Source organism: Falco biarmicus, chromosome 6 (assembly GCF_023638135.1).
Source record: "Falco biarmicus isolate bFalBia1 chromosome 6, bFalBia1.pri, whole genome shotgun sequence".
Taxonomy (NCBI): domain Eukaryota; kingdom Metazoa; phylum Chordata; class Aves; order Falconiformes; family Falconidae; genus Falco; species Falco biarmicus.
The window spans coordinates 64,950,808-65,208,050 of NC_079293.1; the positions used below are offsets into that span (position 1 = coordinate 64,950,808).

Consider the following 257,243-nt stretch of genomic DNA (forward strand, 5'->3'; position numbering starts at 1 on the left):
GTTTAAGAGAGAGAACAGGGCTTGGCTTCATGAAGTTTACACATAGCTGTCTGCAAGTTCCGATCGTGGAATTAACTAGCATTTAATTATCTATTATAAAAGTGGTTTGGAAGGAGTATTACGTTGTTTTCTACCTCCACGTGCTTGTTCTCAAGAGCACAAGAAACTGAACAGCAAATTGACAGCAGCAGTATTTTCCTAATGTTTGGGTACAGCTGGAATTTGAATTTTTTTCAGTCTGCTGTGTCTTGTTTTTCTAAGTAGGCACGTTGTATAAGCAGGCTCCCAGCAGCTCACGTACCTTGCCATTTTTCACTGGCAACATCCAAATCAAATATTGTAAACCAGATCACTGAGAACAAACACCATATGCATAGATAAAGCTTTACTCTGGAGCAAACCATTTAAGAAGCCATAAATGGGAAGTAGCTGCTTTTGTAAATTCACCTTCAAGAACGGACTCATTTTTGGCCAGTGAGGCCCTCAGAAGGTCCAGCACTATGGGGCTCCTGGTGAGCAGCCTGTTCAATGAGCTGTTGCTTCTGCTCAAATGGATGCAGAAAATCAGAAAGCATAGTATGTCTGTGGATGTGGTTTGTCTGTTGTGCGTATGCCTTACGGTTTTGCGTCAAAGCAATCTTCTCACTACCCTAGTAAAAACACTGCCTTAACTAACCCATACCATTGCTTACAAGTTCACAGTAATTGATGCGCCAGCAACCACATATTTACACAAAATATATTTAACAGGTGATACTTGAGTCTGTTACATTGCATGTGACAGTTAATCAAGCAACATGGGTAGTACAGAATATTTTGAAGATCAGATGGATTTCTAATTTAGGCTTTCTGAACTCAAATACTTGGCATATCATAGATCAGTGGTTGGGATGGTGGTTTTTTTGTTTGTTTTCCAAGTATATAAATCTTCAAATGTTGCTAAAGAAATGTAAAACTAAACATCACAAGTCAGCCAATATTAGGTTACATATTGCAGATAATCTGACAGTTGCACTTTAACTCCCATTTTCTGTGATTAAGTTTCTTTCAAAAGCAAGCAAAACACAATTTAGCTGATAGCATGGTAGGAGGGGAGGAAGAAAGTCGCACTTTTTGCATCTTGGGTTGCATTTAAGATGGCTATCAAGCCTTAGTACATGTTGCTCCCCACTTAGCAAGTCTGGAAAGTCACCAAGGATCCAGTTTGACTTCTCTCAGGGTTAACTGGATTTTTTCTGGGTTTGCATCAAGCACCAGAAACCTTGCACTGGCAGTTACTTAAAAAGCTGTTAACTCAGGTACATGTCTTCAAATGAGCAGATGCAGTGTATGCTAAAGTCTTAGCATTTTAAGACAAATTTAGAGCAAGGGAGAAAAAGGATCAATATAATCTAGACAAAGCTATGTGGGGAAAATACAAGAATGCTATAAATTACCTAATTTAAAGTTAGGGATTAGGTAAAGCATGCACATTAGGAACTATGCAACTGCAAAAATGTTGTTTCATGTTCTGGATAATCCAGTAATGAAAAATGCTGAGATTATGGTATTTGTATGTCTGAATTTACTCCTAAATGTGACTTCACATGTTGCACTTGTGTATATGTATAATTTAAAATCAACAGCAGTTGCCAAAGGCTGAACTAAGCACGTTACAAATTCTGCATTCTCTGTATCAAGATATGACTCTCAGGCAGCTGCAAATGCAAGACTCTCTAGGGCCTGCTTCATTTTATTATTGAATACTACAGCAGCTCTGGTATTGTTAGTACAGTATATAACAAGAAATGGAAGAGAAATTCAACAGTTAACTTGAAATTTGGCTAGGTTTCCAACAGTGCTTCCTTGTGGGCATGAAGTCTAAAGCAGCATTTTCTACCCCAATCCAATCTCCCCCAAACAGTAGAGGCCTGCCTGAACCATAAGCCATGTGCAGAACACCCCATGGAGTACGCCACCAGCAATTTCACAGTATGAAATGAAGCAGGACAAAAAAGCACAAGTGTAACTTAACCTGAAGTTAAACACTTAATTGAAAGTAAAATTGAACACACTGTCAGGAAATGCCTGTCTCTGTAGCATTCCCTTCCAAGTGCTTGTCTGTAGGTACATTCACAGCGTGGCTGTGCAAGCATTTGAAATTGGGAGAGTTTTTTGAGTGTATTTAAGAACACTGAGGTGATTCTTTGCATTCCTTTACATGTGCATCCTGTCTGCTTAGCTCCATATAGCTGAGTCCGAGCAGTATTTCAGTTCATTAACTTTTCTACTTAATTGTCACCACTGTGGTCACATGGGGGCTTTTAAGGTCAGCACTGAACTACCCTGTTCTTTCTAGGCTCTGGCCACAGGCTCTGCTTTAACACTTCAACAGGCTTGAAACTACACATTATGTGTTTGGAAGCCATTTCCCTCCACCTCTAACGTAGTTTTGGCTGTACAGCCTGGGAGAACTCCCCACTTCTGGAGCACATCCTCAGCATTGTTTCCAAGCCTTGCGCCTTCAGGTACTGGAGCCATTGCTTGTAGGATTATCACTAGGGAAATCAGAGTTTATACCAGCCCAGCTGTGAACCTTCAACATTTTCCTGCCAACACATAAACCTGCACTACCAAAGCAGCCAGACTGACAGCCAGTACTGCTCCTAGAGCCATCCTGCACTCTGACCAGGGTACCAGGGCAGATTCATCTCTCTGGCATAAACATACTACAGCGAAGGCCTAGGACTGACACCCAGTGGCTTTTAAGGCCCACTGAAATGGCTCAAAACCAGCACTGGTGGCAGCAACACTATCCCAACCCTGTGTTGAGATTACAGCAGGCAGACACAAAGAACTGCCTTGCCCTCTTTGCCCAGACTGATAAATGCTATCTGCAGTATGCCCATACTCCTCCATCCCCACATAGTCTAAGACCCTTCAGCTTTGCAACAACCAGTATTATCTTCATTCCTCAGACTTTCAATTGCTTTTCTTAGTTTTGAAGCTCATCCTTTTCATGGGACACTGTGACCCCCAGCACTCATCACTCCAGACTGATCTCAAATGCAGCAAGTCCACAAAACAGACCAGGCTACCAAGGGGAAACAGAAAACCTTTCCTAGGCATACAGGGATAAACCAGAATTCAGTTTTAGAACTGCTAAACCGAACAGGTGACCCAGCACCACAGGAAAAAAAAACCAAAAAAACCCAAACAACACAACCCTGATACATTCAGTGCATTCTCCTGAAACTCAGTCTTTTCACCAAGACAGTCTCCTCTCAGTCAGCACAGGTCTTTGTTGATAGCAGTAAAGCTTGTGGAGTGAGATGTGCTCCCTGTACTACAGATGGCATCAAAATACAGACTATTAAAGCTGGACCTCAAACACCTACAAGACTGGATCTACTGTCAGATTAATCCCATCCGGAAAAAGCCCTTCCTACCCCTTTACAGCAGTTACTTCCACTGATTTATTCACAGAAATTAAGTGGACATGTGAACCTGCAGACAGTTACATTTCCTTCACAAGTTTATGAAAAAAATATTTAACACAGCAAGCTTTGCATTTCTCTTGCTATAATTGATAGAATTATGTAGATACTGACATGAGAAATTAGATGGTATCAGCACCATTTGCAAGAGAAGGGCTAGTGTAAAGGAGTGTTACTGACGAATACTCCTGAGGTGAAAAGCGTGAAGATGACAAGTAATCTTACAAGAAACCTGCTAACTTCAGGCAAACTGGGTTAAAATAGAAGATTAAGATGAATCTTCAGTTTTGTGGAGGTCAGTCTAGAAAGCAGTTCTTCAGAGGTAGGTTACTGCTAACTTGTCATATCCAAGATTGTCAGACAGGATCTCTTGATGCTGTAAGCTGAAATTTCTTCTTTTCATGGAAGACTCTGGTGTTTTCAGTGTTGAAGTACTTCACGTAACTGAAAGATCCTATTTAATATCCAAAACACAATCGGAAGGGTCTAGCATCACATAATAGGTTCTGGGTGACTAACAACACCTTTATGTAGACATGTATGATTTAAAGGTATTAGGCCTTCAACACTAAACACAAGTTTTTCCTACTTTGGTGACATCACCATTATTACTAGGGCTTTGGAGGTATGGTGAAACTGCAGCCATTATTCCTGTAGGACTGATCACATGGAATTGTGGAAGTTCCAATTATGTTGGTTACAATTATGTTGGCATCCACTTAGCACTGACATTCCTAGCCACTAATTTTTGGTCTAGTTCACTATCCAGATTAGGTACATGCCTACTTTATCTTAAGAGACAAACTTCACCCTGAAGCCTCAGTCTAAGCTTAAGTAGCATAAATGTATGCTAGGAGCAGAAGAAGTAGGAATTGTTTTAATTCAGGGAAATATTTGAAATTATTGAAATAAAAATACAAGTTAAGATGACAGCAAATCTCTGATTGTTAGCTGTTAAGAACAGCTATTATTTTCATTTTTCTTCCTTTAACATGCCGTCTCATTTTAAACTAGCAACACATTAACAGTTGAGATGGACCCCCTACAAGGACAAAGTAGATTTCAGAAGTAAACCAGCTGGTACCAAAAGCATGAAGGGTAGAATTGCTGCATCATCACTACAAACAATTTAAGCGAACTTTTATTGAAGCATTAAGTTGTGGTACAGATATTTTTAAATGATCAAAGTCTAACACCACAGAAGTTATTATAAACACCATACTCCCCCCCATCCTGATCACCCTAGATAGTTCAGTAATCCATTCAACACCTTTCATTTTTATAGCCAAGGCTTATGCTTCTGTTTGTAAGATGTGTATTTCAGTATTACTTGAAAAGGGATCTTCAGTCTACTTTAAGGACCTCAAGCCAACAAACATCACGTCAGCTGGGACAATGTTTAAGCACAAAAAAACCCCACTGGAATATTGGTCCTCAATATTAACACCAAAAAGCATTAGTGCCATTTACAGCATGTAATTGGTAACACTGGTAAAGAACATCAACAATATGCTTAAAAGAAAAAAACAAAAAAAATCAAAGTGTTGCAACCACTTGATTTCTAACCAAGCAGACTTTAGTTTAGAAGCACTGAAAAAGTGCTTCATTTATAAATACGGAAGGAACAAAAAAACACTGCGTCAAACCAGTAAGTCAAAACATTGCAAGGACAAAGGAGGGGGGAAGATAATCTCAATTTTCTAGTTAACATGCTGGTCTCACAGCTGTTAGAACCCCAGTATTTGCAAACATAGCGGAAAGTGTGCCAGCTCTGTAAAGCCTGCATTTTAGTCAATACCCATTAAAGCGACTTTGATTAACACACTTATTCATGCTCTGTGAATAGCATTCTACTTCACTTCTGCCCAGGTGTCCCAGACAGTTCTTGTTCTATGCCTTCACTTAATGCCCTCAAGTCACAGTAAGAGGAACCACCTTAGTAATTAGGAGGAAAAAACAGATGAAGTCACAACACTCAAATACAACATAAGTCACATGCACAACAATGTCACAGGACTGTCACAAGATAGAGGCATTAACTTTGCTTGGAACAACAAAATGAAGCGACACTGGATCAATTTAGAAGCATTCTTTACAGTTAAGAAGTGGTAGGTCATCGGTTTTACTGAGAGTAATCCAAACCAATCACACCCAGACTGGCAAATTCCACTCCTTCACTAGATCTACCTGCCAGTGCTCCAGAGCACCAGCTTCTTCGTCTGACATAATTGGTGATTAGGAAGATGTTTGGTGCTAATATGGACTTGCACTTTGCAAGGCTGTCACATACCTATGCCAAAGCACTTGCATCCTGACTCAGCTCTTCCCTGTCAAGTCTTCGACCTTCTTCAAGTTCTGCCATTGTGTAGCACTGTGACAGCTTAGGGATGCCAACAGATAAATGAGCACTAAGGCAAGATGAAACTTAACCTGTTAGTACCAATACCAAAGTTTCTAGAGGTGAAAGACCAATGCATTAGCCCAGTCCTACAGTATAACTGAGCAAATTCCTATAAGATTTATTAGAGCATGAAACGTCAGTCTGATTTAAAAATAAATCAACCACCACCTGTAGTAGCAAAATAATTTGTAACTGTTGTAAGAACTTTCTCCAAACATGAAAGTGTTAATTAGAAATGTTTTCATTAGAAATCATAAAAGTCTGTCAGAAACTGTTTTAGACTGAAATCACAACATAGATGAAAAAACGAGCAACAATTTAAAAAGAGAACTGTCCCCAGCAAGTAGGTTGAGGGCTCAAGTCTAATGAGGACGAAAGCCCTGTCTGTGGGGAATTTTTGGTGATACCTGGAGAAAAACTATACTGTGTGTAATTCTACCGGAATCATTTTTACAAGTGTTGTAAAGTTTCATACAGTAAGATTTTTCTACATGCACTTCAATTTCACAGCAAGAGTGGCATAGAGTACCTAAACACAGAAGAGAGCATTCATGCAAGATATCTAACTCCTTGATATAATAATGCATACAATTCAAAATGGTTATACTATGATTACACCTAGGGCTTTCCACAACTATAAGGTGGTGGGAGTGGAAAGCATGGCCCCCTGAATCATTAACTAAAAAGCAACCACCACCTTCTATATGGCATTTCTTTTTGCGTTTTTTCTTCATGCTTAATCAACTGTGCTGTTGCTGGCGATTTTTTGTAAAACTGGTAAATACAAAATTATAATCACTGAATTGGGCAATCTGGTGGTCAAGACGTTTAAACCCTTCTATCTTCTGGGCAGAAGAAAACACTGTACGACATTTAGAGCTCTAGAAAACAAAAAAGTGAAAGTTATTTTTAAAATCAGCATTTAGAGATGGAGTAGCACAATACTTATGTGTGGTTCTTGTGATACTGTTACCAACGTGCTTCAAACCCATGCCTGACAGTGCTGCAGGAAGTTTCAATCCCAAGCAACAATTCTGCTCCCTATGTACAGTACTGCTTTTCTATGCAACATTATGGGTGACTGAGCACCTTTCCTATGAGGACAGGCTGGCAAGTCTGAGGGCTGTTCAGCCTGGAGAAGGCTCCCAGGGAGACCTTACTGCAGCCTTTCAATACTTAAAGGGGGCCTATAAGAAAGATGAGGACAAACTTTTTAGCAGGGTCTGTTGCAATAGGAAGAGAGGTAATTGTTTTAAACTAAAAGAGGGTACATTCAGGCTGGATAGAAGGAAGTTTTGGTGGTTTTTTTTTCTTACAACAAGGGTGATCAAACACTGGAACAGGTTCCCCAGAGGTGGTACATGCCCCATCCATGGTCAGGTTGGACAGGGCTCTAAGCAAACTGACCTAAGTGAGGATGTGCCCGCTCATTGCAGGGGGGCTGGACCAGATGACCTTTTAAAAGGTCCCTTCCAACTTAAACCATTCTATGATTTGCTGGCAGCACCACCATTAACCACAGCACTTCAACTAACAGCTGCAGCCAAATCCAGAAAAATGCAAAAGCAATTTATGCCTACACTGCAGTGCAGAGGAAGCCGTTAGAATACTGAGACTGGGCTGCCTTACCACAGTATTTCCTAAGTTTTCTGGAGATCAAGATTTAGTACAAGCCAAGGTAATACTGAGGAATATTTTACTTCCAAAGCAGCTACCATCCAAACAAGAGGCAGTCAGGAAACTAATGCTCCAGTAAACAAATTCTAGCCTTGCTTTTGTTTGCATCTATATGCATTTCAGAGGCTAACAAGCTAATGAAGGAAAACTCACCTGATTAACAAAGAGGGTTGTCACAAATTTTCCTGGCTTGAAAACCTCTACAACTTTTCTAATCAGGTCATCATAAGAGGTCTGACTTATGTTTGTTTCAAAACTAACATAAGAAAACTCTGGTTCTGGAGTGATGTGAATAGTCCAGTAAGTTCCCTGAAAAAAATTAAGCTTATTACTACCACCAAATAATTACTATTTTATTTTAACATTAATTATCAGTAAGTGTAAAACTTACATCCGATTTCATCCCATTCATTGAATACCCACAAGGATTGAACATTGTAGCATCAATAACAGAACCTGGTATCAGGTCACGAATTCCACTCATCTGAAATTAAAATAGAAAAAGTTAAAATTACACCACTCAGTTTATCATTCATCCTTACACTTGTTTACATTTAACTCTGGCAGAATGAACACCAATTTAGGTGACAGAACACCAAAATTATCCCTATAATAAGTCAGTTTGATAATCTGTACCACTGTAGATGAGCTCGCTTTTGCAACCTCTCACTTATGCAGTCACTAAGCACTAAGTTGCCATGTAGATACACCACCTCTTACAGAACCCAGTTGCATACCTCCAAGACAAAGGAACAGCTAAAAATCTAAAACAATTTTTTTCTGCAAGCAAAATGTACAACAGAGCTCCTGTTCAACCAGTATCTACAAAGTGAAGGCTGTTTACATTTACTCAAGTGAGAATACACTTCTTTGTACTCAAGAGTGAAGTGCAATCCCAAGCACTCTCATTTCCCACATGGTACTTGAGCTACAGTCAAATCTCAATAGCAAATACAGTATGCTAATCAAGCCAGATGAAGTCACTGTACTTGCCAGAGAAACATGGTCATGTCACAGGACTTCCCCATTTGTAAAAAGGAGGCAAAACCATCAAGTTATACTTACACATTAAATCTCACCCCCACCCCTCCCAACTATCCAAATGGCTCCGTGATTTAACCTTAATTTTGGTACCTAGATTCCCTTGGCATTCATTATCTTCACTGTAAGTCTTACTCCTCACAATCTCCATCCTTTATTGGAAGTTTCTGAATTGTGGGTTTATTCCTATTCCTCAAATTTTCAGAAGATAAGCTTCCAATCACTCAAAACAATGCAAACTGCTCCTTTCAACAGATTAAAGCAGGAGCACTGAAAATGTGAAGTTACATTCCTGAAAACATTCTGGAGTGAAATCCATTTTACCCCCCAAACATTAACTTGACATTTTCTATGAGATCTTTCCTACCACAAAATAAACCTTGTTGTATTAAGAGGTAGAGTGAAGAATTTTGTTGCCCAATTTCCACCATTCCCCAGAATGCTTAGTTCTCAAGCAAACATACACGAGTGACATCATTTGCAGTAACACCATCTTTCATGTAGAACTGGTCCATAACTACTGGGTCAAGCTCACTCATCAGAATTTCCAGTGTCTGATCAGGCTGATTGGATATCCGACTCTCTGGGAAATCCAGGGTGTACAGGTACCTATATAAGATATAAATAATATAAGTAATAAATATTAGTAGCACCAAGTTCAGTTCTACTGCAAGCCCCAAAGACTTCTAAGTCTTCACATACATACCAGCAATCAGAATTCATACGCCCCATGCAATAAGCTGCTCCATCTAGACAACACAGAAAGTCTCCAGTTAATGTAAAAAATTAGCTTCATCCTATAATTTTACAATAGCAGAAGTCTTTCAAAGAATACTAAAAGGTTCACTGATACAAATCAGCATCTGTATCAAATAACCACACATTTAACTTCAGGAATGTAAAACAAATAATCAGAAAAACCAGCTCCTTCAGTCTGTGGACTAGACACTCCAGTTCAGAGCCTACTAACAAGCAATTCAGATTACAGCTTTACCTATGCACGGACAGAAGCCCTGGTACGCTTAAGCATCTACTTAATAAATTAATGATTAGCCTTTATTTTCAAATAACTTGGGTAAGTACTACAGCTTCATGCTCCTTCAAAAAACTTTTCTGCCAGCCGTTAAAAGTTCAATGTTATTCTTGTAAGTTTTAGACTTTGAAATGCTTAAAATAGATCTTTAGTGGAGGGACTTTCCCAAGAACGCTTATGTTCAGTGTGTTAGTTACCTTAAATTACTATTCTACCTTTCTAATGAGGCTTTTGGGGTTAAGAGCTGGATTCTGCAGACTGACTTACTACACTCCATTTGTAAGTCTGAAGATGACCACAGTTAAGACAAGGTGCTAAAGTATGACTTACCAAAATTAAATTTTAAATCAGTGTCAGAAATCAAGGTAAGTATCTGTAGCTTTTGGTTTTTACACAGTCAAGAGCTTGTGCTGGCTGCAGAACTGCAAAGACTGCTGAATGAACGGCCTGGCAGCCTGTGCCTGTCTGTACTGTACTGCTTGTCCCTTCTCACTTCACATCAATGCTTCACAGAAGCTATGCAACTTTGTTTAAGTTCATGAACTTACTTGGGAAAATTTCATTAAGAAACTCTACTTCTTCCTGGAAATTCCTATGTGGGTACTCCTGGTGGGAAGGCTTCATGAAATTCTTACGTGAATAAAAGAAGCTCTGAAAAAAAAGGTGCATCTTAGATATTGGATATATCCATCCACCTTGAATCAAAAAAAAAAATCTAGATAAATGGAAGTATTATTATAGGCTTTCACAGGACCCAAGTTGCCATTGTCAAGTCACTGCTACCTGTACTTCCATTTCAGAGGCATATGGTTATTCTTATCTTAATTTGTAAGCTACAGGATACAGCTCACTTCAAATTTGTTTTCCACAAGAAAATATCAGTGACTTCAGCACTGACAACACAGGCATGAAGGTCTTTCACCCTTCAAGAACCTTAACTCAAGACAAAAGCACTTTCAAGTTGGCATCCTTTAAGAGGCAAATAGAAGGCTAACTCCTACAGCAGAGCAAGGTATCTTGTATTACAGTTTTCCCATTACGGGAAGTTTATGTAAATAGAAAAGATGTTTCAGAATATTTAATAAAATCAGTGAGTTTGAAGTATCAGTAAAAAGCTTTTTGTACGTTCTAAGGAAGATAGAGAATTTTTGACATCTTACCTGAATTGAGTCAAACCCACTGTACTCCCTAGCAAGCTCCAACAGGGGAACCAGTGCTTGCAGTAAGAGGGTGGTACCACACGTCTTCAAAATGAAACGTCTCTTGGAGACAAACATGCTACTCTCACTGAAAAAAAAAAAAGTGTTAAAAATATAGTAAGTGCTTTATATGAAACAAGCCAGAACATAACTGTTAGATCTTGGTTCTTATCCCAACCAAACGGCATTACTGTGAGTTAACATCCAGCATATGATACATAAACATGCTTGGCAAATGGGTCAAAACCAGTAAGTTTCAGTTAACATTTGAGAGCTGTTATGACCTCCCAAACCAAATATCTGCTGGAAGCATGATATTACACAGCTACGACGCTACAGAGAAAGAGGTACTACATGCATTACATATCCTCAGTCTTAGAGAAATACAAACATGCTGTGAAGTGGGTACACAACATAGACATACAATTTCTTAACCCAGACACAGGACAGGGTCAAACTTGAAATCTGACTCTCAGCTGAAATGAACTCTATGAGAAAGTGAACTCAAAAAAGGCAAAAGCTTTAGCTAAATTGGCTGGGTGTATATTCTAGGAAAACTGGCTACTAGGAAGTGGTAAATCAGCACCTGTCCACAGGAACAGGAAGCCTCATGAGGAGAGTACACACACAGCTATACACTATGCCTTACACAAGATGCAGAAATTAACTATACATAAACTGTGAAGTCAGATACTTAACTACAATCCCACTGAACTGGAGAAAAGCATGGATACTACATCCAGAACACTTCAAACATGCATCACAAGTATCTTCTCACCAAGTAACTGAATAATGAGAATAAAAGTCTAACTTAATTCACTCACTCTGTCTGGAATGCTGTTTAAGAATTCAAAGTCAAGGTTAGACTTCATCCAGTATAGTTGTAACTAGTTAAATTCTCTTCAGGATTTTGTTTTACATATACTAAGCTCATGGAAACAAGACTTCAGCACCTTTTGACTAGCTTGCTCTTAGCCCAACCTTGCCCTCAAGGCAGCCTTTAAGAGCACAAATGCTTCAGGTTTTGTAATCTGAAGTAAGGCAGAGAATGTCAATGTGTCTATAAAGTTCACGTAGAAAAAGCAGGAAACTATTTTGCAAGATGAAAACCATGGCAAAAGTAGCATCCTTCTAGCTGCTGTGCAACAAAAATTCCAAGATGTCAGGGAAGCTGCACTTTTGCAGCCAAGCTAAGGACATCTGAAAGTTGTTCCACTTGATTGCATTAACTGGAGTTAAAGCCGATCTACTGATAAAGTTTTTACTGATCTAGAAGTGACACCTACATGGACTATTTTGCTGAAGTAATCCTAAACCTCTTAACTGGTGAGACATTTACTGCCAAAAAAAAATCTGTGATCAGGTGCAGAAACACCACAGCTCCTTTATCATTTTAGTTGAAGAAAAAAGGCAAACACTGATAACTACAAAGACAGACATTCCCACTACTGAAGAGAAACATGGCATTACTGTAATTAGCAAACCTCTGCAAGTTTTAGTCAGATCCACAGCAGGATCCTAAACCAAGATCTCAGCCAAGTGGATCCCTGATAACAGCTTGAACTTTTGACCTCCTGGAGACTGAAACAATAAGCTAGTGGCTTACCTGAGTACATAAGCTTCCTGCTTGTCAGTTTTTGTCACACTTATGATCAAACAATGCACATTCTCCAGAAGTTTGTCCCACTCAATCCTGTGAAGAAATTATAGAAGAGCACAAACAACATGTTAAACTGAAGCTTTCTGGAACCCTGGGTAAAAAGTACAGCCCAAACAAGACCATAGCTCTTGCCTTCAGTTGCTGGATCTGAGCGCACAAAAGGAGAAGACTTTAATATAGGAACCGTCTCCCACAATACTGTAATATCCAATTCTTAGCTCTTAATAGCTAAGCATTCCTCAAGATCTGTTCGTGTAATCTTCTGCATGAGGACAATTGTCAAGCAGCAACCCCAAGCTTCTAAAGCTTCTAACTAGGCAGATGAAGATAACCTTAAGTCCTGCATCCCACATGCACCAATATAAATTTTATTATGACTGAAGGTATGATGTAGGTTGATTCTCTATTTGCTTCAGTCACAGTAGTTATTGGCAACTACAAGAGTAATAAGCCAGCAAGTTAACATGTTTTATTTGTCCAGATTAGAGTCAAGTTCATAATTTAATTGAAAACCAGTCCTAAAAACTAATACATCTCAATGACCTGAATTCCTCATTTTTCAATCAGGATCGCAGGATTCCTTCTACCTCTAGAAGATACGGAAGACTTGTAACAAGTACTTTGGAATATTACACTTACAAAAAATTAACTAAACTATTTGCATATACACTGCTAGATTTCAGTATAGTGGTAAAGTCTAGCATTTCAATTCTTTACTGTCATTACTCATCCTACAAGGAATTTTATTAAGAAACTAGAAAAAAAGAGCTTATATTAATCCTCAAAACTTCCAAGCACTCATAAGAAATGGCAGACTTTACTTTCATTGTCACTTCAGTCTTTTGTCTACACCAGATTAGTAGAACACAGTCAAATTTGTTAGAGCAGGCAGAAAGAGCTTCCTCAAGCTGCAAAGTCACAAGACTGCCAGCTGCTCTACTTCTCCCATCCCTGCCTTCCCACGACATACCCCACCTGCAGGTTTGTGCTGGCTCTTGCGCTCAGATCTGTCCAACTAAGAAATTTACTAACCCAGCATAAAACTAACCTGCCCATCAGTAGAGCTGGAACAACCAGTTGCAGCCAGAGGCATGAAAAAAGCAATTTTTTCATCCCCAAGCAAGGTATTAGATTGGCTCAGCTGCCTATGTAACTGTCAGCCTAATCCATCCTCAGGAGTCTGACCTCTCTCCCTTTATTGACACTGCAAAAGCTCTACAGCTCTAGGTCAGGGCAGAGCACTCACTGTAACTCTACCGGCAGGGCTACTCCAGCAGCCACCAACCCCTCCGCTTAGAAAACTGGCTGGTTTGCAAAGTTGGAAGTTTTTAGATTCTGTTGTACATGCCACTAGAACACTGAGACGTCCTTTGCCTCCAAACACCCAGCAAATAAATGCCTTCATTTCTCTCACCTGAGAATGCCTCCTTGAAACTCCACTCTATCTTTCCTATTAAACACTGAGTATTTTCCCTTTTAAAGCATGTATTACACTAAAGCAGTGTATTTATACAGGAGTCAACCAGAATATACTTAGACACATGCCATAGCCTCCTTTTAGATGAGACTAAAGCTATTAAAAACAAGATTAATAGAATCCTATGTATCTTGAAGTCCCTCATAATTAAGTACCCGTCTGAACAAGTTTATGAACTCTTTGATATAACTGGAAACTTAAAAATCAAAGCAAGGTTTTCCCTACTGACCATTAGTGAATCTTGATGAAATACATTTCTGCAGCTACAGACATGACAGCACAGACCACTCAAATCTGCATGTCAAATTAAAGAAGTTTGTTTTACTGCTCAGATAAGAGTCCCACACATCTATTCAGCTCTAAACTTACATCATTGACTAGGTTTAGCTCTGTTCCCAATACTCAGGTTTACATGAAAATGCAAGTGTCTGCTCATCTTTGAAAAACCTGGTAAATGCAGAGAGCATAACTGTGTATCCTGTATTTTAGATAATGTTTTAAACACTCCTAGACAATCACAGTTTTGCTGAGAAGGGGACTGAACGATTTAGTTTTCTCTGGAAGCTACAGCACACCTGCACAAATTTGCCAGCCTTACTATCTTCCCTCTAATATCCTATTACACTCTTCCTGTAAATTGAACCAGGTAATGTGTTAACTTGTTCAAATCACTCTGGTACCACTACTGATTTTGTCTGCCATTAAAGAAACAACCAGCATCTGACACAGCACTTACGAAAGCAGAGGTAAAATTCCCTTACGCTGCCTGATGCTGAGCTGCAGTAACCCCATTTGCACATTACTACAAATCTGATTTTGCACTTGTCTAAGTATTAAAGGGTATGTAACTATCTTAGGATTCACGGGAGCATAGGTCTCAGCCTTCACAAGCTTCTTACCTGGTCAGACAGTCAAAACCTCAACTTTACGTAGACAAGTGAGAATTTTCTTTGGTAGTACAGTTCTGTGCAGGCATTTCAGGAAAACTGCTCATTTTCTTTTCAATCACATAGAGGAAGATGTAACAATTTTGGTGTTCAAGCAGTCTAACAATGAAGGTTAAAACTTTGCTCAATTCTTCACTATTCCACTGCAGAAATGTAGCTAAGCATATGCTAAGTGTTCACGCATTCAACCTTTACAGGAACACAGGGTAAGTTCACCATTTCATCTGAATACAGTAGCACTAAGGAAAAAAACCTACATGTTGAGAAATATACAAGATGTCAGACTTGATCCAGAAGCATACATAAACCAGACTGACATAAGGTTGCAACATCCAGGATCAGACTTTGCCACATTGGGGAGAAGGTTTGGACAGATACTGGCCTGTATCTATATGCATTTTTAAGTAGCACAGAAAACTACAGAAAGGCTGCTAACATGCTGGATTTAGTCTCTATATAATCTATTTAAGCAAGATGACCTTAGTATTTGACATTTTCCATTGTTTAAAGCACAGCTAAGGAGGAACATCTGGGACTACTTTGTACCAAGCAGACCGAGTTCACTAGAAGTCTAGTTCTTGCATTTCTTCCTTTAATCTGTATAATTATTTAAGTGTTACTAGTTAGAGTCAAGCAATGTCCACCCACATTTACTGTGGAAACAAAAATTCACCTTAAAAAAGTATTTCAGTGGTTATCAGTACATGTTTTGCAGCTAATCCCATTTTGGTTTTGGCAAGTAAAAATCCTCCAAGTCAGTAACCATGAAATACTGGAAAACATTATTTCATAACTGAGTGAAGTTTTACCTGGGAAGTAAAGCCTCCAACTGAAAAGGCAAAAACCAAGACACCAGTTCTCAATAAAACAACTACTTCCTAAATTATTTCCTGTAGCCAGGTATCAGGACAATCCCAAACTCTTTGCAAACAGCTTTCCTATACTCAAGCCAAGCATACTAGAATATGATGCATGAGAATCATTGGTAGCCAAGTAAGTTCTGTAGCAGACATGCATCCATTGGAACTCCAGACTGAAAAAGCATGAGACCAACTCCTTGCTGTTACGTAGGCTTATTGCCCACTTCACTCCAAAGCTGTAAGTTCCTGTTTCTGAAATTTCAAGTAACTGCCACCTAATGAAAAATTACATTTCTCCAATGGGCAAGCACCATGCCCATCTTAAATGGTTACACATGCTCAGAGAACACCAAATAAAAACAGAATAAATCTATGCAAGTGTGAAAAACTGTCCATGTTTGAATGGTAGAAAGCTACTTGTTCTATACTTGACTAGGAGAATGTGCAAAAAGAAAATACCAAGTTTAGCAATCTACTCCTATACTGCAATGTTTAGTGCCTTATGAACTCTGACTTGTTACCAGAGTGCAAGTGACTTCCATTCAAACTGCCACCCAGCTATGTCAGTATGGTAAACCTATCAGAACTGAGAGGCATTTTAATTTATTTTCAGGAAGTACACTTACACTGAGTAATGAAATGAACAGTCAACAGTTCTCAACCAAGTTCCAGACCATCACATTTGCTCCTCTATTTCCTACTTCTGAAAGAGTAAGCAATGAATCAAGTTTTCCTTGCCAATTAAAACTACATTTCTGAATGCAAGTTACTGCTCTGTTCTGAGCCTTTACCTTCAGGGGTAAACCAAGTTCTTAACACAGGAGTCAAGCACCCCAAGCAGTAGCACAACACTGCTGCTTCAGGCCCACTGGGAAGGGGTAATAAGAATTTAGAGACTGGGAACTACATCAACAACTCAGTTCCTACTGGCAATTAACAGCCTCCAGAAGCATCCCATCTCACCATCCCAGTAACTGTACCTTGCTAATACCACCACCACTGGGAGGAAGAGATGTTTTGCAATGGGGCTGCAACTCTTAAGAAATACACCCTATGGAACTTCTAAAGACAGCTTAAACTGTATACATACTCTTGCACAGCTCTTCATTAAAACAGAAGAGCCGACAAGTCTGCAGTGAAGTAGTAACAATCCTTATCTTGTACTTTCTGTAAGACCTTGTTTTAAAAATCAAGCATTCAACTGCAGAACACTTTTATTCCTTCACCTGTTACCTACCAGGTGCTTTTTTTAGGAGCCAATAGATACAACAGTTACCTCATCAGCAAGCTACAGTTAAGTAGGTACATTCCTGCCAATACCATGATCCAGTATGGTCAAACTTATGTCTTGTCTAAACTGCCTACACCAAGATGTAGCCGAGGGGCACCAAAGCTGGTGAAATACGAGTATCTGCAGCACTGCAACAGTAGTTTCAAGCATCCTGAAACAGGCAGATACAGTACAGACCAAATACACAGAAATCACAAGCTTTTTAAAGCATCTACTAGCAGGCTATTTCTCTACAGACAGCTGCATGTGAATTATTTATTAGAGTTCTAACTTGGTTTATAAATTGCTGTTTAAGATTGATTATCTTGAACTATGTTCACACCCTGAGTTCAGGTACTGGCAACTCGGTATTTTTACTTCAGCAGTATCTGTGGAGTGCACAAACCCCACACACCCTCTATATGCTCTCAACATAGATATACAGAAAGACTGCCTGCCATCTCCCTTATCTTAAACTTAAGAAACTCTCCAGGGACATGAACTTAATCTTGAATTAAAGACAGGCACCGGAATAGAAAATTGCAGCCACATAAAGTGATCCTGAACAGTACTCCTCACAAAATACTTCTTACCTAGAAAGTGTTTAGCCAGCTACTAAAGAAAATCACACCAAAATATTTCAGCAACAGCACAAAGATAGCCACTGACAGTGCTTTAAAGGTTGCATATTTCTCCCGGGGCAGGCCTTTATCATTATTGCAGTTACAACAGTATACATGGACTGGCAACTCCATCCTTTACATCCAAAGCTATTCAGCGTCTCAAAGGAGAACACATACCTGCCACCCAAGGTGTTTAAGAAAACATGAGCCCCAAAGAGGTACATCATGGCTTCACCAAGACTTACAGGCAACATTCAGGGCAAGTCTGAGTGTAACCTTCTCCAAAAGGAACATGCTGTAAGGCAGCAATTATCTACCATAAGCCTCAAATCTTCCTCTTCTCCTGGGCGAGTCAACAGTCACTAATAAAGCCCTTCTCGGAATATACCAGTAGCTACGTATTTTTTTTTTTTTTTTTAATCGGATGCTCTATCGAGTCTCACGCTAAGTGACCAGATCTTTGACAGGACGTGACTAATCAAACTCTTTAGCAGTTTCAGTGGTAAGGCAGGAAGATATCAAGAAGCTTTCAACACATACTAACTTCCTGCAAGCAGTATCACAACCAGGAACAGTGTGTAGAAGGGCTTGCTTCCTTTGTGTGAAGCCATTCTTTACAGTTCAGAGGTACAAGCAAACATTTTACCTGTCATTTTGAACTTACTTGCTAAAATCCAGTTTATGAATACCACTTCTGAAGAGGCAAGACTGCATTCTTGCATAAAGTTCTCCAGATTACACTTCTTCTCCATGTAACACTCAGCAAGTACCAAGTGACAGAAGCCCCTATCCTGGCACAGTCCTGCCTACCCTGCCTTCTCCCCAGTCTCCACACAGAGTAATGTTTGTGAACTCTACACGGTTGTTCCAGAGCACTGCAGGAGCAAGAGTAGAATGGGGCTCACTGACCAGCCTCCCTGTACCTTCACTGTTTTGATAAAACAGTCAGGTAACACTGCCACAATCCTAAGGACTGGGGGAAGGGGTAGAGGTGCAACAGCACTGCAGCAGTGAGTTGAGTCAGGCTATAGGGTGCAGCACAACACAAGTATTTACAGGACTCCCATCAGATGCATGACTGTATTTGGTGCTTAGAGATTTTCATGTAGCACAGGATGAGAACCTCAGCTCAACCTGTACTGCTTACTACAGCACTGGTTTTTCTCTAGTTTCTTGCTTGCCCACATGGTTTAGACGAGTAGGAAGCACATTAAAGGTCCATAAACAAGCTTATTTCAGACCCTTCTTCAGGGTTCAATGCTTGAGATAGACTTGTTTAATATTTGCATCATTAGCCCGCATTTCAAACTCCTGTACATTCAACATCATAAGCCTTGAGATGTGAAATGCATAGTTGCACATCATCTGAAGGAATAACCAGCTTATTTTACTGTGGGGACACCAAATATGCTACTCATCACAACTCTAGGGCTGGCAGCATCATGTTTGCAGCAAACCTGCCTTATTTTACACATCCTTTAAGGCTATTTTTTATAAAGTTCGCTTTACAAAGCATAGTGAGAACAAGTACTACAGTTAAAGCAAATTATTTCAAGACCACAAAAATGTTCATTCCACTTTAGAATACGAGTAAGGTAGGCACCTTCAGATGCTTGCCATTATGTCAACCACAAGACCTGTTCCCCCCCAAATCTTAAAAGCAAAGTAAAGCCCATGTTCAATACTTGAATCTTTTAGTTGGGACCTTTACTGAATGTATTAGAACAGTAAGTATAGGTATCTTCTGTACTATTTCAGACCTATCTGAATTCTTCTCTAGAAAGCAGGCTTGCCCATAGGAGGAAAAAAATGGAAAAAGTTTAATTGCATTAGTTGACTAACTTTTTTCCTATTTTTTTTTGTTGGTGATCTCCAGCAAAGACTATAAAACATCTAATCCCTAGCAAGCACATGCAACATGCAAATTTTTAGCTCTGAACACCGGCTTAGTCATTCAGTAGATGAATGGCTCACATTTCACTACTAAGCAGGTGTTACAATACAAAAGGCAAGCTCAACTGGTTTGCAACTTGATTCTAATTTAGCTGTTGTTCTACAGTTTCAGCTTTGATTTCAAATTCTGTTCAACACAAACTAGTTTATTACATTACCTTTATAAAATTAGCATAATAGGATATATTCTGTTTCATTTGCATCCATCAACTGTAATAATTTAATTCCAACAATTTTCTAAAATGAATGTTCATAATACTTAATTTCATGCTAGCAACACACCAACACTGATAATTACTCCCGGACACAGGTTAACTGCAATTTTCAGTCACATCACAGCTTCCTACTGGAGAAGTACAAAGCTTCAACTAGCATCTTGTCTTAAGAGCCAATTAACACAAAGGCCTTCAAAGCTTGCTCAGCTTCAAAAGTGTTAAAGACCACATGTTCAACAGTTAACAGTTTTTATCTACTCTATTAAAACTTTACAGCCATATCTAAACCTTACAAAGGAACTGTCACAGTACCTGCCTTAACTGCATTAAATGCTTTTGAGCAGTTTTAAGAATTAAGTTTGCACTTTTGTAAACACAAATCTGAGCTCAAACAGAACACCAGAGACCATGAATGTGTCAGTGAGGAAAACATCTGCAGAATGCTTTTTTTAATTAGATCTGTATATTCCAACACCAGCATATTAGCAGTCAAGTGTTTTTGGAATCTTTCCATTTGAAGTCAAACACAACAGGAATCCTGAAGTGGCCTCATAACTCAGATCACATGCACATATCTCAACTAGGATTTGCAATAAGTCTTCCAGGATTGCCTGGATATTACCACAAGGTATCAATTTGTATAGGTATCTGCTACACCATTAAACCTCAAAGAAATGTATAACCGCATCTGATGATTTCCATGTTAAGCACATTATTCAAAGAGGGCCAAATAGCTTCAAGTCAAACACTTTCATGAGCAAACCACCTCATTACACCAACAGGTCAAAGGTAAACATGCATTCTGTAATACTTCTGGCATGGTAGAAACAAAGCTTCCACTACCCATGAGCTAGTGGTGTATACATATACACACATGCACACGCAGCACGGGCTACTTGTTACTTCAGGAAAGGCATTTACCGGCCCATTGGCAATTCAGATCGTTGCATAGCTAACTCTTCCAATATATACACACAGGAAACACCAAAAGAAAAGACTAATAGCATATGCTAAGTATGCCTTTGAACAGAAACACCACCGTTATTAACATATTCCAAACATTGAATACATCATGACAACCTCCCTGACCTAAGACCACTGGGTAACAGCGATACAAAAAGATCTGGATACTCTGAAAACACCGGATCCTCCAGCTACCATTCTGAAAAGTTAAAGTTCACCATATTGGTATTTAACTACCAACATAAGTATAACCTTCAGATCTGCACTGTATAGTTGAGGCAAGCCTTTTTTTCAACTATGTCGGCTGATTACACCTACATATCAATCTTGTCATCTTTACCAACCCATATACAGTCCTGGGTCCATAAGCTGATCCTGCTTTGTGCTTCAAGCTCACAGCTACCGTTTCCCGACACTTCCAGGGCACTTGTGCCAGGACACAATTTTCTGGAGATGTACAGTTGGACCCACTATTGCAAATCACAAGTTCGGGCATTCCAGTCTTCCCAGACCACCTCCCTATAAAATACTGCACTGGTAATCTCCAGGAAAGACATTTCACACCCGCCTTGCCCTGCACGGTTTCAGAGACGACCGGCGTGCCGGCAGGTGGCCATCAGCTACCGTGCCGCCTAACAAAGGGCGAGCAGGCACACCTCCGCGGCAGGAGGGGAGCTGCCCTCTCCCAGCGAGGCCCGGGCGCGGAACACGTGTGCGCAGGCGGCCGCGCAGGCCCCGGGCCCGCCCGCCTCCCGCCCCGGGTGGCAGCGAAAGAAGCGCCAGCACATTCCTCACATGCCCATTGGGTGACAGGCGCGGGCCCACCCCTCCGCGGCGCCCGGCGCTCATTGGCCTGAACTTGTCAATGGGGTGGGGGGTGGGGGGGAGGAAAAAAAAAAAGAAAAAGAAAAAGAAAAGAGGCAGCGCGAGCTGGGAGCGGAGCCAAGAGACTCACGTGTAAATCGTGGCTCCAGCCACACTTGTGGGGGAGGGACACCCCCCCTCCCCGCCTCGCCACCGGGTGGGTTCCCGCGCACCGCTCGCTGCCGTCCCCGAGCGCCGCTGTGTGAGCCTGCCCAGCCACACGGTACCGGAGGTGGCGGCGAAACCGGCCATGTGAGGGAACCATCAATCCTCGTCGCGACAGCGAGAGGGATCTCCCCTGTCCTTCACGAACCGGGGATGCGATTCCTATTGCCCCACTCCCCGCAGCGCAGCACAGCCGGTCCCAACGGGCAGGTTCTCCGAGCCTTCCCATCCCGAGGCTGCCGGGGTCAGGAAGCCCCGCCGTGAAGGGACTTACCGCGGCTCCCCCCGCGAGCGTGGCCAGCCGCCACCGGCAGCCGCAGCGTGCGCGGAGCCTTGGTGCAGAGGGGTGGGCGCCGCTGCCATGCCCCCGGCCGCCAGCGGCACTGCGACACTCCACCAGCCGCCTCCAGCCGCAGGCACTCCCGGCCGGCGCGGCACACGCCCGGCTCCCCCCGCCACCACATGTTGCCAGCACGGACCGCACGGGGCTGCACGCGGTGGCGGCACGGAATGGCTTCCGCCCCCCCGGCACCGCCACCCGCCACCCCGCCCGCCCGGGACCAGGGGAAGCTCCCTGCCTCCGCGGGCCGGCGCCGCAGCCTTGCAGGGCGGGGGGTCTCTGGAGGGCAACGGAAGGTCACCCCCTGCCCTCCCGCGGGTGCGGGGACGCTGCGCCGGCTGACGGGAGAGGCCAGTGCTGTCACCGAGGGAGGGGGGAAGGAGGCCGCCTGCCCGCCGCGCGCGGCCGTTGCCACCAACCGCTCTCCCGAGCCACCCCGGAACCAGCCCCCATCAGCGCTGCCGCCAGCCCGCGCACGGCCATTCCCCGGCCCCCGCCCCGCCCGCACTCTCGCCCGCCGCCTCCCACCCAGCGCCGCCACCGCCGCCACCACGCCCGGGCCCCGCGCGCGCCGGCCATCCACCGGCCCCTCCCGCCCGCTCAGGGCAGCGCTCCCGCCCGCCGCCTCCCCGGCCGTTAACGGACCTGGGTATGGTGCGAAGATCGCCGGACCCCTTGCTCTGGTGCGGCTCCTGCTGCGCGGGCTGCTGCCGGGCGAACCACACCTCCAGCAGCTTCTCGGTCCCTTCGAAGAAGTGTGCACCGTTCTCCTTCATGGTGAGACAACTCGGCAACCAACAACCACAGAAATTAACGACAACCAAACTACCGCCCCCGGCCGCTACCGTTCGCTGCTGCACGGGCCGCGCTGCCGCCGCCGGGTCCTAGTCCGTCCGGGCGCGTTTCACCTTCTAGGGAATTTGTTTAATATTAATTTACAGAAGAAAAAAAAAAAAAGGTTTTTTTTTTTAAACCAGCGAAAACCACCCGGAGTGCGCGGCGGCAAATACGGCGTGAGCGTGTGTGAGAAGATTACAGTCCGAGCGGGGGTGCGGGCGGGCAGGCGATGCGGTTCAGTTCCTTGTAGTCCGTGTGTTCCCCTGTTACAGAGAAGAGCGTTGAGCGAGCGCTAGCTAATGTCGCCGGCCATACTGTGTAAGCGAGCGGTTAGTGCGCACGCAGCCCCTTTTATACCTCGCAGGTAACCGCATCACGTAGGATTGCGCTCGCCATTGGGTGGCCGCCGCTCGGGCCCGCCCTTCCCTGCTTCCTATAGGACGGCACTGACGCCTGTCAAGGCATATGCCGGTTCCTCTGGCCTACGCCCGCTGCAGCCCGTCCGCCCGCCCGCCGGGAGCGGGGATCGGGGAGCGCGGGCGGTGGCAGGGCTGGGGCAGCGCCCGGGGTCGGGCCGTACCGTGCCGTGCCGCGCCGCCCCGCCCCCGGGGGTCGCGGGGAAGCGCGGCCTGTGGTCGGTAGTGAGCGATCCGGCGGGGGGGGGGCGGGGTGGGGGTGCGAGAGGGAGCTGGGCTGAACATGGCCGAGCGACCACGGGGGAGCAAACTCCGACACAAGTACGCGCGCAGTAAAGAGCAAGCTCGGAGTAAAGCCCCTTCCCGGGCCCGCGCTGCAGCGCTCCCTCTGCCCCTAACGCTGCTTTCCCTCTGCGCCTCCTCAAGCGTGCATCGCTGCCTGGCAAAGAGGAGGCTTAGCGAGGCGTTCCAACGCAATTCTCGCTCCCCCCTTCCCTTCGAGGAGCTCTGTGTGTGTGACCGAGGAGTAAGAAGTTAGTTACACGTGTGTGGCAGGAGAAGCGAGTGCCTGGGGAGGGCATGTGTCTGCGGGCACCATACAGAAGGGGAGGCGACTGCCTGCTGGGAGGAGGGGGTGTATGTATGTGTGTAAATATGCGACTACCAGCGGTCTTTTTTATTATATCTAGAACAAATTGTTGCAGACTAACCAGCTTTCTGGTCGTTGAAAACATCTTTCATCGATACTATTCTATCTTATGGCCCAGAATTGCTGTATTCTTCCTAGTAAGGAAACCCTCACTGCAGACCAAATGACCAGAGAATCCTGTCTGCCCCAACGAGCTTACAGTACAAACCAGAGGACAAGCAGCAGCAGATGGCTGAGGACAGATGAATGAGTCCCTACCAGGAGACAGTGAGAGATAGTATCGGCCGACATAAGAGGCAGTGGGCCTGAGTGACTCATTGAGCCAGTGAGTCATTCCTGAGGCAGCTGGATGTGAATCATTCCTAGGTGGCTAGTTGCCACTGTATGCAGCCTTACTGCAGCCTTAATGCAACCATATAGAGGGAAAAGCGATATAACACAGCCTTATTGAGGGAACAGAAAACATGTTCTCCAGTGCTGTGGTTTCAATGGGTCTTAACTAAACTTTGTGTAAGTTCTTACTACCATGAAAAGCCAGTCTTCCTTTCTCAACTGCTTATTTCTGCCTACATGCTGCCTCTTTGTGCCGGTACAAGCACTTGCATGGCTATAAGTGGGCTGCATCAGGTTTAATGCTAAGTACTTAGTTTTAATCATGGTTAATAGTTTTTAATTTGTGATCATCAGTTTCCCAAGCTAGTTCACATCTAGCTACATAAATGCTTGTGTTGGTGTAAGTAAGTGGTTGTGCTTGGGCATGCACAAGAAATTACACATAGGGAGTGCAGGACCACATGTTTCAGTAGCCACGATGGATTTTATCAGCTTGAAGTGCTTGTGACTACAGCTGAGTGTTTTTGGACTCTGCCCAGCATTTACTTTTAAGACCAGTCCCCCATCCTTGTTTCTGGGTCCATAATACTAGTTCCTAGTCCTGTCTTCTGATGATTTAATTGAGTCTCAGTTAGGTACTAGATCCTACTTTCTGTTTGCAAGTGATCTGTGTGACATGGCCTCAGCCAGATGTGTCTTTTACTTGTCTTGAATCCTGCCTCTTATGGACTCTGACTTCCTGAACTTTGACTGTAGTGTGGTCTCACCACATGTCTCGGACCATGTGCACACAAACTCCAGCATTTCCTGGTCTGCCTGTGCTCGTCTGCCCCCTTCAGCTAGTGCTTTCTCTGCCTTTCCCAATTCAGGACTTCAGTGTCTTCTCACCTGCTACCAGGCACTAGTACAAGTGGGCCTAATCCACTAGCTGTGACTGTTGTCTCTGGGGTTTAAGGCACACCAATCACCCATAAGAGTGTTTCTAAGACACTTCAGAGGAGGACAAGATTCCAAAAGATGAAGTCAATTATTTTTTACTTTTAGGAAACTTCTCAGTGTGAAGGATAACCTACAAAGCGATGTGAGGTACTTGCTTCAGAGTTTAACAAGGGACAGTACAGCCCAGCATCCCCAGCTGGCACGAGGAGGGAAGTGATCTCAGCACTAATACGAAACAGTGGAAGAATTTGAGTACAAAGACAAGTACTTTCCCTGATGTGATAGAAAATTAGCAGGGTGATGTAGTATATTTGAAGCCAGAGAGTATGGGTATGGACACATAAAAAGAAATGTATATATTCATGAGAGACTGGATCGCTGACAGATACGCACAAAACAGGTGGAGGAGGGAAAGGAAAGAAACACTGAAAGCTCTTTTTTGAACTTGACTGACAGCCAGACATGAACAAAGTATTGTCTGAAAGACAGGCTGAGATTTCAGGAAGGACAGAAGGAGATTGTTGTGGATTAGAGGGAGGTTCTGTGAGTCATCGTTGGAAAGATGGTTGCTGAATTCATGTTTACAACTGTGATTACCCAGAGATAAAGGGCAGAACAGGAGCTGAAGGACTAGCAGGTTTGAAAGTGTCCATTCAAAGAGGTTACGCTAATTTATCTAGAGCAGTTTAAATGATTTCATAACGTTAATCAGACATTTGAATCTGGAGGAAGGAAGGCTTGGGAAGACAGGAAGGCTCAGATATCATCATATGATTGTGAGATGCAGGACCAAAAATTGTTTATGATCTGGTTCCTTTGTAGTAATTTTCTGGCACAACAGGCTGTAACTGGCCAGGTACATTACCCTGTGCACAGGAGGAAATTCTATTTCGTAAAAAATTCCTGTAACTATATCAACTCTGTTTGCATTTCTTTATGTTAGGTGTGTAACCAAGCCCAAGTCAGAGTGGTTCAGGGTTCCTGCATGCCAAAACAATGTTTTGGGGCAGTCAGAAATGGGATGCAAGCCTGTATGGTGCCAAAGCTGCTCCCTATTTTCATTGCTAAACCAGCTGCAGCTCACAGAGCTTACAGAGTTAGCATGAAGCAATCTTTGCTCTTACCCACGTTCTTGAATAGGACAAGCTTGGTGTCAACAAATAATCAAGTCCAGAAAGAAAGATGAGGAAGTATGAATGTTTTATTGTATGGAAAGGACAATGATGAATTCTGTATTCTTACACAGTCTCTTTACACTTTCCCAGTAGCACAAAGGGGCTGTAGAGTTCTTGAAATGTCTCCCTAGGGAAAATTCCTTGTGTAGAGGTTTCCTCACTTTGAACAGCTATTTCGAGCTGCTGCAATGATCCATAGGGGGCTGTGGCAGCAAAGTAATTTAGGGCTGCCAACTTACATGAGAGGCATTGCCAACACAAATGAAGACTCAAATATGGGATAAAGCTGCCCTTACCAGCCCTCCACCCAATGGGCAGCAAAGAATTGTGCTTGCTTTTTGTGGAGGAGAACATTCATTGCTAATATTTATGTAAAGGTTATGTTAGGCTAATTCTATGCAAACCTGGTATGTGACTGTGAGAAGCAAAAACTAGTGTGCTGTGAGGAAGAGCACTTTTGCTGTCTTGTTTTGATGGTTATTACAAGAACAGAAAAGCAAGTTGCTACAGAGCCAGTGTAGGCACAGAGAATGCACAACTTTCAAGGCATTTTTTCCCTTCCTTTAAAAACAAAAGCACTCATCTCTAATATTGCCAAGCTGGCTCTGCTCCTCCATTCCCATTCTGATTTGCTTGCCCCACTTCTCAGATTTCTGCTTACAGAGAGGACAGCAACCACAGCCAACTTCACAGTTCAGTGAGTCAAAACTCATGGAACAGAATTTCTCAGCAAATCTGGGCTATTATACATGATAGAAATTCTAAATTGTGTCATTGTAGTAACAAGCAGCAATGATCTTTTAGTAACTTGAGCTATTTTTAGCTGAGAAAACTGATTGCAAACACCTCATGATTAGTTCCTACTGAATAAATGAATTTCCTGTCTACAATGAGCAAATGCCCTTCTAAATTGCATGAGGAAAGTAAAAACAAAGAACTGTCCTCATGTGAAATCATTTTCAGGAGGCCATTATGGTTTCCTCTGCAGTCAGTTCAGATTTGACTGATAGTTGTAAGTATAGTACTGCCATGCAGTTAATCTCTTGAAAAATGACAACTGCTTACAAAAAAAAAAGAAAAAAAAAAGGACATTTTGACAATTAAGTAAGTCTTGTAGAATTCTGTGTATGTTAAATCATAATAGTAGAAGTAGCATACATTTAATACTTGGACAGTGCTTATTATGTCTTATTAAAAACATGAAATCACTGAAGCTTCTTAAAGTTTAGCTTACATACCCAGCAGGAAACACTTGGCAAATAGAAATGTCACTCAGTTACATTTGGAAAAGGTGAATGACATAAAAAGGCTGTGAATTTCAGTTTTGGCCTAAATTGTAATTACTACTTGTTTATGTGTGTTCTACATACCTGGATGTCATGGTGATGGGCTATAAAACCACCACTGCTGGAATTAACCACCTTTTTTTTCAGTGATAGGTGTGAAATTTGCTCCTCTTCATCCACCTGGCAGTGGACCCATGAGCTCACAGTTCTTTTCAGGAACAGGGTAGAGAAGAGTTCTGCTCTAACTTTGTTCTGAACGATGCTTTTCCATACACTCCTGCCATTATCTAAATTGCCTTTGCTCCCATGATCAATCATTGTAGTCGTTAAAAACTGAGGAAAAGTATTCATTTCAAATCAATAGCAAAGTGCAATTTATCTTTTGCCAAGATTATCTTCCATCTCTCTCTATTTCATATTCCATAACACTACAGTCCTTTCTTTATTGTCTTTTGTTTATGGGGATGAAGAATCTTTTTTATTGTTTGCTTTTCATATCTTTCTGGAAGTCTAACTCAGCTTGATTTTTGGCAATTCTCACTTTGTCCTTCCTTTTCTTGATCCCTCAGATAAAATTTCCTTTGTGCTTAATCCTCTTTGCCATTTTGTAAATGTTTTGCTTTTTGCTTGTGGTTATTTATTCAACTAGCTCTCTTCAGTAGAACTTTTTCTGCTTTCTTGAGACACAAAGTTCACCTAGTTTTATCCTCTTCACTTAAAATAATTGTATTATCCTCAGTTCCTTTGTTTATCAAAGCTTGTCTTTTTGAAATTGAGAATACTGCTTACTTTTGGAGTAGAAGCTCTTACCATCTTTCCCCAAATCAATTTTGACCCAGTGAAATTGTGTTATAACTGTTGTAGCCCTCTGAATACAGTAGCTCACTGAATACAGTAATGAATGTAATTCACAATGTAAGGATTACAACATAAATGTTTTCGTTTTATCTGTGAAGATTACTTTTAAATGCTTTTAGCTCAGTTGTAGTTACCTTTACTGTTTGTACCTAATTTACTAAACATATGGTATTATTCAATCATATTCTAAACTAGTTACAGGTGACCTTCAAAGGGGGGCTGAAGAAAGACAATTGGGTAATCTTGCTTGTTTCTTATTGTTTTTTTTTCCAGTGTTCTAAAAACTTCTGTCAATCCCTGCATTTGGATAATTAAAAAGTACACGGAAACTGCTGCTTGAGATCTTTTGCAGTTGTGTTCCTGAAAATGAAAAGACTCACTTAAACTTCCCTTATTCTGCCCTATGGCATCGGCTGTATCTGTAGTTAAATATTGAGTGAACACAGAAGAGGTCTTTATTAAAGTTTCTGTGTCTCATTTCCTTCATGTAGATCGTTGAGAGTTCACATCTCCCCATTATCTTCTGATAAGCGACTAAACCAAGAAAGGTGCAGTAGGCAAAACACATTATTTGCTTCAGAAAAAAATGCAAAGTTTTCTTATACTTTAAGGAAAAGCAAAAGCTCCATCTTTTCAAATACCCAAACTAGACAGTATAAAAAAAAAAATTTGAAGGAACCTACCTGGGAAGGGTAGGATGTCAACCTCACAGAGGAGTTTTATTTACATGGTTAACAAAGATGCACCCCTTTTTTTATGACCCTATATACAAAGCTTATGATCAAAGCTAAAAGGATTCTCATGGACACAACACTGAAACACTGAAAGCCATGTTTCTCCCAAGAGTGCATAGGTATAGCCAATGTTCAGTTTGGAGTGATACTCATTTTATTTTCATTTAGTCTGTCTTGGAGGTAGGGCATGTTCATTCCTTATTGACATGACTGAAGAAAGCCAGGCTGTTTCCTCTGTATAATGGTCACTTCTGCAGAGACACCTGATTGTGACTGATTTATAATCAAGCTTCTGCAGGGAAAAATTAATCATATTTATCACAAAAATAATTAAAATATTTATATAGCTTGTAATTGCTTACATTGTTTCTAATTGCTCATTTATATAAAGAAGGGATTTACATTGGTTATATTATTATCGACTTTAATAAGCCTAAGCATAAAAAATCATCAGTTAGGTCTTAAACTAATGAGATCTGTTTAAAAATAATGAGATTTCAGACATTAATAAATTGGGATTTGACCTCTGGGCTATTTGTCAATGTGTACATAAGAAATTTAAAAAGCACAAAACTGAAGCCAAAAGAAAACATGAGGCTATCACATGAATAGAAATACAAATCTTAAAATGAGACACTAAGCAATACTGATAAAAACAAAATGGCTCTTTATAGCGCTTTATGCACAGTGCTGTATTTCATCCATAGCAGGAAAAAGCTTTCTTGTAACAAAGAGGAGGAGATACCAGATTTAATGTGTAATTAGCTGGTTTACAATTGAAATAATTTATTCTACTCTACGTGACAGCATCATTTAAGTCTCTGTAGTAGCATTCCCTGTTGACAGTGCTACAGCTAAGCTGGTGTCAGCATTTCAAAAATAAAACCTTTAAACAAAGGTTGTGACTCATTTCTGAAAGTTGCTCTAGGATAAACTGTGACAGAGGGCATATTTTTGGATGATACAAAAAGTAATGTAGCTATTTTGGAGATTGGAAGGCAAAGATTTTACACAGGGTTGTACATAAGTGGAGCTGATCATAACATCCAACAAGGTCTGGCAAAAAATATTAGTTCTTCGTGACTGCACTCCTTTTTTTTTTTGCTATGGATCGGTAGTCCTCAATTAAACCAGAGTGTACTTTGTGCCCTTACTTTTCATAAATATTTCTTCAGTAGTTTAATTCTACCACTCTCTCCATGTTTTCAAAATACTAAAGTCTAAATTGCACAACTGTCTTTGACTGCAGCTTTGAAGTCATGGACCAGCTAGGCCAACTGTTGTCGAAGACACACATTGAACTTTTATTACTAACTGCAAGTGCAGAAGCGTTTTTGTCATTTGATCAACAGAGTATCTCATACTAGTGGTTTCATTCGGTGTGCAATTACAGAATACATGCTGCCTGGTTATGAAAAAAGGCACACATCTTAAGCAATACCATCAGGTTAACCATAATATTGTTTTGGGGTTTTTTAACTTAGTACTTGCAACATATAACTTCTCCCACCTACCTCTTTCTGGCCTATTTAATTCATATTTCAGCAAGGTGTTCAAGGCTTTTCTTGAAGAACTCTTTTGGTCTGGATACTCTATATCCAAACTTGCCTCCAACAAGGAAACGTGTTCCTTGTAGTAAGGGTGACATACATTGGCAATGGTAGGAGATAGTAGCAATTTTCTTGACTCATAGTCACCCAACATAGTTGGGGATACAAGAGGTTAGTAACTTCAAATTAGTTCTTCAAATTGTAGAGCATCACATACAAACATTACTTTGGATTTCTTTTCTGTGCTTTAGAGCAAGAAGTTAACTCAGACTATCTCTTCAGTCTCTAGTTTTTAAGGGAAATGGCAAGATTTAGACATGTAATTTAAGAATTTATTTATCTGTATCCAGGTCTTTTTATGTCAGGAAAATAATGTAATGCAGCATGCTAACACAATGCCATTTGACATGACTATTAGAGTGATAAAGTTTTACTGTTTTCTCAGTTTAATTTTTTAGTCTAGAATAGGATATATTTCAGTTTGAGAAGCTTTCCATATTTAATTTTACAGAGAAAACTAGAAAATATTCTTTATATAGAACCTCAGTAAGTTCTGTCCAGGTTTTGCCTACTTCCTCTGCTTAAGATTATCTGCTCCAGATCCTGCACCTTTCCCTCTTGGTGTATTCTTCTCAACTGTGTCTGTGTGCATTTACTTTGTGGACAGTTTTAAGATGTTAATCGCTCTGTGGCAAAAAGATTCATGAAAAGGCTGATCAATATTTTCCTTTGGTCAAAGAACTTTCAGGTTCTTTCTTGGCTTTCAGAAAATATGTATTTGAGCTCTTTGGAAGGTGTCATATGTTTAATTTTTGCTACGAAATGTCTGAAGCCATTACAGACACCACCAGAGAAATGAAACCCATTTAACTTTTACATATACAGTGCAGGTGTTGATAACTAAGATGTGTCACCCAGGGCTTCCCTTGGTGGTCAATGTAGAAGAACAGGTAGGTTTAGGGCATGAATCACCCGACTTACTTTAGACAAGGATTCATTAAATTTTCTAGGTGCACCAAAGGATCTACTTGTTCTATTGGAAGAGTAAGCATAAGGGTGACAGTGAAACTATATGGTCAGTCTGGGAAGAGCGAGCAGAGAAACTACTTGCCCGTGCAGCAACACCAACAATTTCATTATGTAGTTTCAGGAACACTACGAACTATGTTATAATAAATCATAATATATGGAATAATTTATTCTATAAATATAATTTATTTATTTAAACTGCTAAGATTTTTGCATGAATGCTGCATGAAACAGCTGCATAAAAGCATGCCTTTGTTTCAGGGACTGAAAGATTGATGCATCCTTACTGGAGAGAAAATATTTGTAAGTTTCTTAAAGTATTTTTAAAAAGTGGCAACAAAGACCCCTGCTGAACTTTGATCTGAAAGCACTTTCTTCCATCTTTACAGCATTAGCACTGGAATTCATATTATCTAACTTTAGATGCCTGCAATACTGACGTCTGCATCTAGGCTGGTTCTCTAGACCTCGAGTCAAAGCACAGTTAACTGACAAACCCAAGGTTTAAAAATATGACTACACGAGAAAGTATGCTGTCAGCCTACAGCAGCTGACACTGCAACACCAGAGTACATTCACAGCAAGCTGCTCAGCCCGACACAACCCATCTTCACCAAGTGTGGTTGTACTGGTTGGAGCCAAGCCACACCAAAATGTGAGGAGGTCTCCCAGTGCTAACTTGCACTGCACTCTTCTGTGCAGAATTTATCCAGTGTCAAGATATTAGAATCAGTTTCCCACAGTTCTCCTTGCACTGTGTTTTCTAAAATACAGTTTGGGTTTTTTTTTTTAAAATAAAAGTCCATACTTCACGATTTCCTCTCTGCCATCAGCATGAGATCTGTAAAAGGTAATGTACTCTACATTTATGGTTTGCATATCTTTCACATACATGAAACTTAAGCAAGTGCTTCGAAAATGATGATTAGTGATGGGACAAGAATGATGACATTTTGGAGAGGAGGAAAAACTAATGCTATGGAATAATGATTCTGGGCCTAAAAAAGCATATCAGAAGGTAAAATTGTGTCTTGCAGGTTCTGGGTAACTAGCAGTGGATGAAGAAATTCAGAGTGAAGAAAGCCACATAAATGAAATTGTATGCTGAAGAGGAAATGGCCCTGGCCTTCATTAAGAGACACCAGAGTGAGAGCCTCTCTGATGGCAGATAAGCAAATAGCATTCACGCTGCAGAAGTTAGCAACACCAGCCTGCTTAGCAGATAGTGGGCAGTCAATTGGGCTGGAAAATCCACACTGAAAACAGTTGTTGTGCAGGTCTGCAAGATCATCAAGCATCTCTTACTTTCTTGAGATTATGAATCAGGGTGGTGCCTGGGGAACAGAGGAACCTGAAGCGGGGGATGATGAGGTTGTGGTAGGGAAATAGGTTGGACGCATCCTGAGTCTGCATCCTCTGAATACAAATGTGCATATTTGTCCATGATGTAAACCTTGGCTGATCAAGGAAGATAGGCAGCACTTACAGGAAACACTGTTTTTTATTGAAGCATGGATAGTGAAACTTAGCCTGTGCTTTCCAAGTACAGAAACCAAACAGAAGAGATTGAACATTTTTTTTTTCAGCAAATGCAAGGAGAATTTGGATGATTTACTTAAAAATTCACAAGTAACACATCCTATTAAGCCTATTCTGAGTGAAATAAGCATGCTGTAGTAACTGTTGCATACTTTTAGTGCAGGTTTTGTGAGGCCTGCTTTAAGCAACAGGGAAAGCATGGCAGTAGATTGGCAGGTTGTGTAGGCAAACATCCCGTGAGTTACTATGGCATTGTTTGGTTAAGGGAAACATATCCCTGCAGAGTTGTGTTCTCAGGAGGGCTGTGTGCTCATGGTTTTCCCATTATTGACCTTAAAAACAATAATCAGTTTCAAATTAACTACATTCATTACTGAATTCTCCTCAGTTTGAAGTCAGAGTCCAGATGCTGAGGGAGGGTTTGGAAATATCCAAGAGTACAAGAACACACTTTGGAAGTGAAGAGAACATACAGTACCGATGCAGGGTTCTTCTGGGGGGTCTGCCTCTTGCTGCCACACACATGATGACAACCCACTCCTCTAGGAAAGGACCTGCAGAACAAAAGATCATCCAAACCAACATACTAATGTGGATGCACTCTCGATACAGCCAGAACATGCTCCTTGAGGTTGCCTCCCCCTCTCTCCCTGCCCCCAGGAGTTCATTGCTTCAGGCCCCACTCTCCTTGCAAGAACTGCCAGGGAGCCCAGTGCTGGAGCGGCAAGTGGCAGGAACCGCGTTGCCTGCAATAAGTCAGGAAGGGCAAATAAAGGGCAACGCAGATCCGGCTGCCTGGAGTTAAAGACGAGGTGCATGGATACCTGGGACAGCTAGGAATGAGGAGGGAGCTGGGAGCCAGAACTGAGGGCCCTAAGGACAAGGGAGTTATACAAGGACATGAGTTCAAGCTTTAAATACCAGTGTTTTTACAGAAACTTTTGCTATTCAGTCAGCATTGTCATTATAAAACAAACTGCTTTTAACATTAGTATATGAGCACTCAGTGTAATGTACTCTGCAGTTTCCACTCAGGGAGAAAAGCTGAATTGGTACTATAGACAACTTCACAGGAAGTTAATTTTGTAATTTAAATATCCTTACTGAAAGCAAACAAATAAAAAATCCGTGATTTAGTACGTATGTGATCAGGAATTGATCAGCACTTTGTTGGATTGTTAATTAATGGCCTAAAGCTCTTAATGTACTGGTAAGGCAACCGTGTCTTTTCCCAGCTAGCCGGTATGGTCTCTGGACAGGTAGTCAACATTTTGCTTGTTTCCCCGGCTGGGTGGTCAGGCTGGTAAGGAGGCACGGGGCAGACTGGGAACTACAGCTCTGCAGCCATGGACATTTGAGAAATTCCAAGGAGGAATTTCAGCCCTAGGGAAGGCTTGTTTCTTTTGCTCCACGACTCCTAAACTTGTTGTCTGAAGAGCTGATTGATAACAGATGCACCTATCTGCCTTTCTGTTTTTCTTGAAGCATATTGTTTTTATGCAACAGGATTTTTTCTGTGATCTCCCCAGGATATTTCACCCTCCACTGTGTATGCTCCTGGTCAGCATTGTCTATGGAATAAAGAGGTTCTGGAAATGTATTAACCCATGTTTTTTCCCCTTAATCTGCATCAGTCCTTCAGCAGTTACGGAGACTGTGTTTTTCTAGGAGCCTCTGTCAAAGGAGAGACTGTTAGATTTGCTGGGTAACAGGAAGGAGAAGGAATTTGGAAATTCCTGAGACAAACTTCTCTGCAGGAAGGTCTGTCTCCTTCCAGACAGCTTGCTCTGGGAAAAGGCATGACTGTAGGGGTGCAAAATTGCTGGGGGTTGCCTATGAGTCCTATGAAGGGGGGAACTGATATCAGGGATCTTAAAAGTATGAGCACTGGAACAGTGTAGTCAGTACAGGAAGCAGTGGTTATGACCACTACAATGTCCCCAGCAGTGACAACGGCCCTGGTACACAAAGTTGCAGGTTCCCAACCATATGTACTGGGAAGATCCAAGGGCATATCTTCATGGAGTGAAGATAAAAGCATGGAAACCTAAGAAAATTATGCAGAGGGATCAAAAAGGATACAGGAGGATAAAAAAGCCCATTTTTCTATGGGTAAAATATATATTCTGAGATATTGGAACGTTCCCCTTGTCTGAAAGCCAAAGAAAAGCAAGCTACCATTCAAAAGCTCGTTCTTTTGTTACGCTAAGCCACAAAAAAAAAGAAAAGGCTGTTCCTTTTAAGAGAAAAAAGTCAAGTTCAAGCACTGCCACAAAGGAAAAAGCATACCTTTTAAAGTAAAATGCGGTAGGACATCCTTGAGCTCCTGTCCCCTCTTCTTGCTGTACTCACCTTGACTCCCTGGGAGTCTGTCTCTAATCCCACCCCATCTCAAGGAACCCCCGGCCCTCCACACCAATGCCTGCTCTCTGCTTGCGCTTTGGAGGTGGGGGTTTTGTTCCATTTCAAGTGTGAGTTGTTTGGGGGAATTCTGTTATTCAGGCAACACAAAAGCTAAGTTTTTGCATCGGTTTGGTCGTGGAAATCTGGCTAACTATGACAAAGGTTAACCCTTTAATTGTGGTAGAGTATGCACCTTTTCATTACAGGTTCAAGAGAATGAATAAAGAGTGACTCAGTGCTATGGCATCACTGTGGAGGTCAACCAGCAGAGCGTACTCTCTGCAGTCTCCTCTCATATGCTTTTCCTGATGCTATATTAATTAAAAGCAAATACATTTATGATCAATAGTCTGTCTGCAGGTCATAGAAAAATAAGTGGTAGGCCCTTCCAAGACCTGCTGTACCAGAGAAATGCGAGGTACAAAACATGCTTAAACAAGAACAGGGCCTTTGGCTTCTAGAATTACATCCAGCTTTAATAGAAACTGCAGCTATTAATGGGCTCTCACATAATACAACAGAGTTACTTAAGCAGGATTGTTTATTCCCACTCCTACCAAAAGCTCTGGTTGAGCCTAGTTCAGTTAGGTGTTAAATCTGATTAACTGCGGTGGCTTTGGGTGGCTTAACATTGTATTTCCAACACCTGGTTTCTTACAGTGCTGCAATACATGAGGCAATCTGAAGATAATACAGCTATTGATTTTTTTAAATGACACGAGTGCATTTACTGGAAAACACCAGTATAAAAAAAGCAAGACCATGTATGATTATTATCAGCATGTAAGATAATGTAATCAACATAATACAAAAGTAGCATTCTTAGCCTGAGACTAAAGCGGTTAATTTTGCCATGCAATTGCAACCAATAAGGGGACTATACAAAGGCTGAAACCATTCTGAAAACATGCCAACACACAGCTTAGGTGCTACATTGTTTCAAAAATCAATAGAGACAACAAATTCATTGTTCTCTGGATTTTATGCTAAATTTCTGGAAGGCACAACTGGCTCTCACACACCTTCAGCCTGTCAATTGAACCACAGACTGTCTTCCTGTCAAACCCTACCTCCAATGGGACTGTTTGCAAGGAATGGCAAAGCTCGCGCACAAATTTGGTGTGCTGAGCATTGGGTTTCTGTAGCTCTTCTGGGGCACGTTGCTCCCTGGACTGATTTAACACGGTATGTGAGACTTCATACAGATGGTTACCAGGTATTTCTGTCTGTCAGGGACACACCTTGGACCAGCTGCTGAACAATCCTGAATTTTCTACATAATTGCAGTAGCGGTAGCAGATGGGCATCTCGCTGAGGTAACGTGGAGGTGCAGGGTCTGCAGTCCCTGCAGCACAGCCACAGGGGTGAGCTGCTTGAATGCAGGGCAGTGAGAAACACGTCAAATGCTCGGTGCCAGGAGTTGAGATCATCTGTTTTGAAAAACAGGGATATGCCACTCCCTTTTATTCTGTCAACAAGGGCGGTGGTGCAAGGTGGCCTCTACTATGCAAGAGAGTGCGGTGACAATGGGACCCACCGTAGCCTGCCCATCCACAGCACCAAATGGCCCAGTTGTTTTGAGCTGCTGAACACTACGGAGCCATGTTCTGTCAAACCTTTCCTGAGACAAGGTGTACGTCAAGTTTTTTTGTGTCTTGACTTTTAACAGGAAGCACTGTTTTTTTTGCTTAAGGTGTAGTTCGTCTTCAGGGTCCTTCTCATGGGTTTCTGGTGCCTGAGCTGGGAAGATATGTACATTTTCCACCAAACTCTCTCTGTTATGCAAGGTTATTCTAATGGAAAAACAGGAAAGGGTAGCAGTAATCCCGTTAACTCCAGCAGGATTAAATAATTATTATGGCTGTCAGTGTGCAGTCCCAGAATTTACCTCTGCTCTGGGATACCCTTACACAGTATACCATCATTATCAGGATATCAGCTCCTGCCACCTCTTTTTGGTACCTGTCAAAATGTTTTTATTCCAGTAAACTAAGCCTTGGCTAGAAAAAGTAGATAGATTCATGTCTTAATGTATGATCTTTCTTATGTCTCATCTAAATTTTTTTTAATGCTGCCTCTAAATTATTTAAATCAAAAAACTATGCTTCTTGCATGCATATGCTGGGCTTGCTAATTTTTATATTAGCAGGCTCTTTCTTTTTTCATATTAATTACAGTATAGCTTTCAGAATGACTTAAGCTTCAAATCCTCTGACTAAGAAAGATATCTGAATTTGCTATTTTCATGCAGAAATTGCCCCACAGGATAAAATGATTGGATTTGTTATAAGATTACAAAGAAGGAACCTCCTACCAGGATCAGAGTGCTGTAAAATATTTGCATTCCTAAGGCATGTAGAGTGCCTAGGTGGAGCTTTTACCAAGTATTAAGCCAATACTGAAGTCTCTGATGCTGCTTTTGGCAAGACTGTCATTCAGTTCTTATTATGTTAGGGACTTCAGTGGCTGACAGACACAGTATGGGATTATTTGCCTACCATGTGTCTGCAGGCACTGGCAAGGGCTCAAATCTGCATTACTTGCCTGCAAGTATTGGTTCTCCAGGTCAGTTGTGCATGTATGTATAGCTTTACAACTCAGTTCAGTCAGCAGGATGGTAAGTTCTGAGGACTTCACGATTCAGTTGAACTGAAAAGAAAGAGCAGACACATACAACAATATGTAAACATGCAGAAAGCATGGTACTAAACTGCACCTGAAGGTTACAATTCAGGAAAAAATTCATCGGTTATAAAACTGGTAACATGCAATGCTGCTATAAAGCACACCCACAAAATGAATATGCACACGGAAGAATCAAGGCAGGTAAGCACCTTTACCCATGTTACTGCAATCTTAATGATTAGAAAAATATAATAATTTTATATGTTATAAATTTATGCATTCAATATATATTTGCATATAGTAATGACTTCTGGGTAGGTTTTTCAAGGAAGAAATTTTTTAGGTTAGGAGCATAATTTAGAAATATATTGTGTAACACATACAATGTTGGGACTGAAGGATTTTAATATCAGAAGTTATCTGTTTATTCTGCTGTTCCATTTGGTTTCAAGTTGTACCCTTTCGAATGCCACAGAAGGGCATTCAGGAGACCTGGCTACAGTTGGAGACTATTAGCACCCCTCTCATAGCACCGGAACAACATAAAGCACTTTACAGCCTGTCCCTCCCAGCTATGTTGCAGCTTCATTTGGCCCTGCTCAGCAGTTATCTTGGTGTTCCTTTTGCTGCATTAGGCTAATAAAGGCCTCCCAGAACTACTTAAAAATTGCATTATTTTACATTGCAGTATCGTTAGTTAAGATTAAATTAAAATTGTCTTGTGAGATGCCAGATAAAGAAAATATGTAGATAAAGATAAGAGAAGAGAACTCATCTTGTTTAATGCTTATATATTGGCTCAGGATGCTACACAACTTCCTGCTGTGGATTACGATAAAGTAACTTCCTGTATTAGAGTTAAGTTTATAGGAATATCACATCAGTGAAAAAAAAACCCCACCTTTAGAATGCTATAAATATGTTTGTACAACAGGGTTACCAGGTTAGCAGTGTTGATTTACAAATCAAAATAGCAAGTCTAGTACACAAGGCTGTGTGCAGTCAAGGTTTTAGCATGGTTTAGATCTGTTTTACCGGTTTAGCCATCAGCCAGGCAGTGGACTGCCGTCTCCTTCCCTACATAGGTGGAACAGTTGAAGATACAACATCTCGTTGCTTGTCACCATCCAGCAGCAGGTTACTGTTCCCACATGTGTTGTGCAGGTGCTCCTTTAGCTCATTCCCTTGGACACTTCACTGGAGGTTGTTCGTCAGCCTTGCTGGCACTGAGGGACCCATTTGGGGGCAGGTGGCAGAACTGTGAGTAGAAAAACAAAAGGGTCTTTGCAAAAGGTCAGTGAGCATTTGCAGACTTAATCTGTGATTATGGTCTAAATGCATAGTAATTTAGATATAACAAACAGATAATAGTTTTAAGTCAATATAAGAGAAACTGCACAGAAAATTTGAACTTCTTTAGTTAATATCACATGAATTAAGACCATATAGCTTCTATATGTAGGAAAGAGCTCCTGAAGAGGATTTTATGGGATCTGGCCTGCTGAAAGCTCTGCGGTGGTCATGGCACAGCACTTTGATGTGCTTTTTATACATGAGCTAGGAAATCAAATTCCTTATAATCTGGGGCTTTCCTCCATCTTTTATCTTTAATTTCAATATTGTTTCTCATAAAGATGTGCAGAACTTCTCTATTGTCTCCTTTCTCTGTGAAAATGTATCACCTGCTGTGCTGCCTGACCAATACAAGCTATAGTCACTGCATATTGTTTGCTCATCAATATTTACGAAATTTACTCCTTTATTTTCAGTTAATCCAGAATTGGCATAACCACTGGATTGCTTTCAGGCGTTAAGTTCTTCTTAAACATCTTTTTGACACTAGATGGCTTTTCGTACCATTTCAGTGACCTGACATACTTTCATTGTGAAATCTGAATTATTGACAGACAGAAATAAATTCATTTGTAATGCCACTGAGTTCAGCTCATGCCTTTGTCTTCCTTCCATTGAAGTCATATCAAGGTGAATTTGATGTCTGACTTCTCCACACCCCCCCACTCCCCACCCCCAACTTTTAATGTGCTCTAGGAGGGATAAAGATGACATGCAATATGAATATTTAAGTGATATCAAGGAAAAGAGATTACACACAAAAGAAAGCATGCAATTTTAGAACGGGTATCATATTACCTGCACTATGTCAAAACCAGTTCTTTTTGTATCTGAATTTAAGTCAGATACAGTCTAGAATGTTGTAAATGTGAAAAAAAGAATGCACTTAATAAAGGCAGAAAATACACTCATACATACACAGCATATGATTCTCATCTGTGGATGTTCAAGTAGAAGATCTTTAATATGCAGGAAGTCCTAAAGGTAGTGAAAATCTTTCATTCAGTAGGGTTGTATAGTATGGACCTATGAATACTTTTTTCTTTTTTTTTTTTTAAATATACAAATCACCACCACCACCACCACCACCCAGGTTCTGATAATGAATTACAATTTTGTATGTTTGGGAAATGAGGCCTAACCACGGGAGCAAAGACATTTAATATAGAGTCATGTTCCAGCTCCTGACATGTGATCCCAGTGTCTACTAATTTCTGTATTAATCCCAACAGATCAAAACAACTGTAGTTTTTCTGCTGTGATGCCACTAAATGGCTTTGGAGATTTCCCTTGAATGTTGTAAATGGTAAGGAAAATCCTGAGATCGGTATTTTGCATATTGTCCAGATGTTCCTTTCTCAAAACTTATTTATAAACTCCTGGGAATTATATCTATTATATTGTCAAAGGGAATTTCTCTGTGATTGTAAGCCTCAGGAAATAGGGCTTAGGTGATGTGCTCTTTGCCTACCCATCTTGCCAGACTCTCTCCAATAACTGTTGAACCCATAAGTTCATTTCAGTTACATGTGATGCAGAAATAGAAAACTTCAGACTATGAGATTCCTCCAAGTTTCATAAAACATAACATCTTAGTAAAGAAAAGACTACTTCCTTCAAATTGTTACCATGACCGAAAGGCTGCTGCCTGAACTCAAAGTTTATTCATCGTGTTTAGTTTGCTGGCAGCCAGCACACGCCTAACTCAAAAGCAGCCACATCCCCTTGGTTCTCACCCAGCTGGTAGCTGGGAGGCAGGAGGAGGGAGCTGTGGACACTGGGGGAAGGGAAGATTGATGATGGGCAGGGAGCCTGAGCTGTGGACACTGGGAAGGAGGAAGAATGGGATGCGGATCCAAAAAAGCCAGGGCTTCACTTCTGCCACTCCTTAACTGCACAGCTTGATCTCTACCTGGGAATGACTTCAATCAAAAGCAACACATCATAATTAGGCAGACCGAAGTGAGCTCAGCATCTAAAATGGATTCTTAGTCTTATCAGCACAAAGTCACCATTTAAACAAATTTTCTTTATTTTGGTTTATCTTCTTTTCTGGAAGCATCCACTTCACTACATACAGTGTTCAGGGTTTCACTACTGATAACAGTTTGGTAATCTGCTGCTAGTCTACTGCTATTTTTTTGTTACCATTGATATCACAATTATTTCTATTTCAAGCATGCTTACTTCTACAAGCATGCTAAAGTTACAGCTCCTTGTGTTTCATCTTATACCAAATAATCCATTGCAAGTGATGGACCCAATAGGTTATATGAAGCAAGTTTTGTTTACACTAGCAACTATCACTTTGCAATAGTAAAATAATAACAATAAATAATGGTTAATACTCAGTGTCCAAAGTTACCAATTAGATTTGAGATGGTCCTATTAAGAATGTCTAAATATTACTGTTCCTACTTCACGGACACAAGAACTGAAACACCTATGATGTAGTTTTTCTAATGGTAACAATGAAGTTTAGAACAGACTCTGAGGTAAACATGGTTCCATTAAATTCCTATTGGAGCTCCATTTGATTTAGAGTGAATTTCACTCCCTAAAATTTAAGTCTCCTTACTCTGAGATAAAAAACAAAAAAAACACCTCTTCATGTTTTTTGCCTTCAGACAGTCCTGAAAAGCTCAGGCACCCATAGAATCCAAATTCCTGCAGTTCCTCAGAAGTCACAGGGTTAATGGAGGAGCCTGCTTTGCCATAGGTTTACCCAATGGTAAGAAAACTTCATTCAGAGGAAGATTGTGGTTTGGTAGTCATGATATCAGACTGTGGCTATGCAGAATCATACACAACAGTTTCAGTCTGAGGAAGATGAGAGATGCAAGCTCAAATTAATGCGACATCGTACCAAGGAGAGGGCAAACTATAAAATGGCATTATAGGCTGTTGGTAAGCATTCTGCTGGAGGGTACAGCTGGGTTCAAGGTGACAGGGTAATTCTGGCTTCGGGAGCTTCAGTTTGTTTGTTTTTACTGACAGCTGGACATACAGAATGTGCAGGAACTGTATTTGCACTCCCTGCTATTTGTCATATGCTGTAGCCCTTGCAGAAGCCACACACAAGCTTAAAGGAGTTTAAGAGCTATAGGTTGCCTATGCCTGCATTAGAGAAGCAGCAGCACATTTTATTTGGTTGGTTCACGCTGCAGGAACTGCTATTAGTTTGTTAAACTTTCTGAGATCCATACTGCCTTCTTGCTGACAACAGTAGATGGGAAAGAGAAAACGAACTGTGACTTCTTCCACCCAGTCCTAACAATAGGCATCTGGTAGTTCCCACACAGGGAGTAAAAGACGAGAGCCATGGCAAAACAAGTAGCCCAGTAAGATGCATCCCAACTCCTTCTCATTCTTTCCTCAGAGTTTTCCTATGGGTTGGTGGGCTGACCCTTGCCAGCAGCTGAACACTCACCCAGCTGCTCACTTACTCCACCCAGAAATGGGATGGGGGAGAGAACTGAAAGGGCAAAAGGGAGAAAAATGCATGGGTCAAGATAAAGAGTTTCATAAGTCAAGGAAAGAAAAAAAAAAAGGGGGAAGAAAAAGAAACAAGTGATGGAAAGGCACTCACTCACCACCTCCCGCAAGAAGACTGATGCCCAGCCAGTCTGCAAGCCACAGCAACTTTGCAAAAACTCCCCCCTGCCCCAAATTTTATCACTGAGCATGATGTTATACAGCATGCAGTAGCTCTTTGGTCAGCTTGTGTCAGCCTACTTGCTGCAGAGGCAGAGTGAGAAACAGAGGCAGCCTTGGTACTATGCAAGCGCTGCTCAGCAACAGCTAAACCACTGGTGTGTTATCAACACTGTTTTGGTCACAAATTTAAAACACAACATAATATGGCCTGCTCTGAAGAAAATGAACCCCAACTAGACACAATATACTATCAGAGGCTACAGAACACTTTATCCTTCAAAGAAACATTAACATGGCAGTTGAAAGTACTTCAGCTTAGGTGCACTGATTTAATACTTTTGATTGCCTTAATTTTGCTGAATGTCTGTGTGTAAAATTGGAGTGAGGGTAAGACAGAAGCTAGTGATAAGAAGTCTTACTCATCAGCAAGGACATTGACGTTCTGTAGTAAGAGCAGTAATTGTCTATGGATGCACCACCCCCATAGTTCCCTTGCATCAACTCTTGTTTCTGCATCTTCTGTGAGGCCAAAGTCACAGTCACCTTCTTGATACTTCATCCAGCCAGAAGCACTGTAGAGGTTTGACAGTAAAATTTTTGAGGTCTGGTGGCAAGGGTTTGAAAAGTGTTTTTTTACAACAGTCAGTGTTCTGTGTCTTCTACATATGGTATTAACAGTAGGTGTTAGTCTCAGATTATTCTCTTTTCTGAATTGCACTGTCAAGATCATAGACTGAAGTATAAAAAAATTTTGGTCAGTCCTTTTTTTCAGGCTGACTGAAATTTGACTGACTGCAAACTGTTTACTGGTTGATGGACATAGCTAGTAAAGCTAACTGATAGTTTCAGTACTGTTTTAATCTGAAAGATTTCCTAAAGATGGGGAAGTATTCTGCCTTGCATTACAGATAGGAAATCTGGTCCCCAAAGAAATAAAACCTTGCAGGACAATGGAACTCGTGGTTCCTGCTTGCATTCGACCATCTGGCTTTCCTTTAAAATTCAGAGTTGCTCAACTTCTTCAGTGTTGTGAGCCAGCAGCTGATGCTGTCATTTCCTATTTGGCTGTAAATACAGTTCGGGAATCTAGATAATTTAGGATTTTGCCACTGAGGCATGGATGGAGTTAGGAAATAATAAAATTAGGGTGGAAATAAGAAAAGCAGAAATTCAGTAACATATCGAGGCTCTCAGTGTAGGAGTTCTTAGGTTTTCCTGAATCTAATTCCACTGTAGTTTCACAAAGCTCAAAAACATTCACAGGTAGGAGGGATCCAGCTCTTGGTTCACTCATTTATTTTGTTAGCACATCTCCTCAGATTCTAACAAATTGTGTTCTAGATAATTCCCGAGCTGGAATTTTCCTCTGGACCATAGTACGCAATGGCCACAAATGACACAGTATTAATTAAATATGCCTTTTGGCTCAATCTATTTTATTAACATCACTCTCCCAATCATTTGTTTTCCCAGCTAACAAACCCAAATGTATTTAGTCTCTCCTTATAGCATCACAAGAACGGCTGTAGTAGATGAGACCAGAGGCCCATCTAGCACACAATGAAAGAGTATATGAAAAGGGCAAGCAGACAGCAATAACCCCTTCTGTATGCCAGCTTCCAGTAACCTGAGTCCTGCAGACTTGCTAAAACAGAGGCAGCATTTTGTATTTAAAAGCTGCTAATGTATTCGTATCCCATGATTTTGCCATTTCATATTTCTGAGTTTTAGTTATCCAGGGTTGAATGTTACTGTAATCCTACTATATGGATTTTGAGATGGGGTTACTAGAACTGAAAGCAATACGCAAGTAGTGCATCACAGTTATATGCAGTACTAAAAATGTTTTTATACTATGTTCTGTTTTCTTACCCTTTCCCTAAAAAAGTTTACCTTTCTTGTACTACTAGCTACTTCTGAGCGCTGAATCTTTGTTCAGAAAACTGCTCCACACTGACTTCAAGACTTGCCCTGACTGGTACTAGCTTTTAGAGTTCACTGTGATGTCTGTATATTTCTACCACTATTGGCATTACAGTGCACTTTGGAATACTGCTTTTCAATTACCACTACTCACACAGTGTCATGGAAGCCTCTTGCAGTACTTTTCAATCAGCTTTAGATCTTAATTAATAGATACGTTCCTCAAATGTTGTCATATCACCATTCATTCCTTTTCCCAGTTCACTTATGAATTGTGAACAGCTCAGCTTTAAGCACAAACTCTCCTTAAGTAAGAACCCTTCTGTCATGAAAATTCATGGTTTACTTCTGTCTTTTGGGTTCTGTCTTTCAGTGGGTTAGTCCATGAAATGAGGCTCATTCTTATGTCATGTAGAATAACAGAGTCATAGAAAAATAGGGCTGGAAAGAAAACCAAGAAATCTAATTTCTAGCCACTCTCCTCATCCTGTTAACGTTACCTTAACTACAAAATTTCTGACCGAGGTTTACCTAACCTTTTCTTAGAAATATCCAATGACTTTAATTTTAGCCTAACAATCACACATTACCTCCAAACAATTTCATTATATAACTGTCTTTATTACTCAGAGGTTTTCTTCTATATAAATTTTGCTTGGTACAGCTGAAGTTTGTTATGTCTCCTATCCAAAGATGACTTCTTAAAGCCCTTTTGAACATTTGCTGTTGAAAACACTTGTAATAGGGCATCACAATCTATTTGGCTAGGAGGAACACCGAAGTACGTAGTTATATATATGTAATAAATTACATATGTTCTATAGACTTGTCATGAAATACTGTTCTATAGCCATAGGTTTTCTTTAGGATGGATTCCGCCAGTACAGTGGTATAAAACCTATTATATCCAATGGAAAAAGTTGAAAACATAACAGTAGAACTTGATACGGTTCAGGTTATCTGTTTAGTCTGTTTCTTATGTGGGAATGGATTTAACTTCAGAAAGCTATCAGACAGTGCAGGTTTGCTGTATTCTCTTTTATATGCTTCAAAGATAATTAAAGCAACGTCTTTTCTTTTTCATTACATGCCACTGTCTTTCCCATTTCATGGATAAAGATCAGTGGATTCTACAGGGAAGTTTACAATATATTTAGATTCCGAAAACTTTAATGACTGGCAAGGAAATAGAGTAGGTGGAATATGGTGGTGCTGGACTGAGGATGCCAACAATGCAGGTAGACTGAAACCATGTATACTGACAAACCCAAGGAAACTCAGTTACACTGATTGTGCAGCTCCAAAATATGAAATTTTGGGCTGCTATATTCAGAATTAGAGTTTATGCTTTCTCCATAATGGGCAACTTCTACGTTTTTAGGATTCATGGCTTTCCCTAAATCTCTGCCTTGGGGTTATTGGCTGGCCCTCTAAACCAGCTGTCATGCTGATACTCAAATGTGATACACAATGACATTAGTTAATTGTATCCTCTGGCTTTTTGGGGTTTTTTTATGACAAACTGAAGCAAGCCTGCTATACTGCGTGCTGTACCCCAAATGAAATAAGCACACACATCTTGCTTCACAATTCACAGGGAACAAGTGGATATGCTAAGAAAGACATAAATGTGGTTACACTAGTTGGCCAGAGATAAGGTTGAGTCATAGTTGTGCAACGATGAACTGTGGCACACTGTGCACTGCAGAATTATTTCACTCTTCCTTTGCTGTCTCCCACTGTTTTTTAGTTGCTGAACATTGAATTCCCTTGCTTCTGTCAGGTAACCGTTCAATCTTGCCCATCTGTAAGGAGAAGGTAAGGAACAGCTTTCATGATTTTGTGAGGGTTTTCTATTTCTCAGGAAAAAAACATGGTGAAAAGCAGTACAGCCTATTTTGAGACCAGGTTTTTGGATTACACTCAAGAAAAGAAGCACAAGGTTTCTATTTTAGTACTATGGGGATTATAGTACTATAAAAATGAATTAAAAAACACCCAGAGCTAGCCAAACAATTATACCATGAGACCAGAAGTCAGGACTCCATCTTCCATTCCAAGCATGCTCTCTAGATTTACTGTAAAATTTTGATAGAGCCTCTTAGTTATGTACTTTATTTTCTAAACCTATAAAATAACGTTAATAGTTCTATTATAGGTGTTTAGAAGTTAATTGACATAAAAGATTCCCAAAGTCAGAGTTTTACTGGGAATGATAATGTATGAACTTACAGCTAGTTGAAGACTTTCTAATCTATATTTATTAGAAATCCTCTGACATGCTGTCCTACTTTCATTAGGCTCTTCACACTCTCACGCTAACATGTCCCAAATTTGCAAGTGTATTTCTACATTTTTTGGAATAGAACTGTTAGTTTATCTCTGCTTCTGTAGAGATGATAATACAGTTCATGTGAGACCTCTGTTCATTCTGAACTTTCTCTGCTCTTACTCTTCAGACTTCTGAGATGCATCCTTCCACTCTTTAAGTGAAACAACATCAGCTTAAATGTGACTGACAAGTAAACATTGTTTGTCTATGTTTGTTAATGCCCCGCTCAAGATCTACAGGAAAAATGCTGTCTTGATCCCTGAGAATCCAAAATTTCCCTCTGGATTAACAAGTAAAAGCTTGCAAAGACAGTAAGTTAAGAAAAGGTGCAACTACTTCCAGATGTGGCCTAGAAAAATTAAAAATAAACACCACATATTTTTTGGTCTCACTAATACACAAAGAGAGAGCTGTAAGAGATTGCCTATGACAGAAAATGCAACTTTCCAAGCCAGGGAATGAAGTTAAGAAAATAAACCAGTGTATTTTATGCGCAAGGCAATCTGCAAAGGAGAAGAATAGTCTGTATGTGTCACTTCCTTGACGTTGAAGTGTTAAAAGACCAAATTCTTCCTTTTTATGTTAGAAATTAACGTCTTACTTGTCTTGGATAATTGCTTAGGGAACTGGTAAGAATACTCAGTTCCTCAACTTTCAGTCTTTCTTGACACACCTTTCCAACAGTCTGGGCACTTATTTAACCACGTGACTTGAGATTTGGAGGAAATGGTGATTTTAACAAGCAACAACCTGGCATCTTCAGTTAGGCTGGCAGGCTGAAAAAAATAATGCTTGCAATCTGCAAGCCTGCCATTTTCTATTTTCTTTGGTGGGGCTACTCAGACCTCCTGCATCAGCAAAATTAGAGAATGATAAGGCATTACATATTAAAAAAGTTAGTCATCTCTCTTCTGACTAGAAAGGAATAATGTCATGAATAAAAACCTTTCAAAAATGTTAATGTTATTAAATCCATACTACTAGTACCACAACCATTCTACTAACATGCAAGAGCAATGGAAATGTCACAGTACCGTTCTGCCTCTTGGCCTGTTTGCCAGCTCAAAGACTCATCTCTGCTCTGCAATGGCCTCCTGCCGCTGTTCCTCCTCAGGGAACCACCTGCAGAGATGTTCTCCAGCAGGCCTGACACCATGCTCACATAAACCATTGTCTCCACCTTTATGAACTTGAAGTGGAATTCTGCCATGTGCTCCAATCTCAAGAAGAAACAAACATGCCCATTTCCATCTTTTAACCATGAATCAGTAAAACTTTTGCATCAAATGAGAAGGTAGCTTCATTCTTAACCAGCCTCTGAGCTGGCCTACACTTGGAGCTGCCTAGTTGAATCTGTGCTTTTAATGGCTTTTAAATGGCCAACATAACGATTCAGAAACTAGCAGCAAGGCTGTGTCACCAGAGAAGGAACAAGGGTGTAGATCACGTTCTGCATTTTCCATAACCAGCTTTGTACTAGTCCAGCTTCTACTGGAGGGGCTCGTGAGGGGAATGAGAAGAGCACAGTTTGTTTAGTCCAGCAAAATAAAAGCTGTGTAGGGGTGAGATTGCTGTCTATAAATACTTTTGGCAGTGGATACACACAGGGGAGCAGGAAGGGCTACTTCAGGACAGTATTTGCATGGGAAGAAAAGATGGATATGGACTGGTCACAGGGAAATGTAGGTTTGAAATTTTAAAAAGTCTGCCAGCTGCTTAGAGAGGTTTCTCTCAGACAGCCTCCCAGTAAGCTGCAGCAAGGGCCAAAACATTTACTAGCAAAGCATGAACAGTTTATGGCAGAAAGGATAAAATGGCTGCTTGCAATACTAGGGAGCTGGGTACAGTAGAAGGGAATTAAGCTGCCTTGGCTTACAAATGCCAACCTAGCCAGGCTTCTGTAATAGGGAATGCCATTAACCCTCTCACCAGCGCTGTGGACATACAATGAATTATAGTAAAAGACAGTCTTGTCATTACATGGTAGAATAAAAACTGTAGAAAACAAAAGCTTTGGTAATGAAAATGAGCAGTAACAGGTTTTTTTTTTTTTGGTTTTTTTTTTTTTTTGTCGAAGAAAGCAACGGGAACTACTTGCAGCATTTATTGTTACCAACAGCAAGATAATCCTTATTCCTAGTGTCTTTAAGACTGAATGAATGTATCTGGGTGGCATTATCTCCAACAGCTACATGCTTCCCTTCTAAGTCTGTGTCCCTTTCTTTCAGTGTTGGCTTTGATTACTAGGTGACCAAAGATGTGAACGCTTTGCAACATTTAAACAGCTCTAATTTTAGCAAATGTCTTTAATGTTGACACTGAAAGATCAATGGTCCCCTCTCTCCTGTGTTTAGGAAATTTGCCAGCTCATGATTGGTTCAGAAAGATCTGTATCTGCAACTGTAGAGAAAAGCACTTACAGTTCTCTGGAAAATATTACTTTGGTAAAGGAGTGATGAAGTTTTCTGAGAATTTCGCTTGCTAGCTACCTGGCACAAGGGAAATTCTGAATCATCTATTGCCTTCGGGAAGAAATAATCACTTCAGAATGGTTATGCTCCTTCTGCCGTTGCTTCAGAAACAAACTTCTGGTTAGGACCTCATAACTTAGCTATGTGCTAATCATATATAGCCCCATACCTTATAGTGCAGTTGACCCTTCACTTTGTCAGCAGTGACAGCTTCACATCAGCTGATCTGCCCCTCCCATCCAGTGTGTTAGGTGGTGCAAAAACCTTCCATTTCGGTAACTAATGCTGGCTGGGCAGGTGATGAACCGAGATGGTTTCTGTACATGGACATCCTCCATTTTTACTCTTCCCTTCTCTAATTTCACTCTGTTTCATTCACTTGCTACTGACTGTTATAAACTAAGCTTCAATATGCAAGGTGGAGTTTATTACCTGCTTGTATGACAGGAGATATATATAAATATATATATATATATATATATGGTTAGCTCTGCTTGGTGCTTCCATAATGCAAGTATGCTTATGGAGAATGATGTTTCTCACAAAATCGCCGAATGAGAGATAGACATCATCTTAAAAGGCCTAAATACTTCTGTGATCTCAAAATACGTAGCATGAAACCTGAACGTGCAAGTAGCACCACTTTTGTCTAAAATTCTCTGTGCTTGGGGCTGAAGGGGATTTGCTTTGCTACGATACCGGATCAGAAAGCCTCATGGGTTCGTATCTGAATGCAAAGGCTGTAACCTCCCCTGCGGTTCCCACTCCGAACAAGCGATTTATTCTGCAGCGCGCGGCCACGTCGAGCCACCTGCTGCGGATCCGCGCTCCCCACGCGGGTCGCCCCCCCCCCCCCAGCTTCCCACGCCTCCGCCCCTTCCCCGCCCGGCCCAGCGGCCGCGGCCCCGCCGGCCCGGCACACCCGCGGCCCAGAGGCGGCCGAGGCCTCCGCGCTGCTGCCGAGCCCTTCGCGCTGGGCGGGCCCGGGCCCGGGCCCCAGCGCCGCCGGCACGGGACGCGACCCAACGGCCGCTCCTGCGCGCCGCTTGTCACCGGGCCGAGCGAACCGCCGCTCCCGGAGCCGCGCTCCCGCCCTTCAGGAGAGCAGCGGCTCCTCCGCAACGCCGTAACCCCAGCGCGCTCCGGCCGCTGCCTCGAAACAGTCCCCGGGCCCTGCCCCCGCCCCTGTCGGCGTCGGGCGGGGCTGCTGCGACGTCCCCCCACGCGGCCGCCCGGAGACCGCCGGCGGCGACTCGCGGCCGAGCCACCGCGGGGGCGGGGCGAGGCCGGCCAATCAGAGGGCAGAATCCAGCAGGGAGGCGGGGTCGGGCCTTGAGTGGCAGCTCGCGAGATAAACAAGTTGCCGCACTATTCGGCACCCTGCCGTCCGGTGCGCGCTGTGAGGCGCGGCGGGCGCCCGCTCTCCCTTCCCACCACGAGCGGCGCCGAGCCCGGCCGCGCTGGCCGCTCCCGTCTCCGCCCGCAATGTGAAGAGTCAGCAAGTTCCCAGCGGCAGCTGAAACGCTCGGTGTCTCCGGGGAGCGGAGTGCGCCGACGCCGCCTGGCTGGGGCGGCCCGGGGCACGCCGGGAGTTGTAGTTCTGCCGCCAGGGCGTCCCGCCCGCCGCACCGGGGCCGGCGCCCGCAGCCGCACTACGACTCCCGGCATCCCCCGCGCCGCGCCGCGAGGAGCCCAGTTGAAGCGGGTGGCGGCGGAGCGCACCCCCTCCCCCGCCAAAAAGCCCCAAACCAAAACAAAAACAAACCGCCGCCCCGGCCCCCCGCCCGCCCGCCGAGCCCCGGAAATGGCGGCGCCGGGAGGGGGCTCCGCCAGCCGCGGGTGCTGATCCGGCCGCCGCGTCCCCTGCCCGTCCCTCCCCGCCCATGGGCAAGACATGGACTACGAGTTCAAGTCGAAGCTGGCGGCCGAGCGCGAGCGGGTGGAGGACCTGTTCGAGTACGAGGGCTGCAAAGTGGGCAGAGGCACCTACGGGCACGTCTACAAGGCCCGCCGCAAGGACGGGTAAGGGCCGCGCCGCCGGCGGGGCCGCCTCCCCTCCCCCCGCGCCCCCCCGCGCCGCCGCCTCCGCTCCGCTCCCCGGAAAGTTTCTGGCAGCGCCCGGGGCCCGGAGCTGGGAGGCCGCACGGGCAGCCCCGGCCCTACGCCCGGAGCGGGCCCCGGCGCCCCGGCCCCGCGGCGGGGGCGGCCCACGGCCCTGCGGCGCCGTGCCCGTGCGGCCGCGCGTCGGTGCCCGGCCGTCCGCCGAGCCCTGGCGTCGCCTGAGGGGCGGGCGGGCCCGCCTCTGCCCGGCGGCTGCGCCCGCCGCAGCCCTCCGCCCGTGTCCCCCGCCCCGGCGGCCGCGGGACGCGGCAGCACTCCCGCCGGCGGTGGCCGAGGCTGCGGTACCGCGTCCCGCTCTGTCCCCCCGCCGGCAGCCCGGCGGGCCGGGGTGCTGTGTCAGCAGGCAGTGCCGCTGGGATCGCCAGCTTGCATACCGGGTTTCGGGTCATCGCTTTCGTCTGCTCTGCCACCGCGTTCGTGCTGTGACATCCCGCTCTGAGAACTTGCAGGGGGCTGGAAAAGGAGCAAGTTTGATGCGAGGAGCACCTGGCCACCGGCTGCCCCGCCCCGGGCTGCCCGGGGAGCCCCCGGGGAGCGTGTGGGCCCTGGCCCGGCCCCGGGTACCCTGCAGCGCCCAGCGCCGCGCAGGCTCGGCCCGGCGGCCCCTTGCAGGCAGAGCTGGTGGCTTCGGCTGGTACCCGCACACAGGTGTGCCTCCACCGGTGCCTGTTTCCCGTGCGAGAGCACGATACCTGTCCTCGTCTCCAAATACCTGGCTGCTGGCTAGACCCAGAGAGGGCATTTAGTTGTTACGTCCGTGTATGTTGGCTAAGCAGGGACTCCTTCTTTTCCCTTGGCGGAAGACAGCAGGCACCACGGGACAGGTGTCCTGTGGATGACATTTTCACTGTACTGTGGTTAAGAGAGTGATAGGGAGCTCTGACTGCAGTTTGGGATTGCTTGGCTGGTGTGTGGTTGGGGAAGAGGAGCAGTCGTGAGGCCTTCAGTAAGGCTTTCATGCAGGTGCAGTTTCTGAATGCAGAATCACAGAACAGTCAGGGCTGGAAGGGACCTCTGAAGATCATCTCGTCCAACCCCCTGCTAAAGCAGGTTCTCCCAGAGCAGGTTGCACAGGATCATGGCCAGGCCGGTTTTGCATGTCTCTAGAGAGGGAGACTCCACAGCCTCCCTGGGCAGCCTGTCCCATAGTCTGTCACCCTCAAAGTAAAGAAGTTCTTCCTCATATTCAGATGGAACTGATACAATCTTTTTCTTTCAGAAGAGCCGTTAAGCACTTTTTCACTGTGGTGTGTGAATAGCGTACAAGTACGGACTGTGTTTACAGAAGTATTCTAAGCATACTGTGAAGTTCGATAAAATACACTTGCAAATTAGAGGTCGTGCCTTTCTACAGAAAGCCAAAATGTAATAGCTTTCCATTATGGGCAACTGAAACTTAGAAAAGACTGAATATGGAAAAAAGCAATTTTAAAAATAAAGTTCTGGAAGTGGTTAATGGAATGCTTTAGATTAATAAAGAAGGTCCACGTTTTCTTCTGTAGGAATAAATTGCATTCATGTGTGTCTTGATGATTTAAGCTCCAAGTTAAGAGGATGTAGTATCAAAGTGAATAATAACTGAAAGGTAGCACGCTAATTCAGGTGGATGATTAAATGATGGGAAATGAGCTCTGATTCTGACTAGCTTGCTCTGCAATCTTAATACTAGAGCATAGCTAACTTGAAAAGGAAATGTTAAAGCTTTTCTGGGTATTACAGCTGCCACCTAGCTCTTCTAGTATTTGTGGGTTTAGTAGTCATGTAATTTTTTTTAAAGTTTTATTTGTATTATATATATGAGAGGATGTGGTAAGAAAAACACCCAAAATACTCCTTAAGTATTTTTTGCTGTTCTTTGCTATAGTAATCCTCAAATTACTGCTTGTAAGAACAGCATAAAAAAGGCAGTGTTTTGGGTTTACTGTTTTATGAAAAAAAAAAAAAAATCGTGTCTGTTTCTAACTTTCCATTGCCAATGACAGAAATGAAACAGGTAAGTTGCTGCAATAATTGCCCTGATGCTACAAAGCACCATAAAGGACATGTCTTCAAAATCCCTACGATAAAACAGTATTATAAATGCAAATGGGCAGTAAAGCAAAAGTAAACATGATAAAAAGATAGCTAATGTGTCAGAGCTGGGAATAATCAAAGGGAGACCTTGAGCTGTAAGAAGACTAACTGGTAAAAGGAAGTACTAAGTTTCAGTAGGCAGTCAGATTGGTATGTAATATAATATGTCACAAATTCAACTGTGCCATAATATACTCAGAGGTTTTACTTAATGAAGCTTGGAAACTGGGTTATTCTCCCTGGTTTTGGTTTTCCCTTTTTATGGCATTGGTGAGTTCACTCTTGGTTGCTTTTGTGTAACTTCAGGACCTTGGGTGAAAGTAAGGTGCAAACAAGTTAGAAAAAAATATTAGAAAACAACCTAAATCATTAAGTTAAGGTGATTTCTTTATGAACATATCTAGCTACAATATCTCTATGGGGTGGAGGATATTTAGCATTGGTTCTTAACTTAAAGGGGTCTTGAATGACAGAAACTTTTTCTAGTGCTGGCAACAGAAACCTTGCAGTGATGCATATTTATAGTGAGCTGATCACTGGAGGATTTTGAGTCTTGTGTAAAGGGATTCTCTTTGGCTGATCATAGAGTCTGTTTCAGTATTTCAAATTTGCAAGACATTCCTGTATAAAAAAGAAAGGTTCTGGCTACTTGCTGCTTGTAGTGAATTTACATCCTCAGGAGGCTGAGGGCACTAGGAACTTCGTAGCTCTGCAGAAATTCCACTGAGAGCCTGTCACTTCATGTTTCAAAAACTTGATGTATAAACTTTATGAAATAGTAAAATATGTTTATATGGAGCTTGGGAAGCTGTTCAATAAAATACTTGTAAAAAAAGTGGTTGCATTGCTTAGGTCATAAAAGCAGTTTTTTGACAAAGTAACAGCTTAGTTCGGCTTTTTCAGCCTAGAGTAGAGTATTGTTTGGGCATGTTTCTACTGAGCCGATTAATTATTGGAAGTTATTATTTTATTATTTTTTTAAAATAGGCAGTCAGAGTTGAACAATGTTGGTGTGACATTTGCGTGCACTGCACGAACATACTTTTAAAAGTGCCGGGCACTTGCAGCTTCCGTTTATTCCAGTAGTATTTGTGTAGTCTAATGAGGTCTAGAGGTATTACTTGCATTATGCATTTAGCTAAATTAGGCATCTGGGTTTAACTTTCATTAATATTTTTGTAGTCCAGGAGGGCTAGAAAATAGGTCTTTTATATAAGCTATCCAATGGTTTCAGTGTACACAAAAACTGGACCAGTGACTTTGAGGGGGAGAAATGGAGATTCGAGCCTCATGATTGAAATTCAGTTGTCAGTGTTGAGTTTTTAGCTTTTTATGTAGCTGGAAAATCTATTACAGTTTTTGTGTGTGTGTACTACCTCCAAATGTTGTGTTGACTATTGCTAACATTTTTTGGACACTTGTTCACATTTGTGTGGTAAAACAAAGGACACAATTTTTCTGGTCATGATTAGAAAAGTGATATCATTTCATGCTTTACTTCTCCTTGTTATATTCCGTGCTGCTTTGATCACAGTTTAAGCCACTACGTTGTGCTTAGTTGTTTCACTTCCTATATCTCCTTATCATACGGGAAGCAATTTTTAGGATAAAGCAAGGGTTGGGAATTCTGTTTATTTGTTGCATATGCCTCAACTATTTCCCTTTACTCTTTGGGAAAGATCAGTCTGTCAGCCCAGGCCACTACAAAGTATTTCTGTTCCTTCACCAGGATGTCAGGAGGGTGTTTGGAACGAGTCAGCAAGCTTAAAAATATACTGCTGTTGGTTGGTCAGGAGTATGCAAGGAATAATGGGATGCACGAGTCAAGCAGAAAATAGGCCACTCTGTTCTCTGTTCTGTAGCAGCGACAGCAGATGTAACACTTCCAAAAGCTGCAATTTTCGTGTGAATAAAACCTTTCTAGTTATTGCTGCTTCTGCTTACATTTAAACAAAAAACTGACCTGCCCGCTTTCTCTCACTCTACAGCTATGGTATTTTTCTTTGACTCACTACCTGGGTTTGGGCAACAGAAGTTATTCTAACAAAATAGCTAACATTTTTTTTTCTTTCCAAGTAACTGTGTAGGTAATATTTTTAATCTGTATGTTTCAAAGCACCTTTTAAAAAGCAGGTGTGTATCTTGTTATAGAGAGAACAACAGAAATACAGGGTGATCAGCTTCCAAGACAACGGCAACAGAAGGGCCAGGAGTTGTACCCTGGGCAGCTCCTAGGCTTGCTGCCAGCTCAGGAGCTGGCGCTGCCCTGGCAGACCCTCCTGCTGTTTTGTCCTTTGGCAAGTATAAAAGGTTTGGTGCTGCCCTGTGCTGTACAATGTATCAGCTGAATGAAGCTTGTCGATTTATATGCTAATATAGTAATGTCCTTTTTTTTTTTTTTTTTTAATAAAAGGAAGTCACCATATGTAATTTATCAGATTGTTGTTAATGTATCTGTAACTTTCTAACGAGAATAGCTATGAAGTGGGCTTCCCCTTGGCTGCCAAATATGGAATTCCATTTTGGAAGCTGGGCAACAGTGATGCAAGTCCGAAAACATCACTGTAAAGTACAGGCATAGGAAAATGAAATCTTCTCTCCCCCTCGTCTCCACGCCATTTTTGAGTACTGTAAGCTTGTAACTAAAGAGGAGACTCCTTTGGACTGATGCTAGTGTGCAGAAGTATTAATGTAAAGCTTTGGGTGTGAATCTGAAGTACTTACAGCATCCAAGTCGACACATGAGTTGCATGAAAGTTAGGGCATGGGAAGAGAAAGGAAGATCAAATACGTATCCAAGGCAAATGTATGATCTAACTTAGGAATACTGGATGTGGTCTTAGCCATGTAACCTTTTGTTTGTTTTAGTTTCTTTATTTGATGAATCTTATTTGTTTGAAGCAGAAGTGGAAAAATAGTAAGAGAGAAAAAATAGCGTGCTGTGAGCCATGACTCCATTGGGAAAACAAGTTTTCTTCCTGGGGGGCGACTTGCTGTGGTTGGAGTTTCTGCTAATACCATTATGTTGTTCAGAGGTTGTATCTAGTCATACTTATGACTAAGACCATTGTGGTGGTAGAAGGCTTAGGTGTAGAAGAGGCAAAGGTAATCTGCTTATTCTTTTAAATCAGTATTTGTATAGCAATAAGTCGTGTACTGTTCTCCCCTTATTGTTGTTCAGCAGAACTTAAATTACTGATGTTGTGTAGTATGAGTATGTTGGGAAATGAAACTTGCACTTCAAGTTGACTAAATGCTACAGATGAACAACGTTGGTGGTAAAATTACAGGGGAATGGGTACATGTGTACTGCAGTTACATTTACTGTTAAAAGAGAGACAACTCATTGATGTGGCAAGGATTATAGTCTCTTCAATGTGAAACTGGAGTGTTATATACCAATGCAAGTTCATACTTGTAAGATATTTGAGAGTCTATAATAATTTATGTATTTACATCTTATTTCCTCTACTTGACATTGTCTTGAATATAAGTAATTTGAATTTTCAGCTGTAGTTGCTCTTTACTAATGTAATCCTGTGACAGGCTAAATCACAGAAATACTGACCCAAGTCAGAAAGCAATGTATTTGATCCTGAGCAATTACCTTTCTCTGCAGCAAAATATCTACAAATGATGGTATCTGAAAAGCTGTGTTTTGCTCCTCACTTCCATAACTTTTTTTCTTGATGAAATTTATTTTCTTGAGGAAGATAGAATGGCTGAAGGTTTTCATGCCTTGCTATAATCGCTCAATAGCTAAGTAAGTCTAAATACTTTATTTACCTGTGAATCCTGAAAATCCTCATTACCACTGAGTGCTCTTAATATGTGTGAGAAGGAGCAGCAGAACTAAACCAAACCTGTCTAACTAGTTGCCTGCAATGCATTCTAATTAAAAAAACCCAGTCCAGGAAGGGATCGTTGGTATTTCCTAACTGTGCCTGGCTGAGAGCTGCTAGTGCAACTATACTGTGGCTTTGCTTCCTGCCCAAGAGGATAGTGCAAGTGGTGATGAGTAACGTTTAGTACTTACCTCAGGCTCTTGCATACGGTCTCTCCCATGGCTGTTTTATCCTTTCTTCTGTTATTCTCCCTGAAAACAAAGTGCAGAAATGAGCTGTGCAGCCCATAGCCTTTCAGAAAGCAAACAGCATGCAGCTGGTGTTTCATTTGCTGCTACGGCAAGCACAAAGGTATTGTGATGGTGGGAGCTTGAGGGAGAAAGGACAGTGCAGGTGTTGAAATGTGGAAGAGGTTGTGTTTACTAGAGGAACAGATGAAGATTTTTGCCAGGCTTGAAGAGGAAGACCTGTGCATAAATTAGTCCATAATGAGCTGTAAAGGAAAACCTATCAAGATTTAGTGGGGTTTTTTTAGAGATGAAGAGGATAAGAAAGTTCCTGTTAGAGTGAGGGGTTTAAGAGTTTTCCAGTAGTGCTGCAGGAAAAGAAGGTGAGAGCTTGAGCAGGAAGAAGAGATGGCTTTCTGCCCCCCACTCGGTAAAAGGGTGTAAAGCACGGTAGAACAGGGGGCTAGGTCAGAAGTTAAATCCTTCTCATGTGAACTACTTGACATAGAAATTTAATACGTTGATGTATTTCTGGGTCATGCAATGTAATTTGTTGTATTGTGGATAGAACAGTTGTACAGTTTCTTTCATGAATTTGCTTTCAAGATGAGTGTTTTCACATCATGCATGATTTAAAAACAGAAAAAAAAAAAATCAACAAAAACCCCCAAGCCCCATAAATGGCCATGATTCAGAACACTACAGACGTGTTTGCACAAGTAACCAGAGTTTCTGTGGAATGTTCTAAGTAAATTTCCCTAGAGATTTGTTAGCAACATTAAATTTTCCTGTATCTTTTGAAAATATCTCCTGAAAGGGTGTGTTTGCCTCTTCTGTGGTCCTTATCAAGCTCATTATTTGCATAGATGCCTTCTGACCCAAGTCTTCCTCCTCTATTTTTAACTGCTGAGTTCTGCATTGTGAAATGAGGTTCTGTTTGCCTGTGCTCACTGCTGCTTAGCGTACAGTCCAGGAGATGATATAGTGACCTGCTGCTAACAGTCCCTTCCTTGATCATGGAAGGGATTGACAGCTCTTACATTCTGCTTCCAGAGATACATTGATTCTTGAGCTACTTTGCTGGCATTTGAGAACTGGCACAGGCTGTGATTTTTTTATTCTCTTTTACTGAAACGAAGTATTAAAACTTAAAAAAGATTTGTTTCAATAACAGTGTGTTTGCCTGAAGGAATGCTGAAACTGCTCCAGGACAACTGCTTTTAGAATAAATTGGCTAACTCGGCACGTGACTTTAGAAATGAACAGTTTCTACTTGTATATCAAATACAAAAACTTTACTGTTTTGACTTGACTTAAGAGTGTCATATATATAATTAACTTAGATTTATAGAAGGCGTCCCAGCTCTAGGGACTTGGTTTACATGGATCACTTAACTATAGGTTAGATGACTAACAGGTAAAAATGGTAGTTGTGATGAAATTAGAAATTGTTAGACCTCCTGTGAGCTTCATCTATCTTAACAGATTGAACAAGAAAAAAACCAAACAAACCAGAAACCTTTTAAATCAAAATTAGTTGTTACCCAAATCCTGTGAAAGTCTTTAAATCGACTGATACTTCTGTATCTGAATTTCTTGTTAATATTTTCTTAGACTTTTTGGTGGGAGTGCAATTCTTTCATTCAGCAGTGTTTTGGGTATTTTTTTTTTTTGAGAATTTATGAAATATTAGTGTATATAATCAGACTGTCTGAAAGGGAAGGAATGTTGTAGAGATTGTGTTAACTGACCCTCGCAAAATTGGTGTCCCTAAGTGTGGGTTGGGTTTTTTGGTTGGTGCTTTTTATTTTTATTAAGGGTTTTTTTTTTTTTTTTTTAAGCAGAACTGACTTTTCTGGTTGTGAGGAAGATTGAAGGAGCCGAGTTTACTGGAATAGTGGATCTCATGTTTGCTTCTGTCTTTCCTGGCATTAGCAGTTTTAAAATAAATATTTTCAGATGAGGCTACTGCATAACTGCTTGTTTCTCCCTCAGTTGTCATCTATTTTCTACAGAGTTCGTGATCTTGAAATATTCTAGGCTTGTTCATGTTGTAGATGAAACCACACTGAGGTCAGGCTATCCAACAGGCAAAACAACAGCTCAACAGCTACAGCTTCCTGTGTGTGTTGGGAGTGTCACATCGCTCACTTTAAGGATAACGGTTCTGGGCTAAATAAGAGCACAGGTATGAACTGGGGACGGTCTCAGATGGTGTGGCTGTAAACATGTTCCCATAAACTGGGCCTCAGATGTGGCATGATTTTTTTTTTGTTTCTTTTGCTCATTCCCTGCTGACTTAAGTAGACCATGCTATTGATTTCTTTTTACAGTCAAGTGAAAATAAATGTTATAGGCAATTGACTTGGAGGCAGAAGCTAGATCTGCTGGAAAGGAAACTACATCTGGAGGTACACTTCGCTGTTTTGAAGCAATGTATCTGGTTTCCTCTTAAGTTAATTGCAGGGAGAGTGAGTCCTTTTTACACGGCCAGAAGGTTTTCTGCCTCTTCTGTCCCTCCTTTCTTTACCTGTTTTACTAGAGCACTTGGAAGCATTCACGCAGGGTAACGATGGGGACTGCTGCAGCTGCGACTGTCCTTGACTGTCCAACCTCTTTGGTGTGTCAGTGGGATCCTGAAGAGATCTGGTGGTACAAAGGCCACTCATGCATGAAATTCTAGCAGCATGAGATTAACTGTTTGACTCCGAAGTAGATTGTTTAGAGAGAGACAATTCTTATCTTAGACTCATGAATTCTGCAGATTCAAAGGTGCTTAGAGAAAATTCTCACCTGTATTAGTACTTCTGTGGATTATCGCAGATTCATGCTAAGATTTAACATCTTCCGCATCCAAAAATGCCATGTTCCTTGCTTTGGTTCATTATCATTAGTGAAGCTGACAGTGGGTTACAGCCTGTGTCTTTGAACATGTCTATCACTGTAACAGAGTTCCTGTATGAGTTGTTGCCATGTTCTCAAGGGTGCTATAGATGTCTAAGTTGGCTTTATGTTCATACCTTTTGATTAAAACCAGTCATTGTACAGGATAACCAGTTGTTCCTTTGCCCAGTTCTGTCATGCTCCAAATGACAAATAGGTAGACAAATTACCAAATTTAATTTGACCTTCAGTTCAGGACAACCAAAAGACCATTACAAGATAAATGACATTTATTCTGCCTTTAACGTGACTTCAGTGGTGGGGAAAAAATGTCAGTGTAAAACTGTGTCAAAGTGGTGCTCTTAAGCTGTAGAAAAAACATGGGAGAAACCTGTTCTGACTACGGGACATGCAATTTTGAAGCTCAAAGGAGGCAGAACATGGCTTATGTTCCTCAGGAACAGGTATGACAATTGCTGACTAAAGACCTTGTTTGTTGTTGGGAAGTGGTAAGACTGTCTCAGTGGCTGGAATAAAATCACCTGTAACTTTGAAATCCAAATCACCTGACATCAAAGTGAGGGAAAAAATGGAGATGCTCCATAACCAATTAAGATATTTTTCCATTTTATACTGAATTAAATTAAACCTCGTGGTGACTTCATAGAATTTCATTCTGGTCCTTATACTTTCTTGTGAGGGTGTTTTTTCAACTCCACAACTCTCCAGCTGTAGCAAACGTGCTCTGTCTCACTCTGCCCATGCAGAATGTTGGATCTTGCTTCTTAACTTGCAGTTTGGGTGGCAGCTTTTGTACCTAAAGGCTGGTTTACTAGGAATTACATCCATGTTGTGTTAATAAGCTTTCATGGAGGTCTGCTTGTGACAATCAAAGATTTCATACTAGATAATTTGAGTTGGGAAGTCTGAAGGAACAGAAGAACAGAAATTGTGTGACAGGTTTCTGATAAATCTGGGCTTTCTGTATGCTTTAAAGAAAGCATTTGGTTGTGTCATGAGCTGGAAAAGGCAACCCGAGTAACTGTGGGTTTTAGGCCATTGTCCTTCTGATAGGTCTTTACATTGAGTCAGTATTTTTTTTTTTTTTTCTGTAGGTGGACCTAATGCATTCTAGTGATGTAGAAAAAAAATCTGCATTCAGTGTTTCAAATAGGTTTTCGCCAAAAAGACCCAAAATAAATACAGGCTTCCTCATATTTAGTGGTTTAACAGTAATTTCCCACCTATCAAAGTTGCAGTATTTAGCCACATTTATAACACTACAGAGAAAGAAGTGATGCACGTTAAGCTGGATTGTGTATTTACAATATGTTTTTATACTAAGGCTTTAGGACCTACGTTTAAAAAGTTACTGAAGCCTGACAGCTAATGTTAGTGACATTTATCGTTAGGCACAAACATTCTTCTTATAAATGATTTTATGAAATAAGCGGCAGATTCTCTTTTGGCATAGTCTAAAGGACCCTGTGTCTGTGGCCTTGGTACATAATTGAGTGATAAATAAAAGCATGTTTCCTCTTTGTTTCAGAGGTGTTTTTCTCTTTGGTGCTGCTGCTTTTCCTTATGTTAAGGTAACAAATCCCCACATGCAGTATCCTTTCTGGAAGGGAGGTATTTCCTAAATCTATTAATTATCTGTAATCAAGCCTGTCTATAAAGTAATAAGATCAGGTACAGCTCTGTCCCCTGCTTTACTATAGCAAATGCTGGAAGAAATTACTTGGAACAGTAGAATAATTTTACAGCTTTTAAGATTTAATGTGAACACTTCAGGTTTTACCTTTGTAAACAGGCTGTTAAGTTTGCTTATGCCAATCTGTTATAAAATAAACCTACTTGTATGAAATTCAGAGTTCTCAGTCAGTCAAGCTATTTTGGAGCCAGTGTAATTTTAGCAATGGCAACAACCCTGTAGCTGGTTGAGGTCTGTGTGAACCTTTATCAATAGGTTTGGAGTGAGCATGGCAGTGACTGAAGTTGTGCTCTCTTTCCTTACAAAACCAAAGATTTATTATTATAGCATAAAGGCTAAACTTTAACAAGATTAAGGTTAGTAAGATTCCCAGTGGTCTGTTATTAAAGAGGTCTTAAAAATCTGTCTGTGGTTGTGATTGTGAAATAGTCTGAAACTGTTATTAACAGTTAGAAGGTACCTGTGCTACAAAGATTTGCTTTTAATTTGCTGAATTAGAAACTACTGGAAAAAAAGGGAGAGGATGTAGTTATGTGTAGCGGTGCTGAAATAGTTCCAGTCTCCTTATGTTGATATTCAGATACCTCTACTCCACACTCTTAGTTAGTCTAGTGAGATTGTAGCTGGGTAAAGGAATTTTATTTTTTATAACAGAAAATCTTATCAGTGCTCAGGTTCACTGTTTAGTCTTTTTAATCAGCTGTCATCTCCTACATAAAGAACACATGACCTATGGTAGGTGAAGATTGGGGGATGGTTAATAAGTATTTAGCATCTTTTGTGAGACTATATGGAAGCACACAATGTAAGGGTGTTGTATTTAATGGCAAGTAGCTTAACATCCCTTTTCTTAACTTGCCTTGTTCTTTAACATGCACATTTCCTTCTGAGTTCATAGACTGGTTTACAGAGGAATAAACAAACAGAAGGGTAGCCATATCAACAGTGGTTTTTAGAGGTACAGCTAGAGATATTCTGTAGATAATACAACAAAATCTGCATATAGTTCAATTTCTAATAGGGTATGGTGATAACACTATTCATAATCTGATGCCAGTGGTGCTTTTAATATGGTCTTTTTTGTATGGTTGGAACATGCCAGATTTTCCAGCAGGCCAAGTTCTGTGTAACTGTTCTGCTGCATGTCTCTCATAATATATGTAATGAAGTCAGGTATTTTTAAAAAAAGGCTAACTGTTGTAATCAGTTGCCTTTGAATGTCTCTGCTAATTTATAAACATTTATAGTAGACTTAATTTTAGAATGCTAATTTCAACAAACAAAATAAAAAGTTCTTTTTTTGTGTTGGAAGGTGGTTTATTTGTTCTTTTTTTAAAAAAAACAACCAACCAAAAAAACCCAATAATCACTGGTTTAAAAAAACAGCAGATTATATTATGAGTCCTGAGTTAGCCTTCTTTTAGGCATGCGTTTATGCAATACCTGACATTGGCAAGTCTACAAAATCATCGGAAAATGGAGTAGGAAACTGTTTAGTGTACAGAAATTTGGTATTTAATTTTGAGAAGAGTAACATTTAAAATGACATGAATTTCTGCCTTTTATTTCTGTTGTGTTTATAGATTACAGAAAGGCTTCATGTATAGACTTCAAGTCTTGGAGGTAGCAGAAGAGAAAGCAAAGTTCTGCCTTCTGGTGTTACTGTATGTGCATGCGTATATGCTGAGGTACCTGCCATTGTCTGGGGCGTTTGGAGGGAGATCTACCAGAGTTTAGTGGGTACATCATCAGTCAGTGACACCAATGAGCTGTGTAGCATTCAGGACCCTTTTTGAAAATTGAGATTATAAGGACCTTGTGAAACAAAAGATTCAGAAATGCAGTGTAAAATGTAGCATATTGTTTCCATTGTGGAAAGCATTTTCCTTGTGTGTCCCTGGATCAGCCTTGGGAGATGCTCTTTTCTTTCTACCTCTTTTTATATTGCATAATAAAGACTGTCCTGTTTGGTGTACGTTTGTTGCCTTGCTGCCACTCCCCAAGTTTACTTTCAGATACTGTTCCAGATAAGATGCAAGCTCGGCTTTTTAAGATTTTTATAGTAGTTGCCTGCTGGGGGTGGGTGACTTCCCACCTTGCCACTGAGAGGAAGCCCGGGCCCTCAGGTTTGAGCAGATGAGGTGACGTACATGTCTCCTCTTTCTGTATGAGAAGTCCTTTCCTGTACCGTACACACATATGCTCTGCTTGCAACAGCACGAAGGTTCCCACCAAACCTCTGCATCAGCAGGCCAGTTAAGCAGACGTTATTGAAATGGTAAACTTTTCACCGTAGTGGAATGAGGTAAAAGTCTGCTGGTTTCATCCGTTCTCGCAGCCAGAGCCAGCCAAATGTAACTCATGTTGTAGTGAACTTGTCTGGGGCTGGGCTGTAAGAACAACCTGTGGCTGCTGTGAAGTTTTTTAGCAGAGCAGCAGACAGCTGCCCTTGGAGGTGAAGACAGATAAACCTTTTAAAGGACTTATGTGGTCATAGATTTCTTTTGAATTTCTGCTTACTGTCCTGTTTCACATTTTGAGTTTCTTATGTAGCTCTCAAAATGAACTAATATATATGCATTGAAATTCAGCATGTATACTGTTCTCTAGAAGTAAAATTAAGATCAACCTGTAGATTCCCAGCTTCTGAAATTTGTAGCTGGTTGCCATGTGAATGAAGAGGAGCTGGCTGAGCTGCTGACTGGATAAGGCTTGATATGGTTTGAGAATAATGATAAAAGAAAATTACTTTCCTAGTCTGTTGAAGAGCATGTACCCTAGTGACACCATGTGTGGATTTTTTTGATCATGTATTTCTCTTGGCTTAGTGGCTATTTTTCTGTGCATAAAAAAACACTAAAGTGTAAGAACTTACCATATTTTGGGAAGAATGAATTTTCCTGTCAATCATAGACACTTCTACTGGTACTATTACCTTTGTAAAGGGCTGTGGGAGTACTATGCCTGAAGGACATTGAGGTCTGTAGTGTTCCCAGGCTTTGTCCTACAAATACTTAAATGCGTTAGTGTCGCTTACAAGGGTGAGTTGTTGGGTTTTGTTAGGTTTTTCTGGCTAGATCTTTGAATGGTTTTTATGGTGCACTTCATTTGTTTAAGAAAATGTGCACTTATTTATTTTTACTTATGATATTGTGCACTTAAATTAAGAAAGTTGTTATTATTAGTATATACTGTAATGTTAATTTCTGTATTAACTGATGTGATAGTCACAGTTGTAGCTTCAGCATGACTGCAGTCTTTCAAGCCAGTTCCTTGATGTGGAAAATTAATTAATTCTGAAGTTGAGGTGTTTGTTAAATTATCTGTGAATTCAAGAGGGACCATCATTAAAAGTTTTAAAATTTGAATGATAGGGATGAAACAATAGTTTGAACCATGCACTACTTTCAAATCCTCTTATTTTTCTTACCATGTTGGGCAAGTTGTTTCTAGTTTTCCATTGTCTTGTTTGTAAAGTAGTTTCTTATATGATGGGAGCACTCTGAAGTACAATTGCAACAGTTAAGACAGTTTAACTCCTTTGAAATTTTTTAATTATTCTAAGTCTTCTGAACTTCATCCTTCCAAAGTGAATTTGATACTTTGTTCTTTTTCAAAGCATTTGGAAATGGAAACTGAAAGTGTTACCCAGAAGCAGTGGTAATCATATTTTCATTTTCTTCGTTGAATACTGCAGGTTGAACATAAGCCAGCTGAGTAAAAGTTTTTGGAGCCAGAGGACAGAATTTTCCTTTGCTCTGTACAAATTAAAATGTTAACATTAACTTTAAGGATTGCAGAATGAGATATTTATTGGTGAGGGAGAAAAGCTTGGTCTCGAAGACCAAGTTACAGCCTTATACTGCTATGGATTTTTGTAAGAGGGATGTTCTCAATTATTGCTGGTAGGTGTGAGGACCCTTGCATTTGGATTGCTGTCTATGGCAGGCAATCTGAAATACAGTCAGGATGTTTTCAGGATGGGGGTACCTCATATCAGCAGTGTCTTTTTTTGTAAAAAATCAATAACTCTTAAAATAGCATGAATAGTAACACTTCTGGAACTAGAAACAATGTTGATTTTAATCTTTACCCCTAGTTTTGGATATGGGAACTTGAAGCATGGAAGAGCCTGGTGGTGGTGTGATGTGGTACTTGTTTTGTCAGGCAAATTATTCTGCATCAATTTTGAAAGAGCCTCTTAAGGAATAGAGTTTCCTTTTAGTTCTGTTTCACTGTTTTTCACTTGGATTCAGTGACCACATTAGCACTGTTAGCTTGGGGCGGCTGTTGAATAGAACCTGCTTGATTAAACCTTGATCTGTGCCACTTGCTCCCTGCCCTCTGACAGATTCACACACAGCAGGACCTTCAAGTTAGTTGGCCTGCTCCCAAGCTAATATTTCTGTGGATCAGATGAAAATGACGATGGATAAAGACCTTGCTTCTGCTTGGCTGTTGCTAGCATGGGTGCCTTTTGCCTCATACCAGAGCTGTGTAGTTTGTTGTTATTTACGTTTGGTTTTTAGACTTAATCATGCTTGCTCCACTCTCCAGTGAAAAATGTACTGATATAGGATCTGTCAGAAAAGGTTTTATGAAAGCTTCTCTACTGTATAATTTTGTACAAGTTCTCAAAATGTGTTCAGAGTTCACTAGAGTTTTTCTGTATCTTAAACACGAAATAGAAATACTTCCCCCTGCCTCAAGTGTTTCGTAAGAGCATAGGTCTTCAGGGAGTTGAACATTATAGTTACCTATCACACACACCATTTGACGTTATTTATTGAATTCTTACAAGTGGGGAAATAGCTAATAAAGTACCTTCTTTTTTTTTTTCTTTGGCCATTGAATACCATTTTATTAAGTAGGTAGAATTGTGTCTTTCATCAGATTGCATTGGCTGGCTTGGTATTGAAGTTTTTAAATACATGTCTGTCTTTCTCAAATTATCTTGAGATTACTATTAAATGGAAAATATTATTAGTTAAAATAATACTTGATGCAGATCTTTTGGAAAGTGCTTTAAACAGCTATTATGTTTGCATAATTAGAACAGTTAACTTTGGAAAAGTATTCATACAGACTTGCATATCTGCCAAAGCAAGTAAATGGTGTTTATGTATTTAAAGGAGGCTAGGTTTATGATTCCAAAGCTGTTGGTAAAAAAAAATTTATGTGAGATCTAGAATATGGTATATTTGGACGACTTAATCCTTGATGCCCATTTATTTTAGGTAGGCATTTTGTTATCCCCATTTTTGCTCATTGTTCATAAACCCAGTGTCCTAGAAGTATCTTGTTTGCAGCTCAGTAAGTCTGCCACCTTTTCCTGCAGGACAGATTATCTTAAGTTGTTGGATTGTTTAATTTGTTTTAAATCTTTCATAAGATTTTTCATTTGTATCTTAAAATCCTATGTAGAGTGGCTGGCTGTTAAGTGATGACAGACTCACAGTGGTAAGCAATGCTGTTGAAGGCAGTGTGTGCCAAATGGCTTGCCCGGTCTCTGCAGTGACCGTCAATCTGTGAAGGTCTGAGTGAATGCAATGCTAGTGGAACTAGTTCAGGGGTGGCTGTATCGGTGGGGTGGGGTGGCTGGTTAAGCAGACGTGCCAAAAGAAGGGCATACTGCAGTGCTATAGTGACTGCATTGTTTTGGGATTCAAGCTGATATGTGTGCGTGGGATTGTTCTGTACCACATAGTTTAACCATGACCACAGTTTAAAGGCCATGACCAATTTTAAATGTCCAGAGTTGGCTTTGGTTCTGAAGACCATATCATTATGTCTTTACAGTCTCAGTAAGTGATCTGAGTTACGGAGTTAATACTCTGCAGTTCAAGTAAATCTTCTACATTGATAGCAGAACCGTATATGAAAGGGGATGGGATTTATTATTTACTTTTTAAAATTCAGACTAGTTAATGAAATAAAAAACAATTCCTGTGAGACAAGGTGCAGATTTATTACCTGTAAAGTTACATGTTACATGGTTCTGCGTCTGCACCTTGAACCAAGTTGTTGTAAAGTACTAACTCATGAAAATAAAGGGCTTCTCAGTGAGTAGCAAAGAAGGAATCTGAGTTGCCATGTCAGTAGATCCTGGTGAATCCTTCTGCTTAGGAAGCAGTCACGTCCACTTCTGAAGTTACTTCTGAAAGCATACTTGGTGAACAGCTCTTACAAGCTGTTAATGTAGTATTTGGCCTAATTTTAGTAATGGTAACTTCTTTTGTCCTTGAAAAGTTTTAGGTGGTTCCCCTCAAGTACAGATTCAGAAGTTATACGTTAAAATACTGTGATATGAAGCTATTTATATGAGGTCCATCTGTCAGATCCATATTTCTGCAGTTCAGAGACAAGGATGTTGTACGGCACAATGCAAATGCTTTGCACAAGTCCAGGTAGATGACATCCTTGTCTCTAAAGTGGAGAGACATGGGTTTGATGGATGGACTGCTTGCTGGATAAGGAGTTGACTGGATAGTCATACTCAAAGAGTTGCAGTCAATAGCTCAATGTCCCAAGCAGAGACCAGTGATGAGTGATGTTCCTGAGGAGTCAATACTGGGACTGGTGCTGTTTAATATCTTTGTATGTAACATGGACAGTGGGATCGAGTGCGCCATCAGCAAGTTTGCTGTCAACACCAGGCTGTGTGGTGTGGTCAACACACTGGAGGGAAGGGATGCCATCCAGAGGGATCTTGACAAGCTTAGGGGGTGTGCCTGAGTGAACTTCATGAAGCTCAACAAGGCCAAGTGCAAGGTCCTGCATGTGGGTCAGAGCAATCCCAAGCACAGATACAGGCGGGGTGGAGAATGGATTGAGAGCAGCCCTGGGGAGAAGGACTTCGGGGTGTTGGTTAAAGAGAAGCTCAACGTGACCCAGCAATGTGTACTCGCAGCCCAGAAAGCCAACCGTATCCTGGGCTGTGCCAAAAGAAGTGTGGCCACCAGGTTGAGGGAGGTGATTCTTCCCCTCTACTCAGGTCTCCTGAGACCCCACCTGGAGCCCTGCATTCAGCTCTGGGGCCCCCAATGGAAGAAGGACAGGGATCTGTTGGGGCAACTCCAGAAGAGGGCCGTGAAGATGATCAGAGGGCTGGGGCACCTCTCCTGTGAAGACAGGCTGAGAGAGCTGGGGTTGTTCAGCCTGGAGAAGGGAAGGCTCCAGGGAGACCTTACTGCAGCCTCCCAGTATGTAAAGGGGGCCTGTAAGAAAGCTGGAGAATGACTTTTTACAAGGGCAGGTAGCGTTACGACAAGGGGCAATGGCTTTAAACTGAAAGAGGGCAGATTTAGATTAGATATTAGGAAGAAATTCTTTACTGTGATGGTGGTGAGGCACTGGAACAGGTTGCCCAGAGAAGGTGTGGATGCCCCATCCCTGGAAGTGTTCAAGGCCAGGCTGGATGGGGCTGTGAGCAACCTGGTCTAGTGGAAGGTGTCCCTGCCCACGGCAGATGATCTTTAAGGTCTCTTGGAACCCAAACCATTCTATGCTTTTATTTAATTTTAATTAGCATAGAGGAATAAAAGTTTGGTTTAGAAGAGGAGGATCCAATCCTGTTAGGTTTGTTTGTCATTTGTGTTGGTTGTTAGGATTTGCATTTAAGTATCTGAATGAGTGAATATTTTGGAGGTAGTTGCAGGCATTTTGTAAGGTGCTGTCCTTCCCATTTCTTCACCGAAAATCTGTGCAGAGTGAGAATGTATTTCTTTTTGGAAGTTCCAAAATCATTTAGGTCACCTCAAAATAACCCATTCCTTTAGTTTAAGCTGCAGAAGGATCTTCTGTTGCTCCAAACCTATCTGGAGCAAGAGGCCCTTCAAGCCTGTAGCCTTACACGCCTGGTCTTGCTTCCTTAGAAATCAGTGTTGCACAGTTTCCCAAACCCACTGAAACACCCTGATTGAAATAAAGTAGATTGTACTTCCATTACAACTGAATTTCTCTGATTTTTAATTTGGAAGGAATATCTATTCAAAGATTTCCAAAGATTTCATGTTAAGTGCTTGTTTGAGAGAGGAATAACAACTATTTCTGAGTAAGGTGCGGCACCAGAACTGAAGTTTCCCAGTTGGGACAGCTGCTGAGTGACTCGTACTTCAAAGGTGACAAGTCCTACTTTTTGCAGAACTTGCAGCAGACTGTGTTTTCATGTGTAGTCTGAATACGTCTGGAATTGTTCTTGTCATATTTTTACTTCAAAAAAATCTAGTACAAAATGGAATCCAAGCACTATGTTAACTAATATGCATTGTGGATTTAGCTGCTAATGAAAATTACTGAGAATAATGATCACCTAGTTACTTATACGTGTAGGCAGTTACAGTTTCTGGTTGATCTCATCTTCTCCCCACGTTCCTTCACTTAGGCACTTCTCCCATGAAATTCAAACATGGGGGTCTGGAGGAGCATGGGGAGGAGGCTGGGGTTGGGCAGGACACAGGCTTGGAGTTAAAAGCCAGAGAAGCTGAAATGAATTTAAGTTGTTTTTTCAAGGTAGCAAAATGCAGTGGTTTGGGACTGGAAGAAGGGGAAACTGACATCTACCAGAATGCCATAAGGGATTTGGACGGGAGCTTGTGGGTTCTTTAATCATAACTGATGAGTCTGCAGAAGTGCATCAGCACTGTGGGTATTGGTGCGTATCAACACCTATTGATGATAGCAGAATCCTGCAAAACCTTACCCTAGGCAGTAAGCTGGTTGTGTTATATTGCAAGGGCTTCAAAATACTACTTAATTTTCTTGTTTTGTTGGTCTTTCCTCTAAATCACTTCAAACTGTGATTATTTAAAAGGATAGCATTGTGTTTGGGCTGAACATTTTCATGTTTTCCGGTTTTGTACTTCAGAGCACCCAGTTTCATACGCTGTGTAGGGGTCTGTCAGTATCCAGCACTTAAATAAGAAGTAGGATTGGTTTAAAATAATGGTATTTCAGAAGTAAAAGTGGATTGACAGTGGCTCATAAGACCAAGTAAAAACTTTACAGTTTGTAGATATTTCTAGGAGAGTTTTCCAGGCACGGAATATGACACTGGCTTTTTCATAGTAGTAGACAGTATCCTGGAATTTCAGGAAAAGTGTCCTCCAAAAGTCTCTGTAGGCATATTTGCAGTTATCTATATGGTTTCAGAGAGAAATGGATATACGTTAACGAAGTGTTTTTATGCGGGAGTTTTTGTTTGGAGTTTTTGAAGTCTGTGTTAGAAGAAAACTTGCTTCCGAATGTAATTTATGCATAAAACCAGATTGGCTTTTCAGCTTCTTGATCCAGACCAAATTAAAATAATCATCAAACTTGTTAGTGATTGGTGTAATATAAATCAGAGCTAAAAATAATCCTCTGTTTGTTTTTTTTTTGTGTGTACAGAAAAGATGAAAAGGAGTATGCACTGAAGCAAATTGAAGGTACAGGGATATCCATGTCGGCCTGTAGAGAGATTGCAGTAAGTGTACATACATGAAAGTATTTTTACTGACACTATTGTTCAACAGATATTTTAATTTTTCTGAATTAAGTAATGTAAAGATCATCTAAATGTTTTCTTTAATGTATGCATTGTATGTATGCATGTAAGCATGAAAGTTATTCAGACATGACTTTTTCTTAAAATGCTTTCTAAATTTTTTTTTAAACTGGAAAGAGTTGTTCTTGCTAGATGATAGTAATGCCTCTTGCTGGTATAAATCTGTTTTATCTGCTTGTATGTGTTGAGAGGGAGATACCTTTTTAATGAAGATTTATTTTAAAAAGGGATGACCTGAAGGAAAAAAGTTCTGAAAGATTACAACTGCCATTTCAAGTCCACATGCTAATAATGTATTTTATTTCTAATATGGCAGACTAATGGTACCTTACTCTTTACCTGAGAACAATTTGTTCTCCTCATTCGTTTTGCTAAGTACAGAGAAATTTCATAGCAAAATAAAAACCAGCTTTAACTGTATTTTTTTAACATGTGTCTTAGGAGAAAAAATGGATTCAGAAGTTGCACGCTTTGAGCACAGTAATGCCCATCATTCCTTCAAAGCTAGTAAAAATTAGGTGTTTGTATATGAAGGTAGAATTTGATCTTTAATATTTATTTTATGACTGAAAATGTGCATTACTGTCAAAGTGCTGGATAGTGAGTAAAATTCTAAAAATTTCTTGTAATGCAAGAAATTCTTGCATTGCGGAGAAGAGCACTTGATTAAATATTTACCTTGTTTTAACGCTGTCACTATGCTGAGGGCTGTTGAAATGTATGTTAGGGTTGTGCCTAAAGCTTTTTACGATCTAAGAGTGTTGCATTGAAATACGGCATTTAAATGTGCAATTCAATGTGAGACATTAGAAACTCATGATACTCATGAACTGAGCAAACCACTGTACTGTGTTTAGTATAGTGCCCATGGTAATTCTGTACGAATAGACTTAGCAGATAAAACTACTGTCCCTTTTAAAGTGTTCGTCGCTGTAAGGTCAAGGTCAGCCATGGATTTGAGAGGTGGCTGTGTTGCTGTCAGTCCGCTTACACAGAGCCTACCCAGTGACCTTTTTGCTAATATTTCTGCCTTTGGAGGAAATAAGAAATCCTCTTTCAACATCAGTATTAGATTATATTCTTGTTACTATCAAGCTGGTTTTGACAGTGTTGTGTTTTTTTTTTTGTTTTGTTTGTTTCTTGGATTCTTGTCCTTTGTCCGTCTTAAATTGTACTACCGTGGAGATAATGTGTGGAATAGTCTGAAGGGGATGTTTCTGTTGTCATGATAGCACTGTGGTATGGAGCTGGTTCTGTCATACCTGGACACAACAGTGTCCTTACACACCTTGAAAAAAGCAGAGTGTCAAATTATTTTTTTTTAACTCTGATGTATCACCATTTCAGTCTTGATGTTTAAAAAAAAAATTTTAAACTTTTTTATTGACTTAGCTTTGTGCAAAGCTCACTACAGTCTCCTTTCAATGGTTCTTCCTGTAATTCTTCCTTGAATGATATTTTGCTCTTCTTTAGACTGTGTTGTAAAACTCTATAACCTGAGATAATGTAGTAAATCACTGTTTGCATCAGTGAAATTCAGGTTGGTCAAATATTAGAAATATGAAAAAGGTGAAGGTGAAACAGTTGAAAGAGAAATACCAATTTCTTGTCATTCAGAAACAAGCAGAATCAAGCTCATTTTCTATAAAGAGAAGCAGAATTATGATTAATGTAGTTAATCTTGTATTTAAAGGCTTAGAGAGGTAACAAAGAGGGTAAAGTTTACTGCTTAAATAAAGATTATCAGCCTGGAAAGAGGCCATGTTAAAATGTCATTAATAGTTCTTTTGACGTTTAAACTCCACTCTACAGCCACCACCCCCATTCCACCCCCCAACACCAAAAAAAAAAACCCCAAACCCCACTCATATTCTGTGGAAGCTGAGAAAATGAAAGAAGTGCCAGTGTATGTAGTTCTGTGTGTTGAGAATATTCTAATAATTCTATAACCTGAAGACGCTTGACAATGAGCTCAAGAAATATATTGCTGAACTAAAAGACACTCAGTTTTGCAGTCCAAGACCATTTTGTGTGCAGTATTGCTGAGACACTTAGAATAAGATACACTGGCTAACTTTCCCTAAGTGGAAAGGCAGATGATGCCTCTCTTCTGACATTACAGATCAAGCTGGTCTGTCTTTGCTTGGGACTTTGGAAAAGATAAAGCCTCTTTTACCATTCTTAATATGAGCTCCTCCTGGAAGAAGGCTTACGTCGGTGAAAATACCATATAGGCAGTGATTCCTGGGGTAGTGATGATTACTTTCTTTCAGCTGTAGGGTGATGCCTGCTGAAGGAATCCATATTTCAGCCGATTCTGTTGTATTGAATACAAAAGTACTAGAGGGGATTCTTATATGTTAAAGACAGGGTGGAGGGAAGAAGGCTGCTGGAGAGAAGAATTTCTTCCCTGTAACTCAAGACTATGCTGAAGATAAAAGAAATGCCAACTATTTCTGTGTTCTTGTTACAAGGCAGATGATTGCTTGGCTTAAGCAACAGCATTTTTTAAGAGTAGAGCTGTAAATTATGAATGAGAGTTATGAAATACAGAGTTTTCATTTTTACATTATTATTTAGTTAACAAACCTCTCAGCTCAAGACTTGTATTGCCTTATTTTGGAACCAGTGATGGATGAAATATTTTCCTTACTGCTTGAACATCAGGGTGGATTTTGGAGAAAAACTTAATTCAGAGAAAAGAAAAATATAAGCCTTTTCTTAATCGGTGCCATGGACTGGCTAATTCAAAAATATCTGGATATGTTGCCTGTCCCTCAGTGTGGCAGAACTTCAGGGCAATTGTTTGTGATAGGTAAGGTTTGCTAACAGTGTAAGAAAAGTAGTCTCGCTGTATTAATAAAAGGAGAGCAGGAGAAAGCAGTAAAATGTCTCAGCTTGAATTTTGGTTTTTTTTTTTTTGTTCTGAGAAAGAAATACATTTGGGGACTGATTTGGACAGTGGATTTTGGGCTTATGCTGCTAGACTGCAAACTGTTTACAGCTATCTCCATTGGAGCTTATTTTAGTGGCTAAGTCACTTGGTTGTCTGTTGCTTTTTGCACGAGGAATTGCAGAAACCAAAGGCTGAATGGTAGTAGAGGTTAATCTGAATATCCTCAGAAAAACTGCAGTCTTGAACAAATTGGGGAGCTACAATATGATTACTGTTACTGGCTTATTTAGCTGACATAGTGGAGTCTAGGATCTTGAGTGAAGGGAGCATGTCAGAACTCTGGTCTTTAGGAGAGCAGACTTCAACATCTTCAGATATCTGCTTGGAAGAATCCTATAAGATAAAGCCCTGGGGAGAAGAGGGATCCAGGAGAGCTTGTTGATAGTCAAGGATCACCTTGTCCAAGGCCAAGGAAGTTCCATCCCAACAAGGAGGAAAGCAAGCAAGGGCACCAGGATACGTGCATGGATGAGCAAGGAGTTCCCTATTGAACCCAGACATAACAACATATGAGGTGGAAATAGGAATTGGTAATGCAAGAGAGGTATAGAGTTGCTGTTTGATCTTGCAAGGATGGGCGTTAGGAAAGCCAAGGCTGAGCTGGAGTTGAGTCTGGCAAGGGACCTGAAGGGCAACAAGAAAGGATTCTACAAGTACATAAACAGAAAAAGTAAGACTAAAGAAAATGTGAGCCTGCTGCTGGATGGGAACAAATGATACGGAAAAGGCAGAGGTACTTGGGTAAGACCAACCTTCAGGAATCTCGTGCTTCTGAGACCAGAGGGAAAGTCAAGCAAGGAAGACTTACCTTTGGTGAGAAGGACCAAATTAGGGAGCACTCCAACTGGACATATGTAAGTCTGTGACTTCTGATGGGTTGCCCCAGAAATGCTGAGGGAGCCGCTTGTATGTCATTGAGACCACTCTCAATTATCTTTGAAAGATCATGGTGATTGGAAGAGGTTCCTGAGGAACGGAAGAGAGAAAATGCTACTCCTGTTTCCAGGAAGGAGGATCCAGGGGGATTACAGGTTGGTCAGCCACACCTCAGTCGCTTGGAAAGGTGATGAAGAAAATCCTCCTGGAAACATTTCGAAACACTTGAAGGACAGGAAGGTGATTGGGAGTAGTCAGTATGGATTTGTAAAGGAGAAATCATCCTTAACCAACCTGGTAGCCTTCTATGATGAGATGACTGGCTTGAGGAATGAGTAAGCTTTTAATGCTTTCTCCAGTAATATTCTCACAGACAAGCTAACAAATTGCAGGTTAGATAAGTGGAAAGTGAGGTGGATTGAAAACCAGCTGAACAGCTGGGCCCAGAGGATTGTGGTCAGTGGTGCGCAGTCCAGTTAGAGACAAGTCACTAGTGGTGTACCCCAGAGGCTGATAGTGGGGCTGATACTGTCCAGCATCTTCACTGATGAACTGGATGCTGTGGCAGAGCCCATCCTCAACAAGTTTGCAGTCGATACAAAACTGTGAGACATGGCCAATACACCAGATGGTTGTGCTGCCATGGAGAGAGGCCTCAGCAGGCTGGAGAAATGGGCATAGAGGAGTCTTGTGAAGTTCACCAAAGGGAAATGCCAAGTCCTGTATCTGGGATGGAATAACTCCAAGTACCAGTACCTGCTGGGAGCTGACTGGCTGGAAGGAAGCTCTGCAGAGAAAGCCCTGGGGGCCCTTGTGGACAGCAAGTTGACTGAGCCAGCAATGCACCCTCAGAGCAAAGACAGTCAACAGCATCCTGGGCTGTGTTAGGCAGAGCACTGCCAGCAAGTCAAGGGGGATGGTCCTTCCCCTCTAACTTGGTACTGGTGGGGCCATACCTGGAGCGTTGGGTCAAGTCCTGGGCTCCTCAGTACTTGAAGGAGAACAGAGCAATTGGAGTGAGCCCAGCGCAGTGCCACAGAGATGATGGACTGGAGCATTTGACATATGAGGAGAGGCTAAGAGAGCTGGGACCGTATAGCCTAGAGAAGAGAAAGGCTTGGGGGATCTTATTAAGGTATGTAAATACCTGATGGGAGAGAATGAAGATGTGGGAACCAGACTCTTCTCGGTGGTGCCCAGTGACAAGCAAAAGGCGATGGGCATGTGTTGGAATACATGAAATTCCATCTAAGTATGAAAAGATGCTTCTTCCTGTGAGGGTGACTGAGTGCTGGAACAGATTACCCAGAGCGGTTGTGAAGTCTCCATCTGTGGAGATGCTCAGAGCTTGACTGGATGCAGTCACGGGCAGGTTGCTCTACCTGGACTGTGCTTGAGGAGGGAGGCTGGGCTAGATCTCAAGAGGTCCCTTCCAACTGGAAAGATTCTGTGATTCTGTAAAACAATCTTTTAGTATTTCTGTGCATTTAGTAGGAATAGAACCATGCTCTTCAGGTGTATTTCTAGTAAGAAGATAAACATTTTGTACTAACAAAATAGTATTCTATACTACTTGGCAGTGAAGTACAATCAAGAAACATTGGCTTGCTACGTTCCAGTAAAAGCTGCAAGTCCCTCTTGTATCCTGTGTTGCTCTTCTGAGGTTCCTGACTGGTTGCTGAAATTAGGTATCTTATGCGAGGTTCTTGGAAAATTTTTGAAGGGTCCAAACTTTATTCCCAAATTCTTTCTTTAGGTCTGTTTTTCACCAAAACACACGTTTAATTTAGTACTTATAACAGTTCCCTGGTATGAGTTGCACATCTTTTCAAAAAGTCCAATAATAAATGAAAAGTAAGTGCAGTTTTCCTCTGAAAAAGTGTTTTTGATGTATTCTGGCTTTTCTCTCACTGAGACAGTTCCATGTGAGTATATTAAGTATAGTAGTAAAAATGTCCTGGAAACCAATGAAGTATTTGTAACAGTCACTTGTACTGCAGAGAATAGTCTTGCTCTGAAATTATTCTTAACCCAGAAGAGGATAGTTTTAAGAAAGTCTTTTTATAAGATCACTTTTTTCTCCTAAAGCATAGATTGCAGGCAAGGATGACTACTACCAAAGGTTTCATGTGAATCAGTAGCTTGTTAGATCTTAGGGGCTCCTCTGTCAACTCCTGGTCCTTTCCAGCTTTTCTCCCCACCCCAAACACTGAGAACTTTCCTTCTTCCAAGGATAAATTACCAACTCTAGCCATCTTCTCTGTAAATGGTGGTCTTAATTCTAAACTTCATTGGATTTTTCTGTCAGGGTTTGTTTTTATAGCTCAGTAGCCTTTTTTCTGTGGGGAAAAATAATTAGACTAGGCCGTTACAGATTATTTAAATGGGAGAAGTAATGCTGCAAACCAACAGCATTTCTGTCCTAGCCTTGCTTAAGAGTGCCCTCAATTGCTGCAGTTTTGCCCTCTGTGAATGTTGGGTCTGGGACGCGTAAGGGTTTTAGTTGCTACACCCTGTGCCTGTGTGTGCTAGTTGTTAGTGAAGCTGCTAGAGGCTGCTCCTTCTGGGAGACCCTGGAACATTGCCAGCACACTGTGGGACACTAGTGGGAACATTAGTTGTCCTTTGTGTTCATACTTGCATTTATGGGTACAGGCTAAAATAATTCAGACTGTAATGTTAAATGAGTTACTGAAAGCTCGTTCAAACAATTTGGCATGCACAAATTACTTTCAAGCCTTTTGCCTATTGATGCAATGTATGCTACGAAGTGCTAGGGGGTACCAGTATTTTGGCATCCTCAGTTTCTGAGGGTGGGCAAAGTTTTAGAAGCCTTACAGGTTAAACGATAGGGTTTTGTAACCTTTTTGTACTTGTCAGCTCTCTTGAGCCAAGGCTCTGCCTTGCTGTATTTCTGTTCTTTTCCACCTCCCTGCTGTCTGTGGCCTTCCTGTGTGAGTAGGCAGCCTCTCCCTCCTCTTGGCGTTGGGGGTCTGTGGGGGTGTGGTGCTGTAGCTGAGCCAGGGAGGTCCAGCTAGACTTACTGTTCCCATCTTGAAGCACTTTGTGCCTTTGCTCTGTGTTTCTCAGCAGTGCTGCTGGCAGCATGGCACAGGGACACTCCAGGGGACGTGTCGTGCCTTGCTGGGTTGAGCTAGTAAAGCTTATTTGCTTTCAGTTCTGTCAGGTGCTGCATGTCGCTTACAAGCTGCTCTTACCTCCCTGGTTGGAAACTTAGTCAAATGAACTAAATGTGAAGCTACTTAATTTGAGACTCTGGACTGGGCTGGCCTTGACCTGTTTGATGTGTGTCTGCATCTCTTGGGAATGCAGAAAAGATCAGCTGTACAGGAATAATATCTTTTCAGTATTAATAAAACACTTTGAAGATTTGTAATGCCATTGGCTCTCTTCAAATACAGCTACATAGAATTTCATAATAAGTACAAGTCCTCTGCTTTGGCTGTGTTGACCTTTTCTGTGGCTTTGACTATCACAGCAGCTTGCAGTATTTACTGTTATGTAGAAAAATAGGTCTCTAACCTTGGTCCCTGGCTTTGTTCAAGGCAAGGTTAGGTGAAAAAAGGCCTTAAAAAAGCTTGTGTCCCCAAGTACATTTGCTGTAGGAGATTCCTTTTGAATGTCAGAACTTCTTTTTCCTTGCCAAGATAAATATATAGAATATTTGGCAATGTAAAATCTTCCCATAAATTCTCTACTACCTAATTAGAAAAGATTGTTAGATTTGTTTGTGGAAACTTTGAAACTCCACTCCCTCTTTCAATAGCTGGAGGTAGTGAAAGTTTGAAAAAATATTTTGAAAGGATTTTTATTTAAGAGTTAAGGCATGTGTTGGCTAGAAGCGTCTGTGCATTATGATTTTGTAAGTATGAATCAGCTGGAAGGAGGTTTTCGCTTCGGCTGCATGAAAACTCATGTTTTGCATGCCATAGGAAGAATAAGAGTTCTCTCTGTTACATGGCCTAATCTTGTATAATCTCTGTAATGTAAATAGTTTTTGTGTAAGGCAGTACTTAAATTCCTGCTTTGGTTATTCTTCAGAAGGGTTCTGTGGACATTTTTTTGTCTTTTTATTTTATTGCATCTGAAAGAACAATTAACTTCACTAAATAAAAAAGTACACAGGTAGTAAATCTGTAAAATAAAAAAGATTTTTGTTTCAGTCAGTTAAGGTGACTTTTTTTTATTGGCTCATAAATGCACTGTAACATTTATGAAAATAAGTTTTGCAGCTTGGAGTATAATGTTTTTGTTAAGTAATAGTAACAGAAACAGAGCATCATCTGAAGCAGCTGGTCAGCCCCATTGTCTGACTACATCCACCTCATTCAGCAGTTTAACAACAAAAAAGAGCATGCAGAGGAGAAGGGAAAAGGGAAACTGTTTTTAGTGCACCGTTGGTTTCTAAATACAAAATTTGAAAGTTTTCTCTTTTCATACAGCATTTACTTTGCTGTTCTTGAAGTTGTGTCTCTGCTGAAAGCGGGACAGCAATATCAACAAATCTATGGCAAGTATGTTAAAAAAAAAAAGCTTTAACCCTATTCTAACACACTGTGAGCCAGAGAAGCTTCTTTACACATTTGGTACTTGACATCACTTAGGATATAATCCAAATTTCCAGTGCAGCTGACTAGGAAAAATGAATGTTCAGTGCTTTTCAGGCTCAGTTGTTTCCACTTTTAATTTGCTGTTCACTTCAGAACCTGAATATTCTCAGAGCACATATGCAAAACCAATGGATGGTGCCTTCAACAGAAATGAACAAAAAAGGAAAGCCAAGCCTCTTCAGGTTGAGCTGTAGGCAGCAATGCACTGAAAGCAAATAGCTACTTTATCACTCGGATAAGGAAGAACAGAATTGCAGATAATACAGGAAAGACATTTTTAAATACTTATTTGCCAAACTTAAATACTCCCTGCAAGACTGCGTGTGTGCACACATGAAGACACATATTTTAAAGCTTCAGGTGGAATGTTTGGTGAATTTTAGGTTCTTTTCTGAATCCATCATAAACCTTTCTTTTTCTCTTCTGTTTCTCATTCTCTCTTTCCCATTATGTGTTTTCCTTATGTTCCTCCATTTGTACTTTCCCTGTAGTCCAGTGAAATTAGTTAATACATGTTTTCAGTTTATTCTGTGTGGAGGTGTTTGAATGTTTGTTGTTGAATTGTTTGAATGGTATATTGACTTCGTGTAACTCTAGAACATGCCCTTCTCTAATTTAACAATATATGTGACTGGTTTTGATGCCTCAGACTGAGGTGATGCCATGGGTTTTCAGATGATGGATTCTTTTTAAGTTGGGACTTCCACTGTTACTATATTGGCCACTTCATTCAGCAAGTGTCTCACATTTTCTTGTGCATCCTTTCACAACTAATGTAGTAGCAGAAGCTCTTGTTGTTGCCCTCGACATTCCTTGCAAATGTCAATTCGAGATGAGCTTCAGCGTTCCTGACACCATCCCTACATGCCTGGGCAGTGTTTCTAAACTCCTCCTACGTAGCCTGTCCCTGTTTGCACCGCTCTGTATACTACCCATCTTGCATCGGAGCTCTGACAATCTGCTTAACTGAACTGGTCTCCCGATACTTGTATTTTTTAGTAGACCTGCCAGCTTTCTTGAACTCCTTTGCCCTTCAGAGCTGCTTCCCATAGCTGCCTGCCAGTCCTTTCAATAAGCTGAAATCTGTTCTGAAGCTCTGGGTCTGTGCTCTGCTACTTGCCTTCTTCACTTCACTCAGGATCTTGAACTGTACTAGTAGATGGTTGCTACAGCCAAAGCTGCCTTTGGTTGTCACATCTCCAGCTGGTTCTTCATTGTTGGAAAACAGCTGTGTGCCACCATTGTCGGCCCATCCAGAATGTGTATCAAGAAGTTGTCCCTGATATCCTCCAAAAATTATCTGGGTTGCTGCTGCCCTGCTGTCTGCCCTTCCAGTGGATATCAGGGAGGTTAAGGTCTCCGGTAAGAACAAGGGTTTGTAGTTCAGGAGTCTTTGAGTTGTAGAGAAGACTTCATCCAATTCCCCATCCTGATCAGGTGGTTCTCTGATGTACTCCCAACACAGTGTCATCCTTACTGGTCTTTGTGCTGATCCAGACCTGCAAGCTGTCTGATGCTTCTCTGTGCCCATGGGGTCTGTGAGGCAGAAATAAAACGTTACTAATAGTGCCTAAACTGGATGAATTAATACAGAACAGAGGTGGCTGGATTGAAAATGGAATAACAGTGGAAAAGTCCTTAAGGCTTGATCAAATGCTAATTAAAAAGTTGCTTTTTTTCAATACATTGTATGGCATTGGTTTTAGCCTGTGTATGGCAAAGTGGATAGTGGTTTTAGTCTACAGTCATATTTTACTCTGCAGGCTTTTATATGTAAGTTGTAGTTAGCTTTGTTACTGAAGGCAAAATGTTGTGTTACCTTCTACTAAAGCTTTATTCACCTCATTGAGTTTCATTATGTTAAAAATTTCAGTGTGGTGTTTGTTTCCTTGTGAACCTCTGTGTATATTTCTGTGGTAAGCTGAAAAATAGCTTTGTTTAAATACAGCATTCTGCTGAGTTTATGAGATTTGACTCATGTTTATGATGACTTGGTACATTATTGTATGGGGTTTTTGAGAGACAGGGAGGTTTTCCTGTTTCCAAACTGTAGTTAACAGTACAGTAGTCAATAAATGGATAGCCTGGGTGTCTTGAATTCTGTGATGCATCTTGTCGACAGGTTTACAGTGTGAAGTTGTAAGTGTGTAGAATTTGCCTAGTTTGCATTTTCATAAGAAAGGTGGTTCTCTGGTCCATTTGGCCATCTGACTGGCAAAATAGTTCTGCCTTGTAGAAAGACCGTCATACTCATACTTCCTATCTCATTAGTAGTGTCAGGATGCTTACCCAAACCTGCTTGTTGCCTGTATGTAGCACATGTACTAAATTGGGGGTATACATAGAATCTCAATAGACTTGACCTTGAGCTCTTTCATATGCAGCCACCCAAGGATACTGGAGTTAAGGTAGTCTGGACCGCCTATACTATTGGAAAAAGTAATAACTTTTTTGAAGATGTGAACAGAATACTGAAAGAAGCTATCAGTAGAATAATTTTGATTGTAGACAGTTATGAAATACGAGATCTGCTGCCAGTTCTTGAAGACATTTGTGGGAGCCTCTGCCTTTTTTTTTTTCTGTGCCAACGAGCTTATCCTGTCCCACGGCCCTATGGAGTCTGTTTCTCAACTCTCAGTATCTTTCTGTATTTTCACTTGCTTACCTCAGTTGCCTTTTGTACGATTTACCTTGCTTTCTTCTCTCTTTATTTCTGGATGCCTTTAATATTTACAAGCAATACAATGGCTTCCTGTCCACTAGGTCTGTCTTGGATCCGTTTTGGTTTGATTTCTTTAAGCTTCTGCTCTAAAAAAGTTATTACTGTTATTTATGTTCTGTTTCTGACCAAACTCCAAGCTTTGCTCAGTACCCTCATCTGCCTTAGTATCTTTATACTTTGGAATAATTCCTTATTTCTTGACATGTTATTTTTGTTATGTATTGGTGATTTTTTTTCTTGCCTAGGTTTTATCTAGTCTGTTTTAGGTTTGTGAGTATGGGTGATCCTTGCAGCTTTACATTCTGTCTCTAAGCATTTATTATACTTGTGGCCTAAAAAATAATTTACCGCTACTAAATTGCCTTTTGTGCTGTTCCACATCTGAAATTCACCAAATTTGCTTGAAGCTTTGAAGTCTAAATAAGGAATTTTATTGTGATTTTAAGTTTTAATCATTTTCAGCTATCTCCATTGTTCAGATTTTAAGTCTGAGCCCAGATGGATTATTTTATTTTTCCTTCTTCTGGGCATCTCAAATCAAGACTATTTTCAAGCTCTTATTTTCTTTCTTCAGTACTTCCAGAACTCATGGGTTTTTTTCAACACGGATGGGCCTGAAAAACACATCTATATTCTTACCCAGCTGGGATTATTTAAAATCTTATCTTTGTCCTATGAAATGCTCTGTATATGGTGCTGCTGTAGAATCCTTCCTTTAAACCATTCCATTTCTGTCTTATCAAATTAAGTGTCCTAGAAGTCCCCTCTAAAAATGCAGAATCTGCAAAACAAATCAAAACCATGTCTGTCTTCTGTGGTTAAACTTAATGCTCCTTGTTACTCTAGCCAATGCTCAAAATGCCATCTACTTGCTTGTCAGATGTTCACGTAATCATTTCTGTGGTGTTCTGCATACTAGTGGAAATAAAACTTGTCAAAGGGTTCCCATCAAGGTACCAGTCATGTTTGCATTAGTGAAGTCTGAAAGTGTTTAGTTCTCCTGTGGTCTGTGGTGAACTGATTGCTTGTATTTTGGTTTAATAGCCTTTTCTTTTTCTCTTGCATGGCATTTTCTGGTGCTATTAACTTGTACTGACTGACTGACTGACTGACTTGAAACTTTACACACCCAGGGCATAATTGCTGTTGCATGTGCAGAATGAAATGCATAAAATCTATAGGGGTTTTCCTACAGATGCTTCCCCCGCAACAGGGACATCTACAGCATATGCTTTTGAGGATAGACAGTACTGCTCCTCTTTTCCCAGCCAAGAAGAGGGTAAGAAGGTAAAGGAGGAGGGAAAGTTAGTTTAGGGTGTTGTCAAAGGGAGACTAAGTGAGATTAATTTAGGGTGATCGTTGAGTGGTAGTGATTGTTTTACAGGTTGTTCTGTCCCAGTGAGCTCTCTTCATTTCTGAGTGCTTAATCTTTAGGTTTCACACATCATTTGAGCTTCTGTGTTCATTGGTCCTCCATCACACACACGCAGGGAAAAAATAAATAAATCCATCTGTGTAAAGCATACTGAGGATTTTGTTAGCTGGTGCACTTCATTATTGTAAATACTTCATCAATATTTATGAATTTGTGGTGAGTTTGCTAAGGCAACAAAAGGCATCTTCCAAAGGTTAATCTACTGCTACTTTCCCGAATTTGGCTGGAGGACAGTAGTGAGTGCTAGTGTGGGATGAATTCCTGTAGCACTTGAGTATCTCCAGTAATCCAGGGGCATGGCAGTGAAGGTGACCACTTCTGCATCATGTTCAAGGGGACTGTGCGGAGTTTTCTAGATTTGATAGGACTTGCTCTCAGAGTACTCATAAGCTGCAGCATTTTCAGCTGGACAATTTGGCAGTCACGGTGGTGGAAGCTGGCTGGATACAAAGCCTCAAAGTGACTGTTGCTTGGCCAAAGGACAGTAACACAGCTGTTACTTTTAATGCATGTCAAAGTGGACCTGAGGTTTTGTGATCTGATAAATAATGGGCTTAATATTAAAAAGCCACAGCATTCAGTTGCTTAACGGTGATAAGGGAGCGGTAGGGCAAACGAATATGAAGTGTGACTTAGGTTGGTATTGCCCTTTTATAGTGTGTGATGCTCAGAAAGATTCTGTTGTCTAGGTAACAGGGTCTGTACCTCATTTCTTAAGAAGGTGGAACAGATGTTCTTGCGAGAAGCAACCAATTATCACCAGTGAGAATATTGGCAGTATTTAAACTAATTGCTCTGTTGTTGCATGCAGTCCAATTCATATGCTATGAATAGTAAAGAAAATTTAAAGGAAGGAATCTTCCTGGTATGGCTTTTCTGGAATGAAGTTCTTAAAGTATTTGTGGTTTATAAAATAGCACTCATCAGTGCGTGTTTTCACACTTCCATTTATCATTGTATTTTCTTCAGTACCATTCAGTCTTTTTGTTTGGTATTTGTAATGTCTTTTCCATGATTGTTGAGTTCCATTGCTCGATCAAATCTCTGTCATATCACATTAATTTCGTTCATTTGAAATATGTAAAAATCTGAAGGCAGTGGGGTAAAAGGATGCTTACAGTGGCATAAGACACTGAGGGGCTTTTCTAAGTCATGTAAATCTGTTCTGAGATTTCAGTTTTGTGCCAAAATTCAGGCACAGCTACTTGAATAGGGACTGTGCCATAAAAAGCTGGAGCAAAGGGAGGAAGCTATATAGACACATATATACATGAAACCCTGCTGTATGCTGCTTGGGTGGGGACATAGGTTGTGTGTGGTGGAATAAGCAGGTGGTAACAGTGTCAAGGAAGAGAGGACAGCTGAAAGGGACAGTATGGAACAAGGAGTGCCTGAGCGCTCTCACTGTAGCACTCAGCAGTGTACCTTGTTTTTATGAAAGATTGTGCTAAAGTAACTTCATGTATGAAATAAAATACTTACGTTGCTTATGAATGTAGTTTTGTCTTCCTGGAAGACTGTTGTAGTCTTTACAGCATAGGATATACTTTTGCCTTTTATAAGAGATTTGGTGGAAGGTGTGCATATAAGTAAGTTTTTATACCTTTGGGATAAACTCTGATGTTGGGTATTAAATAAGAAAAAGAGGCATTGGGACCAGATTTGTAGGTCACTATTTGTGGGTCCTCAGCAAAGCTAAGCCACACCATTATGCTTTTAAACAAAACATCTGGCCTCTTGCCTGAACTTTTCCTGAGCATCTTGCCAAATAAAAAAGGTCTTTTCTATGTTTGTTAGGTAGGGCATTGCAAAAACATGTTTTCTGTCTTGGCAATAATAGGATGAAGGAAGAATCCTTGACCTACTCTCTTTTTATTGTCTCCGATAAAAGATGTGCTGTTTTGATTTTTATCGAACTGTGGAAAATGTCATAATGAGTGGAAACAAAGTGCATGTGGCACTTCTTAGATTATTTGGCTGAGTTATCCTATTGTATTGTAGTGACATGTTAATTGGGGCAAAATGTCTTATTACATTCAGTTATTTCAATAACCACTGTAAAATGTTTGCAGTCTGAGTAGGAAAAAAATAACGTTTTGTAGAGGTTTTTTTAATCCTTTTTACCAGGCTACTTGCATGTAACTTATAATCTTTTGCTTGTTGTCCTTCTGATCTGGCTTCTGGCTCTCATTCTGTGAAGTCTTCTGCGTTCATCCTTTGTGATTTAATGCAGATGATGCATCTGGTCTCTTAGCTGTATGTATTAGCTTGTCTTTGCCTCTTCAGTCAAGAGCAATACTGCTTAAATGTTTGTCTTGATTAGCAGAGATGCTCTCTTCTTGTCCTTTTCAAACGCTGTTGTCTCTAATTCCTATGCTAAACCTCTTCTTTGTTGTATAGGTTTTTTTTGAATAGTATCCTTCATATTTTGTTGCTTAGACTTCCTTATGATATCTGGTGTGTAAGTATTCATGACTTCTCATATCCTCTTGTTCCTGCTTGCTTTTCTTCTGTTGATACACTTTTTGATTCTCCTTGCATTTACCTAATCTATCACAGGGTCTGTCAGCAGCAATATTTACTACTTTTGCAGCTTCTTCTGTATGGTAGAGTGCTAATAATGAAATCTTACAATCAGCTTCTGCATATCTTTCACCTGTTTTCAGGAGAGTTTTCTCCATTTTTACAGTTCAATTGTATCACATATCGCTAGTCCCACATTCTTTCTACCACCCTTGACATACTCTTTGAGCCCTCCTCTTTTTCTGCCTACCCTTTTCATACAAGAATTTGACAGGTACTATACATTTTCCCATTTCCTGTCTTTGGAAATAGAAGCTTCTTCCTTATGTGCCTTCTTTTCTCTGCAACGGTTCCATGCTTCGCTTTTTTTCTTCTTTCCAACCTTCTGCTCCAATGCAGACATTAGCCTGCTGTCTTAAGTAACCTCGCTTTCATGGGAACTAATGCTTAAAAGAGCATTGGTGGGCCTCTGGACTTTGTGCCAAGTTTAGGAGGGGTGTTTGCTGTGCTGGATGCTTTTCTGTGTGTGTCTCACCCCTTGACATTTTCTATACTTGCCTGTTGCTTTCCCCTCCACTAGTCTTTTTGCCTCAGTCTTGATTTTCCTGCCTAGTTCATTCCTTTTTGTACTCTTTGTCCCATTTCCCACTCCTTGCCTCACAAATGCTGTTTTTCCTGCTTCAGCTTTGCTAGTGCCCCTACTGTTTTTTTTTTCTCTCTTTTGTTTCCATGGCCAGTTGTGATCCTCACCATTGTAGCCCATGTATCCTTCCCTTGGTGTGTTGTATTGTTTGGGTTTTTTTTTTTCCCTAGCATCTTTTTCCAAGGTCTCGTGTGTCTCCTTGCTGCTGATCGCATCTCTGCCGTTCCTCCTGCTCCTGGTGTTGCTGAGCGGAGCAGCCAGTAAGCTGCAGCCTGTGTCCCTCTCCTCCTGCTGGCTGTCATGCTGGTTTCCTTCTTCCTGGAGTGGTTTTCTGGACAGAGACTGTCCCTTCACTTTCTTCCTACCTCCCCTCTTTCTGGGGCAAGTTTCATGTCCCTTGCCCCAGAAGAAGTCAGCCTTCTCAGGGACTGAATTAAGCAGCAGAAAAATTGGAGGAACTTTCTCCTTTGTTTTAGTGCCAGAGCTGTATCTGTTGTGTGTCATTTCACAGTTCTAAAGGTCTTAAAAGTCCATTTCTACAGAGTATGCACAAATAACATTTCCCCCTCCAAGGGAAAATGAAGCATCAGATAACAGTTTGGTGATACAAAATTGCTTAGCCTAGTTTGGCTTCTTTGCTAACCTGTGCAAAAGTGTAAAATATCTCATAATACTGAGCAGCTTGTGGGATAAAATCATGTTTGTGTCTATTAGCGTTGATTTTTAATGGGAGGGAAACAGCCCTAGCTATTTACAGGCAGCAGTGACTTACTGAATGATCGTTACTCTGGTACAGGTTGAGGATATGGGGAGAATCTTGGAATCTTCATCACTGTTCTGGAAACAGCTCCCAGGTTTAGGAGTAGTCAAAAAGGCAAATTCAAAGTCACTAGAATGTCTTAAAAATGAATTACAGAAGTCAAGAGCTGAGAGCAAACCAGATGCTGCCAACCTCATAAATCCCTGGTGCATTCAGTTGTTGAGTGTCTGTGTGCCATCCGGATCCCCTTCCGCCTCAGAGAGAGCACAGTAGCTCTAGAGAAGGTAAAGAGAAGGGGAGTCAAGAAAGCAGGTGATACAAAACTGCGTCTGTACGAAACAGACTGGGAATCTGTGAGTTGGAAGTGGGTAAAGTGAAGGAATATGCGTGAGGTCTAAAATCAGGGTTGTATGGAAAACTTAGGGAACTGTTAGTGTTCCTGAGAAGGGAAGAACTAGGGCAACTGCAGGAAGATAGCCAATCTCTCGCCGATACGACTTGATTTTGAAACACAGCTCTCCATCTTGTAGAGACCCGGTGTAGGACTAATTTGTGGAGGAGGAATGTGGCTGGGATCTAATTGAGCAAATGCACAACACCAGTGAAGGACCTTGGTTCAAACTGGTTCTCAATCCCTGATCTGGTGGCTTGCTGGAAGCTGAGAGCTCATATCACAAAAGAGCTGTACTGCATGTGTGCTGCTTGTGTTCTTTCCTTTGGTGTTTGCCTCTGCCACATCAGGGGCAGGGTAGTAAGCAGGCTTGAAATGCGTTGAGTCTGGATCAAGTACAGCAGCTCTTTACTTCTCTGAGTAGGGACACACATGTATTAAACATTTTGACCTCAGCGGTGGTCTTGTAAATGGCTAAATGGTTTATATGAACAATCTGATGTTCACAAGTGCCCAGACTGGAAAATCTCAGCCCAAACAACTAGTTTGGCAAAGTCAGGAGGCGCAAACATGCAGGAGGCTTGCTGTAATCTTTGGAATTCTCCATACTGGGTGACAGCATAATTGTGTAGGAGAGTTTCCTAACTTCTGAAACATGGATTTCTCTTACTTCAGGCAGTGTGAAATTGTTATTCCAGAAGGAAGATGCACATAAATGAACTCTGACATTTTGGCTGGGATTATTAAAATGTTATTTGCTACTGCTAATTGCATGCTTAATGAGATACACCAGATCTGGAAGAGTTCTGTTGCAGGTCTTGAGAGTGACTTCCAATTACTCATTTCTGCATAATATCAGGGACAGTATCTGCATTCAGTTCTCGGGAAGAAAGTCTAACATGAGTGTTCATGGTGTGTTGTTTTCAGGGCCCCATGGCTTTTGCTGCCTTGGGCAAAAAGTCAGTTCAGTTCCCATTTGCTTGCAGTAAAATTTACTTTAGAGAAAGTTTATATTCAGTAGAAGATTAAATGCAGAATGCCACATGCCTAACTTCTTGTGGTGGTAAATATTAACCAGTTACTAGTTCCTACTAGTTAGTTTGTTCTTCTTATTATCTACAGGTTTCAAAACCTCTCTTACAGAACCTTTGTTGTTCAGAGTCCTTATGGATTGCCATAAGAGCCTATTTACCATATCTTGTTTGTATTTTTATCTCTTTGCTCACCAAATTGTATATTACATTAAGCCACCTTTTGAGCCTTCCTGGACCATATCAGTTCTTATTGGGGGAAATACTGGTTTTGCTGCATTTGTTGCCTCATTGAAGAGTTTTTCGTATTTAGTAGAAGAATGAGGAAATAGCAGGCTTTAGGTTCCAAACTGATTTTTATTTTTTTTATCCAGTTGCAGTCTGATCTTGCGAGTATGAGAGGAATCTTGTGGTAGGCGTTTAATGACTTGGGAGACCGCCAATGAACATCTTGTTTTAGCTTGCTTCACACATTAGATTTGTGGCTAAAAAGATTGCAGAAAATTTGGGTAAAAAGTGAAAACCAGTGAGCAAAAGCAGAAAAATTTAATAGGTAATTGTATTCATAAACACTGAGAAGATCCTAGCTGTGTACTTCCAGAGTGAAATGCTGGATTTGTTGTAAATAACTGTCAACAGACTAATTACTTCTATAGTTCTCGAGCAGAAGCTCTGAAAGAGTAATACTCTTAAATGAATCTTAAACAGTATAAAAGAAACCTGATCATAAAACTACATGCAAAACTTTTGCTACTTTAAACAGACCCAAGTTAATGAAAGGAAGTTAATGACCAGAAAAATACTCATTTTCTCTCCTCCAGTCTGCAGGCGCATTTCTCGCTTGGAGCATAGTATTAGACTCAGTTTATACTTGCAACTATAGGCTTGTCTATTAGCTTGCTTAACTAGAGGTAAGACATAAAAGCAAATCAGTTGAAGTACATCAAACTTTAATGGATGCTGTCATTCAGCTTTAACTGCATTTAACTGAAGCAGCTTTAACTTGATTCCCGTAAGGAACAGAGTTTTAATGTGCTTAATATGTTTTGAATTCATAGCTCTGATTTGATTTAACTTTCCATTTAAAGAAGACTTGAACTATAAATTATATATCTAAACTCCTGCTTCCCAGTCAGGAGTAAGTAGAATGAGTACATATGAAGACTAATCATTAGTTTTCCTTTTTTTTTTTTTTTTTTTCTGTTCTTCTTGCTTTAACTGTGCAAAGGTAATTCTTTGTTTGCGTCCTGAAATGCTAAAATACATACAATTTATGTCATGCAATACTGCCACTGAAAGCGTAGTAGATTTTTCAGGAAGGAATAATAAAATCTTCTAGATCACACTGTTTCTGTGATCCAGCATTATGGAAACGTGACCTAACAGAACTGTATCCTGACTGGAGGCTGCTGCTGCGTTGCTGAATCAGCCATCGGTGTTTGGTCCAGATTAGGGCATAGGCACTTGATTTTCATTTCTTTAGAGTTTCTCAGAGCGTGGACTTAATGCTGCTTTAGGCTGACTGCAGGACAGCTGGTATGTGATCTAGCATACAACCAGTGGCTACAAAGTTAAGCCACCACTAATTCTTTCCAAACAGTTTTGAGTCACAGGGGAGTGTTGGATTAATACTTCGTATTATAGGAAGACTGCCTTTTTAATATGCTATTGGAAATTCTGAATTATTGTTAGACTGTTGCCTAATTATAAGACTTGATTTATATTCCTGTATGTTTTTGTATTGGAGAAATAATTGTATGCAGGCTGAGGACTTAGGTGTGACAGTACTCAGCAGCATACTCTTTGACCTTCAATAATACACCAAGTCCTTTACAAAGCAGAGGTAGAGTTAAAATCTGGAGTTGGATTTGTATCATTCAGCATGCACACTTGAGAAGCTGTGTGGGATTTCAGTTACTTGATGTATGCAACATTTCTTGGTTCCATCCAGGGCTGGGATACCTTCCTTCAGGCTGCAGGGAGTCACGTCTATTTACTCCGTGTGTTGTCCCGAAGTCATACTTGCACTGTGCCCCTTCCATTCAGCGGGTCAGAGCAACAGGGAAGACTGGAGCCAGGTTTGCCACTCGGTGGGAGTGCTTTCATTATTGAGCTGTCAGATTAAGAGGAGATGCTGGCAGTCTCCCAGCCAATTTATTACAGAGCCAAATCTGTTAGCTATCGTCTGGGAGAACCCCACACAGATTGATTTTTACAGGTGGTTTTGGCAGATGTTTTGGGTCTTGGGTATAGGTGTGAGCGGGATTTTAAGCAGCTCAGCATTGTCACGCTTGATGTGCTCTGGATCTGTATAGAAAAAAAAACCAGGAAAATTTCGTATCATGTAATAGCAATAATTCAGGATCTAAAGCAGAGGCACAGAATTGCACTTTTCTCTGAGTCCAAAAGACGTATTCTGGAATTCTGTTTGTTATCACTGGTGGGATACAAGAAGTTATTGGATGGAAGTTTTTGTCAAGATCTAGATTTTATTTTCATGAAACTGTCAAATAACTGATGATATAATTTGTGTTGTGTAGCTTGTAATATTAAACTGTGGAAAATGGAAGAGTATCACAAAATGAAAATTTCAATTTAATAATAAAAATCAAGAAGTTAAGTAGGAGATAATGAACTTTAGGAATCAAGGGGACACATAGGTTGTAAAAATAATTTCTATGGGAATTCTTTTCAGGATAGCATTGCAATAACTGTCCAGTCCTTTGCATAGGTTAGAAATCCATTACCTCTTGAGAGATGGATCACAATGGTGCCATAAATAATCATCCTGAGGTTGGAAAAATACACTTTTTGGCCATTCTTTGCTAAAACACTATTCCTTTTATTCTGGTTTATATAATATTTCTCTTTCTGAACTTTTTGAGAGGAAAACTTACTTTGAAAAATGGATGACTGATCAGAACTGATGTCTAGTCTTGTTAGTTGCCCTTCTACAAGGGTTTTGAAAAACCTCAGTTGCTGTTGCTGTTTATTCTCTGTGAGATACAGTGCAAGAGTAAGATTGTAACTGGTTGTGAGGAAAAGTGCAGAAATGTTAGAATAAGCATTGCAAGAGAAAACCATTTGCACTTTTGAACCCCAGACTGAATGTGTAGGTTTGTGGAATTATGTGATGCTGCTTCTGAATTTTAAAGCTATGTTAGCGAAGTGGTGTGTTGTATCCTCCTGCCCCATTGTAAAGACTGTTCTAATATAGCTTTAGGTTTAAAAGTATTTTTTAGTTCCATGGGGAAATTTCTTCTCAGTAGCAGAAAATGTATTTTTTGTCAACCAAAAAGCAAATTTGGAGTATGCTTATAGATGTTTTCGATTTAGTTGTTGGTGTTATCTGTGTGGATTAATGTTCTTTTATTGTAGGCCAAATAAGGAGAAAAAACTCTGTGGAGAGATACAGAGCTTAAACTTCTCTGTACCTTCCAATTGGGAGGAAAATGGTTATTGTTAAATCTCTGTCAAACTGACTACGTTTGGCTACAGAGCTGCCTTTAATAGAAGAGAAAGCTTAGAATTTGATTGTCTGAAAGGAAACAAGGTTTCCATTAGGAAGATGCAGAAATTAATAATTCAGATGTATTTTCTAGAAAATATATGAAAATAAATTATATATTTAATATGGGCACTGGAGCTTAGCTGACATTCTATGATCTTAATCTTGGCATTTCCTTACTTAGTTGTATAAAAAAATAACAATTTTCTTGTTTTGGAAGTAATTTTACAATAGTTCTTTTTTTCCATGTAGAAAGAAGTCTGTGCCATGGTATGCCATGTGGGTAACTAAGAAATGGAAAGAGTTGTCATACTTGTATTTCTGCCTCTGTTTTCCAAGAAAAGCTAAAGTTACTCAATTTTATTTTGCTGAGAACCTCAAGAAATAAAAATGCAGTTACCCTAGTTTCTGTTCCTTTATTTTAGTTAAAATGTAATACTTATGAAGTCTTTTGCCAAGCTTTTGTTTCAGAATAATAATATTATTTAGCAATGCCAGACCATTTTCAGCTCCTGAAATGAAAATATTTATGGAATAAATACTTTCTTAATCCTTGTCATAGGAGGAGGGTGGAGCACATTTTTGTCCTCTTCCTGTCCTGGCATTTGGCAATTTACTGGCTAATTTCTGTTAAGTGTCTTTTTACTTATTTATTTTTTTAAACATAGTTTATCGTTCTGCTGTGGGAGTTCAGAGCCCTCACAGTTTGGTGTGTGGTTGCATGCTTCAGAGGGATGGAACTGTGAAGAAAGGAGAAGGCTGAAGGACGTGTAGAGCAGGCTTAGAGGGACATTTCAATATGAAGGACTACTTGAGATAAAACTGATGAAAATTGGGTGCTTGTGTAGGAGGAGGGTTAGAGGGAAGAAGAGAGTCTGTTTGGACTCATGCTTTAAAATATTTCAGCTTGTTAATTTTAATTTGGAGCGTGCTTTGTAAACTCCTCAGTTTATGTTCATGTAAGTTCATTAGCAGTTCATGTAAGAATGGCACTTGTTAATTTTTGGCATTTCAGTCTGCCTCCTGCACTTGGTTTTGTGTGCCAAAGGCTGTCCAAGGGCAGGGCTTGACCAGACGAGTATGCAAAGAATATGTCCTCTCTGAAGCAGAGTTTAAGCTACCATTTCAACTTTTACCTTTCTTCTCAGGTTCCTTCAACAGTGCTGGGTGGGTTTTTTTTTTGGTTTTTTTTTTTTTTAATATTTATTTATTTATTTAGTATATATATATTTCCATGTCTTTTTTTGTTGCCCACATCTTTTTGAGACCTCTTACACATGTGCTAGCCACAGTCATCTTACAGCTGGAAGGACTGATAAACAGACCCTTCATACCTGCTCAGCTTGAAGCTATTACAAAGTAAAGACTTTATTACTACTTCTTTTTTTTACACATCAGTTATGTGGTAACTCTGTAAGTGGCGTTTCTCCAACTAGAAAAGGGAATCCAAACTGGAAAATCTCAAACCTGAGAATCAATTTGGATCACTGAACAAAGCTGATTTTTGAGTACTTTTTTTAATGTGGTGCACTTTCAGTTTCCCTCTCTTTTCTTCTTTCTGATAACTTTGAAGCCTGTAGCACAGTTAGAAAAGAATTGTTCTTACAAGTTTAATAAAATTAATAGCTGCCTTTTTTTATTTTGAGAAGCCCATATACCTCCCTGAGGTAAAAGCTGCAGCATGAGCTCAGTATGATAATAGGCATCAGAGGGTCTACATGGAAGGGATGATACTAATAACACGGAGGAGAGGATCTAGTCTTGATTAATAACATCTAAGTAAGTTGGAAGTTTTAAAGAGCTTCTGAGAAAGTAAAATGATGATCTTTAGGTTCCTTTGAAAACCCCAGCTTCAATTTAAAACCAACTTCATTGACCCTAGAGGCTTTGAATAGATTTATCACACAAGAGGCAGCTTTAAAATTCTACACTGTACAATTGCTTTTATGAGGGATCAGGCTCGTGCTTTGGTCTTTCCTATGACTTCTTGTGATGCACATCTCCATCTGTTAAATGTTTTGATTCTAGCCTGGAAGATGGTTGGGGTAGCAGAGTGCATTTCTGTCAAAGAAACTACCAAGGGTGTTCCAGATCAGTTTAACTGTGTAGATCAAAAGATTGGAGTAAACTGTGTGAAAGATAGGAATACTTCTTAGATGATATTGACCTCAGAATAAATTTCTGAAGATGATTGCGGGTTTTGTCATTGCTGACACAGAAATACATGTTTACTGCAAGTTTTACTAGTGTCAGTAGTGAGAGTGATGTTTGTCTTCCTGTTTTCCCTAATTTTTCTTAGGTTTCCTTCGCAGTGAGATGAAAGTGTCTTCACCCTGCTTTTGTAGGTTTTAGCTAGAAAGTATTATTCATCCTGTGGTGTAAAAGTATTTCTGTGCAACAGTTAGTTCTTTGAGGAATGTGCTGCCTTGACTATTTTTAAATGTGCTAAACGCCTTTGTAATTGATCACGATGGTTATACTAGTAACAGGGTAACTCTCCTTCTGTCTCACAGAAGTTGTCTTTTTCTTTGTGGGGAGAGAGGCTGAACTTTCTGTACCTCAAAAGAGCAATTCATAATTGCTGGTCTACTTCATCTAAAAGTTACTTGCATTATATGGTGATAATTTGTAGGCTAAGGTTAAACCAAATTACTGTAGAAGGTGGCTGCCAATCAGTACATGAATTTTTTCATCTGCTGGAAATAATCAGTCCTCACCAAACCCACCTTTCATGAAGGCTTCTATAAAAGCACATACTACGCAGACGTATTGCATCACTGAATCTAGTGCCTGACTGTTACATCAGATTCAGCTAGTAACTTTTTTTCCCCCCAAATTACGATCAAGCTGCAAATGAGAGATGCTGTTTTCCCTGTTATTGAGGCACATTCTTGAACCTTTCTGTTCATGAGATCCCATGCTGCAGGGTAAATTTATCTCTTATCAGTTGTATCTGCCTGTTCTTGAACCATGATTGTCATTTAGCGTAATTATGTCTTTCATTTTCAATGCTCATGCCTCTGTTTTTTAATGGATATCAATCTAATTCCCTTTCAATATTTTATTGGTTACATAACTGAGTAAGCTTTTTCTTCCCTGTTGAGGGAGAGACTGCTCTTGTGGACACCCTTTGCCTCTTTCAGGGTGAGTTCATCGTCGTGTATATGTGTGTGTGTGTGTGTGGAAGGGGAGATGTTTGAGCATAGGTAAAGAAAACCACATGTAATATTTAAAAGTACATCACAGAAGTCTTTTATGTATTGCTATCAATACACCTCTTTTCTCCTGTAAATACCTCAACTAGTATATCTAGTATCAGACTTAAGCTCTCAGTTTTCTTTGTTCTATAGTAATCCGGTTCTACCTTTTTGTCACTTGTACCTGATGCCTTCTTAGTCTTTAGTAGAAATTCTTGGTTAGTTTCTAAGTGCATGAATTCAGAATTTTGTGCAGTAAATTTCATCTAGTTTTTGTTACCCTTTGAAGAAATTACTGCCATTCTGTATATAGTGTGTAGCTGCCTGGAATCGTACAAGCTGTTTCATGCCATTCGGGCTATCCAAATGCAGCATTTTAAGATTTGAGACTGTGGCATCAACTAAGAGAAGTGGCGAGCAAAGGCATTTGTACGATTCGCTTGACCAGAAGAATAATTAAAAAATCTAATAGGTTTACAAGAAAGCCATTAAAGTTGCACAGATGTTGACAATTCAGAATGATGTCCTTCTGAATGACTTTCTACCTAAACTGCTTTTTATGCTGTTACCAAGACCGATACATACTGTTACTCACCTGAGACAGGTTTTTATTAGCATTTTACTGCAACTTGTGTATGATGGAACTTGAAATTTTAGAGGAACAGTAAGCTACAGTACCATTAAAATAGGATGTTGTGTTCACTTAGTAATAGATTTTAGCAGTTGCAGATCCTTTTTACATTTGGGCTGTTACCTTGTAATAAAATGTTGTCAGGTAGAATGCAATCTTTCAATTACTAGGACAGTTTATTAACAACTTCTTTCTAACTTTAGACTTGAATTAACCAAGTCTCCAAACTGATTTACTTTTGTGAAAGACCTAAGAAAAATAGTATTGGTATTATGTCTCATCTATCCATTTTGTATGTTTAAAGTTTATACAGCAATCTGTGGTGCAGAAAAGCTGTAGACAATTATTTACCGTGTCTCTGAAGTTGTCGTTGGGATTCTAGATATGGCTAAAATGCACATTTGTGAAATGTGTTTGTGGTGATGAACAAACATACAACCATTTCAGGAAAAGGTGCATGACTTAACTGTTAGATATATGTGGCACGTGACTGCTAATAAAGGGAGTAGTGAAAGGGTGACATGGCAAGGTGAAACATTATACCAAGCTAAAGTCTAACTCTAGTCTTAAGACACTCTTCCCCTGCCACCCCCCCCACCCCACCCACCCCCAATTTGGGCAATATATTTAACAATTAGGTTTTCTGCTCCCTTATTCAGAGAATTTGAAGTCAGGTTCGTTCTTAGTCTGCACAAAGATGATAGGAACCCACAACCCTTCATAGCAGAAGCTGGCAGAAAATCTAAAGTGGCAAATCTAACATGAGTTAGGTCTTTGTTTCAAGAGTAGGGTTAGCTGGGCAACTGGGGACTACCCTGGCATCCTTTAAAGCAGTACATAATTTTGAAGCTATTTAGACAAATATTAATGAGAGTACTGTTAGGTGGTTGGTGTGGAGGTTAAATATTGACAAAATTCTAGTCAGGCGTAAAAGTCATTAGGGTACGTAGTTGATACAGCCACGATGCAAGTAGCTTTAAATATGACCCCGTGTTTTCACATTATTGGCTTCCCCCTGTCTGCTTTAATGAAAATACTGTTTTTGAAATCTCAGGTTTCTTTTTAGCTAAACGGCAGGTCAATAATTATCTTTGAAACATCTCACATTTGCACTCTTGATTTCCATAGCTGTGTATTTAGTTCTGCCCTGTATTCCTTTCTGATCCCACCTTTCCAGTGCTTTTTGAATGACTCCCCTCATCTCCGCTCTTTGTGGACCTGTTCAGTCCTTGTGGTCACTCTCTTCTGCTTGTCTTTGTCTCTAGATGAGGTTATTTTCAGCTGTAAATCTGACCGACATTTCTGTTGGTGACTCATGCTAGCCAATTGTACCCTGAGCTATAGTTTCTCATGTCATCTAGTTGGTGCCTAGCACCATTGCAAGCCCAGCATAGCTAGAGCAGATCTTCCATTCTTGACCAGTGTGTTGGACTCTAGAGCCAACATTTTCTTGGTATGGCTCCCGGCTGCTGTGCAGCATTCACAGTCTTGACAGCCAGAATGTCATAAAGCCTTTAAAACTGTGCTGGTTTGGATGTGTACCGCTTCCGTCCACTTGCAGGTTTCTATTTTACATGAAATTTTTTGTGGCCTCCTGTTATATTAGTGTTAGAAGTGTTATTATATATATTTATCTATATATAGTACTATTATATAGTAGAAGAAGGTGGTATACAGGTCTGTTGTTTGCTGAAACTACAAAAGCACTTCCAAAATTACTAGCTGTGCTAAGTGCTAAAGCATTCACTTAAGACAGGTGACAAGAAAATAAAATTTGAGTTGCCTTCCACCTTATTTATTGATTTAATGAATTAAAAGAAAAATGATTTAACAAATTAATTAATCTGTTGGAGTACAGAATCAACACAAAAGCTTATTTTAATATTTTTAATAATAACTTACCAGTATTTTCTGTTACATGTTCCATCTAACATGGTCTAATAATCTAACAAGATTACTTGACAAGTTTTCAGTCTAGTTTTTAATATTGGTTGGTGTCTAAATAACTACAGAATGAGTTTAAGTCAGAGAATCAAGTCCATATATGTTCTTTATAAATGATGAATATCCCATTAAATATAACTATTAGAGAAGATGTCTTTTGGTAAGCATTCGTATCTCTGAAATATTTTGCTGTGTAACTACTTCTCGTGAGAGAAAAACATAACATTTTTATTTATAAGGCTGCAGTAGCCGCCATGATTAAGGTGTCGGGAGCATCCCAGCATCTTCTAGATTGCACCTTTAAAAACAATCTTACTGCTTTTAACATGTTCATTTACAGTACAATTTAGAAAAATTGCTAGCTTTTATGGGCAGGCCAGGCTGGAGAAGCAGGCAGGTAGAGACTGTGTTTGTAACCTGCGTAAACAGGCTTTATTAGTTTGGTGGGAGCTCTTACCATCTATGTCTGCAACTGTAACCAGTCATCCAGTAGCCGCAAATCGTGTCAGAACTTTTTTGCAGACACTGTTGGCCTTAGAGTACTGTATTCTTCACCTTCAGCTCAGATACAGACATTCTCTGTTAGAAACTCAACATGTGTAGTATAAAACTAACTTGATTTCTTCCCACGTTCCCTTACTTGTAACGGTAATCAGTGTTTAAGATCATACCAGTAACTCATGTGAAAAATGCTGGGTGTGGATAGGGATGCTTATTGTGTTATCTAAGTTGAATCAAAAGAGAAGAATGATGCGTTAGAAGTAACTTACTCATTGTAAATGAGTGTATGTCATTGTTTTGGGTAAGAAATTTACACTTCCTTTCATATTGAAGTATCCTTTTTTGTGACTTGCATAAAAAGGAGAGGTTTCAGGTTCATTTATTAATCAGGCTGTTCTGATAGCCCACTGCTATGTACGTTTTCTCTCTGTGGACTGGTGTGAGCAGAAGTGTTTCAGAACTGAAATATACACATTCCTGTCTCGTTTTCATATAGTACCTTTCTGTTAATGCACAATGCTTTAGGCAGTCTTCCCATTCTTAATGCTCTACATAATATTTCTGTTAGTGTTTATTATATGCTAGCATTTGATATGGAAATATATTCTCTATGGCTGTTTCTTACTGCAAAGTTTTACATATTTTGAGATAATGGTTTATTTAATCTCATTTTTTTAAGGAAGAAAAATCTGGAGTTATTTTATACTGCTATTGCAGCCAACAGTATCTTTAAGAAAAATCTAACAGCAAGTAAAAAAAAAAGTGCCTACTATATTTTTTTTTTTTCCTTCTCATAGTGTAAAAATTATCATAAAATAGAAAGAACTCCTTATTGAGAAAGAAAAGAGAAGAGGCAGAGGCATTACATCAAGTCCCTACTGGAAAACAGTTTTTAATATTGCTAAAGACAAAGTATACAGCAACATCTCTTGATGCATGTCGAAGAGACTTATTTTAATCTCTAGAGTATTGTTAGGTTATAATTCTGCAAGTTGTTACTATTTACGTGATAAAATGATATCTACTGGTATCTTGTAAGTGATACCTGGGTGTGACTATTGATCAGTTCATTAGGGAGGAATTTCTTTTACAGCTAGAAGTTCTTAGTGCTTAGAGAGAGGAAGAAACAAAAAGAAAATGCTTCCTGCTTAGTAGAAAAGGCATTTAAATTATTTCATTTGCTGGAAAACTGGAATAGATCTAAGCAGTTGTAATATTCCTTAGAACATACCTTGTCTTGACAGATACCTGTATAGCCAAAGGATAATATAAATTAAAATTAATAATTTTCCATATTCCCCTATCCCCCCCCCCCCCCCCCCCCCGCCCCCATATTGCATCTTTCTCTGTAAGGTGAAAAAAGGGACAATTCATTTCTCTCAAATGTGCCTTGGAACCTACTCCATTTACTATTTCGCCATTATAAATTGATTGTTGGCAATTTATATACTAGTGCTGCAGATGAAAGCAATTTTCAGATAAAACAGAAGTGATCAATCATTCTTGTGACTGCAGTATGGAAGAGGGGAAAAAAAAAAAGTGATTCCATGGAAGTGATGTTTTTGGGAGTACTGCTTCCCAACTCCTCCTGAGACTGATTTAATCTGGCAGAAGGATGACTTCAGCAGTGGTGCCTGTTTTAATGTGCTGTCTAATTAGTCATGAGACTTAGTTTTCTTTCTGGCAAGCCATAAATAAGCCTGGGTTTATTTCTGCATTATGGGATAGTAGTTGAAACAATGATTAGAAAAATGGTTTTGGTAAACTTCTTTTTGAAAGCAGCCTTATATTCTGAGAAGATCCACCCTGTGGACTTCTAGGCAAGTGAGACAGGGATCCAATGCAAAAGAAATCATTGTACTACCAATAATTTATGTGGTGATCAAGGACTGCGTTGTCCACATAAAGAGCTGGACCAGCAATACAGACTTCATTCTGGCATTCTCAAATCCTGATGTTCACCTTTAACAGAACAGTTATGTTTGTGTGTAGTAACATCTTTTACTTTAGGATAGAGGCTGAGGGTGAGTGGGATGAGTAGGTGGGATGGGCAGCTGTGTGCTGACTGTGGGGCAAAGAAGGGTAGCTGGTGATGGCCAGCTGTGTTGGCAGAACAGTAACCCATGCCACGGAGGCTGTGTATATACAGATTTTGACATTTTGAGGATTATGTGCTGAATCACTGGCATCTTTTCTTCTAGGGCCTCTTCTAGGATTAATTGCTCACTCTTTGTGCTAAGCCCTGTTTTGTTGTCTTGTGTCTTGCTTAAAAAAACACAGAAGTAACAAGAGCTTCTCTGTTTCTTTGCAGCTTTTACGAGAGCTGAAGCACCCTAATGTGATTGCATTGCAGAAGGTTTTCCTTTCTCACAGTGACAGAAAGGTTTGGCTGCTGTTTGATTATGCTGAACATGATTTGTGGGTAAGTACAGATTTCCCCGAGTGTCTGAGGTAGTATAATATGAGTGTGTGCGATATACCTTCATATAGCACAGAGATGCATAAAATTTGTAATTAGGGTCTAACTGACATCCTGTTATTTGTACACTTGAAAATCTGCAAAAAGCTATGTAGAATTTTTTGAAGTCATGTTGCATTTTGAAGCGAAAAGATTTTTCCTACAAGCTCTAATTGGAGTTAAAGAAAGCTTTCCTAAATGGAGGACTTGTAAAACAGTTTGCAACCAACCAACCAAACTCTCTCTCTGCTCTCCCTCTTTCTGCTCCCTTTCTCTCTGCACTTCACTGAGTCCTATCACTGAGATATAGTGGAAGTGACCAACATTCAATCATCTAATTCTAAACAGTGAATTTGTGACAGTATGAGCAGAAAGAAAATAAGAAGAAAAAGTAGTGCTGCTGATTGGGCCTACTGGTCGACTATAACTATATGGAAAAGGAGTAGAGGCTTAGATGTCTGTTTTTAAGTTCCCAGCAAAATACGATGATTTGATTTAATCTATTGTAGAGATGGACATCAATGATGTGATGAGTTGATCTATTGTAGAGATGGACATCAATGATGTGATGAGTTGATCTATTGTAGAGATGGACATCAATGATGTGATGAGTTGATCTATTGTAGAGATGGACATCAATGATGTGATGAGTTGAACTCATACAAATATCCAAGCTCCACACCTGTTCGTAAGGTGTGAGTTGCTTGGGCTTGGATTTGTGTTTAACCCCAAAATATATAAAACACTAAGAGTATTAATGAATATGTTTATAATTTCTTTGAAAATACTGGCAAGGAGAGGAAGCAGTAATATAAATTCCAATATTGCTTTTTAAGGCTCAATAATATAAAAGTTTATATTACTAATGTTAGTGACAAATTGCTCAATTTCTTTGCACTTAGCTCTCAAGAGCTAATGAATATGTACTTGTAAGTGACACAAATTGTAATCTGGAAGGAACATAAAATTAGACCATGCAAAAAGGTGCTCCTGGCTCGGAACAAGTAAAGTCATAGTATTTCGTTCCCCTTCGTATGCTTAAAAAAATATCTTAATTTGATTTCTCTTATGGAGTCACAGATTTGTATTTTAAAAGTTTTCTTCATCAAAGTTAAGTGTATACTGAGAGTTTGTGTATTTCTCATAACTGGTGACAGTGATGATGAATAGGAATACAGCAGCTAAACCCCTGTATGGTACAGAATTTATTTGTGCACCAAATGAGTTTACTCATTTTATAGAACAACCACAACAAACATATTTTACTGCTACATTGAATGGCATGTTTAAAATACCTTTTTTCTAACCTTTTCCATTTGAATTTGTTTTGGGCAAGTGGTTATTACGCTATATGTGATTTTTCACATGGTTTAACAGGTTTAGATGAAGAATAACTGCAGTCTAATCATATTACCACTCTTCACATCTGGCTGGGTATTGGTCATAATCTCAGTGAACTTAATTCTTTTCTATTCCTTGAGACTGAAATGTTTGTTACACTAGTTATTTGATGTGAACTGGTCTCCCACTTCCTAACTCTTACTTTTTGTTTTTTTCCCCCCCCTATGGGACATGCTACACGAATCATTTCTCTTTTGCTGTATAATTGCCCATGTTTCCTTGCTTCTTAAGCCTTTGCCAGGAATTTTTTTTCCTCCCTTGCATAAAGTTAGCCATGTTCAAGGCACTCTTGGTTCTGGCTTAACCTTGGTCCTCATTTCCTTTACCGTCAGCACTTCCCAAGCATCGCTCTTAATTCCCCTTTTGTCTCTTTTGCTCACTCCCAACTTTGTGTCTTTTTCCACGCTGCCTCCTACACATGGAACAGCCTCCCAATTAATGTACGTAAAGATCCTTCACTATCCTCCTTCAAAAAACTCCTGAAAATCCACTTATTTTGTAACGCATTTCAGTAATAACAACCACTTGTCATTCTGTCTGTGTTGTGTTGTGTTTTGCATTTCCTGTGCTTTACAGCTTGTGCCCTTTCAGCTCTTTGGGGTAGAAATTGTAGTAGGGGATTGGCACGTTTTGTTATTGCTTAGCACCTTGTGCTCCCCCAGCACTACACAAAAGCAAAAAAAGTCTATTCATTGTGGGTATCACTTTAGAAGGATTTAAATTTTGGAATTGTAGATGTGCTATCACTAGAGAGAGGTAGTTTCAATGGTTTCAAATATAGGTACCTTAGAGTTACTTACCAAAATTTGTCTGAAGTATGGGTATCGTCCTTCTGTTCAAAGCTGCCCAACTGTATTAACTCCTACTGGCTGCAATGAGAAGAGTAAATGCTCATCACTTCCAAAACATCAGATTAATTAAAATCATTACATTTTTTCAGCTTCTGTACTGGAAACATTTGGCAAGAGATGAATGAACTATATTAGATGCTATCTTATACTGTTAATTTTGTAATGCTGGAAAAAAAAGATTGTCCTGTTCTAATGAGGAAAAGTGATGGTGCCAATTAAGCTTATTAAAAAGTTCTTTTATGGTGAGCAAGAACTTTTTTTTTAACTTTGTATTTAATTCCCAATGATTAGACTGCTGAAATATGAAATGTGAGTATAGATAGCACCATACTTTATAATTTGCTGTAACTTCTGTTGATACCGTTACTAAGGGATGAAGAAAGCTATTCTAATTTGAACTACTTTTGACAGGTATTGCTGATAACTTACTATGTTGTCTTTGCCTACAAACTTAAACAGTCTATAAAATATTTTTCCTTCATTACCTCTCATGTTGCATTATACAAAAATATGCAAAGCCATTCATGAGGTTACAACAAAGAATATCTAAGAGTATAGGAATTCTTCTGATGAATTGATTTATAACCCTTGTTTGGTTTAATTACCATAACTCTTAATGTAATCCACAGATGATTTCCTTATGATTTTTCTTGGCTGTTGGTGTCTGTCAACTGGTAAAGTTCTTAGACTGTTGGATGTGCCACATACGTTAATTTATAGTGTATTGTCTACACTGTCATCGCATTATATATGTTCATGCTATGAAGTAAATGCAAGATTCATTAGCTTGTAGCTCAGTATAAAAGGAATATCTGATGGAAGGTTAAAAATGTGTCTGTCCAGAGATGGTATTGAGTATCTCATACATTACAGGCCACATCCTTTCTAAATCCCTGGCAACCTGCTTCGGTGTCACACCTTTATATTCTAGATGTCTGAGACTTTAAGCTTCAGATATTCATAGCCACAGAACCAGCCTTCTCTTGTTCTGTCTCCTGTGAGGGACTTTTCTTTTTCAATATCTACTCATAAGGTCGTGAGTGCTTTAAATCCAAATTGTATTCAGGTTTTCTGCCTTGATTAATGTATGTTAAGATCAAAAATGTAACTATGTTAACACGTAGCTGAGTTACTCTTAAGTCCATGAGTGGAACTCATACTATTTTAAAGTTACTTTTTCCAGTACACAGTTAAAACTTCATAGTCTTACAAAACTATGCATGGATGAAATCTTTCCAAGAAAAAGTGTAATTCCTTCAACTGATATGTGTATTTTTCTGTTAATTTTTGACCTTTTTTTTTTTTTTTAAAAAAAAAGGTTGTTTTAAATCCATAGGTTTTTGCTATTTTATCACTAAGGAATAACTTACTTTGCTATTCAACTTCAATGTGTGTTCTTATTTTACCTTAGTCTTAAGTTGTGTACTGCTGTCCAGGACTTCCTATGTAAAACTCATGCACTTGAAGACATTATTCAAATTTATATTAAATGCATGATGGTTACTTCATTGGACTTTTAGAAAAGTTGAAATCTGCTCTGGAGGTGAATTCTATTTGTTGTCAGTGTAGTTACTTTTAGTCATTGAAGAGTTATAATACTTTAGACCTTTTTTTTGTTCCTAGCTGCTCTCCTATACTTCTATAGCATCTTATTTTTAGTATTGAACATACTTTCTAAAGCATGTATTTTTGGTTTTGGTACTGCAGATAAGCACATGTTCAATGTCTTCAATTCCATAGTGTCTATATTGTTAAATAGGAGTTTTGTTCCTAAGCAACGTTTATGTAACTCTTTTTTTGTATGTGCTGATTTGATAGGGTATCCACTTTTTTAGCTATGGTACAGAGCTAGTTTCCAGACTCATTTAATATATACATGTAACTTGAAAGCCTTAAGATCCCCTTTTCTGGAAATCTATGTTGTAACTTAAATCAGAAGCTTCTGATTATTTTTTTTTTTAAAATATCATTCTGAAAAACAGTGGCGTTTTTATCACAGTAAAATGTTTTGAATGTGTTTTATGGCCATAAAAACCATTGTTGGTTCTTAATAAATGGGTTCTTAATAAATAAGTAAATTATTAACTATGATTTGTAATATTGAATGTGATAATACATTAACTGTCCAAGACCAGTTGAACCATGATGGGTATTTTTTAGGTTTGGTTGAATGTTTCTCTCTTATTATTAAAAACTGGTGACCTCTAACAACTAACTGCTTAGCAGTAAATACTACTGAGAAATATGAAATAAAATTAATCTTGAAAATATTATTGATAATGAAAATATATGCACAGACTGGCTTTGTATTATATTAAATACTTGTTACTTATGTATATTGTGCTCTTTAAAAGTGTAGGATAGAGATTATAAGCATGGTCATGTATACCTAAAAATAATCATCAAATAATGGAAAGGAGAAAAATATTTTTTCTACTTGTAAATTTTGTAACACTAGCTGACTCTCTCAATATATATATAAATATACTTATTTTCAGCAAACAATATTTTGAATAATGTTCTTATATGCTAAATGAAATTGTGAGGGTTTTGCAAACTGATTTGTGCAACGAAACTGCACATTTGCATAATCACACGAATGTTTTCTGATATATCTGAGTTTGAAAGAATTCCTCAAATATGGTGTAATCGATTATAACTCTTTCTTCCACTAGGTTTCAGTTTAGTTCTAAATCTTGAGGATAATTCAGACAGCAGTTGATCACAAATATTTTTACATAGATGAAAATACTTTTCTCAGTGTAGTGGTTTTATTTTTTTCTCTTTTGATTTGCTGCAGTCATGTATATGTTTTTGTTTTAATTCAGTCCTGCTCCACTGCGTGACTCTTTGTTCTGTCTCCTCTATTGTGCGTGTAGTTACCGATACAGGATTCTGCTAGCTGGCAGAGGCATGTAAGATTTGTTGGGGAAGAAGGGAGTGGGCTGGTATAGGTTTTGATGGCTTTAACATTCCAATTTTTATCATCGGCCATGGTTATGGAAAGTCTTTATGACATGATTTATCCCTTTGAAATATAATGGATGGGGTGTTTTTGATACCAAAGTGATGCTTGGATATCTTGTGGAGAGCAGCGCCATTTCTTGTTGATATCGATAGTTGTCTGTTCCGAGAATGCGCTTGTCACTCACAAAACTTGCTTTTTCTGCTGGGGTTGTGGGGGTTAGAGGGTACTTTATGTGAGTTCATTTTCCGTACCATGAAGCGTGAGAAATGGGGGAAACAACAGGTAGGAACAGACCCCAAAGACAGAGGCAAGGGTGCAAAAGCATGACGTGTGAGGAATTACTGTGAATGGAATGGCCTGGATACTGAGCGTTTCAGGGGTAGCTGAATTCTGATGTTTTTATTATCATCTAGAGTTATTTTGACATATTTAGGTCTGAAAGATGTAGAAGACCTAAAAAGACCCCAGCAAAACCTAAGAAAATTACATTGAATCTGTTGTCTGCTTTGTTTCAAAGCTCAGGTATTTAAAGCGAGTTGGCATTAGCAAATGTTACTGTATCAATGCTTCTTTCACTGTTACTTAAATTGTTGACCTCTTGTCACTTGGAAATGGATTTTTCATTAGGCAGTTTGGTTAATGACTTTCTGGAGAAAATACTTGATGATGGCCATGTGCTGGCATCATTTAGAAGGGAGCATGTTGAGGTGAAGTTTTACACCACCCCCACCCCCCCCACCCCCCTTCTGAAGGACTGTCGCATTGATTGCTGTAATGATTCCAAAATTGGAAACTTAGGTGATTGCTGTAGAAATACTTTTATCCACTTCTGTTTTGATTTTATTTTATTGTGATAACATGCTTGACAACATTTATTTTCTTTTAGTGTCTAAAACCTTAGTGTCTGAAATGACTCCTAAGGGTAGGCTTCTGAAGCTGTGATTTATTTTTGGAACAGCAAATATTACTCAGGTTAGTTGGGTCTATGCTTCTTTTAAAAAAAAAAAAATAAAATTGTGCAAACAATGCATGGTTGATTGTTTTACCACCTTTAGATTTTGATTTATTCTTCCATAGACTTTTAAGTGCTTTGCAACATTAATGCTCAACAATATTAGTTAACTTTGATTGCTGGGTATTGGTTGCTGAGGAGAGAAGATGGAAATAATTCTACGTTTAAAATGAGACTTGAAGTCATATAATCTACATTTTCCTCTTGACCTTGGCACAGATTTAATGTGTATCCAAGCTTCCATGTCTTTAAACTTCCATCTCTTTAATACTAAAACGTAACTTTACTGACGCATTGACGTAATTCTGTTTTATTCTCAAAGGCTGTATTAGGGATTGGATAGAGCGAAGGGTTTGTGCTAAATTGTTGGAACAGACAACTTCAGTGGGAAGAAGCATCTGTGTTGACATCATATTTCAGTTTGATGGAGATGCATGTAATTTTGAAATAAGCATTGGCTTAAGCAGTAGAACTCAAACTAGTCAGGTATCTTAGGGGGTTGTGTCTTGAGGTCTGTGGATTATCTCATGTCTGTTGAGGTGGGAGCTCACACTGTAACTTCATTTAGTCAGACGTGCATAAAATCTCTCCTTTAGCTGTCTTCTTTCTTCCATGAAAACTTCCCAGGTCTTGTTTGTTTGTTTGTTTGTTTTAACCTCTGTCATACTGAACAACAATTCTTAGAATTGGGAACGAGATGACACAAACACAGAGAGAGTATGTTTGCATCAACTTGGCTTCTTTGGAATCAGGCTAAAATTAGGATTTTTTTAAATGTTCATTTAACTGCTGAGTAAATACCAGGGATTTTCTTAAAACAAGTTAAATGGGTTTGCGGTATGTTGTCATGCATTATGTTTAGTTGGTTTATGGTGGAGGATTTAGAAAATGTGTCTAGTTTTTCATCAGCCAATTTTCAAACTAATTTCAACACACTAGTCTGTAGAAGACAGACGAACTACTAGACTGAACATAGTTCAGTGAGTCACCATTGTATGTTTTGTCCAAATGCTTAGCTCTTTTGCACTTCTTTATCACTTATCATTTATATAGTCTTGCCTTTGCAAAAGCTAAAATAGTCTTACTGAAATAAGCCAGTTCATCCATTTCTCCTCTCAATTTTATTACATTTTTTGAAGCTGATAATTGGGAATAAGCAGTTAGTAAATAAAACCAGTAGTCCCAGAGACTGCGAACAGCAAATTATAGCAAGCCTCTGGAAGCTTCATTACTTGTCTAGAATGTTAATAAACGTGCACTTTAGTGTTGGTCAGTGAAGTATTAATTTAATTTAGAGTATAGACTTAAAGCCACTGCCACAAAGTCAAGGCCTTGTTTAAATTTAAAACAAAATATGTAGAAGTGATAGAAATATTTTCACTTTATCTTTATTTTCAAAAGTGAATACCCAGTTGACTCACAACATTTTTGGAATCCAATCAGTGGAAGCATGTTTTTAAGATTTAGGAATCTGAAAATACAGATGCGCAGAAAGGGAAAGTAACTTGGCTACTTATGCTGAATAGATTTAAATGTTGCCTGGAGCTTCATTTACCTCATATGTCATGTGTTCTTTTGTTTTGAAGCATTTTAGATATATCAGTGGGAGGGTTTGCATCTGCAATGTTCTGATGAACTAATTAAAATGAAATTGTGGATGGGTTTCTGTTCTGCAGCATGCAACTGGCAGTGCACACTGACAATTAAGGCTTTCCGAAACTTTTGCTGAATGTGTCTGGGTATTTTCCAGCTTTTGTGGTCTTACCAGAATATGGGAATTAAGTTATCTTTGAGGAGTGACAGTGAAAAAAGATGTGGAAAATGCTGAAGCTGTTTGACCCTCTGTCTGCTTGTTGTCTTGCTGCAAACATGCCTCTGATGTGACCGGATTGTGGAAGTTCTCATGTTTTGTTCTTAGTGATTATCCATTAGGGGTAGGCTTCAGCAAAGAACTTGAGTGTACCTAAAGGTTAGAACCTGTAGTGTCTGAGCACACCTTTTGGTTCCTGGTGACAAATGCAGAATGTCCTTTGTACCTGTCAGGATTCAAATCTGTACTCATAGCTCATGGGACAGTCTTGATGCTGTGCTATTCTACAAAAAGATTTATTGAATGAGAGCAAGGAGGAGTGTGGTTTTGAAGCCTAGTGGTTAGGGCAGTCACCTGGGGAATGTGAAATGCAGGTTACAATTCCTATAATTTCTGTAGATTATTCCATACCTTTGTTAGTTCTAAGATTACAGCTGTTATATGATGTACTTGAGGCTGCGCTTTTGGACTGTTGAGGAGGTGAAGCTAGTGGAGAATGCCTCATCCACTTGAATGGTGCAGTTATGTATAAAGAACATCCTGGTTTGTGCTGGTACCTGCACCCGTTTCTACACCTGAGGTCTTGGATTCAAACTATTAAGTCTTAAACGAAGAGAGTGCATCTCCCTGCCATAGCTGAAGTTTGCAGAATTGCTCAAGTGAAAAAAATCTTTTAGCATCGTTATATTGTTATGACATCCTTTGGTTTGGAGCTTACTGTACACCTGATAGGCCTGCTGTCTGAAACTTTTGTCAAATTATAGCCATTCATTTAACTCTGTTCTGTTGCTCTTATTTTTTTAAAAAAATTTGAGGGATATTTTCCCACAACGGTGGCTGGGCCATATAGATCTGTTTCTGAAAATAGAAAGAAGTAAGAAAAAGCTTGGGCTTTGCTGCCTCCAGTAGAAGAGATGCAGTTCAGCAATGGCATTTACTTGCCCTTCTGTTTCTTAGATGGACACTGCCATTAAAATTGCTGTTTAGTGCTGGGTTTATGTGTTGGTCTTTCTTCATATGGCTAGTTGCATACAAGAAATTTAATTAACTACTTTTTTTACAAAACTGTTGAGTAGGGCTTGGTCAGAAGCACTGTGGATTCATTTCAGTGGCTTGGGGCAATTCAGCTTTTCAGTTCCCTGTAATATTTGTCCCTGCGGTATGTTTTGAGTTTAATTTTTGTTCAGTTCTCTAATCTAAACTGTGATGGGGTGATAGCTGCAATTTGATAGATATAAACTTCTGTAGAGTAAGTTGGCAACAATAATTATTTTTTTTGCTTTTGTAGGAAATTGAATTTTATCTAATCGTGATATTTCTTGCTTAAAGTAAAACTATCAGTTTTTATTCACTTCAGCAATTCAATAACTCTTTCAAGAAAGGAGCTTGCTCTCTTAGCCTTTCTGACTGGGACAAGCAAGCATCAGAGAAAGGTGATTTAGAATGTGTCTAAGTGGTATTTCAGAGGCAGATAAGAGCAAGCTCTGACATCTTTTGGAGTGTGCACCCACTTTGGTAAGTGTGGTGGTGAGCCCTCAGCTGGCAAGTCTGGCTGGGTGACTTAGCTTAGCATTGCACTGTTACGCTAGTTCTGGTCTAGAGGTAACTTGCGTACCTAAAGCTCAGTGTGGGGGGAGATTATCTGCCTCAAAAGTTCACCTTAGGGTTCCTGTGGAACAAGAGGAAGGAATAGGGATGCTGCTGCTTTGAATCACCACAGGAAAAAGCCTTCCTCTCCTCTACCCTTGTGTGGGCTTTGCTTTGCCAGTCTAGTGGATGGCCCGGCCGTACTAGTAGCTGCCTGATTGCTAGCGTCTTGTTCCCAAGCAGATTCTCATGCTGCCTCAAATGTCTGCTTGGATCTTTAGTTTCTCATGGGACAAAACCTTCAGCAGGATTCCCAATCTGTTGGAAGGAACCAGGGAGCCACAAATGAGAGTGCAGGGGCAGAAATCAGATGGTACGAGCCTGGTGCTGTCGCAGTCCCTTCCTCCAGGGCACCAGAGGGGCTGTGGCAGGGCCGGAGGCAGAGCGTTCCTCCTCAATGCATCCATACTAAGTTGTGTCTCATGCTGTCTCATGGGACCCTATTTCGGTTTCATTTTCTGTATGCCTTTATTATAAGGAATAATGTTTTGTGTGGATACTGGTCAGTTTTTGAACAGGTATTGAAATCCCCTTTAGTGATTACATGCACCTTGAAAAAGGGCTGGGCTGGGCTTGTATCGTGACCTTGGCCTGTTGGTGCTCCTGTATCTTTTCATACCATGTATTGATAAAGACAATCATTTGGGAGTTTATGGAATCATTACTGTTTTAAAAATCGGATCATAATTACACATGAAGGTCATTATCCAGTGAGCATTGTGTAGTACTGGAAAGTAGGGACTCCCAGTTGAAGTTTTGACACAGAATCTTGCCACATGACAAGAAAAACCTTTGGTAAGGAATTGAACCCTTAAGGCTTTCCATTATAGTTTTCATATCAGGTACTAAGGATCGAAGGATCAGGTACTGAAGAAGGATCAGGTACTAAGAGTTTGTTTTGTTTACTGATCCTCATTTGTATATTAAAAACCAATAATCCTGTAGGTTTCTTTTACACTGTTTTTTAATATACAGCCATCACTGTTGTAGTGAAAGGCTCCGTGGGAACATTGCTGTTGGAGTAAGCAAGCAGCTGTTCTGATTTTTTTTTGGGATGTTTTCTTTTTTTTTTTTTTAATTTCTCTTTAAACTGTATTGTCTACACTTTTGCTAAGCACAGTTTGACAGTGGCTAAGTATTGGTGACAGCCAGAGGTAGCACTTACCATGAGGAAACATTAATCCATTATCATTTTCACTGGGAGCAGTAGTGACAGACTTGGCAGGGGGTGGTGGTGGAGGGAGAAGAGGTCTAATGAAAGCACAGCCGTTGGCTACCTTTTTAACCTGGAGAGGGAGATGATCTTGAACTAAACAAATCCTATTTAAAGAATTGGGTAATTAGTAGTCTTGTCACTCTACGGATTAGCATTTTGAATTGCTCTCAGTAAAAATGCAAACTGCCTTTATTATTTCTGTCTCTCCAAAGAGCACATAATTGAAAACTAATTTGAGATGCTTCTTGGAATAGTGCTCAAAAAGATTTCTCCCCCCCACCCCCCCCACCCCCCGCGAATAAATGGATTTAGTTGTTTGCTGAATGGCAATATGTTAAGATTGTGTTTGTCTTGCAAGGCACCTTGTCTGAGGATTGAAAATGTAGAACGGCCTCACCCCACTTTATTTCTTGTACAGGGTAGCAAAACCAAACCTAACCCCCATTGATCTTATAATAAATAGTAATTAGTTTATGAATATTTCATGATCTCTCAGCAATCTTTTCATGATCTTTTTTTCATTCCTTCAATTGACTAATGCTGGGGTCCCTTTCTGCATTCCATGTTTTTATGTGGTATTAGTCCTCTAGTAGGCTGACTGACTTCTGTAATGTAAGAGCCACTAGCTTGTCATCATCAGTGAAGTATGCAGCCAAAACTTGGAAGCGAGAATATAACCATTTTTAGGTGTTTGAACATGATCTCACCCTTATGTGATGATGTGAGGTTTTCAGGAGTTGTGTCTTGCTTGCTCACCTCCAGCCTAGCTCCCGTGGCCCCATTTCTTTATTTAAATATTTATTTAAACTCTCTTTACTGGTATTCTAATTTAGGGGGGAAACACTAAAGTAGTTGCAGGCACTCTGGCCTGGGTGGTTTTGGAGAGGAAGAGTGAAGGTGTGTGAAAGCATAGAGTGCAGTCGTCTTTCTGGTAGATACTGCTGGTTTGGGCTTCTGCTGTAGCAGCTGAGGGTAAGAGGATCTCAGATGGGGAGGAGGGTGGGAGGAGAATGTCTAAGACACCTTACTCAAGGTAAGTAGCCAGTCTTTAAATATTAACAGAAGCTTGACAGTTGTTTTTTAAAGCAACTCAGAGAACAAAAACAATTCAAGGAAATTGTGAGCACATCACTATTACTTTTAATTGCGAAGTTCAATGAACTTTTGTATTTCATTCCATTATTTAGTGTTAATAGTTTAACAAAAAACACCACAACAGAAAAACCTTTCCACTTACCTAACATGCTTATGATTCTACTTGTTTTGTTTCTAGCATATTATCAAGTTTCACCGTGCCTCAAAAGCAAATAAAAAGCCCATGCAGTTGCCAAGATCAATGGTTAAATCCCTACTCTACCAGATCCTTGATGGAATCCATTACCTCCATGCAAACTGGGTGCTCCACAGAGATCTGGTAAGTGTTGCTTGTTACCTGGTTAAGAAAGTTTTACGTGCATGTTGTTGGTAGGAGAAGAAAAACCCCTATTGGTAATCTTGCATATCGATCCGTACAGTTCTTCCTGTTATTGTTGCAGGAGACCAATGGAGGCTTTTTAAACATGAAAACAAGCTATGTTTTCACATTGTTCATGTCTGAGTCATCTGAGCTCAGACAATGATGCTAGATCCGGTAAAAGCATTGTAGATATCAATATCCGAAAACAGTGCATGAGCCAGCTGATACATGTTGGTTGAACATTCTTATGTTCTGCATGACTCTGAAAAGGCGTTTAAGTTGGAAAGTGATTGATACCCTTGTACATTGTTTGGCTTACGTGCAAGTTACCATAAAAGCTTGTGAAAGAGTAGTTTTTTCATGGAGTATTTCTTTTCCATGTGGTATTTTTTCTGACCGTGGGAAGAGAACTATGAAAGAGTTGTCATCTTGAAATTTCTCATGACCTGTAGTGGCTCTTTAAGTTGACTGCAGATTACAAGGGCAGCCAGTTGCCTTGTCTTAGTTATTATCCTTTTCCCCTTAAAGTTTCCCACCACTCCTCATGAAGTGCAGTGCTATCAAGGGTTGCAAAAAGAATACTGCTAATATGGATATAATGCTTGCTGCCACTTGCATTGTAACTAGACCTTTTGGCCTGAGATGAACGATGTGCTGGTTAATATGCCAAATCTCTTCTAATAGTTATGCTATTGCAACATCAGTAGTAGGTATGGTAGGAAATGTAGTGTAGTTTCTGCATAAAGCCACGGCTTTTATTTGGTTATATTTCATAGTTGCCCCAGTATGTCAAAATAGGGAGGTATGTCCAGTACCTTACAATCACTGATTAAGTTTTCTGAGACATAGATTGGTTTTGAGTCTGTAATATTAAATAGGGGCTTGAATTAACTGCTGGATGTAGAGCAAATGTTTTCTTAAAAAATATGAATAAACTAAGGTGGGCCTGGAATAGAAATCACAGACATCTGCTAAAATAAATTGTATTTAATTTGTCATAATACTTAGTAACAGTGGCCAGAAATGGGGTTTCAGGTTTTGGTATGGATTTTTTTTTTTTTAACCTTGTTCCTTGGTATTTTTTGTCAGTTTTTCTGTTAAATTCCAGATTGGGGGTGGGGGCAGATGAGTGTGGGGCATGTTTGCCTTTGGAATAGTAGCTATGAGAAAAAGCAGGAAGCAAGTACAACTGTGATTTTCATGCTACAGTTACTACTTTCCTAGGGAGACAGCAGTTGCTTTGGCAGAGTGCTGAGATGTCATTAGATACAGCTTGAAAAGGAACACCTGAAAAGTCTATATTCAGCTATGTTTAAGGGAAGCATATGTGTTCATGGAACTATTAAATATATATACGCTCAAATGCCATATGTGAACTTGATGTCTTGATAGGAAAGACAAGGTGGTACCTAAGATGATAATAATGAATACCCTAGAGAATTTTCTTGCTGGTTTTGCTATTTCCAGCCTGCAGCACCAGGTGTTTTGTGTGACTAGTGCTGCTATGATCTTATCTATTGTTGATGAGTTGCAGCAAAGCTGGTGCCTAATGTCTCCATCTTTTCTCTTGGAACTTTGGGAGGTGATGGTTGCTGTTAAAAAAAAAGACTACTGTTTTTCATGGCTCTGGAATAGTAATGCTTGACTGATGGTGGCATAATTGAAAAGGGAGAAGAACAGAAATTTGTGAAGTCTTAATGTGTTCTTGGTATGCGAATAAATTTAAGTTAATGGATTCTGGGATACCTCAGTGAGAGAAAAGCCATGTAAAAAATTGCTTTGGTACACTGCTGATTTAAAGGTCTGTTCAGAATCTTTTGCCTTTTTAAAAACTATTGTGGATTTTGGAAGAATTCAGGTATTTCAAATAATTATTTTTTTCTTGAACGGACTAAGAACAAACTCATGTAATTCTGGGTGTGTCCTGTCTGCTCTTGAATTTAGGAGTTAATGTAATCATTAAGTAACCAATTTAAATTTTCAGTTAACCAAAAATCTTGTATATCTCTAATTTTTATTCATATGCGCATACCTGTGATTTTTTGCTTCTAAGAACAGTACCTGGGATCAGTTGCTTGCATATTACATAAATAACAATCTTCAGTGTCATCTTAAGATAGGGAACAGTTTGCGTGGTGTTTTTCTCTTGGCTGTTTTAATGTACATCTCTGGAAAAACTTGTGTTCTATGTAAACCAAATTTTGCATTAAGACACCTTGTACTTTCCTGTATTAATATAACTGTTCTTACTATTTTTAGCATGCATTTGGATGTAGACCAAAGATGGTGACATCCATAAAAGTCATGTTATGCTTATTTCGTTCTTTTTTTTTTTTTTTTTTTTTTTTTTTTAAGAAAAAAAAGGTTCTCCAGGAATATGTATCATAATATTAGTCACATTCTCCTGAGCCATGGAAATGACCTTTAGGATTTATTTACCAAATGTTGCAATGAAAAAACAGAAACATTGGAGGTTAAGTATTTGGGAGATTACTTGCTTGGAAGTATTTGAAAAATAGTGTTTAAATCTTAATTTGGTACTGTCTTAAAGAGTTTTTAAAGAAGCTAGAATACCAAATGTGCCTTTAGAAAAAAAACTGGTTCTCAGTGGATCTGTATTTTTAGATACCTTAAAATTGTTACTCTTAAATTTTTCTTAAGAACAGCAGTAGCCAGCAAAAGCATGACAGAGTAATAAAACTGGTGAACGATGTGAACTTGCAGACTTGCAATACACGACATGTCCTTGGGCTGAGCTAATGGATAGTTTCTACCACAAGGAGACAGTCTCGTTCCCCTCTTCACTGCCACTAGGCATTGCCACCCATTTTAATGGTCTAGCAGATGACACCTGACTCATGGTGAACTCATTCAGGGAGTTAAAGTCACAGAAAGTATTCATTTTTCTCCTGTAGAGCTTGTTTTCTGCAGGATTAGCTCCCTGACGGATCTCGCTGGGAGCTTATGTGTGTGCAGGAGCTGGCAGAGAAGTGTGAGGCTGGAGGTGGTGGAACAGAAAGTTCAACAGGTTGTTCCAGCATTGTCTGCTGTTAGATAAAGTTATTTTATTGTTAAGATGCCCTTTTTTAGTTCTTAGATGAAACTGAAAGTGGTTTTAGAAGATTAAATTAAATTGTGGTTCTAAATCAGTACAACACTTTTAAGTTTACTGTGAGTCTCTTCTGATGTAAGACTTATGTCAGATTAAACTCTCGAAAAAAACCAAGCCCAAATTTAGGAAAGTGCCTTAACTGAGGCAAATTACATATATTACAAAAATACACACTCATACTTCTAGAAATGTGAAAACGATTTAGTGTAGTGTATCTTTCAATTTCTTGTAATATTGGGGTATTTTGTTACTGGCTTCCTTACCTTGAAGGTAGCTGAAAGGTGCTAAGGACATTTTAGGTATATTTTTTTTGGCTAAGCTGTTAATTTCTGTCAGTTAAAAAATATTCAGCAGAAACTTTCTTTATGGCAAGATGCAAACCAGTACAGAATATGAGACAGGAGCATTAAAGTTTTGATTTCTTTAAGTAGCATTGTGTCAGTTTATACACCTTGGAGTTGATTTAAGTCTATGAAAATCCATACATTTGTTCTCCTACCAAGCAATTTGGAGTGGAATTTTGTTGTTGGATTGCAACATTAAAAAAAAAAAAAAAAGGCAATGATAATTTTGCCTTTCCCACACAGCAGCATTCCTGAAAGCCATGAGTGAGAAGGAAGGAGACTTTGCTGGCTTTGCTAGTTGCTGGGGCATTTCATTGTGAACAAGAGGTTAATACAGATAGATATTAAAGAACCTTTTGGTACTAAGCTTTTGTTTTTCAAAGTGCTCTGTATAAACTGTGGGCTGTCACTTGAAGGAGATCTAAAATTATGCTCCGTACCTTGAGTCAATAGCGAGTTAGAAGATGCAGCATGTGGAGTGCAGTATTTCTGGGTATTATGTCTTTGTCCCCTCCTCCCCAAATGTGAGTTATTTAGATTTTACAGGAGTGTTCAGCAAAGGCCTTACTTTGCAGAGACATCTGAAAATGGAGATCTTCCATACACTGTGCACAGTGTGTGTTCATGCTAGCAATAGAAAGGATTTGTGCACTTTTTCTTGTGCTGATAACCCTTCTGTAGTTGATGCTAGTTGCTTAAGGACAAAAGCAGGCAGGGACCATTTCCTTTAGAACTTGATAAAAGCAATTTCTATTCGTAATAAGATGTATTTTCCTGGAGGGAGGTATTATCTGTGAGAATGTTTTAAGTGCACAGAAACCATATTGAGGAATTCATTTAAGATTCCACTTACGTCCTTGAGCATTGCTGTAGAATGCTGCTTAATGTTACTAAAGCTACTGGTTGAAAAATGAATGTTGGAAATCAAACTCACCAGAAAAATGTAGATTTCTTTTGGTTTTGTTTTGTTGTTTGGGGGTTTTTTTCCCTTCCTCCTAAGATTGTGTTAAATGCTTGCTTTCTGCATTCTGAAATTGGAAACTTGCTCATTGCAATAGTTGTATAAACTAACCTTTTTAGATGAGCCAAGTTCCTAAAGTGGTTTTATTGAAATTTTAAATACTTGTTGAATAAGAATTTCTCAGCTTCTCTTGTATCACCCCTCTACAGATTTAGAACGTTTAAATTTACTATGTGTGTCATTTTACAAATTAAAGAGATTAGTTTACAGCAGAATTCTTCTAGATGGAGCAACAGTGATATAGGTGAAAATATGCAATGTTTGACGCACCTGAGAACTCACAGTTTTGACTTAAATACAGAGGGTAGAGTTAACATGTTCTGATGGAACAAAAGGTGTCCATGAGTCTTAAATTGCAGAGATTTAAATAAATTCCTTTTCACTCTAATAATTGATATGTATTATTCTGTTTAGAAAGAGATTTAGGTGTCTTCATGTGTAAGTGACACAGAGGGTAGGTCTAGATGAGGTGTTTCTCTGGGCAGATTTGGATGTATGACTTACTGTTGCTACAGAAGGAGGGATGCTACTTCTGCTCCTCTCTGCTCCACTGTGTTCCTCCTCCAAGCTGGGGATTGGCAAACTAACATGAGTTAAAATGAGACTCATGAAGAAAAGGTTGATTGTATGCAAATTCATCTCCCTGATCTGGTTCAGCATGCAATCACACAAATGCTTATGTGACGTGGATGTATAGGCAAGATGGATACATGCATGGGAGCCAAGTGGACAAGGATGGGATATAAGGGAAGGGCAGACTTCCATTTTCAGTGACATTGTCCTGTTCTGCTGGCAGTATTAAATATATGATCTGTAGTCCTCCTCCTTAACCATTTTCATACCTGTAAATTTGTTGGTGCCTAGCTTTTGGCCAGTAAAACGAGCACCTGAAATTTCTCAACGTAAGCAATCTAAGATTTGGTGGTTTGAGTTGTTTTTTGAAGAATCTAGTTACAGTTGTTTGAATTAAGGTTTTTGCCAGTGGCAGAAAGCAGGGCGAGCCTGTTTCTTGGGTTCTCCAGTTTACAGTCTATGATGTGAGTATAAATACACCTTTGGCATTTAAAGCAAATGTGAATAGCAGTTGCCAGGAAAGGGTACTTTTCCTGCTTCGGCTGTGGAAGGGAATAGGTTGTAGTGTGCCAGACCTCTGCAACCAAGTGACTGAATCCTGAAGCAAATTCTGGACGTAGGGTCTTTGTGTACTGCAGGACAGCTCTTATGGCGGTATTCAGTGAAGGAAGTGGTTATAGTGAAAACTTAAGGATTGTTTTTTTTCAAAAGAAAAAAAAGAAAGACAGCAAAAGAAAGACAGCAAACATTTAGTATTTTGAAGACTACAGAATGGAGACAGTACTTGAATTTGTGGCTTATATTACTAAGATACTGGATATAGATGATGGGGAAGAAAGACAAGTAAAAGGAATCTCAGTGGGAAACTGAAGCAAAGATGGATTCTTCTTTTTTTTCAGAAGACACAGCTGATGGAGAGAGCAAGAAGAGCCAACAAAAGTCTTCCTGCAGTTCTGTCTTTTAGCCATCTCTGTGTACATGCCCTGCAATACCATGCATCACTTTTCCTCACTGGTAGCCAAGACTTGCTTTTCTCAGGATTTTTGTGATGCCCCTCATGTGACACCTAATCATTCCAGTCAGGCCCAAGTCTTACTTGACCTGGCCTTTCCTTGACGCTTCAGCTGCCGAGTGGGCTAAGCTGGTGATGTTCCATATCCATGTGTGAAGTGTCACCTGTTCTCTCAAATCAACCTTCTCAGGCTAATTTCACTAAGTGGGGGAGGAAGGAAGAATCCACATGTGGTGAAGACTTTGCCACTGGTTTCCCATCTCCAGCTCTTTTATTACCATTGTCTTGTTCCTTAAAGCAGGGGATGATCATGTATGTGTTTCGTAGTTTGCTTTGCTATGTCATCTGTATTAGCAGAAGCTATTTTTATTGTGTGCTTAAGCTAATCAGTTTTTGTTTCTTCCCAGAGTGGATTATGGAATGTCCATGCACTTCTACCACCCGCAGAATTTATGGAGTGCTAATCTGGGCATTTTTGGTGGAAGGACATAGCAGACAGCTGAGGTCTGATATAATCTGGACCCTGTGTGTCTGTTTATATAGCAAATGTCTATAAGACAGCCTTCAGGGTGATGAGATATGTGAGCTCCCAGAGTCAGGCTTCTTAACAGGTCCCCTGAATATCCAGTGGCTGCAGTAACAGTAAACCCGGTATCTTCCCAAGTGTAAATCTGTAGTAGAGCCAAGAGTTGCCCATGTGGTAATGGCTGTTAGCTCTGGCTGGCCGTAATTGCACTCAGGGCAAGCTGTCTTCTCTGGTGCTGCAGCGCTGCATCTCCTGTGGACCAGTGTGTAGTGGGCAATGCAGTAGTTCTGTTTCAGGGCTGTCTGGAAACTGCAGCCATCTGAAGACTGGGTTTTCTGCTGTCAGAAGTAAAGCAGAAAGGGAAAGCCCAGAGCGAAGGGGCCAGGCAGATGTCTTTCTGTGGGAATCAGCAACTTCTGTCTCCCTCAAAGGCACAACCTATTCAGAAATGATTAAACTTAGTGTTTCATTGTCTAACTCTGATAATTTCTGATTTTTTAAAAATATTACTGATTTATCTGGGATTAGTATTTTGAATGATCTGTGATGATGTTTCTATAGAATACCAACATTTTAATAAATTTTCAGTAATTCAGTTATATTAAATGCAATAAAGTTTCAACAGTTTTCAGATTTTTAGTTGACTGGTTGACTTTTAGTTTAGAGATTAATTAAAAAAAAAAACAAAACAAAATTCTCAGAGTCATCCTCCTGTAGCCAGTATGTAAATCTGCAGTCTCTTACCATGGACCTGTACCTGGACTACGCTCTGGAACTTTGCTGCCACATTACACAACTTACTTAACCTGTCTTTGCCTTTGTTTTTCAGTCTGTTAGCTATTTATGGGTCAAATTAGTAGCTTACTGTTCTATGTGCTCTGAAATCTTTGAGTGAAAACATATAATATGTGTGGTTTATGTAGTTAACTGTTGTTTTTGTTGTTGGATTCTTTTCTTCTAATGAGCTTGGAAGTATTAACAAAGACTATGAATTAAAATAAATTGCATGTTGTATGAAGACACCAGAAAATTTCTTAAAATTTTCTTAAGTGGATACTGACTCTTTATTTCAGCTTTCATGTTGAAGCCTTTGAGAAATGAAAAAAGTGTCTTGGTGCTTGCTTATTATTACTAGTTTATAGTATCCCTCCTCCCTCCTCTTCCTCCCTGTGCCCCTCCCAAGATGATTTTTCTAGGCCAATAAATAATTTTGAAAGTTACCTAAAAAGCAGCAGAACTGAAGTGCTTTTTAAATGTCCCACTTGCATTCTGCTAAGGAAATGAACTGTGGGTTTGAAAGATAAAATGTAAAATGACAAGTGTGGGAAACTCCCCTTTTAACCAGCAATTCTAAAAAAAGGATTTTTATGTGCTGATATCGAACGTAAAATTAGACGTAGGTTCATGCATCCCTCTCTTGACAAGCAGCTGCTGTGGAGGAATGAAGAACTGTTGGGTCCTGCCTTCTGTCAGTAATTCTGCACTGGCTTGAAAAGCTTCTTGGCCCTGTTGCACCCATTTGGGCACGCACATGCCTCCTATAAATAAATAATGAGTCAACCTGTCTGCCAGTTTTTTTAAACTTTTTAAAAACACTGTAATTGTAATCCCCACCATTCTCTGTCATTGAGTGTGTGTGTATGAGAAGGGTGCACAAATGTGTATAGACATGCACTCCTGACTCGCGTTCTTCTCTAGCTGTGTATGGGTCCAGGCCTCTTAATGCTGTATTACTCCATCTGCATGATCTCTTTGGGGTGAAGGGGGACTTTCCACAGTGTCAAAGAACCTTATGAATGATCATACTCAATTTGCAGGTTTCCCAAAAGAAAGGAAATGCAAGCTAAACCTATGTATTTTGAGATTTTAGACTCCCTGACGACTTTAGAAAGTGATTTGAATTTAACGTTAACACATTTTTCCTCTTTTATATCTGGTTAGAGAGAAGATACACTTTTTTATTTATGGCTGAGGAACAGCAATATGTGGGTGCTTAGATGTGTATCTATATGGATACATGCTTCTAGATAGGTAAATGAACTGGAAATTTTGCATGCTGCATAGCAAAGGGAATTTTATCAGCATATGCTTTTCTCCCCCCCACCCCTTCCCCGTTTAAATATTAAGCATATACTGAGGGACACCTACTAAAACTGGTGTATTTCTTATTGCTTAGAACTTTGCTTTTCTCTCTCAGTTGTAAAACCTAATCTTCGCGATTTAGAAAGGTGTATGGAGATGTGGGCAGAGTATTACCTCTATTGAGTACATGGAAACAGCTATTTTTCCAAGACTGACTAATGCATACCTTTTGGTTTGTGGCAAGAGTGTTAAGAAGATGCTTGTGGATTAATTTTTGCTAATAAAAATAATTATAGTTGAAGAAAAATGTTTTACCTCAGGTTCTGAAACAAACTTATACCCATAAAACCCTGACTGGATATGAATTCAGGTGAGTCAGAAGAAACAAAGGGACTGATTTAATGTTCTGTTGGCTGCATTTTGCTGCTAAAGTCAACAGATGACATGGCTCCTGTAAGCTTCATATCTCTTTTCCTGAGGTGGAAAAAGGGCAAGAAGGAAGCAAAAGTATTGAAATAATTCTAGAGTTTATTTGGCTTTTCCTGATACAGAAAAAACAGAAGGAAAATGTAATTTTTCTGATAGCCCCAATTCAGATACCATCTGTTGTATGATGGTTTCTAGTAAGTACATGATGTATCTAGCTTACTGGTGCAACTGACCATTTGGAGTGAGCAAACTGGGTTTTGCGTTCTAAATGAAAAATGCAAAGCTTAGAAGAAGCTTTTAAAAGCTTTTCTTTTGTAAAAAGACTTGGCACTTTTTTCTGTTGGAGAAAGTGCCCTTGGATTATAGGATTGGCAACAAGTGCGTCTATCAGATTATTTTTGTTTGGACTCACTGCCCCTTCTAAATAAGGCAGCAAAGGTTGGCACATTGTTGACATGTCCATATTGCAGTAATAGAAATTAATGAAGCTTAAAAGAAGTTAATGAAGACACAACTAATATAACAACATATAATCAAGAAAAAAAAATACTGCATTTGTTCTTTGTTGCTTGCCATGTTGTACTTTCTCTTGTTGCAAGCATACAGTAGTTATTATTGCTCTACTTAAATATTGCAATAACGTTGCAGATTGTCTTGCGTTTAAATTAAGCATCTTTGATCAGTGATGCAGGAAGCTGCAGTGACTAGCAAAGGATGTTAGTTTATTCCTCAGATTTGTTATGTGTGAACATTGTCAAAGAAACTGACTGTGCTGCAGAAAATGATTATCAGATGATGTTTTACTGATGGCTTATCTCGGGGCCTCTTTGTCTCCTCCAGCCTCCGGCCTTTCTGTGTTGTAGCTCGTGCTTCAGAAATCATTGGCCTTACAGTAGCTGTAAGACCAAATACCACAGTTATGTCAGTTAAAGAAGTCTAAGGATATTCCTTATACAGGCTGTGAAATGACCAAATATGTCAAGTGTTTCTCTCAGAAATGGGGCATTAAGTTTTCAAATTCATCTTTAGGGAGGGTTATAGAATTGTTTAGGTTGGAAAAGACCTTTAAGATCACTGAGTCCAACCGTTAACCTAACCCTGCCAAGTCCACCACTATACCATGTCCCTACGCACCGCACCTATGCGTCTTTTAAAAACCTTCAGGGATGGTGGCTCAACCACTTCCCTGGGCAGCCTGTTCCAATGCTTGACAACCCTTTTGGTGAGGAAATTTTCCCTACTACCCTATCTAAACCTCCCCTGGTGTAACTTGAGGCCGTTTCCTCTTGTCCTATCACTTCTTATCTGGGAGGAGAGACCTACCCCCACCTCACAACCACCTTTCAGGTAGTTGTAGAGAGTGGCAAGGTCCCCTCATTTTCTCCAACCCCAGTTCCCTCAGCCGCTTCTCTTAGGACTTGTTCACTAGACCCTTCACCAATTTTGTTGCCCTTCTCTGTACACGCTCCAGCACCCCAGCGTCTTCCTTGTAGTGGGGGGCCCAAAACTGAACATGGTAAGTCTTATACTTGTTTTTTCTGAATTTCCTGTAAAACCAGCTTGGAATTAAATTTTCAAGATATTTTAATAAATACAGGAACAAACCTTCAGTATATCTGGACTACTAGTAAAACTATTTATAATAATTTTTTGCCTATTAACAGTGAAGCAACGAAGATAATGAGACAAGAAAGGCTTGTCATAGTGCAAGTAGTTAGTCTTAAACACATACCATGCTCTGTGTACCAAACCTCTGTGCTAACAGGATTGTAACTGTTGTTTCTCTTATTTTCCTGTCCTCTGGAAGCTAAAGCCCATGTGAATATATAACAGGCATTTTGGCGGACCCCCCATTTTGCTCTGTTCAGCACCGCAGTGGTGTTAGAGCACAACTCACTATTGCCTTCTGGTTTCCAGACCGTGCCTTGTAGCAGCAGTTCCCCACCAGTTCAGTAACTTTCCTATGCTACTTTGTAAAGTAGTAAAAAACCAGTGTGGAAGTGCTTTTATTCCATTTCAGAAGCTAATGGCATCTGAAAAATGTTTTTTATATTGGGATTATGGTTTTGCATTCTTAATCAACCCCTCCCTCCCACCCATCCCCACTAGCCCATTTCTGTGATGCTTTGGTTCCTAGGGGTATAATAAACTTTGAATTTAAGTTTTGGGTGGTTTTGTATTAGTTTATTTCTGTTACTCACTTCTGAGTTGTTTATTTGTTTTTTCTGAAGAGTTTTGCCTAAAAAAAATAATCAAAATAGTAATAAAAAAGAAATAAGGTAGTGCTAAGAGTTTACACTTGCTTAAATATTGAGCCCAAATCCAAAAACTTAGCATGGTAATGTTCTATGTAGCTGGTGTTCTCAAATATAACTCAAGTCTAAGAAAATAATTCGGAGGAGAATGTTTTGCATTCCTGAAGTTCCCATTGGAAATGGGGAATTTCAGCTACTTGAGTCATTTTGTCGTATGCTGTAATTGTTGCCAAAGAGTGGGTTTTTCACAAATATCTTCTGGTCCAAATTTTTCTTTAATCAATGAAACACACTTGTACATTTTTATTTTGATTTGCCTTTCATATAGTTACTTTTGATGTACAGATGTGGATGATGAGTGTTAGAATTACAAAGTAAGTGCAAACTCCAGTAGGTTACATTTTAATGAGCTGATACTGACTTCTAATACCATGAAAATTGTTTTTGTGGCTCTTAAACTTTATGATTAGCTGTTTTCCAGCTCAGCTGAAACTAAGTCTCTTAAAAGGGATGTTAAAGTTGTTTCTATTTCTTGAAATTCAGGATGTGAATTCCAGTTGCAACCCTAAAACTGATTGCTTATCAAGTAAATATTAATTTGAATTCTTGATAGTTAAAACCAAGAACTGTAGACCTATTTAGGTTTTGGGTAACGTGTGTGCTTGAAATTCTGGATGTCTGGATAGTATAATAATCTTGCAGTAGCCTCTACCTAATTTTACTGTCAGCAAATACGTATGCTATGGCTGGCTGACTGCTGTTGTTTGCTAGGATGCAGGATTTACTTAGAAACCTATTTCTCTGTGAGTGTCTCTGTGCTCTGGTGGGGAGCTGCTGTTCTTCTTTGGTGCCAGCTTCTGTAGTAGGTTGGGAAGGGCTTGCAGTAGCAGTGAACCTTTCAGAGGACCTAAAAGCCATCTTTTTCTATGCAACATAAAAACACCAGAGTGTATATTGCAAGTGGTGTGTTTAAGTTTGAAAAAATGTTAATTAAGTGGTTTTCTAGTTATCTTATTTTCAAGCTATTTCTCCTCCTACAGTGTGGAAATTTTGATGCTTATTTTATCCCTGTCTATAGGGTTATATATACCTTATAACCTGTAGTTTACTGAAATGCCGTTCCCCACGGTTCTGCTCACTTAGGACTTCTCTTTTTGCTTCATCGGAAAAATAAACTAGATGCTTATCTCTCACTTTCTGTGGGGTTGTGTACATGGGAACACTCAGGAAAGTCTGTACGAACTGTTGAAATAGATTAGCTAAATTGTGTTAAACTTCGTGGTTATTCTGGGTGATCTGAAAACAGTTGTCCTCAATTCAGCTGTGCCAGTGCGATGAGGTGGTGCTGTCTCAGATCGCCCCGCCCTCTGCCACACTGGAGGTGATGCTGGGTACCATGCAGCCAGTGATGCGGGTGTGCTTCTCCGCTGTGGCTGTCCCAGCTTGCAGTCCCAGTGCTAAGTTTTGTCCTCAACAAAGGTATATTTATTCCTGCCGAGATGCTGAAGTGGGCTGGAGGGCCATGGCAGAGGAGCTCGTTCTCTGGAACAGTCTGCTGTCTGGGTGATTATCTCCAGTGGAGAGGCAGCGTGGACTGCTAGAGGCAGTAACGTTTGAAACTGTACAGCTGTTTTTCTTGGTACACACAACTTGGAACCCTTCTTCAGTATTTAGGTAGTTTTAATTTAATTTAGTTGAAAAACTTAAACTGAAGTGGAGGGTATGGCTTCATGAACAAGTTACAGCAAGGCAGTCTAGGGTGTGGATTTACTGTGCATTAGTTGCTCTGTAGTAACTGCTCACCTGCATGTTTTTATCCTGCAGAAAATACATAGTCCTTTGATATCTCACTCCTTAATGAGAATGAGATAAAATTGCCTAATGTACCATCATTAAAACTGGACAGCTGCTATGTTAATATGCAAGTGCCTTACATTGTTCCTGAGGATGATTTCATTAAGATGCTGGTAACTACAATGTTGATATAATAATGACTGTATGGTTTGTGGGTTTTTTCCCAACTGGTACCCATAAGTTGAGCTTGTAGAACAGTTCAACTTTTTGGGTACAGTCCTCCTACAGTTCATGTCTAGTTTAGCCTTTAGTATGCAAGAACCACTTCAGTCTTGCAAAAACTTGTGTTGAGAATTGGGGTGGGGTGGGTGGAGTGTAAAGTATCCCTTTTCATCTTGGTAATATCAGATTTCAAGTTGTTAAATGAGTTGATGGCTTTTGGATTTTTAATAGCAGGGACATTACAGCCATTAAATCTATATTAAAGCTATTATTGCCTCTAATAAAGCTCCCCTAGACTTTCATCCTGGTTCTAAGTTTGTAATGTGACTATTTTCAAAAAGAATGTTCCAAGAGAATTTCAACTGATGAGCATGGCATATACAAAACATGGGACAGAGTAACCGGGAGTAGGAATGCTCTTATAGTATGTTCTGAAGGCTAGGGGTTTTCTCAAAGGCATTTCGTTGCACAGTAGGCTTTTCAAAAGTCATAATCTGGCTTTGAGGAACAGGAGTTGAGCTCCTAGTTTATGTATGGGGTTTGAAAATAGAAAAAAAAAATTCCCACAGGGAGTGTATTTGCATTTTAAGCACTTGATGTTTTGTGAGACTGTCCAAGGACTTACTGGTAACAGCAACAGTGAGGTAAATCATAAACTTTGAGCACTAAAAACATAGATATTTTTCCTAGTAAATTGGGGCACATTTGCTGCCGCAAGGACAGTCATGTCTGTCTTTGAAAGTGTAATATGTGTTTGGAGTAGTTTAAAAAAATAAAAGAAAATTAGGACAGCTTGACCTGCCACACTTTAACATGCTCATGTTTTTGGCATAAATCACAGAATGTTTCTCAGGATTTGGCGGTGTCTCACAGCAGTCACTGCATGTCTATGCAGGTTGTTTTTCATTTTTTAAAAAGGGCATAATTGTTGAATGGAAAAATATTATAATTAGTTCTGAACTATTTCAGATTTTGTTTTCGGCACGTAGAGCCTTCTTCACAACTCTTCTTCTCTGTTTTCTTTGTTGACGCAAATCTTTCATTTGCTTCCAACTTCCTGCTCCTCTACCCACATTCCTGTATCTGTTGATCTGCCTTTTGCCACCTCTTTAACATTACTCATATAACCTTGACTCAGCTTTGACTTTCCTGAAATACTCCTCTTTCTTCATCTTCACAACCTTAATTATTGCACCTACTTTTGGCCTTCACAACTTTGAGCTCTGCAGTGGTTGGTACAGGTAGAACACTGTTTCATACCTTGACCAACATGGGGGAAATGCTCACGCAGTCCAGGTGGGGTGACCCTCCTTTATTTTAGGTTCTTGTTAAAAGTACCATACTCATTTGAAAACTTCATAGACTCATTAAAACCCAAGGGTCTCTAGACTGAAGTTGGTAATGGTCCCTACTGTGGTGGCTCTGCCTCCGAAAAAAATGTTGAGACCAGCTTTCTTAAGGCTTTTACCTCCCAAAACAACTTTTCTGTGTTTCCCCACTCAAAATTATATGTACCCCAAACCTTCTTTCCCTATGCCTTCTAGCTTTTAACCTGCATTAGTAACTTCAAGAATGAGTAGTGCTATCATGGGCATGTATGTTTAAGCTGCTACAGCCTATAGTTCTGAGGTTGCTTTTTTTAGTTTTTATCTAATTCTTGTAAAGCATTTGGAGATTACAGGGAAAATCCTTCGCAAAATAAAAAAGGGGGTTTATCCATTTGAGGTTTGGCAGGCCTTTTTTTTTTTTTTAATGGCATATAACTTTTTGTCTTCACACTTTAAAAACAAGAAAACAACCAACAAAAAAATAAACTTTCCAGAAATGTTTGGGCTGTTTATGTTACTGGAAGTGTATGTATTACTGACTATGGGTTTTTTGAGGTTTCAAGTTGATCCTGTATCACAATTAATTAACTTACTGTTATTTTGGACAGCAAGTTTGTAAATTGTGTCTGAAAATCTTCAACCACAGACTTCAGTCCAGAGTCGGTCTCTCAATCAAACTGGCGATTGATTGAAAAACCTTTTTATACTTGGTACTGAAAACTGGCTGCAGATGTTCCAAATCAATAACTAATTAGTTCTTCCACATGGTATTAGATACAGTACAGCAATTTCAATTCAGTGTGTAAGCAGGGCCTTGATGCTTACTACAGAACTATTATTAAAGTGTTGCAAATAACTCCAGAGACACAAACAAGTTAATAAATAAATAAATAATTGATAACATGTTAGGTTAAATTTTTCTAAGATGACTTAACGATTTTTTGGTTTTGTGCTGCATATTTCATTTGGAAAAAGCCTAACCTTCAAAAGTGGTTAAAGAACAGACTCCCACACCTTGTCTTATGTTGGCTACTTAAAACATTTAAGCACCACCTGTCTGTATCCTGCTGAGAACTGCTTTTTGGTTTGCATTCATGAAGACAAGTAATACTAATACCTAATGTATTTATTCATGAAGACATCTGTTAACATAATTGTCTTTTGATGCATTTTTATTAGGTAGTAAAATAAAACTGAAGATACTAGCAATATACTACAGAAATGAACTTTTAGAATCTGAAATACCATGTTGTAGCAGTACATTACATGGAATATTGTAAAGTAAACATATTTATAATGTACTTATTTTCCTTCCACAATTCTTGTGTATATTACTCTGGCCTGGTTGCCTTCATTGCTTGTTCCAACATTTTTTTTCTTTTGTTTACATTCACAAATCAAGACAGTTTTAGGACAGAAGGTTCACATTTTACTAGCTACTGTGCAGCTTTTAATAAACTGTAGTAATTTCTATGAACACTTCAACTCACTATATCAAATATGCTCAATACAAACACTCTTCTTTACCTTGCCTGAATTATTTTAAATTGGGCGGCTGGAAAGCTATTATAGATATTAGGGAAGCCTTAATGGAATAATCATGAGTGTGACAACATGTTGTTGCCTTAATCTTATGTTGACTTGTAAACACAGTAAGAAAAAAAGGCAGACTGATAAACTCATCGTTAATCTAGAGAGATTTCCTTGAGGAACCTCTTCATCTGAGACTTGTAGTTCAGCATATAAGAATGTTTTCTGGGTGGAGACAACTTTATTGTGGGTGTAAGTGGCAATATGAACTCAAAACCCTTTAGGTACTCAACCTGCCTGTGGGCATGCTTTTACCAGTGGTATCCTGTGGTAAATAAGAGATATCCTTATCCTTTCATGAAAAGGAGCAAGTTGCTTAGCGCTTACTGTAAGATGCCACATGATAAGAGTGTGCCCGTGGCAGTTACCTGCATGTCAGCAGGGTGCTGACAACTCACACTTTCATTTAGCCTGATTAATTTGTTTATCTAGCTGCACAAACTTCTAAGGCTATTCCAAATGTGTTCTTCTGCGTGTGAAAATGCCTGTAGAAAATACTGACTGTAACCATGACTGTGTAACAGATGTATATATAAACGATTTTTAAAGTGGGATCTCATACCTCGTTTATGCTGTTGAGAAGTACTAAGCCTGCTGCATTTGGTTATTCAAGCAAATGTCTGAGGGGTCCAGGCATTTTCCACTAGCACCAAAGTGCCATGTGAACTCTTTGTGGGCAGGATTTTTAGTTTCAAGGATAGGATGCCTGAACTCCTGTGAAATATTTACCCTATTCATAGATGGAAAAGAGGGGAGCAGTGTCACAGCTCTAAAGGAATGGCGTTGTGGAGTTAGAAATCTTCCTTAGTGGTGTCCAGCACACTTTCCCTTGGTATCTGCAGAAGCTTTATTTTGAAATTTTGGAGGTATTGGTTTGAAATGAATGACTGCAGAGTTTCTGCAGAAAGACAGACTCTTCTGTGTAAGGAAGTGATATTTTCTGAGTGAGAACCTGGAAATGTAGAAGCAGTTATGGGTAGGGAAAATATACTTCTTGTGTACAGGGTGGCACGGTACGTAACAGCACTTAAAACCTTTGCTTCCAGCTTGTCTCAGACTGTAACTGTTGATACTAAAACACAAATTACAAATACCGTTCTACAAACTGAAACTGTTTCATGTTAAAAAAAAAAAAAAGAAAAAATCAGTATTTATCGGTCTGTATAAATACTATGGTGTCTGAGAGGAAAATATTTTTCTTTTCCAAGACAAGAAAACTATTTTGGACTATACTTACAGCAGCTAAGTAACTAGGATAAATGCTTGAGACTCTTAAAAGATAATTTGTGGTCTCCATTAACTTTTTAATTGGCATATTAAATCTTAACTTTAAATAGTTTCTCTTTTCTGGAACCAAATTCAGGCTTTCAATCTCTGTGTTCTGAGCCAATTTTCCCCCTGTTGCTCATATACCTTTCCTAGCCTCCACCAGCTATGCCTGTGGCTGCAGATGCTTTCCTTGGTCTCTGTCCCTTGCTCCTACCAGCTCGGTTGTTTTACAGGTCGGTCTTTGCTTGAAAGAACCTCTCTGATTACCGTTCTGCAAGTTCTTTCCCTCCCTGACACCAAACCCAGGCAGCAGTTGCTGTTTCTTCCCGAAGCACCACGTGCTGCTCCCTGTTCGCTCCTGTGCCCTGTTGCTGTACTTGGCCTCCTCATGCTTGAGCTTTCCAAAGCTGGAGCTGTTTGTTCAACATTTTACCCGTTGTGCTCTTTGTGTTCATGAAGGGTTGCATAAATAATGAAATGCTTGAATTCGGTTGTTGTATAGGCAGTGTTCACTCATGTTTGGAATAGCAGTATTCTGCAACTTTCAGTTGTTTATGGTTGTTAACAAAATTACAGTCGGGATTGAAATGGTTTATGCTTGTTCCTGTCTGCCTGTTAAAAAATTCATTTAGATTGGTGGAAAACCTGCTTAAGCACATATGACCTGTAATATATCTGAAGAATTGTCTTAATGAGAAGGTTTCAAAATGTTTTGAGATGCTGGTAATTCTGAATTAGTGTTGATTTAAGCATTAGGTCTTCAATTCTTCTGTCGCATCCAGACTGTGTAGACCTTTATTGTTAGACTGGGCTTATACTGCAGTAAGGATTGGAGATGATACTGCAGAAGGAATACCATAAAAATTTGAATGCCAGCTGAACATTAGGCTCTTTTCCATAGCATTTACTGATAAAATGAGCAGAAAGGGAATGCAGTATTCTAGATTTTACAGAGGGTGCATACATTAAAAATACTTTATATTGAGAAACATTGTTAAGTCATCATTAACGTAAACATTTGCAGATGTGCTACTTAGTAGCTTTTAATCTCATTTGGATGTGTGAGTATCTAAAACTGGCAGGTAATGAATAAATCTCTTTCAGGTGACAGAAAACAGGTAGAAAGATTATGAGTATCTGTAAACATATCCTTTGTTACCTCTGCCTAACTTTTTTTTTCTACATGAAAATAGCCTAAAAAGACTTAGGCTCATCATATTGTGTTAGTCTTTTACTAACTGCAATATTGAAGTTTGGTACTGAATGCTGGGATGGCAGAGTATCCGTAAATGTTTTGTTGTGTCTCCTGTTAGGTTCACTGCCTCATCAAGTCTCATTAGTGCCTTTTAATCCAAAGGAACCATTGCAGCCTGGGCCACCGCGGAGCACCTTGAGCAGAGGAGTGGGCTGTTGGTGCAGGGGCAGAGCACGCCAGCCCCCCGGCAGCCCTGTGCTAGTGGCACGGCTGTGGAGCCGCGGGCTGCGCGGTGCAGAGCTGCTCTTAAGCTGGTGTGGCGATTCTGCTCTCCTATAAACTCTGCTTAATGTTGTGAAACAATTACTCTTCTGAAGAACAGTGGAAATAAAATCAAGCGTGTGTAACCATAGTTGTAGCATGCCTTAGGCAGACTGCATTTACTGGTTACTTTAAAGACTCCGTAGCTGCTTGTTCAGATGGAGACAATTTCAGACAACCTCCATGGGGAAGCTAGGAGAATCAATTTTCTGCAACTTTGTTACCAGACTGGGTCTGAAATACAGCTCTTGCTAAAGAATCTGGCCATTGGTGCTCAGCTGCTTAAAAATGAGAGCCCAAATGAGCCTGAGGATCCCCTAAATGTCAGGAAACTGAGAAATGAGGGAATAGCTTCAGTGTGAACTGACTGAGAGATGGGGAGAGATTTAATTTTGGGCCTGGGATGAACAGAGTGATGGTGATAAACTAGGGAAAGAGCATCTATTAGGGTGTATTTTAAGGGGTATGTTTTGCTCAACTTTGCAATGAACCTGTCAGCTGAGCGGTGGTACTTTGTCCATCTGCTTGCTTTGCAGTCCATAGTTGTGTTGTTGCACTGCAAGCCACGAGAGGTTGTGCTGCCTCAACTGATACATTAGTAGGTTGTCTAGAACATCGTCATTGGATGGTGAGTCTGAGACCTTACGGTCCAGCAGACTGTTAAATCCCAATTAGTATTGCTGTAGGCATCAAGGCTTGTATTAGAGGGATAAAATTTCTTCCTGGAGCCTGAAAACTGATCATCTGGACAAACCATGATGAGAAAGGGGCATATAACTTAGCCCTGCAAATAGTGGAAACTGAGAGCTTGCTTCAAGAAGGTACTCTGAAAAAGGCTATAGAAAGACTGGCATTATGTTGTAAATCACTGATCTAAGCTATTTCCACACAAAGGAGAAGTTGGTGCTCTAATATAACAGGCATTTAAATTGATCATGTGGGCAAGGGTGAGAATTTTTAGTCTTTAGACTTAGCGTGAAAGAAACAAGGGAGAAGAGATGGAATTTCACCTTTTTTTCCTTGAGCACAGAAAAACAGCCTGTATGAAAAGTGGATAAAAAAAAAAGTAGCTTGATGCTACAAAATAATGTATGTGATAGTCTAACCAGTTCTTGTCAGTTTATACGAATTATTAGACATAAACCTTTGGATGTTGAAATTCTATAAAATTTAATGTATGCATTGCTTTTCTAAATCCTGCCAAAATTTTACACCCTAAAATAATAACAAAAGAAATGTATTCCGTAGTTCTAGGTCCCTTCAGCTGTATTCCTGTGTCCATGTGCAGACAAAACAGACTCCCAAGACCCACTCAGCGTGGAATTAACCTCTCTAAGTAACCATGCTACTTCTTTCTTATTCTTTTCTTCCTTTGAAATTTCCATTAAAGGACATTTAATAGTTCAAGCTAATTCACTCAATCTAAGCTATCCAACAGAAGCTGGTTTGTAATGAAAATGGGTTACGTTTATACCTATGTGTTTGGTACTGTATTATTTATTGCAGTCAGAAAAGCTTTGTTAATTCTTTGACTCCACCACACTCTCGGGGGAAGGGAAGTATTGGAGTTTTACTGCCAGATACTTTGTGAAAGGCAGTTAACAAAATGTTTTATGACAGTGTCAGGAGTCTCACTTTCAGTCATTTGTCTTTTGATTGGGTAGAGGCTTCATCCTTCTGTCTTAATAACCCTACTAAACTGAGGGGAGCAGTCAGAATATTGGATAAAAAAAATACCAGGATTTGGCAATGGTGGAATTTAGTGCTGCAGCTGAAATTACAGATACAGCAATTATGGTATCTGATCTTCATGCTGCTGTGACAGAAACAAAGTAATGCAAGCAAGCACAGAGTTCCAGTAGCAGGAACAGATGAGAAACACATATAATCTCATTTCCTCCTCCTCTCAAATTCTCGTCGTAAACTTAGTACAGTTGTAGGCTTTCTGATGTTAGCGTTCTGTCAGACTTACCGTTTTTCAGCTTTTGCCTTTAAAAAGGTGAGGAAAGTAGCAGTGTTTGTAATGTTTCACATGTGCAAATATCTTCTCTATTCATTTGCCTTTGGGTACTTACTCTGAATAAAGATCATGTGTGAAGAATATCTAATAAGGACTTCATGGCAGAGATGTGTAGTCTTGGCTTGACTGCAGTATCTTGGGGCATTCAGGATGTCTCTTGAAGCCCCAACAGAGAAAAAGGTTGACTGTGCTTTTAATGGAATGAAAATTATTCCTCTGTTTTTCCTCTTTGTAATATATTAAAAGGCAGAACATTCTTCCAAATTATTTCTGAGGTGAGTCTTTCTTCTGTTCCCATGCATGATGGACCTGCACATCTGTACTGCCCAGAAATGGGGTAGTGGAGGCTGAGCAGTCTGTCTTGTCCCATGCTATGCTTGATGATCCCAAAGAGCCCAGACAAGGTCTAAAGACAAGGCCCTAGATGATTGCTGAGTAGCTTCATGGGAATTTTGCTGGACTGTGTACTGTGATGTGTTGAAAATCCCAGGGACAATGTGAATTCAGTGTATTATTTAAACATTTCCTTTATGATATTTTGTTTTTCATTCATAATTTATGATCATATTTTTCTCTTTGTTTCCATCTTCCCCCTTCTTTGTCCTTCTCAAGGTTGCATGTAACATTTTGAGTTCAAGTATGCTATTCCAGCACTAGCAACAGCAGAATGCTTTGGATAATGTTGCATAGCAACATAAAATTTAATTTGTGTCAAATGTTTTGGCGTGATGTGATTTTTTTTTTCTTTTTTTTTTTTCATTCTTTTCTTTTTCACTTGAACTGCATTGTCACTGATGGGGGTGAAACCACTGATACACTAGTACATTGTGAAGATTGTAACAAAAGCAACGCCCAACATCCAGAGTTGCCTGGAGTTTTTATTTTTGTTGTGCAGTAATTTAATGCTCTATCAGCTGTAAGGAACCTGAAAGAAATGGCTTGTGAAAGGAAGATTGTTTCATTTCTGAAGTTTCATGTAGCCCAGAATTATACTCTCCTCTTGTGATTACTGTTATGTCATATTCCCCTTGTTTGCAGTCCATTTTCCAGTGATATAACTGCAACGGTATTATCCATTGATTAACTAGGGAATAGAGTTTGGTGAGTAGTCTTTTCCTGTTTCAACAACAATCAAACACCACTAATTTATAAATTAAATATATTTTTTAGCAATTGCCTAAGAAACCATTGTTTCAAATTGTTTTTGAAGCAGAGCATTCTTATAAGAAATACGGGGGGTTTGGCCATTTCTGGGGAGTGCCTGGATAGGACTGAGGGGAGTGAATTTAAAGAACTAATGTCAGTTGAGGTGTGTGTTTAATTACCTCTCAAGAGAACATCCAACCTATGAAAAATGAAGTGAAACAGAGAAATGAATACCCTATCTGGCCACTGATTTAATTATCGTTAAGGGTGGCTCTATATGAGAGTAACTGAAGGTGTAGCAGCTTGAATAGCATGTACTGGATAGTTTGTCTGTATGTGATTGCATGTGATTTGGTTAAAATGAAGAGGGGCAGGGGAAGGTCATCTTTTCCTCATGGTAAAATACATTTGTAGTGTGTGTTGTAGAGTCTGGACTTCCAGGCTGACACTGTCATCTCAAATACATGTTTCCAATATTAAACATACAGCGATGTTATTGGTCAGCCTGAGGTACAAGGGGGGTATAACAGGGCGATGGAGATAGCTTTGAGTGTGTTGGCTTTACTGCCACGGCACTCAGCAGCGTGCAGTGTTTTCAGAGTGGACTCTTAACTACCTAATGGGGGCTGTAGAGGAGATGAAGCAGTCTTAAGAGTTATTCAGAGGAAGGAGGGTTTACAGACATGTTTCACCAAGAGACATTTTGATTAGGTGATGGGAAGCAATTTTTTTGTTAGACAGCACCCACCAGAAGGGCTCAGAAACCTCTCCATCCTTGGAAAAATGCAGCTCCCTTGGTTATGGCGGTCAGCAACCTGATGCAGCTTCAAAGTTGGCTTTAACTTTGGAGTTGGCTCTGTTTTGAGCAGGGTTGGCATCAGGTGACCTCCAGAGGTCCAGTCCAGCCCAAAGCATTGTATGATTTTGATTGATCCTCCAGATAAGTATCCAGATTTATGGGCTGGTGTACATCAATCTGTAATAAAGCCTATGTAGTCACATCTTTGCTGTTGTTGTAGGCTAGATAACCTTAAATTTATTTCAGGGACTTTTTTCTTTCCTTTTTTTCTTTAAATATGTGCAAATCTATGGTTGCATTATGGGCATTGTCTTAGTATTTCTGCTTTCATTTTCTTTCTGCGCAGGGAAAAGTTTTTTAAGAATATATAAACATTAAAATATTTCTTTGATGGCTAGCTTCAGTACGAAAACAGTACGTTTCCCCTCTCAACACATAACGGATACAGGCAAGGAATGTTTTTAACCAAAATCTTTATCTAAGGCATTCCAAAGAAATATTTCTGATACCTCCTGGACAGTTTGTTCCTATTTCTAGCTAGTAACATATTTTACCGTTGATCTCGGAGCTTGAGGTAAATTCTGCACTTCTAGTTGCTATTAGAACTTCTGATATCTGGAATTAATGGCTATTTTGACCCTATCAGTTCAGCAGCTATGAAATACAGAAGTCCCTGACGTAACTGGACATCATGGTTTGTGATTGGTTTCCATTTCTCAGAATTATGCAAAAGGGTTTTTTTCCTTTCCAATTGTGGCACATGCTTCCATGTCTTTATCAGTTCTGTATACATTTCATTTAAAAATTATTTTTATAAGAAGCAAGAGTGGAGCTAGAAATAATTGTTACCATATCTATATTACCACCATATTGATAAATAGGTTTATATCTATTCAGTTAGATTCCTGTGTGCTATGAATACATTTTCAATGTTTTTGTTTTCACAAATTTTCCTCCAATGCTAATCAAGTACATTTTTAAAACTTTTTAAAGATAAGTCTGGTGACAGCTGTGAAATTTTATGTGTACACACTTGCTTGTATTTTAATTTTTTATTGCATAGTAACTTTTGGACTTTTTTTTTTTTTAATGGAGCTATAAAAGCCCTCTGTGCTACTCTTTGCTTCCTGTGTTGTCATATATTTACTTAATGTGTTTGCCTCTGATTTTTCCCCTTCTTCTTAGATTTAAATGAGTTTTGAGTTCAGTTGAATGATCTACTCTTTCAAAGCATTTTGCATTCCTTGTGATTTTACTAGCTTTTTAGATTATGTGCTGTAGTGATCATTATATTTGGCCTCGCTCAATTTGATAATATCTGTAGAAACATCATTGATCTAAATGAAATGATGGAATACCTTGATGGGATTTGTTAATGATGTTGCTTTGCAATGTCAGTCATTTCAAGAGAGCAGAGAAACACTGGAAGAAAAATGTATGGATTACAAATCTAGGCAAAAAATATAATGAAATAGGGTGGGTTTTTTTGTAAAGTTAAGGGTAATAGCTGACAAAAACCAAGTCGAAAGTGATACTTTGTCATCAGAGCAGTGATTCTAATATGAGTTAGTAGCCTGTAAGGCTTGTAAAGGGAAGCAGATGGAAGATATTTTACTCTATATGGTGTACTTTTGTCTAGTGCTTCAGTATCAGAAAAATGTTGACCAAACAATTTTCTAAAAAAGGAGAGGAAAGTGGCGATAACAATTTTTTCTATATGTATTTCAATATATGGAAGTAATTCAAATAGAAGTGATAATGGGTTTTAGGTTTGCAGTGCATAATAAATTTTTTTTAAGAAATTTCTTTTTTAAAATGCTGCATTAATTAGATGAGTTGTTATCAAAAGCGCTAGTACTGGTGTGCCGGTGTGTTGACCTGAAGGCAATGTCTGGGTTTGAACAGCATTGGCTTAAGTCAGGGAAGTACCTACATTTCCTTGCAGATGAGAACAAAAGCTTTGTTTGCAATATTTCTGTGGGCAGTCTGCAGCTCCCTCTTAATCTTGAACTTAAAGGCTCAGTGGTCTTCTGAGTAGTGCCTGCAGTGTGGGATGCTGTCATCTCACTTAGGACCGTTGTCGTTTGTGGAGCAGCATGCTAAAAGCTAAGATGAAATACAACTGTGGTTGTTTTGGCTTTTGAAATGAAAGTGAATCTGTGTATCAACATTTTGCTGTTTACAATTATTTTTTTTTAAATAATTGAGACCTGAAAAGACATCGTCACAAGCCAGTTTCTCCCCAAATTGTGGGGAGAGCTTTTATCTGGAAGACATGCAATCTCTTTTACAATAGAAGCCTATCATTTCAGATTATTCTTTGTCCAGTGACACATTCCAAAAGGGAAACACATATTTTGTGGATATAAACAATGAAGAATAGTGTATGGAAAGTGGTATGTCCCCATGGACCTTTTCTCACAGGACTGTAATGCTGCACCACATCTCTTAAGAGTTGTCACTGCTATACTTTACAACTGAAATATTGCTGTCTATTGTTAAGTTGTTGTTCCTGTTTTGACCCGTTATGCTTTCAGGACCACAGATGGTTTCTTTTCCTTTAACCTTTCTTCTAATCTATTTATTTATTTAGTATTTGTATAGGAAGCATATTGATTAAGATACATGGATGTCCATATGAGTCCCATTCGTGACCCTTCTATTATTTATGAAAACATACCTTTTAGCCCAACGTCTTTTCTCTCCCACCCAGATCTGTTAATTGCTTTATTCCCACTCTCCTGCTGATGTAGAAAAATAAATACTATGTATTTATGTATATTTATGGCTATTTATATATGGATACAAATATATGGGTATTTAATATATTAAAATTCATGCTTATTACTTGCAAAGAGCCAATTAATTTATCATCATCTGCATCCCTGTTTGCAGGTATTTCACATTTTTTTCTCCAGTTGTTTGTTGCTGTTGACCCTGCTCTTTCTGCAAGTGTTCTTTAGACAGTCAAACCTCAACTGCATTTCTCAGCAGGGATTTGTCAGTTCGTTTTTATAGCTGATTTTAAATGTGAGGCTCCTAACTCTTACTGTTTCTGTTGTTTCTATAGCAACTAGATAGGTGGAGACACAGCAGCATCGCTTTGCTTCCCAGCTGGTGTTTTGTGTTCTCAGCAAGGGGAGAGTTTGAGAAAAATGGAGGGGATATTAATTGGGATGTAACTGGTTCAGAAGTATAGTCCTTGTTAAGTTACCTCAGCTTTTACTAAAGAGTTATTTAATGATTTTAAGCAGGGCTTCTCAAACTTTCTTGAGTAAAATTCTGTTATCTGGGAAAGAGATGTGATTTACTCTAAGTATGTGTCAGGTTTTGGTTTCTTAGCTGCTTGGGCGTTCATGTTTTCTTCCGCCTAAACACAGTTTTCTTCGTCACGTGGATAGCAGTAGGATTTGTTTCGAGAACTAGACTGGTGCTTATAACTTACATGTAGCCTGAACATATGGAGGTATGGTGCTTTTTAATTTCTCCACTTCCCACTTTTTAATCTGATGTTTGCAGCTGTCCAGTGGCTGTATTATACTAGACTGTAGTGCCACAGCAGACTGTGAAGTGACCATCTCTGAGTAAAATGTTTTGATACTTAAATTGCTATATACCCACAGATTAGACTAACACATTCTTCCTTCTCTAAGAAGCGGAAGTTGTTTGCATTCCCTTCAGCAGTCCTCTCTCCTACCTCATGATGGAAACATTCATTACCTACTTTCCTGAGGATCTCTGATGCCCAGTTAATTCCTCTGAAATAACACAAAGCCTTTCCTCCATACCTGAGCCCCTGAATTCTGCTACTCTGCCTTGGTGCTGTTTGTTTAGCCGAGCACCCTTGTTCCGTGAGGGGTGGGTTGCTCTCAGCATGGCTTGTGTATCGTGAAGACTCTAGGGAGGCGAGGAGTTTTACTTTACGGTGTTTAAGCCATATTTATATAAAACTACTGCAAAGCACATGACCTATGTTTTAAGCCTCTCTGAGGCTGTTTATTTTCATTAAATAAAAATTCATGGGGACAGGAGCTGGATATAGTTTGTCTCATCTCAGAAAGATGTGTCCTCTCAGGTTAGTGTTACTCTTTGACTGGTTCAGCATACATACAGTTGAAAATGCTTTCCTAACCAGAACAGCTCTAATTAGCATAAGGAACTTGGAAAATTCTTACCTTTTTATTAGCTGATAGCCAAGTGGTTAATTTGCTCATGTGGGAAATAAGAAGTTCAGATGTGTTCTCCTTCTGACTTAAGGCACTGGTTTGAACCAAGACTTCTCACCTCAAGAAGCTGCCACGACACAAGCTGTTACTGAGACAGTGGTCTACAAATCAGTGGGGCTCCTGCAGACATCAGGGTGCCATCCATGAAATGCCTGTCATCTCCACATTGGTGGTGGTGCCTCAGGAGAAGCACTTGCTCTTTTGGAAATAAGACTACATTTTCAATTGTTTCCCACTTTATTTCTTCTCTGCTTTCCTTCTCCCTCCCTCCTGTGACTCCTACCTGAGAGAGAGAGAGAGATTTACAAGAGCTAATGAACATGAAATCTGGTAAGTTTATAAATTGGCATGCTTTGCTTCTCTGCTGGCTGCCTAAGCAGGGTTCTGATCCTCAGTGGATTACATATTGACACAGATTTAAATGTTAAATGGAACAACATCTCTTCAAAATGTTCTGGCTTAAAAATCCATAAATGGACAAGCCCCTTGCTTTCATAGAATCTTACCTAGTGTATCCCCTGTATGTACAGGGCCACTGAGTTGCATAGGGCTTTGGGGTGTCTTTCTGAGGCTGAGGGAGCTGGGACCATTCATCCTCAAGAAAGCTCTGGCAGGATCATACCAATGTGTATACATACCTCATAAGTGGGAGTAAAGAAAACTGAGCCAGGCTCCTCTCAGTGCTGTAGAAGCAGTGGGCATAAATTAAATGTACAAAGAAACCTTTTTTTACTGTGAGAGCAGTCAAACACTGGAAGAGGTTTCGCAGAAAGGATGTGGAGTCTGCATCCCTGGAGATGCTGAAAACCCAATTGGACTCAGGCCTGAGCAACCTGCTGTAGCTGACCCTGCTTTGAGCAGGGGGGGTGGACTTGATCTCCAGAGGTCTTTTCTAACCTGAACTATTCTATGAATATTGTGGTTTATGTCAGCAGATAAAATAGTCCTTTTTCTATGAAGAAATTGTTGCTTGAAGAACCTTATATTATTACAGATAAAATATGACTCTTAGGAGATGTTTTGAGAATCTTCTTGTATCTGCTTAGATTTTAAATTTAATCTTAATACATCTACTGGTGTTACACAGTTTATTTCTTACAACATAATTCTTCTGTAGAAAAAAATAACCTAAAAAAGTAGTTACTGCACTGATTTCTATCAGCTCTCTTCACTTGACAAATAAATGCATTTTATAGTACCTAAAATCCAATTCTGAATATAAAGGTCTGTTGAAGTATTTTGGTTCGTACTCAACTGTCAATCAAGGTTGCTAGGTAGGAGCTTGGGGAAGAATTCCAACCAGGAAACTGGAATATTTCTGTCTTGGTTGGGACAATTTTAGCTATGTGATATCTAGCAGAGGTAAAATGTAGTGTGAACTTGCATGCTTTCCTTGCTCCCTGGTTTCTGAATATGCAGAAAGAGATTGTTCTCCAGAATATTCAGTTCAGTCCAGAGTAATATGCAAATGTAAAAGCAGAGTTTGACCCGTTTCCTTGAGGTGTTGATTTAATTATCACTGAGTATTAGCTAAAAGCAAGCATCATCTTTATCTTTCCTAGATTTGCTGGTGAGTGTTTACTCAAGAACAATTAAAATAGCTATTGTGTTCTCCAAGAAGGGAGTGCATATTCCGTCTTGGAGGGCTCCAGAAATATGTTGGGAAATGAGAAGTCAGGGATGGTGTTGAGAATTATCCTGAGATTATAAAAAGAGGAGTAAAAGCGGCAATGGCATCTGGAAAGAGAGACTGTGGCTGGAGCCAAGGAAGAAGCAGTGTCTGGTACTGTGGGTGAGGTGGGAAAGGAGAACAGCTTCCTGGGGGGAAGAAGAAAGAATAGATGAAGTAGTGCTTTTGGGGGGGTTGGTTTGCTTTTTCAAAAAAGCTAAGAATTTGTATTTTCGAGCCACATTAGTAACCCTAGTTTGAGTGTCTCATTTCAGGTAAACAGTGGCAAGTGTTAGGAACTGAGAAATTGAGATACTGGTGTTGGCTTTCTGGACGGCTCTTTCAGATTCTTGAACAAAGCCTGCTTAAGCAGACCTCTTCAGGCATTATTAGGGATTTTAAATATAATTAATGTTTGGATGAACCTTCCAAAAATCCTGCTTTGAAACTTTGTTATGCATCTCTTAATTGAAATCACTTAATGTTTTCAGTCTTGTTTACTTTTTTACAACTGTTAACACAATAGGGAAAAAGTTTCCAAGGAGTGACTATTGATGTCTCAGGGAACCTAGATCCTAATTGCAAAACAATTGCTGTGATGTCACATGCAGATTTTTATATGGTGTTCACAAGCAGCTGGTTGTGAACAACTGCAGATTGCATAAAATGCCTATAAAGGTTTTGTTCTACTTGTAAAGCTGCTGTCTACGCTGTCAAAAGCTTGTGGATGTAGCAGTCTGAGTGAATTCTCATAGCATGAAATCAACTTACTTTTTGGAAAAAAATGGTTTTGCTAATGTGATTTTTATCATTCATACATTAAAACCAAGCACAGCTCTAAAAACATAGTTATGTATGATGAGAACAGAAGCAACTCTCATCCATGCATTTGAATACCAAGTTTTGGCATAATTTTCGGTAAGTTATACTAGTAAATGGTAGTTCTTGCCAGATTATTGATATGTAGCATAAACATTAGCCTGCTGTAAAATTTTCCTGTAGAAGAAAATCTCACCAATGAACATGATCATTCTGGTAAAAATGGAAACGCAAATTTAATTGAAGATTATGTTGCTTATTGTGAAATGTCAAAGTACTATTTTTCTAATTGTGAAATTGGTATTTAAGGATAAAAACTAAATGGCAGTGAAACGTAAAGGTATGGTAATTTTAGACTTCTAAGGGTATTTATAGAAATGTTTTCATTATAAAATAAAGGTACATAATTTTATTATTCTTGAAGATAATCATCAAAGGTTGTTCAGCTAAAGATTCTGCTTTTTGTTTTCCAGAAACCAGCAAACATTCTGGTAATGGGTGAAGGTCCTGAAAGAGGAAGAGTCAAAATAGGTAAACATCTTGAGAAAATTTCATTCCACAGCTAAGGAATTACTTAAAAAATTGTATCTTTGTTGTAAGATAGAAACAAATTTCATTATTCTTTTGAGTGTATGTATGCAGAACATCTAGTTCGATTTTAAATCTCATTCACTGAGCTTAAAAGTATAAGAAATTCCAGACGGTAGATATTTATAAAGCTTGCTGAGGATATTTAGTGAGATAAAAGCATCTGTAAGAACCTAGTAAGAACATAGAACAGTGCCCACAGTTCTCTTGACTTCCACTATCATGATTTAATGTAACATTGTTACTTATAAATTGTATTTGTTCTTAATTATTTTCATATAAATAACATCAATGCATATGTTTGTAGAAGTCAAAAGGTTTGCTGTGCAAAAGGGTATTATTCAGCATCAAGGTGAGAAATACATCTAACTGTGATAGTCTTTATCCAAAATCTGATTACCTGTGCAGATCGTAAGCCTTAGTCATGTGGATATAATTTTTTTTAATAAAGCATGTGGCAATCATCAAGAAAGAAGTAATACACTGGTACCTCTTTGCTATTCATCAACTTTTGTTCTACTTGCTAATGTTCAGCTAATTTTGATTCATTTGCTTGTATTGGTATGGGTAACTGCAAGAAAATTATACTTGGCATTTCACAACTTTGGAAGCAGAAAGATTTAGGTGAATTTGTGTAAAAGATGACATTTCAGACTTGGTTTAAAATGTGTGGGTTTGGGTATACACCCAAATTTTGTGCTTTCCCATCTAGCATTTCTTAATGTTACTTACCAGGTTGTTTCTAGTGAGAATTTTTGAGTTCTGTAAAATGAATGCTTACGTTTAAAATACACCTCTGTAACAGTGTGCACTCACTGGTTTCATTAATTCCTAGTTAAAAACTTCTTCCTGATTCTGGAGTTCATTCCTCCAAATCAAGTAGGAAGCATACCCTGAAAAATAGTGCAAAGCAATCTACACTGCAGTTGTTTTGGTTTTGCTCTTTGGGTAAATACATAGCAGTCACAAGGGCTCACAGTTTTGTAAACATACGCAAAAATAAGAGAGAAAATGTACATTAGAGACCTTAAACCATTGACTTCAGTTAACCAAGTTTCTGTTACAGTTCTATTTAAATAAACAGACATCCGTTATGTAAAGTTTTATAATACTATGATGAAAGCATGTAAAGTCAAACATCAAACTTCATAGTCTTATGAATGAAGTAAATAGAATTTAGCCTATAGATAAATTTGGCCCTATATTGTTACAAATAACTTGTTGCTTTCTTAGAAACCTTGATTTCTAAGTTTTAACATTTTTGAGCTTTTGTTGTAATTGCTTTTTGGCAATACTGTTAAATTCTGATTTGTATTAAGGTTCTAAATGTTCTTTTCTTCTTCCCCTCCTCCCCCAGCTGATATGGGTTTTGCAAGATTGTTCAACTCACCTTTGAAGCCATTGGCAGACTTGGATCCAGTTGTGGTGACGTTCTGGTATAGAGCTCCAGAGCTGTTGCTTGGAGCCAGACATTATACAAAGGCCATTGGTAAGTTCCTACATAAGAAACAGGTTTACCTTTAAGTTTTGTAAATGAGGGTAGCCTTGCAATAGATACGATGATCAACTGACCAGCTAGGGTTTTTTTCCCTGAAGTAGCAGTAGGTGGAGTGTGGTCCAATCCATGAAAGACTAATTCAGATTGAAGCTTTGAGGACAGTACTTTTATTTTTTTTTTTGTATGAGTTAATGTTAGACATTTTAAATATGGGTTTGTTTTGTTCTTAAAACAAAAATATTCTTTGCATCAATTTATATGGTTTTTTGATACGGGCTCAGTAATCTTGTAATCTTGTAAACCTTCAAAAGGGAAAAAGCTATGGCTGTTAAAGTGGCATTCTTTGAGGGTGCTTCATGTCCAGATGCCTGTATCAAGCATGTGGCTTGATAAGGAGAAGGGCAGTCTCCTGCGCTGTGTGCAATCTGTAGATTGATCACTCCTGACAACTTATGAAGCTCCATGTTCAGGAAATGCTGGTGGCCAGGCTCTTGTCTTCCTTCCCCCTTAGTAAGTTCCATAAGCACAATTAGCCTTGGCTCCTAGCTGTTCACAGGGTAACAACACTGAGATGCACAGGAGAGATCCTGTCTGCCTGATTAGGTTATATATTGAAGAGAACTGCAAAGGAAATGGTGTCCCTCTGCTAACAGAGTTAAACCATTCTTATGTTTACAGAAGTAGCTTGCTTGGCAGTTGCAGGCATTTTCCTGTTACAGAAGTTTTTGGAGATGCTATGTAGGCCTTTAGAGAATTACAAAACACCGTGTTATACTAGCATGTCAGTTGGGTTCATGTTCTGTTGGGTGGACCAACACTTTGAATTGTCTCACACTCTAGCTCAGGGGTCCTCAAACATTTTAACCAGGGGGCTGGCGGGGATGCAGTGGCAGGCAGTCATCTGCGGCTGCTTGGTTTCCCCCCAAACCCCGGCGGGGAGGGGGTGTCTGTAAATACCAGGGGGCCAGATTGAGGACCCTGGGGGACCGTATCTGGCCCACGGGCTGTAGTTTGAGGACCTCTGCTCTAGCTTTTTGAAATAACTCCTGTTTATGAAACATATACAGCAAGAGGTTTGAAAAATTTATGAACTGTCAGCTGACTTCTTTGATGTAGACTTGCACTTCACAGTTCTGTATTGCTTTCCTCTCCCATTTGGAATCCTCCAGTGCAGGAAGACCAGAGTTGGGCAAAATGCTGCTTGGTTTTTTGATCTTGCCTTGAATGTGCAGGAACTGTTAACAAGGGCAAAAAGACTTCTGCATAGCTCTAGTGAGGATATATATGTTCAGTCTTTCCAGCAGGTAACTTGCATTTCTATCCTTGGACAAAGTTTGTCAACATCAAAAAGCCAAAAAGTTGGGGTTTATGTGCCAGTGTTCCTATTCATCTGCTGAAATGGAAAAACATAACTCTTCAGATGTCAGTGTCTACATTAGCAAGTAGTGTGACACAATAGAACTGTATCTGTAAAGCACAAAGGTACTGAGTAGCTAGCATCCACATTATCAGTGTTTTGGAGAAAGGGGAGTACTTTGGGCGTACTCTGACCTGGTCTAGTGGACTACTGCTCAGGAGTGGCTGGTGCACACCTTTTGGTTCAATTTCATCCCAAAATAATTTCTAAGCGCACTTTTAATTGTTATAGGTGTGAACAATCATTCATTTCAAAAGCAAACTCCTGGTCCAAAGTAAAATACTAATTGATGATAGATTCAACTGGGTTGAAAGGGACCTTAGGAGGCCTCTTATCCATCTGCCTGTTCAAAGCATGGTCCACTCTGAATTCAGACGGGATATGCTGAGGGATGTGTCCGGCCAGGTCTTTGGAAACCTCTAAGAACAAAGATTCCATATCCTCTCTGGATGACCTGCTCCAGTGCTAAGTCATCCTCATAGTGAAGAATTTTTTCCTTATACCTAGTCAGAAATTCTTGTTTCAGTTTATACTTTTAATCTATCATTCTCCTGTCACATACCACTGTAAAGAGTCTGGCTCCATCATCTTTTGTCACCTCTCTGTAGTACTGGGAGTGCTGCTTATAGATTCCTCTTCAATCTGAACAAGCATATGTGCCTCAGACAGCTCTCCCAGAGCAGGTTCTCCAGCCTCTGGCCATCTTGGGGGCTCTTGAATGAACTTACTCCAGGTTGTCAAAGTCTGTCTTGTATTTAGGTCCCCAAAGTGGCCCAAATGTGGTCCAACAGGTGCTGAGTAAAGGGGAGTAATCACTTTTTTTTCAGTCTACGGGCTGTGCTGCTGTCGATAGAACCAATACATCCTGTTGATACTGTTAGTAGTCATCGCTACCAGGGTATGCTGGTGGCTTGCGTTTCCCCTGATGTCCACCAAACCCCCATCTGTTTCTGCAGAGACATTCTCCAGCTAGTCAGTACCCCACCTCAACTACTGCAGGAGGTTAGTTCATCATGGGTGCTGGACTTCATATTTGTCCTCACTGAATTTCATGGGTTTCCTGTGGCCTGTTCCTTCTGACTGTCTAGTTCCCTCTGAATGGCAGCTCTACAGTTTCCCCAGTTTTCCCTCATCCACAGCTTGGCAGGGGCATGTTCCATCTCCTTCTCCTTGGCATTGGTAAAGATACCGGAAAGGTCTCATAGGCCTCTGTGGTGCTTGACTTGTACTCAGCTTCCAGTTACCACCGTCCTCGGACCCTGATGATCCAGCCAGTTTTTCCTGAAACCTGAGGCCTGTATTCTGCCGCTTGCCTTCACTACTCCACCTCTTCATGGTTGTTACAGCCAAGGCTGCCATTGATTATCATATCCCCAGCCAGATCTTCCTTCTTCCTGAGTAGCAGATCTGAGATGACACATGTAGTATCTGCATGAAGAAATTTACCTCAGTGTCCTCCAGAAATCTTTGCAAGGTCCCTGAGGCAACCCCGTTTGTGTCCTGTTTGTGCTCTGGGGTGCTACAGAGCCTGTTCGCCTCCTGCCACAGCTCCTTTTGCTGGTGGCTCGCTGTTTGGGGCACTGTCTCCCACTGTGAGCCAGTGTCACCCTGCAGATTGAGTCCTGGGTGGCAGTCCCTCCCTGTGGAGCTCTCTTCGTTGAGGCCTCTGATTTCTCAGGGTGTCCTCTCCGGTGGGTGCTGGGGATGGAGTTTTGTCGTGCCCCCTGCATCGCTGTGGCACAGTCCCACACTGTCTGAAGGAGACTCTTAGAGCCTGCTTTGCAGATCTGTCACCGTGTAAGCCGGGCTGCTGACTCCTACAGTCTCTGCCTGCTGTAGCCTGTAGTGGGTGAAAAGAGTTACTGGAAGTGTTTCAAGAACATACCAAGAGGATCACCTTAAACGCCTGTAAATTAAATGCTTAGACTGCCCTGACTGTGTTGATTTTGTGAAACACTGATGTGAATGGACCAGCTGAGTGACCTGCATGTGTGGTACTGGGAGTTACCTTACGTGACAGTTACCTGTTTTTGATAGATAGCATATTGTTTGCAGATGTAGGTGAGTGATAATATACCGTTATCTCAGGATATCTTTTTGAAGAGTGAATTAGTATAATGCTGTTGTTTTTCTTAATTATGTCATAAATTACTTGGTTCTTGCCCTGAGGGATCTGTAGTCTATACTAAAACACAGACAAGGAGTCCCTGTGAAACTTCAGAGGATGATGCTACTTCAGAGAGATCTGGTTTTGCTTGCAGTTTATTATTTCTGAGGCTTTTATTTCTCCTATCAGACACTTACCAGTGAATCCCCAGGAGGGGCATGAATGGGTCATGTAGTAAGTACCTGGTGTGCAGGGTGAGTGCTGAGGGCACTCAAAACAGTTTAAGCAACAAAGTAAAAGATATGGAAATGAAAACAAAAAAAGTTGCAAGGTGAGATTTGTAGGCTGACTAAAGGATTAAAGCAGCATGTGACTGAAGGGAAGATAAAAGAATAAAGGTACATGGAGGTGATCTATGTGCAGCTTTAAGGCAAAGGGAAGAAGTGGGTAACAGAATGACAGCAGTGATGTTCATGCAATTTATGAGTCCAGACTTGTGTTTTGCTTCTAGTATTATGTGCACTTAAAAAAAGGCAATCTTAATGAGCAAAGCACGCTAGTGAGACTTTAACTTGAATGCTAATGTTTTTGGCAAAGGATGCAACTCTTAAAACTCTCTTGGATCTCTGTGCAAGAAATATAATTTTAACATCTCTTAATATCACATAATTCTCAGGAGCCCTAACATATCACTTTTATTAATAAAACTCTTAAATTATATAAGATTTTCATTTAACTGCTCTTCAGTTGGAAATAATAATTTAGAAAGGTGAATATAGCAATTGTATATATTGCAATATATGCATATAATTGCATATAGCAATTTATGAAAAAGGAAATGACAGGTTATTTGTTGTAACTGCTTATTTTCCATAGTTATTTTCTTATGCCTTTTATGTGATATATAATTTTGTGTAATTAGTAAATAGCAATAAAATCAAGCTAAAAGCATGTCATGCCAGCTTTAGTCTATTTGTTTCCAATTTTTTCATTGTGAGAGAGATTTTTGTTTGAATTTACTAGGAATGCATTGTCATCAGTTCTCCACTGCAACATGCTGAATATTGTCCAATGATTGCTACATAATTCAAATGTTTGCTTAGGTTTTTACTGGCTTAGTCTTGACTTTAAGTATTTTTTTCTGTATTCAGTATTTCATACTCTCTTCCTTATCTTATCTTCACATACAAGTTTAGTTATTAGCTATGTATTCATAATATTCTGGGCACTGTCTAGTATAGTGTCCAATTTGTTTTTGCTCTTGCAGTGAAGCCTTTAGGTATGCTTGCTTAAGTGGAAATAATTCTCATACATGATCAAGAGTTAAATTAGGATTTTACTTTTGTATCATTCAGGATTTTTGTCTGTGTTTTCTGGACCTGGTTTTAGTTACAGTTGGTGGGATTAAGTTTGGGGAAAAATTGGACTAAATACAGTCTGTTTAGAAAGAACTATGTATTACACAAAGGAATATATAAGCATATTTTATTATTTTAGAGGTGGTTTTTCAGTGACATTTCCCCCTTTCGTTTAATTTGACTAATGAAATTTTCTACATTTCATGTATTTGCTTGCAGAACAAGTATATACAAGTTCATCATGTATATAACATCATGTTTTAAGGAAATACAAGAGTCAGAAAAACACTGTTGCTGCAAAACAGAAACAGCTTTTGCTTTCTGCATGTTAAAATAATAGTAAAAAGCTCATGTTAGGGTTTCCCAAATATTATTGGGAAATAATATTTAGTTTCTTTAACTGTGAACATTTATAATCTAAGCCCTACTTGTTAATAAAGTTTTCTATACAATCTGCTACCATAGTTACAAGCAACTAACTTACCAGATGAATACACGTTGGGAAGATGGTTTTGTAGAAGCCAAAGGCCACTCTCTATTCTGTTACTACAATATAAACCTGTACTAAATTCATTGTAGCCTGTGGAAGTTGGTCTGCATTTCCAGCACCATAATTTAAAAACAGAATCTGTTTCCCTGTGTTCATCAGATCCTAAATACTCTAGCAAAGAATTAAAACGTACAACTAAAAGTATCCTGAACAAGCTTCAGGTGAAACCAAGTAACTGCAAAAATGTGAAGTGCTTGCAATCATGGAAATGTTAATAAAATCACTGAGTTTGTAGAGTTACTGAACAACAGAAAATGCTGTTTTCTAACAGCAACCTAAAGACCCAACTATCTGACAGGTAGTTTAGGTTGTTTTTCTAACAACCTGAAGAAACAAGGTTGAAGTAAGTGGCAAGGTACAGTGCTGCTTGCATTTATGGGCAAAGCCTCCTGCACTGTAATTTTAAGGAAAGTAAAGGAAATGACTGCTGTAAAATGGAGGAAAAGGTAAGCAGGCCTTCAGCTTGAAAGGAGACATTAATTAGATTTTTTTTTTTTCCACTCTGGGAACATCAAAATAGAAAAGAATATTCTAGTAAGTAAGTTGTAGGAACTCTTTTTCATCATAGTTTTTTAAGAAAACATGGCAGTCTGCTATGATTCATTCTGGGGCATCTTTTAGCGTAGTATCAAGAAAATAGTATGATTAAGGCATTTTTATCAAGTTGCAGCTTGTATAGTTAGCAGTGCTATCAAATAAGAACATGTTATCTTACCTCTCTCTACCACTTGCCTTAATTAAAGAAATATTATATTAGATAAGTACTATCAGATGGCTTATAGTATTTTAGAGGATTTGGATTTTGTTGGCAAGAGAGTTCTGCAGAATGATCATTCAACCACCAGGCTAAAACACTGTCCTGCACTGCAAAAGGATGCGATTATTTATTGTGGAAAAATAAATCCGAGAACCTGAGGAATTGCTATTGCTTAGTTACCTTTCCTCACTTGTCTAGATTATAGTCAGCGAATGTCAGAAATGGCCATGTGGCAACTGCATTTACCAGCACGAACAAGTTTTAGGTACAGAGAAACTGTAATTCAAAGCTTGGGCAGTGCGCTGTCTCCTCATTCTATTTCCAGACTAGCATGTGGTTGTGGAAGCTGAAAACGTGTGAAAGGTATAAGCAGATATTAAAATGCCTTTGAAAGCAAATGTCACAGGAAAATACTAGGTGTATCAGAGGAAATTAATTTATAATGAATGCTGGGATCCATCAGAGTTCCAACAACTCCATTGGACTTCAGGCATGAAAAAAAGAGAGGGGGAAATATCTGGGGTGTATTAGGTAGGATTTAGGATGGAAATATGTGCATATGTGTTCCATATTGCCTCTGCAGCAAGTCCCACACGTTCCGAGTGCATCAGATGTCATTACTGTGCGCGCACAGATTGTTGGCACACTGGCTGCGCTGTGGGGCCTCTGGAAATCTTGGACCGATGCCTAAAGCTCTTCTTGTCTCTTGTTCTGGGAGTGCTGGGGGGAAGGAGGCAAAAAATAAGACCTATCTGGAAGATATGGTAAACCAGAAATTACAAATGGGGCCAGCCAGAAGACTGAAAAGTCTTCAGCAAAAATGCACAGAGGAGGTTCCCACCTGTGGTTTGTGGAGCCATGGGAGTATGGGGACAGCTTTTAAACATCCATGCGAGAGAATTAGGAGGAGCAAATCTATAGTCAGTCAGCTTCTGTTTGCTGCTCAAGGATCCACATTCCTGTTTGTGAGAGGTTATGATTTGGGAGGAAGGGAGTGCGGAAAAATTAGAAGAGAAATGTAGAGGAGTTTGAAAAATACTCATTTATGTGCTCTGAAAAGAAAAACTCAGGCTACACCAGGAAAGGAGCCTTGTTCGTGCCCTGGGCAATGTTCTATGACATGGGAAGTAATTGGATTCAGATGATATTTTGTGGTAAACTTGTTTTGGCATGTGGTAAACTTTATGTTGATTATCACAGTTGTTCTCATGCTTTTTCTGAGAGGCAAAATACTTTAATACCAAAGATTAGTTGTTGCTCTCTTATCTAGTTATTGCAGGTGCTGCATGATTTACTGCTGTTTTTCCTATTGCTTGACAGTGATCTCTAAAATACTATACAAGTGGTGGGTGGTTTATATATTTTAAAAAAAAAAAAGGCATTTGCTACAGTCCACAATCTTGTATAACTACAGTCAGCTAGGAATTATAAAGTTATAGAAAGGAGTATTAAGTCACTTAAATAGAACATTTTAAAGCTACATTAGTAAGTATTTTGGGAAGTTTGAGATGCTAACAGCAGCTCGAGGCCTGTTGTCTGCAGGATTGTTACATGCTGACACGTTAACTGTTTTGAGATCTAGCACACTAGTTCCTGCTGCCTTCTAATGGCTGTGTCACTCTTGCTTCTCAAGTATGTTTGATGCCTGGAAATTAGCTAGTATATGGGAAGGCCACTGTAAATTCTGAAGTGCCTAAGAGGTGTGAATGCATACTAGCTTAATAGTCAGAACGAGAACAGGGCAGTGGGTTAGATCTGTCTCTGCTGTTGTAAAACTAATGGAGGTACTCTAATGTGGGGCAGACAGTAAAGTTTCATCTCTTAGGACAGTAAGCTGGGTCTCAGGAGACTCGGATTTAAGTACTGATTCAGTCCCAGGTGTTGTATGTGGCCTACAGCATGTTATTTAATCCATCTCACATGTGGTTTCGTTATTGATAAAGTAGGGATGCTACTTAATGGTATTGTCCTGAAGATAAAATCAGTCAATGATAACAAGGAGCTCCCATACAAGTGTTTTATCAATTATTTTTAACTCAGTGAATTGATTATTTGTCTGAAAACCTGGGATGTCACGTAGAATCTGCAGTTAGCTTGAGAAATACAAACATTCTGGACGTTAAAAAAAGTAAAGAAATGGAAAACAAAACCCACTGAATCATCAATCACAACTAGAATCTGCTGATTGTTCTTATTTAGATTGCTCTGTAAATTAACCTGTAAACTTCTGCCTGTGGTCACCCAATACTTCTTCATATGTTTATGGTTCTTTCCTCTTGCAAAACATAGGAAAGAACCAGGTGCTTTTACCTTTTTATTCAGTATTTTGCCAGATTTACTATTGCGTGATGTTTACTGTGACTTAACTGTATGTGGATTATTTTAGAGCAGGAAAATATAACATAAAAATACTTAGAAGGCAGAATATCCTCTACAGTAATTTGTGATTAAAAACAACTTTGGAGTGAGAGATGCCTTCAAAAGTCTGTCTATGCTTAGTCCTGTGTACATCAAAAATAATCAGTTATTTGTGGGCCAAAAAAACCCTCCCTGATGGTAATAGTCTCATTTCCATGTCTTCTTCCTTCTAATTATTTTTCCCTCAGAGTATCAGCTTCATGTTCTTCCCAACTGTTAGTAACCATAGGGCCTCTTATATGAGCAAGCTTTTCCTTCCCTAGTATCTCACTGGCTTTGCCCTTTACCAGTCAGATGAGCTTTGCAGGAGCAGGACTGATTCTCTAACCACTCTAAGCAACCTACACTGTGAGCTCAGTTAAAAAAAAGTTAGGGGAGTAGTTCTTGTGATGTCTGGCATAGCCCAGAGCAAATAATGGATTATAATGTGGAAATGGAACATGAGTGATGACATGAGAAAAGCAAGAATCAGCATTTGGAGAAGGTTAGGAGATGCATTTTGCCCACTTACTCTTCATACTCAGTTCCATTCTGTACGTGTCGGTTGGAATATATTGTGATTCTTTAGAACGTACTGCAAATATGTTGTTCCTTTTATATATGAGCAGGTGAATGGGTTGGTGCAGGGTTGAACTTGCATCACAGAGATATTCCATTTTTTAAGGCTTCCTTTACAAAACAATGGACTAAAGGCTTTCTTAAATGAAACATAAGATTGCCATTTAAAGATCCAAAAGGTTGTCTGTTGTAAAATCTGGTTCCACAAGCATTTTACCCTAGCTAATTAGTGCAGTAGTGAAGGCTTTTAATGTGCTCTGTTTACTACCGTATATGAAAAGTTCACTCACAGAAGTTGATTTGGCTGGAAACCAAGTACCTAATATCATAACGAGATGCATACTTATGGTGCAGAGGAATTTTTTTTTTAATTTATTTATTTTTTTAGCTAATCTGTCAGTTTGATCTTCAGGCACAATTATTTCAGCAATATCAACTGAAACTTTCAACACTACAGCACTGATTGAGTAGAATGACTTGTTCTCAGGACAGGTGGGATTGCTTCACAAGCAGACTTCTTAGGAATAGCTGTGACTGACATCAGAATTGCATTTCACAGCAGGTTATTTTGTTGCTTATCCAATGGAATCACAATTATATCAGAGTTATTGTCAGTGCCTTATTAGAAAGAGGTGTAAGGCTGAACCCCTTAGTAACAGAAATGTTAAGATATTGTAAAGTAAAGCAGTCTGTTTAGAAGAACAAATAAGCTTCTCTGTGCTATCTTAAAGGCAAGATTTCTTCATGTGCATCCCTCGCTGTTGACTGAAATAAGGTAGACATCAAAAGCTTTAATAACTCCCAGAAAAGACTGTCATGGCTTGTGAAGTGGAACAGACCAGGAAAGTGCTTTTCATGTGTTTCATGTTAAAACTCCGTCTACCAGATAGCAGGTCTTTTGCTCACCTAATGTTACCTTTTGAAGGTGTTTACATGTTGGACCTAGTAAAAAATTGCAATAGCTAATGACACAAGCCAACTGAGAGCACACAACAGATTATAAACTCACTGTCCCTGTTCATTTAGCATGGAGTTAACCTCCAAGAGCTCCACTCTTGTTAATATAGTCTGCATTTAATCAGAAAAAAAGTGTATTTTGCTTTCAAAGAATATGTACTACTATTTTCTCATTCGCTACAGCTCAGAAGAGCAGAGAAAATGGCAATAATTTGCTAATTTGCTGTGCTATTTGTACAATATAGATATTGGACACTTACCTGCAGTGATGGAATAAAATGGGGAAAAAAATGGAGGAGCAGGGCAGGGAAGTCAATGCTAAAGCACTATAGTTAGGAATCATGAGTTCCTGGCTTTCCAGTCCTATGATCAGATGATACTGTCAGTCTTTTTATTTTATTTTATTTATTTTATTCCATATGATAAATTGCAAATGCAAAGCTATGGATGTTCCTGAAAAGCTTTGTAAATGCTGTTTTACCAAACAGCAGCATATCTTGCCTGTTCTCCGTTCTTTCATCATTACAGGAGGAAAGGATAACAAGTTCAGTATTAGACCTGCTAATACTTTGCTGTATAAAAGAGACTTGTGACCTTTGCGATGAGAAGCTTTCATATTTCCTTTACTTGCTGCAGTTGTTTGATATTTGGTAGGGGAAAGTAGCCCTGAGGCGACAAAGCTGCCTTTTGTGTCACTCATTACATTCCTTGTACTTCTGATGAGTTGTCACTGAATGAACATTTTTTTCTTTCCACTTTTGTTCTGGTGAAAAATACTTTGGCAGCCCATCACAGTATCTCTTGGACCTTCTGAGGCGTAAGCACTGCTGTAGCTGGAACAAAAGCAGCAGTACATTCTTTACTACGTCTTGGAGATACTGGCATTGGCATAAAAATATTAGCCCTCTGCAGTCTCTGATGTATCTGAGGGTTTAGGATTAGGGAGAAAACAAGGCTGTAACATGCTTTCCTTGCCAGAACTCAGCAGTTGTCTCAGTGACCTAATTCCCTGCCCTGAAGCTATGTCACCTGAGGCTGGAGTCCACCCCAGCTTCTGGAAGAAGAACTGAGAAGAGAAAAAAGAAGATGCAACCATCAATCTATTCTGCATTCATACAAGCACCACTCTGTGCTGGCTCGCAAGGATGTTAGCTGCTCAACTGCTAGCTACTGTGGTTAGTCTGTAGTTTATACAGTAGTAGTCTTGGTTAGTGAAGAGTTAAAAAATTGCTGATGAAAATGTGGTATCTAGGATTTGGGATGGGGGAGGAGTATTTGGGAGGGCAGGCACTGAAAATCGTTACAAAAGCAGTGTAATTTTGGTAAAAGTTTAATTCTCAAGCTATGGATGTTGGGAACAGTTGAATTCTCATGCTCTGTGGTACAGTTGTTAATAGGATGGCATTTTCCCTGCCATGAGGTTCCTGTTTTCTTCAGTACGTAGGCTGCATAAGTTAAATACAAGGTTGCGTATAGAACCGTAAACCTGGAATTTCCAAATTCTTGCATATTAAGTTCTGTAAATTAAAGATTTAAGTTCTTCAACAGGATTTCTTCATTTGCAGTTGGATTTTTGCTGCATGAGAGGACTACTTAGGGCCTCTGGTCCTGTTGCCTCTCCCAGTATTAAATCTATTGTACCTGTGTTGTCAACCTTACCGTAGTAATTGAACTGTATTGTTGCAAGCTAGATAATGTGTCTAATGCACAGCAGAAATTTGAAATCATATGATCCAGGATCTTCATTTAATGATGGTATGCTGAGGGATAGGAGTTTAAATAGAAAATAATTATTTTGACAACCTAAAATAACTCTTTAGGGAGAATGGAGAAATCCTGGCCCACTAAAGCCCTGTAGAAAATTACAGTTGATTTCAGTGAACTCAGAATTTCAGTCAAGATGCTTCAAAATTTTAAAGGTTGTATTAATTGAAATTAATTTAGTTCTTAGTACAAACATGAGAAGAGGGCACCTTAGTTTAAAAAGCTAGTATGGAGCCATACTGTTAAAAAAAGTGAGGATAATAGATTTCATGACTACTTTGAATTAATACGGTTTTGCCTTTAAAAGTTTTGAATTCTCTTGACTCTGTATTGAGATTACACACTCTTGAAATAAAGCATTGTTCTTAGATACACATTTGGCTGGCTGTGAGTGTATCCTGAGAGGTATTCTGTCTGTCTGCAGAGGAGTCATCTTTGGCTTTACAGCATACACTTCTGTTCTTCAGTCAAGTTCTGTTGAGATGCTGTTTGTTAAAGATCAGTAAACGTCACCTAAGTTAGCAATGAGTGATAGCGAATTTCTGACCTTTAGCCTAATGACACCATTTTTTGCTTCCCCTTGAAAAGCCTGTCACATGTAAATGTTTGACCCCATTCTCAGTTCTCCCTAGAAGGTGTCAAATTTAAAAGGCTAGTAACCACTTCTTCCTCAACCTCCTGTTTTACTGATGTCGTGGTTTAACCCTGGCCAGCAGCTAAGCCCCACACAGCTGCTTGCTTGCTCACTCCCCCCTGCTGGGATGGGGGAGAGAATCAGAAGAGTAAAAGTGAGCCAACTTGTGGGTTGAGATAATGACAGTTTAATGCATAAAGCAAATGCTGTGCACGCTAGCAAAGCAAAACAAGGAATTCCTTCATCACTTCCCATGGGCAGGCAGGCGTGCAGCCATCTCCAGGACAGCAGGGCTCCATCACGCATAACGGTTACTTGGGAAGACAAACGCCATCGCTCTGAAAGTCTCCCCCTTCTTCCCCCAGCTTTGTGCTGACATGATGTCACATGGCATGGAGTATCCCTTTGGTCAGCTGGATTCGGCTGTCCTGGCTGTGTCCCCTCCCAGCTTCTTGTGCCCCCCCAGCCCCCTCACGGGTGGGGTGGGGTGGGGTGAGAGGCAGAAAAGGCCTTGGCTCTGTGTCATGCTCAGCAATAACTAAAATATCCCTGTAACAGCCAACACTGTTTCCAGCACAAATCCAAAACACAGCCCCATACTAGCTACTGTGAAGAAAATTTATTCCAGCCAAAAGCAGCAAGGCTGACTAAAGTTTAAATGAAGCATATAAAAATCGAGACCTTAGTGTATGAATGGGAGGATCTTTCCCTTGTGTCTGTGATAGCAACAAGTATGTAACGGGTATGTTCTGTACACCTCATCAGACCGAATAAATGAGAATTTTCCCTTTAGAGGTATATTTTTCTCTTAAACCTAATCTCTAGGTATTTAAAACAGTGTAAAAATTAATAAACTTTTTTTGACATTATCTCTGTGCTCCTAGTTGGCTGTGTGTACAGATTCCAGGTAAGTTTAGAACCTGCTGCTGTGCTCAGCATAACAGATGCAAGATCTTTTTTTAATGTATCACACCTTTTCATTAGACCAGTTAATATTTATTTGAAATAATTAGAAACATTTGCCTTCACAGCCCCCTTTCAGGTTTTCAATATGTTGATGTATTTGTTGTCCTTGCCTTGACTGGAAAGTTTTGGTGAATCTTAAATGTTTTAGCTCTTACAGGTGTCCTGGATTGCCTTGTTTGGACTAAGGCCTTGCTAACTAGCTTTTGGTCACCCTGGCTGTTGCTTTAGTCCTTGGTGGATGTAGAGAAACTGTATTCTGGTGTCTCCCTCCGCTCTTCACTTTTTACCAGCGTTCAGATGTGTCCTAGAATCGACTTTGTGTTCAAAACAAACAAACAAAAAGGCAGGTTGGTTTGAAGTACTGATACTACTAAACCAAACCTCACTAATGGTGAATTCCTCAGATTGATTGCAGCAAAATAGATATTTTCCAATTCTTGACTGAGTTACTTTAACAGAATCTTATTAAAGAATTACATGAGACTAAGCATTTGTTGATGTATTTCTTTTCTTGGATATCGTTAAGAGCCATTTAGTATTCAATCTTGGACTCTGTCCTGTGTTCATGAAACATTTTAGTTAATATGCATAGGAAAAGATGTTTCATTTTGAGAATCGAGTATTGCTCAATACATTGTCTTACTGTCTTAAATGGTGATAATATCCTTAAAAAATGTTTTCAAAATATTGAAAGAAATGCAGAAATTAGTTTATTGTGCTAGAGACAGGAAAGAGGGCATGAGCATTTCTCTGCTTAATCAGCCCTGTCATTAAAACAGCTATGTCAGCATCCTTTTGTACTGGCTCCTTGAGTACAGTGCTGAAGTAGAGTGGGACATGCAGGATTTTCTCAGCTTTAGTAGCTGACCTATAAAGCTATTAGTCACAGGTTTTAAAACTGGGACATGGGCAGCCATTCAGATATTCAAATAATCTGTGCACTCAGGCATACGTGCAGAAAGTCTGTTTACTGGCCACAAGTGACGTACTTTGAAAGGCTGGCATTTTTTCCTTTTATAAAATCACGTGGAACTTGAGAATATCGTTACAATGGAAGGATACTTAGTAGAGAATAGATTTGAATGGGACCTGAGCAAGCTGTTTGGTGAGGAGTCTGGGGAAAGGAGTATGCTATGGAGGCCTCACTCCCACCCCTCTTTCCAGAGCCAGAGAGAAAAACTAGCTTGCATTCAGGTTCAGTGTGAACTTGAGGAAAGTGGCAGTCTGGAAGTCTTGGAGGGCAAAGTGTAAAAACAAACAGAAATGTAAAAAAAAAAACCCAAACAACCCAACAATAACAACAACAAAAAACCCCAAACAAACAGTAAAAACCTTTTACCACAGATAATTCCTGAAACCTAATGATAGTAGAAGAGACTGTAGGAAACAGAGCCATCCTTACAGGAATGGTTGTGTTACCCTGGTAAATTTATTGGGATTCTTCCAGGACATCAGATGGGAAAACGGTATCTAGTGCAACTTTGTAGGACCTATGTGTCCCAGTTTTCAGTGGGTCTGGGACATAACAGGTTAAAGTGGATACTCTCTGTAGTTTAGCTTTGACTTGGGAGCAATGAGACAACTTGCCCTCTTTGATCACTAGTAGAGGGGGGAGCAGAGAACCAACTGTTGGATATTTTTTGCCACTAATTTTTGGTGGTTGCCTTTAAAAAGGAAATTTATTTATAATGAAATTGTTATAGAGCATTATAAGAAGATTCTCTTGTGCTAGAGGTAAATGATGTGCACTCGACTAATAATGCACTGTACTTGAAAAATACTGCTTATTTGTTTTAAGCTTTGCACCTGTAAATGCCCACTTCTGAGGGGTAGCACATCTTATTTGGAATAGATTTGGAGTACGTAACCATTAATCTTTTTTTAATGACCACAAACTGGAGACATACGAAATGGCACTGGATAGGGAAATTGCCAATTATTGATAAATCTTTTCCATAGTTAGAGCTGAAGTTTGTATTTTCTTGACTAATATGGACAATGTGGGAGATAAATACCTTTTCAGACTGCTTGTATTGATGAAGTTTTTAAACTTGCCAGAATTTAATGAGGCGTCCCTGCTAGAAAAATGCCACATGTGGTAAATACTTACTGTAAATTATGAATGTTATTTTAAAGAAAAGGGCCCAGCCAAACCTGGCCAAAAATTATTAACTGAGAATGGTTTCAGTATGTGCCAAGGATGCATTCAAGATCAGGTTCCATACAAGTTTCACAAAGGGAAGACCCTGACTTGCTTGAGCTGTGTGGTTGTGAGGCCTTTTCCAGCTGTTTAATCTTCACTTACAGAAAATAAAGCTTCAATTTTTCTGTACTACATATTTTGGGTTACTTTGTATTAGTTCTTTGAAGCTGATGAGTATCTGGCAAGAAACCTAAAGGGCTGAACCCCAGCACTGTGAACTATTAGAGAATATAATGACTAATAAGAGTTAAAGTATTTTCTTACTTGGCTTGTCCAGTAATGCCACTCCATAGAAAATCAACACCAGCTTGGGAGTTTATTCAGATGTAATATCCAGTTGGTACAATGTCTGTCTTTCTGAATCCTCAAGGGGTTTAAAATGCGCTCTTGGTGTCAGTCACAGAGCCAGGAAGGGGGAGTGTGTTGCCACAGCGGCTCTGCTCTCTCACACTTCAGCTGATGGAGGAACAGAGTTCTGAAGTTTGCTGTGTTACACCAGGGAGATTTCCCAGTTCAGCTTTGTTGTCGACAAGAATACTAGATTTTTTTCTTTAAAAGGAAAAGGTCAGTCTGGGTAGAGCAGTGATGAATAGAATAATGAGCAGCAGCCCAGCCTCTCCCTCACTGTGTGATGGGCAGTGAGCACTGCAGAAAGCCATGAAAACCAAGAGGGCTGCAACTCCTTTGGCCTCTAGGTAAACAGTCTCCAAAAAAATTTTCTATCTAGTGAAAATGAGTGAACAGATACTGTTAAATGAAGATCCTCTTCTTCAAATAATCAGTAATTTCCATTCTGGAGTAGATAATTTATGCCTACTACTCAGGCAGGGATTGTGATTAATATGCTGCATTAGCTGCTTGAGCAGATAAAATCTCAAGAGCTAAAGATCTTGTTTTCATGCAGGTAAGCTAATAAGAAAATCAAAGGAAGATAGAACCCTGAGAAAGTGATGTAATGCACAGAGAGCAAGTTATACCCTGTCAAAACAATGAATGAAATGTTATCAGACTTCCCTGTAAATAGGGAGAAAGGCTTATGAATTGGGACACCCCAAACTCCACACCTGCAGCATGATGGAAATGGAACTGACCTGTTTTGGCAAAGAGAGTATGGTCACTCTTTTTTCATTCCCTACATAGAGAGCAGTGTGTTTTTCTTTTCAGGATACCATGTGTCTCACAGGCAGCATGGGCCAAACACCACCGTTGACAGCAGGTGGGGTTTTGAGTCTTAGGTTAGTTGCAACAAACAAGAGACTTGGCTTGGTGTTCTCTTTAGTCTGAATCTAATAAACCGAACTCTAGTTAGGTTTGTTGTTTGGGTTTTTTTATCTAGTAGACCTATAAATTCAGGCTAAATTGTTTTCTATAGTTATGCTATTAAATATGGTAAAATCTAAAAGGTTTTCCAGGGTCATCTAGTTTAACCTCAACTACTAAGCAAGTCTCTACACTCTTGTATTTAGCAATCTATGCTCAGTATTCATATGATCTCAACATCTTTTTGCAGATTTCTGCTAGTAACCTTCTTCTCACTGACAATTTCATACTTTCGTTTTAAGATGCATAATAAAGCGTTGGATCGTACAGAACACTAAGATGGGTGGTGATAGTAGTAACTGGAACAAATACATGTAATCTAGACATTTCTTCTCCTGCAAATGACACTAATGTTCTTGTCCACAATAGATTTAATTTTGAAAAGCATATTAATCAGAAATTTATAAAACAGAGGTTGTTTTCTTTCATTAAAACGTTAGTATATCATGCTGCTGCTTTCTGTATGTACATGAGATGTAGATGAGACAGTTCCAGTATTCTAGTGGGCGTTAGTTGTCAAGTAGGGGGTTTGTTAAGTTTTTTTAAGTTTGGTAATCACTTTCCTACTCTTCATTGAAATTAGGATCTTGTTTCTCTATTTTAACTAGCTTGCACTATTTGGCTAAACATATGAGTCATTAGTCATTTCCTTCTTAGTATTTATTAGGTTATCAATTATTTGTTTGGAATTGTTCTGAAAGGTGTGATAGAACCTTTGTTTCAATGTATCTTTATGGGGGGGCGGGGTTTATGGTTTGGTTTGAATGGTCAGTTGAATGCCCTTTAAGCTATGTCATCAGCAAATACTGTGTAGGTTTCTACCATAACTGTGAATATATTAAGTGCTGGACTGCCAGTGTACAACTTGAAACAGAATGTGGAGATTCTCATTTTGATCAAAAAAACCCTGTGTCTCCAGATTTGACCCTTTTTCTGTATTATATGAATGCTTTATTTTAAAGTACTGTATGTAATTCTACTGTGAGCTATTTTATCTTACTGTGGTTATACAGGTTGTTGAGAAATTGTACAGAAACAAAAAACAGAGTGATGAAGTACAATTTGCATGCATTATTCTCCTTTTTTAGATATTTGGGCAATTGGCTGCATATTTGCTGAACTATTGACTTCGGAACCTATATTTCACTGTCGTCAGGAGGACATCAAAACAAGTAATCCTTTTCATCATGATCAGCTAGATCGCATTTTCAGCGTAATGGGATTCCCTGCAGGTAATTTATTTTCATTAAAGCATCGGGCATAATGCTACTAGAGTTGTTGTTGGGGTTTTTTTTTATATATAAAGGAAATGACGTCGTTTGTATAGGTACAAGCTGTCAATCTGATGGATTTGGAAATGCTGTATATAATAATAACTACTGTAGTTATTTCTTCATGTGTATTACTTTAACCTACGCTTTCAGAATTGTAAATGCTTCTCCTTTTCCCTCCTACCAAAGATAAAGATTGGGAAGACATAAGGAAGATGCCAGAATATCCAACTCTTCAGAAGGATTTTAGGAGAACAACGTAAGTGATGATAACGCAACAATAATTCAGTGAATGTGGCAGATAGGCAGTAACTGGCTTCTATCCTCTGACTTCTTGGGGAGAGGATTTTGGAGTGTTTGGGTTCCAACAGTGTGGCAGCTGTCCTGTTTGACTTAGCTGTTTTGCTTGAATGATGTTCTCTCCCTCAGCTGCTTGTTACAAGCATCAGCTGAGTAGCCTCCTCATTGCTCTAGAAGGGGTCATCGTAAGTGCCATTTAATCTGTGGGAGGCACAGACAAATGAGCTTGCTTAAACCGCTTGTATAAGCTGTTCCAGATAACTTAATTCATTTTGTGTGAGAAAGAATAAGGAAGCACTTCCCTGGTCTTTTTGACCAGCAGATATATAGAGACAGTAAAGTTGTGGGAAGAAGTTTATATATGGAAGGTAACATGTTTGAGGGTCGTGATACAAAGCCTATCTGGGATCTGAGAATTTTCCACTTTTAGTGTTTCCTGGTGCTTTGGCTAAATTAGTCTAGTGGTGGTGGTAGATCAGAGGGTGTAAGTAGCAACACAGACTCAGTTGTAAGGCAGGGGACATGGATTCAGGAGTTTTGGATTCTGTTACCAGCTCTGCTGTGGATTCTTTACGCTGGCTTTAGACAGGATAGGAAGCTTATCTGTGCACAAAGCTTCTTAATTTTGAAAATAGCTATAGATAACCTCTGGATTTGTAGATTAAAGGCAAGGCACAGGTCATATTTATCTGGGACATTTTTGAGCTTGGGAACTGTAAGGGCTATATGGTTTGCTGCAGGTTGGGGTTAGTAAGACAGAACGCTAAATGAACTGCTCTACTAAATTGCAGCTGGAAACAACTTAATAGCTATTGTGCTATTACAATCTGCTGTATGCTTTCTGTGGCAGAGTTGCTTCAGAAAGGTAGCCTATAAACCTCAGGTTGAGTTTCTTTCTGTCATATGCCCATGTCAACAGCTTATCTATACACTGCAAAAGTTGCATGTTCCATGGAAATAATCTGTACACAGTTGATACTACTCCTGTTAGTGAAAAACACACTGTATATGTGCAACTGCTAGAGAGATATCTGACATGTTTTCTGATAGCAGGGTTTTTTAGAGTTTGCCTATTAAGGGCTGGTAAATGTTCTTGTGATCACTTGGTATGGTTGCATAGTCTTAATGCTTTATTATTTCAGAAATGTCTTTGTTTAACTGTATTTTTCAGATATGCCAATAGTAGCCTCATAAAATACATGGAGAAACACAAAGTCAAGCCTGACAGCAAAGTTTTTCTTTTGGTAGGTACAACTTGAAAAATCACTGATGATAGGAATGAAATGCATTTATTATGGTAATATATATGTCTGTTCTTCTATCTCATTCTAATGAATGCTGATGTTAAAAGAAAGCTATTTATCACTAACTGGACATTTTTGAGATGTGTTTTCTTCATATACCTTCATGCTGAGGGTGTGCTTAAACTGCTTGTATTGGAGATCTGAAGGTCTTACCTAATTAAGATCAGGAAGGTACTTGGTATACCCAGCCTTACCCTTAGTTCTGCTGTACAAATAGGATAGTGAGTATTGTATATCCCTTGATTCTGTGTTGTTTCAGAGAGCTAAAGGGCTCCCAAGAGCTAAAGAGTTTTGTGAAGAAAGGGTAGAGGAAAGGCAAAATTTAATTACTTCCTTTAGTAATTTCCACCCCCCCTCCTCTTCTTCTCTCCTCTGATAACAGTCACCTCTGTTCTGTGGGTGATGCCAAACAGTATCCCTAAACACGTATTTGCTGGTTACCTAGTTGAGTCGTTCATTGTAGGTGAATAAAGGATTGCTCTGTCTAGTATGGCATCGTTTCTGGATGCCTCTGCAATGACATAGTGCTGTCTGAATTTAGGAATGAAGTTCAGAGTGATTTTGCTACTCCTGTGAACAAGGGGTCTCTGTAATGAGGCTCTTAGGGCAGCTTGAGTTCTAGTGGTCTGTTTTCAGTTATGGATTCAGCATAGCAGTCCTCTCTTTAGGTCCTGGCAAACGCTTGCTCTTTGACTTGTTAGTAGCTGCTGGCTGATGACACAAATAGAGGTGGAAACAGAACAGGCTGGTCCCAAGTGGGTGGAAGGGAAGCATTCACATAGGAAGTGTGAGACCTCAAAAAAAAAGTAATTAAAATTTCTTAAACTCAGCTTACTGGGCAGACATCGGAGTCATCTGGAGGAATAATCTAACTGAAAAGATGACAATTGTAGTAGAGACATTGTTAGTTAGCACCTGAATTTCCCTGTTTTTCTACTAAAGGTGGGGGCCACCAGAAAGCGTGGTGGAATGGCAAAGCAGCACATGGGTTGCTGTCAGTTATGTGGCTAATTCATCAAGGCTATGAACACCTAGGTTGAGAGTCGTCTTAGGAGGGTAGGCTACTTTTCAGGGGGGAAATATTAACCAGATCTCTAAAGAACACAAAACTAACCATATTTTGCCACTCCTATGGCATATTATATATATAAACAAAGAAGCTTGTCATGATAGAGTGAGACAAGGTTATTAAAAGGTAACCATACAAATAGATTGGTGTCTGCCTACGTATTCCCCTATGATTTCCAGAAGTCAAAGGGCTCTTTCTGAACATCATGAAGACTTAGCAAGTTGGGTTCTCTTAGTCAAATCTTTCTCACTGTTCATAATCAGGGATGAATAAGGACAGCTTAGTCATCAGCCACAGAGATGGAGGCTGGTCTCAAACAGATCAGTCTCCCAGAACTCTGGATAACAATGCCCAGGAACATGGACAACCTTCTTGATACCTCATTGCTGCACTGAGGAGGTCCATGTACCTAAATTGCCACAGCCATGCTACAGCAAAGAGGTTCGATACCTGCCTGCCTTGTCTTATGAAAGATCCTGAAAAACAGCAGATCTTGAAGGAATGGTGTGCATTGCTCTCCCAAATCAAGAGATTAGAAATGTGTTTGCTAATGAGCTTGGAGATACATGTATTCTGAAGGAGACTCCCTAAAACTCCTTGTTCATATCCAAAGTAGTTATGTTTTATTTTTTGAGGTAACCTCTGTCTTGCAAGGTGACCTCTGAAGACATCTACTTTGTAACCTTCATTAGTCAAGACTTTGTGCTGAGTACAGAAAGTGTGGCGGATAGGGAAAATATGGCACCAAGTAGACAGGTGCAAGATAGCAAGTGACTCGTGACAGAGGATAATATTGTGCCACTCTGCTGATTGACATTGCATGATAATGTCTACATGAAGGGCAGAATGGTTTTCATCCAGGAAGAGGCTTCTGTTCTTGCTGTCCTGGAAGGGTTACAAGAATAGTATTTATAGCTGTTGTGTCAGGCCTGTAGAGCCTGAGAGCAAGCAATCTCGAGAGCTGCTGAGAGGTATGAGACTGGTGATGAAGTCCAGTCTCACAGGCTTTCTAGTTTCTGTTAGCAGCTGCTGCCCTGAAGGCAAATTGTGCCCAGGCATTTTTTATTCACTTTCCTAGAAGCATCAGAAGCTACAGAAAACTAGACTTTGTCAACAAAAGTTGTTTTAGAGTAGTATCAGTGATAGGCAGGATATCTCGTTTGGAGTCATGTCTGTGGTATCACCTGGAATGGGCAAACTGATGATGTCCTCAGCAGTGGAGCGGGATTACTAAGGGAATGAGCAGATCATTAAAAAGTCCAAGGTATCTTTAGATCTGCTGCAGTTCATTAGCTTTATCTTTGAATGACAAAGAATACAGGTCATGTTCGGAGGCAGTTTGTGATGACAGTGCTGTATGGCAGGAAGCTAGAGGAGCTTTCTTTTGAGCAGTACTGCAGCAACCAGTTCAGAGGAAGGAGGCCGGGGGGCAGAGCCTGATGTCCTGTACTCTTCTGTCAATGACGTCATCTGGTGCTGAAGACCAGGAGTGGCCTTATACAGAACATTAGTGTTTGTCCCTGTCCACTGTAGAGGAACTGGGGGGAAGAAATTTGCATCACCTGAAATGGTGTCACAAGCCACTAAAACTGACAAAAATTTTGCATGTAGGAGAAATGGTGACATGAAATAAAGATACTGAATACCAAAACCGTTGTCTATATTTATTGTAGCATGTGAGGCCACTGTGTGGAGAGCCAACAGCACGTTAGAAGTTGAATTTCTTAAGGTATGCAGGAAACGTAGGGTTAAGGGTTATCTGATAACACAAAACATGGTTAAATAAGTGTGCCATGCAAACTTTCCAGGTGTGTGCAATGCAGGACCATCTTGAGGTGTATTTCTGGACAAGCGGCAGGAATCTGTTCAGGAGCTGGTTACAAATGAACTGATAGATAGAGAGACAGCCCAAATGGCCCTTTGTTGTGTTGTCAGTCTGTTGAGGTCCACAGCCCATAAAGTATTGGAGTAAGGAGAGATGGGAAGGAAGTGGCAGAAGTACAGACAATTTTATGAGACCTCATCTACAAGGTAGGGGTAACTACAACTATGAGAAAGGAAATAGAAGGAATCATCTTTCTTGATGAGGATGAGTGCTTTTCCTGAGGCTTTTTACAGTACCCCATATATATAGAATATAGAGTTGTATATCAGATTTTTTATTTATTGGAAAAAAAAGCCCCAAACACCCACGCCAAAATCATACCCTTTTGTTGAATATCCAGGGAATATTTGTTGGAGGCCTGGAAGCTAGTGTTTGAACTAAGATGCCCTTTGTAGAAGAAATTTTATTTTCACTGTTGAATTAAGAGAGGATTTTGTGAGAGCAGGATACTGTATGATGTAATTTGAGCACCCAAATTTCTTACTGCGAGTTTATCAGAATGTGATAAGTAATTATTTAAAATGTATGTTATGCCTATAATTCCTGTTTTATACTACTAATGTATTGTAATCCTCTTTTATAGCCTGCTGCAGTCAACAGCATTTTAGCTAATAAATTTATTATTGCTTTCCTCCTGGCAAGGAAGAAAGGTTACTAGGAAGGGTCTTCTCCTCCTCTTTCTCATTTCAATACCAATTAGAGTGGGATTGGGAGTTGCATGAGCGGCTGAGTGCTCTGGCTCTGGAATGCCGCCAGTGTGAGAAATGAAGATTTATTGTTTCCCTCCCTAACGCGATATGGAGAGTCCTGGTCATGTTCAGTCTCTTCTGACACCTTTTTCCTGTTGTGTCAGCAGTACAGAACAGTATAAAAGCTATACATGTGCCACAACAAAACACCATTATTTAGAAATGATGCTTTATGAACCTTAATAGCTGGATATAGTGTTGCGTTAGCACAGTGGTCCAGCCTTAGCAATTAATATTGCCTGATACACTTTAATGTATTTCTTACATGAGAAGTGCTTCACAGCCATAGTGCTTTGATGGATGTGCATTCTAGTTCTTGGGAACTTCACTGAACAAGCAATGCTAACTTAGGCTTGTCTGGGCAAGGCACAAATAATTTAACAGTCCACAATCCAAGACATTTAACTCATAGTTGGAAAAATGATAGTTTGATAAGCTTTTTGTTATTCTTAATGTTATGCTTTGCAGCTTCAGAAGCTTCTCACTATGGACCCTACAAAGCGAATTACCTCAGAGCAGGCTTTGCAGGACCCCTACTTTCAAGAGGATCCTCTGCCTACATCAGAGTATGTATTCCCTCTTCCGCAGTCTTCAGGGGTATCTTCTTTCTGCTAAGTGCTAATCCCTGAAATGAGAGGACAGCTGAAAAATTCACAGCTTTCTGCCTGTATCCATAAGTAGTAGTAGCTCAGGCACGCTCAGCAGAAACTATTAACGTAGTACTGAAATGTCTGTATCTACTGGTGCCGGAACTGAGTGGTCGTTTACAATAACCCAGCACCACACTAGTGCTGTAATTCTGAACGTACTACCAAAGCTAGTGTGATAATATTATTGCAGTATGTGGATAATTAATCTGTGCCCTGTTCTGTTCTGCCTTACACAGCCTCACAGAGCCCTGTTCTCCATTGCCTGGCTTCATTGTGCCTTTTCCTAGGACTAGGACACTTCTCTGGCCTACAGCCCCTTCCTGTGCCTTCTTGCACAGAGCAACAGTATGAGGAGAGATCCATGATTGCCTAAAATCCCACAGGTCCCTTGTTCAGAAGGCTTGAGAGTACAGATTTTATATATATATAAATTATTGTAATGAAAAAATCAAATACTCAGTTCCTAATGGCAGACTTTCCTCTTCCAGTTTCTGATCCCAGTTTCCAGAAGCATGGTCGTTCATAGCACTATGATTTGTGGGAGCTGGATGCAGAGACGCTTCCACCTTTGCTTTCACTGCTTCCTCAGCTAGCAGGCAACACTAAAAGGAGGGAACAGCCACTGGAGTGCGAAAGAGTCTAGTTGAGACTAGATGGGTTTTTTTTGTTTCTTTTTCTGTTTGGATAGGCCAAACATTACATAGTAGCTAGGTTAGGAACTGTTTACACACTTTAAAAAAATCACATCACATTGATTGTATTCTGAATGCTGACACAGAAATCTGAAGAAATGGATACTGGTCAAGATCTACCAGTAATCTTCTATTTAGTGTTTATCTGATACTATCCTGTGTATACCTGTAGCTCCCCACAGATTACAGGATAACATTATGGTAAAGTCTCTGCCATAAACATTAAGGAATGTTCCAGGTCCCATTAACCAGCTGAATTTGAAAGCTATCTTTTTTTCTCTAAACAAGACCTGAGAAGCTAATTGAAAGTAACTGCAGTTGTGATTGGCAAATACGTTGAAGGCTGCTGTAAGCCAACATGGGCTCATAAGACTTTAATACTCTTCGGATCAGGCCCTTTATTCAGTGAGCCATGCATGTTCCAACTAGGCGTTGTGGAACCTCTGACACTGTATTTGTTCATTTTGCCATCTGGATCAACAAGTGGTCGTTCTGGCATTTGGGCATGTTCAACCACGCCATGATTTCTAAATGATGACCTCGTGCCAACAGCAAAGAGGTCTGACGTGATCAGCACCTAGCTGCTGGTATCTGCTGCTGTCTTGGGTGCTCACACTGACACTCACTTATAGAAACGGGGGTCATGAAATACAAGAAATTAAATTGTGTTATATTCCCTTGTTTTTAATATAGCATTAAGTAACTGTATGTCATATGTACATATCTGTGGACTGTTTACTGTGTTTCAGTGTATTTGCTGGCTGTCAGATTCCATATCCTAAAAGAGAATTCCTCAATGAAGATGAACCTGAAGAGAAAGGGGATAAGGTATAATAAATACGTTTTTCTTTCTTTCTTTTAAGTATGCAGTAAGATAGAATCATGGTGCTACCAAATGAAAACTAATGAAAGGTGAAGAGTTAACTGAAAACTTGTTTTCTGGCAACGCTCTCTTAAAACTGCTTCCCAGACAGGTTAGAAGTATCAGATGACTTTGGGGTCTCTCAGGTGGTATCACCAGCACAGTTTGCCCTGACCTGTGGGCAATGAGCTGGATGGATTGTTTAGCTTGCTTTCAGCTGCCATCATTCCAAGGGGACCTTGCTACCTCCTCCTGCACCGCATGATGAAAACACATTATGACCACGTGAAAGGAGTGGCATTTCTATTGTGTGGCTGGCATACACCCAGCCATTTGAAAGCAGACGGCTGTCAGGGTCTCAAATAAATAGTGGCAGCTTACTTCTGGCACTACATCAGAACATTTCATCCATCTGCACACAGTTTCCTGATCATGTTTTAAGGGCACTCAGACAAAGGAGTAATGAGGAGCATGAACTTTTCTGGTAGTGACAATCTGCTCTGAGTACGCTCTTTCCCATAGCCCCATACACATGGGCAAGAACTTGTTTGTGTGCACAGTAAGTTTTGGTGTGTTTGTAACATAATCTGACCTGCTTTGTGTGTGTAGCTTAACTTTGCTGTGTGACCACAGTGATTGTCCCATCACGGTGTGAAGTCTGGACAATGGCGCTATAGTGTATGAAACAGCTTGTTATTTTTGCTTAGAAGTGTACAGTGAGACACCAACAGTAATGTATAGCTAGCAAAATGTGAAGAAAACAGATTTTCTGTATAACACGAGAAGCTAGCTGAGTTTAAAAGTATGCCTATCACGATACATTTCAGACCACAAATTTTGGTTTCAGAACAGATACTGTTGAATATTCTGTGCTGAGAACAAGTGGAAACATCCTGGACTTTTGTGTCCAGATATTTTTATCAAAAAGAGGAAACAGACACCTAAGCAGAAATACAATTGAAGTCCTGGTACTGATTTGGTTGTAATTTAGTTACTAGCATTGCTTCAACTCTCACAGCTTCAAAAACAAGAACAAACCTTATGAATTAAAATGACTTTGGCTTTTGTTAAGTCAGTGCATTTAAAAGTAAATATCTGTCTTTTTCCTGGGAGTGTTGGGGGGGAAACACTGGCATGTTTATATTCAAAACAGCCATTATTTAAATAGTCTTTGAGGTTGTTGGGGACAGTCACGTATTTATGCACACTCCAAATTATTCTTTTTTTTTTTTTTTAGCCCATTTAGGTAATGTAAGTCACACATTACTCATTGAATGTGTTCCCACAGTGTAGGAAATGTGAAGGTAAAGCATGTCTCTGAAATTTGGATCTGTGCCATGTTTTGTTTCTTTATGATGTTGTTGCAAGTGAAAGGATTTTTTTTTTTAAAAAAGTGTTAGTTTCTGGTTTGTTTATAAAACCATATATATCTGTATAGTCCTTTGGAAACCCAGAGGAGTTCTCAGTGTTTGTTTATTTGGAACTTGCATCTGAGTTGAATAACCTCTAACATAAGCATCCGTTCTTTGAAATTGTTAGTTGTTAGTCAGCAAAGCTAAAATGAGCATTTGTAAAACAAAATAAGAAGATTCTCTTCTCCTTCAGATTTTGTTAGGCAAGTTTCTGCTGGGGATTCATTTCTAGGTAGTACTGGAATTTAATTTTGGTAATTTGTGCCTGAGAGATGACACATGATAATATGTTCCTAACTGTAGACCTTCAACAAGTTTATTCATTTAGGAACCACCATGAACTAGACCTGAGGACAATTTTTTGCTGATGTAAGCTGGTTCTGTGCACTAAGGTGGTGCAGCTAGACCCCAGCCACAGTCTGACAGGGGGGATCTCAGTCTCTGCCCAGGCAGTAGCAGTAGTAGCTGCACAGAAGAGCAAGTTCAGAGTAATCAGGTACATTTTGTGCTAATATCCAAAGTGTGAAACACGGGACCTAGGATAAACTGTTGTCTTTATTTGTGAGACTTCCTGCAAGATTTGTTTACACATAACAAAATTTCAGGTTTTCAGCTCTCACAGTAGCAACCACTTCATTGCATCCAAACACCTCTGTAAAAACACAAATTTCAGAATTCTAGCACAAATACCACCTTAGTTATTGGTGTTTGTTTTCATAAGTGAAGCTCAAACCATTACGAAAAGATAAATTGCTTCTTAACAATTTGTTTTTACAAGCTAGTAACTTCTAAAATTTTTGAAGTTTAAATCTCCTGGGAAAGAGAATCTGACTGAGATGGGATTTGAGGACTACAAGCAGGAGGATACATCGTTGGTTTTGCTAAATGTGAAATGGAAATGCAAGCCACTTCTGAGTCCTTGAAGATGCAACACTTCTTTGTAATCTTAAATGAAGACATCATTGCAGATTTCCTCTGAATTTATCTTGGGAGGCCGTTGTGATGAATGGCATAGATACAGATCTTTTATGTCATTTATCTGAGGTAACTAAATGCCTTTTAGTGATTGGGGGCATCAAGAATTTTCTGCTAGCGGCAACTGGTTGTCATGATTTCTGAGAAACTATTAAAATGTTTTTTATAAAAGGCTACCATACTAAAGCTTTGATAATTATATAAGCAGATATTCTAGAAAAAAAAGACTATCCTGAAATGTTCCCTACAGTATACTGGGGGGGAGGGTAGTAAGGTTTTTTAATTCAAGCCATGACAATTGTAGTTTGGTTTTTTTCATGATGAACAAGGGACATATCTCAGATTTAGAGTGAAATCACTTTTCTTTGCAATTCTTTTATGTGCTTTAGTGCTCTGATGGAGGAGCCATCCCTGGTACTCAAAAGCAGACAAATGAGTGGGCTTTCCATGTAGTTCTCTTAACTAGAGAGGGCAGAGCTGCACTCTGCTGTTTTCTAACGTTCCTTCCAGTTCCCTCATACTCTCTTTAGTCTGTAGCCCGCTGAAGCCGTAAGAGTACAATGTCTTTTGCTCTTGTGTTCTCCTTAATTTTTTTCTTCCTTTTGTGGCACTTCTCTCTCTTTGTCTCTCTTCCTGCTGCGTCCCAGTGTCATCTTAATTGTTTGGCTTCTCTTCCTGTGCTGGTTTTCTCCTTCCCTTGCCAGATTCTTCCTTCAGCTGTTCCCTCCTCTTTTGTCTTCAACTGTTTGTCTCTGGTCAATTTCCACTTTTCTGCTATTTCAATAAGATTTTCTGACCCTATACATAGCACACCATGCTGGCCCATATTCCCAGTATACTGGTCTTTACAAGGTACTTAAAAGCACAGGAGAGCAAAACAGTAATGAAACCTGTTCCTGGTTCTGCCACAGAATTTCCTCACAACCTGGAAGAAATTACATCATTTCTCTGGTCTTAATTTGCTTACTTTTCTGGTAGTAATGCTGCCAGCCTCCTTCAGGTTACTGTAGTGTCATTTGTGAAAGTTTGAAAAGTGGTTTTGATTCTGAGTGAACAAGGTTGTTGAAGCACTTAAAATAATTTACGGTGGTTAACGTCTGCTGCTGAGCACTAGTGAAATTCTGGGGGGTTTGATTCAGTTCATTTGGTGATTACTGTTTTATAAACGGTTCCTTCCATAGCCCTCTTGGAGCGCTTGGCTAGCTGTAGGAGGCACTAGACTGTCCTTCCAGCTTTAGTCTAGCTTGCTTTGTTAAAAAAGCAAAACGACCACAAATGAGATACCCCCACAAAGCATGCAAGCGTGTACTGAGGACACATTTCTCCTGACACACAGCTTTGCTGTGTTTTCCCATCAAGCTGGTGGGCCTGCCCCCTTCTCCACAGGCACCACGGTGCCAGGGCTGACAACTCCACAAAGCTCACAAACTAGTTCAGAGCAAGTGACCGTGTTGTGTTGCTTCTTCCCCTAGAATCAACAGCAGCAGAACCAACATCAGCAGCAAACAGCACCTCAGCAGCAGCCGCAGGCAGCGCCGCCGCAGCCACAGCCGCAGCAGCAGAACAGCGCCCAGACCAACGGGACAGCCGGGGGTGCTGGCGCGGGAGGAGGGGGCGCGGGCGCAGGGCTCCAGCACAGCCAGGACTCCAGCCTCAACCAGGTGCCTCCAAACAAGAAACCACGCATAGGGCCTTCAGGCACTAACTCAGGCGGGCCTGTCATGCCTTCAGATTATCAGGTATCTCTTGAGTTTTTGCTGCTTCTGATACACTAGGGCCAAAATATCATTTCCCCCCTTCCCCGCTGCAAGAGCAGATCATGTTTTAATGAATTTCTCATGTAACCTGAGCAGGCATGCTATGATATATTAGATAAAAATGTGAGGTCAAAGGTTTAAACTAAAAAAGTTTTATTCTGTGGTTAGTAGTTTTCAGTAGAGTACTGGTACCTGTTGTATCTGCTGCACCCTGTGAAGTGTTGAGGACTAGTACACTCCAGGAAAGCACATAAATATATGCTTAACTGTGTGTTTGAGAGTAATCTTACTGAAGCCAGTGGAACTATTTCATGCATGTAGATGCTCCATTAGATCAGTTTCAGGGTACTTGGCTCTTGGCAGTATTAAATCCCATGTGAGAAGCAGAAGTTAGAACAGGCTCTCTCATTTGGTTCCTGCTTCATTTTACCCCATGTCATCACATGCACGGGGTGATCCTGTAGTTTATTCTAGTATCTTGCTAAGTCTACTTCTAATGTTAAAGAACAAATGCACGTTAGCACGGGAATGATACTTCAGTTCCATCGGTATGATTCATGCTGAAGTAGGGCACAGAGAGACGCATTGTGTTGTGACCGGAGTTGAATAGATTTCATGTTTTCCAGTACAGTAGCATTCATAAGTAAAAGCAGTATCACTGAATTATTTTTGGATTTGCATACTTGTTTTGCTTACTAGAATTACATTTTCCACTGAAAAATGTGGCTTACACTAAATATAGAAAGCATTGAATTTACCAGGATCTTCAGTACTTGTGAGCTTATACTTGCTGGGACAGTAATAAGTTGAAAGCAGAATAAAAAAAAGGTATCTATTAAAGGTAGATTTTAAAAGATGTTAGAGATTCTGTGTGCTGCTAGCATTTGAGAGGCTCCCACCTTAGCAAATGGTCATTTCAGGCTGCTTTAAACTTAAATTAACTAACTTTTTAAAAACCCAGCTCTGGAGTTGCCTTGACTTATCCCTCCAGACCTTCTCCATAGACAATTGATTTCTCAGTGCCAGACATTTTTCTCCCGTTTCTGTTTTACTCTTAATTACAAATGATCATGAAGGCATTGAGGGCAATTTAAGGGTAAAGACAACTAGGTTTCTTTTTTGAAAAGTTCCAGACAGGCTTGAGGCCTGGACAGATCACTGTAGCTGTCTTGACTACACAGTATTTATGGCTGCCCTGTTTTGGTCTGTATTTTGAGGACTGGTGTGCTGCATTTGATGATATCCACTATAGAATCCATATACAGCTCTCCAAATTGTTGGCAAAATTCCTCCTTACAAGTCGCTAGCAGTTTAAATATAAGTGTTTTTCACATTGTTAGATTATTATTTTTTTTCTGCCCCCTATGGCTCTTTCCTTCTAAATTTTAACAGCACAGGCATCAAAGCGATGATCTGTTTCCCTTGTGTCACTCACGAAGTTGTATGGTCTGATTATCCGTTTTTACACTTGCCTTTGGCTATCTGCCCTTAAATTCTAGCTGACTGTCTTCTGTTCCAGAAAGGAATGTCTGCAATTTGTCCAAGTCTGACTTCATTAAAAACAAATTCTCTTCTGTGGAACAAAAATAAGCATGGGCAAGTTAATGCATTCTTGTAGTCTTATGGCATTAATTTTAATCCATTATATCTTATTCAGAAGTAGAAGGAAGATTCCCTTTGCTTTGAGTTTCATTTAGCTTGTGATCTAAAGTCTCAGTTGAAATTTTTTTACAGTTCACCAACCTCAACATACATTGCTTCCACAAATGTCAGCTTGAATTCCTTGTTGAATTTTACTGAGCATTCCTTAAGTGACCTTGGGTGTTTGGCTTAGCATGGTGAGCTGATGTTTTTCATCCAGAACAAGTTCCTGTAAAGTCACGGTATTTATCACAATTCTTGTTCTTTTCTGTTAGAAGTTGCAAAAACTTGCAGAATTTTGAGACAAATTCCAGGTTTCAGATGCTCTGTTAACAATCTAACCATGCAGGCCAAGCATAATCTGGTTACATACCGTAACAGCATACATACCGCTGGGAGACATCTCTTCCAAAGCCAGCGTGCTGAGCTGTTATCTTCCAAACTGACCCTCACAAACAGGTGAAGTTACTACGTGCAACTATTAGTTATATTGTTATTATACTGATACACAGAGGTCTGCAAGACTGGATCGTTATCTCTCTCTCTCTCTCTCTCTTCAGCCTCACTGTGCTTCACCTTGAAAGCAACTTCCATATTCCTACTTTAGACAGAACACAGAAAAAGTAATGGGATAGTTTTAGGGTTTAGTGTTACACAATTTATTTAAAATTGTAAAGCTATGTACAGAAACAAAGGGCAGAAGTGTTTTATGCTGCCTGAACTTTAGGTTCCTGCTCTTCACCATCCCAGTGAAAAGCTGTCAGGAGGTTTTCATAGCTCTCCTGGTTGGGATCCAGTGGCTAGATGAAACCCCTCCCTGACTGGGGTATTGCCTCCGCTGAGCAGATTCTTCATCTGCGGAGGATGTGGTATTCTTACGGACCCACTGTCTCCACGTGATTTCCATTCAGAACTCAAACTTCTTCAGAGTCTTTCTGTACTCATAATCCTGATATTTAATCAGAATGTAGGTTCTTAACACTTTTCCTAGATGATTGCTGTTGGCCACAGTCTTGCCGATGACCCTTCGACGCAGCCAAGTAGAACCATCAACTAGACAGTGAACAGAACTCTATTGAATGGCTGCCTGACCCTGCATTTAACTTGACTGGAAACAAACTGTTTGCTGACTGCAAATAGTTTTGGGGTGGTTTTTTGTAGACTTTCCTTTCTTGTGGGCTGGGGTGGGGTTTACCTTGCTAGAGAGTCTCCTGTCCGTTGAGCAGTACTTTTCATGCAAAATGATTTTGCAGCTTGCATTATTATGCAGCTTTACATTATTGCAGCTCATTGTTAATTCTGGACAGGGAATGGATATGGTAATAAAAGGGAAAATTCAGCTGGCTGGAGGTCACAAGTGATCCGTGAATTTGGCTTGCTGAGCTAACATCCCAGACACTGGAGGGGGAAAGAAAACATTCGGGAAAAGGTGTTAGGTTATTGCGCACACACACGCCCATCTTTAAGCAATTGTCCAGTAGTAAGGCAGCAGGTTGAAAGGCTTACCTGAAATTAAATTATTTTATCTTACTGGACATTTTTTCATTTATATAAATCGAGTAACTCTTAGGTTTTGGTTGGTTTTTTTCTCAGGAACAGAATAATTTGTTTCTCTGTAACATAGTATTATCTATCTCAAAAAGGGTTTGTGGCCTCAGCCGTTTGGTTTTGCATTAATAGCACCTAGAATAATGATAGCCGTAAGTTTAAAGAAACAGTTGAATTTTGAAATGGAATTGCTCTTTCTTGTTATTTTCCTTCAAAAAGTGGGTGTGTAAATGCTGTATTTCTAGGTGTCTGCCAGTGACCTTGTGTATTTTGTGTGCTGTGGTAAGTGATTGCATATCAGGTTGATTACTTGGTTTATGGGAGCTTAAACAGTAACACTGTCAGCTTCTCCAGCAGTCAGATTTTAATGAGCTTCAGAGAGGTTCAAAGTTTCCTGAGCTGCATAGTACTGACAGGCTGGTTTTCATTCCTCTGATCCCGCTCTCTTTTCCTGCAGCACTCCAGCTCACGCCTGAGTTACCAAAGCAACATTCAGGGATCTTCTCAGTCCCAGAGTACAATGGGCTATTCCACGTCATCTCAGCAGAGCTCCCAGTATCACCAATCTCATCAGTCTCACAGGTACTGAGAGGGCTAACAGGCTGCACTCGGAAAGGAACAGACTAAAAGCCAGAAGACTCCAGCAATATGAAGTTCATAATGATGAGAACCAAAAATACAAACTGTGATGCAGAATCAAAGTTCATGATGACAAAAGGAAAACTTCACTCACTGAAGACTTTCCCCTCCTCCCCCGCCCCCCATCCCTTTATCGCCATAAAGGAGATTCTCGTGAAGTTTTCCTTCCTCCCTGCCCTTGCATGTGCTCCATTGTGGTTACTCTAATGACCCTTCTGATCTGAACCCAGCACTTAACTTCTTTAACCTTTGGAATTTTGAAGGATTCCTGGTGCACCTTCCTTATGCTGTAGTGATTGCCATAAATCTGTCTTTTCAATCTCTTTGATGGGATTTTAAAGTTTTAAAATCTTGAACTCCCAGGCTTTCAAGCTTGTATATAGTTAGTTTTATACTAGGCAAACCAGTTTAGCTATACAGGTATATTGCACCTTTTTAAAGCACTATGTTATTTTCACAGGATATTACTGTTTTGCTCATGGATGTCAAGAACAGCAAAATTTTACTGTTCCAGAGTATTTTACTATTCTGTTTTTATTAGTCTAGTTTTCAGGCGAGCTCTTAAAAATAAAAAATTTAAAAAATAAAGAAAATTTAAAAAAGAAAAAGGAAAAAAAGAAAAAAACCCACCCAAGTCTCTGCAGCAACAAATATGCTTCATGCTACTGGACTGAATGCCAAACAGAAGATTGCTGATATTTCTTAACTCATTCACATTGAATTCTTGAAATCACAGTGATCATGCTCTGACTAGTTTTAAATTAAGCATTATTTTAAATGAAACCAGGACAGTCACATAAAAAAAGAGATGGTTTCAGGATCTGCTGGAACAGAGGAATGGAATGTCTTCCCAGGCTGGACACCAAAATAGTCAGGAAAATGTATTTACTGCCCTCGAGTCTCAGTAGGATTGTGGATGATGGGCTTGTTTTTCTGTTAAGCAGCTGATTAATGTATGTGAGAGTTCTATAAATTTAGCTTTCTTTCACATTCCTGAGTCAGTTTTCTAAATATAAAGGTGACAGAAGTACTAAGACTTGCGAAAACAAATGCATTTAATCATTTTTTTATGTTAGAATTAATAATTAAGAGAAATTATTGTGCAGTTTGAAAAGCATGTTGAAGACTTTTCCTTTTTCATGTTTATAATACATATTCTGTGTCCCTCACATTGCTGTGATTAACCCAGATTAGTTACACCAGATGGGCTTGATTGCACTGAAATGTTTCTTTTTCCCTAGAGCAAACATGTTTTGATTGTGCCTAAGGACTGTAAGTGGATGGGTAGCTGGCAGAAAATCCCCAGTAATTAAGCAAGAGTTCAGAAGCATAATCAGAGGATTATTGTCCAACTTCTGCAACCACAGTTATTCGGAGAGACACAACATGTAATTTGGGACAGCTTCGTTTTTCCTTCAGCCTTCAGAAATAAGGCTGGCTCTTGTTGCAGAAAACCTGGAAAAATGCATTTAGAAAACTATTAGCAATGTAACATCAGTGAGCTTCTACAACTGGTGTCCAGAGAAGAGGTGAAGTGAGAAGAGTTTATATGTAAGTGGCTAATGTTACAGGCTTTTAAACTGCAGCGTGTTCTCTTTTGTCCTGTGTCCATACAGAAAGATTGTATGTACCTGTACACATTCATCCTGAAGTTGTGATCAGACCTAGCAAGGCGAGTAAATCTGTTTGCTCTGAGGAGAATGCTTTTCATCACAGCTAGACACATAGGTCTTTCTACTGGATTTGATCTCCCAATCACCTTTAGTGTCCCCTTAGTCCTCAAACATAAGTTGTTTTCATACCTTTTGGGAGCAGTTGGCTTGCTTTGGCCACATCTACCATCATGTGGGTTTGACAACACCCATCTTCTCTGGAAAGGCAACTACAACCTGCTTTTGGCATCAAATGGGTGAGAAGGTGGTGAAAATGAAATGAAGCAATCTGAAGGAGAAAATTATTCCTGGAAAAAAATAATCTCCCAAAGGATGCTTTCAACGTGTAACCCTTGAAATGCTAAATATTATGCATACCCTGGTAGCCTCTTTGAAAGAACAGATTTTAATTGTTCCTTTATTTTATTTCATTGAGTCTGGGGTTACTTCTTTCCATAATGTCTCACCTCTTACTGGTTAGGATGAGGTACCTTTGAGCTAATGGATATTTGGCCAATGCCGTAAAGTAACATATTTTGTATTTTGGTGACTTGAATGTCACATTTCTGGAAATTAACCTTTGGTAGAGTAATTTTTGTCCCCTCCTGTTCTTGTCACCCTTCTGTTCACTAAAAATCTTTTTGTCTTTTCCATTATAGTTACCTAACGTTTCTTCTCCCTGCTGTGACCTGCAGCTGATCATCAAAATTCATGTAATGTCAGGAGGTGGCAGAAAGACCTATTACCGTATGGTTAATTAAGGTGGACTCTTGTGCCAATAAGGCAAAATCATGGTGTAGGTTAATCTGTATTTTGAGTATGAAACTTCACAGCAATGTAGGGTGCTTTAATTGAGTGAGCTTCCAGCTTCTAGCGCAACTGCCATGACCTCTCTCTAAGCTGAACTGGTGTTTCTGCCTTGGTTAGGTCTGCTGGATGACCACGCACTGCTCCTCTCTAGCTTTTGTGTGGACACGAAGCCAAGCTGACTGACTTGGTTGCCTTCAAACTCACAACTGGGAGGAGAGCAAATAAAAGCAAAAGTGTTTGCTGCAAAATGTAGGCTGTGCACACTCTTCTAGTTCCTTCCTGATGGTGAAATAGTTCACCTTTTCTTGGGAGCGTGACGCACGTTGCTGGGGTGGGTGGCAGTCGTAGTGGAAGAAGCCTTGCTTTCCAGGGCTCATCGCGGGAGGTACAAACGCTCTGCTTTCGGAATTGGATCGTGCAGTGTGTCGTGGGAAGCCAGGACCATGTCATTTTTATGTTCTTTTTTGCCTGTACAGTTTCATTAGTACTCATAGCTCTGTCTCTGCCCATAACCTTTACACCCTCACCAAAGTGTTTCACACCCCCACCAAGAGAGGCAGGTGACGCCAGCAGAGTTCTCCATCCCACCCGCCTGGTGGGAGAGCGGGCCACCGAGTACAGCTTTTCCTATCGTGGCTCAGAGGAAACAAAACACGTGGGGAGTGAATGGGATGAGCAGCCTGGCCCGCATCGGTGAAGTTTATGTAGCACAAACTGCACAATGAAGGAAAAATATAGGGGAAGCTGCGAGTCCTGCACTGTATCTGTGACACTGTATCTGGGGAGGGGGAGGGAAGAGCATTCATAGCGGGGGGGTGGTGGGAAGCTAGAAGTGTTGTTCAAATATGTATAATATTTTATATAAACATAATAAGCTTAGTTCCCCTTCATAATCTTCAGGAATGGTACTTTAACATCATTAAGCAAAGAATTGTTTTAGGATTAAATAAATGTATTGTACATAAGGCCATACGTAATCTTCTAAAAATGTCGCCAGACAGGAGCGATGTGTATTACTATATGAAAAAAAAGTCCTTAATGCACTGTTATCTCCTAAATATTTAGTAGTAAATTAATACTATTTAATTTTTTTAAAAATTTGTCTTGTGTAGACACTAAAAAGTATTACACAAAATCTGGACAGAACATGTCCTTTTTAACAGCAATTTAAAGAACTTTTTATATATGTAAGGTAGTAACTTTTCAAATTGTTCTAGTTGTATTTTCCCATGTTTACTATTTGTGGAAGTGTGCCTGTCTCTATTCAGTTATTTTTTTTCTAATAATTTCATGCACGCATCTTTCATTTTTGTAGTTTTCATTAGAAGTTACTGTGTATGCGCCTCATGCTGCCACAAAACTTTGCCGCTCTAGATCTGTGGTGGCCACATTTGGCAGTGCCTCTGCCAATGGGCTAGCAAAACCACAAAGCAAAATACTTGTTTTTCATTCTAGAGTTGAGAGTTTACTGCTTTTAAGTTGTCCTGATGTCACCCTTGAAATGACTGTTAAAACTAAACTATGAGTTCATTGCATTTATTTTATATTCTTGGTTGTAATGAAATGGAATTGACTTTGCTTCAGTGTGAATTTTTTTAATAAAATAATATACATTTGTAATAATAATAAAAAGTTCAAATCAAATAGGCGTGCTGAAAAGTTTTTGTAAACATTGGCTTTGGGCTACCAAGAGGGAAAATATAGCCCACAAAATTGCAGTTGTAATTATATTCAGGATGTTTATGATATACACCACACAAAACAAAGCTTGCAAAACCTCAGAGTTGAAATTACAGCTTTTAAAATGCCCACGAGGATATTCATGGGTATGTGTCTATCAAAATAGAATGGAGCCTTATGGAAAACAGAATCAGTGGAGTGGTTCTCTTAGGTTTTGCCCTCTGCTTAAAAGTACTCTGGCATGCCACACTGATGCCCTTCTTGAGATTCATTATTACTTGTGTGACAATCCTATAGATGTGTCTGCTGGGGGGAAAAAAAAAAAGCAAGCTGGTTTACTGCATTTTAAAACTAAACATCCTCTTTTTCCTCCTGCTGGACCTTAGCGGATTTCAAGTGTTTTGGGTGGCAACATGGAAAACATGAGCTAGAGCATATCGGTGAGTTTTCAAAGTGGGGTTTTGTGTGCTTTGCTAGTTTGTGTGTTTCTGTTCCATCTAACCGTTGTTTCACAGATGGACGGTTAACTTCTTCCAAAAATGTCACTTGTCTTCTCCATAACAGTTGCATGGGTAAGAATGGTTGGGATTTGCACTACCAATCACATTAAGAAAGAGGTTTCCATTTCTGATGTGCCCTTTGCACAAGGGGGAGAACAGAGTAGCCTTTTGCCAAAAAACTTAGTCTGCATCTCGATACCTCATGGATAGAGAGCTGTTGCTTCAGTCTCAGCACAAACAGCATCCCCAGCTCTATAACCCTCATAGTTTGCTTTTTGCTTCTGCTGTCCTGTTTGTTGGTGGGATTCGGCTTAGTCAGCAGCCTTGACTCGGATGTCCTTCTGAAAACGTCCTATGTTGGCTCTGTCCCAGTCTTCATTCTTCTGCAGCATCTCTCACTGTTCTTCTTACCTGGTCCTAAAATTTACAGTCCAATCCATACAGCCTCATCGTACTGACCTGAATTATGGTGTCATCTCTCTTTCTGTCCTTGACAGCCAGACAGCTTGCATTTCACAGCCATTCAGAAAGTTGCAGAGTAGGTTGTTTATTAGTCTCTTGCTTTGACTTGTAAAGCTGCTCTCCTCACTCGCACATCACGAGGCTGCTGTTACCCCATCTCTCTTATTCAGGTTATCTAAGTTAACTCCGTCTGATCATCCCAGCAGGTCAACCTCTAAACCACCCATTTTTAGATTTCAAAAAAAGCTTTTTTATGCTCTTTTTCCAATTGTTTCAAATTCCTGAAGACCTGTTGCATAAATCTCTGAAAAATTCCCTCCTAGGTGCCTTCTGCATCCTTCATTAAAACCCTTTGGCTTTGATGTCTGCAGAAATTTAATGTTTTAAGCTACTGGTGTGCTCTAAGTCATACCTACTGCGAAAACTCCCAGTGTTTCATTACGCCCTCCAGTCTATCTGCATCCATCACCTTCTTGTACACCCGTTGTAAGCTGCCTGAGACGGGAACAGTCATTTTGTCCTGATACAGTAGCTTTGTGACTGGCACTTGCAGGCACTCTGTGATGCAGGTAATAATCACTGTAATATCATCGTTTCTTACTCCTGGATGATACGCAGTGGAGGTGTGAGGAGTAATTGCAATTTTCTGTTTGAACACAAAAAGCATCGTATTGGTGCCAAGTACTGATTTAATCTAGCTAAAGATGGAACTTGAGCAAGCATTATTCCAATAGCCAGCAAAGGTTAATGATGGTTTATCTGTAATATTTTTTTAAGAAGTAGGTACTGCTTTTTTACATTCCAGACAACTTCATGCCCTTGTTTAAGATTGCAGAAAAAACAGAAACTTTGGTTTATTTTGGTATTTTTATAGTAATACAGAAAATATTATTGCGTGATAACTACAATGATTTTTTCATTTGCAAGCAACGTTTATTAGAACAGTAGTTGTTCAAGCTAGATTAAAACCACCAGCAAAGTTATGAAAGGTGGGTGCACAGTCATAGCTGAGCTGATGAAATTGCTGTGGGAGTACCACAGTTATTATGTAACAGATATCCAAGATAATCTGGAGTAGGTGTTTAAAAACATAATAATTACTGTTATTTGAAGTCTGAAAGTAATGCCAACGTACCTAATATTTTTTATATAATGTACTTCCCTTGGAATACTGCTATAGGATCAGTTTTTCTAGCTTTTTATTATTGTATGGACTGTAACAGGCCATTTCTGTGATTATTTTGTAGCATGTTCTTCGAAGTATCTTGAAGAGGACAGCAAACGTGAGAGTATGTAATTTTCACGTGTACATTGCAGACACTGAACACATGGCTGAATAAAGTATTCAGCAATACATTCCATTAGCTAAAATGTCTTTTCGTGATGCTTAGTAAGAAGTTACGTGAAACTTCCAACTGGTGTTTGAAGACACTGAAGAAAGGATACCTTTGCCCCAGTTCATCATCAGAATGGAGTTTTGCTTTGCTTGCACTAGCAGTAAATGTTATGAATAAGTTAGTAAAGGAGAATCTGTATTATTTTTTAAACATGGCTTTTTAAAATAAGGAACAAAAAAATCAGGTAGTTGTTACTGAGTCTTGGATGTGATGTGGTAGCCAGCAATAACGCATTTTATGCAATCTCCATTCCACAGACTGATCATGGGGCCTAAGTAATAAGAACCCCAATATGTGAAGCACTGAAGAAAGGAATTCTTCATACCTTTCATCAGCAGATGAATTTTTAATTATGGGCCAGATCCTACTTAATGATGTATGGCTCAGACGTCCTTTCCATGGCCTGCATTTGAGCCTGCATTGGTAAGATTCTTCCCTACATCCACAAATAGCAAATCCTTGGGATGCTGGGGGGGAGCAGGGGGAGGAGTTGAAATGCACAGCCTTTTGATTTTGTAATTAAGTTTTAGTGCTAGCAAGTTTAGGTGTCTGAAGAACATGAACAACTTTTAAATACATTTAAACGTGGTTTTCTGAACATTTACATGGTTTAAAATACTTTCTACCCTAATGTGGGCAAGGCAGCGCAGCCCTGCTCAGGGAAGATGACCTCTAACTCTGTGTGCTTGACCTGGTCAGGGGCACCACTGTCAATTCGGAGTCTTGCAGACAATTTACACAAGTGGACACTGAACTTTAAGCTTAGGTCACACAGATCGGTTGAGAAGCAATCAGCTTTTAAAAAGAAACTTTCTTGGCTGAAAGGTGAGCCAGAGAACTGCAAAATTAAGCTTAAAGGTTTACTGCAAAAGGCTTCTGTAGTCCTCCAGTTTGACAGATAGTGCTATGAGATTATTGTAAATAGTCAGATCATATTATTATTGCTAGGCTTCACAGTTCAGAAACATCTGTTGTTGGTCTTGCCATTATCTAATATGGTGTAGAATGAATAGTTTGCGAAATTATGATTTTGTTTTCAACCTATTTTAATTGTATGACTTGTTCATGCAGTGGTACAGAAGAAAGGAGGACGGTTTCCAAGAGCTTGGTTTTGGCAGTAAAACTCAGAATGTTGACTTGCTAACAAAGAGGGACCAGAGGAGCTCAGGCTTCTCCCTTGCTGATGTCCTCCTTTCACTGTAGCAGAGGAGATTCAAGCAGGCAGATCGTATCATGGTTTTGTGTGGTAACTGCAGTTCTTGGGGAAACGTTTGAGTTTGAAAGAGAAATGTTTGCGTGGCATCACACCTGTAGAAGGTACACCTAGTGAGGTTGACAGGAGTGAGGTGCCTTTACAAAATTCCCTGCACGCAGCAAGCAGACTGACTCGATCATATCAAGAAGTTTATAGGCTTTGGTCTTACCCACCCATAAACGCATGAAAATGTGCATAGTTTATGGTTTCAAAATACTCCCCCTGGTAATAATGGAGCTTTTGTTTAAACATTTAGAAGTTTCTTGTAGCTTGCAGTATCCCACAAGCATAGAAATAAATCCCTACCCATTTAAGAAACAATGGGGACATCTACTAACACGCCCTGGTGGGTATGTCCCAACGGGGATTATCAAGAGTTGCTTCTACATCATGCTGCTGCTGGATGAAAGCTGGAAGTCCTCTGTGACTTTGAGACAGTCGGTTCTGGGAAACAGGAATGAGTAACTCCTGTTATCATCCAGAGCAATATTAGAGCTGTTTAAGTGTATTTGAGTCATCTGAGATTGTGGTGTGTATCACATTTGCACAGTAGCCGCATGCTTTCATCTCCAAGAACTCAGTCTCGTACGATAACATTTACATATATTGTCTGTGGAGAAATGCTCAACTGTGGCTTGTTAATGTAAATCTTATAAAATACTTGTCAGTGGATCGTGTATGCTGGAGGATGTAAGAAACTACCTGCCAGCTAGATCAGAAGCAGGCATGTTCTTTCCCACCTAACGTGCCAGACTCGTATATCAGTCATAATGCGTCATGCTTTTATTAATACACAGTGGTTGTGCTATTCCAAGGCTGCCTTATCGCTGCAGCTTCTCGTGTATCAGAGCTGAGGTAATCCGTTTGTATTCTACCTAGCTCCCTCACGATGCTTTGCGTATGACTGTGGGGAGACCAGCAATTTACTGGTCTGTGATGCTGGGTAGTCTGTATGCTACCTTGAAAATGAAATCAAAAGAGCACCATAGCAGTGTTCAGTCTTGCCTTGGTGTGGACGGAGATCCCAGTGCATGCGACATGGCATACTACTGGAGGGGACGGGGCAAGAGAGCGACGGGGATCCCTACTTCTGTGGGATCAGGGATGGTCTCTGGATATGCTATGTGTGGATGTCAAAACAAAACACACTTTTGCTTTTGGATTTCAGGATCTTGCCAGGCAGGTGAACTCTTGCAGTATGCTCATTGAAATTATTAGGATACGTCCCAAGTTTGTTGAGGCCAGCATGGCTAATAAAACCATGGTGACGTTGATAGTTATGTCACCTATTAAATATTTTTTTAAAAAAAAAGACTAACCAAGTTTCCTGTGTCTTGCTCCTGTCATGCACATATCCAAATGTGGAGCTAAGGAATAATTCATTTCCCAAACATGCAGTGAGAAAACAGGATACCCTGTGTACCCAGAATAGCTACGCATGCTAAACATAGCAGTGCTGAGCATTCATAGAGCAGGTCTCAGGTTTACAGCACGTACCGCAGCTTAGGGTGTTCGGGGCCAGACGTCCCCACCACGTAACAGGATCGCTTCCTTCTGCTGGGTGCGGGACCAGCTCCCAGCGCCACAGCTGCTGGCGGGGAGCGCGGTGCCCTGACCCAGACCTGCCTCCTCCCGCCAGAACCATCCCTGCGATCTGCGCCCGGGGCAGCCCTGCGCGGGCCATGGCACCGGTCTGTTGTGGAGGGCTGCTGCTGAGGGTGTTGGCAAACTGCTGAGTGAGTCGGTCCTCTGAGAGGGTCTGGAAGCAGTGGGGTTAGCGCAGGCGTCCCCTCCTGGGTCGTGGCTGTGCTGATGAATGCAAGGTGGGAGGTGAATGCAACACGCCATCACGGGGCAGCTCCAGCTACGAGGCCCACATGTGGAGATGGGAAAGCAGATTATCGGTTCCCCAGGAGCAACGGGCCCACCTTACACAAGCTGTCAGCACACGTGGCAGGCAGTGGGCGTCTTGGGAAGGTGCCAGAAGTGCCTGGGGTGAGCTAGGAGAGGGTAGCGCTGCTGCTGTGCTGCTGTTCTGTCTGGGACAGAGAGGCTCTTATGGTGGGGTCTGCATTCTCAGGTGCTTTACAAACACTGTGGCGCTTCAGAAAAACTCTCTGGACAACCTCTGTCCGGAGCCTTATCGCAATTCTCACCCTTGCAAATTAGAGCACAAGCAGCTGAAAGCGTGAAAAAGAGGAGCCAGAAAGGAGGTGCCAGCCAGTGCAGCGATGGGCATGTTGCACACTGCCTCTCCTCCCCACGCGCTGCTCCCGAAGGCCTCCGGGCGGGAGAGGCAGAGGTGGAAGGTGCCACGTGAGGACCAGCTCACTCCTGACTGAAAAGGTGATGCAGTGAGTTGCCACGGCTGCACAGTTGTGGGCCCACAGTACCCGCCTTTCAGCACCTTTTAGGCCCTGATGTTTCTTGGACGGGCTGATAAGTCCCGTGTGTGGCTGAGGTTTGGACTTTTGCAAGTTTTTTGAAGCTTGTCCTGTTTCTTCGGAGTGCCCTAGATCCAGACCTCATTTTGCTGGGTTTAAGGTCTGTCCTGCAGGAGGGTCACACAGTAGCTGACAGTTCAGTAGGTTTGGATGGATCTGGGGGAGGTCTGATTCCCTCTGATCTTTTCTTCCCCACTCTGTTCTCACCTGCTGGGGCTGCTGTAAGCTTTGGCTAAAATGCCTGTCTTCGTACCAAGGCTCTCACACACACGCTCTTCCCCAGATGCCTGGCAGCCTGTACCTAAGGATGCCATTTTATGGCTAATGGTAGATGCATTCAAAAAAAAGGAGGGTATTCAGAGAGCCCCCGGGTGGTTTGTTTCACTTTTACTTTTTTACTTTTACTGGCTTTTACTGCCAGGGAGGACGTTCTGCTGCCAGTGCTGCCTGGGAGCTGGCTGTCCTGGGAGCTGTCTGGCAGCTCTGGTGTCTGTCCATCAGGACATCTAATGTTACAGCACATATTTGGGAGCGCGGCCTGAGCCCTCTTGGGATTATTGTCTTCAAATTTTCTTACGTATTATACCATTGTGGATGGAAGCATTGTGTATCTCATGGGAGGGTACTGAGGAATCTAGAAAAAAAAGAAAAATCCTACATGGGAGCGAGCCAGCCAGTTCATCAGTATGGCAGACATCTCTGACATGAAGCTGGATCTTCTGCTTGGAGGACGTGAGTCTTGCTGAGGAAATGTATCTCGCTGACCTGCAAGTCAAATACAAATGGCTGAAAGAAACTCGGATTCCTTGGCCGTGACAAGCAAAAGAGAGTCTGCAAATGCTGTGCTCATGTGGGGCTCCTGCTGACCCCTCCAGATAAGGCGAGGCATGGTCCGTGCGAGCCCCCTGCCAGCAGGAAGCTGCTGCCTCCGTAAATCATCCGCTGGGCCGGCAGCTTCATCCTGCTGGGGGCGGGAGGGGAGGCGGCAGAGGGGCTGAAGCAAGAAGGGTCTCCGGTATGGCATTGCAGGGCTGCAGGTTGACCTGCTGCCTCAAATGGCAAGGAGAGGCCTGGCTGCCCCTCGTGCTCTGCAGAGAGGGACCCTTGGCACCCCACTGGCATCATCATCCTGGCCTCCTCCCTCTGCAGCCCTGCCTGCCTGCCCCAGAGTCCCAGGTGGCAGCTGCTTTGGGGAAAGACTACCAGCAAAAGACCTACGCTGACTCAAGTGACTTTCCTACTCTGGAAGTAGAGGACAAGAGCTGGACTTTTCTGGGAAAGCCCTTGAAAATGAACATTTTCGCTTCCCTGTGCAGATGCTGGCAGGCAATGAGCACAAGATCATTTAGGGAGGGTGTGAACAAACCCTGCCAGAGCCCATTGGAGGGACTGATGTCCTGGGAGGGGGAGAGAGGTGGAGGAGGCTGCCAGCCTCAGGGGCTGCTCTTTAATATTTCATTTATGATCTGTTGATTTGCATCTGGCTGGGGTTTGAGCCCACATGATTCACATTCACACGGGTAGGTGGGAGCGGTTCCATTATTTTCTTTTGAATCACCCTACATTTCTCTGTCACCAGAACATGCTTCAACAGCCACGTGTGCATGTGCCTGTGCGTATGTGCGTGTGAGAGAACCAGAGAGCCTGGTGGGAACGGGCTAGGCTGGCTTTGTCTCAGCTTGGTGGACTTGGCAGTGTTAGGTTTACAGTTGGACCCAATGATCTTAAAGGTCTTTTCCAACCTAAATGATTCTATGATTCTATCATAGAACCATGAGCAAGTGCCATCTTGCAGCAGTGTCTCCCGACTCTACATTTTTTACATGAGGTTCTCCAGTGAGGCGTCAGGAACCACTCTGTGACTCCTCCACTGGGCTTTTGGAACACCACCGTGCTTATTCTGCTTGCTGTGTAGCTGGGCAGTGTGAGCCTGCAGCAGTCACTGCTGTTGGACCTCAGTGGTGGTGGGGTCATCACAGGCCTGTGGTTCCCACCCACTGTCCAGAGACACGTAGACTACAGTATTCTCGCCTGTTGTATTATGAAGTGTAAAGGGTTAAGTCAGTTCTGACCTGTTTAATATAAAGAGTCTATCTAAATCTAGCTGTATGTGAGCAGGGCTGTGTTGGGCAGCAGCATCCTGGGAGGAGGATTTGGAGTCAGAAGGCAGGATTATCATCTCACATCACTGTGCTTAGGGGAGCGCAACTCCGAGGCAGCTGGGAGCACACCCGCGCCAAGAGACACGTTCGTGGTGTGGCCCACAGCAGCAATATGACAGCATTCACCAGAAGCTGCTCTGTGAAGCTGCTTGTCATGAAGTGCAACCCTCCCTCTCGGGAGGGTTGTTGAAAGCTCCAGAAGCCACCTGAGCCTGGCAGCAAAGAGCCTGAAACCCCTCCGGGGCACTGCTAGCCTGAAGGTGTGGGACCATCCCGTGGAGACAAGGCGTAGGGCTGCCCAGGGCTGGGCTAGGCTGCAGCAAGCTCAGGCGTCAGGACAGTAGAGCTGCCACCGTCCCGACCCCCAGCTCTGCTTGGAGGAGTGCCCAGCAGGCCCCGCTGCAGGGGTGGTGGTTGTCCTGGCTCGTGGCCAGCGTGGGCCACGGGGGAACATGTGTAGGACATGAGAAGCGTGGGGTAGCACGCACCCCGCACGGACGGAGCTGGCCTCTCGAGGGCTGTGCCATAGCTCCCGTCACGGTTGGAGAGGCGAGCAGCACTACAGCTGCACTGGGAGCGCACCAGCCTGCGTGATGGGGATGTGTGGGCAAGGCAGCCCCTAGCAGTGCCGATGGGGGGGTGAAACCCCGCTGGCTGTGCTGGTTAACCGAAGCCTGGGCGAGATGTTTTAACTCCTCTGAGCTGCCACGCACGCATCTGCAAGGGGTGAGCCGCGGTGAGAAACACCTGGGCTGCGAGCACCCAGGCCCTGTGCATCCAGGTGCCAGAGCATGAGTAACGTACAAGCTACGTACGCCGCCCTTTGGCAACTGGCGAGAGTATGTGCGAGCTGGAGGAGGGTGAAGAGCCGTGAAGCCCTGCTGCCCAGCCCAGCAGCCTGCAGAGCTGGGGCTGCTCCCTTGAGCTAAAATGGCCACAGAGCCAGTGCCACCCCACTGGTACCAGCCCATAGCTCCCAATGAGCCTGGGAGCACTGGCAGAGAGCCAGGGTTTGCAGCCCTGCCAACAGAGGAGTTGCTCTTTAGGAAGCTGATGCTGGATCCAGAGCTATGGTGTTTTCTTGGTGGAGCAGGCGTTGTCAGTGTCCTCCTCCGGGGCTGGATGAGGAGGACAATTCCACAGCAAAGCGTTGGCTGCGGGGCTCGTGAGGCAAGGCCCCAAAGGGAAGCAGCCCCTGGGATGAGCCCCTCATCTGCCCACGCTGTGACCAACTCCAGAGCCGAGGCTGATCTCCCACAGGCTGGGAAGGAGCTGCCGAGCCACCTGTGGGGCAGGCAGAGCAGCAGGGTCTGTCCGGGCGAGGGGCGGCAGGCAGCCGGGCACTTCAGCAATGCAACGGGGCAGATGTCAGTGAGTTCAGACTGGCCAGCTGGGAGTTTTGCACCTCTGGGCAGCAGAGCCTGAATCTGTTTACATACCAAAGTGCTCTTGTGGTCTGGGGCCCAGGCAAGCAGGCAGCGAGGATCTGTACGTGTTCCTGGTACAGGAAGACCACCACTGTGATTTACAACAAGTGCCTCCCTCCCCCTATCTCTACCATGGAGATAAGCAGTGCTTTGCCTGAGTCTTGCTGCTTGCACAGGGAACCTGTTTTCCAGATTACTGGGCACGTATTTTGGCTTCTTCATGTCTGAGTTGTCAGATAACACTGGGGACTAAGTTAATGTGCAGAGCAAAGGCACCCCAAGAGCTCAGCCTGCCAGGTCAAGCACCATTAGCACCATCAGCAAGCGCAGCAGATTTGTCCATGTGCCACAAGGCTGGTGGGGCAGAGCTGGGATGCTCCATGCTCCCCGCTGGTGGCTGGGGCTTCCCTCCTCAGCTGCCACACTCATCTCCTCTGCTGCAGAGGCTCCTCAGAGCACCCCACTGGCAGTGAGGACAGGGAGCAGCCCCAGGCAGCACAGGGGTGGCAGGAGGAACCGGCTTCTGCCCTAGAAAGCACTGCTGGTTGTGCCATTGGCTCAGTCTTGTTTTTTTCTTGCTCAGGATTTCTTCCATGAAAAACTGAGCTGGAACAAACTGCTCAGCACTGCCTACCATGGCCATGGGTCTGATGTTTATTGTCTGTTCCTTTCCTTTCTCCCCACTAGGACTGGACTAGGTTGAGTTTTGTGGCTGGGCAGTCTGGAGTAGTGCCAGACCCTGGTTGTGAGCAGTGGCAGTTGTGTGAGACAGAAGTTTTGGCGAGTTTTTTTCTGGAGGTTTGTGGCATTCCAACACATGTGCCCATGCAAAACCAGGCAGTGTGTCTGCTCTGGCCCTTCTGAACATTTTGAACCATCTCTGAATTAAAGCTTTGTGTGGGCAGCTCAGAAATGAAGCCAGGAGTAGTTCTGGTACTGGGTGACGGACACCGCTGAGTATCAACTTGGGCTGCTGCAACAGTGAATTCTTTAGCCCTGAGAGTTAACAGGAGGCAGTACCTTCGATGCTTTTTGCTGCATCTTAACTTGGATTTTTTTATCCACAAATTGTCCCAGTCTGTTTCTCTCTCTTATTTTGCTCAGGTGTGCTAGCTATGCCTCTTTGGTAATAAACTTTTAAACACTTGCAAACACAATTGCATCCCTAACCTGGGGAGGGGGTTATTATTAGTCAAGTAGAGTTCCCATCTGGCAGCAGCAAACCCCACCACAATCATTTCATAACAGCTCCTGGAGGCAGATACGTGTGGCCTTAATGTAAGGCAGGTATTTGTAAGTGGGATGGGTACCATGACTGTAAAAAGAAAGAAGACCCTGTTTAATGAGACATGCTGTGTATATGTGTGACGTTTGCTGTAAAGCTGTAAAAACTGTCCATCTTTCTCTCCAAGCTACTTTCTGGCTCTGTTTCTGTAACCCTCACAATTCAGAGCTGCTGAAATAGTTCTAAACATTAGGGGTATTGCACAACTTGAGATAATGCTGCCAGTCTTGCTCAATGGCAGAGTGATAATAACGGCAGGCTCTTACAAAAAATACCTGTGGGGAGAGATCCTGGTTTCATTTGCTTGTATGTTTTAAACTGAACTGCCGTATTTGCATTTGTTGATGCCAAATTCTTTTGCTCTCTATGCTGTATAACTGAATGCTGGTTTAGTTACCTTAAAATGCAGCCTGAAACAATCTTCATCCACTGCTGGAAATCGCACAGCTGAGAAGAGAATTCAGGAGTTTTCAGGAAGCATGTCAGCAGTGAAAAGGGAAGGTGATGCACTGAGGGTTGGCACCTCACATGCAGCTCTCCAAGGAAACTCAGTGTGGGGGGGGAAGGAGTAACAGCACTTCTTTGCTTTGCTTGCAGAGCTGCAGCCTTTTACTCTGCTTTCCCTGAGCCACCTCTTGTACTCCGCCTTCCCTGAGCCACCTCTCCACCCAACTACCATTAGCATCCCTATCAATCTCTGTCATTAAAAATAGAGGGTTTTCTGTTCTCTGCCAATGGAGAAGGTATCAGCCCCTGAGTCCTTCAGCAGCAGTGCAAGGGCTTCCGTCAACTCTGGCGGGTGCTGGCTCCCAGCCCAGGACAGCCGTCACTGCCAAGACCTGTGCTGCTGCCCTCTCTCCAAGCGAGAATCTGATACCAGGGCAAAACCCGAGACAGCTGCAGCAGTCACACACCAGTGCGCCATTTGGAGACTTACACAGGGGCACAAAAATGAGCTACGCCTTAGTATAACTTATTACAGCCAGCTAAGCCACGCTTTGCAAAAGAAAATTACGTCCTCCACCATATATCCTAAATATGTTGCTGCATCGAGGCATTCAAAGGCACAGTAAGATCTTGAGAATGCATTGGACAAAATGAAATGGTTTTCTTATAGCGTCACAGTAATCCTGATTAGGGCTATAATGCACGAATATGTGAGATGCACGGTTTCTTAAACAGGGGCTGTTTATGCAAGCGTTTCCTTGCCGTGCCTGCTGGGAATACAGCCTCGACAGGAAAACGGCATTTGCAAACAAATGAGCAGAGAGACACCAGTAAGTTCTCATCTTGGAGGGAAATGAGCATTTTAATATTCTGTGCGGGGCTTTGCTAGACGGCCAGGGCTCATAGGTGCTGTGTAATAATGGCGCCAATAATTAATAATAAATCTGATGCTGAAATGCCTTGGAGTCAGGGCTGTTTGCATCCCTGGTGTGCGGGAAGGGCTCAGGGTGGGAGCTGCTGTCATGACAGGTACCTCCCTGAGAGTATTCTACAAATGGGATTAGGAGGCTTATAGCTAAAATTAAGGGATAAGGAGTGTGGCTGGTAAGAGAGCTGAGCAGTATGGAAGTCATGAAAAAACTTTGGTGCTGAGAGAAGGGAGGATGAAGGTATTACAGGCCTGATGCCGCTCCTGATGTCGTACTGGGACCAAGAATCCTTCAGCAGTGCTGGCCCAGGCTTTCCACCCCTTGTGAACAGCTGGTCCCCTCTGAGCAGAGACATCAGGGGCATGGGGCTTGTGGGACGGGGAGCAGGATGAGCAAGGATGAAGGCAGGGGGCCACGGGGTCCCTGCGGTTCACAGGTGGTGATGACTCGGTGGGGCAGGGGGAAGGCAGAGGGGATGGAGCCTGAACCAGGGGACAGGTCTGAGGCTTCACCCAGCAGAAGGGTGGGCTGAGCCTGCTGAAGGCAGGCTGGGAGGCAGCATGAAGGGAAGGCAGGAGCTTTTGGCTAGCAGGGGGAACCCCTGTGTGCCTGTAAGGAAGTGGATGCTGCTGGTCTGGGGCCTCATGTTTCTCTTCTACAGCTTTGCACAGAGCTGAGAGGAGACGCTGCTGCAGCTCCCGACTGGCCCAGTCCTGCCATCCATCACAGCATCGCATGACAGATCTTTTGAAGAAGGGGTGCAGAAATTACCAAAACCATGTGGAGCAGTTTGCATGGGGAACATCTCCCATGAGCAGCTCCTCCTGTGCCGGGGTCAAGACCACTGACTTAAGATGGTGAAGGTTTGGAGTCTCCCTGGCACAGGCCTCCACCTGTGCCAATCCCATCCTGGGACTGCGGGATCCAGGCTGACTGGGAGTGTTTATCCTGCCAGACGGCTTGAGGGGTTTTATTCCCCCACAAGCTGCTTGGGGGGATGCACCGAGTGGAAGTTTTTCACAGGCAAGGCTCATCTTGTAACATTACAGTACGTTGCATAGCCACAGTAAGGCGTTTCTGGCAGCATCTGACGCCGTGGCAATTAATTAACACTGGGCACAGCAGGTGCCTCTTTAGCCTGAAGCTGCAATTTCACCACAGGCATTTCCCCATAACCTGCTTCTGATGTGATTTTTCTGTCAAATGTATCTGTTGCTCTCACTCTTTTTTTTTTTTTTCCATTTTAACGATGGCTTTTACTGTTCTCACCAGAGCCATTTGCCAGCTGCCGCAGTCAGCTATTCCCCACACATGCAGGAGAGGCTCGAAGCGGGACTTCATTTCACAGAAGGTGAGAAACACGCAGGCTGGGGCTGCTGGCTGGCACTGCTCCCTCACCAGGGTGTGCTCAGAGCCCGACTGCTCTTTTCTTTCCCTCCCTGGCCTGCCCAGCATGATCTCAGCCGTACCGCTCTGGGCGGGAGTTTCTGGGGACTGGTTGCACTTCATTGTTTTATCTCCTATTTCATGATGTGTATTTTGGAGGTCTTTCTCTGAGGTCTGCCTGGGTGGCTTTTGCCTCTTTTATGTGATTCTAAAATTATCATCTGATGCTTATTCTCTTCATTGAGTGAAATGTTTACAGCCTCTTGCTAAATCCAAACGGTTCCTCTCTAATTTGTGTTCCTGTCTTCTTCAAGCCAACCCTAAAGAGAGGGAGGTATTTTGAGCCCAAATTAGTTATCTGGAAGTTGTACTCTGAGGGAAAAACCATACTGCTAACTGCTGCTAACTGTGCGGTAGGTAAGGCTGGAACCCCACTGATAGCTGCGTCCTCTGGCTGGGGAGATTTAACCGAGGCCGCTTTCTTCTCAGACGCCCATTTCAGTGGGCTACGTGTACTGTTTGTGTAACAGGGAGAACTGATTTTAGATCCCTGTTTTCACAATAGAGTTAAGGGCTCTTACTGGCAGTCTCTTAATGCCCTGTGCAAACTACCGAATTGAGCCCAGCCTCCTGTGTTTCGTTGTGCCCTGCCCTCCCTACCACAAGGTGTCTAGAGGTTTGGTGTCTGCTGATGCCCTTTCTAGGCCATGAGATGGACAAATCCCAAGCCTTGAAAATGCCTGTACAGGCTGGTGGCGCTGAGGTTACAACCTGGAGCACCTATGGAGTGGATCCAGGCAAAACAAGGATGAGCTGGTGAGTCTGTAAAGTAATTTATCCAGGCAAGGGAGATGGGAGCGTCTAAGAAATGCACCTGCCAAAAAATGCGTTCGAGCTGAATAGGTGAGAGTGCATTAGCAGTGGTTTTAGGACAGACAAAATGATCACACATGTAACCTACAGAGCATCTGGAAGAGGAAGATCAGGCCTGTAATTGGAGCAATGACAGGGGAAAGATCTGCTGTGGTCCATATTTTTTCAGTCACTCCTAGCATGCCTGCAAGGTGGCCGGCCACGTGGCTTAGCGTTAGGCAGGGCTTTCTTATCCTTTGCCTGTGCTTAGGGCCACATTACTCATGACCACACCAGTCTTGTCCCAAAGTAAATGATATATCAATAAATCAGGAATGACAAAAATGTTGGCATTGCAATTTCAGGCAGGATGTAGCCAGCTCTGCTCTTATTTCTTATGATCAGGTCAGTTCTTGCACAAGCACAGCTCTGAAGGCAATCTTTAAGAGCTGGAAGTGTGAGAGTACATTTTCCACGGAGGACTGTGTAGATCAGTGATTTACAATGTTTTTTGCTCACTGCAGGGAGAGAAGTCTGTAAAATAAAGGGAAATATTCAAGAAAATGTGACCACCAAAACACACCTGCGGGATTTTGCTTTGTTAGAGATGGTGAGGATGCTATTTGCATTCTCACAATAAATAATTTTTCTTCATCTCTCTAGTGCCCAGACTGTGCAGCTTCCTTGAAGAGCTGTGCCTTCAGGCCTTTTCTCATGTGCTCATTCAAACATACACAAAGGATCACACCGGGAAGCAAGTGATATAGTTGAAGTTGCAGGTTTTGCAGCTCAGGAAATCTAGCCAGGATCCTTCAGTGAGGTTGGGATTAGCTAGACCTCCAAAATCGGTGTCTTCACAGTTGTCTGGAGGTTGTTGGGAGACTGACTTTTGGATTTATATGTATTTTATTATTTTCTATTCTCAAACGGGCAGTCATGCTGTGTCCCTGGCTCTCCAGTGTACACATGCATCTTGGACGGAGATAAAGTATCACCATCTACTGGCGGCTGAAAGGATAACGGCAGAAAATTTTGGGAGGTAATGGGATAGAGGAATTGGCTGTGCTTTTGCCAGCCAGGTACCCGTGTCAGATGCTGCAGAGAGCCCTGCTCCACGGGAGGGGAAGGTGGCTTGCTCCCAGGGCCGCTTTGCATTGCCTCACCCTGCAGGTCCCCCCTCCTGAAGCCTCCTCGGCTGCATTAGAGCAGCTGAAGCTTGGTGGGGTATTTGTGACTCACCCTTGCTGTGGTTGCACCTGTCCTTTGGTCTTGTGCTTGGGAAAGGGTGATGCTTCTGGCACTGTTTTCCCAGAGTGTGCATGACATATTGGGTGACACTTCAGTGGGCTGGAGCAGTTGTGGCTTTGTTGCCTGGAAATGGGAAACGAAGGTTGTGGCCATGAGACGTGTTACCCCAGGCAGCGGCCAGTCCTTCCCCACAGAAGCTGGGCTCGGGTCTCTGGGTCACGAAGGGCTCTGGCAGGGCAGCTTCCAGGCTGGGCAGCTTCCAGGCTGGCACAGCCAGGTGTTAAGTGCAGAAAAGATCCCACTGCGCCCTTTGCAGCAACGTGACCGGTGAACCCAGAGCAGGGGTGTGTGAAGATAGGAAGATGCTGTTTGCTGCTCTGATTCACACCTGTTCATGGGTTGCTGAGATCAGGCAAAGACATGACAAACTGAAGTGACCTGGAAGACAGGGAGGAGGGGGGGGGTTCATCTCCAGGTGACAGGGAGGATGCTCCACAGCCCACAGCTTTGCTGCTGCTGTCCTTGTCTAAAGAGTGGGGTAAAGCACAGCCTTGGCTTGCAGTCTCCAGAAATGCCCCAGAGGAGATGTGGGATCCCACAGTCCACGCGCAGCCCTCAGTAGGTAAAGGCATGGGTAGGCGATGGAAGGAACAGTGCTGGGGATGAGATCTCTTTGCCCAAGGGCACCCATAGCTACCAAGTCCCATCCGTTGAAGGCAGTGAGAGGCAATGGCATGTAGGCAGTGGTGCTGAGGGGGACCCGTGGCACAGGCATGCTTTTGTTGAGCTGAGAGGCAACGGACCACCCACACCCACCTGGGATAACTTCCCCAGGGGGCTGCAGACAAGTCCTAGCCCATCTCTGGCCAGTGCACACCAGCACCTGTGGGGTCTGGGGGAGATGGAGCAGAAGAGCAAGGGAGATGATGGGAGGAAAGAGAGCGAAGTGGTATCAGAACGAAGCTGGGAAACTGAGAGGAGAACAGCCAAGGACTTCATGGCAGTGGTGGGGGATCTCCTTCAATAACAGAAGTTCTTGCCCTGTTTCCCCAAGGTACTTGTGTGACTTGGCCTTCTAATAAAACCTTGCCTTTTGTTTCCATGCAGAGCGTGTCGAGGTGGCAGCCACCCTGGAGATTACGGTGCGATGCAGGCACACAGCTTTATTCCCTACATGGCCATTTCCCCTACTTGCTGCATGGGTTTTGAAGCCTGGGCTGAGCTTTGTGTTGCTGCAGCTGCCAGCATCCAGGTTTTAGCGTGGATGCAGTCTCTACCGAGACAGCAGGATAGGAACAGTCTGTGCAAACATTTGTGTCACTTGTCAGTAAATGTGCACAGGACATGCGTCTCTTCTTCCCAAGCTACTTAGACCTGTTGTGTTGAATACTTTTCAGGGGAATTCCTAGGAACACCAGCACCCAGCAGATGGGGCATGTGGACTTCTAGGACAGACACCACCAGGAGGTACTAAATCTTGACTTTCCTTCTGATTGCCAGTTAAAAGGCAATCAGAAGGAAGAGGGACTAAGAGTAACCCTATCTTTAGGTGTTCTATGCTTTTTCTTACTGAAGACATTAAGACTTCTCTTTAAGCACTGACTTCTCCCGCCTGTTTGCAAAATGCAAAGAGAAACACCTCTGGGTTTCATAAATATACGGTTCAGGGTGAGCCTCTCTGTCCATCCATCACTGCTGTTTCCCTTTCTTCAATCTACTGTTTTGGGCATTTGCAATGTGCCACAGCAATCACAGCCTGCATCCCTGCCCAAGCAATACCTGTTGCTCACACTAGATTGCAAGTGCCTGGCAGATGGTGGAGCAACTGCTGAGTTTAGGAGGAAGGAGGTTGCATTAGGGGCCTCCTCTGACACTGGCACAGGGCATTTTAATGTTTTGGGTTTGTTCCACCTAGCCACAAAACTCGAATATAGCAGATTTTTCATGAAAGGGACTGCAACGTTGGCTCTGGGGAAAGCAGCAAGTTTCAGACCATGGAAATCATAGGACTGGGCTCCTGAGGAATTGAAAATGCAGCAACTTGTGTTGCTGGGTGCATGACTCCTTGTCAGGCCACCAGGGAATAGTGCTGAGGGACTGTTTAGGACATGTGTGGGTTCTGCTGGAACTCTGTCAAAGTCACAGTCTTTCCACAAAATGCTTCAACATCACTAAATTGGCAAAGTCTAATGAAAGAGATACTTCAACTGATTTTTCTTTGCCAGGAGAGGGACACAGTTTGTCGGAACAAGCACTTTGGTAGCATATCCAAAGCCACAAATTGGGTCTTTTTGTCCCCTCTCTCTTTTTCGTGTGTGCTTCAAATAAATCATAGTTTGCTGTTTCTCACATAAATGCAAGAAAATCCAGAGCCTCATTATTTTATTTCTTTCATTTCACAACTCTCTGCCGTGTTCTCCATCTGAACTGAAGCAGCAATGGAGGATGGTAGACCTGATTTTTCTTTTTACCCAAGTTTATGTCAGGAGTAACTGTCTTGGGATGATTTGTGTTTGTATGTTGGGGAATCTCAGAGAAGCACGAGATGTACACCAAGGGCACAAAATTACTCCTTTAGGTTCCTGCGTTACTGATACTACAGCTGTCAAAATTCCAAGTGGTTTGGTTTGGTTTTGCAATCAAGTGCTTCTGTTAAGTCTTGCATGTTTTAGTGCTGTCCTTTGGAAAACTCAGATGTGTATCCTGTATGATTTTTTCTGGACAGAGACAGTATTTAGTACCTTAAGATAATTGTCTCGGGAGGACTGGAAGTCCTTGAGCATGTGCAGACTTAGTTCAGTCCCTCTCGAGTCAGCCAAGCAAATTCGAAAGTAACAGGAGCAGCATTCTGAGTAATCACTGCTTTCTGCTTGAAATCTCACATAGGCCAGCGTGACAGGGTGTAGGAGGAATACTAAATAAACTGTTAATCCCAAAGGCTTGGCAAGAACTCACTGAGCTATCTGCCTCGCTGTGGTGTTTTAGCATATAGCAGGCATCAGCACACCCAGTAAAAGACAAACTGGGTCAACTGGGAGAAAAGCAACTGCAAAAAGAAATAAGTGTAATCCAGGTCATTTCCGCTGCAAGATTTAAGAGCCAACTGTACCAAAGGGAAAACAAAGCATCAGAAATGCTGTAAGGATTTTGGCTTTACTAGTGTGTCATCAAAGTTCATGCAACATTTGTCCAAAAAACAACGGGACTCTATAAATCTTGAAGAAGCTCACGTACCAATTTCAGAAGAGAAGAGGAGGGACAGCTTCAGCTGGCACCATGTTAAACTAGTGGTGGTTGCTGATAGCTCACTTAAGCGAAGGTCTACACTGGAAATGGGTAGGTTTTTCAGTGCAGGGTGTGTGCTATAGAGCGTGAAATGCAATCTGCTGTGGAACTCTCTACACAGACATGAATTACCCTGTACAGGAAACTGAAGGATTACAGTTAAGTTCATAATACTGAAAACTGTCAGCAAATTTTGCCAAAATGTGTAATCTTTCTTGGCTCTATTGTCTAGGAGTTGTGGTGTGCCTGCAAGGAGAGACAAGACCATTCTTGGTAGGACTTCTCCTGGAACGTCCTTGCTGTAGTGTTTGCCATCTGTTCTGCTCGGCTTTGGCATTATCTTCACCTACTCCTGCGTGGAAAAACCCATCTGGAGTATTGTTTGACGAGAGCGGCTGCTCCATACCTCTTAAGAGATGATGGACATGGCAACAGGACTTGGTACGAGGTTTTCTATGGGGTTAGCTTAGGCAAGGTTGTAGAATTAGAGTCTGGATTAACCTTCTAGCCATTTGTAGATTTCACTTGGCTCAGCTTTGCAGTAATCTTTAAAAATTTAAATTTTCTCTGTAGCAAACATCAGCCTGACATTGGACTTTCTGAGTGAGGGATGCTTGCCTGTGTCTTTGGAGATTCAGCTAAACAAGCCTCATTTTTTCTTTGGCTCTTCATAGTCTACATGCAATCAGTCCAGTGAATGCAAACTCACCTGTGGCGTTTTGTATCCCTAACCGGTATGCAGAATTGGAACGATTCTATAATTGTGTGTAGCAACAGTTTTTGAGTCTGTTGGCAAAGTTGCTTAAAATTTTTGCCTTGAAATGGGACTTTTTGATGAGAGTATCTGACGCTACCTGGCTGCATATCTGTGTATAGCCTCCATCTGATTTTTGCCATACACAAAACATGCCTCTCATTTTTAGTAAATTTCTTACAAGAAGGAAGTATTTTTCCTCAAAAAATTCAGTTACATTTCATTGCTCTTTACCCTATGTTAAATTCATCTTAGATTAAGAAATAAGTAGCTCCTAGTGACGTATGAAATGTACTTTCTGCTTGCCTGCTTTATTAGCCAGGGTGCTATTTTGCAGTGTACAGTACACGCAGTATGTATTCCAGATCCCTGAGGCGCTTGTTCTTGGTATCCTTCCTGCTCTGAAATCTGTGCTGCCACTTTCTTATTGCTGAGACCACCAACAGACAGGATTTGGGAGTCCAAAATGCAGTGGTTTAAGATACTACTGGCACTCAGGCCTAATCCACATTTCTGCCAACACAGACAGGGCCAAATAATGTGAAATCTGTACCTCAGCCAGCCTGTTTCACAGACCATATATTTGCTGAGGCATCAAGCAGAGGGCCACGGAGCAGACAGCTGGTATTGGTATCATCTTCAGTCACTTCATCTAAATCTGTCAGATCTCTCTTGACTGTGTCCTTGGTTATTCATGCTAAATAGCTTAAGCTAACATGATATGCTGCTGTTTTTTCTGCACTGTTAAGAAGCCACAATGCTTGTCTGTGAGGTCCCAAGAAAGTCCATTTTTCAGGGAGAGCTCCGTACATTGGCACGCCAGCAGCGAAAGGAATTCAGTAATTGCCTACGTGGTTTAACTCATCAACTGCAACAGAAATTTCAGCTCATCAATTTTCTCTCTGAATACATTTATAAGCTAGAAGGCAGTACTTGCATGCCTGATGACTTGCATAGTGCAGGATATAGACTTTCAGGTTGCTTTAATATCTACCTCATTTGATAAATATATATATATATATATGAGAATATCGCCATACTAGAGAATATCTATCTATCTATAAAAGAGGAAAACGTCTAATTTGATGATATTGAGAAAACTTTCAGGGGTTAAGAATCGATCAGTTCCTTTGGTTGATGATTCCAATGATAATTTACACTTTCTGCTATGGACATGGACCTTGTTTCTCATTTCAATGAATCTGGCTTTAGCTTTCAGCTTCTGGCTTATATTATCTCTGCCTTTGCTAGTGTATAAGCCACTTAGAAATTGTATTTTTTCTTTATTCAGGTTCTAGTGCAGCATAAATTCTAGTAACTTCTTAATTTTACTTCTAATGATTACAAAACTGAACTGTGAGCTCCCTTCCCCCTCTTTAAAGCATTTTCTTACCAATATCTTCTATTTCTGTCATCCTGTATGTTTCGTCTGTACAAAACAGCAAAACATAACCAAGTCAAAATGCAGTCTATACTGAATGATGCATATTCTGAAGATGCCCTCTCTGTTCCCCAATTAAATACAGAGGAGCAGAGAACAGGTTTGGAACCCTGCTAACACTGCTGTTGCAACCATTCATGCTGCTGTTTTAGGAGGGCTGTGGGGAGTTCACAAGACTGCGCTGTCACTCTCCTGGTCACATTAACGGTGAGGAAGTTGTGCTGAATACTTTGGAGCACACAGAGCTTGAGAGAATATTGCCCAGACTTTGCCACTGAGCCCTCTGTCCCCTGGCTTGCTTTCTGATGCTCTGTCCTGGCTAATACATGATCACTGACCTTACAGGAAGGCAGGAAACATACTAAATGAATAATAATTGAAACAAAATTGTGTACTGTGTTATGTTTAATTAGAGCGCTCTCTTTGAAATTTCTCTTTAGATGAAAATTTCACTAAGAGGTATTTTTAAGATGTCTATTAAGATTTCTTTGACTTTTATAAGGCATCCCTGAAGAACTTTCTTGTAAAGATGTCATAGAGTTTAGCTTCTGCTTTCCCTAGAAGACAAAGTATACATGTACACCCTATAGGTGTAGTCCAAGACTGAAACAATATTCAGATAAATTCTCATTGCCGTCTTATAGACGGGCTTCTGTTACCCCAAAGAGTTTAGATGGAGTAATGGCCTGTAAAGCTCTCGTTTACCTGCCCATTCAACTTGCTTTTCTGAATTTCTTAATTATTTTTACATCATTCAAGAGGGTGATTATTCGTATCGGACTAGTAAAGTAAGTTTCCATGAAGTACTCTGTTCATACACATTCATCATCTGTATGGCTGGAATAACTCCAGACAGAAGGATACTGTGGAGGAAGAGCTCTTGAGAACATGAAACTGAAGTAGTCCACACTGAAGTACCATGGTTAGTTGTCCACAGTACAGCTAGGAGATGCTTGCTAGGCTTCCAGAATCCTGTCTGGGCCTTTATTGCACTGAATAGAAATCCTGAGCGAGTTCTCTAGAGGAATCTCTTGTGATTATTCCAGAGTCCCATCCAGGAAACAGTAGAAGAAAAAACATAGATAGCCAAAGCCATAGCGAATGACTCTGGGCTCCTACAGCTGCTTTGTGCCTGCCCGGCCTGCTGTTTGGGTAGCAGCAAGGATGGAAAAGAAGATTATTGAGCATATTTGTCTTGTAGAAGCTGCTGACAAATCCCTCTCCCATCAACTTTGCTATGGCTCTGGTTCTTTAAGGCTGATGAGAAAATGCTTGGACTGTCATGAGAAAACAGGCAATTGCAGGGTTCCATCCTTGTAGTTCAGGACAATCCCAGAAGTTTGTGCATAGCTGGGTGCACATGCTGATGTGCTTCATCAACCTACTTGCTACACTACTGACCATGTTTTTAGGTCTGTTAAATGTATAATGATGCATAAGCTATTGCAATCTAATTGCAAAAACCCCAAACCACCAAAGTAAAACTCATAAAATGCCTTATTTTGTTTTCCAGCAGACAAAAGCAGTATCTGCGTTACTTCCCTACTTTTTATAAAGACAAGTGTTCCGCAAGCTTTTTTTGAACACTGGCAATTCAATGGCTGACAGACATTTGTGCGAGTAAGACCCATTTTGGGTTTACTCTCTAGAAGCTTCCATTGTGCTTTCATTGATAAATACATTTGCAATGGTCCAGCAGGTTTTCTCTGGAAGAGAAATTGGTAACTTCAGAACAGAAGGTGAGAGAAGGTTACATTCCAGCTATGTTGTGATTGATTTCAGTGAGGTTTTTTTCCACTAGTGTGATAAAAGCAGACACCTGAGACCACTCAGGGGTGGACTCTACCTGCATGCTTGATTTGAGTGCTGGTGGCAGTAGTTAGATCATCTGTGTTTCTTGCTTGACTTGCAGTTCCTGCGCTCCCTGTAATACTGCTCCTCATCTGTGGGTTACAAGTCGTGTCAAAATCAGTAGGGAAACAGACGGGTCAGAAATTGGCTCCATTTAAGAAATCACTACCTGTGTCCACGGGACGGTGCTGGCAACACTACTGGCTATCTGTCATCCACACCACTTTAGCGTTCAGGGTTCAGCTGTAATTTGAAGCTAAGTGTGCATGTATGAATGTATTAGAACTACACCACAGGCATATACCTCTCATATTTTGGTGGAACTGTAATTTGACTTAAAAAGGGGGAGACTAGGAACACCCCTTACCAGCAGATGTCAGATTTTTCCTAGTGGGAATTATAAATGGAAGGAGATTATTTTGTAAACCATCTCTTCTCCCATTATGAATTGTTAAGATCACTTCTTTCTCCAGGATTGTGCAATACTGAACAACAACCCTGCTGAACAGCAGCCTGCTTGTGAGTGCCAGAAATAAGATTAAACCTGTAACTGGATGAGCCATTGCATATTCCCCTTGCAGGATTAAAAGACCAACATTTTAAACCTCTAGTGTTGTATGTTGTGAACACCCTCAATCTTCCCATCCCCGTGGTTTCTAAGGACATTATAGGAAAGGGATCACAAACTCCCTTCGGTTCCTTCTGGTAATAAAATCCCTAAAATTCGGAAGTAAGTAGAGCTTGTGGATGTGGATGGTGTCATCTTGACGCATTTTAATTATAGGTATTTTTTGTTTCTTCTTTAGATGATCCCTGTATTTTTTGCAGCACTAGTTTATCATGCAGCACAGTCCTTTGGAAAAAGAACTGTGTGCTGTATGTGAACAGTATTATGACTATTTCTGGGAGACTCTGGTGAAAAACAACTCGGTGAGGAGTAACAGTGACTAAAAGCATAGTTATTACTTCATGTAGCATTGGTGTAACAAGATAGGAGGAAGGCAGGCTTAAAGCATGTTGTGCATCTTCTCAAGCTTGAAAGAAAAAAGGCAAATCTGTGACCACCATTAAGAGAGCAGACGCTGCAGTCGTTACATTAATAACCTTTGGAGATACAGGCATGTGGGAGTTTGTTATTAACTTTAATAGGACTGAGTGTAAATTTCCCTTCTTTACGCTGATATAGGCAGTAAAATCATGGTATCATCAGAGGCAAGCGTAGAGAAAAATGTGTGCAAGAATGCACAGAGAGATCCATATTTATGCATCTTTTTAGGTTTAAAAAATGGTGCTGGAAGTGGTTTATCTATTTCTTTCCTGATTGACAAAAATAGATATTCCCTGTACCCATAATGCTGTTGAAAACTGATGAATTTACTTGTTGTAAGAGGCAAGACACTAAAAACAGGCACATGAGCAGCAACGCAATATTTAGCCGGAATATTTACTATTCATTGGGGTTTGGTTTTGCAAATAACTATTTAACCACCATGGCTCTTTAGAGAAAGAAATGCTTTGTTAAAGTACCAGTGCTTCATTCAAGCACATACCATTTCAAATCTGAAAAACATTCTCCAGAAAACACCCAGGATGATTAAATTTAATGCTGATACTTATAAGGCAAAACGCAACCAATTCAAAAATTCTGATGGAAAGTAAACAAAGCCATCTTTAGACTTGCTAGTTTCCATATCCTAAGAAAGTAACTGCAACAGACTGTAGACAAACTGTCCTTTGCAGGTGCACAGAGACCTGTGAGGAGCTTTGTCAAATGTAGCAATGCCTTCAGAACTGTTGGGTGAGGTGAGGGGCCTAACACCACACTAGCTGTGAGGAGCAATCCTCTGCTGAATTTACTCAGATTCCTAGTTGTGTAACATGGTATTTGCGCGTTTTGCTGGTCTGGTCAGGAGTCGCTCAGAGCCAAGGAGCCTGACAAACATCTGCTTTTTCCAGGTCTGCACTGGAACAGATTGTCATCCCAAAGGCCCAACATCTGCTCTGCACAGAGGAACTGTTGTGGTGCTTGCTTGGTGCCAGAGCCTCTTAAAGGCACATTTCCCTGCGAAACGGTGGAGCCTCGCAGCCTGTGCGGTAGCAGAAGCATTTGGATCAGGTTTTGGAAAGGGAAGATTGACTTCCAGTGATTTAACAGGGGTTTACTTCTCAGCTTTTTCTCTGCTTCCTGAAAAACGAAGTGTGGATATAATAAGACTGAACTGACTTTGGTTTTTTGGGTTTCTTTCCCCGTGTTTTTCAATAGAGTAGCCCAGAAAGAGCTCATGCAATCAGCTGGAAATGTGTCTTTCATCACAGAATCATAAAATAATTTTGGTTGGAAGGAGACTTTGGAGGGCATCTGGTCCATCTCCTTACCCAGAGCAGGGACAACTTGAACTTGGATCTACCCAAGAAGGGAAATCAAGTGCTCTGGGAAGGAAAAATCTTAAATATGAGAGCTGCACCTGCAACAGTTTTTCTGTATTTTGCCTAATTCTCAGAGCCCAGAGTGACTGCCCTGCTAGAGCAGATCTCCAACAAAATCCACTGCTAAGTTAATTACAAAGGTCTCCTGTTGTAACTCACTTTACTAATCCTCAGACAGTTTCAAATTGATTATCTTGGTCTACTCTGGATAAGACAGAAAAATAAGTCCAAATATAATCGAGACTTCATTAAAAATTGGAGCACTAATGACAGTCATGCAGACACGTATTTTACCTTTATTAAATAATACTGTTTTACATCGTGTGCTAAAACTATGAACAAACCCCATGTAACAGATCCAAATAACAAAGCAGATTATGAGGCTACTAAAACCGATTCTTAATAACATTCAGATAACGTCCTGGGAAAAAACTGTTTATACCCTCCTTTGATTGAAAACGCCCATATGAAATACACTAGAGCCTAAATATGTTAGATTATAAATTATTGTCGCAGGAGGCTTTAAGCACATAATTGCCTCTTTTAATTTAGTTTTAACGTGGAAAGGAAGAGCGCGCTGCAGAAGCCGCGCGGCGGGACCCGTCCCTCAGCGGGAAGGGGCCGAGGCGGTCGCTCCGTGTGAGAGAAGCCGCTCGCTCCGGCGCGAAAGCCCCCCCGCAGGGGCACGGCCGCGGCGGCCCGTCTCCCCCGCGCACCGCCCTCCCGCTGCGGCCCAGGTAAGCCCGCCCGGCTGCCCCTGCCCGCCGGCGCCGTCCGCGCAGCGCTGAGGCAAGCGGGGCCGCCGGCCTGCGGCTCCCGCCCGTCCCGCCGGGGCCCGTCCCCGCGCGGCGGACGGTTGGCGGCGGGGCGGTGGCTGCTGGGGCGGTGACCGTTAGCCCCGCCCCCCGCCCGCCCGCTGAGGGGCCGCGCGCGCCGTACCCCGCCGGGGGGGCGGGCCCGGCCGGGCCGGTGCTTGTTCTCCGCACCGCCGGGACAGCGACGCCGAGGCTCCCGGCTTGCTGCCGCCCCGCCATGGCTCCCGGCTCCGAGCGGCTCTTCGACTCCCTGGGACACTTCGGCAGGTACCGGCGCAGCCCCGTCCCGTCCCGAGCGGGCTGCGGCCCGCTGCCCCGCGCGCTCGCGGGGACTGTCACACCCGCGCTCACGCGTCCCCGCGCGGGGAGCGAGGGACACCCCCCCCCCCACGGGGCAGGGTACGGCGGCTGCCGCCGGGGGGACCCGCGGGCACACGGGGGTGACAGAGGGAGACCGCGCCGTGCGTCGCGTGTGCTCGCGGTGCTGCACGTGCCGCCGGGGGTTCGCAGGCACAGGGGCGCACGCGCTCGGCGGGGCCGGCACACGCGGGACACGGCGCTGCGCCCCCGGCCACAAACACGCACTACACAGAGGGGCGCTGGCGCCTGTCTTCACAGCACTGTGCACGCCCCCATATATAGCCCTCCATACATACGCCGTGACCCGTGCGGCGCACACGCGCTATGCACGCACACGCGCTATGCACGCACAGCTGTATATGTGCCACGTTCCCATTTGCACCCGCACACTACTTGTTCACACACAGGCTCGCACGCCTGTAGGCACCGTGCGCATTCATATGCGCTGTGCATGCAGTCACGCGTGTTCATGTGTGTGCACTCTCAGACGCTTAACGTTCACACATTTCTTGCACCTGTGAGCGTGCACACGCATGCATACACACATGCCTCAGCCCTGGAGGAGCCCGTGTGCTTCAGGGGTGACGGGAGGGTACAAGCAGTACGTACAGGAGTATTGCAAGGGGCACAGACAGGCTGTTTCTGCATAGGGGCACAGGCTTGCTGTGCGTGACAGATGGTGTGTTTTTATTGAGGTTGGGCTTACTGCATGTGAAACATGGATATGGAGTATATGTATATATATTTATCGGCAAGGGATTATCTCTACTGGTAAATAGTGTGATGTGTGGTGGCGAGTTTTCCTCAGTGTGGTTTGTGGCTATGATGTGTGTGTAGACAGGCCTGGGTTGGTTAGATGGGATAAACAGATGTGGTGTGTATGCTTCTGTAGCTGTGGATGCAGGGCTGGTATATGAGGCTCTGTTTATAGCAGGTAACAAGAGAAGAAATGTTTGGCAAGGAAACAATATTTTAGAGGATATGGGGTGTAAGCCTGAGAGGCACACATCCTCACAGTGGGTTCTGTCCTGTACTTCCATGATGCTCTGATCGGTATGGATTTTGCAGGCACATACTCCTCAGAGCAGAATGGAGTTGCAGAACAGCTGGAATAGACCCACATGTCACAGTTTGGCTGCAGGTTCAAGTTGTTGAATTGCAGTGATACGCTTTCTAGCTGTCACCCCGGGCTAGCCTAACCCACAGCGCTGATCTCCTCTCTATCAGGGGCAGGCAGGAGCAGCATTTTGAACACAGGCTGGGAGCTCTTTTTAATGGTAGAAGTGCATACCTGAACTCTACAGCAGAATATGCTCTTAATATTACGTGCAAGCGGTAGTGGTGGGTATCGATAGCCTATGCAGACGATTAGGATGGAAAGACTTTTTCTTTGCTTAACTGGGACCTATGCTTAAATTACATGTTTGTCTAAGCTGTGACTTGCGTTCATATCTATCTGAACAATACCTCATTCATTATCAGTTCTGGGTCAGCAACAAAAATAACCTTGCTCTATGTGAACTAGGAGAGAATTCCTAGCAATCAGTTCCTAGCATCATTTGTTTTGCTGTTGCTGTTCTGTCTTGTGTGCTCTTTGTGGAAAGCAGGCACTTGGCACTGGTTACTGAAATAACATGGAAGTAGTTATGTGTAACTACCAAATTAGGTTTCCAACTTGAGAACATTCATCAATACTTTAGATAAAGTCTTCACAACTACTTCTTGCAATTAAGGCAGAACAATTCTACAGTGATAACCTCACATCCAGGGGCAAGTTTATTTGAGATGCAGTTCAATAGGAGTTGCTTTAGATTTGGGACCTTTGAGATGAACTGCAGACTACCAAAATTTGTGTAGTCATGTTAGACTTACGGCTGTTCAAGATTTCAAAGACTACATGCTACAAGTGAGTATAATAGTGGCTTATGGTGAATGCAGCTGTTTAAAAAATGTTGTAAAAACCTCTTTTTAAAATCACCTGATACTGCTAGATAAATGTTCATACTTCATATAAAAAAATCTTGACTTTAACTATGAAGTTAGTTCTGGTTAGTTTTATGCACCATCATGACGCTGACAGATTATCAGTCATTTCTTCAGTTCAGGCAATTCTTATAGGGCCCATATAACCTATGAACTACATATAGATTCTGTAGATTTGCCACAGTTGGATTCTGAGCAATCCAAGCATGACTGTTAGTATTTTGAGACTTGTTTGATTTTATTAAAATCTGACAGATGCAGTAAAGAATGGCCAGCTGTTTTTGTGTATATAAATATATACATTGAAAGAGTATGTATGCATTATATATATGCGCAGTATATATAATGAGTATGCATTGTATACATGCAATATATATAATATGTAATATATTAAATATATATGTAAGAATAATTGATATTTAGATAATATATAAACCTTTCAGTTCAATTAAGATTGTGAATTTTGCAGAATTGATGTTAACATGGATGCTGACAATATTCTGCTTTCCATTCGGGCTCTCGTTCAGACGTCTCAGTGATGCTATAGTTCTTACTGGGGTCTTGAGACATGCATGAACAACCGTAAAAATGTAAGGGCTTCTGTATCCTTTGCTGTTAAAGGAGGGCTTGATGCCTGTCTTTGAATTTGGGCATGGGTAGCATCTGTGGCCTATAAATTCAAGCAGGTTGTTTTAAACATCGTTCTTGAGTCTGTCTCTGGAGCAATGACTGCTCACTCTTGCAGAGGTGAATGAGAAAGAAAAAAAAAAGTCCTGTCTGCCTCAGATGGCCTCATCTTTAATGAGCTGCCAGGCCTTAAAGCTGGCGATTTACCTGCCTTGAACGGTACCCTTCTCCCATGCAGCAGTTCCTGCCAGACGGTGCTTATGGGCTCACCTTCTCTGCCCCCTGCCCCTTCCCCAGCCCCTGCCTGCCCACCCAGTCCAGCCGGACAAACCCACCGAGGGGCCTGTCAGGGAGGGAGGAGAGAGTCGGCCACTGGCCGTGGCTGGCAGGCCCGGTACTGGGCAAGGGGAGACATGGCCAACAGGCATCGAGGTTGGCAGCACAGTGTGTGGGCAGCAGGGAGGCATGCCTTAGGGGCGGGCTGGCTGGCTCATGCTGCCTGCACTTCTAGTTCCCAGGTAAAGTAAAAGACTTCTAATAACTTTAATGACTTTAATCCACCATCGGGACACAGAACTTAATTGCCTGGTAGCTGCTGAGAAACAGGCTATGTATTTTGCAGCTCTGATCCACAGCATGACAAAAGTGCAGAACAGAGACATGATCTAATCAGGAATAGCTGTCTAGAGAGAAATCTGGCAAGGTACCTCTTATCCTTAGTGTGGATGTGAGTAAGGATTTGATTTCCCAGCTGGAATGTCTGGTAGCTATGAGGTGCATCTTACATGGTACATAGAGTTTTCCCTGTGATTTACAGTTTTCAAATCTTGGCTTATGCTTAGCTAAAAGCAGGTGGTGAAAATTGTCAGGGAGAGAGGGGAAGACTGGGTGTCACTGATGCTATTTCCAGGTGTTGTAATGAAATATTTCCAGAATCTTTTGCAAAGTTGGCTTTTGTTTTGTTGTTTTTTTTTTAAATACTCTGTCTTTTGCAAAGTTGAGTAAGTTACCCCGATTTTCAAATGTTGATTTTATAAATAATGTATTTACTAGCAGTTAGACTATCTAATAGATTAACAGTGACTGCTCTTTGTCTTTGCTGAAATGTTTGTGTATTTGTTCAGTTTTGAACATCTTTACATTGTTGTTTTACATGAACTTGTTGCCAGGTCAGTGGAGTTGCTATGATTTGGACTTCAGATGCAACCAATACAAGGGTTAGTAATGGTTGCTGCGAGGGGGAGAGAAGCAGGACAGGCTGCCTGTTTGGATAGGGTGCTCACCTGTTGCAGCCAAACATGGTGTTTAGTAGCGATTAATACACTTACCAACAGTTTCAACATTTTCTGTTAATTTCCCTGGAACTTTTCTGGTGTTCATAAATAGAACAGAGACTATGCTTAACTTGTGAAATGACTTTTGTAGAGATTCTTTCAATGGACTCTTACAATGCAGACCCTGCCAGTCAGTGCTATAGCAGCAATATTTGAACACAGTGCTAATGCCATTTGTCTTCTCCCTGCCCTGTAGGGCTCTTGGTTCACTTCTAAAATCCTACACCAAAGGGTCTGTCTTTTGACATCTCAGAATGTTTCCAGGCTCCTATTTTAATGCTGATGCCCTTATCCTCTCTCTTGTTTCAAAGCTCACAGCTCTTGTGATCAAATTACGTCTTCTGCAAATTGTGATGTGTACATGTTACTTCCAGGAATTCTTGGGTTTGTATCAAATAACAGAGTCCCAAGTATCTCAAGGATTGTGCTTACCATTATTTTTTTTCCACAAAAAGAAAATAAGAATACTTTCAAGCAATGATTTTTCAAACTTAGATATTTTACGGATGTCTTGAAAGGTTCTTCCCCAACAAAAATACATTTTTCAACTAGAAAAGTGTACTTGCTGGACATGCAAAGGAATTGGTTTTCCTTTTCCAAGTTAGTATGGAGAAACAGGCAATCCTCTACAGCATTTGAACAGATGATTAGCTTTAACTTAGAAAATGGAAGCATTACAAGCTTTTTCTGAAATACTAATACATTTAGTTGTTTAGCACATCCTACACAAAATTAATATTTTAAAATAATTTAATGTGAATTTCTGTCTAAGCTTTGGGCACTTTCGTAAGATAAATAAATACTGTGGTCTAGAGCTTGTTCTAAAAAAAATTTTTTTCCCCATATACAAGCTACTTTATACAGTGGAAAAGTTTATCACATATCTGTCATTCAGTTTTCAAAACGTATCAGTGGACAGCTGTTTGTGCTTACTGGAATGTGCCAGTAGAAGAATCTCAAATCTAAGTCCTCCTTTGGCTCCTAGTCAGGGGTGGTGTTTGACAGAAACACTTGATAAATGTTCTTCAACTTTATAACTATGCTATATTATAACATCGAGTCAGTTTGTGCTCATCTCAGATGTTCATACAACAAAATAAGTGGACTTGACTGCATTTCATTCCTCCTCCCCCCCCCCCCTTTTTTTGGGGGGGGGGGGGCATGTCTGGATATTTTGCAAAGAGTACTTGATCCTGTTGGTTGTATGGCATCATAATAGCCTCGGAGAAGCAAGTCAAGCCGTGTGTTTTCACAGAACAGACTGTATCAGCTTAAACAAAGATCTTATTATCTATGCCTGACTAGGCAAAAGTAGAAATAGTCTCAAGACTCAGAACCAAAGTTGGGTACTGGCAAGTGCTCGTGGATAATGGTGGCAACACTAGCAGTGTGGTCTGCAAGATGTACTAACGGCATTTGCTGGGATCCAGGTCATGTTGGCGGCAATCTAATGCTGGATCTGCGTAGACAAAAGTGTACTGCATCAGAATGTGCTGGCAACCTCATCCAGCCTGTTTCTGGATTGAAAAAGTAGATTAAAAAGTAATTACACTAATAGAAAAATAACTAAATAAAACCGGGATGAAATTGCACTTGTAGTATCCATTACTTCTCCAAGGCTAAAACCTGCAATACAAGCAACGCTCAAAACTAGTAGATCGGTTACAATTTGTAAAACAGCTGCTGAGATTCAACTGCCCCTCTGAAATGTTGGCAACCCCCCAGGGTGGCTTCTAGACAAAGCTGTAGCATGGACATAGTTGTGGCAGTGTGAGGCAGTTATCACACACATCAAGGATGATCAGCTGTTTCATCCCAGAATATTATGGTGTGAATGAAAAGGAAATAATAAGGCACTGCACAGTTTTTTTCCCTGTAATGCAATGCCTGGGCTTGGGATATCACTCCTATAAAAGCTCTGTCAATAATTTTCTCATAATGGTAATGATTTTCAGCAGTACTAAGATATCTCAGAGTTGGAAGGAAATGTTATATAAAAGGGCTTACTCATGGAAAGTTTGACCAGTTTATTGCATGAAGTGAAGTAATACAAGTGGAAAACAGCATTAAATTTAGAGAATCTTTCTAATGCCCCAGGAGCCTTCAGTAAATGCTGTGAAAATTTCTGTGCTACCATTTTGCTGTACACAGCAAGAATGGGACTGAGATATACAGCTGACATTTTATTTAAGGTAACTTGAGGCATGAAGCTATAGCAGCTGAGCAAGAACATGAGATTCTCAACTTCTGAGAAATATGGGAAAAAAAGCAAGACATAGAAAATATTAAATGAGGTAGCTAAGTCTTGGTTGCAAGGCCAAGACTGGAAAAAGCATGATTTCAAACTGTACAAGACAGAGATTTACAAGGGCTAATAATGATGGTTCATCTGTCAGATTGTCCATATACTTCAAAAGAAATCTCAGCCATCTTTGAAAAATGCTGAAATACCTAGAGAGCTAATGTACACCTTAATATCATACATTGGCAGCCAAACTATAACGCTCATCTCACTCACAGCAAATGTTCTTTGAAAATCACATGCCATGAAAACGTGGTTTGAGGAATCTATAAGTACCATCCATTGGATCACAGACTGAACCCTTTTCTCAAGAAAAGGTTTTCATTAAGAGGTGAAGTTGTGTTTCCTCTTCCTAATATTTGGAGGCATTACTATTAGGTAACAGCATCAGAGGTGCAGCCTCAGCAGTGGTGCTGAGGCAGGAATACCGGACAAACCTTGGAGAATAGATGGAAAAGGCCTATAAGGCAGCGGGAGTAGGAAGGAAGTGCCGAAAAGGTGCTTTGAAAAACCGGAAATGATCTCCTGCTCTGTGAAGAGCAATCAGCAGCACACTTCGGATGGAGCTCAGTACCATTTAAATGTGTTATATCCGTGATGGCCTGGACTTTTCCAGTCATATTGTGACTTCTTTCTCCTAAGTTGTGAAGAAATTTGAAAGTATCTTAAGTTCCTACCTGATCGCTTTGTGTAAGTCTATGCTAGCTGTATGGGGAAATCAGCTGTCCAAATTGAGGCACTAGTGAGCTCATCCCACTTAACTTTACACGCCTATAGTATAAACTTCAGATATCTGCATTTGTCACCTTGTCAAGGGGGAGAATTAAATCCTTTAAGGGCATGATCCATCTGTCTTACTTTCATTGAGTGATTTAGGACAAGGTAAGTGATGGTGGTAGTTCATCTGTGGTTCCTCACTGCTTGAAAAGAGGATCTAGGTAAGTAGTATGGATGTATATGCATACTGTATACAGTATATTGCATCCAAGTATACAGTATGCATGCAGATTCATTACTTTAAACCTAAATTAACTATTTGCGTACAGTATACATGCAGATTCTGTAAACCTAAGTTAACTATATAAGGCTTAACTAGAAGGCTGGGATGTGGGAAATGCTGCTGGCAGGACACTTTCGGTGTTACATTAGCCAGCATCTCAAGACAATGTGAAGCTGATACCAAGATCCTTGCATGGCTCTACTGTCAGACATCAAAAAAACCTGTCACATATGCATCAATATGACTGTTACAATGCTTGCTACCTTGTTGACTTTCCATCAGCTATCCTTGCTGTCAGTTCCTTGAATACAGGTAATTCCAGGAAGGACTGATTTAGGTGAACTGTTAAATTGAGAGCTTTAAGATCAGAGAAATAAGAGAGAGATCAAGGCTGTTCTGAAAACATGGAAATCCCAAAGGTATGGAAAGTGAGGGAATAAAACCTGCAACTTCCTGAGAAGGAAAAAGGAAGATTAATGCAATCATTTAGAACTTATGAAGTAGTCAAAAATACATTTTTTCAGCCTTTGAATTGCAAGCATAGATCTCAGTGTCTTTGGTGAAAAATTGGAAAACATTAGAGGAGGCCCAGAGGAGGGCCAGGAAGATGATCAGAGGGCTGGAGCACCTCTCCTGTGAAGACAGGCTGAGAGAGCTGGGGTTGTTCAGCATGAAGAAGGGAAGACTCCGGGGAGACCTTACTGCAGCCTTTCAGTACCTAAAGGAGGCCTATAAGAAAGCTGGAGACAGACATTTTAGTAGGGCCTGTAGCGATAGGACAAGGGGTAATGGTTTTAAACTGAAAGATGGTAGCTTTAGGTTAGCTATTAGGAAAAAAATCTTCACTGTGAGGGTGGTGAGACACTGGCACAGGTTGCCCAGAGAAGCTGTGGATGCACCATCCCTGGAAGTGTTCAAGGCCAGGCTGGATGGGGCTGTGAGCAACCTGGTCTGGTGGAAGGTGTCCCTGCCCATGGCAGGGGCCTGAAAGTAGATCTTTAAGGTCCCTTCCAACCCAAACCGTTTTATGATTACTAATAATATTCATTTAGCCCTTGTTCTATGAATAAATATTACCATTTCTGTGATGTAATATTTCATTTGATGGATGTGTGTTTAGTGCTAGAGAGAAAGTCAAATACAAAAGAGAAAACATGAGCAATAATAGATAAGCAATATCTGAAGGCGTTCTCTAACACAAAGCCATTTGATATATGGTGAAATTATAGTGATGACACCACATTTCATTTAAATAATTTATATTAATGGCTTATAGTCCAGAACAAATTATTGATTGGATTTTTTTTCCTGCATCTTTGGAACTAGTTAAGTTAATAGAGCTGGGAAATACCATAGACTTCTTATAGCTCCACCCTTCTGAGGGCAAGAATTTGTTTTAGTCCCAGGGTCAGAGCAACTGGGACCTCATCTCCCTTACAGTTGTATTTTAAGCTTTTCGGAGAACTGTTGTCCTTTGTAGATCAGTGTAGCCAAGCTCAGTTCTGTCTCACCCATTGAAAACAGAGAGGGAATTTGGTACAAAAATAGATTTATGTAGAAGAATCCCAGATGTTCTGATCAGAATCCAGCTGCTTTAATTTATGTAAGGTTAGGAAACAGCATTATTCCAGATTATTCCCTTGTATGAACTACTGTAAGAGAAAGACTCAAGAAAAGAACCTGACAGTACTGTGGAAGTATAAGCAGGTAGAAGAGCATTACAGAATATATTTACTAAGAGGTCAAAGTGCATTCTTAGCCTTGGAAACAGTCAAATCTGTAATTTGCATTTCTTTGTTTTTAATGTAAATTAATTCCATTTTTAACAGTTTAAAGAAAAAGGCAGTAGCATCATATTCCTTGAATGACAGGAAATGAAAAGGTTGCTTTTCACTAAGAAATCAAGGACAATTTAGAATAACTCAGTGTGTTGGTCACAGAAGAGACAAATGACCAATAAAAATAATGAAAATGTATTTTCTTTGGGAAAGATCAATAATGGTATTAAGATTTTTGACTTGTCTTCTTTAGAGAGCATGTAGAAAAGCTCTTTGTCCAGTTAAAATCAAAGGCAGTTATGTCACATATTCAAGTTCTATTAAATCAACTTTCGGCATTTCATTCTATTTTATATACTCTACAATGTGTAAATCTCTCTGAGGAGAGAAAACACAAATATTTTTCTTGTCCTGTGAAGACACAGGCTAGCCAAACAAATACCCAAGACTGAAACTGGTAGGGGATATAAATAAACAAAAATTCGACAGAAGTTCATGACCAGGCTGCTAATCAAAACAAAATAAACTCAAAAGCTCTCCAGTGGAATTTAATCATTTAATACAGTCTTATCATCGGGGAGATTCCCATGACCATTTCGGGAGGAAGGGTTGAGGACTTCTAGGCAAAGAGTGTGTTACACATCTGCAATGAAGAGGAACAGTGTGGAGGGAAGGTGGACTACAAACCTGCAACAGAAGCTGAGAGTCCTCTTGTGCTCAGTAGCATTCTTTTATGTGCATTTAGAGATAACCTGCCTTGCCTTGGAGAAGATGGCCTGTCAGGGATCCTAACCTGGCCGAGCAGGAGCGTGGGTGGGACAGAGTAGCTGAACTTGCAAGAGCCTCTGAACACTGATCATCAGTGTAGACTCCCGAAAAGAGTGGAAGAAGGGAGCTATGTCTTACTCCTCTTTGGTGTTCTAACTGATCTTTAACAAAAGTCGGTAGAAGTTACAAGCTACTCTGTTACACAAAGAGAGAAAAGCTGTTGGTGTGGAGGCTGTTTTCCTTTTGAATGTAGAATGTAGCTGCTAAATACGGATGTGCAAACGCAAGTTTAATAGAAGACAATACTTGGACCATACCAGACTGTGCATTAAATCGCATCTCTTTCTTCGAGCTGTAGAACTGTAGAATTACAAGTGTAGAATTCTATACAGGTAGAATTGCAACTTGCTGTGTTCTCTTTGGCAGCAAAGAATCTCTGGCTGAAACCAAGTTACTTTTCCTAAAGTGATACCTTGATTTACGTGTTGACTTTGTCCCAAATTTTAGAAGACAGTATTATCTGACACTTACTTCCCTAAATGTAGATTTTTTTAAAGTGGTAATTACTTACTTTTTTTTTCAGTGAAATATTCCTAAAAAGCTAGTAGGACAAAGGTGTCTGCTTAAGCTTTCCTGTTTTGCTCTTGATGAAGAGTCACTGTAGTGAAAGTCAGAATTAACAAAAGGACATTGCAAGAGTTGCAATGGGGCCAGGGAGAGTAAAATGACCCATTATCCAGGTGATGCAATGCCTTTGTAGCCCATAGAAATAGATTAAATCATTGTAATCATATTTGGGGCTGTAAAAGTAGTGCTAGGGATAAAATTACTGCTTATATTAAGGAAGACAGAAACAACAGAGCAACCCGAAATTCCATGACATTTCTGTCAAATATTTACAGAAATGGTGTAAACATAATTTGATCCACAGAGCTAATATTCCTTATTATTTCTAATTGAAAATTTGGAAGATACTAATATGTGTTGGAATGGTTACAGACGTTTGCTGGGAAAGTGATATCCAGTATTCTTAAATTAATTATGCAGATTTCTTACTTGTTTCACCTTTTCCCATGAGAACTTTCAGAAACTTGTAAGAATGAGAAATTTTACAATCATTTTCCAAGCAAGGAGGAATTATATTTCTGATACAGAAATTTAAGGCCTTGGATAGTATGCTTAACAATATGTGTGGCGTGGCATGAAGAGAATTTATGTAGACCTCAGACTGAAAATGAGCTGTCTGCATCCAAATCTGCTTAGGTATTACCATGAATAGGAAACAAAACGTTCTTAAAAAACATTATGACAATGGTAAGACCTATTTATTTTGCAAAATAGTCTTTGAAGAATACATTGTTAGTTGCATGTATTCAATCCACGTATTTGTACCTTCAGCTATACCAGATTCAGAGTTTTGCAATAGAAATATTTAAATAGAGTAACAAATACATAAAAACATAATTCATATGAAAACCAATTAGTTTTATTTCAGGAGTACAGACAGGGGAAAAAAAAAGATAAAATAAACCTAACTTCCATAGTTTGAACAAAGTAAATGAAATGTGTCATCAAGGTAAACAGCAGAAAACATCTGATTTCCGAAATGGGAAAAGAAGAATGAAATACAACAGTTTATATATGAAGTACTGCCTATGTCTATAATTAGATGGAATCTCAATAAAAACATTTAAATTCTATTAGACACTTTACAGATTATGATGTGAAATTATTTGCTTACATAAGCTGATGGAAACACTACAGCATGGAAGAGAATTAAATACCCAGTTTGGATTTGTCCCCAAAAAAGAGGTTGAGCAAAAGACAGCAGTGTTACCAAAGATACTGGAATTGAGTTTTCCCTGTGAGAAGTAATGCTAGTAATATATCATGCAGACAGAGTACATGCTAATTTTCTAAATGGTTGATGTTTATTAAAATGCTCTTCCTGGAATGGGAACATCCAAGTATAGAGCCTGAGGTGTTACTGCTGTTCAAGTGTAACCACTCTGCCGTGTTTAGCACTGATCCAAATAATTCCAAAAGAAACCTAAATAACTTAAAACCTGCATGATCATGTTCTTTTTTAATTAAATTACCTGGTATATACCATTGACACAGGTAAAGCAGAAAGGACAAGTGGATAACTAGAATGAAATAGACTGACTCCAGCTTTGCCGCTGGAAGGCATTGGAATTGCAGTTGCAGTCACAGTGCCTTGTTCCCAAGGCTTGCTGCTCCACTGGTATCTGCTGTAGCCCCAGCTGGAGCTGTGGCCTCGGGTTCAAGGACTGCTTTACTGGTACCAGTATGGGTGCAAATGTACCAGAATTCCAAAAAATTATTTCATACTGATTTTGATATTTAAACAAAAGGCTGACCAGAAGAAAGGTAGAAATTAATGTGCACCATTTAATGTTTGACCGTTGTTTTTAGTGGTAATTTTAAATGTCCACTTCTTTTCTCCCTATTGGTGCTTTATTTCTACTATTATAAGATAGAAAATACAAATATGTGAAGGGGAAAACCTGCATTTTCTCCTCACAGCAAGCAAGCAAGAAGTTTGTGTGGCATTTGTTATGCGGGCAGGTTTTGTAGATCTCTCTGTTCTCTAGATAATCCATCTGTAGATGGATCCCTCCATGGCAGGTTATCTTCCTTTCACCTATGGAGCCTAGAGTATGGTGCAAGAGCTGTGCTAACCTATAATGTTGCCCAGCTGTTGCAAGTCCATTGTTGACTTCTCCAGATCCCTTGTAGTTTACACATGCAGAAAAGCTTGTGGATATAGTGCCAGCGATGAAATAGTTACCGCTCCCAGCAATGTGTTCCCCCTCAACCAGAAGTTACTTTCACAGTAAAGTCAGTAGTGGAATATGTGTGTGTGTGTGTGTGTAGCTTGGTTGTTTGAGTGCAAATCCAGAGCCTTTGTGTCTAGGCCAGTTCCGCTGTCAGTTGGACCAGGAGGTTGGGCGTTGGGCTGAACAGGCTGAGCCGTGAACACACTGTCCTGGCTGGCTCTCCCCAGGGGCAGTAATCCTTGGTACAGCAGCAGCAAGGAACACTGAGCACCTTCAATGGCAGCTGCCCTTTCTGCTGTGTGTGGCTGCCTGCAGATGAAAGCTATGCTACTAAACTGTTGAAAACCAGTAATGTTTACCAACTGGATTATTTAGTCACAAGTGATGACAGAAACATAATGTGCCTGACTTAGTCAGAACCAAAGAACTGTGCCATTAATGGGGGAGGAGTATTTGAAAAATACGGGCCCTAATTCTGTTGGTTGAATTAGCACTAATTCTTGATTTTTACAGTGATGTTGCTTTCTTCATCTAAGCTGTTATACCAAATGTGCAGTAATGAGCAGCCAACTAATTCTTCTTCTTGACCCTGATGAACAAACGCTGAACTTGTCTTAATCAAAGGGAAACATGCATAGTAAGTTTAATGGGATAGAAGTGTTACAATACTTCAGAGAATCATTTTTAAACGATTCTAAGAATTATTTTGTAACTGTCTGTTGTTGGGTGACTGCATGTTGATGCACACATTGTCACCAGTGATGATACATAATTCCTGGGGCCTTTCTGATCCCTATAGACTTTCTTATTCCTGTTGCATCTGTGCTGTTGGTACATTTAAAATGGATATCCAACACAGCATCTGCTGCCTCTGCAAATAAATTCTGGAAGTAACCATCTTGGCTGAGACCAAGTCTTAGCATAGTTTAAACTGCCTTTAGGAGGGGAGGAAGTTTACATGTCACACTTTTAGTAAGTCAAATAAGGCCGTGTCTGTTCTATGTTTCAGGTTGCTTCCAAATCCACATCTCTGCACCACAGCAAAAATACTGCTCCTAGGTCTCATTCAGCTCCTTTCCTCTCAAAAAAAAAATAAAAAATGTGTAAGGGCAAGTGCATCACAGCTTTTTGGTTTAGAGTGGAAAGAATGCTGAATGGCTTTTCTCACATTAAAAAAAACCAACCAGGGTGGAATACAGAGGTGAAAGTGGTTACTTGAACACAAATTCTTTCAGAAATAGTAAATATCTGGAAATTTCTTTCCACTGAAGCCATCCTGTTGAGTCTGCACAGCACAACAAAAACATACTGTGTTTTCTGACTAAGCAATTTGCTAACAACATGGTTGAAAAGACAAACAGTAAAAATAGCTCTTGTAAAACCTGTGGAATTGCACAAATCTTTTGCTAATCACAGAACAAGCCTTGTGACTCTACGCTACACTAAAAGAATTTTAAAATTTTTATATTAGCTTTTGATGAGTATCTAGTAATTTCCCTTTCCTCTCTTTGATGAACAGTCAAGGAAACAAATATCAGAAACATATTTTATTTAACATAAAATTAGTGTTTAACACCAAGTTTCGGCCCTGCTATGCACTGCAATAACTGACAGTGGTAAAAATACTTGGAGGCTGGGGAATTATTCTCTAGCATACATGCGACAATGTCCATTTTAGGTATTTTTGCATGCCAGATGTAGCACTTTTCAAATAGAGTGGTGCTGACTATTTGCATGGATGCAATATCAATTGGATCAAGCAACTAATCTGGCTTGGTTTATTATTTTTAATCATCATTTATTTTGACTTCTTTTTTTTCAAGTTAGATCCATTTCCCAGATAAAATTCACAGTGGTCCCACAAAAAGTAGCACCGCAACTGAGCATAGAGTGCACTATGTCTCAGGGGAAGAGTAAACAGTGGGAAAGGAGAAGGGAGAAAATATCTCAGAGATCTTACAGTGTCACAGAGATGTTGTATCATGAGACTACAGCCAGAACGACAGTGGTCTGAGATCTAGTTCATTATCTTTATGGAAGAATATTTCTTCAGATACTGACATTATGATACTATCAGTTGCTTTTCTTACTGGTGAGATGTTAAAACTTGTGCAGAGGAGTTAGAAAACTTAAAAGTCTTTTTTACTATAAGCTGTAAACTGAAAAAAGAATAACTGGGAAGAAATTTGATGGAAATATTTCAAGAAAGACTGCAACATTTTCATGTTGTGTCTTGCTCAAGCTTTTGTGAAGACAGTTTTATGCTCATTTGACTTCTGGCATGCATTAAGCATCTCTATACCGGAGCAGTAACCTACAAAGTCTTCTTGACTTCTATATTTGACACTCCTGGCAAGAGTGGCGAAATGTACTTGCCAAACAATTATCTCCCATGGCATGTCACTGAAGAGATGGAAAAACACTGAGAGAGATTATCATACCTTTTAGGACAGTCATCATGTTCACAGATCTTAAAAAATGCAAAAAGTGTGTTTTTAGAAAGAAAAAAAAGTGAAATAGGTTATTAAAAACTACTGTTTGCAACAATATATGTTATATAATCTGATGTGTGCTTGTGAAGATAACTGACATATAAAATACCCTTGCTAAAAGCTGCCCTTTTTGAGATCAGTCAAGAAAAATAGATCACAGACTTTGCTTTCTTTTGGTGAATTTCAAGCATATTTATTGCTACTGCAATGATGTGTTCTTACTATTTAGTGCATGAGCAGCAGTATTTCTAACTTCAGGGAAATTTAACTTTTGAAATGGAGTTCGGTGAGGTTACTTTAAGGATTATATTATGTTTGTCTGCAATAGAGAGATTTAAGCATAGTAATAAAGGAGTTTCTTATCAATCCAGTGTTCTTAAATTAAGAATTTGGGAGAAAAGTTAATAATTTACAAGTAGGTAGGTAGCAAGGACAGCATAGACTTTAAGCTGCACCTCAGGGTCAGTGAAGTGTTTGACCTGTATACGTTCTGGTGTGACCTCCTGCCCCAGCACAGCCTGCTGCAGGGGCTGCTCCAGGCTTCCTGAGCAGGAGCAGTGGTGGTCCCCCCAGCACCAAGGCCTCCTACAAAGAGGAGAAGCTGCTCAGCTGTCACGTGAGCATGGGCCAAGAAGCAGCCCCACGGTTTTAAGACTGGGAAGAGCATTGACATGGCCACCACAAAAGGGCTGAGATAAAACTCATGCACCAAAGGTCCAAAGGGAGTGATCCCAGGCTAGCAATAGAGCAGGCACCAGCTTTATGTTCTCGTCAGTCAGCACTGTTTGCTGCCGCAACCTCTGTTCCAGCAAACCTGTGTCTACCATGAGGCTGGGCCTGGATCTTCCTCTGTCCCTTTTCAATCTTCAGCTGTTCTGGAAAACCAAGTTCAATGCATCTATAGTATTCTCCCATGCCAAGTATCATCCTTCCTGCATACATTTCATGCTTTCTGTATGTTGTCACTAATGGCCTAATTAATTCCTTTTTGGTGACTATGCCAGTTAACAAATTTCCTGACCTCTGCGCAACTAATCTTTCTAGAAGAAAAGCTCTTTCTACCCACAGGAGATTCTCAGCAACTCGTAAGGTTGGGCTTTTCAGTCTAGCATCAGTCGTGATGATGTTACAACACTACTGTAGTTGGCAATGAATTTTGCCTTCATAGAAAAAGAGGGCTTTCAGGATATTTCTTGTGTGGTTTTTATATATATACACAGAGAGAGTCTTAGCTAGCCCATTGTGGAATTTTACTGGAGAGAACAGTAGATAGTTTACACAGCCAGGGGAGCAGCCTGTTAATGTGGTGTGGGATGCCTTCAGCCACTGGTGCTGCCAGACACTTCTTTAACTTCATATCAGGCTTTATTCTCCCTTATTCTTGGTCCACAGCTTTTTTATTGAGCAGTTAGAGGTTAAAAACTGCAGTGCAATCCATCCTGCAGGATTCTACAACAACATGGCCATTTTGCTGCAAAAACATGCTTTCCTGTTCTTAAACAAAGTCATAAACAGCATAAATTATGTCTATTAATGTATGTCTGACATTCTGTTTGACTTCTTGTGTTTGCTTAGTGTAGATTATGCAAATTGGGTAAGAAAAATAGTGATAATAGAGAGTCGATTTCTTCGTTGAAACTGAGTAAGATCTTCATAACATTGAAAATGGAAGAACGTTTTTACAAGGATCAGTTCTAGTTTTAAGTTAAACTCTTGAAAGATGGGTGAAATATGGCATGACACAGATACTTCTTTAAAATAAATCCTTTATTGCTTTTTATAGAGGTGGAAATTGTTCTATAGGACACAAAAAATGAGGAAAGGATAAGGGACTAATTTATATAGTTTTAGAAAGTAACTGGAGAGGGATAACTGATAATTCTGTGCAACAAAGTACTAAAAGACACGGAAAATTTATTCAAGGTTGCACAAGGATGTTTTATAAGCTGCTAATAGTTTTACACTGGAAAGGAGGACATCAAGATTAGATTTAATGAGAAACTTTCCAAAAGAAAGATTTGACAGTGGAGCAGTCTGTCAAAATGGTTATTGAAGTATGATCACAAGACGTTCAGGAAGACATAAGATAAAACTCCCAGGGGAGCAGTTAGTGCAGAGATTAGCTAGACCTGATCCAACTCATAGCTCTGGTGATGCTCTTGGGATTTGTTTTTTTTTTTTAAATAATGTAGTGCATTGGTCATACCATCTTCTCAGTCTGTTTGCTTAAAAGTTGTTACCTTTTTTCAAGCATCTCAAACAAGAAGGGGCATAAATACATTTTTCCTGCTCACTCTTACTGGGTAGAAGAGAAGTGATGAACCTGATATTTCTTGTGCTGTGAGACCTAATTAGGAAACTCAAGAAGAATGTGTGGCAGTTTGAAATTATTTCATTCTTCCTCTGTCTGGGAAATACAAACTGGGCTATCTAACACTGCACTTTCCTGATGAATAATGACAGATACTGCAAATACTGGGGACTGTGCTTCCAAGTATGCCACTTTTTATTAGCTGGTAGAAGATGTAACTGCACAGCTTGTAGGGTTTTAATTTGCTAATTTGCTAGAGGTCTTCTAGTTCTGATGTCAGTCATTCTGTGTACTGCAACAATAGCCCAAGTTGTTGAATGTGGTCTTGCTCTCCTATTTGTAAAATAACTTTGTGTCTTTTGATGGTAACAGTTAAAATGAAATTAGAGAAGAGCTGAAAAATGTTGTTGACCGTATTTGTCTGCATTACTGGGGTGACAAAGAGTACATTTTGGAGTAACCTTTGTCTTTTTGTGGTCCAAGGTAGCCCAAAAGCCTTTCAGAGCTGTTTTAGCCTTGCTTCGATTTACGGCTAGCTACTTAGACCTCAAGAAGCTGTTCTGTTGAGAGGGGATTGGCAGACTTAAGGCATGCTGTGGTTAAGTTCAGTTTCTCTTGACCATATCGCTCACAAGGTTTGTTGGGGAAGAGCAGCATGGCACCTGTGTGAGGATTGCCTTGCAATGTCTTCAAGAGGGAAGTGGAGCCAGCTTTTGAACTGCCATGGTGGGCTTAGCAATTCAACCCTCTCCTCAGACTGCTATGGGAAAGTCAACAGAACTGTTGTCAAGAGAAAGAGGGATAGACAGTGCTGCATCTGAAGAGCAACAGTGCTATTGAAAAGGCAGGATAGGCAACTGGGTCTACATTTACCAAGGAAGGAAATGAGAATCACAAGATAAAAGGCAGAGGAGAATGAGGATGATGAATGGAGTTAGGTTATACAAGAGAACTGTTTAATTGGAAAAGCTAATTGGACATGAAGGCAATGTATCCAACAAATACTTTGGTTATAGATAGTTTAGAATTCACTAGAAATTGTGATGATAGATGATTTAAAAGTACTAGGCTAAGTACTGTTGCATTCTTTATTATGGGAATTAAAGGCTATATTAGATACATTTTGGAGAGGAGTGATCTAGAAGTCACATTTGCTAGGGAATTGGAATTGCTCTGACTTTTCCCACATGACATTTCAAGGCAATTGTTTTTTAGGCATCATTTCCTATAACTTCAGCAGAGATAGCCTCTGGCAATTTAAAAAAAATGCTGCTTTTTGTTTCATACTATCAAGACCCACCACATGCTGCAGGACGGGTGTATATATAGAGGCTCATTGAATGCTTCTTCAAATTAGTGCAATTGATTTGTCTTCAGGAAATAAAAAGTGGAGGAGAAACCAAAGCTGTGTTGTTTTTTTCTGAACAGACATTGTATTAGTTATGTGCATAATTTTAACATTTAATTGAGGAAAAGACTTCTTATGCTTAGATTATCAGAAACTGTCTACAATTTGCAGTGATACTACGGTTCACTGCAAGTTTTTCAACATTCAGAATGCATGTGCAATTTATATACAAAGATTTACTTGCACCTCAAGCATGTTTTAAAAGCTTTTAAAATGCCAAAATTCAGCCTACGCATGAAATATTCTTTTACCATGTTTTCTTTATGATACAATCTTTAATGGATAACTGCACACCCTGTTTAAGCCAAAACCCAACCCTGTTTACAGTTATGTTTTGGTACAAAACATTTCACACTGTTCAGATTCTATCTTCCACTACATGTGTCTCCATGTATTCTCTCTTTATCTGCTGAAGGCAATAGAGATGGAAGATAGATGGAATACAGTTACATAGATACAATTAGGTGAAATGAAGGGTGTAATGTGGTTGGTTTGTTTTATTTGATGTGCATATCTCTATCCCTCAGAACCTGAGGTTGCAACATTTTGGGTTTTTTCTAAACCACTCAAGTAATCCAAAGCCTTATTTTGAGGGGATGTACTACAAAGAATTGGAGGGTGGAAGGTTGCTTCAAACAAAGTGGTTAAGTTCAGAATTGTTTCTTCTAAAGCGATCTTCTCTGTGTATGGCTAAACACATGATGAAGAGGAACGTTTATTTCCTGACAATAGATTCTGTGGATCTTCTCTCATCTTTGGTCTCTTGCAGGGCTTAGCTAATATTGAAGCAGCACTATTAGAGACTCTAATGATGTCTCTATATACCGATCCCAGAAAAATAATTATGGTTTGGTTTTTTAACATGTATAGAGGGGCTTTTCTTCAGTAAACTTTTTTCTTTCCCTTTACAGATTTCAAGCATTTGTTTATTTTGCATCTGTCTTTCAAGCTATGTCATGTGGTATCCATTACTTAGCATCTGTGTTCATGGCTGTTACCCCTAACTTTGTATGTGGGATCCCTGGAAATGTGAGTAGTGTTCTTTTATACAACTCCTCTGAATCAAGTTTAGAGGACATCTGGACACTATGGACATCAACAGAAGATTACATTGTAGTCCAGCTGGAAAATGGAGAAATCTGGGAACTTAACCAATGCAGCAGGTCCAAACGAGAAGTCAGTTTGGATCTGGCATATGAATACAATGCCAACAAGTCCTTATTTTCTTGTTCTGATGGATTTCTCTATGATGACACAAAGTGGAAAAGCACTGTTGTTACACAGTGGGATCTGGTCTGTGACCGAGAGTGGCTTGCAAAATTAATCCAGCCTACATTCATGCTTGGAGTCTTGATTGGAGCAGTGATTTTTGGTGACATTGCTGACAGGTAAAGTGCTATCCTCTGAGAACTGTAGCTTCAGACTGCAGTAACTCAACATGTATCTACCTGTTTTGTTGTGCTCGTTCATTTTGTAGTCATAATTATGTATGCACAGGTCAGGAGGTCTGGTTATTGTTTTGTTCACAAATGCATTTAACTCAATTTCTTTTCCCAATAGCAAGTACTAATTTTTAAATGTACTCGCAAATCATTCGCTTTTAGAGTTTTTTTCCTACTTGATATCATCCATTGTTCTAGGCCTTGATCTCTCAAATTGCTCTGTACAGCTCGTATTTGCCCTTAGAATGTTTTTTATTATTATTTTTCCACAGGAACAGAAATAGTTAGTAGTAATAGCAACAGTAAACCTGGGAGTAGATTTTCACCGCATTTTCCATGAGGAGAGATTCCTCATGGAAACACAGATTTTTATTTCTGGATGTGATAGAGAGCTGAAGGGCTACTGGAAGGTTAAAAACACCATGTATTTTAAAATCACAGACTTCCTAACCTTTGTCATGAATACAGCTCTGTGGGGCTGATGCAGAGGCTTTCAGGGTTTGGTCGGACCCCACATTCTTAAAATAAACACCTATACACTGTTTTTTCTTGCTGTCCAGTTGTAGTTTTTCCCTGAATGGTTAGCTCAAACTTCAGTCTCTTGAAGGTTAGTACAGATAGGAGGAAAAATGGTTGTCAGTGAGCTGTGCTGTAGTTTCACTTATTTACTAGCACGTACAAAGTTCTGTTTGAGCATGAGGAGAGTCAGTCTGTGGAGGTACTCAGCCCAAGCAGTCCTTTGCTCACGATGCCAAGGCTGTCCTTCAGCCCACTCCCCTCCGACACTTCTTCCCTGGATGTTATCTCAGATCACATACTGAGATCCAGCATCAGAGCTGGACTCAGAAGCAACAGTAAGATCCAGGATTTATGTCAGTATCCTGTTTTCTCTCTCAACAGAAACATATATATTTCTACCTCAGAAGAATGCCCAGCCATGCCTTTCTATACGTATGAGAGTCAAATGCCTAAGCTATGTTGTAATTGGTTTCGTCTCAGGCAATTTTTGTACCTGTGTTTTGCTTTGAAGGGTAGTTTAGTGTTATTTATCTCTTTCCATAAAGGAGCTTGTTGATTAACAGCTCTGTTAGGTAGAGGGTAACATTTTATCCCACAGTTAACAGTATAAGCAGAAAAAGGAGACCAAGCATATTGTTTTCTGATTTTCCTTTATTAGCACGACACTATGGTGTGACAGTTACAACATGGGAATGAAAAAATAAAGATGATTTTTTTTTTAATTTGGCTTTTAAAACACATAACTGATTATTTTCTGACACATCCTGGCTGGTGGGAAATAAGTTTGTGGATTCCTCCCATTCCCAGTTAACAGATTTCTCAACAGAAGAGCTCCGACAGCTAGGAATCACTAGGATCTCTTCGGACAGGGAGCAGAGACCAAATGTGCATGACTCCAGCTCAAGGCTGGAGAAAAATGGTTGGTTTCATGTCGTACCAAATACTCACGGAGAAAAACCAACAAATGAGCCCACACCCCTGAAAGTCCTCAAACCCTCTGTCTAAACGTGATACCCACATCCATGAGAAGCTATTTGCAGTGGAGTAGATAATGAGTCCAAGAGGATATTATCGGGGAAGAAAAGTGGTTCCACACATGTTGTATTACAGAACATTTGTAGCTAGAATATAATCCTCCATGGAGTCTTGTAGATCTGTTGCCGATTTCTAGGTTTTCCCCCAGGTGAGCTTTGTGTTGGTAGCATATGCTGACTTGTTTAAGGACAACTGGCTCTACTTGGTATATTTTCTCCTTGAGATACCAGAAGAAGATAAACAAATAGAACTTCCTTTTTACTAAATGCCCTTCTTTTATGATGGGAATTACTATGTTGTTGATGGGAAGCTAGTATTTGACGTGATTTTTTTGCTGTTAGTATGCTAGCTTCCTGGATTTCTGTGTTTGTATATACATGCATGTGTGCTGTGATGCAATCAGAAAAATCAAGGAAACTATGTAATTGTCATTTATTAGATAATTTAAATAACTGGACAAAGATATGTTACAGAAGCCTTTCATTACTATCCAAATCGGTTGTTACTTTGGCAAGAGGTGGCATGTGTTATCACAGCTAACTTCTGTTAGAAAATATTAAATACATGTTACTTAATATGAAATATCTCAAAAAGCAAGTCTTACCTACTGTCCTCATAAATAAGACAAGAGTAAACTTGCAGATTAGTTATGTAGAAGTTAAAACTTGGAACTGGAGGTGAACATATGTAATGCACACTTCTGCACGTTGCTTCTAGCCAAGAATTGTGAAATGGAAGTTCTGTTGTTCACAGGAACTTCCTTTTTTCTTGGAAGTTGGAATTACCAAAAAATTAATATGGGCAACTAAACCAGAGTTTCTGTGGTGAGTGAAAGTATTACATATTTTCAGACTCACTTCCAGACAGGCTCTCTGGAGTTGCAGGGTGTATTTTAATGGAATGGTTATGGTTATTCATAATTTTATTACTGCTGTGATTTGCAGACTGGGAAGACAACGTGTTATATGGTTCACAAGTGCTGGTCAGTTTGTATTTGGCATCGCAGTGGCCTTCACATTTGACTACTACAGTTTCGTGATTGTGCGCTTTCTCCTTGCTATGGTAAGAAAGGATGTTTACCCTGGCTCTTTTTTGTGTCATTTCCTGTCCCTTCTCAGGAAAACCTCCCTTTTGTTATTATTTCCTCCCCTACTTCATTATTCTAAAGCCCCCTCTGTTGCACTTATTTCAGCAGAGCAGGGGGAATCTGAATGTTCTTGGACCACAGCACTTTTCCTCTTTGAAATAATAGAAAGCGTCTGTATGAAGCAGTGTTTGGTGCTTCCTCCATCCCAACCTCTGCTGGACTGGTAATTAAATACCAAGTGTGAGCAGCAAACTCTGGGTTCTGCATTGCAGCTTCCATTGCATTTCTTCCTGTTGTTAGAAACTGAGTATATTTTTCTTAAAATAAAAAATCTATAATAAGTATGATTTTCATCTCTGCCATTCTGAGTGATGGAGAAGAGATGCACATTTTCTCTTCCATGCATCTCTTTGGTCTCTTAAGCTATACCTGGAATACTAAATACATAGGTAGACATGTTTAACACCTAGATGTTTATACTGTACTTAGGGGTATTCCAGTATATGTGTTAATATGTACTTTTATATATATGTGTGTCAATATTTATACATAGAAACCAATTTTAAATTACTATTTTAAATCCAGAAGTACAATATTTGTAGTCTTTCACTATGTAATGCATAAAGCAATTAGAATGTTATCACAAAGAAAGTTACATAACATTTAAAGTACGTTAGAAATTTGAAAATAATTACATAATTTATTTTATTCCTGCTGACAGCACATTAGTCAGGACAGGACCTTGCACCTGGAGCTTCCTTTGCCTGATCAGAGCTCAGAAGGATGTCTTAGCAGGAAAAACTGCATGGGCATTTCAGCCTTGAACAGTGAGATCAACAGGAGCCCCTCTGCTGACTCCTTTGGCTGTTGATGCTGGGGGCCGAGCAGTTTAGAAAAGCAAAAAGCTCTGACCAGACGAGTGGTGTAGGTTTTTACTGCCCGCTGGGACTGACGTGCAAGGTGGAGGTCTAAAGCTCTAGCTGTATGCCACTGAGATCAGCACAGCGTTCGTATCAGGTTCAGGGGGCTCAGAATCAGAGACTATTAACTGGAATATTTTTAACCAGAACATTGATTAATCAAAGTGATATAGTGGAATATTTTCTAGTCTGCATTTTCTAGCTGTGTTTTGAAATGTTTTAAGATACCAAGAGTTTGACTGTTCCTAGAGAAATTGAAATATATATATATATATTCAATTAAGAAATACTGTAATGCAGAACATGCCAGTAATTGCATTCGCTAGATAACGTATGAGAACCTATAACCATATATATGAGATTCTCTTCCAGCATTGTAAAAAATTGATTTGATGGGATAATTTATGAAGTGAGGAAGGTAATTCTCAGTAAGTTTGCAGTTCCCTGACATACAGATTATTAATAGTCTACCTAAAAACCAAGGTGAAGACTTTCAGAAGTGGCAGTTACTTCAGGGGACCTCATTTTCTGAAGCATCCAGTTTGCAGTGTCATTAAGAGACCTGATTTTTGGAGCTGAAGGGTTTAGTGACATCAGCAAATTAGGCTCTTTTTCAGGTGTCTCTTGCTGGCTACAAGACACTTCCCACTACAGAGAAGCATCCAAAATCACTTCACATTTTTAAATACAGTGTCCAGGCGGTCTGAAGGTTTGAGTGAATTTTTTTCTCCATCTGCTTTGTTTTCAGGGTTACCTTTTTTTATGTCAGTGTGGGATATGCCAGTGCAGTGGCAATTAAGCACACACAAATGTGAAACAGTTAGCTGATTGTTTTTACTGCTGCTGCACAAGGAGAGTAGATACAAACCTCACTTTTTTTTTTTCTCTCTCTCTCACCTCCCCCCCCCCCCCCCAGGTTTCAAGTGGCTATCTGGTTGTGGCTTTTGTTTATGTGACTGAATTTGTTGGCATTAAAGCACGAACCTGGGCTTCTATGCATGTCCATGCTTTTTTTGCTATGGGAATTATGGTTGTGGCACTCGTGGGATTTTTGGTTCGGACCTGGTGGGTCTATCAGATATTTCTCACCATAGCGACTCTTCCCTTTGTCTTGTGCTGCTGGGTGCTCCCAGAAACACCTCTTTGGCTTCTGTCAGAGGAAAGATATGAAGATGCACAAAAAGTAATTAATATAATGGCAAGATGGAATAAAGTGAGCACTCCCTGCAGAGTTTCTGAACTGCGCTCGGTCCAACAAGATGATCTAGTCAGTGGCAGAATGGGTGACAATGACGCATCCTCAACAAAGAAGCACAACATCTTAGACCTCTTTTGTAACTGGCACATTGCAAGAAGGACCATCACAGTCTGGCTGATCTGGTTCACTGGGAGCTTGGGGTACTACGTCTTCTCCCTCAGTTCTGTCAGTCTAGGAGGCAATGAATATTTAAACCTCTTTCTCATAGGTAAATATTTTTGTACTTTATTCTGTTTATGACAGAACTAGAGCATAACATTTAGAAATGTCTATAGATTTGACAGCAAATGTTTTAACTTTGTTCATTCAATTATGAACCTTGTTCAAAAAGTTTCTTGCTAAGTCTTCATAAAGTTGACTAACACAGGAGAATCATTTACTCCAAATCTCACTGTTTCTGGAAAAAAAAAAAAGAAAAAAAAAAAAGGAGAATTTAACATTTTTTGGTGTACAAAATTCTCCATCTGTCTTTGTGATTGTAAAACTATATTCTGCTTGTCTCCGCTTTGCCCTGCATATCCACACAAACACCAAGGGAAGCAGACCACCAACACAAAATTCACAAGGCTCTGTTAAAGGCACAAACTAGGAAAACAAGAGAAGAAAATTATTCTTTTAATCGCTTACAGTCATGAGGTATTGAGCCTGCCTGTGTAGAAAATAGATTCATAATTCTCAGAAGCAAGATTAATTTTAGTTTTCTCAAAAGTGTATTTTTAATTTAATTGTATTTTTTAATTTTGTCAATCTGACTGTAATCTTCCTCTGGTATGTAAGTTGTTTATAAAGGCAGCTCAGTGCATTCAAGGCCTGATCCAAAGTTTGTCATGATCAGTGGAAATACTCCATTGGCTTCAGAAGACTCCGGGTCAGGCATGCAGCTCTGAGCCAGCAAAGAATTAAGTCATGCAGTTTGCTTTATGCGACTGAGTACTCTCAGTAAAGTGAATGTGACTGTTCATGTACATAAGCACTCAGAAGGACTGGGGCTCTCAGGAATTCAGCTTGTGCTGTCATGTATTATAGTATATTGGTAGACTGATGTGTTGAAGAGCGGATGCTAGTATTGCACAGATACCTAAGCTCTTACGGTGGAGTACAGTGCGTATATTCCCTTATCCACCTCTTTTAAAAATACTGAATAATTGCAGCCTGCTTTTACCAACACAAGCCCAAAAGATTGTTTCCCAATATTACAGATGTATTGACATACTATATGTGCTTAGTAAAGGAATGCAGTGTATTTGTTCAGGGCTGTATCTTCTGTTCTTCCATGATTTTACATTGGACATAGTAGTATTCTTCGTGAGCAAGTTGGTTTAAAACATGTCCAAACTGGCTTAGGCTCCATATAATTTGTCTAGGGGCAAATCATGTTTACGCAGGGTTTGTGAACAGTCCTAGCCAAACACCAGTTCTTTTGGAGCTGCAGAAGTTTTTATCTGGAAAGAGACATTAGGAAGAGACAATCTGAGTAAGAGTGGGATATAATAAGCAGCTGCCCTCTTTTTAGTGGAGAAGAGAGAAAGCTGGAACCACAGTCTGTATTTGTGGAGCTGACTCAGAAAACCGGACCTGGAGGGACCTTGTTTGCCTTTTACATTGGGGTGATTTGGGGCTGAAGCTGGGGGCCTGTGGCTTCAGTTCTGTGTCCAGGTGGAAGCTGGCAAATCCTGAAAGGTGTGTCTGTGCGACACTAGCAGTATTCCTTGTGGGTATGCTTAAACTGTAGATGTAAAAATACCTGTAGCAGAAGAGCAGCAATTTGAGAGCTTTCAGTCACAAGTGCCAGTGTCATAAAACCAGGACGGTGGCCTTGCTGTTTTCTGTAATTTTCCACCTCAAAGAGAACTGAAACTGCTCTGTGCTGTGAAAGCTGTTTCCCTTGTCCCTCTCCATCCCCCACTACCGTATTTTAGGCCATGTTTTCTACTTCTGTCACCATTTCTGTTGCCAAGTGAAGTAGCCCAACACACTGGTTATCTCTAGATTTCACTTATTTATTATCCACTAGATTAAACTAATACTCGTAAAGAGGAAGTTAGAGTTATGACTATGAGTAATCATGACCTAAAATTAAATGGTTTCATACTGACAGGTGCTGTGGAGTTGCCTTGCTATATCATTGCTTGCATTGGGATGGACAAACTGGGAAGGAGAAACACACTCATTCCGTTCCTTATTTTAAGTGCACTGATCTGTGTTTTAATTATGTTCATACCTCAGGTTAGTCACTTATTGTTGAAAGTGTTGCTATAGTAGAAATTTATTTTAAAGGCTCTTAAGTCTGTAGATGCAGCTGCTGTTTCTAAATCATGTAGTTGATTAAAGGCTGTTTTTAAATTGTAGCTGCCAGTCTAAGATAGGTTTCTGTATTGTCAGTACAGGTTTCACTGTCATTGCTGGAGTCACCTGTAAAATGTTCCCAGGACTTCAGTGAACCAGGACTGGTAAAAAGTGATATGGACATTAATTACTCATTGAGACCAATTTTAAAACAGAAGCATTAAATATTGCTTATTGTTGAAAAAAGAGTCACAACTTGTGAAGGATTTATGTTAGGTTTGGGATAGTGTTATTTTCTGGTAATTTATTTATTTGTGCTCTCTTTCAACAGGATTTCAATATATCAATTATCTTAGCAAATATGGCTGGAAAATTTTCAATAGGTGTGGCATTTGGCCTTATATATCTCTACACAGCAGAACTGTACCCAACAATTGTAAGGTAAGAACTTTTGCCAGTTATGTATTTTTCATTACTTTGCTGTTCTTTCCTTTCCTTTATTGTGCTGCTGCACCATATCTAGCAACTCTTGGCATCAGTGGTAGTGGTCTGAAAGACTTGGGATGGGATTAGTTCCTCGGGTGCTTTAGTTGTCTAGTGTTTAGCTGTACCAGAAATTTTTATTTATTTTTTCATTCCATGTGCACTGGTTGGTTTCATTGGGGAACTAGAAGAATACTCTTTTCAACATTATTTATGTCTTTCTTAAAAATCCTGGTTGTTCATCCTGTGTTCTATACTGAATGACGATTATATTTTTAATCTTGATTACAGAAACGACTGAACTTCACTGCAATATAAATTTACATTGGTGTAGCAATAGCTTCCTAGCATAATTGCTTAAAGACATGTCCTACTGATGTTTTAAGTGTCTGTGCATTTCTAATTGTTTCCTTTACCTGCCAGAATTCTTATCAGAGTCTTTGTTTTATGTGTAGATCACTTGCTGTTGGAAGTGGAAGCATGATGTGCCGTGTAGGAAGTGTGGTTGCTCCTTTCTGTGTGTATCTGAGAAGTGTTTGGATTTTCATGCCACTTGTAAGTATTTATTTCAACAGTGAATGTTTCTGGTTTTGGAAAGGTGTATATATCACTTGTTTTCTCAGGAATCAAAAGCTCTGAACTTTTATTTTGAAAAGGAAATTGAGTGAACCATTCTTGTTCTAAATTTTAAGTCTCAAAGATAAGTAGCTTCATACTGTTAAAAATATGCAGGTGAAGCAAAAGGGAGACTTTGAGTCACTGAAAGCTTCTGCAATGATTTTATGATGGAAGAAGATAAAAATACTTACGCACTGAATCCTAGTATGAAATGGATAAAAACATTTTCCATAAAAATATGCTTCATCTACCATGTAACGTTTAGGAAGTGTCTTAGTCCATATTTTCCTCTGCAGGCCTAGCAGTTCTTGACCATGCTCCTGATTTATTCTTACCCTTTTTCAAAGGCATAGTCCTTCCATTCTTGGAATTCACCATTGGTGGCTATTTTCTCTTGTATTAATCCTTAATCTTTTCCATGGCTTTCCTGGGACGTTGCATCTTTGGAATAGCCTTCCAAAAGATTAGGAATGTCTTACGCTTATGGTACTTGGTCTTTACAGCTGTCCCAAAGCTCCCTTTTCATGTTTTTCATTTCCAAGAACTGAAAAAATAATTTGTGAGATAGAAAAAGAGAAGCAAGTGGTATATTGATGAGGTTCACTGTGACTGACAAGCAACAGAACCTTGAGTTCATTAAGCACATCCTACTTCTAGGTAGTTCCAAGTCACGCTACCATTAAGTTTTGTCTTCTACCACCAGTTGCCCCAGGAAAACAGAGGTGGGACCATTCCTTCCTGCACTTTAAGCATTTTGTCTGCATTATGTAGCTTCAGGTCCATTTTGGACAAAATATTTAATGTGTTTCCTGCTCACAGATGAATCGTATTTCATTACATTTCTTCATTATATTTCTGTTACGAAATCCTGCAGCTATTCAATCCCTTTTTTCCCCTGAAGGATAATTTATACCCATACACGTAAAAACAGAAGGAATTACAAAGTTTATATTAAAGCTTTAAGTAGAGGAGAGTTTAATAATGATTAAAAAACAGTTCTTTCAGATACCCCTTAGAATTCACTGTGACTAGCACACCAATTTTATATGTAGATTATACATGTCAGAAGGTGAAAATGTAACGGGATGTGTCTTTAACCTGGATTCCTACTCTAATTTTGTATACCACAGTGGAGTTTCCTGAAAAATTGGCGTTGTGTCCCTTTGATTTTGCAACTACAAAATCTTCAATTATAGATGCTAGAGATTGGTTTCAAGGAATTCTTGGGAACTCATTTTATTATTTAAATTAATTGCTTGCAGTTGTTTTGGATGGAAATTAAGAGGATGAAGGAGACCACAAATTAATTTATTCCCTCAAGGTCCTAAAAAATGTTTTCTTTCCTAATAATGGCCCCATACAAACCAAGATACCATCCCAGAAAAGACAAAGAAACATTTGCACAACAGGGTGGTCATGGGAGAACATTTTTTTTCTCTTGTCAGTGTTTTGCCTTTACTGGCTGAGATAAGCTTTATCTGTGCAGAAGTGCTGCAGTTAAAACCATAAGATGGGGAATGCTCAAACATGCTGGAGAACAGTGCAAATGGCAGCATAAACGGAGGAATTTTTTCAGCTATGAACAAGTCTCAGTGTACAAAGAACTATCCAGGGTATTTGTAGAGTTGTGGAGTAGCTCATAGTGAATATGTTTTTATTATTAGCTTCTGTTACAAAACATCTGTCAGTTTATTAAATAGGCTTGTCTTGAGTTGGAGCACAGTGTGCCAAGTTTCAGGTCATGTTTTGAACTGGAAATGAAATTAAATGGATTATGTTTGTAAGTAAGCTGGTATCATGTTGATCTATTGTACACACCACACACTGTCAATCAGTTACTACTGCTATTTGTTTGACAGTCTGCCTCGTGTACAGTTAACGCCACCTGTGAGTAATGCAAGCATCTTATTTGAATGCCTATAAATCTTGAATAAGTTGCTAAGTATGTTTCTCTGTGATAGCTTTCTAGAAAACTTAGAGTAAAGCAACTGCTCCATGTATAACCTATTTCTGTTTCTCATCTGTTAAGAATTACATTACAGTAGCCCTTTAATAGACTTGATTTTTCTCTCAGGTAAACCATAATTTATAAATTAAAAAAAAACCTCCACTGAGGTCAGTAAAGTTACATGAATGCAAATCCTGTGTCTAATACTAGTGGATTTTCAGGACAAAATTTCACTTTTTTTTTGTTGCAGTAGGAATTCTGTACATAAGATCAAATTTTAGATTTGTTCAGAGCCATCAGATGTGGATATAAATATAAATAGCAGACTATAATAATAATTTGTTCTCAGAAGTAAAAGTATTATTTTGTAGGGATATTTAATTCCAATTATCTTTTGTTCTAGAGTGAATATATTAAGTCTTGGTCTTGGACCCCTATGAAATAAAAATTGTTGTTCCAGGTAGGGAGGAAGACATACGAAAAACGGTGGGAAATCTTCTTTTGAAGGTTTTTTTATGGTAGCTGATAGAAACTGTTGGCTGTACTGAAGTGTTGGGGAATACTTTGAGAGTTTGACTAAGCAGAAAGTCAGATTTCAAATTAAGACCCTGAAAAAGCAATGAATTTTAGCAGGTACTCTTGTCAAATTAACTTCAATGGAGCTTAAACATACTTAAATACTTCGTACAATAGTATGTACGCTTTAATCCATAAGCATTTAACTCATTGACTATATCAGAAGAACATACTCCATAATATAAATAAAGAATACATATTTTATATATGTAAAATAGTACACACATACAAAACATACACAAGTGTTATGAGCAAGCACAGGGCTAATTTATGTCAGATGCTAATGAAGAAGTAAGCCAAGGTAAGACTGCAGAAGACTTGCTTCAACTAAATGTAAATAACTTCATTGATAAGTGTGGTTACTGCCCCTGAAAAAGTAGATGATATCTGAGAAGTCCTTTCATTAATATACTGTGACTTAGTTGTTTCATGTTCTCTCTTTCATAGGGAATATTTCGTAGGGTCAGAAAGAAGGGAAACACACTGAATTAGTTGGCATGCAGCAGCTTTCACATTGAAAAAAAACCTAACACGTGATGGAATAGAGTTAAGAGAGCTGAGATGAAAAGACAGGAAAGATGGTGGCATGTACGCTTACAGAATAGTGAGAGTTTGCAGCAGAATAAAAGGTAGGTTCAAGAGGAAGGAAAACATGAGAAGAATACAAAATGTCTAAAAGACTACTGAAACAGAGAAGACACACATACTCAAAGCACACAGTGTTACTTTAATCTTGTTCTTTTGGGCATCAGTAGTGACCCTGTTCTCATAAACCCTGGATGTATGGATGTCCGTAAGCTTTAGTATCTTTTACAGCCCTCAATATACTCAAATATAAACTTATGACAGCCTGAAAGATGTGCATAAAAGAGGTTACAGTGGAATAGCTGCCATGTGTCAATTCGTACTCTCTTGCCATGACAGAAAATCATGTTTTAATAGTGGAGAAGAGTTTTGACACTCAGAGGTGAGACTTCAATATTTTGGAATATGTGTTTAAATATCACTTCTGCCAAATATATATGTCTACAGGAATTTCCCTCAGTCTGCTACTCAGTGCCATTTCCTCTTTTCCTATTACTGCTGGGCTTTTTTTTTTTCATAGTAAGAGCATTACTTTTATTTTCACTGTAGTCTGTACTATTCAACAGTATTTTGCTCAATTGTTTGTTTTGTAAGCCTCTGTATTTAATGCAAGTGCAAAAAGAGGAGTGTATGCAGCAGTGTGACTTCTGCTTCTCAAAAGAGTGCTTGAGGCAAGCTGTCCTCTTTTGGAGGGGAGAGAGAAGCAAAAGCAGCATGGTGCATGTGCATGAAAATAGCACTGTTCAAGGTTACATGGAGAATTCCAATTTTAAAGCACCTTTCTGACTTAAAGAGAAAGTCTGGCTTAGCTGCAGATGGTAGCTGGCCAGTTCTTGTCTCAAGCTCTGTGTAAGAGACCTAGGCATAGTAATTCCAAATGTTCCCTCACACTTGGAAAGAAAATATTAAACAAACAGGACAGATCTGAGAATCAGCATACGGCAAGATAAGGATAATACAGTATTAAAGTGCACAGTCATAAAATGGAAAAACACTGAGGCCAGGCACGATGTACTGTGTGGAAGCATTTCTGAAAACAGATTTGTGTCATTTATAACCTGGTGTTGGAAGAATGTCAGGGTTTTAATGCGGTTCTGTACTTCAAAGGAGGAAAGTATGAATTGTTTTCATTGAACAAGAGACACAGAAATGAAGGGAAATAAAAGGTACTCATGGAGTGTTTGTATTTCTGTGTCTACCCCACACGATCCTGATCCTTGCACTGCTGCTGAAGTAAGCTGTTGTTACAGAACTGTGTACATCATGGACAAATCCAAGATGTGATCCCAGTGCAAATGTCAGTAGATGCCTGCACCCCTAACAGCAATTTGAAACTGAGTTTAGCAAAGTATTCCTGTCGACAGCTAGCTCGTTATTTGCTAGAGAGCTCTCCTGAGCAGGGCTGTGCACTTTTGTGGCTCCAGGCCAATGAGCTGCACTGAGAAATTCTGATCTGGCTGTGTGCAGGAGGAACAGGAACACAGGTACAGGGGGAATAGGTTCAGGAGCTGGAGTGCGAATTGAGACTACAGGTGGCAGGGAAATTGTAGCTCTGTGAACATGCATGTAGAAAGAAACGTATGCAATCCTAGAACCAGTTCTTAAATACATACCTGATAGTAGAAATACCAAATTAAGATATGTATTGTTTTCTCAAATAGAATTATTCCTGCTTGCACTGTATTGATCCCTTGTGAACAGAATACTTCACTTGCTCTTTATTAATCCTGCTGCATAGTCTTTCGTTTATGCAGCAAAAAAAGACAGATCTTTTATACAGTCAACATTTAAGACTTATGATCCTTTGCTTTACATTAGAGTTCCTTGTGCTTTATTTTAAATGTACTCTCAAGCAAAGATCAAAGATATACGTAACTTGAAAGACATTCCTACCTTTACAGCTGCTGTTTATTTCTTCTAGTTGCTTGTTGGAATCATGGCTCTTCTGAGTGGAATATTAACACTAATGCTTCCAGAAACACTGGGAAAACCATTGACTAATACTTTGGTGGAAGCTACAGAAATGGGAAGAAACAAGAAAAGCTGTTCAGAAAAGACTCCTCCAGCACACAGTGGTGCAGCGTTAGAAAAGATAGAGATGTTTGGTCAAGAAACAGTCAGCACTGAGAAATAAAGCAACAACAAAATGCCTGTTCCCGATTGTAATTGTTATCTAATTTATAAGATCTTTTTATTCAAGAAATGTGACTGTTCTATAATATCTGTGCCTTTTACTTCGTATCCAGTCTTGCCTTTTCAATAGAGAAAGTATATATAACCTTTTCCACTTGACTGAGGTACTGCAGAAAATTTGATAGGATTTCTAGATCCCTTGTCAAACTTACCCAGAATTTAGAAGACCTATCTGACTTGCTGTGACCCGTTGGAATGATTACTCTAAATGTTGGAACCTACCTGATATGTAAAAAATATGCTAATTCTTTTCTTCACATTTTCTGCAGTTAGATTTGTAAAACCACCACAAAGTGCCCTGTCTACTCTTGTCTTGTTGCTGCTGACAGTTACAAGCTTCAGACTTCAAAACACAGTAAACTCAGACAGCTGTAATTCAAGAGGGAAGCCTTAACATTGCTTCAAGTCATATCAATAATTTTAAACTAATTTATTCTTTTTTTTTTCAAGTTTTCTACTAGAAAAGATGCTATTGCTAACAGGAAGGTATTCTGTGGAATACCTTCCAACTGAAAAAATAATACTAAATTTGTAAAATGTGCAAATAGTTTTGGATATTCATTCTGTTGAATGGCAAATATATTTTTATTAGTGGTTTAGAAAAAAATGTTCACTGGATCTTCTGCTGTCTCACTAACTTAAATGCCTGATGCCTTTGAAAGTTGTATTCATTCCAGACCGTTACTTCATTGCTCCCCTTCTCACTTATTTCAGCTCAGATCTAGCATCAGATTCTTCATAACTTTTAAGAGCTACACTAGCAATTTTGCCAAATGCCTCCATCAAGACCACCTCAGTCCTCAGTGAAAAAGAATAAATGGTATATGGGTCTTATTCAGGCTCTCTGCACAGAAGTGGTCTTATGTATTAATGAATGTTTAGTAGACATGGTATCTACACACCATTTTTCTCATAGATCAGCTGTCTGTAGCTCATTTTTCCCTTATACCACTCAAAGTCAATTAGAAGAATATAATTTTTTAAATGGTGGCTGGAGGACACTGATAGTAGAAGAGTTACCTGTTACTCCAGTAGTTTTAGTCAGTGTCTGTAAATGTCCCACGGTTGCTACACCTCATCTGTGCATCAACATTTACTTGCTGGTGCGTGATTCTGCCTTATGACTGTGGACCACAGAAAACTGGTAGACAGGGATCCATCATTCTGGCTGCTACTTTTATGGCTTTCTGTCCCACCTCCCCTTTTTCAGCCTACCCCCAGACCTGGGGGGTTCTTCCTTCCGTGAGGATCTGTATCTTCTTTGCTTGGCCATCCTTGGTTTGAGGGGAGCAGCACAGGAACCTTCTGCATGTCAGGGTTCAGACAGCCCTCTCTTGCCTGGGCTGTGTGAACCCTGTCATCCCTGATTTGAAATCAGTGTTTTTATTATCTTAGGCACCTACTCTTACGCTAGCTAGTACGATCTCATCAAAACAGGTCTTCCTTTTTTACTTCTTTGCCATGTACCCCAAAACAAGACATCTCTGTTACTGTAGATAAATATATGCTGTAGAGCTTAATAGTCACATTTTTCAATTATATCTGCACAGTCATACTAGTTTCAATGACTTCTGAAACCAGAATAATGGTTTATATCCCCTTATTTTTTTCTTCACTGCACTGTCCTAGAGTGTCAAGGAGCATTTTGATCCTGGTATTAGGACAAAATAATATCCTGTGTGAGGACTAACATGCTTTGAAACAAGCAAAAAACAGTAAATCTAAGTTCAGGGAGTTTCTCTGTGATAGTTATATGGAAAGCAGAAAGGAATCTTTATGCTCCCTTCAGTTCTGTGGGTGTTCCAGTATTTGCAGAGAAAACCTCTGAAAAGAACTGCATAGAGTACTATGGCTTCTGTCCAGATATATTAGTTCAGCAAAAGCATGTGCTTAACCTTACCCGTGTGAGTAATCCCATCATTATTCAAAGAATGACTTGAATACGTACTTTGATGACTGAAGATGGGATTACTCACACGCTGTGGTTTTTTATTTTGCTGAGGAGCAGACCCAGTATTCTTCCACTGCCTTTGGGCCCCCTCCACTTCCCAGAGCAGGACAACTTATCTGCAAGATCTGTTGCCCAACCCTGCATGCCCTGCCTTAAACAAGGGTTAGTCCATGCTAAAAAGAAAACATTATGCAATACACCCAACAAGGGATTAAACTGATACCGTCTGACATTACAACCACCCTTTCTCCACACAGAACCCCAAGTAATTGCATTATTTTGAGGTTTTTTCATACTCATACTCCGTCTTCTATTAGTACAAGTTTAAGATAAACTCCTTAGTTTTCAGTGCTGGGAACAATACAGTCTATCTCTAACAAGATACTGAAGAACAGATAAAATGAATTCTGCTTCCTTACCTACCAAATAACTGGTTTGGGGGTTACCCTGCTAAGAACAGTCAATGCATATTCTCTGTTCCTTTGATTTGAGGGATTCAGGACCTGGTCATCTGTAATCGGTGTACATGAGGTAAAGAAAAAAGCAAAAACTTAAATGCACGATGATACTGAGCAATGCTTATGGGCTAAAATTTAATGATGATTCTAAAATACAATGTAGTTTGATGGCTTTTAGCCCCAAAGTCCAGTTCCTGCTGTCACTGAAGTCAGTTGTTATTTGGTCTTTGATTCAAATAAGTCCTGAATTTTCCTGAATCAATGATGTTACTTTTTATCCTGGAAATAAAAAGTTTATTGATCTACAGACACACCTTTTATGATTTTATGCATTAATAGCTTAGAGGGTGCCTTGGCATGTCCTATTCTTTAACTTGAGGAAGCGTATTACTTAAAAAAATGTAAACAGTGTGTGTCTGTATGTCTTTAGCATTTCTGTTTGCTTGTTTTTTCCATGTGGACAAAAATATGTTTAACACTAGCCATACGTTATAAATAGCATAGCCAGGATGAGTTGATTTCTTTCTCTTAAATATTCATAGATTATCTAAATCCTCTCACAAGAGACCACCGAGTTTGAGAACAAATGTTTCTGTTCCTGTGGGGCACATTTTTCTCTTGCTGCTCATAGAAAGAATTCCTTTTCATAGTTTCTTACCGGAGTCCTTAAGTTCTTCTATGTTTGTATTTGTCACCTCTATCTTAATGTAAATTTATTGAGTGGATCAGTGTCTCTGGAGTTACATGATGCTTTTATGAGATACTGGATTAGAATTCTTACCTGTCTCAATTGCTGGTCACTATTGCACAATGACAACTGTTTTTGTTCTAGATTTGATATCATATTGTATTAGACAGTTTTGCAGTTTGGTAAGGACATGCTTTCTGCGTTAAATATGAGTGAGAGCAATTATCATTAATTTAATGATAACTAAGGAAAAATAGTAAGTAATGTGTTTGATATTTTGAATCTGTATTTCAAAACTATGTGAAAAGATATATTTTTTACTTTAACAGCTCACTTCATTTTTTTTTTTTAGAGTTTAAACCTATGTAGAAAAAAAAAAAAGTCCGTCAAATGCTTTGAGTTGTACCCTGCATGTCTGAACAAGGGGGTGAATCCTGCATGAAGGCTGAGCGATTTTGTGTAATAGCTCTGTGGAAACAGAAGATGGTCTGACATCTCAGTTCTGGGGTAGAGTGGAGGAGCATTGGCATTCTCCCGTATTTTCACAGTTTATTTTTACCAGCTCCTTAGGTGCAGTCACTTAGGAAGCCTCCACAGCATTGGGCTCAGCAACATGCAAGGCCTATGAGTGCCTTTCACAGGGGCTTATAAAAATGTGAGGTCACTTGTGCCATGGAGGTGTGATGCCAGAAGGCCATTTGTGGCTGCAAAAAGGAGGTTCTGGATTCATCCTATGTCCATTACAAACATCTTAAAGACACCTGTCTGAATCCCAGAACGGGTTCACAGGGGAGAAATTAAACTCAAAGATTTAAAAAAACCCAAACAACGTTTATTCTATCAGGAAAAATTCTAGTAAACACAGTCAATCAGTATCTGCATTGTTACATCTCACATGAAGAAGGGTTAAAGCATATCTGTGTACTGGTAACCTAATATTTTTATATAAGATTGTGTACCAGGTGGAGCGTGCATTTTGGTAACATGGCGGCAGTATGTACTCATAGGAAGGAGTTTGTTTGCCTAGAATATGTGGACTTGATGCAGTGTATGTTAATGCTTTTTTTAATATGTATTTATTGTCTGCAATTATGTGCAAGAATAAAGTCAACACCTTTATGAAATATAATGAACTCCTATCACCAACTCTCGGTTTGGCACATTTTCCCTCGTAGGAGCTGGGCTGGTGCTTCAGCGTTCCACAGAGATCCCATGGCTTAGGCTGGCAAGTATCACGTATGTGTCTTTTTCCCTGTTGGTGTTTGCAGGTGTAAACTAAGGTTTGGGTAATGTGTTAGGTGGTGACTATGACAAAATGTGCATTAAAAAGGTGACATTTCAGTTGCCAGAAGAGTACGATTCTTTTTTGCATTTATTTGTATAAGCTGGCAGGGGCAGTAGTCCTTTGGAAACATTCAGTAGTGACAAAAATAGCTGCAGATATTGTAGAATGGGTGCGAGTTGATCAGAAAAGCGAGTACGTGACTATAGGAATGGCAAAACAAGGTAACCTGTAACTGCTTAAGTGCTCAGTGGATGTGAAAACTAACTGCATCTTCCTGGTGCAGGAACTGGAGTAGGCAGACAGTGCAAGGAACGTGAGAATTGCAGCAATTTATAGCCCTATTCTTTGATTTGTCCCCTTAGCCCTTCCCAGGAACCTATTTATTTTCCACTTCCCTTAAATCTCTAGTGCAAACTACTCGATTTTCCATGCATATTTTATTAAACTTTTGTTTTCTGATCAAGTTACACCCATCACTTGGCTTCATCATTTGTGTTTTAATGGCTTTATATGCCTTCACCAGGTGGTATAGGTTCTTCCCTGAAAGTAACCATAGTGAATGGTTCAAATATTTGTTTGCTGAAGTTGAGAAATTTGAATCATCCCTGATACACTGATTTCAAGAGCACTGAGTTCAATCAAGCTGAGAAAAATCAAGCCTAAAACGTATATACCTCAAATGGGGAAGTACCCTTTTTTAAATATGACTGGTATATAAAAATGATTGCAGAGAGGTTTGTACACAAACCCAGCTCTTTCAAAGAAATTACTAACCTGTGTTTATGAATAATCAGAAGTAATGGGGAATATCTCATTTAGTGACAAATCAGCTCTTCTCTCTGCATTTCCATCTAACACACAGGCTTGGATACTGCTCAGGTGTTTGCTGCAGATGCACCAGCCACAGGGTGCTCACAGGCATCTAGATATTGACGTTGCTTCAGAATGTTCTGTGTGGAGATGAACTGACTTGCTCCTTGTGAAGATTCTCTCCACGGTCTCGTTGCCAGTGATGAGAATGAAAAGCAGTTTTGAGCGAGGTGATCATGAACCACAGATAAAAGGGCAATCTCTCAGTAAATATTTTCACAAAGCTTTTCAATAGGAATGTCAGTACTGCTGCTATCTTCCTCATATTGAGAGAATTCCCCTAGAAGTAAATAAATAACATGAGAAAACAGCAAAATGCGGAGCAGCTTAACCTCTTTGCTTAAATGGTAACTTGCCACGGGCACTGATGCTTGACTTGATCTTTGAACTGGTTAAAGGAGTGGCAGAGAAGTGATCCATGTCATACATAAGATCAGAAACAGGTCAGCACTGGTGTGTTCACAGGGGTATTTTCTGCTTATCATTACTGCTCTATTCAAGAGAGTACACAAAGCAAAGGGAATGCTAAGGTAAAGGAAAACAATTCTTAAGCCCTGCTCGAGCTGGGTGGGTGGTGTGCTGGCACGCCACTGCCAGTCGTTTTACAGAAACAGCTCCAAATATGATCAGGGCTGTGTTTGTTCTATGCCAGAAGTCTGGCACTCTTTCCTGAGTGACCAAATCATGACTTGCACTCAGCCAAAGGGTACAATAGCCACCATCACAGCTTGTCAGGGGTGTCCTCAAAATACAAATAGGTGAATGTTGCACTTGGAGTACTACTTAGCCAATTATTTGTTAGTTCAAAATGACACTTCGCACAACACACAGAATAATATACACACAAACATCCAGGGGGTTCTTTTAGCAGTTGCGCTGTTATGCAGAGTTTCTTGTCTGTCCTTGTGCTTTTTCCCATCTTTCATGAGAGAGCATCAACATCTGTAGCAAGAAACTTCTCATATCTTGAAGGCCTCAAGACAGAATGGCTGATCTTTGGTTAATCAGGGCTCTGGGAGTTACACAAAAGAGGCTCTATATTGTGCTGTTCATTTTACAGAAGAACAGAGGTAGGAAAAACAATGGCAGCACTAAAGACTTGAAATTGTTTTCCCTTTTAGATGCCTGCATGGATAAACAAACATTTGTGGTGGGAAGTCACACATCTAGACTGCATAGAAAGGGCAAAGCTTTTTCTTCATCCTAAAATGTGGTGTGCCTTAGTTATGGCCACTTTAGCAAAACACAGTGTGTTCACCCTTCCAAAATACTTTAGCCCATGGAAGAGTAAGTTTTGCAATGAAACTAAGAGTTGGTGTCCCAAGCCAGTTTGCATTTCCTGAGTCTCATTCTCAGGAAAAGACACACCGGGAATTCCCTGAAACATTCAGCCTTGCACAAACATCCAACACAGAAAATTTCAATCTAAGTAATTAAAATTTGGTGAATTCATAAGAATTAATGAGAAGTAGAGTCTCAGGAGGAGAAATAGGCAATTTTAATCTTAGCTGGCGCTGTGACCTGTTTGTATGCGAAGGAAATTTCCATATGTGAAAGGACGCTCTCCAAAGCTATTGCAGTTATCCTGCAAGAGAGCAGTGTACATTTTACAGTCAACACACCGAGCCCATTAACAGCTTCATTTCAAAAGAAGCAAGCCTTATCCACTCCTCTGTCTCCTTCCCTGTCTCATTCAATACTTTGTTTTCAGAAGACTTAGAAAAATCAAGTTACACTATAATTTTGGCAGAATTATTCTTTGCTCCTTTCACTGCTAAAGGAAAAAAAAAAGCTAAAAATGATGCAACTGCAAAAGTCAGTGATTATGTGTTTGTGATGTATCACGGCTTTAGTTTTACAGTTTAAGAACACAGCTAGATTGGGAGGCAAGACCAGGTGGTCGTGTTGTGCACACTGCTGCGCTATGTACAGATGCCCGTCGGATGGCTGCTGGTCTGTACCGAAATGGCTACAAAGGAAGGGCACCTGCCTGGAAGATCCATAGCAAACACCGTTCAAGGGGGCTGGAAGGGAACAGTCTGGTCTGCGTACGCTGTCCCCTGAGCCTGTTCAGGGAGGAATGCTCAGGCTGTCCAACAGCCAAAACATCCTGCCGATGGCAAATGCCTGGAGCCAGGAAAACCTGGTACACAATTTCACCCTAGCGATCCCACAGATTTGCTTTTAACAAACTTGTGGGTTTCTGCTGGAAGAGGTTAAGCCAAACAGGCCTGCCTGGCTGTGCGCATTAGGCCTCTGCGGTTTCGCAGGGGCTGGTTCTTCGCCGACCTGCGATGGCCCAAAAGCGCAGCCACCGGCACACTGCGTGACTGCGCCCTGGCTGCCAGCGCCATTGCTCTAGCACGGTGGCAGCTGTGAGGCAGCTTCAGAAACACAACGTAATTAAGTGCTTGTAAGAGAGGAAAAAAGATAATATATTCTGTGCAGGACAGCTGGGCCCCTTGAGCCTCCTGCAGAGCGCACGGAGAAAATCAAGAAGCGTTATCGGCCGGGGGCGAAGGGCACAGTGCCGGGACGGCCAGCAGGCTGCCAGGCTCTGCCGGGAGAGGTGCCAGCGCTGGACGTGGCCGCTGTCAGGGCACAAACGGCTCCTTCATGAGCCCAGGCCGCGCAGCCCGGCGCCTGGGGAGCGGCCTCGGGGCGGGGAGCGGCGGCAGCGCCCGTGTGCCCCCCGGCAACGCGCGGAGGAGGGCGACGCTTCGGCGGGGCTGGGGCCCTCCTCCTCACCAGGTACTGCCTCCTCGCCCTGGTTTGCTTTTTGGGCCGTACTAACGGCCGGAGAGGGAGACGTTATATGGCGGACCCTTCTGCAGCGGAGGGCCGGGGCCGGCGCGGTTGCCTGGGGACTCAGCGCTGGGAGGGCACAGGCTTCCCCGGGGCACTGGCCGGCGCGCTGGGCGCAGGCGGGGCTGGGCTGGGCTTCGGCAGCACCGGGCCTCGGCAGCACCGGGGCCGGGGCTGCGGCCGGGGCGGCGGGAGCCCGGCGGGGGCGCGGGGCCTGCCCGCCCTCAGCTTCTGCCTGCTCCCCGCGCAGGGAGGCAGCGGCCCGGCCGTCCCTCCTGCGGGGGGTGAGGGCCGCAGACCGCTCCCGTTTCTCAGACAAGCAGGAGCATGGCGCAGCGTGTGGGTGCTGCTGGGGGAGGTTATTGTCGGTAGCTCATAGGGCGGGTGCAGCCTCCCGTCCTTTAGGTGCCATTTCCCTGGGTGTGCGAGGCGAACTGCTCTCTGGAAGGGGAGCCGAGGCCTCCCTGGCAGCCTCGGGGTCTCCTGTGGAGGTGGCTCAGAGGCACCTGCACAAAGGCCGAGGGGGTCCCAGGGAGCTCTGGTGTCCTCTGTTTTGGTCAAGAGAGAGCATCCCGGCCTTCCTCCTGTGGCAGGTGCCACATCTCACAGAGCAGTTCAAATGACAGGGACCAGGCCAGAGTCAAAAGGCCCAGATCAGGGTCCCCTCCTCAGCAGACCCCCAGGAATGGATCAGGGTGCATGAGCGTCTGTAACTAGCAAAGAGCCTGGCAAAACGCCTCTCTGGGGTAAGGCTGAGGGAAGCAACACCAAAGGTGCTTGTAAACTATTGAAGTGAATACACAAAAATGTGACCTGCAAAAAAAGGGAGGGAGAAAGTGTCAGGGATGGGTGGGGACAGTGGCTGCCGCCACCCTGGTGGGCAAGGAACCCGTGCAGCAGTTCAGGGAGGCAGGAGCCTTTGCTCCCCGGTACCACAGGCTCCAGGCGATCCAGAACAATTTTTCAGCACTTTGATACGGTGAGAGTTAGTTAAAAAAAAAAATCCCACTGCAGGACATGTAACAGGTTTTTGTTGTCTTTAGTTACTTCTTGCTCATCCATTTTCCAGTCAACAGTTCAACTGGGCTTTTTCAAATGCTCATTTGGGCGTGTAAATATGCTGAATTTGGTAGTTCAGCCGGGCTGTGACACAAGCTGAGAGCGGCCAGCCTGCCAGGGAAGCACACACAGGGAGCTGGGCTGTCGGGGGAAGAGGGTATGGCGAGGGGCCATGCCTGCAGTGCAGATATGCCAAAGCCATAGTGTTTGTGCATCTCTTCCAGCTGAGGGATGCTGGTTTCCCAGGGACTGTCACAGCCTGAGGGGCACCCTGAAAGGACCGTGGGCCAAGAGGCTACAGCTGCTCCTGGCAGTGGGTGTGCATGTGTGTGTGTGTGTGCATGTATGTGTGCTGGGGAGCAGTATATTTATCCATATTGATCACGTTATCCACTGCTACAATGATGTTAAGGCTGAAGGATAGAGGAACTCAGTGGTGATACACAGCTATGTGAGGTGAGAAAGAGTAAGGACCCCCTTGCATCACATGAGGCTGACATTATCTCTTCTCAGCTGTGGGAGCTGGCAGATTAAGTCACATCACAAAATATCTCAGCGTTTTTAAAAAGAATTCATTCTGGCCTGGGAGGAGCAGGAGGGTGGCAGGGGCAGGAAGGCCACGTCAGGCAGCTGGTATACTCTTTGCTGGGGAGGTACAGCTCCAGGTGGCTCTATCTGGCTTCTGTCCCATTTTTTCTGACACTAAGAAAGGGCAGGGAGCTAAACAATACCTGATACCCTTCACCTCCCTCCCCAACAGTTACTGCAACTGACCTACCTTTTAAATGCTGATTTTTGCAAAACCGTCAGCACAAGCCAGTCTGAGGGAGTGAGAAGTGTCATCCCTGCTGGCACTAAGCTGGCCTGCTGCATCAGCTAAAAATAGTTTCTCCTCCTGTGCTCTCCCAGCAAAGCGCAGGGCTGCCAGCTGAGGCAGGCTGCGCTGCCAGGGCAGAGCCACAGGTGTGTCTTGCACTCATAGCGGGGTCAGTGGCTCTGCAAAGCCCAAGCTGTACTTGCCAATACAAGCTGTGTGCAGCCTCTTGCTTTGTGCCTGGTTAGTTTTTGGCACGTTGGCACATGAAGGCTTGACGTGCTCCTGGATTGCAGCATTAAGTGCTAGAAAAAACATGCATTCAACAGGTGCGCATCGTAGCCTTCTGAGCCATTCCTACAGGCTCCAGTACCACCAGCAGCCCTTTCTCGCCCTCACGGGCTATTGCAGCATTGGAATCAGTTGATACTGAACCAGGTCATCTATGAAAATCTCATCCAAACTGGGAAGACTTGTGAAACTTAAACCTCCACGGAGCTGCAGCTCCCCTTACTACCTCAGCGACAGGGAGGTCAGTCAGGAAATTTGATCCATCACAGTTCAAGGGCTTCAGCAAACAAGAGCAGTGAGGGGCAACTGGCAGATGCATAATGTACCCATCGTATATGTTCCAGGGGCAGCTGAAAAAGCTGAACTGTGGTTGTCCATGGACTGCTGGGAGGCTCACTGAGCGGACTGAGCCACACACCATTTCCACAGCTGCCAGTGCTGAGCTAGAAGGTTTGTGAATAAAAATGTGTTTAGAGACATTTCTCAGAACCAATTTTCCTAAGTAATTTAAACATCATTAACCCCTCTAATTTCTTGCTACTAGTATTTTCCCTTCCCTTCCCTTCATTTCCCTTTTTTTCTCCTTTTTCCCTTCCTTCCCTTCCCTTCCCTTTCCCTTTCCCCAGCATTTTTGCAGATAGCGTTTGTGGGTGGCAGCCATGCAGGCCAGCAGTTCTGGTTCAGCGCTCATATTTACCCCTGCAATGCGTCCTCTTTCCCTGCTGTGTGGACACTGTTATAGTTGGCTTGTGAAAGAAGATGTAATAATTAACAGGAAGAAACTTAAGCATTGCCCTGAGAGGAAGAAGAGGGGTTGTAACAACCCTCAGCTGTGATGCAGAAGGAATGCGGTGACAGACAACAGTGCCTGCTCCTTTCTCCCTTCCTGCATAGTAGGGACATCAAATATTAGGAAGTAAAACCTCAGGGGTAAGAGGGAAGTCATGTGAAGGGTTATGGGCGAGGATCTCATAAATAAATCTGACCTATCATAATCCCACAGTCTGTCTTGCCTAAATTTACATCAAAGATGTCAAAAGCCACAGAAAGATGGGAAACCAGCCTGTCCTTGTGACTAACTGCAGGCACTAGTTTCTCAGAAAGCAACTAGTGAGGCTGGGTTTCTACAGTCATGGATGAGTGAGTCCCATAGGACAAAGGAAGACCATAAGAGAGCAAGACCAAAGGTCCATTTCACTCAGCATCATCTCCAAGAGTATTTGTATAATATTGGTAAATGCTCCAGGAAAATGTTAAGAGCCATAGGCAAAGGAGATTCTCCCCTTGCATCTGTGCTCAGCTTTTGACAGTAATGCCTCTAAGGAGTGCCTGAGCCAGCAGGTACACCCCAGCTTGCCTGTTTCAAAACTGCTGAAGGATTTCTCACCTCTGAGGTTGCCCAGTCTCTTTTGGGTCCATGTAGTTCCTGGCTTCAGGGAGTTTGCAGGATGCACCAAGATGCGTGGTTCAGTTGTGCTTTGTGGCTCCACTGGTGTGAAACCTGTTAGCTGGCCATGGCCAGGCACATAGCCTGGCACCTTGCTGGGCCA

The 257,243-nt window shown here is 40.7% G+C and overlaps 4 protein-coding genes and 2 long non-coding RNA genes across 13 annotated transcripts in view; 3 read left to right on the forward strand and 3 right to left on the reverse strand.

Moving 5' to 3' along the window:
• Positions 1-4,599: 4,599 nt before the first annotated feature.
• Positions 4,600-23,334, reverse strand: AMD1 (adenosylmethionine decarboxylase 1). 2 transcript variants are annotated; one of them, XM_056343122.1, is made up of 9 exons: positions 22,810-23,334; positions 12,434-12,520; positions 10,789-10,915; positions 10,177-10,279; positions 9,302-9,344; positions 9,060-9,204; positions 7,946-8,038; positions 7,708-7,863; positions 4,600-6,758 (listed from the first exon to the last, which is right to left on the reverse strand). In XM_056343122.1, exons 1-9 carry the CDS (start codon positions 22,938-22,940, stop codon positions 6,618-6,620), a joined length of 1,026 nt encoding a protein of 341 aa, XP_056199097.1. In that variant the 5' UTR covers positions 22,941-23,334; the 3' UTR covers positions 4,600-6,617. The 2 variants fall into 2 exon arrangements, with proteins under 2 accessions (XP_056199097.1, XP_056199098.1); XM_056343123.1 differs by lacking the exon at positions 22,810-23,334 and adding an exon at positions 14,864-16,426.
• Positions 23,335-26,521: 3,187 nt separating this feature from the next.
• Positions 26,522-37,705, reverse strand: LOC130151113 (uncharacterized). Its single transcript, XR_008822513.1, has 2 exons — positions 33,988-37,705; positions 26,522-29,683 (listed from the first exon to the last, which is right to left on the reverse strand). It is a non-coding gene; the product is annotated as an uncharacterized LOC130151113 (long non-coding RNA).
• A 751-nt stretch (positions 37,706-38,456) lies between these two features.
• LOC130151112 (uncharacterized) lies at positions 38,457-55,208 on the reverse strand. Of its 3 annotated transcripts, none has more exons than XR_008822510.1 (4): positions 52,769-55,208; positions 40,809-40,868; positions 39,573-39,795; positions 38,457-38,561 (listed from the first exon to the last, which is right to left on the reverse strand). It is a non-coding gene; the product is annotated as an uncharacterized LOC130151112 (long non-coding RNA). The 3 variants fall into 3 exon arrangements; XR_008822512.1 differs by lacking the exon at positions 52,769-55,208 and adding an exon at positions 42,495-48,269; XR_008822511.1 differs by lacking the exon at positions 40,809-40,868 and having other exon boundaries at positions 52,769-55,207.
• CDK19 (cyclin dependent kinase 19) lies at positions 51,826-184,955 on the forward strand. Of its 2 annotated transcripts, XM_056342832.1 has the most exons (13): positions 52,024-52,295; positions 72,524-72,599; positions 102,741-102,851; positions 115,066-115,206; positions 145,474-145,531; positions 146,946-147,077; positions 165,184-165,327; positions 165,556-165,625; positions 166,838-166,910; positions 171,142-171,239; positions 172,765-172,843; positions 176,737-177,003; positions 180,668-184,955. In XM_056342832.1, exons 1-13 carry the CDS (start codon positions 52,168-52,170, stop codon positions 180,797-180,799), a joined length of 1,509 nt encoding a protein of 502 aa, XP_056198807.1. In that variant the 5' UTR covers positions 52,024-52,167; the 3' UTR covers positions 180,800-184,955. The 2 variants fall into 2 exon arrangements, with proteins under 2 accessions (XP_056198808.1, XP_056198807.1); XM_056342833.1 differs by lacking the exon at positions 72,524-72,599 and having other exon boundaries at positions 51,826-52,295.
• A 26,550-nt stretch (positions 184,956-211,505) lies between these two features.
• Positions 211,506-246,306, forward strand: SLC22A16 (solute carrier family 22 member 16). 2 transcript variants are annotated; one of them, XM_056344351.1, is made up of 8 exons: positions 211,506-211,625; positions 231,434-231,910; positions 234,463-234,580; positions 236,442-236,991; positions 238,882-239,009; positions 239,401-239,510; positions 240,008-240,107; positions 245,201-246,306. In XM_056344351.1, the coding sequence occupies exons 1-8, from the start codon at positions 211,576-211,578 to the stop codon at positions 245,411-245,413; spliced, it is 1,746 nt and encodes a 581-aa protein (XP_056200326.1). In that variant the 5' UTR covers positions 211,506-211,575; the 3' UTR covers positions 245,414-246,306. The 2 variants fall into 2 exon arrangements, with proteins under 2 accessions (XP_056200326.1, XP_056200327.1); XM_056344352.1 differs by lacking the exon at positions 238,882-239,009.
• A 6,879-nt stretch (positions 246,307-253,185) lies between these two features.
• DDO (D-aspartate oxidase) overlaps positions 253,186-257,243 on the forward strand; it is an 11,046-nt gene continuing 6,988 nt past the window's right edge. Inside the window, exons 1-2 of one of the 3 annotated variants that reach the window (XM_056344254.1) lie at positions 253,190-253,475; positions 256,038-256,143. In XM_056344254.1, coding sequence (XP_056200229.1) covers positions 253,341-253,475; positions 256,038-256,143 — 241 coding nt within the window. In that variant the 5' untranslated portion in view covers positions 253,190-253,340. Of the gene's footprint in view, positions 253,476-256,037; positions 256,144-257,243 lie in introns of those variants that run through there. The other 2 variants (XM_056344253.1, XM_056344255.1) reach the window with 2 other exon arrangements.

Excerpts from the sequence above, each read along its gene's own strand:
- SLC22A16 (XM_056344351.1), top strand. The coding sequence starts at position 211,576 with ATGGCTCCCGGCTCCGAGCGGCTCTTCGACTCCCTGGGACACTTCGGC. Across the intron at positions 234,581-236,441 it reads TGCGCTTTCTCCTTGCTATG|GTTTCAAGTGGCTATCTGGT; the intron begins GTAAGAAAGGAT and ends CCCCCCCCCCAG. Across the intron at positions 240,108-245,200 it reads TTTGGATTTTCATGCCACTT|TTGCTTGTTGGAATCATGGC; the intron begins GTAAGTATTTAT and ends TATTTCTTCTAG.
- CDK19 (XM_056342832.1), top strand. The coding sequence starts at position 52,168 with ATGGACTACGAGTTCAAGTCGAAGCTGGCGGCCGAGCGCGAGCGGGTG. Across the intron at positions 145,532-146,945 it reads AAGAGGAAGAGTCAAAATAG|CTGATATGGGTTTTGCAAGA; the intron begins GTAAACATCTTG and ends CTCCTCCCCCAG. Across the intron at positions 147,078-165,183 it reads ACATTATACAAAGGCCATTG|ATATTTGGGCAATTGGCTGC; the intron begins GTAAGTTCCTAC and ends CTCCTTTTTTAG.
- AMD1 (XM_056343122.1), bottom strand. The coding sequence starts at position 22,940 with ATGAAGGAGAACGGTGCACACTTCTTCGAAGGGACCGAGAAGCTGCTG. Across the intron at positions 7,864-7,945 it reads TGAATGGGATGAAATCGGAT|GGAACTTACTGGACTATTCA; the intron begins GTAAGTTTTACA and ends AATTTTTTTCAG. Across the intron at positions 6,759-7,707 it reads CAACCCTCTTTGTTAATCAG|AGCTCTAAATGTCGTACAGT; the intron begins GTGAGTTTTCCT and ends TTTGTTTTCTAG.